Below are 260,234 nucleotides of genomic sequence, written 5' to 3'. Positions count from 1 at the left end.
TTGTCATGGTTGGCTGCTTAATATCGACAAATATATGAATACATTATTTATCAATATGTCGTATATATTATTAATATTGTCGATATTTCGATTACACTGTATTGTTATGTTTGTCTATAAAATTCTAACTAAGATGAAAAATAAATCGCGATATTAACATTATCCTATTGAACTGTTGGACAAGACACCATATAAGACTACATTACCCAACATTTTCCTCTTACCATCATATGCTAAAAGTACATCTTTCTTGCCCATCTTGAAAAGCAATTCAAATTGATGCTATTACCACTAATTGTAAGAAGTTTTGAAACTACACGTGACACAATGGACTGTGCTATTTCCATCTTTCAATTGAAAAGTTGAACACGAGTTTAGGTTCATGTTTAGCAGATGGTTTTATTGAATTGTTCCTTAATCACACTCACTGATCTTATCCAGTTGCCTTTGGAATTTAGAAGCAAAATGGAAGTTTTATGTAGTGGGGAAGCACCTAAACCATGCATTGTTATATAATAGTGATTAATAAAGGTTAAGGATAGAATCACAGAATGCTGAACTATGTTTTTATATACAACAAGCCATTCAGAATATTTGTCTGCAAGTTGCTGTCTGGCTCTGAGATTTGGCAACACCACTTTTTTAATTGATCTAATCTTCTTTTAGCATTCATCTTTTCTTTACAAAATTTGCGAGGAGGTCATGCATAGCCACAAAATGAAAAGTTTAATAATGATCAAGAATAATTAGATATATAATATGAAAAACTAGCTACCACTTATTTGTCATTCATATATAATAATCGAGATTTGATAATTCAGACTAATTAATTGTAGGAAAATGATTTATGCACATTATTTTTGTTCTCCTACACACCCCTCCATATTCCTATCAGATTGACTAGATCAAAGAAAAACTGAGAGCTACAAGAAAATGAGGTTTCGATAAGGTGAAAAATTGTGTTTAGAGGTAACTCCGCTAAGTATGTATGGTTAAAAGAGTTGCTTATTGTGTGTGTGTGTGTGTGTTTGGGGGGGGGGGGGGGGGGAGAGAGAGGGAGAGGTGGCAGTACATGATACATCGTCATGAAAGAATAATGATGAACTTGTAAACTTGGACGAGGAACACTGAACCTTCAAATCATATATAAATAATAATATGTGGTGGAAGTTAGATCATTATGACCTAAAAAAATCCAAAGCAGGTATCATGTTAACGACATCATATATTAATGGTAATTGATAAGCAGTAGGCTTTTCACACAACATTTCTACTTTTTACATATTTTTATTAATTTTTGTCTATTAATTTTTTTTTTTAATTCATTCGATCAGACAACTAAAAATTAGATATGTGTATAAAAAATAAAAATAGATGTGTAAATAACACCATCCTTTATACATATGGTTTAAGTGCCTTGTTTGAATAAGTGTCACTTCCTTCCCTTCCAATCCTCATAAAAGTTTGCACTTCTTCCTTAAATAGCAAAGGTTGACCTAAGCAGAATAGGGAAAACCAGATCAAAGAGCACAAAGAATGTAATGTGAACCTGTTTTTCGTTATACTTTTATCCCCTTTTGGTTTTCAAAATTTGTTCCGATAGTATTTATGCTTAATTCAAGCGACTAAAAGTATTTATGCCTGCAAATTCGTATTCAAATTCACCGTATCACCTATATATATATATATATATATATATATGTATGTATGTATTATATAGGTTTTAGGAAAGAATATTAAGAGGTCATATCCATCATCCATATGACAAGAAAACTCACCATGCAGGAGCATAAAAGTTTGCGTTAACATACAAGTAAGATAAAATAAAAGGAAAGAGGCTGAAAAGCCAAGTACTATTGATCGGTACTACGTTGCCAAAGCTCATAAAGGATTCTGCAAAAGATGTGTTCTTGGCCAGTTAAAAACTCAACAAGAATTCTTTTTATAAAGAAAATGGATGGGAGGATTTAGGTATTTGATGTTAACAATTTTAGATAATTTAGTAATAATTCACCTTCATGTGGTCTCCAATCCAAGGTTCAAGTGCTCAATGAGTCATCCAAATTAAACAAGGGGCTTTTAGATCCAGGTAAAAAACATAGAGAGTTTTTAGGAGTGAGTCCAGTTAATAAATTATATGTTTTTATTTCTTTTATACTCATTTTATATTTTCTAAAAATATTAAAAATCAATTAAAATCTTTTAATATTATGCAATTTTCAACTCCAAAATATCTAATTAATATCTTATAACAAAAAAATTAATATACTAACATAAATCTATCTGCAAAACATTATACCCTAACTCAAGTAGCAAATATATGAATGTATATTATACCTATAAATGAGATATGAAACCTAACTAAAAGGTAGAAAAAACATAATATACCTACAAGCAAGACACATTAATTTGTGACAGGTTTACTATGAAAAAGAATTTGTCATATAGGTAGATAAATACAATTAACCTGTGATATAGGTTGATTATAAAAATTAAAATAAAATCTATAAATGGGTTAAAGCACGAGGAAGAACAAGAAATAACAAATAAATAAATAAAAAGAAATAATCAAAGAGATAATTAGGAAGAAATTTGATTTTTATAATAAATTTTTTCATTTAAGAGATAATTATTGATAATAAAATAATTAAATTTAAAGAATTGGACCTATTCTAATAAATTTGACTATTCCTACTATTGACTCAAAAAATTGGAGTTATATCAAGTTTCCCCATTAAACAAATAAAACAAAAATGAACTAACTAATCATCACAAACTGAGTTTAATTTAATCATTTACTTTTAAACTGACCTTCATTGCGTCATCACATAAAATTTTAGCGACTTTAATTAATTTGACTTCAACCTCATTTCTCAAATTTCCTTTTTTCTCCTCTTCCAAAACATTCCTCACAATAATTGTTACTCCCGCACATAAACAAGAAAGTTTTCATGTCCCAAAAATACGGTTCGGTACACTAAGTTTTATAATATAATTTGTTGATTTTTTTTTTTAAGTTACGAAATCAATTAGTTTATTACATTTGATCAATTGGACCATGTTTCCGGCACATTGAAGAATCTCTTCACATCAATTTTTTCTCTATTCTAATAACCATCATATATATAACGCCAAGTCATTATCCAAATTATACGCATGCTCATGCACATGAATCCCATCTCATATTTATAAAACACATACACATTTTGAGATTCTCTGTTCGAATCCCTCTTTTTATATATTCGACTGTTTATTAGAATCTCCTTTCCTCAGCATCGTTCGAATCATAAATTGATAATACCATGGTCTTGTAATACCACCAACAACAACCATGATGGAATATGATCCATGTTTAAGATGTATATATATATCTTTCCCCACATACATCAGACACATTTACGTGTTTCATCTCAATAATTGTCCACCCTTGCTTGCTTATGTAAGCTCCTGAAAGTGTTGCTCTTTTAAAACCGCACGTCCCTCCCCTATATAAACCCCTCTCACTCTTCATGCTGTTATCGCCCGCCCTCCAAAACACAGGTCGCAGCCCTTCAACTGCAAGTCCATAAAAAACCTTAAACAAAAACTCTCAGCTTTTAGAGCCATGCTTCCAGGTGAGATCATCTCAGGACTCCACTACTTCGAATCTGAAATCCCACTTCGAAATCCCTCCGACTATGCTTTCATGCACAACCAAATCCCCTCCCACCATTTCAACACCTTGTTCAACAACTTATCCCATCAAATCCCTCCTCCTCCAGGCCATGACTTCACTCAACAATCCTCCAGCCTCAGCTACAACTCCAGCACCTCCGACGACGCTGAAGAACACCACCACCTCAGAGTCATCGAAGAGAGGAAGCAGAGGAGAATGATATCCAACAGAGAATCCGCTCGGAGATCGCGGATGAGGAAGCAGAAGCACCTCGACGAGCTGTGGTCGCAGGTGGTGCGGCTGAGGAACGAGAACCACAGCCTGATAGACAGGTTGAACAACGTTTCGGAGTCCCGCGACAGGGTTGTGGAGGAGAATGCTCGGCTCAAGGAAGAAGCTTCCGACCTTCGCCAAATGCTCACAAACCTGCAGATTGGCAGCCCTTACAATATAAATGCTTCCACCTTCAGAGAGCTGGATTCAGATGTGCCCTGCATCACGGCCCATCTCAGAACATTTGAACATTAGCACATTAGCCTACTTTATGTCCCTTTTGTTTACTCTAATTGCTATCCAGTTTTTTATTATCCTTCAAAGCACTTCGCCACCATCTTACATCAACATGGCTAACAGATTAGTCTTTATCACATTAATCCTTCAAAGCACTTCGCCACCATCTGATATCAACTTGGCTAATAGAGGAGTCTTTATCACATTAAAAATGGATGCACTCGAACATGACAAGAGAGATAAAGAGAAGGGGATGTATTCCGCTGGTTGCACGCAAGAGTTTGCGCTTCTCGCCGCGTACACAACTGTAAAATGTACTTGCAGTTGCAGGTCATAATTACTGAGATATTTCTTTGTAGCCCATCATAGAATTATCAAATACTGCATCATTTATATCATCATTTTTATCTTCTTTTTTTTTCTAATTTGACAACTGAGAACCCTACCAACCACCTGAAAAATAAATACACAATAAATTGCAGCATTTAGAAAGATCAGAACAAAAGGGTTACTACTTGGTACTTACTACTATGCAACATGATAAATCTGTCCCATCACCGCTATAAGGTAAAATAGATACAATCGAATGTACTAAATTCGGGAAAATAACGGGCAGGGATCAGTTCGTGGAGTACATTCAATAACGTTGTGGGAACAATCTGAGTGAGCCAGAGACTAACAGCGGGAACAGGAGAAAGACAAGAAGTGGTGGAGGTGGTGGTGGTGCTAGTGGTGGCTCATCATGCAAAAATGTAGGACTACTATGCGAAAACAAAACATTTGAAAAGGTTTATCCACTAGCTAGCAAAATTACACACCTTCCCCTCTCAGTAATGTTTTTAAAATTTTTATTTTGACCTGTCTCTGTTGTCTCGCTTTGTTCAGCCAAACCAAGCTTCCATCATTGCTTTCGTGAACGAATTTGAATGTCCTGCCAAGAAAGCCGACGCTTCAGGTGCTGCTTCGACAGTGGATTTACCTTTTTATTTGGCACTGTTGGAGCACACCCACATGCATTTGCCATATATAATGCAGCATTACTAATGATGTAGTCCCACCATATAATTTATGCCTCACATTCCAGCCAGGCCCCTCCTTGAGAATATGTGTGTGATCACATTAATGATTTCATGAGAGAAGAAACACTCGTACACATGTAGTGATGATGCATATCCTAGTATTAATTTAAGCAACTTATTGACCTGCGTCTTAGTCTCGTTCAACATTATTAGTATCAGTTGTACACAACAATGTGTCATGTTATAACATAACATAGAAAAAATACACATAATATTATGTATGCAACTAATGACACTCAAGAATCTTTCACTTGTCTATATTTTTGGATGACTTTGACGATGTTTCCATCATATGATATTTATAAATCTCAAATAAGACTGCAAAATTTTGTCAAACCAAATCTTTCTTCTCCTGTTTCTTTATTTTGGAAATAAATAAATAAATCTTCTGTTTCTTTATTTTGGAAATAAATAAATAAATCTTTCTTCTCCTGTGAATGAAAGAAACGGCAAAAACCTACTTCAACAACATTTCTTCTCTTAAGCTCTTCAACAAGATCCTTCTCAATTATAGCTAAAGTGAGATCAATATCTATAACATATCGACCACAACATTAACAACTTTTCAACGGACATATACATAGTTGATCCGTTATAGTTAATACATTATTGATACATTGTCCATATGTTATCAATATGGATCCCATCCGAGTTACAGTTGACGAAGTATAGTTAGTGGTGTACAGTAAAAAGGGCCCATTCACGAACAATGCCTCGTGGAGCTTCCATGGGCCTTTTGCCCCCAATTCACAGGTCTCATGCAATGAATCTGTTCTGGTGTACAAAACAGACAGTAACTTCCACTTTGGTTTATCATTGAAGTAGCTTGGAGTCACCATTAAGTGAAATGGGATAACATATTTGCTCAACTTAAATACAAAACCTTTAATCTCCTAGATTACAGGACGTAGCAAAATTTACTAAATTAACAAAGTATCTAGGGAAAAGGAATGAATGATATCATGGTGCAATAGCTCTGATGTCTTGGGTGTAGATATAGTCTGTGTGAGCAACCATGGACCTTTTCATCAAACATTCTTCACTGTTCAAGCCCTTGCAATCAGTAGCAGCATCATCATCCAGCCTTCCTTCCTCCTACAAATTAAAACAAAAACATAAACTTAAATTAATTGAAATTAACATGCACCAGGATTGAGATTAATATGAGAACAAAAAATTAAAGGGTAATTAACTTAGGGAAGTGATTTTGGCAATTCCATTTTCTCCTCTGTACTCCTTTCTTCTTTCTATTGTGGAGGTAGCTGGGATTTCTCTGGCTTCTGTACATGTAATATACAGTAGAAAAAAAAAAGGAAAACTAATGAAAAGGGTTTGAAAACTTTGAGTTTTAATGATAAGGACAAAATAAAGGGTAAAGTGAATAGTACCAGGATTGACTTTTTAGTGTAAAAATGTGGTTTTTCGTTAAAGTGAACAGTACCGGATGCTTTTCGTTAAAATTCCAAAAAAAAACCAAAAGGAAGAACATCATCTGGGCATTCGCCATTGTTTTGGTCTCAAAAGCTTCACAATTTCAGCTCAGATTAAGGATAAGGCTCCCTCCTTTATATATGAATATAATTATGGAGAAAAATTAAAGGCTAGAAATTTACATTGGGTTTTGACTTTTGGGAGAGTAAATGGCAATGATGGAGTGATGATTCTATTTGCTGCTGCCATGAATGAGATATTGTTGTGCAGCAGAGGAGTGCAGAAAGTCAAAACGTTGCCGTTACCAATTAGTGCAGGTCAACGCTCATCCTCTTGAATTTCTTATTGTTCCTCCTCCTAGTAAAAATCACCATTTAAAGACATCATTGAGAAGCGTTTTTATTTTTTTATTTTTTTTTGTCTTTCTCATCTGATTTTTTTAGTGTGAGTTTGTTTGGGTGACAGGGAGCTGGCTGTACTCTTTACCAAGCTGCTGCAAATGAACTTGTGTAAGATCAAGTCACATGCTTTGGCATGCATGTGATGGACGCCTGTTTTCTTACTTCTCATATGAATATCGCTTGTATTAAAAAAAATATGATATATAAAGGTTCAGGAGTAGTGGGCTAATTGGGCTGGGGTTTACATTTTATTTTCTTGTTGGTCCACTTCAACTGTGAGCCGCCTGAGTTTAGCCCAATATTTTCAATTACGTAGAGACTGTTAGAGCAACTCCAGTGTAGGAGCCCTCCCCCCCCAGGCAATTCACTATTTAATCCACCTAGTGAACAGTAACTGCCCTTAATGAATAGTGCATTCCCCTGGCAATTGCCTTTTGCATCTCCACCCCTGCACTGAATAGCCCTGGCAATTGGCAATAAAATATTAGTATTTTTTTATTTATAAAATAATACATAATAATTTTATTTGTAATTTCGGATAAGATTTTTAATTGTTCTCGTTGCGCCACGTGTCATTATCCGAAAAGCCAATAGCAATAAAATTTTTGTATTTTTGTATTTATAAAATAATTCAAAATAATTATATTTGTTATTTCGGATAAGATTTTTAATCGTTCTCGTTGCGCCACGTGTCATTATCCGCAAAGAAAATTATTGGTGATGGATTTCCGATAAGATTTTTAATCGTTGTGTAAAGGCACGTGTCATTATCTGAAAAGACAATTATTGGTGATGGATTTCTGATAAGATTTTTAACCAATCACATCGTGCCACGTGTCACAATCCGATTACAATCTTTGAGGATAGATTTCCACCAGATTTTTAACGAATGACAGCATGCCACGTGGCATTATCTACAACCTAATCCCTTCTGAATCCTCCATATAATCCCCCATCCATCCTCATAAATCTCACACCAATTTTCTCAAGATCTCTATCATTATTCATAGTTTCTGCTTCCTTCTTCGCCAAAATCCCTATCATTATTCATAGTTTTTGCTTCCTTCTTCACCAAAATCCCTATCATTATTCATAGTTTCTGCTTCCTTTTTACAATGTCTTCTTCTTCTTCTTCAAAGATGATGTGGGAAATCGAGCAAGAAGAGGAAGAATTGTTTAACCAATCACAAGGAATGTTCAATGTTAGGGATTGGGCCCAAAATGAGATGGAAGAAGATGACGAGCGTAGACGGAGAGATGACGAATCAAGAATGGCAGGAGCCTCACAATCCCGTCGAGTCGTCCAAGCTGTGGCTCATATCTGCAGGCCCAACCGTGCTGTAAACATTGATAGAAACAGGCAACGACGAGGTCAGGAGCTCTTGGACGATTATTTTGTCCGTAACAGTGCATTCCCTGAAACATACTTCCGACGTCGTTTTAGAATGGAACGACATTTGTTCAACAAAATCATGGGCGCTGTTTGCAACCATGATTCTTACTTTGTGCAAAAGCCGGATGCTTTTAGTATGTAACAAATAAATAATACAAACAAATAATTATAAATGAAAGTAGCTAACAAATAATTATAATGAAAGTAGGTAACAAATAAATAATACAACCAAATAATTATAATGAAAGTAGGTAACAAATAAATAATACAAACAAATAATTATAATGAAAGTAGCTAACAAATAATTATAATGAAAGTAGCTAACAAATAATACAAACAAATAAATATAATGAAAGTAGCTAACAAATAATTATAATGAAAGAAGATAACAAATAAATAATACAAACAAATAAATATAATGAAAGTAGCTAACAAATAAATAATATATTGTTATCTGATCCGTTAAATTTTCCCCACTTCGAAGATTACCATTAGCTTGTGCCAAGGCGTCTCTCCACGTACTAAACGATTGACTAAGTAATTTCCAACGACTGGACATCGATTCCTTAGTTCTTTGCCCACCCATTTTCTCAAGATAATTGGTATGAATAAGACTCCACATTTCTCGCAACTGCATCTCATTACCCGTAATCGAATCATGAGTAACTTGAACCCAACTAGTACACAACACAACATCTTCAAGAAGCGTCCAATTCGTACCTGGTTGAGTAGTCATTTTGTTGGAAAAAAATTGGATTGAAACTTTGAAAGAAAGATAGGAATGTGGTTGAAAGTAGTTGAGAAAATATGAAATTGTGGTGTAGGGTAGAAGATAATGAGAAGGTATTTATAGGTGAAGTGTGTTGATGCACAAAATCAGCGAAGACTTTGGTACAACAGAAAGTGTCAGGTTTTGTGACCTTCGCTTGGTTGCTTCGGTCACTAGTGAGGATAAGTACGTAAATGAATAGAGACAGAGAAGCAAACACAGGATGTACGTGGTTCACCCAGATTGGCTACGTCCACGGAGTAGAGGAGTTCTTATTAGTAGTGAAGGGCTTACACAAGTACAAAGGATCAAGCTCTCAATTTAATGAGTTCTTGTGAATGATTTAACACAAATGGCATTAGGCAATATTGTGGGGGAATGACCCCTATTTATAGAAAAACTTGTAGCTTTGTCACATTGACATGTGTCATGTTATGATTGGTTCTTGATGTCGACACGTGCTGCGCTCTGATTGGCTTCTAATCTTGACACGTGTCGAGTAGTGATTGGCCTCCTGGTCGGAGGGGAACTCTTCTGGGTCCTTGACAGTATAGCGTTGGCCGGTGCTCGGTAGTTTCGGGATTGGTCAAGTATGGTACAAACAGTGCTCCCCTAAGTTCCCGAGTGAGGGAAACTCCTCGGTTGGGGACTTGCAAGATCCAATCCCTTGAGTAATCACGAAACTTCTAAGTACCGAAGTGTGGTCTGATCTTCATCTGCCCTTCTCTGGAAGTACCTTTCCTCCATCCGGGAATGGTGTATTTAGCTGATGTTGACGCACAAGGTAATGTATCAATTTCACTTGAAGCTTAGTTGTAGTTTCGGGCTTAGTCAAGTGTGATACAAACCCTATAGTAGGAGTCCCCCAAGTCGCCGAGCTAGGAGATCTGCCGAAAGAGGTGACAGACAAGGTAAGCAGTCAAACTTCCAAGTAAGCAACCCAGGATCAGAGGTTTGACTTCGGCTTCCGGTTGATTGTTCTCCTTCTCCTTGTCTCTCATTCAACTGCTAGGATAAGGAGAAGCAAATGGATAAGAGATGATATGAGATACTTTTGCTTTTGAAGAAGTAACTTTCCACATGCTTATTCTTGAACTGTGCTGGAGGGTTTTCTGGTGCCCTTCAGAGTATAAGGCCGACTCAAAAATTTGAGGGTCAAAACAAGTCCATCAAATTTAGAGTACGTTCGACCTTGATGATATGGGATACTTTTGCTGTTGACGGAATAATGAATGTGGTATGGAAATGTGTCGTGCTGTAGTGATCTGTTTCAGCTCACCGTTGAACCTTCTGCTTCAATCTTTTGCATGGCAGAAGTTGTGTGCAACCTTTGCATTTAAATGGTCCTTCAGAACATTCCTTCATAGTGACTCATCCACGCTTGGCAGCTTCAGTGTAAAGAGCCAATATCTGATCAACTGTCATGAGGTATTTGCCGGTGGAATTCGTGACCTTGACAGCAGTTGAGGATGAGTACTCGAGAGCAATGCTAAGTAAGCAACCAGGCAAAGGCTCCAGGCAGTCAGTTCCAAATTGGAGGTTTGATTTCAGGTTCCGACTGACTGCTCTCTTTCTCCTTGTCCTGCAGGTGTGGACAAGGACAAAGACAAAGATAGGGAGAAAGCATGATATGGGATACTCTTGCTTTCGACCCTGATGATATGAGATACTTTTGTTCTTGGTGTGGCTTATTTGCTGAGGTATTATCGGGGGGAAATAAAGCTGAGTATTTCGAGAGGTTATGTTGAGGGTGCCTTTTCGAATGCGAGAAAGGGTTGAGCATTTTTGCAGGTTTGCCTGTCCGTTGAGGAGGGAGGTCAATGTATATAGGGATTTCCCAATAACAAGTAGTAATGATATTCCTTTACCCTTCTTGGTCACAGCAATGTAGTGGGAGCTGCCAGCTTCACGTGTTTTAATTTTGTCATAGCACTTTGAAAAAGTGGTATGTGGTATCTGGAAAGCTGATATTACGTGTGAAGATTACAGACAAGCTTTATCTAAGGAAATCTGGCTCTCGAAGTTCTGAGAGTTGTGCCTCTTCGGTTTTCAAACAAGCAATCCCGTCGAGGATCTGACTCTCGAGATTCGGAAAGCGGTGCTACTCTGGTTTTTGAGAAAGTAATTATGTTGGGAGTCTTTTCTCGAATGTGAGTAAAGGTTGGACGTTCTTGCCAACCTGTCTTGCCGCAAAACACGGAGGTCGACACACATAGGGACTTTCCAGTTGTCAAGCAGTGGTGCTGTTCCTTTACCCTTATGGGTAATAGTAGGGTAGCTGGAACTTCGAAATTCTCGTGCCTAAACTTTGTCAGAGATCTTTGACAAAGTTATATGTGGTACCCGAGGAGTTGATAGTGCATATGGAGAGCGGTGATTGAACAGTAAGATTCACGTGTTTTTTACTTCACCAGAAATCTTCGACAGATTGCCCGTAATTTTCGCAAAGCTGATTGTGCATGTGACAGATGCTGACGAGGCTGAAAAAGCAGGTGCTTCTTCGATTTCTGAGATCGGCCCTCGTGGTCTCTGAGCAGCCCAGCTTTTGAGAAAGCAAACGCCTCTTCGATTTCTGAGATCGGCCCTCGTGGTCTCTGAGCAGCCCAGCTTTTGAGAAAGCAAACGCCTCTTCGATTTCTGAAGCTCCGTCGAGTGCAGATTTTTATAGAGGCTGGCATTAAGTTCCACAGCACACCTGAATCTCTACCAGTAGAAGCTCATTTCTTGCACTTCTAAGATCTTGATTTGTCTGACCTCTTCCTTCTTCAACACATTTGAAAATGTCTGGACCCTCCGACCGTCGTTTTGACCGGAACCTTGGAGAAGAGACAGCCACGCCTTCTCCAGACAACATATGGCGCCCATCCTTCATATCCCCTACTGGTCCTCTTACCGTTGGGGATTCTGTGATGAAGAATGATATGACCGCTGCAGTGGTGGCCAGGAACCTTCTCACTCCCAAAGATAACAGACTACTTTCCAAACGGTCTGATGAGTTGGCTGTTAAGGACTCTCTGGCTCTTAGTGTTCAGTGTGCAGGTTCTGTGTCTAATATGGCCCAACGCCTATTTGCTAGAACCCGCCAAGTTGAATCATTGGCTGCTGAAGTGATGAGTCTCAAACAGGAGATTAGAGGGCTCAAGCATGAGAATAAGCAGTTGCACCGGCTCGCCCATGACTATGCTACAAACATGAAGAGGAAGCTTGACCAGATGAAGGAATCTGATGGTAAGGTTTTACTTGATCATCAGCGGTTTGTGGGTTTGTTCCAAAGGCATTTATTGCCTTCGTCCTCTGGGGCTGTACCTGGTAATGAAGCTTCAAATGATGAACCTCCAATGCCTCCTCCTTCTGGGGTTTTGTCAAGTACTGAGGCTCCGGATAACCACCCTCCGGTGCTTTCTCTTTCTGGGGCTCTACCGACTGATGAGACTTCCCCTAAGCAACCTTTGTGAAGGCTCGCTTTTGTTTGTTTATTTTGACTCATGTATATGTACATATTTGTGGCTTATCGAAAATATTAATAAATAAGCTTTGCTTCATTTCAATATATTGTGTTAAATACACCAAAGCCTTCTTCATAAAGTTCTTTGAATTTTTGCTTTTGTTGAAACCTGTATTGTTGAAGCTTTGTGAGTGAAGCATGTAGTTTGAGGTAGTGTTCCCTTAATTTCCCGAGTGAGGAAAACTTCTCGGTTGGAGACTTGAAAAATCCAAGTCACTGAGTGGTTGTGAGACTGCCGAGTATTAAGGTGCAGTAGCATATGGTGGGAGTCCCCCAAGTCTTCAGGCGAAGAGAGTTGCCGAATGAGGTGTCTCGCTTGTTACTAATTTGTCAAAGTAACGAATCCTTGTTTCGATGTCACACATTCGCATATGCCTTATCTAAAAATATTTCCAACTTTTGTGTGTTTGATGCTGCATGCTATTGACTAGACAAGATCAAGTGCAATTAGTAGCTTTTCTCTCTTTTTCATCTTTTCTTTGGTGGAATTGCTTTTCGTTTCCACTAATCAGCCTCAGTGGATGCAAGATAACACCATTCTCTATAACTCAGATCGCAAAGTCGTCTTCATGAAAGTTGTTCCTTATCTTGTGAACTACAACATCTCCAAATTTGAGATCCATCAGAGTAGTACAACTCCAGAAATTCAGGTATGATGAGTAACTGTTCATCAATTTTCTGTTAACCCGTCAGACTTGTTGTGAGCTTCTAAACTCCATTTTTTCTTGTTCATCTCAACATACTTTCTTCATCGAAGTTGTTCCTCACCTTGTCAGCTACAACATATCCAAATTTGAGATCCATCGGAGCAGTACAAATCCAGAAATTCAGGTATGATGAGTGACTGTTCATCATTTTTCTGTCAACCTGTCAGACTTGTTGTGAGCTTCGAAACTCCATTTTCTCTTGTTCAGATCAACATACTTTCTTCATCGAAGTTGTTCCTTAACTTGTGAACTACAACATATCCAAATTTGAGGTCCCTCGGAGCAGTATAACTCCAGAAATCCAGGTATGATGAGTGACTGTTTATCATTTGTCTGTCAACCCGTCAGATTTGTTGTGAGCTTTGAAACTCTATTTTATCTTGCTCAGATCAGCATGCTTTCTTCATTGAAGTTGTTCCTCAGCTTGTGAACTACAACATATCCAAATTTGAGATCCCTCGGAGCTATATAACTCAAGAAATTCAGGTATGATGAATGACTGGTTATTATTTTTCTGTCAACCCGTCAGATTTGTTGTGAGCTTCGAAACTCCATTTTCTATTGTTCAGATCAGCATGCTTTCTTCATTGAAGTTGTGCCTCATCGTCTCTTTCATAACATATCAAAAATTCAGAATGAACTAATGGTTAAATATTTCCAGATCTTCGAAACATCATAGCAGCTTCGAAATCTGCAAGAATCCGACTGTCATGTTTGGAGCTTCAACACTTTAATTTCCGTCGCTCAAACAGAAATGGTTCCTTCTTGAAAGTTGTTCATATGCTCAAAAACTATAGGGTGTCCAAAATTCAGCTCCATTGGAGAAGAGCAGAGGTTGCAGAAATTTGATAGATGAAAGGAGGCGGAAGAGGGAGAGAGAGAAAAAGTCTCTTGGGTTGGATTTCTATTTTGGGGCAGATTCCAAGTTTTGTAGCACCTTCATTATTGATGAATTGCTTGTACTTTTGTCCATTATGAAACTTGGGACTTTGGCTTGTTGTTGGATCTATTATAATATGTTTGGAAACATATACATAATTGCTTGTTTGGTTATGACAGGGATGTTGTGGGTGTAGAACAAAACAAATGTTTGTGTTGACCTGTGTTTTTGTACAAGTTCAAGGGCATCTTGGGTTTTGTGAACAAAATTTGTTTATTTGGAGCAAGGTTTTGTGTTGAAGCTTTGTAGGTGAAGCTTTGGTGTTGAAGCTTTCTAGGTGAAGCTTTGATGGTGAAGCTTTCTGGGTGAAGCTATGTAGGTGAAGCTTTCTAGGTGAAGCTTTCTAGGTGAAGCTTTTTTAGGTGAAGCTTTGTAGGTGAAGCTTTTTTAAGTGAAGCTTTTCGGGTGAAGTTTTTTGGGTGAAGCTTTGTGGGTGAAGCTTTTTAGGTGAAGCTTTGTGGGTGAAGCTTTTTTAGGTGAAGCTTTTTGGGTGAAGCTTTGATGGTGAAGCTTTGTAGATGAAGCTTTGTAGATGAAGCTTTCGAGGTGAAGCTTTGATGGTGAAGCTTTGTAGGTGAAAGTATGTAGAGGGAGCTTTCTAGGTGAAGCTTTTTTAGGTGAAGCTGTGTAGGTGAAGCTTTTTTAAGTGAAGCTTTTCGGGTGAAGTTTTTTGGGTGAAGCTTTGTGGGTGAAGCTTTTTAGGTGAAGCTTTGTGGGTGAAGCTTTTTTAGGTGAAGCTGTTTGGGTGAAGCTTTTTGGAGGTGAAGTTTTTTTTTTTTTTTTTTTTTTTTTTTTTTTTTTTTTTTTTTGGTGAAGCTTTTTTAGGTGAAGCTTTTTGGGTGAAACTTTTTGGATGAAGCTTTTTAGGTGAAGTTTTGGAGGTGAAGCTTTTTGGGTGAAGCTTTGTGGGTGAAGCTTTTTAGGTGAAGCTTTGTGGGTGAAGCTTTTTTAGGTGAAGCTGTTTGGGTGAAGCTTTTTGGAGGTGAAGTTTTTTTTTGGGTGAAGCTTTTTTAGGTGAAGCTTTTTGGGTGAAACTTTTTGGATGAAGCTTTTTGGGTGAAGTTTTGGAGGTGAAGCTTTTCGGGTGAAGCTTTTTGGATGAAGCTGTTTTTTTTTTTTTTTTTTTTTGGCGCTTGACACGGTCTTCATTTGCTTGTTTTGTAGTGACTGTGGAAGACGGATTGCTTTCTGATTGAGAAGGGTTCCGGCATCGCTTTGCACCATCTTCATGTGGGTAATATAGGAACTTCCTTATGTTTTGATCATGCATGTAGTGATAGAATTTGTTTCTTCTTATTGTAGATGTCAGAGCCTGGAAGTTCTAGTGATGAGGGCTCTTCTAGCTTTAGCTCTAAGTCTGAGTCTGCAATGTCGGAGTCTTCAGGGTCTTTGTTAGAGTCCTGTACTAGAGAAACATTGGATGATCTTCCCAACCGTCAAACTTTAGCTATTGCTAGTTCTTCCTCCATGGCGTTGGGTGAGGGGGTTTCTCCTGATATGTCTTTGCCTCGGCGGAGGCATGGTTATAAGCCTGCGCCATCACCTCAGAGTAAGTCTTCCAAGTATTGGCATTGATCATGTATTTAAAGAAACAATCACGTAGGCCTGCCGTGAAGGCTTTGAGGGCAGTCTTGTCGTCTGCCTCGGCACACTGGGAGTATTCATGGCTGAAGCGGCCAGCATACATACGTAATGACTCGTCTGGCCTCTGGCGGATAGTGTACAGGTCATCTGCAGAGTGCAAGCGATCGGTTTGGAAAATGTGTTGGGAAACAAATAGTTTCCTCAATTCCTCAAATGAGTCTACCGTCTCAGGTGTAAGACGACAATACCAATTTAGAGCTCCGCCAGAGAGGGTGGAGGGGAAGAGAAGACATCGCTCTTCGTCGGTGTGCATCCGGTATGCCATGGTGGACTCAAAGAGGTTAAGGTGCTCAATCAGGTCCTCTTTTCCAGTATAAAGTTGCAAGCCAAGCTTCTGCTTTGTCTTTGCTTGAAGGGGGTGTTGAGGATCCTCCTTGTAAGAGGGCCAGGCCTGGGTTGGTTCCAGTCAGGTATTTCAGCCTGACGTTCAGCCTTCAACTTGTTTACTTCCTCAAGAAGTTGTAGGACAAGGGGGTCCTGAGCGGAGTTATGTGCCACTGGAGCTTTCTTTCGTAAATCTCCATCTCCTCTTGGAATTAGGAAGGTTTGATCAAGGGCATGTGATTTTTCCCTGGACTCGCTGTACTGGCTTCCAGGGTATGTCTGTCGGAACACCTCTGAGTCCCCTGTACCCTCATGTCTCTCTAGGACTTGTTGCACCTTCCCCAAGTTGGTGGCCGGCTCGGGCCGTGGCAGGGGACCGAGTCTCTCAGAAATCCTTGGGCCATTGATCTTTGAGCTTATATGGATGAAATTCTCTCGACGTTGCTTCAGGAAATCCCGACAATCGCGAAAGACGGCTTTCGATCCTTCTGCCCCTTCAGCAAAGAGGTGTCTCCCTCCGCTTCTCATGGTTCGGGTCGAAGCAACTGAGTTAAGAGAAGCCTCATGTTGATTATCAAATCGAGGGGTAATTTGTTCCCTATCAGGGATATCTATGTCGAATGCATGTGACCCTCCATGTTGGAGGGCACCCAGTTGATGGTTGACTTCCACGGGGGCAACAAGCTCGCGTGTCTGAGCTTGCCTAGCTTCGTGGAGTGTCTCAAAGAGCTTCTCATATTGCTCCTGGAGGACCTCATTCCTCATTGCTATCTTGTTGTTCTGAGCTTCCAACTCATCGACTTTAGCTTGAAGAAGAACTTGTTTTCCTTCCTTCTTTCGTTGTTTCGCACTATGTGCAAGGGGGGTGTCATTCTGTGTGCTGTGGCTTCCTTCGCTTCCCATGCTGGAGAGGGATGCCTGATCAAAAGAAAGTGTACGAATGATAGAAACCAGCTTGACACAGCTGAAGAGAGTAGGAATAAGTGTCGTTTCCCACAGACGGCGCCAAATGTTGATGCACAAAATCAGCGAGGACTTTGGTACAACAGAAAGTGTCAGGTTTTGTGACCTTCGCTTGGTTGCTTCGGTCACTAGTGAGGATAAGTACGTAAATGAATAGAGACAGAGAAGCAAACACAGGATGTACGTGGTTCACCCAGATTGGCTACGTCCACGGAGTAGAGGAGTTCTTATTAGTAGTGAAGGGCTTACACAAGTACAAAGGATCAAGCTCTCAATTTAGTGAGTTCTTGTGAATGATTTAACACAAATGGCATTAGGCAATATTGTGGGGGAATGGCCCCTATTTATAGAAAAACTTGTAGCTTTGTCACATTGACATGTGTCATGTTATGATTGGTTCTTGATGTCGACACGTGCTGCGCTCTGATTGGCTTCTAATCTTGACACGTGTCGAGTAGTGATTGGCCTCCTGGTCGGAGGGGAACTCTTCTGGGTCCTTGACAGTATAGCGTTGGCCGGTGCTCGGTAGTTTCGGGATTGGTCAAGTATGGTACAAACAAAGTGAAATCAAAATTTTTTATAATTTTTCATAATTTTTTTTCGGATTTTTTCGGATTTTTTTACATTTTTTTTAAATTTTTATTCACCTAATTAATCTCTGCCGTTGGATTTAAAAAAAATTAAATTCCAACACTCCAGATTGTGCCACGTGTTACAACGGTAACATTTTAGATTTTTAAACTGTTTTTTCTTTTTTTTTTAATTTACAAAGCCTAATAACGTGGACCGTTGATCTTAGATCAAACGGATGAAATTAAATTAGATTTTTAAATGTTTTTTACCGTTGGAAATCCAACGGTCCATAAAATAGGACCGTTTCAATCGAACGGACATGGGGAAGCCACGTGGCTTCCCCAACGGTAACTTTTGATAACTGAAATCGCGGGCCCCTGCCCTGTTTTTTTGTCGGACGACTCGCGCCCACACGCGCGTGAAACGCACGCGCCTGACGCAGCCCTCGGGCTCTCGGGTTGGCAATCCTCGACGGGCCTGCTCCTCGGGCCTCGCCTGTCGCTCGGGCTTCCATACGCTGAAGGTCATCCCCCCAGCAATTTGCTACTGTTTGACCCACTGGCCCCCGAGCAACCTCCCCCGCTAGAGGTGCTCTTAGTTGGTCATGCTATTGGGAATTAGAATTCTTCTGTCGTCTTCTCTTATCCTCCAAAAAGCTTCAACTATCTGCTCAAAGTTCTCTCCAAAGTTGCAACTTTCAGTCATATTTTTGTAATTCCCGACTCAACTGATGAACCATGGCATTTTCTCCAACACGCATCTCTGATTTTTCGTTCACCAATATTCCAAAACTGCCTAAAAGGCACTCTTCACCACCTACCGTCAACTCAAAAGGCATACCCACATACCTCATCTTTAACCATGATGGTCTGCCACAAAGAAGCTTCTGATACCCTTTCACAACACTGGTCAATTCGTGCCCCTAATTCAGATAGAAATTTACCAACACTAGAAATGCTAATGTGGCGGTATTCAAAGTTAATTATATACTGACACGTATTTTTACTTTATATGAAAAAACTCATTGCCTTATGGAGGTACTTCGGTCTCATTCTAGCCATCATCGTATGATTTACATGCGCTATAAATCGAACCTAGAACGTATCGTTTGAAATTTGTCCACGACCACTTAACAATCCAATATATTATTGAATTTAATTATTAAAAGTGCGTCTAAAATTTTCAATAATGTGAGTGAGTGGTGATTCCGAGTCATTTAAAAGGCAAGGTCCATTACGATTGTAAGCCTAATTAGGAAATACGACTAACCCTCATTTTATAAGGAGGAAATTTTTAAAGAACCATCTGATCACGTTTTTTATAAGACTATCCTTATCAGAGTCGGGTCATGTAAGAGCTACAATGCCTATAAGGTGATTAGATAGCCATTTTGATGATTTTATAATTAAAAGTGGTTTTTGTTGTGATAATATGTGGATGGCCTACATGAATAGTTTGTTACTATTTATGCACAGTATTTTCATTATTCATTTGTGGAAAATTTGTAAAGTGAATAGTGATCTCTTTTGTTTATATATTTGAAGAAGAGAAGAAGAGGTGGGTGATTTTTTACGGAAGAGGAAGAGAGAAGAGAGAGAGAGAAGAAAGAAGAGGAAGAGAGGAAGAAGAGGAAAATGAGGGGGAGATTAAAGAGAGTTATCTTTGTACTCATATTATTTCAGATTATAATGAAAGCACCACTGCTGCCCCGAGGACGTACTCCAGTCACACTGACTGTAGAGGAACCTCGTAAATTTTGTGTCTTGTTTCATTTATTCCACTGCACCCACCGTCGATTTTATAACACGTTATCAGCACGAGAAGCTCTCATGTCGGTGGAAAGCACTACTTACCTCTCACCTCTATCAGCTGGAATCTCACAGATAAGAAAATCTTTTCATTTCATTCTTATATCTCTAAATGACTAATTTTCTTAAAGTAAATATACATGTGGTTATATAAGTATTGTTATTATTATTGGCAGAAAATCCAACAATCATATGAGCTTTGAAAACTTCAACTTCCAGTGCTCATACAGAAACCATTCCTTCATAAAAGTTGTTCCTTATCCTCTCTCCCATAACATACCAAAATTCCAGAACCATCCAACGGTTAAATCATTCCAGATCTTAGAAATAATACTACAGACTCAAAATCCGCAGAAAATTTGGCAGCCATGTAAATAGCCACTGAACTCCAACTTCCTGACATCCGATTGAAATACTTTCTTCTTGAAAGTTGTTTGTCCGCCTAGTACCTAGAACATATCCAAATTTCAGAAATTGTCAACGGTGCGATCGTCGTAGATGACTGAAACTTCAACTCAGCTTCCATTTCCGCAGAAAACTGGACAGCCATCTTATGAGTACCAAACCTTCATTTTCAGAAGCTCAGCTCGAAACTGTTTCTTCACGAAAGTTGTTTGGTATCTTCTTATCCATATCATACTAAATTTTGAGTTAAATCTAACGGTTTGATCTTCTTATAAGTGGCAGACAAAGAAAAGTGTGATTATTTTGGGTAGTTGGAAAGAAAGAAAAATATACATATATAAATTGAAAAAGGGAGCAAATGGATGGTGTGTCGGTTGGACTATTTAAAGAAAACAAAAAGGTTTTGGAATGGTGAGTTGCACCATTCTGAAAAAAAAAAAAAAAAATTGGAAAGGTGGATTTTTGGTGCATGATGTTGACACAAAAGGAGAAAAGAACAAAGATTATTGGATGGTACACGGCACATGTGAATGAATAAGAAACAAAAATATGTATTTATTTATGTGCATGGTGTTGGTTTAAAGCTCATGTCACAAGTTCTATTTATTTAAAGCAATTTATTTACAAGTGGGTAGAATTATTACCCTTTGCTTTAAAGCTTTGATATTTATGTGAATGGTGCTGAATCAAAGCCCTTGTCACAAGCTTTATTTACTTTAAAGCAATTTATTTACCATGGACGGTTTTACCGCCTATTGCTTTAAGTTTTGATGGTGCTGAATTAAAGCCCTTGTCACAAGCTTTATTTACTTAAATGCAATTTATTCATTATGGCTGGAATTACCGTCTATTGCTTTAATTTATTTATTGTACTTATCTTTTGTTACAATGAGTATAACAAGGACCCAGAGTTCCTTGATTAGATCAGAACCTGCAGTTTCTTGATCCTCATCACATAAAATGATAGGACCCGAAGTTCCATCATACAAAAAGATCAGGCATGAAATCCTTTGATCCTGAAGATCAGGACATGAAATTCCTTGATGAGTACCGTAAGTTTGAAATGCCACAGTGCCTCAACTTAATTATAATAAAGGTCATAAAAGTCTCAATCCATAGACTATTTAATAAGGACCAGAAGTTCCTTATGAACATACTTAAAATGGTTTAGCAGAAGCATTTATTAAGCGGATGAAATTGATTATCCGCGCTCTGCTCATGAAAACGAAATTACCAGTTTTCTACATGGGGACATGTCATTTTACATGACGCATTATTAAGTTCGGATGAGACCAGTTTCCAACCATCAATACTACTCAGTACAACTTGTGTTTGGGCACAAGCCAAACATTATACAGTTATGAGTTTTTGGTTGTGTTATCAATGTACCTATTGCACTGCCACAACATACTAAAATAAGGCATCAACGCAAAACTGGAAATTTATGTTGGATTTGATTCATCATCTATCATTCAATATTTAGAACCCTTGACTGGGGATATATTTACCGCTTGGTTTGCGGACTGTCATTTTGATAAGACAATTTTCCTGACATTAGGGGGAGAAAATAATATCGTTCCAGAAGAACGATGAGAAAATATCATTCCAAAAGAATGATGAGAAAAGACCGTTCCAGAAGAACGAAGAGAATTTGTCTTATTTTGATTCACGAAGCAATCAATAAGAAAATGAAATATGAATAATTGAATGATGCAACGAAAGTGATGAAATCATATATACTTACTGCAAATGTGCCTACAAGAATTGATGTCTCTGTTGGATAAAATAATGAGACAGTAAATGATTTATCTGTTGCACGCCTGAAGCGTGGCAGATTTTTAGACTCAAAAGGTTCAGTTATTCGAAAGAAGAATAATATGGCACTACTGAACTATTGCATTCCCGAAGCATAACTGTTGCATGCCAGAAGCATGACAGTCGCCGCGTGGATACACGTCCCATATAGGACAATCAACAGACATGGGAATATTGATGTCTCATGCATGAAGCATGATTGACGTATAGGTTCTAAATGACTCAACTCTTGGAAGTGGAGATTAAAATCCAAGCTCTATAACGCTCAAGGAAAGGTTATGATCCGCATTCTCTAAACTATGACTATCCTGGAAGAGATAGTGTAATGCCCTTGAAGAGGCAATGGATATCCAAAGAAATGAAAAGCTTTTATGCATGCGCATGCACATGAGAATATGGGATCACGGATTGATGATAACCAATGGTAATTTTGGTTTTTACAAGTAGCTGCTAAATTCATCAATGAGCTGTGTTAATATTGAGTCACGTTCTTTTGTTCGTCGACAAAAGGAAAATTATTGGCCAAAATGGAGAAAGGCAATTCCATTACAATTTTGTAAGAACGTGGAAAAATGGACCTATATATTTGAATGTAATACAAATAGCCAAAAGATGTTGAACCAAGGAGATTATATATATGGGCATTTGTAATACAGTGTAATACACTTACATGATATGACACAAGGTTGTAAACGAGTTCATATAAATGGAGAATTATATATGAAGGGTTGTGAGTCACCCACATCATATCTCCATAAGTAAATCCCTCAAATATACATGGGAGCAAATTGCTCTGTATAAATTCCAAAGGAAAATGTGTCATGAAGTGTAGAAATCCCTGAAGGATTCAAATTACTTGAAGTAAGCCCCCGAAGGGTAAAGCATAAATTATGAACTCAATATCAATGGATGATATAAATTGCCTTAGTGAGTACTATCATTATTATATTGTTGCAACATACTAAAATCTCTTGCAAGAATCAATGACATTAAATTAGAACTCTTGAAGAGTTGATGATATTAAATTGGGACTCCTGAAGAGTCTACAAAAATTATAAAGTGTTGAAGGAATTATTGTCTCGAGCTGCAGATCGAACAATCTACCAACACGAATCTTATCCATGATATTTATGATATTAAAAGAACCATATGGATTGAAGATTATGAGTTGAATACTCATATGATGAAGACACTAAGAATAATCATTTATCTTCGTGAGGGTAAAGATAAATTAATATTTGGTCCATAAGTACCACATCTTAGTGAAGTATATGCTTTATTGTATTTGGCACAATACATTGAATGAAATAAAGCTTATTTATTAATATCTCCAAGAAATTACAGATATATACATACACATGAGTTAAAACAAACAAACAGGATAGAGCCTTCACAAAGGTTACTCATGTGCAGCCTCAGTACTCGAAAGTACCCCAGAAGGGGGAGGCACTGGAGATTGATCATGTGGCACCCCAGTACTTAGCAAAACACCAGAAGGGGAAGGCATCAGTTGCTTTCGGAATTTAGCAACGAACCTCTGGTGATCACTTTGAATCCGACTTTCGGATTCTTGCAGTTGGTCGAGCTTTCTTTTCATGCTCGTAGAGTAACTATTTGCAAGCACGTGTAACACCCTATTCTCGTGCTTGAGCCCTCTGATCTCTTGTTTAAGACTTGCCACATCCGCCATTAATGATTTAATTTGGCGAGTTTGAGCAAGTAGGCGTTGGCCCATATTGGAAACAGAGCCAGCACACTGAACACTGAGAGCCAAGGAGTCTTGAACGGCCGACTCTTCAGACCGTTCTGAAAGGATCTTGTTATCCCTTGGAGTGAGAAGATTCCTAGCTACCACAGTAGCAGTTATGTTATTCTTCATCACAGAGTCCCCAACCGTAAGAGAACCATTAGAAGATAAGAAGGACGGGCGCCATATATTATCATGACGCTGCTCGTCTGTATCACTCCTAAGACTCAAATCTAAGCAAATGTTAGATGGGCAAGTCATTTTCAGAAATGATGAAGGAAAAACAGAGGTCAAATAAAATTTCAGAAATGCAAGAAGGGGGAAATTTCTCAGGCAGCAACTTTCTGAGCATACCCTTGAACACAATTGATGTCTCTATAAAAGAAGAGGCAGCATAGCCATTTGTTCAAAGATCGAAGAGGCAGCGCTCTCCGAATTTCAAAAGCCAGATTTTCCTGAATAAAGTTCGTTGGCATTTTTCAGACGTAATCCCAACTTTTTCAGATGTCGCGTGCAATTTTGTCAAAGATCTCTAACAAAGTTGAAACCGCGTAAATCTTACTGTTCTATTTACACCACAGTTGCTGACAAGAGTAAAAGCACAGCACCACCACTTGCTATTGGGAAATCTCTATATATGTCGATATCTGTTCTTCATAACAAGGCAGACCCGCAACTCTGCAAGAATACCTAACTCTTCCTCATCTCCGAGAATGCATCTTCAACATAGCATCTCGAAATACTCAGTTTTCTTCCTTTCCGAGAATACCTCTTCAAACATGTCACACTAGAGCAAGATTATCACATATCTTCAGGGACCAGAGCAAGATTATCTCATATCATGCAATCTCCTTGTCCTTTCCTTTGTCCATGTTCTTGCCTGCAAAGACAAGGATAAAGAAAGCAATATGTCGGAACCTCCACTCAAACTCCCGGTAAGGAACCGACTGCCTGGAACCTTTCCTGATTGCTTACCTAGTATTGCTCTCGAGTAGTCATCTTCAACTGTTGTTGGAGCTGGGTCCCCAGTCACCAAGAAGTGATGAACCATTCAAATGCAAGGGTTTGCATTCCACTCCTGCATCAGGGGACAAATCCTACAAGAGAAGATGCCACATATGCATGGGGGGAAAAACAGTGAAAATACTACTTAAGCAAGGGGAGCAAGTAAGGAAAGTGAAAATGATACATTGAAGCATGTGGAGACAAGTGCAATGAACACGTGTTGATTCATCCCCAACTAAGCCGAAGAACACTTGTCACGTGAAGCTCCTCATGGTCCAATTTCATTCAAGATCAAGCTTCGAAGGTCCTTAAAGAAATTACAAGTCTGATTCAAGATCAAGTGTCCACCACACTTAAAACAAATCTGCTCCAGATCAAAGGAGTAAATTCAGACCTTTGGATGCAAGTCTAGCAGAAAGTCCTCTAGCCCAGTTCAAGAAAAAACCTGTGGAAAGTTAACAACAAGTAAAGCACCTCTTTCGGCAACTCTCCCCGCTAAGAGACTGAAGCAGAATGATCAGTGATCAGCCTAAATGATTTGAAATCAGGGGGAGATACTCATCAGGAGGAACATCCAAAACAGATCAAGATTTTAACGAATCAATCGAAGACTTATGGCCATCCAAGGGGGAGTGTTGTGATAATATGTGGATGGCCCACATGAATAGTTTGTTACTATTTATGCACAGTATTTTCATTATTCATTTGTGGAAAATTTGTAAAGTGAATAGTGATCTCTTTTGTTTATATATTTGAAGAAGAGAAGAAGAGGTGGGTGATTTTTTACGGAAGAGGAAGAGAGAAGAGAGAGAGAGAAGAAAGAAGAGGAAGAGAGGAAGAAGAGGAAAATGAGGGGGAGATTAAAGAGAGTTATCTTTGTACTCATATTATTTCAGATTATAATGAAAGCACCACTGCTGCCCCGAGGACGTACTCCAGTCACACTGACTGTAGAGGAACCTCGTAAATTTTGTGTCTTGTTTCATTTATTCCACTGCACCCACCGTCGATTTTATAACAGTTTTCACATTCTCTTTAGTTTTTTCACTTTGTTATAATTAGGATATTAATCAAACAAAAATTAACATACAAAAACGTAAACAGAAGTGTAGAAATAGAAGCTGAGAGTGAAAAATCATTAGCGCCTCTTATTTATGAGAGATTTTTTAGTATGTCAAAAATACTTTCAATACGTAAAATGTCATAATACCAATAATTAAAATTCATTTTCATGTATTTGACCACTATTATTATGATACTTGATGCACAAGACCGTGTAGTCCTGTTGACCCTAAAAACTACCAAGCCTACGTGGCGCGTAGGCCGAGTAACTAATGAGCTAACTACGTCATTCGGTTGTATGCGAGCGTGCCAACTCGTCGACCGAGCTCGGCTAAGGAGTAAAATATGTTGATGTTGCGTTGGGTGCGCTGCTGACTTCTGAATCTCGCGACTGCGGCCAAGGAAAGAACACGTCTCGGCCTTTGGGTTCTAAAGTCTGAAGACAAGGCTGCTAGTTCTGCGAAGTTCAATATCAAATTCGGCTTTCAATCACTGTTCTAAAAATCCCCGCCTAGAGCCGCCTAGGCCCTGTCTAGGCGCTAGGCCCCAGCCCATCGTCCCGATTAATGCCTAGGCCCCAGCCCATCGCCTAGACCACCTAGGCACCCGCCTAGCACGCCTAGCCCGCCTAGACCCGCCTAGGTTGCAACTCACTTAGACAGAAAATACATAACTTTCATTTTGCATTTTGTTTTTTTTCCAATAAATTGTAAGGGACTTGTTGCATACTTGAATGAACAAACATTATATCCTTATTTCACATGTTTTCATTATGTTCCAATACTTCATGATATATATGCATTCTATTTTGTAGTTTATGATGAAATTATATGTATTTCAAGTAGAAGCAGACACTTATTTACCTGAAATATGATAGATTTACTTAAATCCGCCTAGTCCGCCTAGGCCCCGCCTAGCCGCCTAGCCGCCTAGGCACTAGGCCCCAGCCCGCCGCCCGACTAGCGCCTAGCGACTTTTAGAACCTTGCTTTCAATGTGCCGAATGTAGTAAACTTGTAACACCTCACTTTAACCGAGAAGGCTAATGAGATGACCTCTGCCAATAAGGATTCGAAAATCCTTCTCGACCGAGACTTGGATAGATAACCAGTCGGCCCTGTCACAGTGCTGTTTATCAAAACTGAAGATGCTTCACGGTTCACTGATTCTACGACAATAGTGTTGTTTATCCAAACTGAAGATGTTCGCCGATTGCCTTCACAGTGCTATTTATCCAAACTGAAGATGTGTTGGCGAGAAAAAGAAAATAAAAATCTCCAGATGTTTGAGAGGTTTCGCGCAGAACGAGGGTTTGCGCAGGGCAGTTTGTGTGTTGAATTGGAGGTCCTCTCTTCCGTTGCCACTGCCTCTGTATTTATAGGACTGAAGTACTTGCTTTGCACGGTAAGATAATGTTGCAGAGTTTAATTGCAACTCTAACTCCTGAAGTTGATTCGCATAAGAAACCATAAACCAAAAAACCAGGGCATATCCTTCAAACTGAGCCGTGGGATTTGTTCCAAGACTTTTCAAACCTAATAAAAGTCCATCTAGGCTTATCACATCACGTTTATAGCCCACTTAGACTTCTCAACCCATCACCAAAACTCCATCAATAGCCTTTATCCCATGCATGCATAATGAAATATAATCCCATCATAATTAAAAGCCTAGCCTAGCTAGGCTTTCTTTTCTTGTCATATGCAGGTTACGACAACCATCAATCATTATATATATATATATATATATATATATTATATATATATGTATGTATGTATGTATATAATCATATATATATCTATATATATATGTATATGTATGTATGTATATAATCATATATATATATGTATGTATATGTATATGTATATGATGTATGTATGTATATAATCATATATATATCTATATATATATGTATATGTATGTATGTATATAATCATATATATATATATATGTATATGTATATGTATATAATCATATATATATCTATATATATATATATGTATATAATCATATATATATATATATGAACCTATCATCAATTCAATTCATCTGACAACATCTATAAATAACCCAGCCTACTTAGGTCTCCTATCTCACCATTATCCAAGCCTTGCAAATCCCATTCTATGCCACATGATAAGAATCCAAGCCGAGTTGCTCTAACCCACACAGTACACTGCTAACAAATCCAAATTAAATCGGACTGTTCCACCTGTCTCTCCATTGAGATATAACTCGCATCCTATTCATCTGGTTTAAGAAGATGCAGATAATTCGTATTAAAAGATTATTATGATAAAAACCATAATATTATCCTTTAACAAAAATATCTTCACTTTTTCATCCGACGGTTGAGAATTATGCTTACTCAACAGCCTTGATTACATGGGCCGATTGTGTAAATTTAGGTCCAAACAAGTCCGCACACTGAAAAAGATGTCTAGTGATGTATAAGCAGGGGCGGATCTATTAAGGGACCTAGGTGGTCCCAAGACCACCCAAAAGCTCGGATAAGTGGCTGTGAAGACCTCCGATGACCACCCAAGTTCGGGCAGATAAGGGAGGAGAGGAGCAACTGCTGCACTCTTTTATGGAATTCAACAAACCAGAAGGAGAAGAAGAAGAAGACTGATTATTCATTTTCAAATGACTTGGCTAGACGAAGTTGTTCTACCCAAGCCATTTGAATGAAACGTTGCGGTTTGTTATGGGTTTGAAAATAATCTCTAAGTCACCTGAGAGGCTGAGTTTTGTAGGGGCCTGACTTTCAAAAGAGCCCATTTTACCAAATCTTATTATAAACCTTTAATTGCTTCCCATTGGGCCATTCCCCAATCCCCATCCCACCCAACCAAAGGCACCACCAGCCAACATCAATCACCTTTCCAGTCTTCAGAGACCATGAATATCATGACACATTTTTAGGTATGACACTTTATCATAAACAAATTTAATCTTTGTTGCTCATAATGTTGTTGGTACAAAAATTATGAATGAAAAGTTGTAGTTTATGGTTTAATTTTTAAATATTATATTGGGACCATCCGACTTTAAATTCCTAGATCCGCCACTGTGTATAAGGCAAGGGAATGACACGTGCAACTGCAACAACATCACAGAGCACACCATCCCCAAAAGTGGAAGTTTCCCCTTCCCGGTTCCCGGAAATTGTCTTCTTAATTTTGTTGCCTTTCTTTCCTTCTTCCTTCTCCTTTTTGTTCCTTTGTTGTGTCCTCACCTCCTCGGCTTTTGTAAATGGAGTCGGAGAAACACAATCCTCTCATAAGCTGAAATTATAATAAAAAAATAAAAATAAAAAAAACCAATTTAGATTTTCCTGTTTGCCAATCAGGAGTTAAATTTAGATTTTACTAGATTTGGTTGTGGCCGGAGTTTCAACTATGGTTGGTTTGGGGATCTTTGCGTTTATTGCTTCTATTCTTTGCTCTGCCGCTTTCCTCCACATTGCCAAGGACGTTTCTTCTTGATCCACCCCTTGGCAGTTGGCCATTAATAATCCCCAATTCAGGTTATGGTTTTACGGGTTACCTCTGTCTAGGTAGGTGAAATTTTGTGGTTGATTGATCATGTTCATGATTTGTCTTTGTTAATAAATCCAATCTTTTATTTGGGAATTTAATATATTGAAAGGATGGATTTTATGCCATACACATGACACGTTATGGTGTTGGTGAACCTTGGTGAACCTGACGATTGTGGTTTAACGAGGTTAAAATGCTTTTGTAAGTCTTTTTTACTCTTGAAATAGATGACTGACGGGCGAAACTCCTTTAAAAATAAAAAGTATTTTAATATATTGTTGGAAATAGCAAGATTTACTTGGAAGTTTCACCATTTTTTGACTTTGTGGTGTAGGTTAGCCCTAAGGACCGTAATGGAATGACATGCTTGGAAACAGGGTTTAAGATTCAATTCAAATGAAGCTCTTATTACCGCACCTCTCATTAGGGTATGAAGAATTTTTGTTTGAGTTCAATAAGATTGAATGATAGCGGTGAAATTTAGAAATATGGAACGAAAAAAAAAGAGCTATAGCTATTGTGGCCAGTGGCAGAACTAACATGGGATCATTAGTTGTTTACGATCCCAATTATTTCAAAACTTGTATGTGTATTTGTATTTAACTCCTATAAACAGATATGACAAACGAAATTATAATTTTTTTCTTCTCTTCTAATTTGATTTTCTTCTATCATCATTGTCTTTTGTTTTTTAGCCGACCTCACTTAGTGGGAAAATGCTTTGCTGTTGTTGTATCATTGTCTTTTGTTTTTCTCCTTATGTACGACTTTATTATGCACACCAAATGCTCGATGAAGTATCACAGTTGACAAGTTTTGGCGGTCTTCAATAGTACTCGACAATTTTCTACAATTACTCTCAACAAGCCTATACAGATTATATTAGTTGTCGACATACATATGCATAAATTCAGCAAATGTTAGCAAGAATTGGCAGAAGCCCACCAGGTATTGGAAGTTAGGTCCAATGAAGGTTTTTTGTTGAAACGTGACCTATTATTTGAAAATCTTGACCCTGTCCCGCTGACATTATTTTGATCATAATTGCTCCACCATGATAGTAAAAGCAAGTTGTGTTTTGATTGCTAAACCAAGCGCTAATTCTTGCATTACATCATTATGGTTCGAAGGTGAATTTTGCACTACATGCATCGTAGTTTAGTTTTGTCATATCATTCTTTCTTCTCTATGTCACAACTACCCTCGTCTACATATCGAACTCGCCATCCTTTGATCCCAAAAGCATTTGAGGGTATGGTTGGGTTTTAACTTTCAGAGAAAAATAATAAAAGAAATTATTATTAACACTTTAAAATTCACGTTCTACCATTTGTATTTTTCTTTTCAATTATAGAAAGTTTGAAGTGCCGAATGCAAATTTTAAAATGTCAATAATAATTTCCAAAATACAAAGTGGATTAATGCAAAGGTGATTTTACTTTCTTTATTTTTTAAAATGATCTTTATATACTTTAATTTTCAATTTATTTTCATATTTGGTACCATCTTTGAATAGCCGCTGCAGCAAAATGCGTCCCTTTCAGAAGCAATTGTCAAAAGCTACTTTAAGAAAGAATAAATGTTACAGGCATTTTTTTTTTCTTTCCTCTTTTAAAAAAGGGACCCGCGGCTGGCAAAAGCCACACCTGTCCACTTTTTTTGGAGGAAGAAAAGTTTTAGTCTAATTATCATTATGTTATTCTTGAACGTTGGAAATTGAATTCAAAATCAACCGAGTGAAATACAAGCTTAAAATTAACGTCAACTACTGAATCATCCCGTGGTTGTGTTCCATAATAAGGTTAAAGTGAGAGCATCTGCACAAGAGTACAACACAAAGATTAAAAATTATTCATGCAACAAGATAATAGGCGGATCACGAAGGTTCCTGATCCTGACAACAAAAAACGCACGTTCTTTTCCAACTTCTTATTAAATTTGGTGAAATCTGGGATGACTGCATTAAACATTGTACTTAGCAAACATTTAAGAAATTTGAATGCACATTCATAAAAGATCGTTACATCCGAACCACAATAAATTCAAATTCTTTCGCAATCCAGAATTCCCCGAAGTGTACACAAGAAGCCCCATTGGGTGGGCCCATGTAAGCCCATTGCCAGGTATCGCATGACCAAGTGATCTCCAGCGGAAGAGGATACTCTCATTTCGACATCTTAACAGTTCATCGTATATTGTGAAGTTAGTTTTTGTCAGATATTATTTGTGTTTAATTTTAAATAAAAAAATCAAATAATTTATGATCGCACGATGCATGATGAATAATTAAGATGTGAGGATCTCTAAGATTTTCGCTATTTGTATCCGGATGGGATCCAAATCCATCTCCAGCCACACAGCCACAGGATCACATTGGAATTCCAGATTCAAAGTCCGTCCTCCCACACAAGAAATTCAGGGAAAATTTATCGAAAGGCCACCATCCCATTAAAAATTAAAAATTTACTGGACTGGTCCCAGTCCTTAGTCCCTATACAGAGCTCTAGTTACGTAAAAGTTCAAACCTTTTCAGAAATACAGATTGTGAAAGAGAGAGAGAGGAGTGCCCTGGATGTCTCTGCTTCTCTATCTGATCCAAAGCTAGAGACTTGTTTGTTTCCTGGGAAAATTTGGATCACGGGAAGTGAAATCCGAGATGGGTTTGGCGGAGTACTTGAGGACAATCGATTGGGAGGAAGAAGCCTACCCAGCATATGAAGATTTCGCAATTCTTCCTTTGTTCGTCCTCTACTTCCCAACCGTCCGATTTTTTCTGGATAGATTCGTCTTTGAGGTACCTAGATTTGATTCGAGCAGCTAAAGTTTCGATCTTTTGTAGCTTACTCATGTGATTAATGTTGTTTCTCCGAATTTTAGATCGTTAATGATGTTTTAGGGTGATGTTGATCGACCCATGTGGGAAATGCACTTTTGTATGATGGGTTGTGCTTGGATATCAGATTGGTTAACACGATATGTTTTATCGTTATGAAGTGATTTGACTGGTTTTGGGGTCTTTAAGATTCAATGTTTGTTTGCCTTGTCTTTCAGTTTCGTTTAGATCTTCTTTCGGCTTGTACTTTCTTTAAGCTATGAAGGGATGAGAAAGAAAACAACTTGGTTTACTTGGGGATTTTCGAGTAAGAAGCTTCTCTGATGTCGATTAAAGGTTAATGATTGAGTCAAAATTGTACCTGCCTTGTTTATTTAATGACATAAGATCAATGTAGTATTAACATGTTTGCTTTCTTTATAAGTGCTGATGTTTTTATTTCCTAGAAGCAACTTAAACCGCTTGTAGTAGTCTTCCTGCGTATGACCGATTAGTTTGTATGGCCAGATCGATAAACATGAGGGTCTCAGTGTTGACTGTTGGTGTAAAATCATTGTTTATGAGGTATAATAGGATCAGTTACGTTTCTCCATTTCTTTTGCACACTAGCTATGTTGCGATGGTGAATGCTTTTGCTTAAAAATACTGATTTTCTTGATTATTCTTGAAGGGAGCTCTAGCTTTTTCCTAGCTGTACTAAGCTATGTAAAATGTACAGCCTGATCTTCACCCAAGCTAAAGGTTTCTAGTTTAGTCCAGGGCAGCTTTTGTTTTCCATTTCTTTTAGTTAAACATGTATTTAATTGTGAACATGACTGCAGAGTTTCTTTCTCTTAAGATCTTTATTTGCTCAGTGTTAGTTTACATCTGATATTGCAGAAATTGGGGAGGCGGTTAATTTTTGGAAAGGGCATTCAAAAGCGGGATGTAAAAACTGATGAACAAAGGAAGAAGATTAGAAAATTCAAGGAGTCAGCATGGAAATGCATATATTTTCTTTCAGCAGAGTTTCTAGCCCTCTCTGTAACTTATGAAGAGCCTTGGTTTACTAATACGAAATACTTTTGGGTAGGACCAGGAGACCAGGTCTGGCCAGACCAAAAAATGAAGTAAGAGTTCTTAATTAGAATGTGTCACGTTTCTGTTTGTTCAGATTAAGACAGACACATGTGATGGGAGTGTCAGTATTGTGCTCAATCATCGTTTGACTAATACAAAAAGTTGAGCTTTATCAAAGTCCATAAAATGTTACTTGTGAATTTCAGGTTGAAATTGAAGGGGGTTTATATGTATGCTGCTGGATTTTACACGTACTCCATATTTGCTTTGATTTTCTGGGAAACAAGGCGTTCCGACTTTGGGGTGTCCATGAGCCATCATGTAGCAACTGTCATTCTCATTGTGCTGTCTTACATTTTCAGGTATGTTCTGATGGCGTGAGTTTGTAGCTTTCTCATGTTCTTTTAGTCACAAAACCAACGAAGCAAGAATACTACAACCTAAAAAAGGTATGAAGGAGGGCTTATTTGACGTAATAGCATAACACAAGCACTATGGGTATTCGGCTTAAAAAATCTAGGAAAACATAAAAGATATATTCACTATGTTTTACGATATATTTCATTCGGTCACTTTCTCCTGTTTCTTGCAGATTTGCCCGCGTAGGCTCAGTTGTTTTAGCTCTTCATGATGCTAGTGATGTGTTTCTTGAGGTAGGGAAGATGTCCAAATACAGTGGTGCGGAAGGGACTGCTAGCTTTGCATTTATTCTTTTTGTTTTGTCTTGGATCATACTGCGACTCATTTACTATCCATTCTGGGTCCTTTGGAGTACAAGGTTTGTCTAACTAGATGCCTAACTTATATTAAAGTGACATTTGATCTTCAAATTTTTTGATGAAAGAACAGACCGTAGTAGTTTTACAAACGAAGCTCTGGTCTCTATGATTCCGTGCCCGCTAAAACTTTCTATGTTGTATTATGTTTGCTTGCTTCTCTTTCTGGCAGCTACGAAGTTATCCTGACATTGGACAAGGAGAAACACTCTATAGATGGACCAATATACTACTATGTGTTCAATACTCTCCTATTCTGCTTACTTGTGCTTCATATTTTCTGGTGGGTGTTGATTTATCGGATGCTTGTTAAACAAATCCAAGCAAGAGGCCAGCTTAGTGAGGATGTTCGATCAGGTGAGTGAATTGTCGTATTTTTTTCATGTTCTGTCAAAATACAATGTACATAATGTGATTACGAGGCACCAACGTATTTGCACCTGCATCCCTTTTTATTTAATTAGCTTAGCGTTGTACAATATTTTATTTCCAATGGTACATCGTAAAGTCAGTCATTAATTTCCTTTTATGATCTGGTTCTCTTTCGATTATCCATCGTCTTAGTTTGTTTCCTGATCTTTGCTTTTTGTTTCTTTATCAATTTTCTCTGTACAGATTCTGAAGGTGAAGAAGATGATCATGAAGATTAAACGAGAAACAGAATTTACAGCCACACCGTGACCCTCGTGCAAAGGTACTCTTAAATTTTAGGGAATCCATTGGGATTCCACAAGAAAGAAACCACATTTTCATATTGCATTTTGTGCAGAATAATTTAAACCACATTTTCAAGTGGAATCGTCGTAATTATAGAATTTGAGGCAGCTGTTACGCTATTTTAGTAGCACATGCATATACGAAAAGAAACGGGACACCTAAAAACTGCTGTCTGCTATATTTCCCTTGCTAGTTAGACTGAGGAATGTAGTTTTCATTTTTCCTGCAGACGAGGAACATCTTACATTTACACCGTTGATGTATTCTTTTGATAGTGAAACGATTTTGGTGGAACAAGTGCGTCGTGATTGCAGGGATGGTATGTTAAGCGGGATACGATAGGGTAGCAGGTTGAATGAATAGATTGGCAAGGGTACAGAAGTTTGATTCTGGCTCAGCTTTCCGTTCATTGCCTTCAATTTGAATCTGCTGGCATGATTGATATGCTAATGCAAGGAATTTGATGTGTAACTGGAACTGTAATGGTTGTACACTGTTTCGAGTCAGCTGTAAGGTTCTTGTGAATACAATGGCTAATTTCTTTTCTAAGCCATCCATGATTAACAGAATTTTTCGTTTTCTTCGAGTAATTAGTTCTCGAAAGCCATCTTTACAGTCTCTTAATCTCTGTTGTTATTCGCCACACGTTGTCTTTGTTTCTCGTGATTATATTTATGTACGGCCCCTCTCTAGGACGATTGCTAGAACCATAATCTTTCTTAGGAACAACTTCTGCCTGCAGGAGCGCACTTATGTTTTCCCTTTTACTAGTAGGGGGTCCCGTGGTTCCTATGTTGCGGCGTTTTCGGTTCTTTTCTTTTAGCGCATTGACTCGAAGCTACCATCGCTTGTTGGCAAGAACTAGGCTTGGTTAGTAGTGCCCGCCTATTTTATCTCGTTCACCTGCCGGCCCATGAATTCTTCAAATCAGGCTGGCAAGCGGAGCGGATGGGGACTGTCGAAGAAGAAGATGCTTTTGTTCATGATTTTCATGTTTGGATTATGTATCGTCTTAGGTGGTTTTCGTTTCAAGTAGAAGTATATTCCAAACAAAAATTATAAATATACATTATTAAAAATATAATTAATTGTATAACTCACTAACGCTATCGGTTTAATAAAAGAAAATTAATTCATTTTACCAATTGGTGATACTGCAGAAAGAACAATTGTATTTTTCTTGGAGAACAAGATTTGTGCTTATATTTTGTACCAAAACGACATCGTTCCTTTTTCTTCTCTCTCTCCGCTCTTTTTGTTATCCTCAATACGCCGTTCCGACGTCGTTTAAATCGTCTTCATCTCCGTTCTCGCTTCTGATAATTCCACATTTGATACGCCATGGAAGATGTACTGACTGAGATTCCGCCGCCATCGAGGTTCTTTCAGGAAGATCTCAACAACTTCACACTTCCGTCACCGCCCCTTCCCTCTCCCTTCCTCTTGTTCTCTCAAAATCCTAATGGAGCGGCCGCAGAGATGCCTCTCCGCCCCTCTCTCCTCATCGTTGCCCTATCCTCCCCATCCCTCCACCTCTTCCACAACGTATCCTACAAAACCCTGATCGGAACCCTAATCCTCCCGGAAACCCCCTTCTCCGGCAACTCAATCGACCCCTCTCTCAAAGACAAGTCCTGCAACATCTACTCTCTCCCAAACCCCCAAACCCCTGAATCCCCAACCCTCCTCGTTTCCTTCCAGTGCCCAATCGGCGCTGAGAGATGCCACGCCGTGGCCAAGCTGCTCACTTCTCACCAGATCGTCCCCCAGAGGGTCCTGATTCTCGACTCGGTCCAGACCCTCAACTTCCGAGGCAGGCTTTCGAAGGACGAGGCGGCAGCGTTCAAGCTGGAGACCACCGCAGAAAGAAAGGCGCCGTCTTTGAAGCTGGAATATTTCCCCTCGGCCAGCGTCGTGGATGGGCTGGGCGCGGCGCTGTTGGCGGCGTGCGAAATCCAGAACATCGGGGCGGCGCTCTGCGTGACGTGGCCGCAACTCGGAGCTTTGGTGCTGTCCCTGATCAGGTCCCACATCCTCCCAGCCTTTGATTTGGAATTGAGCATTGATTCTGGTTGTGAGGATTATGTGATTTTAGGGCAAGATAAGGATCACGGTCATCCTTTTGATTCCGATCTGTATACTTGACATGTTTATTGAGTCTACGCTTTTTTCGCTCATCTGCTTTTCTGGGTTTACACAAATTCTGAATTTTTTTTTTCTGCAATTTGTATTGGTTGTGCGAATTTCATTTTTTCTGATATATTGATCAACTATCTAAGAACATGTATTAGCTTTTTCTACATATCCGTCGTGTTATTGGCACGGGACGTTGTTACGACAACCGGACCGTATTATAACCTTCAACTCGTGTTATGCAAATTATTCTCGTCAATCTTATTCATAATTCATACACAAGTCTCTCCTCCAAAAGGTCCTCGTTCTTGTTGCAAATTACATGTACGTATTGGTTCGATCTGTTTATCGGTTTAGGTTCTCTAAACTAACTTGAGACCTCGACAGAAAAGTGAGAGATTTTTCAACGTGACCGGCACCTAAAGTGGTACATCATGTGTTACTGTATAAATTGTGGGATATGTGTATTAAAAAATTAATAACTTAAAAAATAAAATTTCTCACCACTTACATAAAAACGCATGGTGTACCACTTTTATTTCTGTCACAATTAAAAATAAAGTTAATCTTTAAATTAAGAGCTAATTGGTGTCTTAGGTTAAACTTAAGACCTCGACTATCGAAAAAGTATCATTAAATTAAGAGCTAATTGGTGGCTTAGGTTGAAATATGAGCGTATTACAAATTTACAGATTTGGATTTATAGTATTTGAATACGTGAAAGGTGAAACGAATCATATCCTAATCATGCACTTAATCACATATTAAGAAATAGGGCAAAAGACTGTTTACTACCCTTATGTTTCGTGGTTTAGTACATCAAGTTTTTTTCGTCCCAGAGTCATACCTAAAGTGTAAATTTTGGGACAGTCTCATACATCCGTTAGTCAAACTATTAAATCTGCCGTTAACAGTGACGTGGCGCCCATGTGGACAATGACTGAGCGCCACGTGTCATCCATGTGGAAATTTAAATATATATATATATATATATTATAAAATAATAAATAATTAAATTTAAAAAAAAAACGTTTTTTTTTTTCTTCTCCTCCTTCCTTTTCCTTCAGAGCAAGTCCACCGGAGTGGACTTTGCTCAGGACCTAGCACAAAAACAAGGCCATCACCCTGTCAACCAAGTCCACCCCCTCAACTTGACTGGTACCCAGCCCGAGCTGGGCTCTGGACCAGCCCAAAAGAGACTGAGCAAGAAGCGAGGCTGTTGGCCTGGCGCGTGCACGACAAGCGCGCCTGGGTGCGAGTAGCCGACAGGGCTGTCAGCCCACTTGTGCTCCGGATCCCATCAGCGACGTGGCATTCTTATATCCGTTGGATTTCCAACGGTAAAAAAAATTTAAATTTTACTTTTAAAATGGACTGTCCGATCACAGATCAACGGTCCACGTTAATTAACTAAATTAAAATTTATTAAAAAATACAGAAATTTTAAAAAATTTTATTTATTTTTTCTATAAATACCTAACTCTCATCTTCCACCTTACACCACATTTCAATATTTTCTACACTTTCTACCAAAGCTTTCATATACTTTTTGTGTGAAAAAAAAATACCAAAAAGCTTGTGGTTGAAGAATAAAGTGTATTTGATGAGTTTATGTAATTTCATTTTAGTGTTTTTTTTTATAGTTTATTTGATGAGTATGTAATTTTATTTTAGTGTGTATTTTTTTTTTAAGTTTATTTGAAATTTTATCTGAAATTGGTTAAAAATCTTATCTGAAATAAACTTAAAAAAAAAAACACACCAAATAAATGCACTGGGTGCCAGCGCATTTTTTTAGGGGTGGAGATGCCTTGGCCTATTATTGTTCACTCCAGTCTATTACTGTTCACTTGAGTGGATAAATGCGCTGGGTGCTGGCGCAAAGTCCTTAGGGGTGGACTTGCTCTCATCTTCTTCTTCCTTCTTCTTCCTCTGAATCTGGGTAGTAGATTCGTTTTTTTTTTTCTTTTTTTCTTTCTTTCTTCTTCCTCCTTCCTTCTCCTTCTTCTTCTTCCTTCTTCCTTCTTCCTTCTCCTTCTTCTTCTTCCTTCTTCCTTCTCCTTCCTCCGAATCTGCCCAATTTTTTTTTCTTTTTCCTCCTTCTTCTTCCTCTTTCTTCTTCTTCCCTCTTCTTCCTCCTTCTTCCTTCTCCTTTTTCTCCTTCTTCTTCTTCTTCGAATCTGCCCAGTTTTTTTTTTTTTCTTCTTCTTCCTTCTTCTTCCTCCTTCCTTCTCCTTCTTCTTCTTCTTCTTCTTCTTCTTCGAATCTGCACAGTTTTTTTTTTCTTCTTCCTCCTTCCTTCTTCTTCTCCTTCCTTCTTCTTCTTCTTCCTTCTTCTTCCTCTTCTTCGAATCTGGCCAGTTTTTTTTTTCTTCCTCCTTCCTTCTTCTTACTCCTTCTTCCTTCTTCCTTCTCCTTCTTCTTCTTCTTCTTCGAATCTGCCCAGTTTTTTTTTTCTTCTTCCTCCTTCTTCTTCCTTCCTTCTCCTTCTTCCTTCTTCTTCCTCCTTCTTCCTTCTCCTTCTTCTTCTTCTTCGAATCTGCCCAGTTTTTTTTTCTTTTAATTTTATAATATATATATATATATTATTTTATATATTATTTTTAAATTTCCACGTGGATGACACGTGACGCCCAGTCATTGGCCACATGGACGCCACGTCACAGTTAACGGCAGACTTAACAGTTTGACTAACGGATGTATGAGATTGTCCCAAAATTTACACTTTAGGTATGACTATGAGACGAAAAAAAATTGATGTACTAAATGTTGAAAACCACAAAACATGAGGGTAGTAAACAGTCTTTTGCCCTAAGAAATAATAGTGAATGCATTAGTCTGTAAAGAAAAGGGGCAAGGATGGCGTGCTAATCCTAGTTCTTTGCCCAAACAAATTGAAATTAGATTTTTCCAACCAAAACTTTAGTACAAAAAGATGAATAATTAAGATAAGATTACGTACTTTACCGTTGAACCTAATCTACCAATGAACAAGTCCACGCCATATCAGAACGAGAGAAATAATCAAATCCTCAAATTTGAACTTTTTCTACAACAATCGATTTAATATGCTCGACCTTTTTCTTTTTCCTGAAGATGGTAAGCAGGAAGCCTCAACTAGTAACACGACTTTTGTTACACGAATACACTATTTGCAGTAGCATCATGTACTAATAAGGTTATACTATTGAAACAAGGCATCACGATGACAGTGTACGGTAAAAGGGGTGAACGTTAGCTGTTATTAGGCTCCGTTTGTTGGGAAAAGCATGCGTCTTTTGACTCTTATTTGGAACTCCTGGTTCGAGAATACCCACCAAACTGGCCAAATATTAGTTGCATCCTCTGTTGACCCCGACATCTCGTAACCCCAAATACTCAAAAGTCAAAACTCCTCATGCAGCATGCAATGCAAACATTTTCCTGCACTTTTCACCCGCGCACACACACACACACGCACACATATATATCTCAGTACTCTCTTCAATCCTCCAAGAAAGACCTCGATCGCGACCGAAAATGGCTCCTTTTTCCCTTTGCTTTCGGCCCTTTGTTATGCAACTCTTGCTACTAGTTTTCGTCGTCTTGAGTACCGGCTTGTGCGCAGGTGACCCTCCGTTAACGTTGGACTACTACGAATCTGCATGTCCGACTGTGTTTGAGATTGTGAAGAAAGAAATGGAATGCGCTGTGCTCTCTGATCCTCGTAATGCCGCCTTGGTGGTTCGGTTGCATTTCCACGACTGTTTTGTTCAGGTTCCCATTTTTAAAGACTACATGATCACCACTGTTTATAGTTTCAAGTTTTTGTAGAATTCTTAAAATTTAAGAATCCCATTTGAGTTCTTGGATTGTGTAAATAGGGGTGTGATGGATCGGTTTTGCTTGAGGACACAATCACGCTGACAGGTGAGAAGAAAGCTTCCCCCAACATACACTCTTTAAAAGGTTTCAGAATTGTTGACAGAATCAAGAACAAGCTCGAATCCGAATGCCCTGGAATCGTTTCATGCGCTGATCTTCTTACTATTGCTGCAAGAGATGCTGTCATTCTGGTACAAATTAGAATACAAACATCTAATATATGTGTGTAAAGTTTCTTCAAAAGCAGAGTTTTTATCCTTCATTCATTGTTCTTTTTTTTCCCACAACTCTAACCTACTTTTTAATTCGGGTAGCCTGGATGGTCCAAACTTGTTACAGGGGCGAGCATACTCTCTTGACCGACTAACTCGCGTTCTAATCAACATCTGCTTCCTTCATTATTTTTTACTTTGTAAGTTGGCAAACACATCACTTAGCCAACTCGCCTAACCTACACTTGCTTCGTTATTGTTTTTAACTTTGCAGGTTGGTGGACCTTATTGGGATGTTCCTCTAGGAAGAAAAGATTCTATAACTGCTAGCCCTGAACTCGCAGAGGCTAACCTTCCCACTGCAAATGAAGGTCTTTCGACAATCATCTCCAAATTTCTTTACCAAGGCTTATCAGTCACAGATATGGTGGCTCTTTCAGGTACTTAAAAAAAGGCTCAAATATTACTGTATGCAACCGTCACACGTGACCTTCCTCTCAAATGAATACATGTGACCATCGCACCCATAAAGAGTTCCACGTGTATACGCACATGAGCTATTGATGCTGGCTAAATCTTTTGTATGCACAGTAAGAAAAATGTTGATCATTTTATGTATGACCATTCTTTTCAGGGGCTCACACAATCGGCATGGCGCGGTGTGAGAACGTAAGAGAAGGGATTTATAGCGGCGAATTCGAAGCAACTTCAGGAATCAATCCGCTGTCGGAGTCGCACCTCAACAACCTGAGATCGACGTGCCCGCCAGTTGGTGGAGTTGGGAACAATAACGTAACCGCCATGGATTACGTGACTCCCGAACTCTTTGATAATTCTTTCTATCGTCTGCTGCTGAAAGGGGAGGGACTGCTGAACTCGGATCAGGAAATGTACTCTAGTTTGTTTGGGATCGAAACGGGGGAGATTGTGAGGAAGTATGCAGCTGATCCAGTTGCTTTCTTCGAGCAGTTTTCGGAGTCGATGGTGAAGTTGGGAAATATTACCAATGATGAAAGCTTTGAGAATGGAGAAGTTAGAAAAAATTGCGGGTTTGTCAACACTTGAGAGCTGCAATTAGTCCTCATGAGAGAAGCCTCATTTGGAAAACCATATTTGTTATTTTTATACAAAGAAATGATCACAAATTTACATGTTTTTTTATGTTTGTAAGTTAATGGAAATTGATGTTTTATTGTGCCAAGTAAAAAATTATGACAGAATTACAAAAACAATACTCCTTACAGTGGGCCGAAAATTTTGAGTTTAATTCGTTTAGAAGCAATTTCAAAATGAATGAAAGTTTTTGGGAAAATGCTTTTGGATTTCAAAAGCATTTAGAATGCTTTCTTGTAGGGAGTATTTTAAGTACTTTTCCAAATTTCACTTGTATTTTTACTAAAGATTGATCCAGGAAGGAAGAGAGGGGGCCGACACTGACATGGTGGGAAGCAGAGGTTAGGAACTTAGGATCGAGAGAGCATGTAGAAAACCTTCAACGGGTAAATAGGATTGTAGAAGCCTTACCCTTCGCCTTCATTCATTCATTGAGAACGTATAAATACATTTGATTACAAAGAGTCCTATTGGGATTCACGGTATTCCCATCTATATCTCAAACACGAGATGACATATATCAATATGGTTTGGTTACAAAGGTGACGGATTGGATTGTGACAAGGACTCTTGTTTAACAGGTTCCAATATCATTTTCACCAAAAGAGCTTTCAACCATTTTAAAAACACTTTTAAACGAACTTTTATATGGTAGTTAGAAGCTTTGAGTCCTAACATATGAGTCTATTGAGTTTAATTCCTATAAAATGTGTAATTGTATCTATTAAACTCATTTCACTGCATCAACAACATTTTTAGTCAAACTCAGATAGTCCAATTTTTTAAATTTTTATTTATGAGAATCAAACTCACACAAAGCGTTGTCGGAAGGTGAAATATGAATCACGAGTCACGCCATATTCAACCTAGCCAAAAATTAATGATTGATCGTAAGATCCATGAAAGCTAAAAATTAAATGCAATATATGAATACCAATGCAAGCAGCTAGAAATCGATGTATTACCGTTGGGGGAGAATTTATAGACCGGATTAAAAGAAAAATAGAAATACGAAGGAGATTTTCTCAAAATAATTAATTATTGAAATATAAAATGACTATTTCACCCTGTTAGACTTTTGTTACGTAATAGTAAGTACAAATTCATGCAATTTCCATACTTTGGGAAATTTTACACTCCAATAACATGCAAGTATACTATCAACAGCTACCAAACCGAATGCCAATATCAGTCCCCATTTCTTCGTTGCTGGATTGATTAAAAGAAAAATTAATGAAAAGAGCTTGAAAACTTTGAGTTTTAATAATAAGGACAAAATAAAGGATAAAATGAATAGTACTATGATTGACTTTTTAGTGTAAAAATGTAATTTTTCGTTAAAATTCTCTTGATTAAACCCTACAAGGTAGACAATAAAATTATAAGTCGGTGCTGAACAACTAAGTCTGACCAAGAAATGTTGTGTAGCGTGTTTGCTTTTGTATTTTGAAAGTTGAAACAAAGGAACTTGTCACCATGTTCGCATCAGCTACTTGGAAAAAGAGAGAAAAGAAAGATATTCGATCTACCACCAACCTCAACTAGCTAGGGGGCTCAAGGTTTTTATATTGGGTAAATTGTGGAAGACATCAAGGCGTTCATTCCATCAGTCATTGAAGTGTCTTTGACCTATATCTGCCGTCAAGCCAATGGTGTGGCTCACAGGCTTGCTCGTTTTGGCCTCTCTGTGGAGCACTCTTGTGAGTGGTTGGAGTACCCTCCTAGCATTATCACTGATGCGCTCGTTGAGGATTGTTCCTCACCCTAAGGGGCTCTTTTTGTAATGTTTCACTGTAATTGCTTTTGTTATGAATGAAAATTCCCATCGTTTCCCTACAAAAAAAAAAAAGGTTTTAAAAATATCTGATCATATTTCACACAATTCAAATTTGAGGGAAAAAAAGAAGAAAATTACTATTAACACGTTATGAAGTTTATCGAGTTTTCACAAAACACCCTCACGTTTAAGATATTACTCTAACACCCGCTCAAGTTTTAATTACTTTCACATAACCGCTTGAGTCAAAATTCTGCTAATAAATTAACAACTTTACCCTTATATCTAATTACTTAAACAATAAAGAAATATATTAGAAAAAAAAATTAAAAATTTAAACATTCAAAGAGTAATTATAATATTGACACCAGTTTTGTGAAAACTCTATATACCTGATAGAAGGTTTTCACAAAATTGTTCATATACATTACAATTACCCTTTGAATTGGTCAAGTAAGAAAAAAAATAGCGCTTTATAGGGTCATAGGTAGTTGACAAAGATTATTTGTTTATCCACAAGATTCAAATCCTATGTCATCCTTAATAGTTAATTTGGTCTTCTAATCTTTTTCTTATGATTTTCTTCACACCATTGAAAATTGTTCCTTGTTTTCTGTGGTGATTTGTACTTTATTAGGAAAGGGAAAGAACACATATTGATTGGATGATTTGGTGCTTGCCAAAGTATCCAAAAGACCATATGCTCCATCATTGACATACAAGCATATTGAAACAAGAATCAATTGGTGGCTTGGATCCCCCGGGCCCTTTCTGTCAATTTCATTTTTTTTTTTTTTGTCTTTTAGTCAGCGGATGAGAATGTGAGTTATAAATTTAAAGAGCTCTCACTTTTTCGAATATGTTCTAATTTGCCATTATTCCAATTCCCTGGAATATTTGAGTTTTTGGTACTTTTAATCTCAACCTTCTCAAGCTTATCATCATAATCTGATAATAGTATTGGGATTGATCATGAGAATATGTATTCATTTTTGCAATAAAGTTATTTGAATTTGACATTATAAATCACGTTTTAACACGAATAATGTGTTATTTTTTTCAATTCTAAATCGCCAAAAGAAAAAAAAAATTAATGTGTCAAAATCACTTTTCTACAATAAATCATAAATTGTTCGAGCAAATCAAAACTAACTATGTGTGGTAGTGCAGCCATGTTACGCTACTACAAAGTTGTTCTTTATAGAACAAATGCATGGGCCATGGGTTGGTAATGGTTATGTTTGTTGTATTTGTGTCATATATGTTATTTTAACAGATCGTATCGTGTCAAAATCGTTATTTTAATAGTTTATTAACAGATGACTTGATAACGACCTGATTTATTAACGAGTTGTGTCGTGCTGTTTCTTGTTGGGTTAACAAGTCATGCAAAAAATTGTCATGCCTAATATTTAGATCTGACAAATGATAATGGGTGGCCCGATAACGATCGACTCTTTAATTGTTTTTAACAGGTGATTAAATGACGACCTAACTCATTAATAGGTTGGCCCAAAATCTGTTACTTTCGTGTCGAGTTAATGAGTCGTGCAATAAATTATCAGGTTCCATGTTTATGACTGACAATTATAGAACAAATTCAAATGCAATGGGTCCCATTTGAACACTTTTTCCATGTAAATTTGGAGCTGCATATATAATCACCTAATTAACTAAAATGGCATTTTACATAATTAGCCTAGGATTCATCCCCTTTGGGAAGACGATGTATATGAATATATGATTGTCTTCTTCATACATTTTGAGAAGTACTTCTCAGATTGTGTGAAGCTGTGGGAATTTACCAACTATGGAAAGTGGTCTAAGTAGGAACCAAATTATAGTTCTTGCCTAACCAAACATGTAGCACCAATTGTACACCACACAACCATATGAATCTTTTATTGAATTTGGAAAAAAGTACAAAAAGAAACAAAATGTTAGGAATGTGGGTCATTCTTATTCCTATGTTTCAGTTATTTATAATTGGATCAAACATATAATTAGAAACGGAAAACAACCGTTACTTCGTGTTAAAATACAGGTTAAAACTAATAGTTTAGGGTTCTTTTGCATCTAAAGGAAAGTTTGTGTTGAAGAACATATGTTATATGTCAGTGTTATTCACGTTTCTATCTCAATTAAAAGAGCAAAAAAAACAAAAACAAACAGTTTATCCCGTGTTGTAACACATGTTAAAGAATACAGACTAAACGGTACTGTTGTTCACATTTATGCCTCAATTAATACAGCCAAAAAAATAGAAACTAGCTGTTTTCTCGTGTCTCACCGCATGTTAAAACTGATACAACAATTCTGTTGTGCATCAATGATTGTTAAAACTAATAGTTTTGTGTTCTTTTATGCTTAGAGTAAAACTTGTGTTAAAGAATACAAACTAAATGTCAATGCTATTCACGTTTCTCCCTCGATTAATAGAACCAGAAACATAAAACAATAGTTATCTCATGTCTCACTACGTGTTAAAACTGATACAACAACTATCTCGTGAATCAATATATGTTAAAACTGATAGTTTTGTGTTCTTTCATGTCTAAAGGAAAGCTTGTATTAAAGAATACAAACTACATGTCAGTGCTATTTACATTTCTCCCTCAATTAACAGTGACAACAAAAAACAACAGTTATATCGCGTCACAATCCATGTTAAAACTGATAATTTTTGTGTTCTTTTGCATCTAAAATAAACTATGTATTAAAAAATACAAACTAAACGTTAGTGTCCTTCACGTTTTCTGCCTCAATTCACATAACAACAAACAAAAAAACAACAATTATCTCATGTCTCAGTGGATGCTAAAACTGATAATTTTGTGTTCTTTTTGCATCCATAGAAAAATTTGAACTAAAATTACGAACCAAAATGTTAAGGTTAATCATACTTCTCCATTAATTTAAAAATAATAATAATTAGGATACAATCATATCTCATGTCAATAACACATGTTGGACAAAGAGTCCCATTGTCCCTCTTTCAAATAAATGTAAAAACATTTCGTTTGAGAGGTTTGCTAAATGTCCTTTCACCCCGTAAACCTTCATGATATTTCCAACCTTAATCTGGTTTAATTTAAGGAGTTTTAATGTAACATTTTCGGTACTGTTCACTTTTAACGAAAAATCATATTTTTACCTTTCTCGGTTACTATTCACTACACATTTATATATCAATTTTTCATTAAAACTAAAATTTTTTACTTTTTTTTGAACTTTTTATTAATTTTTCTTTTAATTTAATGTGGTTTAGGAGGAGTTGAATTCTTTGAATTAAACATCACCAATATTTAATTAAACAAGAAATCGAAATTAATATGTTTTATTATTCCGTATAAATATGCAAATGAAATTGAAGTAGAAAATACCTTCTCCTCTCTCTCTCTTGTTAGACTGCTCTCTTTCTCTCCTCGATAGGCAGTTTCTCAAGAACTCCAGAGGGATTTTCCCTCTATTTCCAGGAAGGAAAATATCAACGATGCATTAAATATTGCTGCAAAGCAGAGACCGACCTCGATAGCGTGGCCAGGCTCCTTCTGAGTATTTGTTGCTGAACTCACTTCGGCTCATTGCCAAATAAAAGTGAGTCGGTCACTGCTCCCATCACCACAAGCACACACATTGGTTTTCGTTTTGATCCGCACTGCCATTGGAATTTTTACTCAACAAATATTGGGTTTTGCTTCTTTTGCCATTGCAATTTCTGGGTAATCGTTTGTTTGTTTTTTGTTCTTTTATGATTCGTGCTTTATTGTAGCGGTTTGCTCTGGCAATCCTTGTTAGATCCACAGGGTGTGTTTGAACAGATTCTTGAGCCTGTTTTGTGATGATTTTGTTTTCTGGGCATGTTTTGTTTGGGATTCTGTTATGCGGGTGATCCTTAATTTAAGCTTTTGTGATGGAGGATGTTGTTTGGATCCTGTGTTTTTCAGAAGAGTGCAAAAATATGATCTTTGTGTTTAAAGTTTGAGTTTTTGCTTATGAGAGTTTTGGTGTAGTTCTTAAAACTCATGTAGCATGCCTTGTTCATTGGAGTCTTCAGTTCCTATGGTTACATCCCACAACAAGGAATATTGTGGTTGTAGCAAGTTTAACGAAAATTCTTGGTTCTAAGACTCACTGCAGTAATTCTCACCATGCGAATAGCCGTGTGATACAGACGTTTGTCAGTGCCTTCTTGGTTCATTAATTAGAGGCATTCAAAACCCTGAGTTCCTTCAAATGTCTCTTGGTGCAAGTCACATCTTGCTAATGCTTAATTATTGCAATTCCTTAACTTTCATATGCCTTTTTCAAATATCTTAATTTACATCTGAAGTGCCAACACAATCGGCATCCAGGTGTGCGTCCACATGTGCGTGTGTGTCTTTGAGTAACTAGAAGAAGAGGCATTCTGGTTATGAAGAAGATTGTGGTGGTCACCTGCGATTTTAATTGTTACACTTTGCCTCTTATGCTTGCACGATGCACACTTGAGTTCTTTAGTTTTCTCATTTTTGTCAATTGTAAATCTCTTTACCTTTCTTTTTTCCTTTTGCCAACTAGAGGAAGCCAACATAGAAGTAATGGCTCAAGATATGTCTGGTGCTGATTCACACCAAAGACGGCAAGGCCTTTTAAAAGATCAAGTTCGATTGGTTAAGAGAAAGGATTCTTCTCATAACGAGATTGCACCAATCCAAAGTCCTTTGTCATTTGAGAAGGGTTTCTTTATAGTAATCCGTGCATGCCAGTTGTTGGCTCAAAAGAATGAAGGAATAGTATTGGTAGGAGTTGCTGGTCCTTCTGGGGCTGGAAAGACTATATTTACAGAAAAGATAGTCAACTTTATGCCCAGCGTTGCTGTCATATCAATGGACAACTACAATGATGCCAGTCGGATTGTCGATGGCAACTTTGATGGTAAATCATTACCTCACTTAGTTTTCTCTTGTTTTGAAGCTTTAATATATATGTTTTCTGAGGAAGTACAACAATGAACACATACTTATGGTGCACAATGTTTTTGGTTATATAATTATTAGTGTTTCTTTTTATTTCTTCTTATATTTTTATATAAAACAGATCCACGCTTGACAGACTACGATACATTGCTCCAGAATGTCAATGATTTAAAAGCAGGGAAGCCGGTTGAGGTTCCAGTTTATGACTTCAAGTCTAGTTCCCGCACAGGATACAGGTTGAATACCTTTCCTGCATAGATTAGCATATCCTTGGATTTCTTTGACAAAGCTTTTGAATTATAGTATCACAGGGAAGATATGCCTTTTCATTTGTTACTCTTTGTTTTCATTGCAAGTATTGTGCGGTGATGTTCTGAGTGTTTAATTGTTGGTCATGGATGTAGTGAATTGTGAATACTTTTGTGCTTATTGTACGTGGGAATATGAAGAAACAACCATCTTAAGAAGATATCACTTTTCGTTTGGAGAATCATACCCTATATGTATTTTAGTTTAGAGCCTTTCTATGCTTCCTGTTGAAAACTTGAATTTTCATTTTGGCCCTTTGTTTCATAAGTCAGGCCATTTTTTTTTATATTTTTTTGAATAACTGTTGGTTATTTTTTTTTATAATTAATAAATTAATAGTTTCTATGGTCTAGAGGTCACACTTGGTGCGATGGCAAGTGCCTTCGCCCATGAGCGGTAGGTCTCGGGTTCGAGACTTGGGAGCAGCCTCTCCATAAATGGGGGTAAGGCTAGCCGACATTCACCTCTCCCAGACCCTGCGTAAAGCGGGAGCCTTGTGCACTGGGTACAACCTTTTTTAATAGTTTCTATGGTCTACAACTTCACCTTTCACGCTTCCTGGGTGCTTTGGATAGTACCTATATAAATTATTCATCAAAGAGATTGTAGTTTGTACATCTTATCATATATGTTTTTGGTGTTGCTTAAATCTTATCTTGTAGAATGTACTGGTGACAGGACAGTTGAAGTCCCAAGCTCCCGTATTGTGATCATTGAGGGCATCTATGCTTTGAGTGAAAAGTTGCGACCTTATCTGGATCTACGAGTATCAGTCACAGGCGGTGTTCACTTTGACCTTGTCAAAAGGGTTTTACGGGACATACAAAGAGCTGGCCAAGAACCAGAAGAAATAATACATCAAATATCTGAAACTGTACTTTTCTAACCCTCCTTTATATCATTAAGCACTTGATAAGTTGATGCTTTTCCAGATGTCTGAACTCTTTTGTCTACAGGTATATCCAATGTACAAGGCATTTATTGAGCCAGACCTTCAAACAGCACATATAAAAATTATCAACAAATTTAACCCATTTACTGGATTCCAGAGTCCCACTTACATTTTGAAGGTTAATATCCTTTCCATTTTCAATTATTCTGCTGCGTTGATATTAGTTTCTAACCTAAGTTTTTCCATCTTCATTTAAATTGACAATTGAGTGTTTCCTTTTATTGCAGTCAGCAAAGAACTTGTCTGCGGATCAAATTAAGGCTGTGTTTTCTGAAGATCACACAGAAGCAAAGGAGGAGACGTATGATATATACCTTCTACCACCTGGTGAAGATCTCGAAGCTTGCCAATCATATCTGAGGATGCGGGATAAAGATGGGAAATATAGTCTAATGTTTGAGGTTTGCCTTCAAAACTTGTTTCTGTATTTTGTTTGAGATGTGACAGATTGTATAGGACTTAGGATTAAATTTGAATTTAGCTGAAATGTCAAAAGATTCCCAAGCACTTGTGAGTTGTGACTTCAGAAAATGTCTTTGCATGGACTTACATAATCAGACAGTGTACTGCATATTTCAGGAATGGGTGACAGATAATCCATTTGTTATATCACCAAGAATAACTTTTGAGGTCAGCGTGCGTCTTCTTGGTGGACTAATGGCCTTGGGTTACACCATTGCAACTATCCTTAAAAGGAGCAGCCATGTATTCTCCAACGATGGAGTGTGTGTAAAAATTGATTGGTTAGAGCAATTAAATCGTCGATATATTCAGGTACTGGGATTTTCTGTTTAGTGTTTACTGAAGTTAAGAACCACTTAATGCTTAGATGCTTCATGAATTTTGTATGTCCTTCAATATGGACACTCGCTCATCTCATTTTTTTCTCTTGATTGCATGAATGAATGAATGATTATGGGCTGATTAAGTGGATACCTTTTTGTTCTTCTTTTGTACATTTCTGACCGCATCCGTTATTGTTCATTTTTTTATTTTTAAAACTCTTATTTGTAGTTTATTTGGTAACTCATGTATATCTAAGTTTCTCTGCTTATTGACCAAAAGGTGCAAGGAAAAGATCGGGTAGTTGTAAGATGTGTTGCCGAGCAGCTTGGCTTGGAAGGTTCATACATTCCTCGTACGTACATTGAACAGATTCAACTGGAAAAGCTTGTAAATGAGGTCATGGTATGATAACTACATCTTATCCTCTCTGTGTACTGAGTATCCGGCTATGATAAAACTTCAAATTGTATAATGCCTTATCTTCCATCTGTATTCTTGATCTGATCATCTTGCAGGCTTTGCCAGATGATTTGAAGACGAGGCTTAGCCTAGATGAGGACCTTGTTTCAAGCCCCAAAGAAGCACTTTCCAGAGCCTCTGCAGATAGAGTTGCCATGAGAATTAAGAACCTCAAGAGGTATGATTCTTTTGTAATCCATGTCTGGTTTAGTTCTTTGTGCAACTCGGAGTTTAGATGTGTGGCCAGTGCACCATACTGAGCACATAGAAAGCCAAATCTGGCTGGTTCTTCCGTTTGAGATTTGCCATCTGAGAATTGGGTCTATATTTTGTTCTATCCATATAACATTGTTCTCAACTGACCTGGCAAAGCATTTATCTCAACTGTTCAGAAGGACATCATTAAGCATAAACTCTGCCTTTTTGTTCATTTTCAATTCGAACGTTGCTGGCTGCCTTAAACTTAATGTGACCTGAATTCATTTGACAGTGGTATGTCGCAGTCATATACAAGCCAACGGGACAAAAGTACATCTAAGCTTACCGGGTATTCTTCCAACAGTCAAAGGTTTGATGAGAGAAACACAGAGTCATCAGCAACGCTAGAAAGCCAGGTAGAGTAACGCTTCTTAGTTCTTATCTGCTATTGGCAATTGGAGCCCCAGCAAGTAAACATGGTCACTCATCATTATTGCTTTTTCCTTCTCATTGCTATAGCACGGAGTAGCTACTCAGCTTTCAGAACAAATGTCTTCGCTGAATGATAGAATGGATGACTTTACAAATCGAATCGAAGAGCTGAATTCCAAGCTGACCATGAAGAACTCTCCTAGCCAACACAACATGGCTCTTCAAGCTGAAAACTGCAATGGCTCCGTTCCCACTTCTTATTTCATCTCTGGCTTAGGCAACGGTTCGTTAACTGGGGCAATAATGCCTAATTCCTCCTCTTCCTCACAGGTGAATAAGGAGTCTTCAGTGGTGGAAGAGGTACTTTCATACTCCTTTGCCTCCTATCGAAATTCGGACAGTTCATAATTCTGGGGATTAACAAATAACAAGACGCGTATAAGCAGTAATGAAGCACATGATGATAATTTTTCCTTCTTGACTGGTTCATTTATCTTCTTATTTCGCCTTCTCATTTGTCCTCGGTATTCTATCAGATGTCAAGCGTTGCACGCGGACAACGTCAAATCATGCATCAGTTAGACAATCTCAGCAATCTTCTCCGGGATAGCATGGGAGAGAGGCCTCGTCCGGTAAAAACTAACAGCAGGAAGAACATCGTAGCCCAACCCGAACCCTTGACGGTTCCTCTTGCAGTAACGCTTGCAGTTGGCGTTCTAGGGGTGATCATATACAAGGGTATCCTAACTAGGAACTGATGCTGTTCCAAAATTTTATCAGACTCATCAACTTTCACTTTAATTTGCTTAACCTCGTTTTCGTCCCTCTTATGTTTGTTGCGGTTCTACCCTTCTGGTCGGGAGAGACAACATATAGAGATGCAAAGCATAAGCTATCTAGCTTTCTGATCTCTGAGACTGAGAGTTTGTAGAGAAGGGTGCCTTTGGCAGTTTTGAAGTTTTGTGGGGCTACTTTGAAATTTGCTAATTTTAACATATCTAAGGCAGATATTGAAATAGATAAAATCTCACAGTTGATCAATCTCAGTGTTTAACTTTCGTCTTTTACTCTTAGTGTAGATGATATCTTTTGTTCAACAGAAGAAAAAAAAAAAAACTTTCGTCTTGTACAATTATTAATAAATTCTTTTGAGCTTTTAGATCCGGTTCTAATTTCGACTTGTGGAATTAATTATTGACATTTCAAAACAAAATACCGTGCACAATTTTGTTCTTCGTATATTTATGAGTGCATTAAAACTCAATCCATTCTTGATATTTGAGAAACTTTTCAATTTGGTCCCTCGCGTTAAAACTGGAAAACTGTTACCGTCATTTTTCATTAAAGAATTTGATTCCTTTACGAATGACATGCGTGATTATCACGCATCTAATTACATGTCACGAGAGATCAAACATAACAGGTGATTTTTATTTTTATTTTTCACAATATTATTTTAATCATCTGAATTAAATAAATTAAATGAAAATTACATCGTATCAAATATGTGAAAAATAATGTAAACTCTTTAGATCTCTTTCTCCTAATCAATCAAGTTCGGGAATTCCGGTCGTTGAAATTTGATTCAACGGCTAAAGTTATTATAACTTTTAAAGTGGACCCCTATTTGTAACCGTTAGATCAAATTTCAATAGCCTAAAACCCTGAATTTGGTGGATAACAAGGAATGGATACTCTAAAACCCAAAATAATAAAAAGGAAAAAAAAAGAAAAACCCAAACTTGAACAGCAACTGGGCAACTAGCCGCGGATTTCTGTGCGCGCTGCTGATAGAAAAGGAACTCGGAAATGAGAAATGATCCGAGCTCGAAACCCGAAAGTCTAAACTGAATCCCCAGATACATACACTCCAAACCTCGTCTCTCCTTCATATCCTTCTCCCCAGGTATCTGACACTTCTCCTTTTCTTATATATTCATGTATTTTCTGATATAAATTGGTTTTTTTTCTTTTTCCCTTGTGTGAATTGCTTTCATTGTTTCTCTATTCCAAAGATCTGATCCGTGACTTTATTGGGTTTGTTTGGATTTTTGAGAAACTTGATTGATTGATTGATTGATTTGGTTTGGTTTAATGGAAATTGACAAGGAAAAAAAAGCCACAGAAAGCAATGTTCTTTGTCGATATGCTTTCTGAACGCTGATTAAATTAACTCTAATGGTGAAAATCTGTAAATTTCAGAGTTGAATTTTTTTTTTCCTGTTCTGTTCTTCATAAGCAAATCGAACATATGCCGGAAATTCGTGGGTTTTGCTCAGGTTTTGATCTTGTTGTGAACATTTGGAGTTTAGGGTGAATAATTTATTGTGGCATTTTAGTTTCTGTAGAGCCCTTCAATTACTGACTGGTTTTGTTACATTGCTTTGTAGTCGATTGAGTTCAAATATACGAATGGGAGATTTTTCGGGTTGTGATTTGATAAGCAATTTGCCTCAGAGCATTATAGAGAGCATTCTTACGCGTCTCCCGATCAGAGACGCTGTAAGAACTAGCTGCTTATCAAGGAAGTGGAGATACAAATGGACTACCATCACTCATCTTTCATTTGACGAAAAATGTGTCACTATATCAAATGACCGAGCTCTTGTTGAGAAAAGCCTCATAGATTTTGTTACTCGAGCTCTCTTTCTTCACCAAGGACCCATTCACAAGTTCCAGCTTTCGACTTCTTATTTGCAGAGCTGCCCGGATATTGATCAATGGATACTTTTCCTTTCGAGGAACGATGTCAAAGAGTTGGTTCTTGAGTTGGGTGAAGGTGAGTGGTTTAGGGTGCCTTCGTGCCTTTTTTACTGTAAAAAGTTGACCCGTCTGGAGCTATTTCGCTGTGAGTTGGATCCGCCTCCTTCTTTTAAAGGATTTTTGTGTTTGAAGAGCCTCAATCTTCATCAGGTTTTGGTTACTCCTGATGCAATCGAAAGTCTTATTTCCAGTTGCCCTCTACTTGAGAGTCTGGCTTTGTCGTACTTTGATAGCTTAGCTCTAAACATCCGTGCTCCAAATCTCAGATACTTGTGTCTTGAAGGCGAATTTAAGGATATCTGTCTTGAAAATACTCCGCTTTTGGTTGCCATGTATATGACTGACGACATTGCTGAGCACTTTGAGCAAAGTTCAAATTGCAATTTTATCAAGTTTCTTGGTGGCATTCCACTTCTTGAGAGGCTTGTTGGGCATATCTACTTTACGAAGGTAACATTTTCTGATGCTTTCGTTTTGTTAATTCTTCCTTTCTTTTAATCTCAAGTAGCAGTAGCATATATACGTTTCTGACATTGATACATTCTTTTGTTTATTTCCTTGTTTCAAGTATTTGAGTATAGGTAATGACCTAGGAATTCTTCCGATTACTTACAATCGTTTAAAGATTATCGAATTATATCAAGTAAGTTTCGAAGATAAGAATGAGATACTAGTTGTTCTTCGCTTGATTTCGAGCGCTCCCAACTTAAAGGAACTTCAAATCTCGGTAAGTTATTGTGAACATGTTGAAAGGTTACCCCTCTTTCTTCTTTTGTTGACCTTTCTATTAGTAGTTTTACATTTCTGTTAATAGTAAGGATTACTGCCACCATAGGGATCTTCAAATGCTTTAGCAGCAATAGAAGCGTCCGACTTGGATTTCTGGGAGAAACAATGCCCTTCTGACTGCACATTCCGAAGGCTTAAAGTTGTGAAGATGACAGATATGTCTGGAGTGCCACATGAGATGGAATTCATCAAATTTTTGTTGAAGAAATCGCCCGTGCTTGAGATGATGAGTGTCATGCCTTGCGCGTATGGTTTGGAAGGACGGATGAAGATGTTGATTGAGTTGGTGAGGTTTAAACGGGCATCTCCTGAAGCAGAAATTATCTTCATCCAAGATTAGTTTGGAGTCAATTTGTTTGTTTGAGAGAGCTGGCCCGTTCAACTGTGTTCTTGACAAATGACAATTTATTGATATTTTTGTCTACAAAATTGGATGATCAAATGGAAAATTTTACAGGGATTCCCTTAGAATTGAAGGCACTGCCGCCAACTGCCGTGGTTGGTAAGATGCAGCAAATACCAAACAGATAAGGGAACTTTAACAAAAGGTTCCCGGTACTGTTCACTTTAGCGGAGATTCCCAAACACACCCTAGACCAATTGGCATACCAGCTCCGAACAGAGTTGAGACTTAATTTTTCAGTCAAATATGGAACTACAATTAGTTCAATGACGCTCGGTTGGATGGAGTCTCTCTTTATGGGCAGAATATTTATGGGCAGTTCACAAGAGGGTGTGGAATTACTTGAACTCCATGTTGCGGGCGAAGCGTGAGGAACTGAAAGGGAGAGTGGACATAAGCAGGGGGAAATAGTGAAGCTGTAGCGTTGTAAAATCATCGACAGAACAATCTTCACTTCAGTGGTTGCAAAGTTCATGCCTGCGCAAATCAAGGTCCCGTTGCAAACGGTAAGAATGCTGCTATGCTATTGTTAGTAGCTTTAGCAACTCCTTGCACAAAGCGGTCGGGTTTGAAAAGTTGCACGTCTTGCCCCCAAAATTCAGGCTCATGTTGGATTGCTAGAGTTGGGAAGGCCACTTCAACATTGGCAGGAACAATGAGCTTTTCCAATCGAACCTCCCTATTGACTTTCCTCTCGATGGAAACAACCGGAGGATATAATCTTAGAGACTCGTTGATGATCGTACTTACTGTTTTTAGTTTGGCAATGCCACCAGGATTCGGATTTTGTCTGCCGAATAATTCAAGTACCTCCGTTCTTGCTTCCTCTTGACAATCAGTGTGGAGTGCCAGAAGAAGACAGTCCAAGCAAGCACAGTATTCGTGGTTTCATGTCCAGCAAAGTAAATTGTCTTGCACTCGTCCACCATCTCGTCCACTGATATCCTCTTCTCGTCATTGGAATCGTGACGAGCCTTCAAAACTAATCCAAGATAATCACCCCCGAAGCTCTCCTCATCTCCGATCGCTGCCTTCTCCTCTCTTTTCTTAATAATCTCTCGTATGGAGTTGCGCATTATTTTCTCTTTTCTTAATAATCTCCGATAGCTAAAAACGTTATTTGAATTCAAACAAAAATTTTCTGAAAGATTTTTTAGTTATTAAAAAAACACTTTCAAACGAGGCATGATTCTAATTCAACAGTTATTTAATACCATGATTTTAACCAACGCTAATGAACTTAAAAAAATAAATTTTAGGTGTAAACACCATCCTCATCTTGTAAACCTACAAAAATTGGAATGAGAATTGAAGGTGGATCTCTCAACATTATTTATTTATTTTTATTTGGAGCTTGAAACTCTTCCGGGCTTGGGCCAAGCTAATGCGACATCAACGATCCATAGATACACGTGGGCCTTCCCATGCAGCCCAAACTTGAACCCAAATCTTGCCAATCCTATATCTTTACTTATTTACGGTTGTGCCACTACACAAGCCGCCTACCCTATATCTTTACTTATTTACGGTTGAACCCAAATCTGGCTGTATATATAACCCAGCCGCCTGCCTTGTCTCTCCGATTCAGTTGGAGGCGGGAAAATAAAAAAGCTATCCGACTCAAATCTTTTAAAAAAAGGAAAAAGACGGACAGAATCATTTACTTGGAACCAGATTAGGGTTTGTAGGGTTTTCGGATTCGGCGATGGCGAATTTCAATGGTGTCGTCGACGGGGATCAGCAATGGCTGCTCAATTGCTTGTCTGCTACTCTCGACCCTAGCCACGAGGTTCGCTCGTTCGCCGAAGCTTCGCTTAATCAGGCTTCTGTGCAACCAGGTAGTCCCCCACCTAAAACCCCCATCTTTCAACTTGATTTTGTTTCATTTCTTAATGTTGAGTCGCTGACTGAACCTTTTAGTTGCTTTAATTTTGTTTGGTAATTTGAATTCTTGCTGAAATGAGGATAATTGAGAAGAAATTATAGTTTTTTATTTTTTGGGTGGAGAATTTATGGTGATATGAATTGGAGTTTGGAGGTATTACTGTAATAGGCAGTGAATTATGCACCTTTGAGGTTGATGATTTGGTTCCGATTCTAGTGGATGGAGCGAAATATATTGTGGCATTGTGTATGTAAATTCGCTGTTCTGTCTATGGAGCGCGGAAGCATGCTGAAATTGTTTGATGGGTTTCTTGTTGTTTGAAGGTTTTGGAACTGCGTTATCCAAGGTTGCTGCAAACAGGGAGCTCCCGTTAGGATTGCGCCAGATATCCTTTTGTTATCATGGTTCTTTTCTCTCTCCATTGTGTTCATTATTTTCTTGGTCCATAACAAAAATGTGGTGAAAATTGGAGGTGATTCCTCCCTTTTTCTACTTGAAATATGAAAAAGATGTGCTTGAGTCGTGTTTTTTCATGCTGGATGCTCGATTGAAGTTCTCACCTGTAGCATACAGCTGGAATTATTTATTTCATTTCCTCACGTGTGAGACTTAACATACTTTTACCTAGCTGCTGTCCTTCTTAAACTGTTTATTAAGAAACACTGGCATGAGGGAGAGGAAGCATTTGAACATCCTGCTGTTTCAAGTGACGAGAAGGTATTTTCAGCAGTTGGCATTGCCAAGCGCTTTTGTTTTTGTACTTATCTTGAAAGATTGATTTTTGTACTTCTCTGCATTCCTTATCCAATTAGGGGTTGCATTTCCAGGTAGTTGTACGCAGACTTCTGTTGTTGTCATTGGATGACTCTCATAGGAAAATTTGTACAGCAGTTAGTATGGCTGTTGCATCTATAGCAGCTTATGATTGGCCGGAGGATTGGCCTGACTTATTACCGTACCTGCTGAAGTTGATTAGTGATCATAATAATATGAATGGAGGTAAGCTTTTTCTTATTCATGATCTGCACAATCTTCTCTCTTTTTGTCTTGCTGTCGGACGCACACACATGCACTCTTTCTCTCTCTCCCCCAAATAATTCACATGAGGCTTTCCAACATGAAAGCAATTAAAATTTTCAATTAGGAATTGCCTGGTGCTACTAAAGTAGTAGCAATCAAATATGCATTGCAAAAACACAAATATGCAATTTTATTTCTCTCGTAAGGTTCTCAAGTAACTGGTTATTGCCTGGGGCAGCTGTTGAAAAGAAGTCTATTAAGTCTTTCGAACCTTTTTTGTAGTGGCTTTTTCTATTTGGAAGTCTAATCATTTTTGTTGCTGAAGTTCAATATTTTCTCCCAAATTTTGTAGTACATGGTGCTCTAAGATGCTTGGCTCTTCTCTCTGTTGACTTGGATGATACAGTGGTTCCGACATTAGTACCAGCCTTGTTCCCATGCTTGCTTAAAATTGTATCATCTCCTCAGGTAGGTTTTTTTTGTTTGTCTTCTTTTCTCATTTATTCGAGCTGTTCTTATCACATGTGCTCCAATTCTTTAGTAGCTGCTTTTCACGAGGGTGTTAAAGCTCCTTCTTAGAATGTCTGTTACGTGAACATGTATGAGTAATTGAGTAATTGAGTTTTTTTTGTGTTTCCTGCAGAGTATCCTTCCATTTATTGTGTTCATTGTTTGTGCAGGTGTATGACAAATATTTACGCACAAAATCCCTTTCAATTGTTTATTCTTGTATCTCCATGTTAGGGGTGATGAGTGGTGTATATAAGGTAATTTTTCATCCATTCTAATTAACTTCCCAGGATATGAAAGTGTGGTAAATTAAGTGTTTCGTTATGAATTAACAGCTTAAGATGTTTATGTTCAGACGGAGACCAGTGCATTAATAATGCCAATGATTAAGCCATGGATGGATCAATTCTCTACAATCCTAAATCATCTGGTGCAGTCTGAAGATCCTGATGATTGGAGCATAAGAACGGAGGTTAGTTTGGTGGCTTGGTAGAAATCTCTAATGATGTTTATACATTGTAATTAGATTTGTAAATTATTTGTCCCTTCTCCATTAGGTATTGAAGTGCTTGAATCAGTTTGTTCAAAATTTTCCGAGCCTTATTGAAAGTGAATTTATGAGTAAGTTGACCGTTCTTATCACTCAATGGATCAGATATATACCTTTTAGATTCTGGTTCTGCACATTGATAAATCCAGTTTTCATATCTCCTGCTGAACAAACCCTGTTTGTTGCAGTTATTGTAGGGCCTTTGTGGCAAACTTTTATGAGTTCTCTTGGAGTATATGTGCGGTCATCTATTGAAGGTACAGAAGATCCATATGATGATAGATATGACTCTGATGGTGCTGAGAAAAGCCTTGACTCCTTTGTCATCCAGGTAGTTGATCTATAGCATTGGCAGATAGGGTAGTGCTATCCACACACCCAATTTTACTTCTCACACATCCCTCTCCATTTTCGGCCGTTGGATCGAATGAATTGAAGATCAATGGCCAGTTAACAAGGGGTGTGTGGGAGGTAAAAATGGGTGTGTGAATAGCACTTTCCTTGCAGATATTGTCTCGTGTGCTTGTATTATGTTGCCACACAAAAATCGAACTGATATTTTTGTTTGATGTTTTCATAATCAAGGGCACAAGTTATTGTTTCAGTTCATTTCATCTAGTGCATATGCTTTCCTTTTCATGTTTTAGGTGAATTTGTTGTCAGATGAGTACGTTGCATATCAAAATATTAATTATAGCTATATAATACTGGAGGTCTTTGGATCCCCTGAAGACTTGGATGTTGGCCCATTTGTTAGTTTCAAAAGCTCAAAGCTCAGGTTTCTGGAAGAAAAAAAAGGAGCAACATACCAATGAAATTCAGATTAATTGTAATGATATTGTGCACTATTTGATTATCAGAAGTTTGAACAGTTAGAATAGAAATTCAAGAATTTGTGCTAGTGCACTATTCTTCCGCCTCACCCCCAAACACCTTTAGATGTATATGTAATTCGTGTCCAGATTTTTTCATTTTATTTGTTTCTAACTTATTTATTTTCTATATGCAGTTATTTGAGTTTCTGTTGACCATCGTGGGTAGTGCGAAACTGATAACGGTATGCTGCAAAGATTTGTAATTCCATATCTACTAGTTGCCTCCTTATTACCTACTGTCCTTTTATTATATCAAAATCTTTTGCTCCCCTTTTATTACAGGTCATTATGAATAATGTCAAAGAGTTGACGTACAACACCATCGGTTTTCTCCAAATAACAGAACAACAGGTGGGAATGTGCTTTGCTATTCGTTGGTCCTTTCCTTTTTTACATCTTAGTACTGCACTGAGTGGTTCAGCAGAAAAGTATCAAATTTATTCAGATTCAGATCTTAATTTTCATAACTTCTAGTTTTAATGCTTGCAACACTTACACCTTAATGGTCCTAAGTTCTCTTTGCACATATTAGCTGAAGATAAAAGTCTCTTACCTTGGTTGTCATTTTCTTAGGTTCATACTTGGTCAATGGATGCCAACCAATTTGTAGCTGATGAGGATGATGTTACCTATAGCTGTCGTGTTTCTGGTACGCTTATGCATATCATATGTTAGCTAGTGCTTCCGTAAACCATAAATCTGTGGACTGAAGATTGGATTTCACAGCATGGGTCCAGTTGTTAGTGCCAGTTAATACCTTTGAGAAACTCCAAAAGTTGGAAAATGAACAATGAATTCGCCTGGAAAACACATGGGTTTATGGCCAAGTTAACCGAAATGACTATCACTATGCCAACGGTATTTCAAAAGTTAGAAAAATTAACTCAATTTTGCATGGAGAAAGACCATTATACCTTGATATCAGTCCAGGTTTACCCTTCCAAAAAGGGGTAGTTATCTTAGTTCTCCAACTCCTGAGAAAATGTTTCATTTTTGGATAATGATTTTTATTTTGAGTCAGTTCACCTTAAAACCCCAAATATTTTAGTGGCGCAATATTCTTTTTTTATTGCATAAAATAGGGGTAGACCTTAGGATTCACTGCCTTCCCACCCCCGACCCAGTGCCACTTGAACTAGAGCTCATTGTCAGCGGAAGAATAACTGATGATGAGGGGAATACATCTATGTGTGTGTTATTCTACCAGTAATAGCTGTTCATTTGTAACCTAGAATTTGCCAAATGCTCTTCTCCTTTCAGTTTGAAGATTATAAATTGGTCTGCATTTGGCTCTTTGTTTCTGTACTCAAGAGTTTCACGTTCTGTATTGGTTCTCACTTCTCAAAGAGCATATGTCAATCAGAGAGAAGTGGGATATGTGACTGTACAGCTCATTTGATTGCATTATGACTTATCCCAGCTTTAAACCTTTGTTGGAATATTCCTGCCACATTTTTCTCTCCTTGGCGAGCATCATGTTATGATCTCAACCAAAACTACCACTATTGAGAAATCATATATTTCACAAGTTATGTGTTTGACTGGTTGAATATCAGAGTTATGTATTGTTGTTTTTGTTCATTCTATGGATGGTTTTCTGTTGCTAGTTTTAAAAAAATAATGATTATTCTCATTGCTTTTATCACTTAAGCATTTTCACACTGGTTTTGCAGGTGCACTGTTGCTTGAAGAAGTGGTGAATTCATGCGGTACTGAAGGACTCTGTGCCATCATTGATGCTGCAAAAAGATGTTTTAGTGAGTCTCAAAGGGAAAAGGATGTTGGTTCTGCAATTTGGTGGAGAGTGAGTAGAAACCATTTTGTCTATATTTTTTGTTTTAATTCTTCTCTCTTAACTCCTTTTTCTATTTTGGATGTCACATGCTATCAGATAAGGGAGGCTGCTCTTTTCGCTTTGTCTTCTCTATCAGACCAGTTGCTTGAAGCAGAGGTTTGTGCTTCGTTGTTCATTTTGATGTCTTTATTTTGAAGGTGGTTTTTGTGCTCCGACAAAACTCCTATGAGCTTGGTGCAACTTCTTTGTGAATTATTCGATTCCTTTTTTTGGTGGGTTCCCCTTGGTATACCATTAATAATTTTAATTTATAGGAGTCCGAACTTACAAGAGTTGGCTTAGGAAACCTTCTGGAGCAAGTAATCACTGAAGACAGTGGATTAGGTTATCTATCCCTGCAATAACTCCTTCTCCCCCCCCCCCCCCCCCCCCACTCTTTTTCTGTTTAAATATGTCGATTTGATGAATCAGTGAACAATTTCTGTTATTGTGTTGCAGATGTGCATCAATATCCCTTTCTTTATTCTCGTATCTTTTCATCAGTCGCTAAATTCTCCTCCGTGGTAACTTTTGCAATGTTTCCTCATCTATTAAAAGTTAAATAATTTGGAAATATGGTAAAAATATTTCTAGCATTTCACAGATCAGCCATGGAGTCCTTGAGCACTTTCTCTTTGCTGCTATCAAAGCAATTGGCATGGATGTGTAAATTTCTCTCTCAATCACATTTATGAATGTACATACGTAACTTGTATCTAATAAAAAATGAGATATTTCTTTTCTTGACATTCTTATGTTGTCAGGCCGCCACCTGTCAAAGTAGGTGCCTGCAGGGCACTCTCCGAGCTCCTACCTGAAATGAACAAAGGAATAATTCAACCGCATTTGATGAGTTTGTTTTCATCACTTTCAGAACTTCTTAGTCAGGTAATTTACAGCTAGTATAAACTTTAGTTTTATTGCTGTACTTGCATTAAGAATTTACTATAATTCTGGTTTCAGGCCTCCGATGAAACCTTGCACCTGGTACTCGAAACACTGCAAGAGGCAATTAAGGCAGGTGAGTTTTATGGGTAGTGTGAATATTGTGTACTTTGTTTTCTAGACCTTGCTAGAACAGAATGGTTTTATAAGTTTGCTATATGTATTTGTGATTTTATTGTCGTCTTTTTAATTTTAATAGGTTGCTTATCTTCTTGCTTTGTTTTTGACTATTTATAGGTTACGAATTATCAGTATCCATTGAGCCTGTAATCTCTCCTGTGGTCCTCAACATGTGGGCATCACATATTTCCGATCCTTTTATCAGTATTGATGCAATTGAGGTTCTGGAGGTAATTATTGGCAGCATAATTGGTAGATGTTATAATATCTTCAAATTCCCACTCGCATGGTTTGAGTATGTGTAAAAATATTTCTTTTATGATCTATATGTTAAATTTACCGTGCTTTGGTTTTTCTGCTCAATTTACTCCAGACACTCAAAAACGCTCCTGGTTGTATTCGTCCACTGGTTTCTCGAGTTTTACCATGTGTTTGGCCAGTTATTAATCAAGTATGGCTTGTAAGATTGTCTGTAATATAAATTAGATTCCCAGTGCAATAATTTAGTTTTTGGTGGGATAAGTGTTTGCTCTGATGCTTTGATTTTACTTTGCAGCCACAACAACAGCCTGATGGATTAGTCGCTGGATCAGTGGATCTGGTAACAATGTTATTGAAAGTAAGACGTACTTCAGTGGATGCTCATCTTTTACTTTCCTCTGCTCTTGGCTTTCCAGTTTTATATATAGACAGCATCTTGGTGGTATTACAAGATTTTTAATTAAAATCTGTGATAGCGTTGGTGCAGAATGCTCCTACTGATGTGGTAAAAACAGTATATGATGCTTGTTTTGATGCTGTTATACAAATAGTCCTTCAAAGTGATGATCACAGTGAAATGCAGGTAGTCTGTTGTGCTTAACTCTCTCTCTCTCTCTCTCTCTCAGTCACAGACACACACACAGGACTTAATTCTATGAGCTATCACATATCTAAGGAATACGAATGACTAAAAATTATTGTGATAAATTTGGTAAGAATGCTACGGAATGTTTAGCTGCCTTTATATCTGGTGGAAGACAAGATGTGCTAGCTTGGGGTGGTGATTCTGGAAATACAGTTAGAAGATTGCTTGATGCAGCTTCAAGGTAATTGTTTTCTTTTTAACTATGTTTGGTATTTCATAGTTTCTTGAAAAACTCTTTTTAGTTTTTGCTCAAACTTGAAACTTTGTCACGTACTACTAGTGGACTCAACCGAATATGAAAATGGAATATCGATGGGTACTCTTTTGTCCCTTCCTCTGATTCTCTGTTTGTGGGGAATGGAGATACACAGCAAGGGGCTTGCTTTGCTTTTCCTTTCATGAAATTATCTTTTAAGAATTTTGCATCAACATTCTTCTATGGAAGGTGAATAAAGCCAACTTTTTGTTCGTCATTTTGATGGATCCAAGCAATACTTCATATGAAAAATTACATGTTTTCTTGCATGCTGAAAATAAGTCAGGTTGTGAAGATATTCCCATGTATAGTATTCAATTCCATTTTGGTAGTGCTTGAACTTGTATTATTTTTGAATGAGTGGTCATCATATCCATAGGATTTGGTCGATCCTAGTTACGGGAACCTGAATGTTTGACAACTGTGTAGGCTTCTGGACCCTAATTTGGAAAGCTCGGGTTCTCTTTTTGTTGGGAGCTACATTCTACAACTCATATTGCATTTGCCGTCACAAATGGCACCCCATATTCGAGACCTAGTTGCTGCTCTTCTAAGGCGCATGCGATCTGCTAAAATTGCGGGATTGAGAAGCTCACTGCTACTCATTTTCGCTCGGTTGGTATGCACCTCAACTTTTCATCTTTATTAGTTCCTCTGTTTACCTTTTGTTTTAGCTCATAAAATAATAGTCTGACAATGTATAAACGTTTTCCCTTTGAAAGTTTCACTTACTTTACGAACACTTTAATCAGGTTATATATTCGTCATCCATAACAAGCTTTTACATTGGCAAAACTCTACAGTCAATTTTGTATACAATACTTATTGCTCGATGAAAGTTAGTTGTTTAATTTTTGCTGCTTCTAGCTGACTGAAATGTTTCTCATCAAATTTCCTGGCAATCTTTACCTTTCATTGAATGTTTAATCTCAGCTGGTCTGGTATGGATCAGGCATTGACTAGCCATTTCTTATTCGGGTTAGTTTTTGAATGCTGTATTTCATAGGTTCACTTGAGTGCTCCAAATGTTGGACAGTTTATTGATCTGCTGGTCACCATTCCAGCTGACGGCTATGATAACTCTTTTGTCTATTTAATGTCAGAATGGACAAAACAGCAAGGTAACATATTTCTTACTGGACTTGTCATATTCTTGATACAATATTTGATCCATTAAATTTAGTTGATTAAACCCAATCCTAATGTCAATGCCTAGCAGCATCTCAAATTTATAGAATTTGGTTACATATGAAACATGTACTTTCGTTGAATGGAAAGTAATATCAAGGGGTGGATAAGTGATAACATTATCAAAACGTAATGTTTATGGCCAGTGGGACCTGAGGTTACTAGAATTTGGTGTATAGTATTGATGATTTTTATCTGAGCCCTTTAAAACTGATTGCAGGTGAGATCCAGGGTGCCTACCAAATTAAAGTCACCACTACTGCATTGGCTTTATTACTATCATCTAGGCATGCTGAATTAGCAAAAATTAACGTACAAGGACATTTGGTTCAGGTTCTAGTTCTACTGAAACTTTGTGATTTTATGCACTTATTTATTTTCTAAAACGTACTTGATTCAAGAAATTGCTCTTCTTGCTTTTCTGAAGTCTGCTGGGATCACCACCCGCTCAAAAGCTAAATTAACTCCCGATCAATGGACTGTGGTGCCACTCCCTGCAAAGGTACTTCTATTCTTTGACCTGACAAGCACCTTCTGCATAGCCAAAGGACCATGATGGTTATATTTGGTTGCCTAGTCCCCTAGGGGACGCTTTAAAGGGCAGATTATATTTAGTCTCCTAAATATTATGTTTCGTTGTAAAATTATATTTGCCGGTGCACAGTTGTGCCTGGCTCGATGGTTTCACCCATTTTACATATAAGATTGTCTTTAATGCTTATGCTTATGCTTTGCAGATAATGGCGTTACTGGCAGATGCATTGGTTGAAATCCAAGAACAGGGAGCTGGTGATAATGAGGTAGTTAATGAATTTCCAAGATTACTTGGTAACATAATAAACATTAAGCTTTGAACCAATTCCTGCAGCAGGATAGCGACTGGGAAGAAGTTGAGGCGGAGGATGGGGAACTTGACAAGGATTTGATGTATTCAGCTGGTGTTACATCATTTGGCAGACCCTCACATGAACATCTTGAAGCAATAGCAAAAACATTTGACAAGGTAATTTCTTGTTGCTGGTATATTTTAGTAAAGTTTCTTGGGATACTAATCGAATGTAACATCTTCCGAAGGATGAGGAGGACAGTTATGAAGATGATCAACTAAGTGCAGCCGATCCCCTTAACAAGGTACCTTGAGGACTTATTCACATCTGCTAAGCGTTTTATCTGTAATATTACATATAATTCACGCTTTAATTACACCTTACAGATTAATCTGGCAAACTATCTTGCGGAGTTTTTCGTAAACTTTTCCCAGAGCGAAAGACAAATGTTCGATCATCTTTTCCAGGTGAAGTTCGGTAACTCAATTCATTCCGATTCAAGCAGTTGCAAGCATTTACGAATACAAAAGTTTAATTTGATCTTTGCTTTGATCTTGTTTAGTTCTCTACAACTGCCGAAAATATGTGATTGTCTTGCAATTTTTCTATGAACTGCAGAGTCTGACGCAGGATCAAAGGAATGCCATTCAAGCGATACGAACTCACGGAGGATGACCGACTGACCTTGAGAAGTCTCGTTTCTGTATCACTTATCGTCTTTTATTATTCGTCGGAGGCCATTCAACAGAATCAGTGCAATTTTTTTTTTTCCGAGTGCAGTTGATCAATAGACAAAATGCAGAAATCGAGCTATGTATTTTGGTGATGTGTTGTGAATATTCAATATCGAGAAGAAAAAAAACAATTCAATTCGAAACCATAGATTAGCAACTATCTAGCGTCATCAAACTAATCTTGGTCTGGAAGAAAATTTCCAACAAGAGCGAGAGATCGATCTTCCTGCCTGTGAACATGTCTCGGAAAAATCTTCTTACGGGTACAATACTATCATCGTACCTGGTAAGTGGCGGAAAATATGCATCCTCCCAGCTCAGCTCAGCTCAGCTCAGCTATACCCTCAATGGTGAAGTCAATACAACGATAAGGCAGCGGGATCACTCTGAATTTCTCGTCTCCAGCATCAAATACCACAACAATTGTTTGTGCCTAAAATTGGCAAATTTCGCTCGTTTGGGATTAAAGACAAATTATGACATTTTGTGGGGTTACTGTGAAATTAGAGTAGACTTGCATTAAGTGGCACATGATTTGGGTGATAGCTTTATACCAAACTCATTATTATATGATAAATGTTTACAGATATTTGAAGTTTTGACGGTGGAATGCATCAAGTGGCTTTTGTATTCACACTAGGGTGGTGCATTTGCATCAAGGAAAGCCAATGCATGGAGATGTGGACACTCAAAACAATCAAACAAATCTCTCTACAGCTGCACCTTTTTCATTTCAAAGCTTTATTTTACTTAGCAAGTTTAGCAACCTTTCATTTCTTTCAATTAAAGTCAAAACGCTCTTTCAATTCATTATAGTTTTAGGGTTCGTTTGTATATGCTTTTAAAATAACTGAAAACACTTTTAGATAATGTTTTTGGGTTCCAAAAGCACTGAAAGTGCTTTCGGCAAGAAGCACTAGTTATGTGCTTCTATGAAGCACCTTAAGTGTTTTTCCAGGATTTACTTGCATCCTTACCAAATGTTGGTTCTAAAAACATTTTCACAAAAAACGCTTTCAGTCATTTTAAAAGCACATCCAAACGAGATCTTATTCTCTTTACAAGTATTCCTCTTTAAATCTTTCTCTTGTAATAGCTACTTGTGTTTCAATAACAATCTCTCTTTGAATCATTATGGTCATTTAATACAAAGCACAATCAATTTCTCTTTCCAAATCAAAGCTTGAACTCTGAGGGTCAACGCTTTAATTCACCACTACATAATGTGAAGTTATTTCTGTATATAAGTAAAGTCCTTATCATTAAGCCAAAGAAAAAACCTAAGTTGAGCCACTCCCACTCAATGACACAATCTTTTTGGTTTGAAGTCAATTAAGCGCTGATAGAGATTTTAGCACCTGTAAAACAAGGTCTAAACCATAGAAAATTCTTGCAAGAGAACAAGTGTTTGTAGTTTAGAATGACTCAAGCAAGGTCGATCTCCTCAATGACTGATATAAACTATTTACGAGTTTTTGGAGTATTTAACTTAGTTAACTCTAAGAAATACACTAATTTGACAAAACTAAATCCTACTGTATGCGACTTAAACAAATATCTAAAATGGAAATTGGCTTATAGAAATAGTGATCCAACTAAACAAAACAAGTAAATGTAGAAACTCAAGATAAAACAAATAATTGAAGAAAATTAGATTGACAAGGAGCTAGAGTTCAACATTTACCAACAACACTCCTACATAGCTCTTCCAATTGCATAAGTAATCAAACACACATGCTTTGAATGTTGGGTTTTTCCTTGTGTAGTTTTACTTGTGACATTCAAGCTAAAACTCATACCACTACATGCAATTCATCCATGACATTTGGATTAAATATAAACATGAGTGATTCATTAATCTTGGTGAAAATCCTTTTGGTAAATCACGTAATCCCTAAAAGTATGATATTTACCTTAGGAGAAATTACAATCCTCAATCACAAGAAGCATAACCAATTTTAACGTGATATCCGTTCAAACTTGCATCCAATGACTTTTCTAATGCATTCTAATGGTGATCAAGCATTAAGACATATAGATAGTTTAATTCAGTGATTGAAAATATCAAAGCATGTAACAACACTTAAGCAATTAAAGGAGAAATTTACGTAATCATGTTGAGGTTCACGGTCTCACTCTAGCAAAAGGAAATTAGTTATACATACTTGTCTGAATACATAAGGAATTATCCATTAAGAATCAAAGAAGGAAAAAAACCCTTTTTACAAGACAAGCTCTATGATCTTCTCCTCCTTTTTCGCTATGTTGCTTTCTGCAACTCTCTACTCTGTAAGTCTAATGAGAGCTGCACACCTGTTTAGCACTTGCATGAGGGATTGAGATCATAAGAGTTTATGTATGACAATACTTGTTGGTTATTAAGGAATGTATAAAGACTAAAATATAACTTAAAGAAGTCCCGGTGCAATTGGTGTTAACCATTCTGATATGGATCCTTTGGATATTAGTGAAAAAGGTTATCAAATTGATGACTTTGATAAGGATTACATGATGGGAAGTATCCTTATCGAAGACCACTATTTACATTATAAATAAAGGTCCCTACTCTCGCACAATACACGTAAACAGAAACATCAAGCTCCATTGATTGACAGTGTATACAAATAGTGTTGAAAGGAGAAGAACCTTTATTTTCTATTGCAATGACTTTGCAAGGTTAGCGGTTAATTGGATATGTTGAGTTCTTTTGTTTCTGCTATATTTAAACTTATATACTCCTCTGCTGCTCCATTCTGTCCGTCCTCCTCTCTGTCTTCCCCTCTATCTCTTTTCGCGTATTGCCTTCTGTTATTGCCTTCAACAAAAGGCAATAATTGCCAAAACCACCCAAAGCTACAAGTGGAAGACCAACCAAACTCCACTTCATAGTGGGCAACCCATGTTCTCCTATTTTCTGCCACTCCCTACTTCTTTTCTCTGTTTTTATGCTAAGGCAAAATAAGTGGAATCCCCACTTTCCTGGCAAAGTCACATGGACTACATCTGTTCTCTTCCTCTGTAACTTCATTGGAATCGAGTGTTGGCACCCTCACAAGAGCAAAGTTTTAAATATCAAGCTTTTGGATTTGGGATTCAAAGGCTAGTTTCCTCAGGGTGTAGCAAACTGCACAAGCTTAACAGGCCTAGATCTTTCAAGCAACATGCTTAACGGACCTCTTCCTACTGATATTGGTAGATTAGTTTCGTTCCTTGCTTATCTTTATCTCTCATCCAACAGCTTCCTTGGGTATTTTTCATCTCCAACTGGAATCACTAAAAAATTCCACCGTTTGCATACTTTTCCACCAAACTCGATCCTGCTGCTCCTAGAAACATAATATGACAAAAGTATCACACATACTTAAAACTTCCAACTAAACTCAACAAGAAAATAAATATAAAAGGGCGAAATATATAGTATAAATATTGATTTATAAAGTGCAATCCCTATCACTCAAATCTTGTCTACTCGCGTTAACTAATAATGCAACGGTCGCAGTCTCTAGTTTCATGTTCAAGTAAATTCCCTGCCTACCTGCAAAGCCCATGACGAATTTAGGGGGCGAACAACCATGGATGCACATGCATATTTGACCAAACTCTCAATTTAGAGGATCAAAGGGAAGATCACCAAGGTCTAGTTGTATTATTAGGAGAAAGTTTGATGGACTCTCGAGTGATGGGATTAAATATTAGAAGCCAAGGCGTTGGTTTTCTATCATTGGAAACATACACAGACCAAGCTGTTGATGCTCTGCACGTACACGGGAGTTCAATACCGTGCTTATCAATGTATGAAAGATGGGTACTAGAGTTGAATATCAGAGTGTGCAACGAACGAGACTAACAAAATAATAGGAATATTATTAAATAAAGGGGAATGCCGAAACGGCTACAAAACCCTAAGAGGCTACATTGTGATTAACTTGATTCTCAAACTAAATTACAAGCAATATTTATAGAGAACTAAACCTAAGAAACCCAAACTCAGATGGGCCAGGCCCAAATCCTAAACTAACAAGCAAAACCCAAACACTAAAATAAACCTAAATACTAATATTTTCCAACACCTTCGTCAAACTCATGGTGGTCCACGACATGGGTTTGCCAAAGTAGATGTGGATGCGAAACTCCAAATTTCGATGCTGATGCCAATGCCAATGCCAATGACGATGCCGATGCCGATGCAAACTTCTGAACAAACAAACGAAAAATCCAACAAAAGTTTTTTTCCCTTTGCCTGCATGGGCCTCAAATAAGCAACCAATTTTTTCTTGTTTCTTCCTTTTTTTTTACTCCCCTGTTTTTCCTTCTTTTTTCCTTTGTAGCAATACAGACTTGCGGATACTCCTATAGGTTGCGGCATTCAAAGGTGCAGAAGCAGAGTCACGGGACAAAAAACGAACGAACAATTTTTTTCTTCTTGCAAACAATCAATACCAACTAACAATCTGAACACGAACGACAACGGAAACAAGCAAACAGATACCAACTCAAAGCAGATTAAATCCTGAAGGATCAAACCTGCTCTGATACCAAGTTGAATATCAGAGTGCGCAACGAACAAGACTAACAAAATAATAGGAATATCAGAGTGCGCCCTAAATATGGTATAAACATTATTAAATAAAGGAGAATGCCGAAACGGCTACAAAACCCTAAGAGGCTACATTGTGACTAACTTGATTCTCAAACTAAATTACAAGCAATATTTATAGAGAACTAAACCTAAGAAACCCTAACTCGGATGGGCTAGACCCAAATCCTAAACTAACAAGCAAAACCCAAATACTAAAATAAACCTAAATACTAATATTTTCCAATAGCCAGGAGTTGCACTATATTCCCCTTTTCATCTATTTGCGAGGAGAATAATAAACTCGCCCACCAAACCCTTTTAACCGACTGGTAGCAAATCACCTTAAAAGGGTCGTACCCAGTGCACAAGGCTCCCGCTTTACGCAGGGTTTGGGAGAGGTGAATGTCGGCTAGCCTTACCCCCATTTATGGAGAGGCTGCTCCCAAGTCTCGAACCCGAGACCTACCGCTCATGGGCGAAGACACTTGCCATCACACCAAGTGCGACCTCTTGGTAGCAAATCACCTTGTGGAAGCAAAATAAGCTCGCCCACAAACCCGGAAGAGTAGGTTGGTCGTATTTTTCTTCTTGTTCGAGTTGCGGTGAGCGGTGACAAAGCAAGGGATACGGATGGAAGAGGACGAAGACTTGCATATATACGCACTTAAAAGAGCATCAGCGACTTTGCCGGTAGCCTTGGGGGTCACCAGCTTCCTTATAAACGTATTGCAATTAAGTCAAGTTTATTATTCCAAATATTATGTAACATTCGACTGACCTGGTGTAATTTCCAATATATTAAGTTTTAATGCATACGGTTTGCATCAGTAATCAGAGTTGGAAAGATAAACAAACCATGGGGAAATTTGATTAGGATTCAGGTTTTCTCACTCTGCACCTAGCTTACTTTTTTGCCTGGATTACCATACAAAATATTTGCCTAGACCTGTTGAGAAAGTCAACAATCATACAAGATATTTGCCCAGAAAGGTCTATATTTACCGATCTAGCTAGTATGTTAGAAGGATTACCGTTCTAGAATAATTTATTTGATTTGAATACCGTTTAATCATTCATAACAAATCGACAATTATGACAACACATCAGCCAAAACAAATATACTATATTATTATGACAGTAGAACTGAACGACAAATTATTAGACGTTTGACTCTTTTACATTAGATATATATATATATATATATATATATATATATATATATATATATCAACAGATCTTTGCTAACAAGGGATCGCATTCATGCGTTATTTGTATCATATAATTATTCATTTCAATCTGGCATGACTCTCTGTGCTGCTTCTCTCTCTTTGGTTCAACGCAGCCACCATCTATCGCCACGATCACTATCCGAGCTGAAAGAACAAAACTGAAACCGCAACACTTCCACTTGTCCATCAAATTGCTGCTGGAGTTGTGTGCTTCTTGGTGGAGCTAGGCGACTGCGGCAAATCGGACACGTTGCATGTTTAAATCCAGTCCACCCGTCCAAGCATGGTATATGAAAGAGATGAGCGCATCTCAGTTCTCTAATCTCTTCTCCTTCGTCAATTTTGCATAGACACACAGAACATTCCGCAGTACTACTCTCCGAATTCGTCCCGGCATTGGGTTTGTACCGGACTGTGGTAAGTGATAACTCTGTGGCTTGGTCGGCAGGCAATAGGTCATCAAAGCAGTGATCATAATATATGGAGAAGGAATGGTAAACCAAGAAGTAGAAAAGCCAGGTTAAGCTGGTGTAGGTTAGATGTATGTACTTCCACATGGTTTGAATAACCGTTTAAAGCTGCAAACTGGAGTTGTTGGGTCGGCTTATGAGGGCCAAATATGAAGATATTTATAGGCTTTGGACGTGGGAAAATAATAGAGGGAAGCAGAGCCTTAGCCAAGCAATCAAATTTAGGCTAATGTCACTTATCAATACTTGGTTGATGAAAATGATTTATGCACATTATTTTTCTCTTTTCGAAAACTGCTAGAAAATGATCTTTGTATATAAGTGTTTGGGGCCGATTTTACACCATCGGCTCGAGTAATTGAGGCCATTGAGTAAACATGGTTCTCAACTGTTGGATGGAAAAATGGAGATATTTTTGCTAAAGGATAATATTATGGATTTTATCATAATAATTATCTTCTTGGCATCTTCTTAAACCAGATAAATATGATGTGATTTATATCTCAAATAAAGCAATACAGTTCGAATTGATTTTGGATGTCTGACGACACTTGGAAGCTTAAAATGAATTTGAGATTCATTTGATCAGAATGCATGCACGACAATACAGATGATGACTTTTGGTGATGATGTGAGGATGAGATGAGAAACCTAGGTAGGCTAGGTTTTTAATGCATGGTTGGTTATGGTGTTGTCAGGTTGAGTACAAGGTCATAAGAATTGATGATGGGATTAGGCCATATAGTCTGCATGCCGTGTGGACTGGGCTAACTAACTAACTAACTAACTATATATATATATAGATATATATAGATATAGATATATCTATATATATCTATATATATATATATAGTTATATAGTTATATATATATAATAATTGGTGGTTATTTATTTGTTCATCTCCAAGCATGCGGATTAGTTGGGGATTCGATGTGATAACTGATAAGACTAAACACAAGGATCAGATTTGGTTGTATTTTTGGCTAAGTTCAGAGTCTTGGGTGAAGTAAGGCTTATCCGAGGCTCAAATCAGTGGAAGAGTTCTAATAACATGGTAGTCTTTTTTAGCTTATCAACCAGCGCATTCTCGTCCCCATAAATACAAGGCTTCAAACAATGGTAGGACCCTTACAATTCAACACACAAACTGTCCTGTGCAAACTCTCGCTCTACGCGAAACCTCTCAACAACCTTAAGATTTTTTATTTTCTTTTTCGCCGACACATCTTCAGTTTGGATAAACAACACTGTGAAGACAACCGGCGAACATCTTCAGTTTGGATAAGCAACACTGTTGCAGTAGAATCAGTCGACCGTGAAGCACCTTCAGTTTGGATAAACAGCATTGCGACGAGGCCGACTGGTTATCTATCCAACTCTCGGTCAAGAAGGATTTTCAAATCCTTATTGGCAGAAGTCATCTCACGAGCCTTCTCGACGAAGTGAGATGTTACGGATCACTAAATTCGGCACATTGAACGCTGAGTTATTTTATGATTGGATACTCACAAGTTGGATATAGAGTTCGGCATTCTGACGGTCGAACCACACTTACGATTAAGACGTACATCTGCTTTGAATACTTGTGTCCATATAGTTTGGTGTTGATTCGGTGTGCTTATACTCTTACGAATATAATCACCGTGACCGAATCCGACGCCGACGATTTGTGAACTTCGCAGAACTAGCAGCCTTGTCTTCAGGCTTTAGAACCCAAAGGCCGAGACGTGTTCCTTCCTCGGCCGCAGTCGCGAGATTGAGAAGTTAGCAGCGCATCCGACGCAACATCAACATATTTTACTCCTCGACTGAGCTCGGCCGATGAGTTGGCACACCCGCACACAACCGAATGACGTAGTTAGCTCATTAGTTACTTGGCATGCGCGTCACTTAGGCTTGGTAGTTTTTAAGGTCAATAATAAGTTAAAATACCGAATTAACTAATTAATTTTCTAATATAAACTCTTTTTTTTTCTAGCAGTTGGATTGAAGATATAACAAGAATCAATGGTCAAATTTAAATGCACAAGGATGAGTAGACCTAATTTGGGTTTGCCTTTTTTTGGATCAAGGGGGAATATCAGATGTCAATTCTCAGTTCTAAATTTCAAATAGACCTCTTCCAATATCGCTTGTTTTAAAAGAAAGTCTCAAAATCCGAAACTGAATTAAGAAGTTGTAACACCTCAAAGTGGCGTTCTGATGACTTGAAACAGTATTAAACTGCTGAAACAAAGAGCAGAACCATTTTCATATATGTAACATATTGTATATCTAGCTCCTTCAAATCAAAGAACATTTTGCTAAAAACACATGATTTTCAGCAATCACACATAAATAAAAAGGGAAATTCTGGTTTCAATCGATCACGTCATGGATCAGCGGCTATGCCTAGCTCTTGTTCGTCCAGTAATCGGAATTCTTGAGATTCCGTGCAATCGATGCCTGAGCTTTCCTGTGCCTCACGTCCATCCTCATGCTCTCAGTTTTCCCAATTATCGCATATGCATTTCTTTTATTTAAAATCCTCAGTTTTGATTTCAGAGTTTCTAACAACTCGATCAGACTCCTCATCACCATGCTTGATGAACCTGCAATCTGATCACGGAAACGAAACACATAAGTTTTTTTTACATAAATTTGTTTTTGTTAAAACGCATTCTTGAATATTGTTTAGATGATTCTAGTGAAAATTATCGTATAATTTGTGAAACGGGTGTGTATACAGATTAAAAAATGAAAAAGCCGTACCGATCAAATGCAGCCAGACGTACTATTCCGAGGAACGATTAGAAGAGGGCCGGGCTGGTCTGGTTTAAACCAGTGCGATGAAAGATGCAGATTGGTAGGGTGTCATATGAGAAATCATATTAAGCAGATGTACTAATATGAGTTAGAGGGCTAGCTATGCATAATTATGTATAAACAATGAAATAATCTCTTAATTAGTTGGAGTCACGAGAGTGAATCTTGTGTTGGACTTGGATGCAGCCTTGACTGAAGACGATTTCATTAAGGAAATCATATAGACAATGCAATTATAATGCCAATTATTTATTCTAATAAGCTCTTACTGTTGATCAAGATTCTTAGGGTTAATTACAGTTCTCATCTTGGTTTATAGGTACAACCTTTGTAACTTCATGGTCTATCCATGGATTAGCAAGTTCCTATTTGGAAAGCTATAAATTCTTAACCGCGGCAGTTTCCACTCTAGTTAATAGTTTAGCGTACTAGTTGTTGTTACTATTGATCCTAAATCACAAGAAGATTTTTACAACAACTAAAGGAAAGATCGATTCTTTGGGATCATTTTTCTCTTCAAACGAACAAACAAAGAAAGAATAAACCGATTCTTTAAACGACTTTATGGATGTTCCTTAATGTTCTGGCTATGAAGTCCATATGTGTCATCATAAATGATATGCTTGCCCCAAAGTGACTTGACCCAATAGGAAAATCTCAATTCATTGGGCTTTTGAGTACTATCAAATAAAAAGGCCTAAGGGCGTTATGTTCTAAGAACCCCACACAACGTGATTGAATAAATTCTCCTCAATCTGGCCTAGTAATTCAGGTTTTACACTGTGGAATGGCTCTCTCATATTTAGAGATTTTGTCCAATAGTTGATCACATTATCCATTGACAACTGCATATATAAAAGACTAGAATTTGCTTTTCAATACTATACTATTTTTTTTACAAATAAGAAGTCTTATGTTCGATTATAGATGACGAAGCAAACGTTGTGTCAATTGCCCTACAAGGCTGCGACCTGTCAACAGACACACTGCTACATAGATGGTACTATTTCTCGTGGAAGTAGAAAGACCGATGACTTGTGCAATTTTCCAGCTGCTTCGACTGGGGCAAAGTTTGTCAAGATAGTGAAATCACTGCATGCATGAGTTGCATTGGAGTAGTGATATCCGTGGGAAATGCATTTGTGGCACGCTCTCAAACCATCAAAGTCCACGAATTCCCCATCAAAAAATTGAGAAAAAAATTTAGAGAGGAGTGTTATTTTTTAGGATACTTTGGATGCAGTCCCTAATTATTAACATTTTTTTACTAAAACCTTAATAGTATTCAAAGTTTGATTAAAGTCCCTTGACTTTGTACACCTTATTATATTACGATTAATATTTTTATTTTTATAGTTTTGACATTAATTGTTTGATATTTTATGAGATTTATAATCCTATCAATTTAAACGGTTTGATTGAATAAATGGATAAAAACTATGTAAAAATAAGAAATAAGAAATGGCAAAAGAATGTATCCATAGTGTTAAAAAAATTGGTACATTTCACATAAAATAAAGTGGTACATTAATAAAGAAGAATGAGTACATTATAAATAAATTAGGGTACAGATAAAAGATTAAAAAAATATGAGTACAAATGAAGTTTAAAAAAATATAGGCGCTAAAAGAAATTAATACATGAGTACAAAATAAAACTAAAAAGAAAATACTACAAATTTAAAAAAATATTGCAAATTAAAAGTGGGTACAAACTAAAAATATAAACATATGATACAAAGTTTAGGCATAAAACATAAATATACCATATGTAATTTTTCTATCATTGATAAAATATACAATGTCACGTGACGGTATACACATGGGTACAAACACAAATAAAATTTTAAAAAATATGGGCACAAAAAGAAACTCATATATGGGTACAAATTAAAAATGAAAAAAAATTTGGTAGGTACAAACTAAAAAAAAATATATATGATAAAAAAATTAGCCATAAATATAAACATACTAATTGTAACATTTTTAACAGTAAAGAAATATATTTAAAAATAAAAATATTTTATTATTCTAATAATTAATGATGTTATTAATACCCAAGAACCTTGATCAAAAATAAAAAAATGAATAGGATTTTAATCAATGGAGTAGTAAAAAGAAGGATGTGAACCTAATTTCTTATATTTTTTTAAGTGTTATACTACTTATAAGATGACATATGATATATCATTCTTTGTTCAGACTTACTAAAAACAAACATATTTACTTATTTTTCATCTCATAATTTTTTGCAATGCAAATGTATTAGGTTATTACAAAAATTCAAATTATGAGATGAAAATTCAAATTAGGAACTCAATATTCCAACCTCAGATTTAACAGAAGAAGGTAAGAGGCATTTTGGGAATGAAAAAATCTTATTTTCTTCAAAGACCATGTAATATGCTGACAAGGAAATTGAAATGATGAGGATGAAGGTAAAACCAGCATAATAGAAAATAAATAAAATCTATAATTTATTGACACGTGCTAAATTTTAGGTGAATTATAAGGTTACTCAGCATAATTTACTAACAAATTAAGCCATACACAAGTTTTTTTCGAAAAAAAAAGAGAGATTCTAATTTTATCAAATAAAAATAATAAGTGTGAAAGAAAAAAAAAATTAATAAGAAGTATATATTTCGGGAAGCAAAAGAAATTCCTCGACAGAGCTGATCGTTGGTTTCAATCTCAGGGAATTATGGCGTTTAATTCCCCAACCCGCTGCGCGGCCCCACTGACCCGCTCTGTTCCACCTCGTTCGCCTCTCGCTTTCTTCAATCGGACCTTCTCCAGACCCCGATTTTCCACCGAAGTCCCGGCCGCCAGGCTCGTCTCCGTTCGTTGTCAGACGCCCAGTCCGGACGGCTTCGCGTCCAAGCGCTCAGTGAGTTTGGACGAATCTGAAGCTTCGATCGGGTCCTCGGGTTCTTCATCCGCGTCCTCCGCCATTGATTTTCTCACATTGTGTCACCGTCTCAAGGTACGCGCTAATTCTGCTTGTTTTCTATCTGTTTGGCTACCGAGAAAATGAAAAGTTGGAAAATTGTTTGTATCTGTGTTCTGCGGTTGTATAAAGATTGAAAATTTGTGTTGCAATTTGAGAGATTAGGTGGGTGGTAGGTAGTGGGAAAGTTAAAACTTTTAGGTACTTACGAATTTTCTCAGCTACCAAACAAAGATGGATGCTTGAATTGAACTGCATGTTTCACATTGTGAAAATCTTTATTGAGATGATTCGGAATACAATCCATATGCTAAGTAAGACAAATTGAAGAAATTGAATTGGGTTGTGAAAGATGCGACATACTGGGAAGGATTTAGTAACTTTAGTTTTAAAACTATGATATGATTTTCTAATGAAGATCAAAATGATTTCTGCAAACTGCGAAGTAATAGTAGCGGTGTAAATATAATGTCTTCACGGTATGAATTGCGAGAAGATTCACGATATCATCTCCCTCTCTCTTGTAGACCACAAAAAGGAAGGGTTGGATCAATCAGGGAATACAGGGTCCAGAGTCCATCGCAGATCATATGTACCGCATGGCTTTGATGTCTTTGATTGCTGGTGACGTTCCAGGCTTGAATAGAGAAAGGTTGGAGTTTGTGATGCTATATAATGGCCTGTGCTCTTTATCATTTTCTAATCGACCTTGCTTGATTATACTGGTAATCGATATACCACTTGGACTTTTTTGTGTGCAGTACCTTAATTTCTCTTTTTTGCCTTCCCTTATTTGAACAGGTGTATCAAGATAGCAATTGTGCATGACATCGCAGAAGGTATCTATTGTTCCCTTGTTCTTTCACGTTATTTCCCAAAATCGGAGTTTAGTGTGATTCTATCTAAGAATCAGCTTTAGTTGTAATAGACATTAAAGTTATATTCTTTTTACGTTTGTGGTAGCCATGCTACTTTATGATGATGCTAAGATTAGCTAGCTGAAAAATAGAAAAACTGTACTTTAGCATATAAGAAAGGTAATTGTGCATGCTTGGCTTGCTGGTTTGAAGTGAAGTTTCTGGAAAAAGTTCATGACCCTCGCTTCGTATGGTAATACTAATACAATTGGAGTGTTATTAGGGCACACTGGGTAGTTCATTTTTAGTTTTTACCGTAAAAACTAAATTTGTTAAATATGTCGTTAGTTTTTCCTATGTACAGAATAAGGTTTTCTTGTTGTGATTTTAGCAATCCTGCTTGTGTTATCATTTTAGAGTGTGTTGTTATGTTTGCCGCAGACTCATGGTCAGACGTGCATGTGTTGTGTACATCTGTCTTTCTACAGATACATATATGTACATACTCGCGCACTCGCACACACACGTACACATGCATATGTATAGCAATGTGTTTTGATGTTAGATTGCTTTTGGACTATTCTCAGCTATTGTTGGAGATATAACACCATCTGATGGTGTACCGAAAGCAGTAAAGAGCAAAATGGAGCAAGAAGCATTGGATGAAATGTGTTTAGTTCTCGGTGGAGGGATTAGGGGTGATCATTAATTCTTATCTTCATGGAACTATTTGATTATCTGAAAATATTCACTTCCGGAATTGCATTAACCGTAATGTTCTTATCTGCAGCTGAAGAGATCAAAGAACTTTGGTCGGAGTATGAAAATAATTCGTCCATAGAGGCTAATCTTGTGAAAGATTTTGACAAAGTACGCATATATTGACATTCGCATTTAATGTTATATGAACATGCTTCAATATATTAGGCATACAGATGAAATGTCTAATTTAGTTCTTTAGGTAGCAAAACAACTTGAAATTAGAAATTTACTCATTCCTACTTTTGTGTATGTGCTGCATGCTTATATGGGCAGATACGAGTTACAGATATAGACCTTTCTGACCTTCCACTATTTCTTAAGATTTCCCTCCGTTTAATATGTTATGTGATTCTGTCCAGGTTGAAATGATTCTGCAAGCATTGGAATACGAAATGGGTAAAGTGTTTCACTCTTTTGCTGTAACTTTGTTGGCTTTCTTGTCTTCCTCGTTTGATATTTTTATTCCTGTAACAGAACACGGAAAGGTGCTGGATGAGTTCTTCATTTCGACAGCAGGTAGATCGATTTATATTGATGCTAATTAGAGAAGGAAAATTTGTGTTTTCTGCTGTTTGTAACTATTATTTATTGTTTGACTTTTGTTTCCCCAGGCAAATTCCAAACTGAACTAGGAAAGAGTTGGGCAGCTGAGATCATTGCTAGAAGAGATTCACGGTTGCGCAATACTCGCGACTGATTTCTTCATGTAGTAACGTTCGATGCCAAGCCTCCTTTTAGAAGTTGGCCGTCACCCAGCTGCGCGTGTTCCTTGTTAACCATTTTCGTCTTCTCACATAAAAGGAAAACAACAATCTTCCATTGCAGAACCCAGAGCACCCAGTAAGATCTGCATTTGCTGCTGTGCAATCCGAGCGTACATCCATGGAGGCCCTGGTGGAAGAAAAGGTATTCTAATTTCAACTAGATGAAGCTGTTGCCTGAACACAACACTCGAAAGGGTTGTTTCCGTGAGCCTTCTACTTCAAGTTAGTTCAGTACTAACCGTTTTTCAATTTCCAATTAGTTAGTTTCTTTTCCATGTACTGAAAATACACCGATCAGAGAAACTTATCTAGGCATTTGATGTTACGTCTTGGTTGCGGTAACTCAATCTTGACATGGCGTGATTGGCTTGTGATACCGTAATATCTTACATGACACATGGCATCGTTTGAACAATGATATGCAAGAATATGAGGAGTCCAGATTCTCGCCTTATCCTCTTTGTGATGATCCGGAGATTCGTGAATCGTGTCCGTTCATCATACATCGTATGGTTATAAATTATTTTAAATGTTTTTATTTAAAAATAAACTCCGCCGTGTAAGTTTATCTTACATTGCCGGTCCCAAGCCCGGATAAAGGAGGAGGGGGAGGGCGTCAGGTAGTCGACAGCCGGCACTCCATGATCACGTCGAATCCTTATGAAAATGAATCCAGAACGAAATCGCGCTAAAGCTAGGGCGTCACCCGTAAGTGGCGCGCTGTGTGGCCCGAGCACAGTGATAAGTGAGCAAGGGTCGCTGTATCTCCATCGGCACCCGGATGCAGTGTTAAATGAGCAAGGGGGCTATAGAAACTTCTTTTCGAACGACTCCACTCAAAGTTGTTTGGGAGCATATGCTCCTATCAACTTTACACGGGACACACAAAAGAAGTACTTTGATCCTATTAGACGGGGAATGGTGAAGAAGCTAGGACAGAAGGGTAGAGTTCAAGAGAGCAAAATGCGTTTAGGAACGTGGAATATAGGAACCTTGACGGGAAAATCTATGGAAGTAGTAGAAGTTATGGTGAGGAGAAGGATAAATATTATGTGCCTACAAGAAACTAAGTGGGTTGGGCGTAAGGCAAAGGATCTAGAAAACTCAGGGTTTAAACTATGGTATTCGGGCACAAATAGAACGAGAAACGGTGTTGGCATCATTGTGGACAAGACCTTGACACAAGATGTTGTAGATGTCAAGAGGGTAGGAGATAGAATCATGGCAATTAAGATTGTAATAGGACAAGAACTTATCAATGTGATTAGTGCGTACGCACCTCAAGTAGGGTTGGATACGAGTTTGAAGGAGAAATTTTGGGAAGACCTTGGAAACTTGGTGCAAGGAATTGTTCAGACGGAGAAGTTATTTATAGGAGGAGATTTAAATGGACACGTGGGCAGGGAGACAGGCAACTATGGAGGTTTTCATGGTGGCCATGGTTTTGGGGAGAGAAACGAGGATGGGGAAGCTATCTTGGATTTTGCAATGGCATATGATCTCTTCTTAGCCAACACCTTCTTTAAGAAGCGGGAAGAACATGTGATCACCTACAAGAGTGGGTCGTCAAAAACACAAATAGATTTTCTTCTAATGAGGAAAAGGGATCGTATAACTTGTAAGGATTGCAAAGTTATACCAGGAGAGAGCGTGGCTAATCAACATCGCTTGTTGGTGATGGATGTACATATCAAAAGAGTGAGAAAAAAGAACAAGACTTGGAAGTGCCCAAGGACTAGATGGTGGAATCTAAAAGAAGAAAAACAAGTCATTTTCAAAAAGAAAATAACCACCCAGTGTGTGTGGGATAGAGAGGGGGAAGCTAACCAAATGTGGGATTCCATGGCTAGTTGTATCCGAAAAGTAGCAAAAGAGGTATTAGGAGAGTCCAAGGGCTTTGCCCCACACCAAAAGGAATCGTGGTGGTGGAATGAGGAGGTACAAACAAAGGTGAAGGCTAAGAAGGAATGTTGTAAAGCCTTATACAAGGATAGGACCGATGAAAATGGTGAAAGGTATAGAAAAGCGAAGCAAGAGGCGAAGAAAGCTGTGAGAGAAGCTAAGTTAGCGGCTTCTGACGATATGTATAAACGACTAGATACCAAAGAAGGAGAGTTGGATATCTATAAACTAGCTAGAGCAAGGGAAAAGAAGACAAGGGACCTAAACCAAGTGAGGTGCATCAAGGATGAGGATGGAAAGGTTCTTGCTACAGAGAACGCGGTTAAAGACAGATGGAAATGTTATTTTCATAATCTTTTCAATGAAGGACATGAAATGAGTGCTTCTTTAGGGGAGTTGAGTAACTCAGAAGAGTGTAGAAACTACTCTTTTTATCGTAGAATCCGGAAGGAAGAAGTGGTTGTAGCTTTGAAGAAGATGAAGCATAGAAAAGCAGTAGGCCCAGACGATATACCAATCGAAGTGTGGAAAGTTTTGGGAGAGACGGGTATAACATGGCTCACTGACCTTTTCAATAGGATTTTGAAAACGAAGAAGATGCCAAATGAGTGGCGAACGAGCACTTTGGTGCCTATCTACAAGAATAAGGGCGATGTACAAAATTGCATGAACTATAGGGGTATTAAGCTAATGAGTCATACAATGAAGCTCTGGGAGAGAGTCATTGAGCATAGATTGAGGCAAGAGACACGGGTTTCGGACAACCAATTCGGGTTCATGCCAGGGCGCTCAACCATGGAGGCAATCTATCTCTTACGAAGATTGATGGAAAGATATAGAGATGGGAAAAAGGATTTACACATGGTCTTTATAGATTTGGAAAAAGCGTATGATAGGGTCCCAAGAGACATTCTTTGGAGGATTTTAGAGAAGAAAGGAGTACGAGTAGCATATATTCAAGCTATACAGGATATGTATGAAGGAGCAAAGACTGCCGTAAGAACTCATGAAGGACAAACCGAAAGCTTTCCCATAACTGTAGGATTACATCAAGGCTCATCCTTAAGTCCTTACCTCTTTGCGTTGGTAATGGATGAGTTAACAGGACATATTCAAGATGATATTCCTTGGTGTATGCTTTTCGCAGACGATATAGTGTTGATAGATGAAACTCAAGAAGGGGTAAATGCAAAGCTTAACCTTTGGAGAGAAGTGTTGGAATCTAAAGGTCTTCGCCTAAGCCGATCAAAGACAGAATATATGGAGTGCAAGTTCAGTGCAAATGGAGGCCAAAACGAGTTAGGGGTGAGGATCGGAGATCAAGAAATACCAAAGAGCGACCGTTTTCGTTACCTAGGATCTATCTTGCAAAAGAACGGAGAATTAGATGGAGATCTCAACCATAGAATACAAGCTGGATGGATGAAGTGGAAGAGTGCATCCGGCGTGTTGTGTGGCCGCCGTATGCCACTGAAGCTCAAGGGAAAATTTTATAGGACGGCAATAAGGCCGGCGATGCTGTATGGCACAGAATGTTGGGCGGTGAAGCATCAACACGTACACAAAATGGGTGTAGCGGAGATGAGGATGCTTCGTTGGATGTGTGGGCACACGAGAAAGGATAAGATTAGGAATGAGGATATCCGGGGTAAAGTATGAGTAGCCGAAATTGAAGGAAAGATGAGAGAAAATCGGTTACGGTGGTTTAGACATGTGCAAAGAAGGCCTACTGACGCTCCGATTAGAAGATGCGACTATGAGACAGAGGTTTAGGGCCGAAGGGGTAGAGGAAGACCCAGGAAAACTTTGAGAGAGACCCTAAGAAAAGACTTAGAGTACTTGGATCTAACGGAGGACATGACACAGGACAGAACACAATGGCGTTCTAAGATTCATATAGCCGATCCCACTCAGTGACTTGGATTTTCCAAGTCTCCAACCGAGAAGTTGTCCTCGTTCGGGAAATTAAGGGAACACTACCTCAACCTACATGCTCCACTCACAAAGCTCCAACATACAAGCTTCAACAAAAGAAAATTCAAAGAACTTAGCGAAGAAGGCTTTGGTGATTTAACACAATACGTTGAAATGAAGGAAAGCTTATTTATTGATATCTTGATAAATTACAAATATGTACATATACTTGAGTCAAAATAAACAAACAAGAGGGAGCCTTCACAAAGGTTGCTTAGGAGAAGTCTCGGCAGTCGGTAGAGCCCCAGAAAGAGAAGGCACCGGAGGGGGATCATTCGGAGCCTCAGTACTGGACAGAACCCTAGAAGGAGGAGGCATCAGAGGTTGATCATTTGGAGCTTCATTACGCGGTACAGCCCCAGAAGACGAAGGCAATAAATGCCTTTGGAACAAACCCACAAATCTCTGATGATCAAGTAAAACCTGACCATCAGATTCCTTCATCTGGTCAAGCTTCCTCTTCATGTTTGTAGCATAGTCATGTGCGAGCCGGTGCAACTGTTTATTCTCATGCTTGAGCCCTCTAATCTCCTGTTTGAGACTCATCACTTCAGCCGCCAATGATTCAACTTGGCGGGTTCGAGCAAATAGGCGTTGTGCCATATTAGACACAGAACCTGCACACTGAACACTAAGAGCCAGAGAATCCTTAACAGCCAACTCATCAGACCGTTTGGAAAGTAGTCTGTTATCTTTGGGAGTGAGAAGGTTCCTGGCCACTATCGCAGCGGTCATATCATTCTTCATCACGGAATCCCCAACGGTAAGAGGACCAGTAGGGGAGACGAAGGATGGGCGCCATATGTTGTCTGGAGAAGGCGGGGCTGCCTCTTCAACAAGGTTCAAGTCAAAACGACGGTCGGAGGGGCCAGACATTTTCAAAGGTGTAGAAGAGAGAAGAGGTCGGACAAATCAAGTTCTTAGAAGTGCAAGAATGGAGCTTCTACAGGTGGATATTCAAGTGTGCTTTGGAACTTAATGTTAGCCTCTATAAAAATCTGCACTCGACGAAGCTTCAGAAATCGAAGAGGCGTTTGCTTTCTCAAAAGCTGGGCTGCTCAGAGACCACGAGGGTCGATCTCAGAAATCGAAGAGGCGTTTGCTTTCTCAAAAGCTGGGCTGCTCAAAGACCACGAAGGCCGATCTCAGAAATCGAAGAGGTTTGTTTTCTCAAAAGCTGGGCTGCTCAGAGACCACGAGGGCCGATCTCAGAAATCGAAGAGGTTTGCTTTCTCAAAAGCTGGGCTGCTCAGAGACCACGAGGGTCGATCTCAGAAATCGAAGAGGCACCTACTTTTCCAGCCTTGTCAGCACCTGTCACACGCACACTCAGCTTTGCGGAAATTATGGGCATTCTGTCGAAGATTTCTGGCGAAGTAGAAAGCACATGAATCGTACTGTTCAATCACCCATTTCCCACACGCAACAGTAGCTCATGGGTACCACATATAACTTTGCCAAAGTTCTCTGACAAAGTTGAGACTACTTTTCCAGCCTTGTCAGCACCTGTCACACGCACACTCAGCTTTGCGGAAATTATGGGCATTCTGTCGAAGATTTCTGGCGAAGTAGAAAGCACATGAATCGTACTGTTCAATCACCCACTTCCCACACGCAACAGTAGCTCATGGGTACCACATATAACTTTGCCAAAGTTCTCTGACAAAGTCGAGACACGTGAAGCTTGCAACTCTCACTACATCGCTCTGACCAAGAAGGGTAAAAGAATAGCAAAGAAACAACACTAACAAAGTTTAGACACATAAATTTTGACGGCCTAGCTACCATATTATTACCCACAAGGGTAAAGGAACAGTACCACTGCTGGATAATTGGAAAGTCCCGGTGTGTCAACCTCTGTGCTTCATGGCAAGGTAGACTAGCAAACATGCCCAACCTTTACTCACATTCGAGAAAACACTCCCAACAAGATTGCTTGCCCCAAAATCGAAGAGGCATCGCCCTCCGAATCTCGAGAGCCAGACTCCCAACATGATTACTTTCTCAAAAATCGAATAGAGGGTAAAGGAACAGTACCACTGCTGGATAATTTGAAAGTCCCTGTGTGTCATCCTCTGTGCTTCGTGGCAAGGTAGACTAGCAAACATGCCCAACCTTTACTCACATTCGAGAAAACACCCCCAACAAGATTGCTTGCTCCAAAATCGAAGAGGCACCGCCCTCCGAATCTCGAGAGCCAGACTCCTAACATGATTACTTTCTCAAAAATCGAAGAGAGGGTAAAGGAACAGTACCACTGCTGGATAATTGGAAAGTCCCTGTGTGTCAACCTCTGTGCTTCGTGGCAAGGTAGACTAGCAAACATGCCCAACCTTTACTCATATTCGAGAAAACACTCCCAACTCCCAACATGATTACTTTCTCAAAAATCGAAGACACCGCTCTCCGAATCTCGAGAGCCAGACCCCCAGCATGATTGCTTTCTCAAAAATCGAAGACACCGCTCTCCGAATCTCGAGAGCCAGACCCCCAGCATGATTGCTTTCTCAAAAATCGAAGAGGCATCGTTCTCCGAATCTCGAGAGCCAGATCCCCGACAGGATTGCTTGTTCGAAAACCGAAGAGGCATCACTTTCCCAACTTCAAGAGCCGGATCTCCTTGGATAAAGCTTGTCTGTAATCTTCACACGCAACATCAGCTTCCCAGATACCACAGACCACTTTTTCAAAGTGCTCTGACAGAGTTAAAACTTGTGAAGCTGGCAGCTCCCACTACCGTGCTATGACCAAGCAGGGTAAAGGAATTGCATTATTACTTGATGTTAGGGAGACTCCTATATATGGCGACCTCCATCCCCAACGGACAGGCAGACCTGCAAAAATGCTCAACCCTTCCTCTTATCTGAGAGGGCATTCCCAACGAAGCCTTTCAAAATATTCAGCTTTCTTTCCCCCCGATAATACCTCTGTAAACAAGCTATACTAGAGCAAGAATATCTCATATCATCAGGGTTAAAAGCAAGAGTATCCCATATCATGCTTTTTCCCTGTCTTTTCCTTTGGTCTTGTTCTTACCTGCAAGACAAGGAGAAAGAGAGCAATCAGTCAGCACTTGGAATCAAGCTTCCAGCCAGGAACTGACTGCCTGGAACCCCTTACCCTGGCATTGCTCTCGAGTACTCATCTTCAACATCTTATGCTTCCAAGGAAGATACCGCATCTGCCTGAGGATAGGGCAAGTGAGAAGGATACAAGGAAGCATGTGGAGACAAGCGTAACAGCACACGTGCCGATATATCCACTACTCTGTCAAAAGCAAAAGTATCCCATATCAGCAGGGTCGAACGTACTCTAGATTTGATGGACTTGTTTTGACCCTCAAATTCTTCAGTCGGCCTTATACTTTGGAGGAAACCAGAAAACCCTCTAGCCCAGTTCAAGAATAAGCCTGTGGAAAGTTACTTCTTCAAAAGCAAAAGTATCCCATATCATCTCTTCTCATTTTTCTTCTCTTTATCCTTCATGCTGCCTGCAAGATAGGGAGAATGTGAACAATCAGCCGGAGCTCTGATTGCTTACCTTGTCTGTTACCTCTTTCAGCAGATCCCCTAGCTCGGCGACTTGGGGGACTCCTACTACATGGTTTGTATCGCGCTTGACCAAGCCTGAAACTACAAGTAAGCTTCAAGTGACATTGATACATTACCTTGTGCATCTCCACCAGTTACAGATACCACCCCTGGATGGAGGAAGAGTACTTCCAGAGAAGATTTCACATCTACCTATGAGACAGATAAGGAAAGTCAAGCCGATACCACACTCCGGGACTTAGAAGTTTCGTGGTTACGAGATCATTCTCCCACAATATTTCCTAATGTCATTTGTACTAAATCATTCACTTGTACTCCCTAAAGGAGAGCTTGAACCTATGTACTTGTGTAAACCCTTCACAATTAATGAGAACTCCTCTATTCCGTGGACGTAGCCAATCTGGGTGAATCACGTACATCTTGCGTTTGCTTTCCTATCTCTATCCATTTATATACTTATCCACACTAATGACCGGAGCAATCTAGCGAAGATCACAAAAAGTGACCGTTTTCGCTACCTAGGATCTATCTTGCAAGAGAACGGAGAATTAGATGGAGATCTCAACCATAGAATACAAGCTGGATGGATGAAGTGTAAGAGTGTATCCGGCGTGTTGTGTGATCGTCGTAGGCCACTGAAGCTCAAGGGAAAATTTTATAGGACGGCAATAAGGCCAACGATGTTGTATGGCACAGAATGTTGGGCGGTGAAGCATCAACATGTACACAAAATGGGTGTAGCGGAGATGAGGATGCTTCGTGGGATGTATGGGCACACGAGAAAGGATAAGATTGGGAATGAGGATATCCAAGGTAAAGTAGGAATAGCCAAAATTGAAGGAAATATGAGAGAAAATCGGTTCCGGTGGTTTGGACATGTGCAAAGAAGGCCTACTGACGCTCCGGTTCGAAAATGTGACTACGGGACAGAAGTTCAGGGCCGAAGGGGTAGAGGAAGACCTAGGAAAACTTTGGAAGAGACCCTAAGAAAAGACTTGATTACTTGGATCTAACGGAGGACATGACACAAAACCGAGCGCAATGGCGTTCTAGGATTCATATAGCCGACCCCACTTAGTAGGAAAAGGCTTTGTTATTGTTGTTGTTGTTGTTGTTTTTATTTAAAAATAAACATAAACAATACTTGATAAAAATTGATAACACGATAGATGATAAACGGACATAATTTACGGATCTTCAAAATCCTCATCAAAAAGATCCGAAGAGGATCCTGTTGGGAATACGAGGTCAATGTGCAGGGATTAGGGTTTGGGAACCTCCACGTTACGTTGTGGTTGCAACTTGCATGTGTGTTTTCACTAGATTTGGGCTTTTCTTTATCATGACGTCATCATTTGGGCAGGAGAGAATTAATAGTGTGCGCACGTGTGCCTTGTATCTCGGATTTACTTTTGCTTTTTATCCGCAAGGCCACGTCGACACTTTCTCGATGCTTGAAAAAAGTTTTCCCTTCGCCAAAAAAATGGAACCCACTTACCGACATAGAAATCCTTTTAGGTTAATTAATCTCATGCAAATATTTTAACTGTAAAATTTCAATTTAAAGAAATAAAGGAGCCGTTAATTTTAAATTATGACAAGGGAATTCAAACTTAGTACATAAAAGAAGAGATCTTACTTTTCTCGATGTTTACATATAACTTATAAGTAGTCGTTCATTTCCAACGAGAAAGCAAACAAAAAGTTGAATAATTTATGATCGTTGGATCAGAGAGGATCCTATTCCCATATCCATATGATATGATGGTGGAGGAGCTTCACGGGGCAGCAGCCTCACGGGGCAGCAGCAACAGGTACGTGGAGGAGCTTCACGGGGCCGCAGCGCAGAAAAAGCATCCAAAGATGGGGGGAATAATTCGAGCACATGACCCCACCACCACCACCTCCACTTTGAAATATTTGTCCAATTTCTGCAGACATCTTATGTTAAGGGCTGGTTTGGCATTGCTGAGCTTTGAAAAAAAGCTGCTGTGAGAATAAGCGGCTGTGCTGTGAGAATAAGCGGCTGTGAAATAAATCAGCAGAGTGTTTGGTAAACTTTTTTGTAAAAAAGCTTTTGGAAAAAAAAGTAGTCTGATAGTGGGTCCTTTCATTAAAGGAGCACTGTAGCTCCATGTGCTTTGAAAAAAAGCCAGTTTTCCGTAGCTCCATGTGCTTTGAAAAAAAGCCAGTTTTCCAAAGCTACAAATAGCAGCTTCAGCTTTTTCCTTTGATTTCAGCTTATTCTCACAGCAGCTTCCAAAATAAGCCCTTTTTTTTCAGTTTACCAAACACCTAAAACCCTCACAGCTTTTTTTCATAGGTGCTTTTTTTTTAAGCACCTCACTCCCAAACTAGGTCTAAGAGAGACGGAACGGAGACCCACTCCTCTTACCTTCACTGTCTGCATTGCATGCTGATGCTCCTCCTAATAAATTATAGAATCCCAACACAAAACAAAATTAGTTATCTTAATCCATGGCGGGCCGGCCCCACCAGATTACAGCCGCTATTTCAATAATCATAATACTATGTGCTAAACAATGCGACATATATTTGATAGGGGACCCGATGGCTAATGAATTCTCAATAAAACAAAATAAAAGATTAAAAGATTATACTCTAAGATTGTCCTTGTTCCTATCGGGGATATACATATACATATACATATACATATGTATATATGTGTATATTATTATATTATATATACAGGGGGAATCTGTAACATCATTTTTTCTTCACACAATTTTTTTACGTGTTTTTTAAGGTTTACTTTGTTATGTATTTTAAGGATTTGAATCGTTCATATTTTGGAACATCATTCATTGATCATTCTTGCAAATTAGACAAATTCAAAACTATAAAGACATTTATTTGTAGTGAATGAAATGGACGAATACAGCTCTACAAAGAAACCCTAAACCCTTGATTCAACACTCATATGATTTTAGATTTGGGTGGTTTTTGGTAGACGTATTTTGATGATTTTTTAGGGAATACTTAAAAGATAGACAGTTCAGATCTTAAACCAAATTGTGTAAGCGATTTGATTATTAATTAAATATTGATTAACGTGCTTATTTTCTATAAGTGACACGTTATTTGATTTGTAAATTTAATTTAAAATTTTGTTCTCATATCCTATTTAAAAGGAGAGATAATAGACTGACTAAGCTGGATTTGTTGGCATTAACGAATGGAGTCAAAAGACGTGGCTCCACAAGTAAACTCCAAAACACTACAGCCGTATTAATTAAGCACAGTGATTATTCTATTTATTTATATAGTATTAAATTGTGTTTAAGACAAATTCAACATCTTAGGAAGGTGAGTATTTTACTAATCTAATCATCTTAATAGTGGAATAATTCTACTTTATATGACAGCTTACGTAATCACACCCCACAAAAACCAATCTCTCTCATCCCCTTTCAGACTTCGAAGATTTGGGCAGGGAATTTTACCCCACTAATATTAAGATATTTCTCTCCATGTAAAAATCACAAGAGGAATGTCATATTATTATTTATTCCTTCTAAAATATTATTTTACAAATACTATTTTAAAATATATTATTTATCTATATTCAACAAAAAATAGTATTGTTTTTTTATCGAATATATAGGATATTTGAAAGCAAACAAGTGGAAAAACTCCAAACACTAAATATTTAAGGGGCAATGACCAAATAGCACAATGCGTTAACGTTGCGTCGAACTAAATGGACGTTAAGAAAAAATCCAAACACGTTAATCTGTCAATATTTATTATTTTTATTCAACCAAAACAAAATAAGATTTTGGAAAATGGCGTCAAACTATAATAATTATTCTTTGCGAGTCGATTTCACTGAGTACATTTTGGGGACCCCACAATCCGTGTCCCGGACTCTCCTCCCTGTGTGGTGAGCTTCCAGTGCCCGAGAGACGAGGAAGTTTCAACAGATCAAAGTTTACGATTTTTGTTTGTCCGCCTTTGGTGAAGTTAAAGGTAAGTCCTTCCGGATTTCACCATCTGGGGTTTGAATTTTAGTACCAGCTTTTGATAATATTGCTGCTTCTGCTGCATTTGGTCACTAAAAGTTTGGATTTTCGAGTGTTCACATTAGAGAAAGATTGCTAATTTGATTTCTGTAGAGAGAGAAATATATCTCACTTTTGAAGTTAGTGATCTGGAAAACCTGGTTTCTGAGTTGGGTTTCTGGGATTTTGATCACAGAAGAGTTGTTTGGTTGGTGGAGTTCGGTGGTGGGGAACTTGGGGAGTTCCATTTTTTTTTTAAGTTTTTGGAGATGTTGGTTTGACAAAGACTTGAAATTTGTGACTTGGGGTTTCCTCAAAATCTTGGCTTTTGTATGAAAGCTCTGAATTTTGTGAAAAGTTCGAAGATTTCATGATTGAAGGTTATGGTCGGTGAGTTGTATGGTATCCATCACTTGATTTTGGTGTAATAAGATGGCAACCACGTCGCCATCTCCAAATTCGCCTCCATCCGCCGTGCCGCCAGCTTCTGATACTACTTTAACACCTCCGCCACAACCACCGTTAACCACCACACCGACACCGTCTTCTCAGCGGACTTTGGTTCCACCAGAGTCCTCTAACGCCACAGCTCAATCTCCAGAACCTGTTGTTCCATCAGCTCCTCCTCCAACTACATCATCACCACCTCCTACACAAACACCTCCTCCAGCTCCACAATCTGCTTCACCGCCAACCTCGCCGCCACTGCCTCCCTCCAATGTACCTCCACCAGCTTCTGATTCTTCACCCCCACCATCATCCGGTACACCTCCAACAACTTCTGGTTCTCCACCCCCTCCATCATCAACTCCATCCCCTCCATCCCCTCCATCATCGACTCCACCGAAAAGTTCGCCTTCTCCACCACCACCGACATCTGATCCACCTGCAAGTTCACCTCCACCGCCGCAATCTCCCCCACCAATGAGTTCACCTCCCCCACCATCGTCAAAACCACCTGAGAGTCCACCTCCACCTTCTTCAAAGTCGCCTGAAACTTCACCACCGCCACCTGAGAAGTCTCCTCCGCCTCCATCATCAAATCCCCCTGAGACTTCACCACCACCGCCACCATCATCAAAGCCACCTGAGAAGTCTCCTCCACCTCCATCAACAAATCCCCCTGAGACTTCACCACCACCGTCACCATCATCAAAGCCACCTGAGCAGTCACCTCCGCCTCCATCATCAAGTCCCCCCAAAACTTCACCACCACCGCCGCCATCATCAAAGCCACCTGAGCAGTCACCTCCGCCTCCATCATCAAGTCCCCCCAAAACTTCACCACTGCCGCCACCATCAGACCCACCAGGGAATTCACCCCCACCTCCAGCATCTGTGCCACCCAAAAGTTCACCTTCACCACCAGCATCAACCCCCCCTGAAAGTTCACCTCCTCCACCAGCATCAGTACCTCCCAGAAAAGCACCCCCACCTCCTAGCCGTACTCCTCTCACCCCACCTGGTTCTCAACCAACCACTTCACCTCCACCACCCATTATAGGACTGGCACCACCTCCCCCCTTACAGGCTTCTCCGCCTGCACCTTCTCAAATTCCAAGTTCACCAACAAACACTTCCAGTCCAAAGGCACCACAAAGTTCAATTTCCAATGGCATTGGTACCGGAGGCGTAGTGGCAATCGTTGTACTGGTAGGGGCAGTAGTGCTTAGCCTCATTGGATTGGTTGTATGGTGCATGAGGAGGCAAAGGAAAAAAGTATCCGGGTTTGAAGGTTATGCTAAGCAATCCTCTCTGGGTTCATCCCCAACATCAGGTAACTTCTATCGTATATAACACAGTTGATTTCTTGTTATGTTATTCACTTTGTATGAATGTGGGATTTTCCGTTTATTGTTTCTAAATTACAATGAATTCAACGTACTTTTTTGGAATTTATAGGGTATGGGATAAATTAATCAGCTCATATAAACCGCTGTATTCTGTCTGTCCACAAATTTGAGGCCATTTAAATGAATTAAGAAGGTTTCTGTTACTTGTTTCCAGATTCATCCTTCTTGAAGGTTCATTCTTCAGCTCCCCTTGTTGGAAGCCGTTCTAGCAGTGAGATCTTAAGTCCTCCACCAGAACAAGCAGGAGTTGGCAATTCAAGGCCATGGTTTACTTTTGAAGAACTGGCTAAGGCCACAAATGGCTTTTCATCTCAAAATCTTTTGGGAGAAGGTGGATTTGGTTGTGTTTATAAAGGATGCCTACCAGATGGGAGAGATGTGGCAGTAAAACAACTAAAAATTGGAGGGAGTCAGGGCGAGCGAGAATTCAAGGCCGAAGTTGAGACTATTAGTCGCATACATCACCGCCATTTGGTTTCTATGGTGGGATACTGCATCTCTGATAACCGAAGGCTGCTTGTCTATGAATATGTCGCTAACAATACCCTTTATTTTCACCTTCATGGTAAATCCATAACAGAGCTTTGAAGAAACAGTTAGTGATAATGGTTCAGTAATCTCATGTTTTGCACCTTGTAATTTTCAGGAGAAGGTAGACCAGTTCTGGAGTGGGCAACACGTGTTAAGGTTGCTGCTGGTGCAGCTCGTGGGATCGCTTATCTTCATGAAGACTGTAATTTTCTACCTTTGGTTTCTGGATTCTAATAGCTGAATCCTGAATGTTTCGGTTATTATATCCTCATACAATAGTTTTTTGGGTCACATAATTTAACTGGAAATGTTTTGTTGACTAAGTTTGATTTCATTTGTCTAATGTCAGGTCATCCTCGAATTATTCACAGGGACATAAAGTCATCAAACATTCTTTTGGATAACAACTTTGAAGCTCGGGTACAACATAATTTCACTCAGAGCACGTTTCAGTACTTCTATATTTTGGTTAAAATGTGGCTCATGGTTTCCTTTACAGGTTTCGGATTTTGGACTTGCCAAATTAGCTCTTGATTCAAATACGCATATAAGCACACGTGTGATGGGAACGTTTGGGTACGTCAGCAATCTAGTGTTGGCTCGTATGCTTTCTGCTTGTATCAAACCTATTCTTGAGGATTCTTCTAGATTTTAGTTTATATCGTCATCACAAACATACCTTTCAAGCCTGATAATGTATTGATTCCGGTTGATTTTCAGATACGTGGCTCCTGAATATGCATCAAGTGGGAAATTGACTGACAAGTCTGATGTTTACTCTTATGGAGTTGTGCTTCTGGAGTTGATCACTGGAAGGAAGCCTGTAGATCCATCCCAACCCTTGGGAGATGAGAGTTTAGTAGAATGGGTAAACTTAACATCCTCTTGTCATACTGGACATATCATGCTGCAGTGTTTATATTGCTTTGCTTCAACCGATAATAAGATTTTGATTTTTCCGGTCGAATATTTTGAAGTCTCAATTTTGAGAATTAGATCTTCTGACCCTATGGTTTTTAAGCAAGGAATGAAATAAAACTTCAGAATCGTCCTAAAGAAGGAAATATTTATGCATGAAATGATTACTACTCTCTGATTATGCTGTCAATAATTGTGTGGATTCGGGGGGTACAATTTAGTTAGTCTCGCCTTCGTTGTGAATTCATTTCAATTTTTTCAGAAGTGCATGGATAAATGCATGAGTAAGATGTGAGACTAGAGACGCATCATAGTTATAGAATGAAATAAAACCGTACAGTTAACCAACTGAATGTTATAAGGTCAAACCCAAGCTTTCCTGACAAGAGACGCATTTTACTTTCCAGGCTCGGCCGTTGTTGAGTTATGCTCTTGATAATGAGGATTTTGACGGCGTGGCAGATCCAAGGCTCGAAAAGAATTATGTGGATACTGAAATGTTCAGAATGATCGAGATTGCTGCTGCTTGTGTGCGACATTCATCTGCTAAGAGACCACGAATGGGACAGGTAATAAGAAGCTGAAATTTCCTTACAATGTGAATTCATTCATTACACCAGCGTAAACTAACATCATCGTTCTCACTCTCCTCAGGTTGTTAGAGCTTTTGATAGTTTCGCTGCTTCTGATATAAACAACGGAATGAGAGTGGGGGAAAGTGAGGCATTTGACTCGGCACAACAGTCAGCTGAAATTAGGTTGTTCCGAAGAATGGCATTCGGTAGTCAAAATTACAGTACAGATTTTTTTAGCGGAGAGGTATAGTACATATTCGGAGAGCTAAACACTGAACTGAAAAGGGTTTTTGCCAAATTGAGCTAGATTTGAATTCGCTCAGCTGGAACCCCGATCTTCCAGCAACCGGAACTGACTGCATCGGATGTGGAGACTGCATTCATTCCATCCTTCCTGTAAAGATCCAGCCCCTGTAATTATTTAGCCTTTGTAAGATGATCTTGTTGCACCCACCAATATTTTTGGTGGTGTTATAGAGGTAACAATTCATTTTTGTTGACCATGGATCCTATTCTTCTCTCTTTTGCTGTGTCACAACTCCATGTATTGTGATTTATACGCGACAATCTCAGATCGAAAATACGTACTCATCTTTCAGTTGCAAATAGGATGTGTCACAATTTCATGGAAGTACCTACAGGAGTCTGAATGTTGTTCTAAACTTTGCCAGCTCGTAAAATCAGCCTGCAGGCTGCCCTATCACCCTCAGAAACGCGGAAATCTTAAGTATACCCGGGGATATATTCTTACGAGTGTCTCAAACGTCGCGTGCTAAAATATTTGGGGTACAATGTGAACTGGGTTTGCAAATATGAAGGGGGAGGGTTTGTTTGAAGGACAGTTCTGTGACACCTTGTATGGAAATGCTTAAAACCATCAAAGAAATCTTCCACCAAGGAGAAGTAGAAGCCAAGTTATATCCTCCTTCCAACTTTTCGACCTTCCCATTCGCTACCCGTGGGCCCTTCTTCCCCTAATTCTTTCCCAAAGTCTCGATGGTCCGCTCTTGGTCTTTCAAGGCGGTTTCGTTTGCTTTCTTTGACTGGATGAATGAAATCGAGGTATTCCGCTTTTATGCTTCCTTTTCACATCCTAATATTTTAATATATCACGTTCGAGTCTGCTTGTCATAGTTTAAATTAAATTAGAACTTCGCTTTAGAAAGAAAAAAAAAATATTAAATTGGATACAATGATTGAAGTCATGACTCATACAATGCCACATCAATGATTGAAGTCGCCCTTCCTATTACCTAGCTCCCACAAAGGCAAGGAACTTCTTCCTTAACCCCACCACCACCGGGGCATGAAGACTTCTTTAAACTGTTTTCTCCACCACCACCTCTCCTTTCCTCCCGATTTTCGCAGCCATGGAAGACTGCAACATGACCGCCGCAGACTGCGTCGTGATTTCGTGCTGCAGCCAGTGCTTGATCCTCCAAATCACCATCTTCATCTTGTACAAGCTCCCGTGCAAGTTGATCCGAAAGACGAGAGAGTACACCGTGAAGAAGCTCCAACAGAGAAGGAGAAAGGAGATGATAGTGCTGGATACATGTAAAGATGTCGACTTTGTGAGTATGGCTGGATAGTCTATGAGATCTTCCATGGATGCAGGACATAGTTGCAGGCGTTGCATGGAGGAGGTGGAGGAGGTGCTGCAGGAGTTGTCTCAGAGAGGAGAGTTTGGATTTGGAAGCTTTTGGCGTAGGGGAAAATTGGGTCGCTCCCCAACTCAAAATTCATCAATTTGTGATCAGTTTGATACTAGTTTTTTGCAATATCACTTGATTGAAATGGTGGCTCTCTCAGCCATTGATCATAAAGCTGGGTAGCTATTCAATCGCCAAAAAACTTACCATACAACGTGTTTTCGTACATGTCTTATTTTTTTACATCTCGCGTCACGTGCCATCTCTCGTCACATGATTAATCGCGTGAGAACAAATGCAGACTGACGAGTAGTTTCATTGTCAGTTCCAGCACGAAAATTAATCCCATATGCATATATATGATATCTCTTGATCCAAATCGAAGGCTTAGGTATCCTTATCTTACTTCTCGAATGTAATGACATCATCCTTATAAATTTCAAATAAATCTTTTGTTTTTTTTCACTTTGAAATATTGTCACACGTCTACATAACACTACCGAACTATGTCAACTTTGTAAATATGTTCATGATACTTACAAACTGAAAATTCCACATCACATAAATTCTTCAAATTGAATCTCGAAGATTCCTCACCCAATTATGTTAATTCTCAAAGATTTTTCAGTGTGCCGGAAACACGACCCAGCACACCAAGCATTATAATTTAAGTAGTTTGCTATTTAAAAAAAAAAACTTTTTGTATTATGACACTTAATATACCGGACTGTGTTCCCGATACATTAAAGAATTCCTTGTTAACTCGAAATAATTTAACACTTGTCAGGCCGGGGCATGTTCTTGATGGGGCATAATAAAAGTTATCCAAGTTAACTTTTGGGCTAAACACCTCTGCATGAGTTTTATTTTTATTTTCGTGAAAATTGACATCAAACTCGAGTGCATCAGAATAAATACGTTATTTTGGTGAACCTACCTCACCCACACACACCAATACGTAGAATTTAGTTCGAAACCTACAAATCAACACTCTATTGCCAAAATAGAAAAACACGTTTAAGTCCTAAATATGGTTAATCAACAAACAACCCCTACTAAGTAGCATCCCCCAAATCCCAAATACATAACCACGTAGCAAAATATTAATCAACTCTAGCAAAAACGCGTTTTCGGTTTTTCAACTTTTAATCCAAACACAACAAAAATTAAAACAAAAACAAACAAACAAACAAAAACACAAACAAAAAGAAACCCCAAAATCTCACACCAATCAACCCAAAAAAACAAAATCCCAAATTAAACTCCAAAAAACACACAAAATTATAGTCGTCTGGATCTCTCGAACCCTTTCTTCTTCTTCTCGGCCGCCATTACAATAATGATGGCCGCGCTCGGATCCGATCAGCTGAAGCAGCTGAAGGACATCTTCATGCGGTTCGACATGGACTCCGACGGGAGCCTCACCCAGCTCGAACTCGCCGCCCTCCTCCGCTCCCTCGGCCTCAAGCCCACCGGCGACCAGCTCCACGTCCTCCTCTCCAACATCGACGCCAACGGCAACGGCGCCATCGAGTTCGACGAGCTCGTCACCGCCATCCTCCCCGACATGAACGAGGAGATTTTGATCAACCAGGAGCAGCTCATGGAGGTCTTCCGATCCTTCGATCGCGACGGCAACGGCTACATCACTGCCGCCGAGCTCGCCGGTTCCATGGCCAAAATGGGCCACCCCTTGACGTACCGGGAGCTCTCCGATATGATGATGGAGGCCGACACGAACGGCGACGGCGTCATTAGTTTCAACGAATTCGCGACGATCATGTCTCGGTCCGCCGCTGATTTTCTTGGACTCTGACCGGCTCTGGCGCGGGTATGATGGGTTCTGGATTGTTTGACTTTTCTCGCTGACTTTTATTTTTATTTTTTCTTGTGTGGGTTTTTTAGGGCAATTATATAGGATTTCTTGTGTCTGAAGAAAAGGAAGAAGAACGAAGAGAAAGTATATACTTTGATTAAAATAATGTTGGAGACATGCTAATCAAGGCTCGTTTAGTTAATTAAGATCAGAATTACCAACTAATTACAAACAAATCTTGTAAGTATTTTTGTATAAATAATAATTTGTGTTAATATGCATGTCATTCTTAATTCTCTCTTGGAATATGATTTGGTAATGCAACGTGAACTTGGTCTCATGCATGGTGAGAGAGATTCGAGAATCTGCATGGTTAGAGAGATTCGAGAATCTATCTCGAAATTAGTTGTATATTCCGTGAGAAATAAATGCAGAGATATACAACCGAGGAATGATAGTTAAAAATCTCTTCTTACATAAACATCAGAGTACGAAATTACTTTTTAAAGAAATGATGAACGATTTTGGATTAACCGCATAATGGCATTGGATTTTCTTTAATGTTCATCATCTAATGGTTTCTCCATCTCGATTTTCTTTCTTATGTCATTAATACGAGAAAAACATCTCATTTTTCAAAAACTAAGAGCCGTTTGATAATCATTTCATTTCAGGTTTTAGCGTTCATTTTTATTATCGAGAAAAGGAAAGGGGAGAATTCCTGAGAAGAAAAAAACAGAAATTTGCGGAAGAAAACTTGGGAGAGATTGAAGCAACATATTTTTTTCACCTTGTATCAAAATTTACACGCTCTAAATCTAACACAGCTCAAAAGTGCTTCTGTACAAAGTAATTATCTAGCTAAAAGGGCCCAATCCCAGAACAAATTGGAACCAAAGAATTTTGTTGTATAATATTATATGCAACCCGATGATGTACAAAACGCAGAGTTCCAAAACTTGGGAGAGATTGAAGAAGCTGGTATTTCTTAGACCACCTATACCAAACAAGAAGCATACAAAACTTATCTACGGTTATGGTGTCTATCTTTTATACGGTTGGCCCTCGCCGCCAGTCGCGCCGTGAAACCAACAGTCTGCGGCCGCAACGATCTCTGCCGCACCATGTCACAAAATTTGGGATCATTTGATGTTCCCTCGTACCGTATCCGTTGTATCGTTCTATGGTACATAGGGAAGAACCGCATTTGAACGGCCGAGTATGTGAAGAATAGGATTAGACCGGAGACTGGCACGAAGATTGTGATGAGCCAGAAAGAAGGCGCGGGGGCGAGGGCTTCGATGAAGATTTTGTAGGCAGTGGTGGAGAGTGAAGGTGACATGGCCCCGTACGCCAAGAGGAAGAGATACCATAGTGCAATTGAACCCCAGATGAAGAGGTGCTGTATCAAGGTGAAGTAACTGATGGAAAGTGCCATCTGCAAGTTCACAACCCAAACCGTGCACGTGTACATCGTTGCCCCGAGGATATCCCTTCCGGCAGTTTTGCCCTCGTTATTGAAGGCCTGGTGTGCCAGAGCTTTCGTGCAGAAGAAGAAGATAATCGCAGCCGTTGTAAACCCATTCAACATCCATCCGAATATTCTACGCCAGCTGAAGAGAATATTTTGCACCCCTTCTTGGTATAATAGAGGAAACTGCGGCACAAAACAGGATAAACAATAAATCCCAACAGTTTCAAAACAAGGCTTGAAATTAAGTATGTTAGTCCGAACATAATTTCACACGTAACCCAGTGAGCTTACCTTGAAACAGAACCGTGCGGATACATCCTGGTCGAAAACTCCCATAGCAACCACCGGAAGTGAAGAGAAGAATACGTTGTAAAGTGACAAAAACCAATCGTTGTATGAAGGCGTTCCAGAGAAGGATGTGTGTGCCTCATATAAGAAGAGAGTGAAACCAAATGCAATGTTCTTGTAGAAGAAGTAGCAAATCTGCAAGGAGAAAATTGCACACGTCAATTTATAGTGATGCATCAGTTTTCGCCTGTGATAATTTAAAATAAGTGTCGAGATTCTAAAATCTCAAGTTTGTTTCATGGTATATGACATGCATACCATTGATGAGATCCTTCTGTAACACCAATGCCCGTGCACAAGCAGTAGACGCTCCAAGTATCGGAACTGTGCAATAGCAATATCGCTTGACATGACTGCCTGAGTTGAAAAATAAGCATGGAAAGTTCATGAGACAAAAGTTTAGTGAAAAATACAGCAAAACAAAAATTAATGTTCAGTTAAACAAGTGGAAGAATCTGTACAGTACCTGCATTCCTTCAACACCACTAATTCCAACCCCGATATCTGCTTCTTGGAGCATGCCCACGTCATTGGCTCCATCACCGATCGCTAGTGTTGTTTTCCCAGTTCCAGATTTTACCAGTCTAGTGACCTATTTTTCATTTCACCATTGAAAACAAATTAATTCTTTTCTGACCATGATATAAGAAAATAGGGTAAAAGACTGTTTACTACCCTCATGTTTCATGGTTTTCAACATTTAGTCCATCAAGTTTTTTTCGTCTTAGAGTTATACCTAAAGTGTAAATTTTGGGACAATCTCATACATCTGTTAGTCAAACGGTTAAATTTGCCGTTAATTGTGACGTGGCGCCCATGTGGACAATGACTGGGCACCACGTGTCAGCCACGTTTTTTTTTTTTTTTTTCTTTCTTCTTTTCTTCTTCTTCTTCTTCTTCTTCTTCCACCCGACTGCAACATTTTTTTTTCCTTCCTCCTTCTCCTTCCTTCCCCTTCTTCTCCTTCTTCCTTCTCTTCCTCCGAATCTGGGGAAGTTTTTTTTTTCTTCCTCCTTCTTCCTCCTTCTTCTTCTTCTTCTTCCTCCGAATCTGCCCAGATTCAGGGTTTTTTTTTTTTTTTTTTTGAGGAAGATGAAGGAGGAAGGAGGAAGAAGGAGAAGGAAGGAAAAAAAGAAAAGAAAAAAAGTTGTAGTCGGAGGAAGAAGAAGAAGAAAGAAGAAAAAAAAAAAAAAAAAGCCGAATCTGGGCAGATTCGGAGGAAGAAGAAGAAGAATAAAAGGAAGGAAGAAGGAGGAAGGAGAAAGGAGAAGAAAAAAAAAAAAAAAAAACTTCCCCAGATTCGGAGGAAGAAGAAGAAGAAGAAAAAGAAGGAGAAGAAAAAAATCCCCAGATTCGGAGGAAGAAAAAGGAGAAGGAGAAGGAGAAGGAAGAAGAAGGAAGAAGGAGAAGGAGGAAGAAAAAAAAAAAAAAAAAGTTTGCAATCGGGTGGAAGAAGAAGAAGAAGAAAGAAAAAAAAAAAAAATTCCCCAAATTCGGAGGAAGAAAAAGGAGAAGGAGAAGGAAGAAGAAGGAGGAAGGAAGAAGGAGGAGGAAGAAAAAAAAAAAAGTTTGCATTCGGGTGGAAGAAGAAGAAGAAGAAAAAAAAAAAAAAAACTTGGCTGACACGTGACGTCACGTCATTGTCCACATGGGCGCCACGTCACAATTAACGGCAAATTTAACAGTTTGACTAACGGATGTATGAGACTGTCCCAAAATTTACATTTTAGGTATGACTCTGAGACAAAAAAAACTTGATGTACTAAATGTTGAAAACCATGAAACATGAGGGTAGTAAACAGTCTTTTACCCAAGAAAATACTTATGTAGGTACAGAAAAGAAAAAGATTATTATAATTTGTAAACGCACCAGTGCCTTCTGTTTAGGTGATGAACGGCAGCAAATAACAGATGCACAGCCAATTGCAAGATTTAGAAACAAATTCTTTACATCATCCTCCAAAGCGTAAGCAAGTGATTTTCCATCAATGATCAATGCAAATGCCTCAGAGTTCCTGCTCGACGCTGTAAGCTGAGCTTTTCCCCTAATTATCTGATTGAGAACGCTTCCTTTTGATGCCTAATGATGAATCAGAAAATATCGTATTAGCAACATTATTAAGGTACTATTATATTTTTCAAGAACACTGTTTTACTTCCTTGAGTATTAAGCTACAAATTCCGTTTTCAATGCAGAAACAAATTCAACTATATGTATACGGTTTTACCGTGGCGATGGCCTCCTTTTCTCCTTCCTTTTCCAACGCTTTAATATCCGGAGACTCCAAAGTGATTACAATTTGCTTCATTCCTTGTCTAAGCAAGCTACATGCAAACCCGATATTGATGGCAGTCTCCATCTTGTCTCCAGTCAAAACCCAAATCTTAATTCCTGCTTGGGCAAGCTTGTCAATGCAATCAGGAACCTGACCAAAGAATTTTAAAGTTCATTAATTCAAAATCTGATATTGTCCATAAAGAAACTCTCATGTTACCCCATCAGTATTTGACTACATACCCCATTTTGTAGTTTGTCCTCAACAGCAGTTGCACCAAGAAGAATTAGATCTCTCTCAATCTTTTCTGTTACTTCATCGATGACTGTTTCGCGTTCTGCACTAACTGAATTCTTGGCCTTGATAAAATTTTGATTGAACTCTTTGTATTCATCTTCCTCAAGTTCACGGTAGGCAAGAATCAAGGTCCTCAGCCCTGCATCAGCATACTCATTTAGATGCTCCATGGTCTCTTCTTCAAAATCCGAACCATTTCTGGCAAGCCTTTCAAGCATAACACTGGATAGAAAATAAGTTATGCAGGTTAGACAAAACAGTTAAAATTCGCAGTATGAAGTAAGGAGAGATTCAAGTTTAAGGCAGTAAGCACTTACTTGTCGGCACCTTTGGAAAGTAATAGTATTTTTCCTTCCTCACTTCTGACAATCACAGACATTCGCTTCCTTGTGCTGTTAAACTCTAAAACATTGAGAAGGCTATATGTCCTGCAAAAAAAAGACATCACTCGATGAATATACTCGCTGCATACTTAATAAGAGTACCAGCACAGATATAAGTCCTACTTATCAGAAAAACAATGAAATATACGAACCTCTCAACTTTCTTGCCGGACACTGGATCCAACTCTCGCAGTGATATGGTTGTTTGCGTCCTTTTGTAGAATTCAAAACCAAGTTCTCTTGCTGCAATCACAAATGCTGCTTCATCAGGAGATTCAGCCTCATATGAAATATTCCCATTAGCTTCATCAACTTCTGGAATTGCCGTATGACAGATTGCTAATAAACTGAAAAACTTCTGGATGTATTCTGCATTAGGCTCATTAACCCAGTTTCCATTCATGACCCTTTCGTCTTTAAAATTAAAGCCCTTGATGGGTGCCTTTGTATCAGTAGAGTCCTTGTGATTGTCCCCACCACTTAAATGTTGATGAACCAAAGGTGAACCATTTCTCCTACCCATAGCCCTCTCGACCTCAGTATATCCTTGGCCATAAGCTGTTCCGGCCACAGAACATTTAATAAACTCCATTGAATTGCAGGTCAGAGTTCCAGTCTTATCAGACAGAATCGTGTCAACTTGGCCAAGTTCCTCGTTCAAGTTTGAGGTACGGGCAAGTGCTGGTTTGTCAGCTTCCTCATAGTACATGTGAATATCTTGATTGATGAATATGCTCTGAAGAACTTTGACAATTTCTATCGACACATACAAGGAGATGGGGATAAAGTAGCCATACAACATTAGAGCTGTCAAAAAGTGGTAAATTGCTGCATACGGAGCTCTTTTAGCATCAAAGAAAATTCTAGAATTATCTGGCCTGAGATACCACCTTTTCATGATCCCATTGTTTAGGTCATCCTTCGTTGCAATCCCAAAGTAAATCGACCCAACAAATGCCATCATGAATAAAACACAGAACAAGAAGTAGATAATTTTATCCATCTTCTTCTCAACTCTGCTTCTTTTTGAAGGAGGGGCAGTAGAATTTTGAATAACCTTTGTGTCGGGACCAGTGAAGATAACAGCTCCATATATGTAGTCTGTATTTCTGAGTTTAGAGTCTCTGAGGAGAAGCTGTTGAGGAGAGAGGGGAAACTGTTGCTTTTCAAACTCCATAGTTCCTACAAACGAGTACAAATTTGCATTCGGGTCTTCACATTTAACAATGGCATTAAAATCATTGAAGTTAGAGTCCTCCTGTAAGAACGAAGTTACTTCCAATGCTTGTTTTAACTTTAAATTTGTCTCCCCATCAAGATTCATGGTCTCAACATAGCAGATTGCATCGTCATAACTGGATGAAAGCAAGAGGAGGTCTGTCGGAAAGAATTCATCTTTTTCTACTCTCACTATATCTCCCACCCTCAGATTCCTCCAAGCAGTATAATCGAAAACCCCATTACCATAATGTACTTTAACCTTTCGATTGTTCACCTCAATATCCTGGAAAATCATCGCACTTGTAATATTACATAATCGCAGGTGATAGTATAGCAAGAACCAGCAAATGATTTGTAAACAACAAAGCAGGTAAGATACATGGCACAGTCAAACAATTCAGTTTCAGCATATCTTCAAGAGAGCTGGAAAATCTAGTTTGATTATCCTCCTCCACTCCTCGGAAGACTTTCATTCAATAAATTTCCTCATCTATTCTAACTCCCAATATAGTTATAGTAAAATTCAACAGTTAAAAATCCTCAACTGCTAACCTAAGTCATTGAAATTTTAAGGGAAAAGGAAAGAAAAACAATCAAAATAGAGAGCCAAACCGAGGAAGAAAAACCAGTACCTGCTGTTTTCGCCGCCAATCTTCGATACCCTCTTTCACCATGGTCGCCCCAATCACAATAATAAGAGGGATGATCGCGCTGACAGCGGTAAATGGAGCCAGAGGAGTGAATGCCAAAGTGCCAGTGACTAAGAAGTAGAAGTTGGCCACCCTTCTGAACTGCTCAAACAAAGATTTTGGCAAGAAAGTAGCAACTGTATACTTTGTGCTCCTAACATAATTATCTCCATAATTTCGCATATGCGCCTCGAAAGAGTCCGGTTCATTGCAGTAAACCACTCTGGAATATCCTGGCCCCCCAATTTGTGAATGTTCATCTCTCATAGAAGATTTACCACAAGTGAAAGAATAGATCTTGCTGAAATGCAGCTTTCTCCTTCTGCCTCCACCCCTCATATTTTCTCTTAACTCCCTTTCACTCTACAACAAGCTCCAACCAAACCCAATTCCAAAACCAACACAAACCCAACTTACAAGGCTAAAATCTGCTTCTGATTTCCCAATCCTCACTAATTAATGCAACTTCTTCAAGAGGAATAGAATCCAAAAGCAGTTTTGAATATCTATCCCCTTGTGAAAACAACAGGTACCAACTTCTGCAGCTGCTTCTTGAAAAGCAATTCCTCAGTGAAGAAAACAGCTACTTTCTTCAAAAAAAGGACAACCCACAGCAACAACCCAGTTCCACAACCCCCCAAGAATTCACAAATATTGAACACAGAGACCCATAAGAGGGGGCAAAATCCCAGAAAGTAAATAAAAATTTCTCAGGCAGAAAGCTCAGAACCCCAGTAAATAAAAGACAAACAAATTTGGTATTACACAGAGAGAAAGAATAAACAAGAAGAAAGATTTTTTACAGCCTGAATGGTAAAAAAAACCAGAAAAAGGCTTACTGATAAGCACACAGCTTTTCCCTTTTGCACACCCAGCTTTCTAATCTGCGGACGCAAAGTTGTAAACTTTTACAGACAACAGAAAAAACCCAGAAATCCAAACCCAAAAATAAGAAGAAAAAAAGAGTTGGGAAAGATGGGTTTTATATGAATACTACTCGGGTATTGAAATTTTCTCTAAAAATTGCAGCTTTGGACGGAGACTTGGATTTGATCTCGCATTTTGACTAATGTCAAGAACAAGCATTTGCCTTTCGGGTTTTTCGTTTTGAAAATTGATTTAAAAAACTCAGCTGCTTTCCCCGGGGAGGAAAACGGATTTATCGAATTGAAAAATGAAAGGGGTTGACGGGGGAAGGTTAGAAGATTGGTTTGGCTAATGGGAATTTCCGGGAAAGTTGAGTTTCGCGGGAAAGGTGGGAGGGAAGCTCCTCGTCAATGGTGGTGACTGTTATGCTGTCTCTCTCTCTCTCTCTCTGTTTTCTTATGTGGGAAATGGACTTCTCCTTCTTGTCCCTCTCTCCGTGGAACTTGATTAGAAAAGTCCCGAAATGATTTGCATTAATTTTCTGATGCAATGATTAATCAGCAGATTAACTCATTAATCAGAGGGAACGCAGATAGAAAGGGGCAAGAAATTAGACAAATCCAAACGCTTTTGTCAAGCAAAAAATAAAAACAGAGATCTCTGTTTTTATTTTTTGCTTACCGGAATTTTCCCACACTTTATTTTTTTTCCACCGTGATCAGATTGGAAACTGGATTTTATTTGCAGACTAATTTCTTTTTTTTTATATATCGGTTTAAGCATTTTTTAATAAGAAAACTAATGAAAAAAGCTTGAAAACTTTGAGTTTTAATGATAAGGACAAAATAAAGGGTAAAGTGAATAGTACCATGATTGATTTTTTAGTGTAAAAATGTGGTTTTTCGTGAAAGTGAACAGTATCGGGTGCTTTTCGTTAAAGTTCCATTTTTTAATTGGTTGAAATAAATTTAATAAAAAAATAAAAATTTAAGGAATTGTATTTAAAAAATAAAAATTAAGGAGTTTTAGACGGGATCTGCGGGTCAAACACTCGTACAGCCAAGCACCAATGCTCTCGTTCTAACATCGCATGTTGCACTTTTTCTTGCATTTTTATTTGTTTCATTTTAGTTTGTAATGTTTTTGTACCTTTAAATTCGAGGCACTTATGTCTGGTTTAAAGACCAAAAGCAAAAGCTTTTTCTTCGTAAATCCAACATAAGAGAACCAAAAAACTTTTGTTTCAAATGAAAAACTTATTTCAAAGTGTTTTTAAAATGATTAAAAACATTTTAGTGAAATTAATTTTTGTTTTTAAAAATAATTGAAGTGCTTTTTAAAAGAAACATTTAAATATTTTTTCAAATTACACTTGAATTTTACGAATGATTGGCTTAACATTTTTTTTTAAAATGTTTTCAATCATTTTAACACCACTTCCAAACGAGCTCTTATAATTTTTTTTTTAAGTTTAAACCAAAAAGGAGCGAAGGATTTTCAATCATATATGAAGGTTCTCAAAAATTTTATGGTGCTTCAAAAGTATATGATTTTTGAGTTTTTTTAACTTTAAAATATTAATCATTGATTCTTTAACAAAAAATTTAACGGTTAAAAACTTAAAGTGTTTAATTAATTTTTTTTTTATCTTCTTCTAATTGAAATGTGAATTTGGATTGAGAAAATGTCACGAATCTTAGAAGATATTTTGGTAAATCAAGACACTCATAAAGGGAATTAACCAAAGCAAATTACAATTAATTAAGAAATTTGTAATGGTAAATAAAAAAGGTAAATCAAATCTATCCACGTCGACATATATGGTAATAAATCTGAGTACTCAACAAATCTAGCTATATAACCAAACAAACTCGGAAAATATTGAAAATATTAAGGAAATGGCCTTATCAAGAAGAAATGCGATAGATGCCAAATCGATTCGGCCTAACCTTTTCTTAAAAATAAGATTTTATTAAATTCTAATACCAACATTTACATCTGCATCAAAACATTAAACCAATTTGGTCCCAACAAAATTATCCTCAAGTTTAGTAATGAAGGAGACCACTGAGTGTGCCGCTTCATGGCATGAACTTGTAGGGAATGAAAACACTAGGAGCTGGTTTAAGGTTGCTTAAATTTTGTTAAACAAAAAGAAAAAAAAAATTTCTTCAAAATCCTAGGTCCAAAACAGCAGAAAGCAGAAGCAGCTCTATATATGCTTCTCAAAAATGATCTTTTTTTTCATTAGAGGCAGGTGATCAATACCATTCATGAAACTTTTACTGGCAATCCTACCCTCATCTTTCTTTGCTAAAAGCCCTTTTAGCATTATAATTCATCAAACACTTACCTGCATTGTTTCACAGTTGTTTATTTTCACAACACAGCTGAAGCAGTTAAAAATAAATAAAAATATCCATTGCAGCCCCAAACCAATACTAAAAGCCTCAACTGCTTTTGCCATTTCAATAAGATCATAGAGTAACTTCAATTGGTGACTCACACCAATCGGCATCTCTCTTTAGCATAAGGATTAGATTGATTTTTTATAAATACTAAATTTTGGATAACTCAATTATAGTGCCGTAACATTGTTTTGTTTTCATTGTATACTATGACCTGTTAAAAAAATAATAAAAAAATTAAGAATGATTAATATTTTCAACTTTTTGTAAATCATTGTAGACGCGTGTTAATTAAGGTGGCCGGGCAGCAGTTGGCCGCCGGCTCTGAATATATTTAACATGTTACATGCATGCACGAAATGGGAATGAGGCAAAGAAGCCGTCTAGCCTGTGAAAGAAACAAAGACTCCGTTTCGGTCATCAAATCCTAAAAATAAATTTTATCATCATGAAATCATTTTTAAAAAGGGTTTTTATATTAACACCCCACAAAATGTTGAATGCACCCCACATTAAAATTTAATATTAAATAACTTATTTACTCCACTATGCAATGACAATTTTGACCTTATTAGATTTAAAAAAAATAAAGATTTATAAATACACCCCAAATCACTTTTAGCGTATTATTTATCTTCTCAACTATCAAACATGTTGATTAAGAAAAATTGTTTTTGACGAATGGAACACGAAATCGATGTTTCAGGAGCTTCATATGAGGTCAGACTTCATAGTTTTCATTGTTTTAGTGATTTCGATGACATCGATAATTATTTAATCTTGCGTTTGCTGCATTATTTAAACTTCTATATTCATATTCATCTTTTAGTGTTCATATGATTAGATTCAATCCCTGAAAATTAAAAATGAGTGTTATAAGATTTGAGAAAAAAATGTGGGGTGTACGTATAAAATATAAGATGTAGATTGAGAATGTGGGGTGTGGTGGGGTATTATGGGAAAGTAAGTGGGTGTATTAAGATAAAACTTTAAGTGAAAAAGCAAATGTGGGGTGCATTAAGTTTGTGGGGTTTATTCAACAATTTGTGGGGTGTTAATATAATTAGCCTTTTAAAAAATGCTACTTTTATTATATATTTGTATTATTTTTTTAATATAAATAAAACATGTATGTGTTAATGAATCGTACTTATATTTGAGAGATGATACAAATATATGGTAACTGTACCATTACTAAAATTTCATTCATCATTTCAACCAATACAGGATACGACCTGCTCTTCGTAAAGGTTATTGACCAATGAGTGCGTGCCATTTCATAGGAAAATTGTAGCATGCATGCATTGTGTCTTCTGGTTCATTGGAATTGTCATTTGTGAATCGTCAAGTGGAAGAAATTTTTTATTGTGACGCGAATACAGATAGTACATTACGTGTTTTTATAGAAGTTGTGAGAAATTTTATTTTTTAAGTTATTAAATTTTTAACACATATATCCTAACATTTGTATAGTAACACATGATATGACACCCCATGTACCGATCATATTAAAAAATCTTTCGTCAGGTGGGGCTTATCAACTATGCATGTTTACCAACTCATGTGACAAGTTATTGTTTTTTGTGAATAAATAAAGGAATGAAATTGCTCAGGTTGTATGGTGTTTCTAATACTACTCAAATAGAAATTAGGGTGCCTTGGATTTTAGTCTTTACAACTCAATATTTCTAGATAAAAACTCATCTATCTTTAAAGATCCAGTTTAAGCTCAAATTTAAAATTTGCAAACATATGGGAACACTATTGACCTATTAATACAATTTATTTACACTCATGACACTCATACTTTATAGTCCCTTTTCCAAATTCCTAAATTTATGCCAAATTAAAAGTAGTAGAAAAAGTGAAATAAAATGTAAAAAGTGTTTGCATTAACTGTATCCATGTCAAACTAGAAAAGTAGTTTTTTTTTTCGTGATATATTTTGTAGCAATTTTACCTATATTAATTGATAGGTAAATTAATTTGTTCCAATTATTTTTTTTTTTAAATACTACACCTATATTATATATTTTGAATCAAATAACATTCCTCTAACTTGTAGGTAAATTATTTTCTATGTATTGTTATATATGTTAGACACATTTTGTTGTTGTATAAACATGAGTGGAACATAATATTGTTGATTTTACATCAAACTGCATTTCTTTTGTTATAGGTAAATTATTTTCCATGTACAAGTACTTATGTTAGGCACGTTTTGTTGTTGGTACATACAATATTTTGTATCATTGAAAAGAAAGATATTACATTACACCCATGGTATAATTGTTGTAGGTAAATTATTGGAAATTAATTTGTAGTTAGGTAATGAACATTTTGCATCATTAGAAATGAACATTTCAAATAGTAGGTAGGTAAATTAATTTGTTCTAATTATATATATATAAAAATTACACTACACCTAGTTATATTTAATTTTTTCCAATTATTAAAAAAATTTATACTACACCCAACCAAATAACATTTATCTAACTTGTAGGTAAATTATTTTCCGTGTATTGTTAGATATGTTAGGCACGTTTTATTGTTGTATAAACATGGGTGTAACATAGTATTTTTTAATACTATGCATCGAACTACATTTCTTCTTAATATAGGTAAATTATTTTTCATGTATTAGTACATATATTAGGCACGTTTTATTGTTGGTATAAACATTATTTTGCATCATTGTAAAAAAGAGATATTATATTACACCCATGGTATAATTGTTGTAGGTAAATTAATGTGTATGTATGTCACAGCCCATCCTGAAATTTCATTTATCGTTGATGTGAATTAACAGAATTGCCCTTAAAGGTTACTAAGGTATGTGTGACTTATTTATTTGAATAAAACATACCTTCCTAAGTTTTTGGAAAGTTAAGTTGGATTAAAAATTATGTGTATTTTGTGTGGTTAGGGTCTTAGAAGGACACACACACCAATCAGTTCATTCTCTCTCTCCCGCACGTTCTCTCTCTCATTTCTCTCAGTTCATTCCCTCTCTCCCTTCGAACTTGTACGGACCACACCCAAAGACCATCAAAACATCATAGATTGTAGTGTTTGAGATCACCATCGTGCTCCTGGAGATCACACGAACTCTCTGGTACCCATTTCAGGTAAGGAATCGTTCGTTATCACATTGAAAACTCAAGCTCCGAGTTGAGCACTATTCATGAACTTTTGAATGGTTGGTTTTTAGGACAATCCAAGCTCACAGTGAGCTCTAGGAGGTTCCCACGAAGCTCGGGGACGTTCGTTTGTAAGTTTTGGACGTCGGGAAGCTCTAGTTCGAAGGTGGCCGGTTTTGGTAGAAATTTCCCGACGAGTTTTCGAAGGATTTGGAAGTTTTAAAAGGTATAGCCTTCTTCCTCTCGTGATTTGTGACATTTTGGTGAACATTTCGTGGAAAATTGTGCAAAATCGAGCGAGAAAAAGGCATTTACAGATCTGCCCAGTTTCCGGTGCCGGCGAGATTTTTCGGCGTTTGGAGGTAGGGGATGACGCGCATGGGGGCGCGTAGCACCGTGCCTCTCCCGGCGCGTGTGGCGTTGAAAAATTATTCTAAAAATATCTCAACATCCGTGACGTCGAGTAGGTCACTGTGGTATATTCATATACCCAAATTGACCATCGTATGAGAAGTTATTAGCTAGTTTTGCCTATGTGCTTTAAAATAACGTTTTTATTGTTGTTTCGCATATAGTTGAGACCTATCCTGAGGACGAGCGCATTCAAGGGCGTCACGGGGGTTACAACCCTTCGACATACCAGTGAGTGGGCAGTTATTTTCTGTATATACCTATATACTATTGACTTTTCCCATAAATTGAATTTAAATGATAGTATGTTTTAAAATGCCATGCATATATATTATACGAAATATATGAACTAGTATTTGATGCATATATGTTAAATGGTGCTGTGGACGCACATGTGAGTATCAGGTGAGTTTTATGTTGTTCATGTGATTTATTGTTTGATGTGATTTATGTTGAGAGCTCATAACCTACACCCCCGGTGTTAGTGCTTATATTATTCACCCCGCACCACACGCTCACCTTGGATCCAAGTAGGTGCATGTCGTACAGACCATTAAAGGTGGTTCCGACATGTCGTACAGACCATTAGAGGTGGTTCCGACTTGTAGGTGACTTTAGATTATTATACAGCTGTTGATGAGAGAAGTACTAGAGCGTATTCTTACACCATTCTTGTCGTACAAATAGTTCCGATTTATGTGCAGAGTAGGGCCGTACAGGTCACAATTGGTGACTCCGGCTGGATTGGATATTGAGCTATAGAATTAGCCGTACAGGACAACTGCAAGGTCTCTGGTTGATTCCTTATTTCACCTGTTATATTGATGCATCCTTATTATGTTTTGAAGCATATCATGGTATATTTTCCTGGAAAGTGTTAAAGACTTGTGATTCGAGTTATTTGCTGTTATATATGGTTATATATATATATATACTATTTTCTGGGAAAGTATACATGTTTTACAACGAGAGGTTATAAGTGTTATTAAATGAAATATTTTCGAAAAGCTTTGTTTTACTGACCCACTCAATCTTGTTTTGCGCCCCTCCAGGTTTTAGTTAGCAATGTTGGTGGCTCACGAGGATTCCCACGGCGTTCTGACAGACTACTTAAATGTAGGACTCACCTTCATGTGTTATAATTTAGTAATGGTCCTACTTGACTGCACCTAGTACTTATGTTCTGATTATGTGTGTTTCACACTTAAACTCACTCTAGCATGTTAGTTGGATATTATTGCTAGTAGTTGGTTTTATTCCTTCGTATTTCTTTTATCCTTTTTGCTTCTGTGTCGCACTTTTGGTTACGTCACGCCCACGTGACGGCCAACACGCCCTGATTTTAGGATCGGGGTGTGTCAATGTAGATAATGAAATACAATGTTCTAATATATTAGTAAAAAAAAGGATAAATTCAAAAGTATTCAAGAGTAGGATGAAAAAAACTGAATCGAATAGTTTTATGAAAATTCAAAGCCTTTCTAAAAAATTAATATGCAATAAATTTTTAACATTAATGTTTTTTTTTCTTGTTGCAAAATCATTTACTCTCTCCTTACAATTAATTGTCTACATTAAATATGTAATAGGGGTATTTAGGCATGTGAACAATGTAAAATGTGTGAAGTAATATGAAATTAATGAATTTGCTTATGTGGATCCTAGTCATTGGGTTTTCTTTGAGTAAACTTAAGTTTTAAGGGCTAAAATCATATTTTCAATATAAAAAAGCCCATAAACACACTAGCGCATGTCATTGCACCATCCAGAATCCCAAAATTGAGGATGAAATAGACTTCACCATCCTCCATGGACCATTCGAACGTACGCCACCAAGAAATAAAGGAAGCCTACGGGGAAGAAAGATCTGACGAGCAACATCACCAACAAGGGTGAACACCAAGAAGGACTAACAAAGGTCAACAAAGGTGATGGTGTGAACACCCGAGACAAAACTCTACACATCCTCCCGTAGAAATGCGAAAAGTTGTAGGAAAAGGCAGACAAATCAAATTGAGGATTGGTGGAAAAATGATGGAGCCAATTTGTGAATATGGTAGAGGAAACAGATGATCGGAATTTGAGACTCAAGATAGTGAAATCAGAGGCAAGGAAAGTAGCAAGAAGATGAGATCGTGAAGGGTAGATCGGTACGGAACAGGGTTGGGATTATTGCAAAAAACAGTAAGGAAAAGGAAAACAAGAGACTGCCACCGACCCTGGCCATAACTAGAGCCAACGCGCAGCTACGCATAAAAACGAAAACGAAACTCACTCACACTAAAGTTAGAATGGCTCTCGCTAGAGGAGCGAAGAATGTGTGTGATCATGTGGGTAGTTTATCACTGGTTGTTTCTATTTAATGGTACTTTTATAGAATTCTTGAGCTCAATTAAGGAAAAGATAGTGATTTAGTAATGCCACTTTTACTACATCTTTTGTATCATATTTGAATTCTCTCTCTAATAAAGATAAGACTTAAATGTGTTTATGAACTTTACATCTTTTATAGAAGTGGTACAAACGTAATATAAAAAATGCAATGAGTGTAACATTACTCATATAAAATTAGAAATTATTCTCAGGTGCTGAAGTGCTCCATATAGGAAAGCACTTTTTAGCAATGTTGTAAGAAATTAAGCACTATTAACCCTTCACTCAAAAAGAACAAACAAAAATACGGTCCTATCTATTTTACATGCTCCAACTATTAGGGTTTAGGGTAAAAACCAACATGCATGGGCTCCATAAGGTCGAATTAATATACATAAAGTCTGACTTGATGCGTAATGAAATCAGTGAATCAGCACCTAAATATAAGAAGAGCGTATATTCGACAAATTGGACACACAATAATCACATTACTATAGGGCCAAAAAATTCGTTACGAACGTATCCATCCATTTCCTTTGTCAACTCCAACAACCATGCATGCAGGGGCGGATCCACAGTGGGGTCGTCGGGGTCGCACGACCCCTTGGAAACCATGGAAACAACCTTGAAGCTCCCATACGCGACCTCTTGGAGCTGGGGTCGTCGGGGTCGTCGGGGTCGGAGTCGCACGCCAAGTGTTCGACAAAAATCCTGAACGAAGCTCGGCACTGCAGGAAGAGGAAGAAGAAGCTGCGCGCTTCTTTTTTTTCAAAACATACGGGCAAAACGGCGTCGTTTTGGCCCAGGAAATTTTTTTAAATGACCTGGCCAAAACGGCGTCGTTTTGGGCCAGGCCGAAAAAAAAAAAAAATTAAATTCCCACCGTGTCCCCCCCATCCCAGCCTTTCCTACCCGACCCCTATACAATTAAAAGCCCCAATTTTTCATCCTTCAACCCTAACTCAATACCCCCAAATCCTCAACTCCTCTCCTCTCCTCCCTTGCTGCTGCTGCCCCCAAACCCTCAACGTGAACTCCATCTCCTCCCTTGCTGCTCCTCTGCTGGCGGCTCCAACTCCATCTCCTCCCTTGGTTTTTATATTGTGATGTGAGTATTTATTTTGAATATTTTGTATATGTAGAATATATTTAATTAATTGAAATTCAATTCATATTTATTTTGTGAGTTTTTATTGTGAGTTTTTATTGATGGTTTGTTTATATTGATGATTTGTTTATATTGTGAGTTTTTATTGGTTTGTTTTTATTGATGGTTTGTTTATATTGATGGTTTGTTTATATTGTGATTTTTTATTTTCATTATTTTGTAGATGTAGAATGCAAGATGAGATATTTAATTTAATTGAAATCCAATTCATATTTATTTTGATTATGTTTATGGTTTGTTTATATTGTGTGAGTATTTATTTTGAATATTTTGTATATGTAGAATATATTTAATTTAATTGAAATTCAATTCATATTTATTTTGATTATATTGATGGTTTGTTTATATTGTGAGTTTTTATTTTCATTATTTTGTATATGTAGAAATTAGAATGCAAGATGAGATATTTAATTTAATTGAAAATCCAATTCATATTTATTTTGATTATGTTTATGGTTTGTTTATATTGTGAGTATTTATTTTGAATATTTTGTATATGTAGCAAGCATTATTATGGAACGGTTTTTTAAGAGAAAGTCATCATCGGGTTCGGGTAGTTCGAATAATGTTGATAGTTCAAATACTGTTGGTAGTTCAAGAACTCCAAGTTCAAGACAAAGTCAGTTAGATGATGTTTTGGGTAATCTTCAAGCGGATCCTGGATTAAGAACTCGAATAATAGATTATGACGCTAATATGAGAGATGAGGTCCGAAGATTATATCTACAAAAAGGACCTTGTCAACCTAGAGGTCATAATTTCCCAATAACTAATATGTCGGGAATTAATCGACGCTTCATTCCCCAATGGTTTGATGAGTTTGATTGGTTGGAGTATAGTGTATCTAAAGATGCGGCATTTTGTCTCTATTGCTATCTCTTTAAAACCAATTTTGAACAAGTGGGTAGTGAAGCTTTCACTGGAGATGGATTTAAGAATTGGAAGAAAGGGAGAGAAAGATTTAAGATGCATGTTGGACCGGTTGGGAGTGTTCATAATAAGGCTAGAGAAGCTGCTACAAATTTGATGAATCAAGCTACACATATTGAAACGGCAGTGAGCAAACACTCTGACCAAACTCGTAAGGCTTATCGCACATGCTTGATTGCTTCAATCAAGTGCACTAAGTTTTTATTGCGACAAGGTCTTCCTTTTCGTGGCCATGATGAAAGTGCCACTTCAAGCAATAGGGGAAATTACTTGGAGTTATTGCAATTCCTTGCAGATAATAATGATAAAGTTAGAGAAATTGTGATGGAAAATGCTCCGGGGAATCTCAAATTACTAGCTCCTTCCATTCAAAAAGAAATTGTGAATTCATGTGCCCTTGAAACACTTGATGCTATCATGGATTGTCTAAAAGATAGATTCTTTTCAATATTAGTGGATGAAGCAGGTGATGTGTCTGTGAAAGAGCAAATGGCTATGGTGTTGCGTTATGTGGATGACAACGGGCATGTAATTGAAAGATTTGTGGGTATCCAACATGTTACCGACACTACTTCAAGTTCACTAAAGGATGCTATTGACACATTGTTTTCTCGCTACAGTTTGAGCATTTCCAAGCTACGAGGACAAGGTTATGATGGTGCTAGCAATATGAGAGGTGAGTTGAATGGCCTTAAAACAAAGATATTGAGAGAACAACCTTGTGCATATTATGTTCATTGCTTTGCTCATCAACTTCAACTAGCTCTTGTTGCCATAGCAAAGAATAATATAGACATTGCCTCTTTTTTTGCAACGGCTAATAATGTGGTTAATCATGTTGGAGCATCTTGTAAGCGGCGTGATTCACTTAGAGGGCAACTTCAAGAAGAGCTTGTGATAGCTTTTGAAAATGATTGTCTTATAACGGGGCGAGGCTTAAATCAAGAAACAAGTCTCAAACGTGCCGGTGACACACGATGGAACTCACACTATGGTACCTTGATTAGCATCATTTCTATGTTTTCATCTGTGGTTCATGTGCTTCAAATGGTTATTGATGATAATCCCAATGAAAGTGCGGGTGAAGCAAATACGTTAATGAGAGTGATACTTACTTTTGAGTTTGTGTTTCACCTTTTCTTGATGAAAGTCATATTGGGACTCACAAATGATTTGTCACAAGCATTGCAAAGGAAAGATCAAGAAATTGTGAATGCAATGGCTTTAGTGAAATCATGCAAGGAAAAGCTATATTGGATGAGGAATAATGGGTTCGATGCATTGGTTGATGAAGTATCTTCTTTTTGTGAAAAACATCATATTGATGTTCCTAACATGGAAGAGGCATTTATACTTCCAGGGAGGTCAAGGCGTTATGCTCCAATAAAGACAAATCGTCATCATTATCGTGTGGAGCTCTTTATTTATGTCATTGATGAGCAAATTACAGAGTTAGAGGATCGCTTTAATGAGGTAAATACCGAGTTGCTTATTTGTATGGCATGTTTAAGTCCGAAAGATTCATTTGTAGCTTTTGATAAACCAAAGTTACTTCGTCTTGCTCAATTTTATCCTCAAGACTTTTCGGATGAAGATCGTTTGGCGCTTGAAGATCAACTTGAGATTTATATTCATTATGTGTGTTCCAGTAGTGATTTCTCTCAATTGGAAGGGATTGGTGATCTTGCAAAAAAAATGGTGGAGACAAGGAAGCATCAAGTATTCAATTATGTATATTTGCTCATTACATTGTCTTTAGTTTTACCAGTTGCAACTGCTTCAGTGGAGAGAGCATTTTCTGTCATGAATATTGTTAAGGGTCCACTTAGGAACAAAATGGGAGATCAATGGTTGAGTGATAGCTTGCTTGTTTATATTGAGAGAGATATTTTTCCTTGTATTGAAAATGAAGCTATAATGCTTCGTTTTCAAAATATGAAACCTCATCGTGGACAATTATAGTTTGTAATATTGTTTCCATTATGAATTATGAATGAAAGTACTATGATTTCATTTTCAATATGTTTTTCCATCCTAAATTTTTATTTGAACTTTTACACTGCGACCCCTTGGGGTAAGATTCCTGGATCCGCCACTGCATGCATGCATAAGAAATATGATATATAGTAAAGTAAAAGCAACCTACTACGCATATATATATATATATATATATATATGTATGTATACACGTACTTACTGGTCCCTGCAAATGGAAGAGGATCCCGGATCTCTCCCATCAAAGGCCCAGGATCAAATGATTCGAACCATTGAAATTTGATTCAACGGCTACAATTATTATAACTTTAGAGGGATCCCCTGTTTTTAATCATTTGATCAAATTTCAATGGTCCGGATCACTTGATCCTAGACCTTTGATGGGAGAGATCCGGACCGGATCCTCTTCTTCCCCTGCAAATATATATATTTTCATTATTGACATTCATATGAATGATCCTGACATCGGGATAAATTTTTATAGGTCTTATTCTCACATTATAATAAAAGTAGACAACAAAGTTCTTTTTGATAAATAAAATATATTAAAAAGAAAAGATAATAAAAATAAGCAGCAAAAAGTTGCAGCTTCCACAAAGACAGACAATAGAAGCCAACAATGCTGCACTAAGCATCAATAACAAAAACTAACCATTCATGTGGATATTCCGTTATCGTAACATAGACTCATTAGCGGCAGAATAAGCTATTTTCAAATAACTCAACCAGTTTAATAGTAGGCTTAATTGAGTTGAGAACTAGAGCAACGAGTTGATATAAGTTATTGAATATACAAATATTCCGTTCTCTCTATACATAATACATAATAGCAGCGAGAGATACCATTAACACTATAGACAATAGAGATTTTCACTATCCACTTTTGACGTATACTAAAACAAAAAATAAATTTGTAGATATAATTTAAGAAAATAGCAATGCCTCGTGATTATATTCTAAATGCATTAAAGAAATTGCTCCTCTGTACCCCGTAGAAATTAACATATCTAAAAATGTTGCCCCAATAGTATTCGTGCAAATGTAATATTATCTTGAAGTGGTCAGTTCTAACAGCTATTATCTGAACCCGATTGGAGAAAAGCATTTTTAAGATCCCAATTATCTGCTTTGACTGGTCTACATGGGGATTTGGCAATGTTTTAATTGTACTTATACATATGTTAAGTGGAAGACATGTCAAGAAAAAAATCTTCCAAGGTGTTTGCACGATTTGTTGGAGAGTGAGGGCTGCAGTGAGCATTGGGCAGCCACCTATACAAATAGAAACAAAAATACAAAAGAAAAGAAAAAAAAAACATGCAAATTAAGAAATATTATATATCCTTAGAATATCCGACCCACTTCGTAAATGTAACCCCACAACCTCAAATTATAGTGCCTTGATTTGAATCCCACTTTGTAAATGTAACCCCACAATCCTCAAATTATAGTGCATTGGTTTGAATTGTAAGCCAAAAGTGGATTGTCATGATAAATAAGATTTTCATTCTTATCACGTAGTTTGGGTTTAGTTTTTTTTTAGTAAGTTCCTTTTTTTTTTGTCGTTGTTTGCTAGTTGTAAATATAATTGGAGTTTCGTGGCCTTATGATATTTTTATGTAATCTTTCATTTTTTGTCTTCCTCTTTGTCAACAAAAAAAAAAACGACAATATTGCCAATGAATGGTGCCTAGTTTAATAATAAGCTATTTTTAAACTGGTGTTAATGATATAGATAAATAGAAAAGAGAACCCAATATACTTGACCTCGTGTGATGAATTTTCCTATACATATTTTTCCATGCAAGAAAAAAAAATATCATATGCATGTTTAACGAGTGGAAAACTTCATCTACGAGTAATTTTTTTCGTAATATATAGTCATGTGACGTTATTAGAGTCTACTTAACTAAAATACATTTATCTGTCATTAGTATTACGGTCTAGTGTTATTCTTCTCATTTGTTAGTGAGATATTTTATGATCAATTCTCACTAAAAGCAAATTTCAAACCAAATAATTAATTAGGATCTCATAAATATTGCCCAAAAACTTGTACACTGGTTGAAGACTTATTTTTTCAATGTAGATCGTTGGTATGAAAGTCATGCACCATATACAGGTTATAACTCGATGATTATTCTCATGGCCAAGCATGACATGGAGAGGGTCACAGAGATGGAAAGTTATACCATCTCAGTTTTTCTTACATACAAAAGAGATTGACTATACCTGGGATCTATCGGTTTTATGTAAACTGCATTGTGATAGGAAAAATCCCATTTAATTCGGGTTTTATATTCTGAAATTCCTTATCCCCACTGAGGGAAGTAGCTAACCTAACTTCATATGGATTAGTAAGGATCACCTGGGAATAAAACTGAATGTTGCGAGCTCCAAAAGTGATCCTGGATGGCCCACAGGGAATTAGCCTAGAGATGGGTGCATCTTTTTGCTATCTCTCACAACCTTTCGGTCCCCTCACTGGAAAATTGGAATATCACAAACCGCCCTCTACAGTTGCAAATGTGAAACGGTGGATTCGTGGCTATGAAAAATTATTGCTCAATCGAGATTAGTAATAGTGGAATATTCACAATTATTCAATGGATAATACTTGCATTCATTTCTTTGGGGATGAGCTTGTTCACCCCTTCCGAAATAGTGCATTTTTACGGTACAAATTTTATAATTGGAACCGTTTAATTATTTAATTTTTATTTAAAGATCATCCCTACAAAACTCATTTTAATTGGAAGTCATTTCGTTGTTCAAATGTACTGAATAAATCGAAAGTCTAGGTACCTAACATGCATATTCATGATGAATGTCTGTTTATTTGATATGTTTAGATGATTAAATGATCTCTAATTTGAATGATTTTTTTTAAAGAGTGATATTCAGATGAAAATTAATAAATTAAAAAGTTCAAATCATTAATTTTGTTCCATAAAAATATGTTATTTACAAAGAAAAGAATATGTGCATACCCACATAAGGGGATGCAAAGTATATCCTAATTTAGTAACGTTAGCTTCAAGAAATGTAACGTGCAGGAGTTTTGAGCTAGGGTTTGAATAATTCAACCTACGTGTTAATTGTATTATAGTGAGATGTCCAGGGAAGGAAGGGCCACGCGGCCGCTCTTGGTGGTGGGATGGTCGGTATGCTTGTGGTCGTGTAATATAAGGCTGTATGGGTTAATGATGTTCCTTTGTTTTTCCTACAAACTTATATAAATATATTGTCGGCATGTATTTCAAATTATGGTAATGTTAAATTAAATATTGTAAATCAAATAATGTGGATCATGATGATTAAATTATTATTTAAATGTTGATTAACGTAATTTTTTATTTGTGATACATCATCTGTTTGACTGTAACCACAAACAAAATAAAATAACAATAAAACATTTGATATACAAAATATTCTGAAACATACTAAAATTTTCCCATTGTCCTACTTGGCAAAATGATAACTGGGTCATGTTCCTTTGGGTGGAATGTGGAACAAAGCGGGAGTGAATTCCATGTGAAAACAGAAGAATTTCAATTTCTAATGTAGTAATGTGCTTTGTCGAGCTGGTTGATGTTGTGTGGTTGGCAACCTTTCGTGCCACGCTTGCATGTCTAGAACAGAAGACTTTTTTTTAGAAGGTTTTTGAGACATTGACAATATTGATTGCGAATTTACGATTAGTTTAGGAGTTTAAGAGGCTCGCTGGCGATAAATTTTTAATTGTGACGGAAACAAAAATGGTACATCACTTGTTTTAATAAGAATTATGAGAAATTTTATTTTTTAAGTTATTAACTTTTTAGCGCATATATCCTACCATTTGTATAATGACACGTGATGTACCATCCTGTGTACCGGTGACACTAAAAAATCTCTCCTCATTGGGGGACCTAAACAAAACCAATGAATCAATTTATTTTCGTAAATCAAATTACAGAATAACACGTTCTATTCACAATCTCTTAAAATAGTGTTAATTTGAACTCATTGGCACCTGTATTTGTTGTTTTAGATAAAGATAAATGAAGTATTGTTTTTCACTAGATTTACGATCTACCATGAGATTATTTCTTTTAAAAAATGACCAACTAGTGGTTTCGCTTTAGAAGTATACATTTTCGAGGGTCAAGAAAACTCACAAATGCATTTTAGCCTCCTCTTAGTTACAGTCGTGTGATTCACCAGCGCTAGAAATCAAATTCAGAAAGTGCCATGTAAAATACAAATCTAAAATTTGTCTCCAACTATGATTTCAAATGAGATTAATTTAGATCGAGTAAAAATTTTGGATGACAGCCAACTACCCCATCCAAATTTGAAGAACCATGTCGGTAAGAGAAAATGTTTCACTCTTCCAACCCCATGTACAATGTCGACAATTCTGCAGTATTTTTGAGTATTTTATATTCCAAAAAATTTAAACTGAATTTTAATGAAACACTCTCGGTATTATTTATTTTTAATGAAAAATTACATTTTTACCTTTTTCGGTACTATTCACTCACACATGTATTTGTCATTTTTCATTAAAACTAAAGTTTTTAAGAATTTTTCATTAGTTTTTCTACAATTTAATCATTAGATTTTGGCCCTTATATATTTGATAAAAAAATAAAAATATAACAATTAAAAACTTTAAAAATATAGAATACTAGGAAGTATACTTAAAAATCTTTATATAACTCCCACAAAGAAACTATTAAAGCGTCAATATCATGAGTCATATCGATCAAGAGTCAAGGAAAATCCTTGGAACGCCAAATGCACAAGCATGGTTATCAATCTTTCTTCCATTATTTTGGTGGAAGGACTTCCGCTAAGATTAAGGTGACCTACCAAGCATCCAAGGCAGAAGGTCTTTTGTGGACAGAATTTAGCGTCACACCCACCCCAACCATGCATGGAAAAATATGGCATTTTACGTACATGGTACTCTGGAATTTGACCAAGTATACAAACCCTAGTGGCCAATTTTTATTTTAATATTTTTTTTTTGAAAATATTTTTACTCACAACCTTCAAATGATAATAGTAAGGCTCACCACCTTGTTTATCATTATCGGCAACTATTTGAAATGTTTATTATCATGTAAGGGGGATGGTTGCCATTAATGCATAAAAAATAATGGTAGTTGGTTAATTATGATTATGCACTTGCTCAGTTACTTGTTTTTCTTTCTTAAAAAAAAAAGACCAGTTAGTGGTTTTGACCAAAACAATCCATCTTTTCAAAGGTCGTAAAGACTCACAGATGCGTTGTAGTCTCTTTCTGATCACCATCATGTACAATGATTCATCAATGCCAAGAATCGAACCTCTGAGGTATCTTTTGAAATATAGGCCTAAAATTCATTCATAATTATTAGACCATACCGTGGTGATTACTCAGTTGCTTGTTTGAGATTGTTTATTTTTGCAAACACATCTTATGTGTCAGTAGATTATACAAATGGGGGGAAGACAGGGTGGTAAGTTGAAAGTTGGTTTCCTAATACGTTTTAATATTGTATTGCTCATTGGTTTGGATTTAAACTTTATCCTTTCTTTCTTTCATGATTGATTGATTGCAATGGATGATGATCGACTGGCGTCACGGATTATTGATAGTTAACTAGTTCTCTCTCCCACGTTCCACCCACTCCTCAACTTCCTTGTAGTACTGATTTGCAAACTTGTGATGAGCATAAATAATTTGGTCGGTTCTATATGAATTTTGTGCTTGCAAGTTTAGCTAAGAAAGTGTAAAGATTGATACTCCAAATATCATCATATATAGTACTCAAATAATGGTAACACAAAGTTTGCATCTCTACGTGGGTCGTTGTCGGTAGGTTAGTTGGATATTTTGAGAAGATATTTGATAGGATTGTTTGACTAAGACACTTTTCTTACCAAATAAGATCTTGTGGAACTGGATGAGACTAAATTATATGTATCGTTTGATATGCAGATGGGACGGGACAGAACGAGACGGAACGGAGAGGGAGCAAAGATGCCTTCGGATGGAAACAAGGAGGAAGAAGAAGGAGACAGAGAAGTTATAATTTTGTGTTCCACGAATGTGGAACGAGTCGTTCCAGGGGGTGAGGCAGAACGAAAATTCACCCAAAATTCGTCTTGTGGAATAACGCGTTCCACCCGTTTTAGGCGCAACAAACGTGGGATAGAACGCCTCGTCCCACTCCGTTTCGTCCCCGTCCCATGTACCAAACAGTACCATAGAGAACGTTTCATAATTATGTGCTAGAAACCCTACATATGACGAGGTCAGACACCCCTAACACAAATTATTTTCATTGGACGAGGGCTCTTACTGCCAATTGAATTAAGGTCATAAAAACTCAATATTAATGTATCCCAATGAACCAGAAATTGGTTTCTTGGTTGATAAATTAGTGTCCATAAAGCATTAAACCCACTCAAACCCACATTAGCTTCTATCCAATTTCTGGTCCAGAAATTGAGTGTCCAAGATCAACTCAACCCAAACAAATATTTGAGCCCAAAAAAAATCGACCGGTTAGTGCACCCAACGAGTCAACTCAATTTTGAATCGCTCTCCTAGTTGATTCTGTCCTGTCCTGCTCGTTGCTTTTCCAGCTTAGCAATCTGGATTCTGGTCTACCCAAAAAACCACACCTTTACTTCACTCAGAGCTCCACTCTCACTAGCTCTCCAGAACCCACATCTCAGTTCAAAGGTAAACTTCTTCTTCTTCCGTCTTTCTCGCTCTCTCTCTCTCTCTCTCTCTCTCTCTCTCTCTACAGGTAGAAATATGCAGAACACATATTTTAGCTCAAGTTTATATTCTGTGAGAAGCAGAAGGCAAGGCTCTCTGTCATATTGCTTCAATGATTACTCTTACTTGTTGAATGAAAGATTTGACAGAAACCCGATTAACCCAATTCGTTGTTCATCATCACAATCATGTTGTTGTTGTAATTCTTGTGGATTTTCAGTCCGTAGAGTGGCCATAAACCCTTGTTCCTTGTATGGGTTGAGGCAATCCACATTGCTTCAATGGTCAGCTTCCAGAAGGTTGGTTTTGGGTGTCGGGGACGGGTGTAGTTATCGTGTTCAGGATTGTAGGCCTGACTGGGGTTGTTGTGAGCTCCCTTCCTCGATTAGGGAGAGGAATGTGTATGGTAGAAGGGGTAGGAGAAGGAAGGGGAGGTGTAGTTGTGTGGTTGATGGGGAGGGAGGGGGTGGAGTATATGATTCGGGTGGTCTCGACGACGCTGAGGCTATGCTCAGCTTGTTGAGTGAGGAATTGGGTGGGGAGTGTTTTCTGAGAGAGAGAAATGGGATTTCGGTTAAGAGAGTGGAGAAGGAGGATAGAAGGATTTTGAGTGGTAGATCGTCAAAGAGAGGAGAAGAGGAGAGTAGGAGTTTCATTGGTAGTGAGAGAAATGAGAGTTCATCTAAGAGAGCAGAAGAAAGGAGTTGGAGGATATTGATTGATCGAGAGAGAAATGCTGGTTCATCAAAGAGAGTAGAAGAGGAGAGTAGGAGGAGTTTTAGTGGTAGAGAGAGAAATGCCTGTTCATCTAAGAGAGTAGAAGTAGAGAGGGTGAGTGTTCGTGGTAGAGAGAAAAATGGAAGTTCTTCTAAGGGAGTGCAAGTGGACATCGAACCAGACAATAGTAGTGAGTGTAACAGTAGGAAGAAGAAAAGTAATGTTAAGGTGAATACATCGGAGAGTAATTCGAAGCGCCAATTTGGATCAGCCACAGTTGATTTGAGTGAAGGGGATTTTAGACAGAAAGAAGAGAGGGGAGTGTTTTTGAGAGGTGAGAATCGTAGGGGAATGAGAGGAGGTTCTAGTTCTTCTTATTACTCTTTATCATCTTCTGGCGATTTCGGAAGTGAGGCAGATGCTCAGGATAAGCACGGCCTCTCTGGGGAATCAGCTTCAAGTGTGTACGAGGATTCAAAATTTGATATTGGAGGCAGATTTGGTGGGCAGGTCATTGAAGATTACAGGAAGTACATGGATGATTCCGAGGGCAGAGGAGAAATAACAAAACAAAGAAACACTGCAGTTGAGGGTGGTGTCATGTGGGATTGGAGGAAGAAGACAGAAAAGAAGCTTACAGAAGTAGTAGCTGAAGAAGCCGAGGCTGGTGGGAAATCATCAGAGATGAATTCAAGAGTGTTGAAGACCAATCAAAGTGAGTTCGGAGAGGCCTCTGGATCCCGCAAGCAATTTGACTATGAGCAAGAGAATTCATATTTGACTAAGGGAACAAGAGAACAATATAGTCAAACACAGAACCAAGCTGTTGGTGTTGGTGTGAATGAATCTCGAAGAAAATTTCAAGAACGCAAGGAATCAGAAATCCGTGGAAGTGATGTTGAAACAACTTTCTTGTCCCAGGAGAGACTCAGAGAAAGGGAAGAAAACCTAGCGATAGCTACAAACTTGGTGCAGGAAAGGCAAGATGAACGTTACAACACAGCTGAATATACCAGTCGAAATGAAGAGTTAAACAGAGACCACCAAAAGCCCTCAAAAATTTCGCAAATTCGAGTTGTTGATGTTGAAAGGATCTCTGATAGGCGGAGGGAGACTGATATAAGAAGGATTTACCAGGAAGAAAACACAAATTTATTGCCGAGTTCAGCAAATGAGACAGACGTGCAACGCCACAAAATAGGTCAGCAGGTCATTGGCCTCGTCAACTTGGGAAGAAAGTCCCCACAAATCACTGAAGTATCAGAAATTTGTGACAGTGGTATTGAAGGGGCCAATATTGTCCAACCTGAAACTGGAATTACAAACCAGGTACAGCAGTCAAACTTGGTTCCTACTTCAGATAGCACTACCAATTCTCAAAGAATCTCAAGGAAGAGAACTGTAAATCAAGAAAGTGGTATTATATCAGCTGTTTCATCAATGGAGGAAACAAGGAGTAGAAATAATGAAACTGATGAAAACCGCATGCAAGTTAAACTCAGAAAAGAGGCCCAAAGTGGCTTGGGAGAAGCCTCTAGTTTCCAATCATCTTTGGATGTGGTTTCCCAAGCTAAAATGCAACCGCATAATGTTGAGGGGCATAAGATAAGCCCACGGGCAATGCTGCTGCCTCCCCCTTCTCAATTGATAGCTAGAGGATCGCTGCGCATGGAGTCATCAAGTGGGACGGCAACTCAGGAAATTTCTGAAGAAATTCCAGATGGTGGTTCGCCTGCCTTGCGTACTCACTTGGGGAACCAAACTTCTGCTTTGCACCGAGAATCATCCAGTGGAAGTGGAAACTCCGAGACTCAAGGGGAGATTTTATACCTCATTCCTGAAGATGCTTTGGGTTCAACTTATCGTTTGGAGAAATCATCTTCACAGTTTGTTGGGGATTTTGTTCAGAAAGTAAGGCATGAAGTCTCAACTTCTGAAAACCAGAACGAGAATGCAGTTTCTGAAGCAAAATTAGTATATGGAGGTGAGGAGTATAGGCAAAGTACTTCGGCTTCGCTCCAAGAATCAAGTAGCGGAAATGGAAACACTCGGACTGATGGGGAGATTTTATACCTTGTTAATCCGGAAGATGCTTTGGATTCAGCTTACCGTTTGGAGAAGTCATCTTCACAGTTTGTTGGGGAGTTCTTTGATAGAGCAAGACATGAAGTCTTAACTTCCGAAAATCAGGATGCAAATACAGTTTCTGAAGCAAAATTGGCGCATGGAGGTGAGAAGAATGGGCAAGTGGATTCGAGTCAAAATAGGTCTGAAGACTCTCAGAAAAAGGGAAACGATTCAAGGCGTTCATCTGGAGGTTCTGGAACCAAAGGGCCTGCTGATGAAATGTGGGATGTACCAGACACGTCTGTTCTTAAAACCCCCAAGGCAGAAAAATCAGAGGCTACCACAACAAGTGGGATTACCGTTGTCAAGAGAACGGGCAGGTCTGTATGGAACATTGTTGCAGATATTTTTAGGCTGAGATGGACTTCGCACGCTGAGACCCCTCATTCTGCTGTGAAGTCGGGTGGAAGGACTTCATCAAATGAATCTGCAAGTAGTGAGGCATGGTTTTCTGGCCATGAGACCGAGGACAACAATGAAAAGAACGCAAAAAGGGATAAAGACATGGAACATCAGCTGCAACCGCCTAAATCATTTCCTCAAAGTGGAAAACTGAGATCAAGGGACAAAGTAAGACATCTTGAAGCAGGCACGCCGTCTTCTCCTAATAAAGAAGAAAGTGGGTTGCCATCAAAAGTCATTTCCGCGTCTTCTAGTGAGGGAATTTTAGGTTCAAATGAGAATCAAAAGAGTTTTCGAGGTTCTTCTTCTGGCATTGAAAAAGTGGAGTCATCTCAACCACTAATTACTAGTGGCTTAAAGTCTGCTGTTGTAGAAGAAATTTCCAATGCCGGTAACATTGTCTCTGGAAGTGGTTCAATGGAGCGCATAGACCATTTTGGCAGTCAGAAGTTGACTGAAGGAGTATCAGACAATGTGCAAATGGGTGGGGAATTGAAACAAAGGAGGTTTCAGAGGAATAAGCAAGTCCTCAGAGACAGATTTGACGAATGGGCAGAAGCACATACACTTGACATTGAACAAAGAAAAATGGATGAAATGTTTATGAGAGAAGCACTTCTTGAAGCCAAGAAGGCTGCCGATATTTGGGAGGTACCTGTCGGGGCTGTACTGGTACAACAAGGAAAGATTATTGCACGTGGATGTAATCTGTGAGTTCTATTAGCTTATATGTATGCTTTGTAGTAAATACTTTCTTCTGGATATTTACATTGATATGTGTATCAGAGTGGAAGAATTACGGGATTCAACAGCCCATGCAGAAATGATATGCATACGGGAGGCTTCTAACGTTCTCCGGTCATGGAGGCTTTCGGTAATTCTCTATTATTTAGTTATTACTACCCATTCCAAGTATTATTCCAATATATATACATGCATATTGATGATTTTGTTCCACCTTAAACCTAGATTTTTGTTTTCTGATGTCACAGGAAACCACTCTGTATGTAACACTTGAACCGTGCCCTATGTGTGCTGGAGCGATACTCCAAGCAAGAGTCGACACTGTTGTATGGGGAGCTCCAAATAAGCTTCTCGGAGCTGATGGCAGCTGGATAAGGTATGCGAATTGTGTTCTTCTTCATAGCCGTGAATTATGTTCTTCTTCATAACCCATAGCCTGTTTTTATACTAGATATGATATCCAGTCTTTGTTCTTCGTTCCGTAGTACCTTATCCGGTCAACCTGTAAATATGCTTGCAGACTTTTCCCTGAAGGGGGTGAAGGAAATAGCTCGGAGCACTCGGACAAACCAGCTCCTCCTGTCCACCCATTCCACCCAAACATGACCATCCGACGTGGTGTGTTGGCATCGGATTGTGCAGATATAATGCAGCAATTCTTCCAGCTGAGGAGAAAGAAGAAGGAAAAGAACGCCGACCCGGCAGCAGCGACCTCACGCCCTCTTCCAGTTTCTCACCATCCATCAAAGTTACTTACAAAGATGCATGACATCTTCCACATAATGTTCTGTTTGTGAGGGGTTAGCACAAAGACTATAGTTTGATGAATGTACAAATCTGTGTTGAAAATTGTCCGTACCGTAGATAAAATGTAGTTCTCTCTCCCTCCTTCCCTTGTTGTAGTCCGAAAGTCTTGCCTAGCTTAATGATTTCACAAATGATCATCATGCATGCTGTCAAAAAAAGCTTAAGCGTGTAGGAATTATAAAAGCACTTTTAAGTACTTTTTGGAGAAGCACCATTGAAAGACTTGTGTTTCCGAAAAGCACTTAACTTTCAATATAATTAGTAATGTGTCCCCAACAAAAGCACGCACGAGCTAAAAGTACTTACAGAAACGTAACATTGACATGGAGCCGTATATATGTGGCAATGTTCTAGGCAACGTATCTTTTCTAAGGTGTAGCTTTTATTCTTGATATTCACGTTTGATTATGATTCATCCTTGTTTTGCCATCCCTTGTTTCATCTTAAGAGTGCGAATCTCTTCCAACAACAAAAATTGAATTGGCTTAGTGACAAACGGTCATTTATGCTTAATAAGGAGAGTAGCTAACTTGACACGGATACTGCTACCGCAACATCCCGTGCTACGAAGGGCGTTGAATAGAGGATTGAGGACCTTGCTTTCAAAAAGAAGTGATATATACCTCCTACCAGAGTTGAGCTTTGCTGTTACGATAAAAAAACAGACGTTTCTTCTAATTGTCGCGGGCGTTGTGCCACGAGACTTGTGTGTAGCAATTAGATAACCGTAATTAATAGTTTGTTTGTCAGTTTCTCGGACTTTATTTGCAGTCCAAGTCGCTGCCAGGCTCCCAAGTTCATTAACAACATTTGCTGGCCAAATGATTAGCAGGGAAGTTCCAATCACCTGAAAACTACGTCCCCCTCCCTCTTCAATTGTTTCACCAAACGTTTCTTCCGGCTCCTGCATTTTTCTCTGCTCACAAACTAATATATAACTGACCATCCTCCAATTCTTTTCATCGGAATCTGTCTTTGAAAATGGCTTCGATTTTGCTGGCTTTGGTTTTGTGTTCCCTCAGCTGTCAAGTAATCTTTACCGGTGCACAGACACCGGCAGCTGCGCCCTCTACTTTGCCGGCCAAAGCACCGCCACCCACTACCACACCTGCTGCACCGGCTACTTTGCCGACTAAAACCCCACCACCTTCTAGTGCACCAACTGCAGTAACACAACCGCCTGTAAATGCAGTAACCCCACCAACTACCACACCTGCATCACCTTCCCCTAAGGTAACACCATCCAAAAGCCCAACCGTCTCACCCCCGCTACCCCAAAGTCCACCTGTGTCAACTCCATCACAGCCACCAAAACTGCCGCCATCACCACCTGTTTCGTCACCAGCATTGCCACCTCCTGTAGCGGCACCACATGTATCTCCAACACCAGTTCAAGCCCCAGCTCCAGTTAAATCCACACCCGCACCAGCACCAGCTAAGGTGGCACCAGTGCCCTCACCATCAAAAGCAACCCCAGTACCAGCGCCAGCACCAGTTATTGTGCCACCAGCTTCAGAACCAGTGCAAGCACCGTCACCTGCGCCTGCTCCACCCAAACACAAGAGGAAGCACAAGCACAAGCATCATCATCATAATGCACCAGCACCTGCACCTACTGTACAAAGCCCCCCGGCACCACCTACAGTAACAGATACAGAGGACGACACAACACCCGCACCATCACCAAGTTTGGATTTGGTAAAGAATTTAACCAGCTCTTACTCTTGGTACCATAGAACACCATATATGCGTGACTGAACTCAAATTTTATTAATATTACTTGACAGCTTTAATTTTTTTCCGATGACCTTTCTGCTTGTTTGTCTCACAGAATGGAGGATATGCACTGCACCAGAAAGGAGGGATATCAGGATTGTGGGTTACATCCGGATTAGCAATCACTATACTGCTGGCAATGACAAGCTAAAGTTCTTATCAATCTTAGACGTTGAACTATGAATTTATTGGTACATCAGCCGAAGATTTTTTAAGAGACTATCGCAAGAAGATAATATTTTTTTTTCATATGTATAACCCTAGATCCAAGCATCAATAATACAACAGACGAGACATCGAAATTTACCACTTTTTTGTTTACTTCGTGTTCAATATATCAAGGGAGATGAATTCCAACAACCGCCGAGAATTAATTTATCCAAAAGACTACTCAAAAGTAGCATAATGAAATCAATGTCGGATCAAACTTCATCTGTATTTGTGTCCACATCGATATCCTCCCTTAAGTCATACTCAACCACAAGGCCAAGATTATCAGCTAACTTGTGATACTTTTGACACCCTGCACACTGATGAGAAGTAACTCTAATTAGTCAGATGAACCCAAAACTTGTTACTTACTTTTTAGACTAAGCGAACTAGAAACGATGTTGAAACGCTTAACATAATCCTTAATTAATCTATGATTATTTTTCCTTTTTGGTTTGACTTGTATTGGCATGCACCGAAATATCAACAAATTGACAGAAAAACAGTTTAAAGTTTATTTCATAATCAAGAACAAACTACACAGAATCTAAATACCAACAAGAGGAACAAGTACCTGTACGTAAATTAGCCCCCGCTCATAAGCCAATCGATTGACGAGTCTATTTGTCCTTTCACCACACAAGTTACAAGTAAATTTCACAAGCAAGCTTCTTCTTGGAAGTTGTATGTCAATCGTGGCATCCTTCGAAAATTCGATAAGGCATCCAAGAAACCGAGTTAAGAAGAAAGTAAACAAATTCAAGCAATAGCAAAATACACACACATTGGAATGATATTAACATGTCACATTGGCATCAAAAAATTGGAAAAAAAATCTTAAGTTTAAACTAAGGGCACTACCTTTTTCTGTTCGGTAATGGGAGTTTTAACAAAACACTTCCCTTGTTCACTTTTAACGAAAAACCACAATTTTACTTTTCCTTAGTTTCCTTAAAATTAAATGACTACGAGCAATATCGATACGAAAAAGACAAAAATTCTATAAAATTCAAGAAGAATAGAATCAATATTCTACCGTATTCAGATTATTCGGTTCCAATTCTGCGTTCGTCTCAGAAATGCTACTCATCAACCCAGAAACAGCCAGCACCACATGGCCACGCTTTAGTGCTACACCTGCCGTATGGGAAATTCTTGAGCTGAAATTAAAGATTTAAACTTTAGCATAAAAATATATGTAGACGATGAAAAAAGAGAAATTGAAAGAAGCCCAGAAGAGTAAATTCACCACACAGGGTTTCGTCCGCGGTTGGAGGACCAGGAGAGGCCGACGGTACGAATTTTCTTCGAAGCAGAAAAGGGTCTGAAAAACCAAATGGGTTTATTAGGGTTAGTTATGGGAGGCGAGAGGGATGGAACGGCGGGGGAGAAACCGCTGGCGGTTGGCGTCGCCGCCATGGATGTAGCTCTGTAGACTCTGAAAATTTCCCTGTTTTGCAAGGATGTATTTCAGGGGGTGTATTGGAATTTGATAAACTTTAATGGATAATAGATTTTTATAGAGTTTAATTGATTTGTAGAAATTTCATATAAAATTTTGATTCAATTCTCTCAAAATCTCATGGGGAGAGGTGATATTTGTGGATGCTTAAAATACATTACTAAATCTTTCAAATTCCCTCTAATTCCTTCACTTTTTCAAATTCTTTAAAATCAATTTTTAATTGAATATACTTATAATGTTATGAACTTCTTAAAAATCATAATTGAATATATCCGAATTTCTAAAGATTTTAATCAACTATCTTAAAATTTTAATTGAATACACCTTAAATTTCAGAGAATCACTTACAATCCTAATTGAATACTCTTATATTCATTAAAAGAATTAAAATCCCTCAAAATCCCAATTGAATACACGCACTTAGTTGCACAGAATCTTTTGGGCAAATCAATTGGTTTTGCCACGTGTTCTATGGAAAAGGTTGAGTTGGGCAACCAACGGTCCTTTAAACCCCCAAATCCCAAAAACCCAAATTATAATGGCTAATTATATTAACACTCCACAGATTGTTGAATAAATTCCACAAACTTAATACACTCCACATTTGCTTTTTTCACTTAAAAATTATCTTAATACACCCTACTTACTTTCCCATAATACCCCCATACCCTACAGTCTTAATGTACATCTTATATTTTGCACATGCACCCCACATTTTCTTTACACCCACATTTCTTAAATCTTATAGCACTTATTTTTAAATTTCAGGGATTGAATCTAACCATATGAACACTAACAGATGAATATGAATATAGAAGTTTAAATAATGCAGCAAACGCAAGATTAAATAATTATCGATGTCATCGAAATCACTAAAACAATGAAAACTATGAAGTCTTACCTCATGTAAAGCTCCTGAAACATCAATTTCATGTTCCATTCGTCAAAAATAATTTTTCTTAATCAACATGTTTGATAGTTGAGAAGATAAATAATACGCTAAAAGTGATTTGGGATGTATTTATAAATCTTTATTTTTTTAAAAACCTAATAAGGTCAAAATTGTCATTACATAGTGGAGTAAATAAATCATTTAATATTAAATTTTAATGTGGGGTGTTAATACATTATAATATGACCCAGTAGTTAGGAACAAATTTCAGACCTGTATTATATACGGCACGTTCTGAGTTCAATTTTCGACGATGATAAATTACACGATCGTGGCCAGAGGAAGCTGAAATACCCATTGTGAGTCTTTTCCCCTCCCACTGGAATGATGGACTACAATGATGAAGTCATTAGCTGGTCCAATTTTTTTAAAAAAAAAAATTATAATATGAATCAACTTGGATTTGCATAAATTTCTAAAATGAGTCCGCTTGGAGTGATTGCCTAACATGACACACAAATTAGTAAACCACGCAAAGACCCCTATTTTTGTCTCACCCATCCCCCGATCTCACCTCTATGTGTTAGGTATCTTATACAAGCGTCCAGACACAAGAACATCATTAGGATTTACTTTGACCATTGAAACCCTAATTACTTAGTATTTGTTGCTCCATGGAACAAGGACAGAAAGGTTGAGCATATATACAACATGTATTTGCACTTTGCATCAATTTCCTTTTCTTTTCATTGATGAAGGAAATTTTTTGTGTACAAGTATGAACAAATGTTCCCCTCAAATCCACCGATCGAACAAAAAGAGATGACACAGTTGATGTGTCTTGTTACATCAACTTTGGAACGAGCTCTCAACAACAAGGTTCTTCCTCTTGGAAACATTTGTTCCGAAAACGCCTAAACATCGAATTCTATCTGCAACTGTTGCCAATGGGGCATCAGTCTTGTTCATCCACTTCATGAAAAGGCAGTGGTACAGTCTTAACTGCTCTAAACTTGCCTGCATTATTTAGATGCTCATTCTCCAACCTGTACCATTCGAACAAATCGTGCGTTAGATCTATTGAAATCGAAGAATATGTTTATATTTCAGTTTCATGTCAATTTCTGCATATGGCTGCAGATGTGGACTGATAAGAATCAGAATCATGGGAGTTTGGGGATTTTAGTTTACCTGAAAAAATTCCACAACCCTCTTCTGATGACTTCAAGAGCAGCTAAAAACAGCCCAGTTACTCGGTAGTCCACATGTCCAAAACTTGAATGGAGAACAGTTTGCAACCAAGCTAGCCTGAGAAAAAGGTTCAATCCCTGCAGATATAGCATCCAAAACATTCGTCAAACACCGGATTTGAAACCCGACAGATTTTACAACCTAGAAAGAGAACACAAAAATTGTTTCGATGATGTGCGTGCATCTTCTCAAACAACATCTAATTCTTTCCTGTCATGTTGTCCTCTCTGAACTAGACTGGGAATCTTCTTTTTATCATGACATTTATCAGATTTTTATTTCAAGAATATGTTCATTCTCGGTTGCTTGCCACACAAGAAACATCTCGTTCTTCAAATTTGTGATTTATTTGAGGGGGACATGGCAATTACCATTGAGATGTAGTATATGAACTTTCGGCGAATCATTAATTCGTTCCTAAGCAAAGGATTCTTGGAATTCATTTGTAGCAAACCCCAATCCTTTACAAAGTCCCAATACAATTGGTAAACTGTTGCAAAAGTCGACATGATCACAACAAGACAGAGCCATCCGATGCTCCGTTCTTTCTCATAAGCTACTTTAGCTCCGGCTGCTAACATTGCTGACACATATTTGCCTAGATTCACCAGGTGGCTTGTCTGACCCTCATCAAACCACCGCCGAGCGCACTGAAAATCCAATTAATCGAAAATCTGAGTCAGATGTATATGTTTTAGTTCATCAAAGGAAAAATGACAGTAAAGGTTAAACCAGAGAGAAAAAGAACTAATTAGTATACCTGCATTGCTCTCCAGTAATAGGGTAGGAAGGACACGGCATAAGCAAGATCTAGGTAGTGCCCTGCCCTCATGCAGTAGCCATAGTCCTGAGTTTTGTAGCTTCCAGTTATGTAGTAACATGCCACATACTCGAGATTCCTAAGCATCGGTACCTATTGAATACGAATAAGTCTATTGTAATGACAAATCAGAAGAGTTTATTTTTTTTTTTGAGGAACTAGAATCAATTTTCTTTCGAATTTATTCGGTTTAGTGCTCAATGATACCTGACTACAAAGTTGATCTGCCATGAAGAAGTCCAGCATGACGACCTGCAGACAGCAGACGGAAACTAATTAGAAGCTAATTTAATTGGTCGAATATGGTTTTAGCTATTATCGAAAATGTTTTGTTTTCATCATGTTCGAGAGATGCAGTACCTTGTACAGAGGTGACAGAATGATATTTCTTATCACACGAAGAAGGCGGAAGCGGCTTGATTGGTAAATGATGTTGAAGGGGCATACAAGTAACAGGAGAAACGTCTGCGTGTTTACAAGAACGTTAAGAAATACCCAATGACTAATTACTGGATATTCAATTTCTAATCTATCGTGTTATGAGTTGAAGAAATACCAGTAAAAGAAGGCCAGGGATTGCTTGAACTTGGGCATATGAGTAGCCTTTTGTTAGCAGTAACAAATGAACACACATGACTCCCACCACAGTAGTCAACGACATGGTGCAGATCAAGAACACATCTCGATACTTTAGCTCCTTCGTCTGGGACAATTCGAAGATGAAACTGTAATTTATACGCGCCTTTCTCCACGCGAAAATGTTGCAACCGTACAAGAAGAAGTGTAGAAACAGTAGGCTGAACATGCTGCAAAAACAAAACAGAAAAAGTTTATTTCTTTTGCCTCTCCTTGTTTACATCCAACATTTTTAAGACTAGTTCACATTATTTGCAGCAATACTTACCTAAGTACAGGGTAGGCAGTTTCCATATAGACCGATTTTGGCTGCCGTCTGTACAATCCCGTGATATGAGCCATAACGACGTATCCGGTTAAAAGCGCAATAAAGCATCCCGCGAATAAACCTAGTAATCACAATCAATAAGAAGATAAGCCACTTGAGTACTTAGTCATTGCAGTCCAATGCGTTACATATTTATCAATTTTACATGTCATGTATAAGCAGAGAAGTTTACTATGTAACGCGACATATCTTTTATGTTAAAAAATCTTGCTGCCCCCTAGGTGTCGATGGCCCTTGTTAGGGTTCTACCTTTGTACAACAAAAAATTGTTTAAAAAATAACAATAGCAATAGCATGGGACCTATGCCCAATTCCCCACCCAAAAAAAAGTCGACTAGGCACAGCCATGTTTCCAAAACCCTAGTGGCCTAATGGGTCTGTACACTTTGGTTTCTTAAATTTTGTATGGCCACAAAATGAACAGACTTTAAGCTCCTCAACAAAAGTTGTGTAAAGGAAAACCACTTAGGTACTTTTAACTTTTATCATTAAAATAAATGAACTTTAACGAAAAGCTCCCGGTACTGTTCACTTTAATGAAAAACCATATTTTTACACTAAAAAGTCAATCCTGGTACTATTCACTTCACCCCTTATTTTGTCCTTATCGTTAAAACTCAAAATTTTCAAGCCCTTTTCATTAGTTTTCCTTTACAATAAAGAACGTTGTGATCAGTTTTCACGAAAGTTCTGTACTTACCAATGAAGAAAGTTATGGAGTGTGATTCTTTGCGATGCGTCGGTTTAAGGTATTTCATGGCCTTTCGTCGGTCTTCTTCGGCAAAGTGTTTGATGAAAAGCTCCTCAACTTCATCTCCTAAGTTCATCACCTATCATTTTCGAAAGTAATAAGCAAAAATACTATTGACTTGCAAAGTAAACTTTTTCCAGTTTACGCGTCAGACAAGCATATCTTGGTTCAATTTTTATGAATCTAATGGCATCCAGTGTGCAGTCATAAACTACAGGATCAATGGCCACTTGAAATTGTCGAGAAAATATTTGGACGAATTGATAGCTGGTGGCCAACATTTGAATATGATCCAATAAAAAAATCATGCAAAAATGTTCTAAAACATAGCTAGCATAATCGAAATCGAGATTTACTTTGTGGTCGAAAATTCGAAAAAAGTAGGGTTTGCCAGGTACCTTATCGGAGCTGTTGAAGTAGGAACTCTCCACAACTTTTAGGTAAATTGGAAGCACTTGTTTTCCAGTGACCTGCAAAAGAAAAGAAGATTTCAACTTTTATTACATAAGCAAAAACCAAAATGCAAGTTTAAAAGATGAAGTTAAGAGGCATGCATTTACTTACTTTGTCAAACTTCTTTAAAATCTTTATAAAAGCAAGCATGTTCAAGTTCCTGAAAAATGGACAGCACGTAAGCTTCCCCGACTCATCAAATTCGATCGCGTTATAACTTCAAAACCTTATTTGTTGAACTTCAAAAAATTCCGATGATCGTACCTGTAAGTTTTCAGATATCCCAGCCCCTTATAGAGCTCAACGAAAGCGCCTCGGATCATCTTGTCCGCATGATGCAACTTGGTTTTGTTGATGTGCAGCTTACCTCCGTCTGCACCGCATTTCCTCGAGGACTGATTCACCAGGTCTTCCCAAACTACGTAACTGATCGCTGAGAAAGTACGCGATGGATTTGTTAGAGGAATGTTTATCTTCAAGTTCTTCCCTTGGAAGCTGAAAGAACGACTTGACATGCTCCTTAGCTTCCCAATATCTTCACTTTTCGTTCTCATTGATTTTCCCAATTCGCCTCCTTCCGAGTATGCCGCTTCATTTTTCTCCAAGTCATCTGTGCTGTCTTGCGGCTGTTCTTGCTCTGTTTTGCCCTTAACAGAGTCCTCATCTGTATCCAAGAAACAGGGCCATCAGAAACGAACTACATATCATCGATTTTCGGTTCCATCAGCTACGTAAAAAATGACACTAAATTTGCATGTGGTAGGACCATTTCGTGAAATAGATAGCAAACTACAAAAAATATAAATGGAGCACATAGTATTTGGTGTTCATCATCACCCAGAGTTCAAATCTTATGAACGAAAGTTGTTAATCAAAAGGTAAACATTAAGAATTTAAGAGAAATAATTTAAATGGGAAATATGCCAAAAAGTACGACTAAAACATGTATTATGCATGCGTGTAAGCATATGCAGATTTTTGCTCATTTCGTTTGAAATTTAAGACGATACCAGATGAGAAGGAGCATGACATGGAGATATCCTCCTTGGAGTTCAGTGCAAAAGCTCCTTGACCGCGCTGTTTCTTGAAGGCGGTTTTGAGCTCAATGAGTATATCCATTTGTTTCCTCAAGGACTCCCCTCTCTCCACGAACTCTTTCTCCTTTGTTTTGAAAAACTGATTCACCTTGTTCAGCTGAAGGTCGAGGCATGCGAAAAACTCTTTCGCAGCATCAGTATCGGCGAATTGTTCTAACAATTCAGTCTCATACATGTCTTCCTTGCTTGCGGATGAGGCAAGCTTCTTGTGAACCTGGTACATAATTATAAGACCACAAATTAAACCACGCGTTTCAAAATTTAACTGCAAAACGATCATAATAATAGGGTTCGGAAGAGAGAATGTGTACATGTATGAGGTCATGTTCTCTATGTGGATGGCCAAATGGAGAGAACTTCCTTATAGAAGTGAAGAGGGTGTTGGATAAAGAGGGGCTACTTTGGTGCCTAGTAGGTGAGTTTTTGTTGTTGTTAGAGTTGAGGAGATGGATTTTTTTGAGGTCCTTCTTAAGCTGCCAGTAATCGACGAATGCATCCTTCCATTCAGGGACGAGCTGCCCTTCAAATTGCTTGGAGAACTTCACCATTTTTTCTCGTAGAGTTTCTAGTTCTGAGAGAGAAGGATGATGAAGAGGCTCTAGTTCTCCTTGTGAGTGTTCTAACGAAGCCCTTTGTGACATATTTATGGGGGTTGGGAAAAAAGGAATTTTTGATTGATGTGCTCGTACCAATTTCTCTAAGAGCACATTCTAAAATATCCTTTGCACTTATACCATCATCCTATGCTTCCTCCACTTGAAAGGGTATAGTAACTAGCTTCACCGGAAAGTAAACCGAATCGCCACCGGATGCTACGACTATCTCGGCCAACTTGTGGTCCTGAAGATTTTGAAAGGGCGGGATATGGAGAGGGGATCAAATCCAATTCAAGATATAGGGAGAAAAGAATAATGGCACTAAAGAGGATGATTAGCAAAGTTGTTATCTTTTTCTTAGTGAAATATTAATACATTTGTCTCCTTAATCACCACCATTACCCCTTGTTTCACAACTAGTATGCATATGATCAAAGGGTAGTTTAGACACTTTGAAAGTTGGAAGCTGCAGTGCCCCATAAGTAAGCCAAGAGCTGCTTGGTTATTTGTGAAAGGGGAAGCTTATTGACTAAAATATTTATAAGCACACCAATGTTAGCTCCAATTAGACCAGCCTGATTTCCACTAATTGAAGATAACTAAAGCTTCAATTATTTTTCTTGCTTTTCATTAAGTAATCAAACTTTCGTTTGTAAAATATAAAATAAACAAAGTATATGAACTATATGAACCCATTTTGCCAGCAGATACTTGTTGGCATTTAGGACGGAGGAAGACCTTGTATTCTAAATGTAACATGTCAGTACCCGTATTATGTAATAAATTAGGTCTTTGAGGCTCTTGGGGGTTTTGAAACACAATTTACATATGATAAAATGAGTTTATATTAAATGAAACCATTGTTTATATCATTTTTAAACAAGATACGAGCAATTAAACACACTGGCACATTATTGATACATTCGATAAATGATAAATGTCGAATTTCTATGGTGGTGTAATAAGTTAAGAGGTTCCAGATGTGATGATATAATTCTATTCCTTTGTTCTAAATCCATTCCAACTTGTCAACATGATCCGATCCTCCCACCAAAACTAAAAATAATAAAGAGTACTACTATTCACATACTATTTTTATTTCTTACACAACTTTATTAATTTATGCATCTTAATCTTTTTCAATTTATTCAATCAAACAATTGGTAATCGAGAGAAATTTGTATGCAGTAAAAATAGGTGATGGCACCACCCAAAATAAAATAAAATAAAGATCCGCAGCCGTTGCCCTAGCTATAATTTTTGTCGTTTTTTCTTCTCTGACATGGATTGCAACATCAGCATTATAATTGTGGAAAATTGACAGCGTTAGTAAGAAAAGATGCCCCTTTCATTTTCTTGACATTCCGTACACACGCACGCCGCTCTCTCCTCTTAGGTACCGTTTGGTACGTGAGACAAGACGGGATAAAATAGGACGAGTTGTTCCGTCCTACATTTAGTGCGCCTAAAAACTGTAGAACGTGTTGTCCCATGGGACGAAATTTGGCTGATTTTTCGTTCCACATCTTCCCCCTGGAACGACCCGTTCCACATCCGTGAAACACAAATTTATAACATTTTATGACAAAATTTCTCCTTATCTTTTTCAATATTTACATCATCTGTTTCCTCCTGTTCCGTCCCGTCCCGTCCCGTCCTATCCTGTTCCGTCCCGTCCCGTTCCATCCTGTTCCGTCCCGTCCCGTCTGCATACCAAACGATACCTTAGTGTTCCATGCATATATGCCCTTACGCAGAAACCAACATATATAGTTTCGTTATTCTTATAGCAGAAACCAACATATATAGTAAACTCTCATAGTGATACTTTTTGTAAAATTTTTGTCACTTCACAATTTAAAATTAATTCATGCATCAACATTACAAAATATTGTGGTAAAAATATGAGACGACAGAGAGTTCATATAGAGTTCCAAATTTGAGGGAGTTTCTTTAGTTGACAAAATTAATTCAGATCTTTGGTTTTAAGTTGAATTATAGAGGTCACTCAGTACTACGGTCTAGTGATATTCATCTTCACTTGTAAGTGAGAGGCCTTAAGTTCAAATCTCTTGGATGATGAATTTGATACCAAATTAGATTACGTATTGTGTTACTTAGCCGAACTTCTCCCTCCCCTTAGTATAAAATATATCGTTGTACTTAAAAATAAGTTGTATTATAGAGAAAGAAATGTGTAGTTGATGAACTTTGTGATTTATATTGACCATGTTATAAGATAATATATCGACATTATATCAATAGCGTATCAATTGTCAGTAATAGAGATGATGCGTCTAATTCCAACTACAGCACACCAACATCCCCTTATTAAGGGTCGTGTTACATTATATATAACAACTTTATACGAGAACTTTGAACCTATTAGGTACAATTGTTTAAAATTAAGAGACATATATTTCAACGTGTAATTTCAGTTAAAAGGATGAGAAAATAAAGTTACGCATGAAACCTAAGCCGTTAGGTATATAAAACAGAGCCAATGAAAAGCCATGGAAATGATGATCTGATTCGGATGCCATATATGGGTGCTTTCCTTGCAGAGTGACCCAACCCATTGAGAGATTTTTTAAGGTGTCTAAAATATGGAGTGGTATTACATATGTCATTGTACAATTAGAAAGATATTTGAAAAAAAAAAAAAAAAACTTTTCTCCAATTATATCCTGCATCATGTTGTCGGACACACTGAAAATTTTCTCCATCTCATCAATATATTTGACCCCACATAACCTATGATCTAGATATTGACCATACAATAGGTGCACTCCCCGTGGATCAATCATAAGTATCATGAAGTTTACCAAAATAAAAAAAATAAAAAATCATAAGCATCATGAAAATATAGTCAGTGCTATTAGGATTTAATTATTATTTACCTTTTCATGAGAGTACAGTTAATTTCTTTTAATCTACTAAAACATTTGCCTTTTTATCTCTAATTAATTGGTGTTAATTTAAAAGTTTGGCACTGGTCGCTGGCCGACTAAGATAGGACTAATTGCGATACTTTAGTCGATGTATTGGTAGGTTTTTGTTTGGAGAAATTTTGCGAGTATATATAACATGTCCATTCCATTTCAGTTTATCATGTACTCACCACTCTTGATATGTTATACGTTTTTTAAAACTTTAGATATGTTACACGGTTGAGATTAGGACACTGAAATTATATGCTTGTATTTTAGTTTACCCTCTACTCACCATTCTTGGCACATTAGTTAGGGTATTTTTGACCATTGCCCAAAAAGGCAATATCTTTAGAGGATCCATTTCCGAATGTTTGCACAAGGTTGAGCTCATCAAATCCATGTCATAGATAAGAATATGCTTCCCATATTCCAGAACAAGATGCCATTCTTCAATTATACAAACCCTTTAGACGTACAATTTGTCTTAATTATAAACATCCATGTAATAATAAAAATTCAAGTAAAGAAGAAAAAAAAAAAAAAACTGAGCAAGATGATTATTCTCCAAGGCGCATACGATTCTTGGCTATGGTTCTGAAAAAAAGCCTTGAAAATTAATCCCCATTGATTTAGTAAAACAATAATTTCCTCAGCGAGCCATCCCATCCCTTCATTATCTCTTCAAACAGCACAGTTGTTTTTTAATTCAGTGAGAGCATATTTTTCAATGAGTACTAATAATAACATTGATTCTATACTTTGGCCTTGAGTTTGAGGAGAGAATTTTCAGTGTGTTAGGAACACAATCCGGTATACTTAGTGTGGTAATATAATTGGTTGAAAAAAATTTGTTTCAAGTTTCCAACCAATTTCATTATTACACTCAGTATACCGGATCTTGTTTCCGACAAATTGATAAATTTATCGGCTTTGAAGGGGGTATGATTGTACAACAGTAAACCATATCCACCATGGATTTTTGCTAATATTTTAATTTAAATAATGGATTTTTATTTTGTTGTTGCTAGTATATGCTCTACTTTGAACCCTACATATGCATTACTTTGCATATTACATATGCATTGTCATCCCTTAGCTTTGAAATGAGAGGTAGCAGATTTTGATTCTCTTAAACGTGCCAAGTGATAAACCAACCATTTAAATTCTCTCTAGTTTTTCTAGGTACAAGGAAAAGTTTGAAAATTTTGAAATAGATGTATGTGTGAAATGTAACTGAACAAGTGACGTCTGCCGGTACCATATGTCGGGTTTTTAACGAAATTAATCCAGCATATTAAGGATCAAATCCAATGTTAAGTACAGTTACAGCCCTAGTTAATTAATTAAGCTTAATAGTTTATGATTGCTTATAAACTGACTTGGATTACATTCTCAGATTCTTGTTCAGGATCATTATCTTCAAGGGAATAGGATTCTCTCCCCTCTTATTCCCTCCCCTCCTCTCACATATTGCCTTTTGTTTTATTCTGGCTATTAAAAAATTAACACAAAACGTTGACGTGACTTAACCATAACCGTTCAAATAGGAGGGGAGGGAGACTACTCCATCTTCAAGAGTGTTGGAAAGGAAGGTGTAATACAATAATGGAAATGGTCAATCCGATTCTTTCACTATACCAACCCGATGGATTAGTATTATATGTTGCCCAAGTTTAATCGGAAGTGCTACAGATCATTGTATTGCTCAAATTGTTAAGACTATTTACCTCTGCATCCGATACCATGTTTTAGAATCTCCCTTCTCAGCTTATATTGTAAAAAGAATACGCTTATGGTAATATAAAGATTGAAGTGACTGAATTTTTAATTGCTTTAAGTATCATTTTAAGACAGCTATATTGGGAAGCAGCTGGTTTTAATTCCTTCCATTTTTTCTTCATCCTGCAGAATCGTGTATCTTCGAATTCGCGGCCGGTATGTGTCTTGTCAACAAAAATTTCAAATGTAAAATATGAAGAGAATCAGGAGACAGGAAAAGAAAATAACAATAATCAGTACATGTCCTAAGATTTACAACAATATGGTTCTGAGAATCAGAATCATTTTTAAGATTTTCATGAAGATTTAAGATTTTTACTTTGGCCTGAAAGCATAATATATGAAGATTAACATTGTTGCTTTACCATCATTTTTTTAAGAAAACTTCGATGGTATAAGAGAATTTTGTTTTGTTTTTTTTATTTTTTTATAATGAAATATAAGTTACACATAATTAGGGTTATAAACCTAACTCCTCATATTACAAGGAAAAAAAAATACACGAAAAATAAAGGGGGACATAAACCTTACCCCTCTAAAAACGAAAATAATAAAGATACAAGGAAAGAGTGAGGGAGGAGGGATATGAAATCTAACCCCTCTAAAGCTGAACATAAAGGTCTAAACCTGCAAAACAAATTGAGCAACATCACAAAATTAGAAGCAAAAAAAAAAAAAAAGTGAGACAAATTTAACAGGGCAGATAAATGGTAAAAACTAGAAATTTCACATGAATTATGTTTCCATGTACAGTTTCATGAATATTATTTAAAATATGCTACACTACGCATGTCAATTCCTTCCAGCCATCATAATAATATTCTGAAAGCAGGAAATTAATCGTGCGTTATATTTAATTTCGACCCCATAGGCAGTTTATACTTTTTTATACCTAGTATAATTCGACGACATGGATATTATGAGTGGCTGCATAGATCGAGTACCAGATAAGAGATGGCTTCTTCAATAAGGGAGTATGTATGACTAATGCTTCTTTTTCAAGAAAATGCATACTAATGCTTCTTTTTCAAGAAAATGCATATGTGATATGTATGACTATTAAATATATATGGTCCCTTATTCTGAAGTAAAGCTCTCCCTAAGAGAATTAAATATCAAATAATTAGGAATTAGAAGCTTCCGGCTACTTGAGTTGAGATGAACAAAGCTATCTGGTACGAAAGGGTAGGGGATTAATTAGGGTTATATATGTCACGCAAAGCTCATTGTATTCTCTTCCATTCAATCCAATAGTATATCAATTTTCATTTTATTTGCTTGTTTGGTGGATGTACATTACTATTGGAGTTCCTAAGTTTTTTTTTCTTCTGTAAATCAATTTTGTATGATTGGGTTCTTTTCGTTTGGACATCTGACTCATAATCAATGGCAAAGCCATAATTTTATAACAATGAGATTATAATTTCGGCCAAACAAAAATTGCATTGGATCATTTCGTCAAGCTTTTTGTGGGCACCTGGCGAGTTATGCCACGTTATGTCAATTTCTGCCAAGGCATGTCAAGTGAAGCATTTTATCTAACAGTTCTGACGGATCATAGGGTTGCACACAAGAAATAGTAGAAGAAAGACAAAAGAAAGAAAGAAGAAAAGCTACAAATAACCATGCATAAGGTTGCATAAAAGAAGTTGCAGGTTGTGATTTGTTGTTTTTGACCTTTTTTTTCTTTCAATTTGTCGAAGTTTTGTATATGAATCGTAAACAAATATTATATTAAATATATTGTTATAAAATTATTGGGATCATGAACAGCCAATAACTTTATGTTGGCTCCGCCACTAATAATAATATATATTTAAGTACATATATTAGTTTAGTCAATGAACCTAAAAACTTAAATCACGCTTCTAAACATTTTTTTTATGGTCATGTGCTTCTTCTAAACTTTATAGTTTGGTCAATTTCCATCTATTAGTTCTGCCACCACTGGAATCTGGATAAGCGCCCGTATTATAATTTCGTTTTCTTTCGGATATTTGCATGCGCATGCACCCTTTAATTTTTTCTACGTGCACGGTTCATCAGACAAATGGATCTGCACAATCGAAACATTAACTTGTAGTACTGCCACATTTTGCATTTTAATTAGTAGTTGCAGTTTGGTATATGGTTCAGCTTAATTAATCATGATCTGATCAACTAAAGTCTAATCTCTTTGGCCCTTTATGTCTTAATACTAACTTAGTAATTTGAGAGATATATATAATTAAACGTTTATGTCCACGTGCAATTAATAGATATACTTATATGTGATGGGAAAATCCCACTTACATGAGAAATAATTTTTTATAGGAACGGGGAATACAGGTCGTGTGATGTAACATTCAAATGTGTTATAATAAGGATGGATAACATGCTTCTTTTTTTTCAAAAAAAAGGATTAGCTAGTGGCTTCATAATGGTAGTTCATGTCCATCATTTCAGAGGCCAGAATGACTTACAGAAGCATTTTCAACATCTCACTGACCACCGTGTAATTCCCTAACAACTTCCACTTCTAAGATACATTAACAAAAAAAGGCCACAAGTTATAATTAGAGTAAAATATTAATTTCACGTGGCCATATTTAAAGTACACTGCGAAAATGGTGTTGACAGGAGCAATGGCTTAATTTCTGTGATCAATTACGTGGCTAATCAAATTCGACGTGCCCATTATCGAAAGGGCCCAGCATCAAGATTAGTTACTTAGGATGCATGAACCTCTATGCGGCTAACAAGAAAGAACCAGAACATATACGCACCAATAAAATCCTAATTTAATCAACATAATTAGTGGTACACAGACTAAGCATCCATTGGACTAATTAAATATCGATTAGAAAATCCAAATTTGATCACATCCTGAATGGTATCTTGTCCTCGGTTGAACTACTAGCACTTCCATCACTTTTTTTTTCTCTTGGGAAAAATTTAACATGATTAAGGGAGGATTGAAGATGGTTATCATTTTTCAATCAAAGAAAAACCAGTGGTCAACTAATCTTCTTTCTGGCTTAAGAGTATGCATGTTTGAGATCAAGGTTCTAAAAGGAGTACGTTAAGCGTTAATCGGGCAGCGAGTAATAACCTAGCGCCTAAGCATCTACAAGGGAGCTTAGGCGTTTTTTTTTCAATTTCAATTTAGGATTTGAACATTGTTTGAGGTTAGTTGGAGTCAAATTAAAATATTTAAAGATATGAAAACGAAAGGTAAAAAGTGAAAACCCTACATCTAGTTTGCTTGCACTTAAGCTCAAGGGCCTCCAAAGGCCAACAATTTCCATTCAGGACAAGGTTGATAAATTTGGCAACCAAACGCTTCACTAATCTAATTCTACTGAGTCCACGACAATCCACTCAAGCTTAGTTTCTGAAGTTAGTTTAGTTCGAGTAGTACTACGTAATAAACGAGGCATTAGGGTTTGTGTGCAATAATATGACATGCTATTTGGCTGGTTAACATCTGGGACTCCTCTTTTAGCTTTCTACATTTCCTGCAACACTTCTTCTGTGATTTTGGAGAAAATTTACTTAGATATTCAATGACGAATGCAAATTAATGGGTAAAAGGGGCGTGCCAACGTCGCTGCGGCACGATGAGAAAATATGATAAATGAATTAAGATGAGTCTAAAAACGCTTCAACTCATTCGGGTCCACAAACAAACATCTGGTCTGCAATTCCAGACCCATGAACCTTCACAAGATATATTACTATTAGAGACAATGAAGACAAAGCCCATCACTTAGACCAGCCCAATTAAACAGGGTAATTATCCAATTGAAAGTGAGAAACTACTATATGACTAAATAAATATATTTTTATAAACGATAGCGTTAGAGAATTAAATTGTTGGTTTTTTAGGAATGTGGATTAGTGAAAATCAAATTTATATTAGAATACATAAGTATGATTTTCCGCCGTTACAACAAAATGTCACCTGCAACCGAATTAGTAAATATCATTCTAGTTGTTATTTGAAATATAAAAAAATCCCAGATTATTTGATCCGTGGACGTCGGCTGCATAAATTCGTGGACGTCGGCTGCATAAATAAATCCGAAGATCTCTTTTCTTAGTTGCTATTCAGAATATAACAGCAACCCACGTGGCAACACACAACTGGCCTGCACAACCCCAACTTGCTCCCTCTCTCCCCTCTGGTTTGCTTCTGCGTACCAACCGACTGAAGACTCTGCAGATTTTAACACTTCTCTCCCATTTCCTCTTGGATCTCCATATCCGACAATACCCCAGATTTCCACACTTCCCAATTAAAACCCAGAAAAGCAAACAGTCAGTTGTTACGGTTATTCACATAGCTCATCAATATTTGCTGCCATATATTCTCTCTCTAGAAACAATTTCTCTCTCTAGAAAATGCCATCCCAACAGATTCTGCCCATAACGTATCACCCTCCTCCACAGAAATCGCTACTCAAAGAAGCACAGGACGACCCGTCAACCCGGCTTCTGTTGTGCTCGAATTTCGAGGATGAAGAAAAGAACACGCCTGTGAACCCACTCCTCCCCAGGGTCTCCAGCTACACCAACACTTCCGCTGCCGCTCCCAACAATCACCAGCAGCGGCGGCGCCGGAGCGCCAGCGACAGCTCCCTTTCTTCCCACTCCGATGAGGGCAGCCGCCACACCTTGGCCGGCGATGTGCAGCACGCTGCTGCCGAGACGTTCTTGGTCACCCGGTTGAGTTTGAAGCTGTTAAAATATCTTGGGTATTCAAAATTTCTCCGCTTTCTTGTGTTTGGATTTGATGATTTAACTGTTTTTGGATGTTTTTGAGTACCCATATTGTCATTTGGATTGGAATTCAAGGGACTTAAATTTTAGTCCCAAATTAGTTAGAGCTGTAAAAATGGTGTCTTTTGAAGTGACCTGGTAAACTAAGAGTAAAAATATACTATTGTAGCTGGATCTCCCGTGAAATTGGATTAAAGGTGTTGGGTTGAGATGAAAATCTTCAGAAGATAAAATTTTAATTAAGGAATTATATTTTGGGGGAAATTTAGATGAAAACTAATACTGGAATTATTGATTGGAAAATTGGGACATCAGATAGTCTTTTTACGTTCATGTAACTAGGGAAACTCGACCGTCTAGCGATTACGCTCACATAAGAACAACACTAATGAGTGTTGGAAGAACGTTGATAAGGTTGTAACAAAGAGACAACCTAAATCGTGCAAAATGGAAAGAGTGTAAACTGGTTGGAAACTTGGAAATACTTAAATGGGACAACCTATAAAAAATTTCGTCCTAAACATTTCACATTAGAAAGAGAGAAGATTTGGTTTCAGAAGTCACTTCTGTTTTGTATTTTGTAGAACGAAAGACGATTTGTTGTGTTACATGGTATTTGGAATTTCAACTATATATATGTATTGTACTGTTTCTTCGATATTCTTTATAAAACTTATCCGTGTGGTTGGATGCTTCCTGATCGTATATTTTTATTCAGGGTAGGCTACAGATGGATTACAAGATTTCTTGCCCTTGGTTGCTATTCGTTTTTACTTATGCCAGGTTTTATTCAAGGTTTGTTACTTTCGTACATATATGCTTGACCTCTTGCATACCTTTTAGACATTATACATGTTTTTTAGGGTCCGTTTCGTACATTAAATTTGTAGGCATTATCATGACCGTGACATAGAGGACTCAGGGAAGCATGACTAACCCACCTTTCTTTTTGAAGTTGGCTATTATTATTTCTTCTCCCGTCAGGTTCGCAGAGGTATAGTTTATGGTGATCAACCAAGAAATAGGTAGGATACGAATATCATAATGTTTTTTGTATGTTTTTGGGACAATATTCATTTGTGTTGCAGCATTAATGCCTGAAGTTTTGTTCTGCAGGCTAGATCTGTATCTACCCAAAAATAGTGATGGGCCGAAGCCAGTCATTGCATTTGTAACTGGTGGAGCCTGGATTATTGGGTGAGTGATGTTGCTCCTTGGCAGTTTATTTTTGAATAATTCCATGAAATGTTTAAGCTAGCAGTAGCTTACATTTCTGTTGGTTTTCGGAATGTCAATCTGAAGCAGTGGAGCTGAGAGTTTACTTTTCTGAGTTCTGTTGTTCCTTATGCCTGAATTGTAGATTCAATGTCATATTTTTTGTTTGTTTGTTCAAATATGGGCATAGTTGCCTTCTTTTCACAATAGATTACTGCTTATCTATTCTTAACACGTTTTTGCTAATGCAGTTACAAAGCATGGGGTTCTCTTTTGGGACAACAGTTATCAGAAAGAGACATCATAGTGGCGTGTATAGATTATAGGTGAATATAAACTTCAAGCAAGCACACATACTACAAATAACTGATATCATGTGTCTAAATGAAACTCTGTTCTGCTGAAGTTCCTTTCTAAATATATGGAGATTTGAGCGTCTCGGTAAAAAACTAGTTCACATGGCATCTTCATGCAGAAATTTCCCTCAGGGTACTATCAGTGACATGGTAAAGGATGCTTCTCAAGGCATCTCATTTGTGTGCAATCATATTGCTGATTATGGAGGCGACCCGAATAGGTAATAAAATATGTTCTTATTTTTGTATCATTTTTTCTGTCGTGGAGGCAATTCTAGTAGCTAATGCTATGTTTGTGCAGGGTTTATCTGATGGGACAGTCTGCTGGTGCACATATTGGTGCCTGCACCCTCATTGACCAGGCAATTAAGGAGGCGGGCGAAGGAGAGAGCTCTTCTTGGAGTGTCTCCCAGATAAAGGCTTACTTTGGTCTGTCTGGAGGGTAATGACAGTCTAAGATGATTATAGTTATTAAAGTTATAGGTGACAAACGTTTTGATTAAAATGAATAATTATTGATTTTAAGTTATCAATGTGAGGCATTATCCACGATCCGATTTTGCTGAATTCACCTGCTGTTCTCTTTTATGTATTTTTGTTGGTTGTGATGTTTCTGTGTTCACTTAGTCTTCTCATTCTGACATGCTCAAACAGATACAATTTGCTTAACTTAGTGGATCACTTCCACCACAGAGGTCTATACCGTTCAATCTTTTTAGGGTAAGGACCTTCTTGCTCTCCGAGGAAGTTGATCATACATATATACTCTTGTAGTTTCATATTTTTATCCCGAATTGCATTAAATTTTTATGACTCCAAAACCTCTCACAGCATAATGGAAGGAGAACAATCATTGCAACGTTTCTCTCCAGAACTCATGATTCAGGACCCAAACGTTAGAAATGCTGTTTCTCTCCTACCTCCTATTATTTTATTTCATGGTACTGCAGATTACTCAATACCATCAGATGCCAGGTATACATTTCCCCTGAAATGAATTATTTGATTCCAATAGAAATAGTGCGAATCTGTATAGCTGGCTCTTCAGAATTAAATTCTTATAGTTCAGTATTTAAGTTTAATATCGCTTAATAGTATATTAGAATGGAAAACATACTATTCAGAATATGGTTCCTATGCTCACAGGCTTTGACAACCATGTTCTCTGTGCAGCAAGAGTTTTGCAGAAACTCTTCAGAGACTTGGAGTGACAGCTAGATCGATTCTTTATGAAGGGAAGACTCACACGGATTTGTTTCTTCAGGTAAGGGAGCATTAAAGACACTTCTTTTCTGATTTGCCTGTTCCGTAAAACCCTCTCCCCAAGAAGGAAAAAACACACTAAAAAAGAGAAGAGTCTCGTATATTAAACATATTCGGTGGATGTGTTTATCCAGGATCCAATGCGTGGTGGTAGAGACGATATGTTTGAAGATTTAGTAGCTATCATTCATGAAGGTGATTCAGAGGCTCTTGCCAAAGATGCAGTGGCTCCTCCAAGAAGGCGCCTTGTACCTGAGTGCATGTTGAAGTTGGCTCACCGTGTCAGCCCATTCTAGCCAATTTTTGTCTCATTTATCAACTCTCCCTTGAGTTTCTTTGTGATCGACTGTATCCATTTTGTACATAATCGTTAATGACAGGTGAAGTTTTTACCCCTTATTTTTTGTGCAACCTTAAAGTTTACCCTCTTCTCATGTCTCACATCAAATATTTTCTTACCTTGTTATTGTTCATACCAAAGTATTAATTAGCAAATCATATTTTGTGATTTGAAGTGAAATAGTTTATAGACAAGACCAGTAGTCTATAGCTAAACGTGAGTTTTTATTTCATTGGGATGGCTTTACATGGATTAGATCAAAGTTACCATGAGAAAACGAAAAGAAATCGTTCTCTTTTTCTGTATGCTTTGGTCACTTCTTTGCTGCAGCTTTGCCGTCTTTACCCTGTCAGTTATCATCAGTCATCAGTTAGTGAAACCAAATTAACGAGGCAAGGAGGTGACTGAAATGCGAGAATATGAAGCCACGGTGTTTGTGAAAATAACTGATAACTTGTGTATATACCTTCTTGGGTGCGGGAGCCTTCGGTGCGGCTGCAGCTTTCTTTGGGGCGGCCTTAGATACCGGTGCTTTGGCTCCGCCATCACCAGCCTTGGCAACTGCAGGTTCTTTCTTGCCCTGTCCGGACAGTTGGCTGCCGAGTTGCACTTTAGCCTTCATGGATGCCATACTTCTCTAAATTCTGGTTTCTCAAAGATACGAAAAATTTATTGCGCGATTATGACTATAGGCTGCTTCTGAACCTCCCCTTTTTATAACTGCGGTTCACCACCGTAAAAAAGGAATTAGAATAACAAGTTATGATACAAGGTGGCGAAGGGATAGTGGTGTTTTTAAAAGAATGGAATAACTGGTACTGGAAAAAATGGCTGAGAGCTGGCACTTGAAGGCTGTGTTGGCATCAGATGCTTTTGCTTACTTATTGCTTGATTATATATACTGAAATTATGAGAGACATCAAATTTCGCCAAATGGGTGAATGACGTTTTAAACGAATAACATGCGATCACGAACATAATTATACGCTTCTTTTCGGAAATAAGTTTGTGATTCTTAAGACTTTTGGGGTCTTCTGGAATTTCATTATACAATGGAAGTGGATTTGGGAGTGAAAAATACGCTAGAAAATCACGAAAAACTACCGCGTTCCATTGCTCCTAGTGCGATCCATGAGACTATGAAATTATGTGCACTTAAATATCCGAACATTCAGATAACCAAATGTTGAAGACCAGTCTTCGGGCTCAAAAATCACATCCACCGGCAAAATAGAAAAATTGATGTGGGTTTTGCTCTGTGCTGCTGTCTGTGCATGTCTGTGAATGTGACATTATATGTACAACCATGTCGAAAGAGTAATATACATTATTCGGGTGATATTTTAATCTAATCTGAATGATGAGGAAGGGAATTCGAATTGTGGGTGCAAAGGGGGGGCACACTGTCCTAGCCAACTTGGCTACGCCTAAGTTTTAAATTGTAAATGTGGGCGATGGTGACAGTATTATCCAATATTCTGTAAGGGCCGAGCTTATCCAATATTCTGTAAGGGCCGAGCTGAGATACATGCTTATTTTTAAACTGTCTTAAGTTCATTTTTCATGAGAAAATATCATTTTGTATGATTTGTAGAAATGGAGTTAGTTATGTCCTTCTGAAATGGTGTTAGTTATGTCTTTCTTCTTTGACTCTTAACTGGCTATGAATGAAGAAGGTCCTTGTTATTCTTCTTTCCTGTTTTTTTTTTTTTTTTTTGCATTGATCTTGTAACTTATGGGGTTGCATATACGTATTTGATTTTATCAGACAACAGGCCGGTATGTGCGCAGATGATCTTTAGCCAACTAGAAACGGAACAATCCAGCTTGGTTGCATGTTTGCAGTACAACTTATAGAGCATTGCAATTTGCAGTCTCTCGTATTGTCTGATCATCTGTTGCATCAAGTTCGAAAATTTAACGCCCCGTAATCTTATTAGTCTTCTATCTATTTCACTTTTATCAGATTCTCTCTTTAGCATTATTTCTTTTTTCGGTTCAGGTTTAGCGTTATTTCATAATAGATCAAAGTTTAATGTTTTGCTTTCAACATGAGTATTTTTCTTATGAATTATCATTTTTTTTATAACATTATCAAACCTTATTTACCAAGAAACTTGAGTTCTTGATATGTTTTCCTTTCCTCCTTTTTGTGGTCAAAGTTGTTTAAATTAACTTAAAACACTGTAATATTAACTTAAAACACTGTAATATTAGAAAGGAAACGACAGGTTCTCTATGGAGATTCCGGATGGTGAAAACGTGCACATACACAGAACCTATCGATTATTTTTCATATGATTAAACACTTGAACTTTCTCAGAATCTTCATATTCTTGCACTCTTGTTGTGTAATCCATGATTCAGATTTACGAACGCCTTTCTGAAGGCCTCATTTGTTTACAAATTAATATTTCTTAGTAGTTTAAGCAAATACCAAGCAAAAGTTCCTCTAAAATAACGGTATCTTTTATTTATTAGGCCAAGCCTAAAAGGAGATACATAGTATTATCAGAATATATGAACTATGGAAGACCACAGTGATTTAGAATCTTCATGCACTCCTCGCCTCACGCCGTTGCTTTAGTCTAATTCTTGGCTGCAGGCTTGCTTCCTGTTGTCTGATAAATCCGTCACAAAAAAATTAAGATTTTAATAAGCACATATTTTACTGCCGCATTAGTATGAAATTGTATGGGTGTATTTAGGCATGCTTACCTTCTTCCTAGTTTCCCTAGGCTTTGTCTCAGCCTTCTTAGGGGCAGGTTTGGAGGCCGGAGCTTTGGGCGTGGAACCACTAGCTTTCGGTGCAGGCTCTTTCTTGGCCTGCCCGGCGGAGGGTTGAGTGCCAACAGGTTTCTCGACCTTGAATGATGCCATTTCGATTTTGTTAATCTTATAAAGTATTTGCTCCCCGTCTGGACTCAAGTGTTGGCTCTACTACGATTCAACCAATTTATAGTTGAAGTTCGTAATTGTAACACGGAATTAGAATCCTACAGAAGCAGATATAAGGTGTACAGAGATGTGAACACATGAGCAAAGGGAATAAAAATGGACTGGTGGCCTGTTGGTAGATGGTGCTGAATCGGATGCTTAATCGAGACATATCTAAATTGACATCATTGGATACGTATTCGAGTGCGCACATCGGTAGCTAGTTGATTTCGGTTTGCTTAAACCTACTGAGAAGTACATCCACTTTCTGTAAAGAAATCATGTAGGCATCAATCCATGCATGTGGCCTAACAAATTTTCTTATTATTCCAAATGCTGCACTAAATTTTCCCCTAAAACATCCGTTTATAGCGTTTTAGCACCCCTTTGCATGGTTGCGTCTCATTTGAAATTTTGATATAAATTGCAATCCAATAATTGTGTGTTGTAAAATATTATATAGTAGTTAGGTTTATTTTAATGTTTGGTTTTTTGGGCCTAACCCGTTAGTATAATGGTTTCGCTTCCTTGCTTATTAGGATTAGTTTAATTTTCCATATATACTTTGTAACTCTATGGAAACAACTCAGTCAAGATGTAACCTCTTTAACTCATGTAGCCTTCTTGGCAATTCCGTATTTCTTGTTTAATAGATTCAGTTAGTTCATTGCGTACTTTGATATTCAACTTACAATTTCAATTTTTCAGCATTGAAGAAAATATTGCAGAACTTTTTACTGTATTAAAGCAAGTAAAAGCCAGCCAGCCCAGGAAATGCAACGTTTTACCAGAACACCATTTGCAGCACTGCAGAACTGTCTGTTGCATTTCGGTAACTACTTCTGAAATTTGATCAGTTGCTAAAACATGATTTGCTTGGTTACTTCACCAAAACAAGTCCAAGCCGGTTCAAGTAAACCCATGTTGCAGCCCCCAGAAAAACTGGTATACAGCCTGCAAGTTTTAGCAACTGAGCTCCGGATAATGAAGACGTATATTTGTGGGGTTGAGAAAGTTTTGATTCGGACCCTTTCATACCTTTGTTTTTTTATCTCACCAGCTTCATTTGATGGATCTTTACTAGTAAATCGTCTAATTTATTCACATTTTCAAATTTTCACCCTTTGCTATTTTTGAGTATGGATTAGGTTCTTACTACAGAGAATGCGGTCAAAGACATATTGAGAGGTTATTTTCATAATCTTTTCAATGAAGGACATGAAATGAGTATTTCTTTAGGGGAGTTGAGTAACTCAGAAGAGTGTAGAAACTACTCCTTTTATCGTCGAATCAGGAAGGAAGAAGTGGTTGTAGCTTTGAAGAAGATGAAGCATAGAAAAGCAGTGGGCACAGACGATATACCGATCGAAGTGTGGAAAGTCTTGGGAGAGACAGGTATAACATGACTCACTGACCTTTTCAATAGGATTTTGAAAACGAAGAAGATGCCAAATGAGTGGCGAAAGAGCACTTTGGTGCCTATCTACAAGAATAAGGGCAACGTACAAAATTGCATGAACTATAGGGGTATTAAGCTAATGAGTCATACAATGAAGCTCTGGGAGAGTCATTGAGCATAAATTGAGGCAAGAGACACGGGTTTCGGACAACCAATTCGGGTTCATGCCAGGGCGCTCAACCATGGAGGCAATCTATCTCTTACGAAGATTGATGGAAAGATATAGAGATGGGAAAAAGGATTTACACATGGTCTTTATAGATTTGGAAAAAGCGTATGATAGGGTCCCAAGAGACATTTTTTGGAGGATTTTAGAGAAGAAATGAGTACGAGTAGCATATATCCAAGCTATAAATGATATGTATGAAGGAGCAAAGACTGCCGTAAGAACTCATGAAGGACAAACCGAAAGTTTCCCCATAACTGTAGGATTACATCAAGGTTCATCCTTAAGTCCTTACCTTTTTGCATTGGTAATGGATGAGTTAACATGACATATTCAAGATAATATTCCTTGGTGTATGCTTTTCGCAGACGATATAGTGTTGATAGATGAAACTCAGGAAGGGGTAAATGCGAAGCTTAACCTTTGGAGAGAAGTGTTGGAATCTAAAGGTCTTCGCCTAAGCCGATCAAAGAAAGAATATATGGAGTGCAAGTTCAGTGTAAATGGAGGCCAAAATGAGTTAGGGGTGAGGATCGGAGATCAGGAAATACCAAAGAGCGATCGTTTTCGCTACTTAGGATCTATCTTGCAAAAGAACGGAGAATTAGATGGAGATCTCAACCATAGAATACAAGCTAGATGGATGAAGTAGAAGAGTGCATCCGGCGTGTTGTGTGACTGCCGTATGCCACTGAAGCTCAAGGGAAAATTTTATAGGATGGCAATAAGGCCGGCGATGCTGTATGGCACAGAATGTTGGGCGGTGAAGCATCAACACGTACACAAAATGGATGTAGTAGAGATGAGGATGCTTCGTTGGATGTGTGGGCACACGAGAAAGGATAAGATTAGGAATGAGGATATCCGAGGTAAAGTAGGAGTAGCCGAAATTGTAGGAAAATTGAGAGAAAATCGGTTACGGTGGTTTGGACATGTGCAAAGAAGGCCTACTGACGCTCCGGTTAGAAGATGCGACTACGGGACAGAGGTTCAGGGCCGAAGGGGTAGAGGAAGACCTAGGAAAACTTTGGAAGAGACTCTAAGAAATGACTTAGAGTATTTGGATCTAACAGAGGACATGACACAGGACCGAGCACAATGACGTTCTAAGATTCATATAGCCGACCCCACTCAGTGAAGAAGGCTTTTGTGTATTTAACACAATACGTTGAAATGAAGCAAAGCTTATTTATTGAAATCTCCGATAAGTTACAAATATGTACATATACATTAGTCAAAATAAACAAACAAGAAGGAGCCTTCACAAAGGTTGCTTAGGAGAAGTCTCAGCAGTCGGTAGAGCCCCAGAAAGAGAAGGCACCGGAGGGGAATCATTCGGAGCCTCAGTACTGGACAGAACCTTAGAAGGAGGAGGCATCAGAGGTTGATCATTTGGAGCTTCATTACGCGGTACAGCCCCAGAAGACGAATGCAATAAATGCCTTTGGAACAAACCCACAAACCGTTGATGATCAAGTAAAACCTGACCATCAGATTCCTTCATCTGGTCAAGCTTCATCTTCATGTTTGTAGCATAGTCATGTGCGAGCCGGTGCAACTGTTTATTCTCATGCTTGAGCCCTCTAATCTCCTGTTTGAGACTCATCACTTCAGCCGCCAATGATTCAACTTGGCGGGTTCGAGCAAATAGGCGTTGGGCCATATTAGACACAGAACCTGCACACTGAACACTTAGAGCCAGAGAATCCTTAACAGCCAACTCATCAGACCGTTTGGAAAGTAGTCTGTTATCTTTAGGAGTGAGAAAGTTCCTGGCCACCACCGCAGCAGTCATATCATTCTTCATCATGGAATCCCCAACGGTAAGAGGACCAGTAGGGGATAAGAAGGATGTGCGCCATATGTTGTCTGGAGAAGGCGTAACTGCCTCTTCAACAAGGTTTAAGTCAAAACGACGGTCGAAGGGGCCAGACATTTTCAAAGGTGTTGAAGAGAGAAGAGGTCGGATAAATCAAGATCTTAGAAGTGCAAGAAGGGAGCTTCTACTGGTGAAGATTCAAGTGTGCTTTGGAACTTAATGCCAGCCTCTATAAAAATCTGCACTCGACGGAGCTTCAGAAATCGAAGAGGCGTCTGCCCAGAAATCGAAGAGACGTTTATTTTCTCAAAAGCTGGGCTGCTCAGAGACCACGAGGGCCGATCTCAGAAATCGAAGAGGCGTTTGCTTTCTCAAAAGCTGGGCTGCTCAAAGACCACGAAGGCCAATCTCAGAAATTAAAGAGGCGCTTGCTTTCTCAAAAGCTGGGCTGCTCAGAGACCACGAGGGCCGATCTCAGAAATCGAAGAGGCACCTGCTTTTTTCAACCTTGTCAGCACCTGTCACATGCACACTCAGCTTTGCTGAAATTACGGGCATTTTGTTGAAGATTTCTGGTGAAGTAGAAAGCACGTGAATCTTACTGTTCAATCATCCACTTTCCACACGCACCATCAGTTCATGGGTACCACATATAACTTTGCCAAAGATCTCTGACAAAGTTTAGACACGTGAAGCTTGCAGCTCCCACTACATCGCTATGACCAAGAAGGGTAAAAGAATAGTAAAGAAACAACACTAACAAAGTTTAGACACATAAATTTTGAAGGTCTAGCTACCATATTATTACCCACAAGGGTAAAGGAACAGCACCACTACTGGATAATTGGAAAGTCCCTGTGTGTCAACCTCTGTGCTCCATGGCAAGGTAGACTAGCAAACATGCCCAACCTTTACTCACATTCGAGAAAACACTCCCAACAAGATTGCTTGCTCCAAAATCGAAGAGGCACCGTCCTCCGAATCTCGAGAGCTAGACTCCCAACATGATTACTTTCTCAAAAATCGAAGAGACACCGCTATTTGAATCTCGAGAGCTAGACTCCTAGCAGGATTGCTCTCTCAAAAATCGAAGATGCACCGTTCTTCGAATCTCGAGAGCCAGATCCCCGACAGGATTGCTTGTACGAAAACCAAAGAGGCACCGCTTTCTCAACTTCGAGAGCCATATCTCCTTGGATAAAGCTTGTATGTAATCTTCACACTCAACATCAGCTTTCCAGATACCACATACCACTTTTTCAAAGTGCTCTGACACATGTGAAGCTGGCTGCTCCCACTACCGTGCTATGACCAAGCAGGGTAAAGGAATAGCATTACTACTTGTTGTTAGGGAAACTCCTATATATGTCGACCTCCATTCTCAACGGACAGGCAGACCTGCAAAAATGCTTAACCCTTCCTCATATCTGAGAGGGCACTCCCAACGAAACCTCTCGAAATACTCAGCTTTCTTTCCCCCCGATAATACCTCTGTAAACAAGCTACACTAGAGTAAGAATATCTCATATCATCAGGGTTAAAAGCAAGAGTATCCCATATCATGCTTTTTCCCTGTCTTTTCCTTTGGCCTTGTTCTTACCTGTAAGACAAGGAGAAAGAGAGTAACCAGTCAGCACTTGGAATCAAGCTTCCAGTCAGGAACTGACTGCCTGGAACCCCTTACTTGATTACTTACCTAGCATTGCTCTCGAGTACTCATCTTCAACATCTTATGCTTCCAGAGAAGATACCACATCTGCCTGAGGAACAGATAGGGAAAGTGAGAAGGATACAAGGAAGCATGTGGAGACAAGCGTAACAGAACACGTGCCGATACATCCACTACTTTGTCAACAGCAAAAGTATCACATATCAGCAGGATCGAACGTACTCTAGATTTGATGGACTTGTTTTGACCCTCAAATTCTTCAGTCGACCTTATACTCTGGAGGAAACCAGAAAATCCTCCAGCCCAGTTCAAGAATAAGCCTGTGGAAAGTTACTTCTTCAAAAGCAAAAGTATCTCATATCATCTATTCTCCTTTTCTTTTCTTTATCCTTCATGCTGCTTGCAAGATAGGGAGAATGAGAACAATCAGTTGGAACTCGAAATCAAACTTCTGATCTAGGACTGATTGCTTGGAGCTCTGATTGCTTACCTTGTTTGTCACCTCTTTCAGTAGATCCCCTAGCTCGGCGACTTGGGGGACTCCTATTACATGGTTTGTATTGCGCTTGACCAAGCCTGAAACTACAAGTAAGCTTCAAGTGAAATTGATATATTACCTTGTGCATCTCCACCAGTTAAAGATACCACCCCTGGATGGAGGAAGAGTACTTCCAGAGAAGATGTCATATCTACCTATGAGACAGATAAGGCAAGTGAAGACGAGAGCTTGAACCTATGTCATTTGTACTAAATCATTCACTTGTACTCACTAAAGGAGAGCTTGAACCTATGTACTTGTGTAAACCCTTCACAATTAATGAGAACTCTTCTACTCCGTGGACGTAGCCAATCTGGGTGAACCACGTACATCTTGTGTTTGCTTTCCTGTCTCTATCCATTTACATACTTATCCACACTAATGACCAGAGCAATCTAGCGAAGATCACAAACTTAATACTTTCTGTTGTACCAAAGTCATCACTGATTTTGTGCATCAACAATCCTTAAGTCCTTACCTTTTTGCGTTGGTAATGAATGAGTTAACAGGACATATTCAAGATGATATTCCTTGGTGTATGCTTTTCGCAAACGATATAGTGTTGATAGATGAAACTCAGGAGGGGTAAATGCGAAGCTTAACCTTTGGAGAGAAGTGTTGGAATCTAAAGGTCTTCGCCTAAGCCGATCAAAGATAGAATATATGGAGTGCAAGTTCAGTGCAAATGGAGGCCAAAATGAGTTAGGGGTGAGGATCGGAGATCAGGAAATACTAAAGAGCGACCGTTTTCGCTACCTAGGATCTATCTTGCAAAAGAACGGAGAATTAGATGAAGATCTCAACCATAGAATACAAGCTGGATGGATGAAGTGGAAGAGTGCATCCAGCGTGTTGTGTGACCGTCGTAGGCCACTAAAGCTCAAGGGAAAATTTTATAGGACGGCAATAAGGCTGACGATGCTGTATGGCACATAATGTTGGGCGGTGAAGCATCAACACGTACACAAAATGGGTTTGGACATGTGCAAAGAAGGCCTACTGACACTCCGTTTCGAAGATGTGACTACGGGATAGAGGTTCAGGGCCGAAGGGGTAGAGGAAGACCTAGGAAAACTTTGGAAGAGACCCTAAGAAAAGACTTAGAGTACTTGGATCTAACGGAGGACATGACACAAAACCGAGCGCAATGGCGTTCTAGGATTCATATAGCCGACCCCACTTAGTGGGAAAAAGCTTTGTTGTTGTTGTTGTTGTTGTAAAAAAACCTAACAATTAATAACATTAACATCATATCAATTTCCCTGTGAAGGAATACAATTAATTACAATTTCTCCATCCAGCATGCATGAAGTCTTGGTTCACAATATCAATTCAAAACCTTCAATTATTCGATAGAATTGGAGATCCGAACGTACGTCATCAAATTCTCTAGCTGCAACGCTGCATGTCAGTTTCTGATCTATCATCGTCAAGATTCAAGGAAGTCAGTGAGGTTGCCCCATCCTCAATGCCACATAAGCCAAAAACCTATATCCCACCAGCATCACAGCCAATGCAGCCACATCTATCCACATATTATCAAGACCTACACACGTAATACCAGGAAAGTCAATCACCCTACAATGCATCCCCATCTCACACTCATAAACCTCATGTGCCGAGTACTGCACTCCCACGAGAAGCTTGTAGCAGTAGTGGCTGAAGGAAGCGTACTTCAACCAAGCTATGAAGGGCGGAATGTGCTGAATGTAATATCCACCGACAAGTAAAAACACCAGCATTGTCACAGAAGCCAGAGTTGTGCCTTGCTTCACATTCATTAGAATGGCTCCTAGTGCTAGCCCTAGGCCTTGAGAGACTAGCACATTGTAAAGAACAACGAAGAGGGTTAGTGCAAATGTGGCCAGTGAAGGCTTGAGACCCCCCATCCAATAGCTTATCGTTATAAAGACTGTTGGGAGCACAAGCTCCATTGGCAAATCACCGACAGTTCGCGCAAAGTAATAGGATGAGAGACGGTACATGCCCGAGGAACGTTCTTTTATCAGCATTGGTCTTTCCATAGGGAATGAAAATATGGCGTTGGATAGAGGGAAGAAACCCCAAAATATGGAGAAGAAGAAAAGAAGTCCCACCTGTTCAAGCTACTTGATTAGTATTGCTTTTTAATATAAGTTCAAAACTAGCCTGGTTTTGAAATCAGATTTCATTTTAAAGGAAATAAAAAATGAAAATGAAAACTAGTTACTGAAAACTGAAAACGAATTTATTACCATACGAGCAGAGATGAGAGGAAATTAGAGTACCTGATCTTGTATATGTGAAATGTCAGAATGCCACCATAAAAGACCGGAAAGAATTGAAACTGACATGACTTGGAAAATCTTTAAGCCTGAGAAAGATTCATGCTTCCTCTCTTTTAAACCCCTTTCCAGCAAAACCCTAAATTCCTCCCACCAGCTGGTGGTCCATTGATAATTTACTCTACCTACATAACATACATAGCACAAATGAATTTCCAGCTGAAAACCCAGTTAAAAAACAGCTCAAATCAAAGAGTGATTTAGCACCTAGCTAGAGAGAGTTACTGTTCTATTGAAAGTTACCTCTGGATGATGGTGTTCTTGAAGAAGAAACAACTGTGTCTTTCTGAGTTTGCTGAATCTCTATCTTCAATGCAGGGTATAGATTCATTTTATAGGAAGATATTAAGAACTGCTTGGTTGTGTTTTGCTCTTCTTGGTGGTCTAATCTGCCACTATACTCTACTTGCTCATCTTGTTTAGCATCAGGTGGTATACCTGCTTGTTAAAAAATATCCAAGAAAATTCTAATTAAAATGGTCAAAATTGTGGTACCTGAAACATAGTACAATTATTAAGGCCAATCATCCTAGAAAAAAGAATTAAATTTCAGACAAAGAAAACAATGTATACCCCACTATGTTTATATTTCTTGATGGTTAGTGGTGATATAAAGTCCATTTTGTGTTTCATTTTGTCTCATCAAACTCACATGCAACTTGAACGTCAATGTAATTGGTTTGGGATAACACTATATCTTTGAAGTTCAAGTTGCTTGTAAGTTCTCTTCCTCATCCACAACCCAATACCCATGGTAATTAGTCCACCGTCCCATCAATTTCAGGTGGTAACTAATTTGTTAGAATTAAAAGAAAAGGATGCAAAACAAAAAATTTCGGATGAGGGTCAAATCAGATTGTACAAGTTTGTTCATGCATAGGATAACAACTTGTATGGTATAGGTTCACTGTGACGGTCATACTTCTTGCCAATAAAACAATGACCACATATCCTTATATTATTGGCAGAAGACTTCACGTGGCCGGGGATATCTTGTCATGCAAGTACTTCTCTATGCCTTAAGGTTGTAGCATTGTCTTTGGTGTTTGATGGGATAAAAAAGTATGAAACCTAATTTTGGTCTTAGGCTTTAGGGTTGGCAACTAAGTCCATATGTCCATTTGAGCCCCCTCTTCTCTGAGAATGAGTGGTGAGTTGAGAGATTCCCTTCAATTTTTCTCGGCTTTCAAAGTGCGATCGACTAAAAGGGATGTGGTCTGCCTTTGCCTTCTATTCTATTCACGGGGCCGTCAGTGCTATGAAGCCTTTTTCTTTGTGGACCACTAACTCAACGCACTAATATTGTTGTGAAAAAAATGGATTCTTACCCGAACGATTAAGTGCTAAAAGCTCCACAAACTTGCATAATCATGTTTAGTTTGTGACTTGTGGGTGAGTCGTGAGGTTGACATGTACTAAGACTAGTAGGTACTAAATTAGGAACATCTTTAAAGGTGAGTGATGTTTTGTTCTCACCGTTTGGTATGTCGATTAAATGTCGTCAAGCAAATTTACTATTCGTAAAGTAAAATTTTGTTTTGATAACACGTCAAATTCTCTAATTTTCTTAGATAATTAAAAATGCATGTTTATCAAATGAAATTAAAAATTGCTAGAGAATTAAAATAGTGATATTAGAAACTAGAAACCAAAGCTAATAATGAGAGAATAAATTTCGTACCGTTAGCAAGATCAAGCATAAAATCAGCCGGGTTGATGAAATTGAACCCGGCCTCGTATCCAATGGACCCAAAATAATCCATGACCCGACCTGCATGTCCGCTATAAATTGGGCACCCGTCCGACAACACCACCACTTTATCAAACATCCTATACAGCCTGCTTGACGGCTGATGGATGGTGGTGATCACCGTCCGCCCACCACGGGCCAACCGCCGCAACGTGACAATGATACGCTGGGCTGTGGTGGAGTCGAGCCCAGAAGTGGGCTCATCCAAAAGCAAAAGGCTCGGGTTGACAAGCATCTCCTGCCCGATACTGACCCGTTTTCGCTCACCACCTGAAACGCCACGTAGTAAAGGCCCACCAATTATACTATCACGGCACCGGTTCAACCCGAGCTCCATTATCACCGTCTCAGCTTGCTCTATTTTCTCTTCCTTCGTGAGCTGCTTGGGCAGCCTTAGCAAGGCTGTGTAGGTTAGGGTCTCAAGAACAGTGAGGTGAGGGTACAAGACGTCATCTTGCGTCACGAAGCCGGTGTTGTGCTTCATGGAGCTTGAGAAATTTTGGCCATTGTATGTTATCTTGCCGGAGATTTTATTCGGCAAGCGGCCACCCAGGGCGGTCAAGAGAGTGGTCTTGCCGCTGCCGGATGGCCCTAACATTGCGAGTAGCTCACCGGGTCGAACGATTCCACTCACTCCGTTGAGTACAGTGCGTGTTGGTGTTGCCTCATGTGAAGTAACACAGCCTCCCTTTGGTGTTTGCAGCTTAATACTGTATCCGACATCTTCAAACTGTAGCGAAATGTCAAATTACGTAAATATTAACTACTATAATAGTACCACTACTTTTTTTGTTCTTTTTCTCAAACATTTTACCTAAATATTTGCATGTTACGTGTAACATAACATGCCAACTTATTTGGTAAAAAATCGTTACTCGCAAATTATTGAATGTACGAATTTGTTATGTTTTCTTTTTGAATTACCTTGAGTGTTACCGGGCGCAATGATTGTCGCAAAATGGAAGCTCTGTGAGAGGTTGGTTGGGGCTGGTCCGTCATGTCATCGCCCAAACATGGGCTCACATTAGTCCTTGATGAAGCAGAGGGTTCGGCATGAACCAAACCATTCTGATCGGGCCGGTTCACATTAGAGAGTAGAATGTTGGGTGGAGTGTTTGTCATGCTCGTTTCCTGCCCAAGAGGTATCATAATTTCAGAAAATGTTGCACTATGATGATCGACCCCAGAGAGAGAGAGAGAGAGAGAGAGAGTTATGGATGAAGGTAAATGGAGAGGACTCAGAGTAGAGAAAATGTTTGGCAGGGAAGAGAGGAATTAATAGGGGAGGAAGGAGGATCACATGCAAGAGAGCAAGACATGTGACGAGCCTTATAAAGTGATCGAAGGCACGAGAATTAAGCAAGCAGCAGATCACTGCATAAAAAAATAAAAAAAAATAAAAAAGAAAAAAAAGAAAAAAAAGAAATAGTAGTGCTGTTTATTAGTTCGACTTCTACTAGAAAGAGACCCCAACCAACTCAGTTGGATTGAGTAATCTAGGTTAGCAAGGGGTGATGCATGTATTCAATTAACACACTGTTTTCTTTCCTGATTTGGTTTACTTGGTGTACGTGTTCGCAAGGCATTTGTTAGGTTCTTGTATTGTGCAATCATCTTATACCATACATATTTATCACTCGTTTAATAATTGTTTGCCACCTAGTGAATTGAGGATAAAAGAATATCATTTAGCTACTATTTGTTGTTTTTTGAAAAAAAAAAAAAGGCTACTGTTTGTTGTTGAATGAATTTTTTTTGTTAATGCATGTGGATTTAAGAATAAAATAAAAATTCAGAGTTCGAAACACTTCTTTAAACCAAAAAATGAATTATATTCGGTTTATTTTTCTCTCTTATTCTTGTATTAAATTCAAATCACAACTTGACAAAGATCTGGCTATCAAATTAAGTCGTACATATTAGTATTGTTACTGTATTTTAATATTCCTTGAGCTTTGGTAAAGGTAATAATCTAAGGGTATATATATTATACCAAAAGTACAAATCTATATTTTATTTCAAAAACTTATAAATCTATATTTTATTTCAAAGGGAACCAAAACCAGGTCCTACTTTAAATTCGCATTCCCATTTTCCATAATCACATGATATGATTTGATGTCAATGAAAATGTTGCTTGTATCGAAGCTTAAAATTTATGTCCAGTTCCTGCATTTGGTTTGGCCATTAGACTACTTTGTGCTTGAGGCGGTGATAATGTTCACTAAAGGGAGTGATATATAATTCAAAGTAGTGTCACTCCGATCCCATTTCCAAAACTAGAAGCACCAGACATAGAAAGTATGCATTGGCCTTTCCTTCTTTGCTGCTAGCTAGCTTACTCGAAAATTTCGAATACAAAAACTGCTGTGGTCCATAAGCTCCAATTCGTCCTATATTATTAGATTGGTCGAAGATGTTCCCTTGAGGATTCTTTCTTGCTCACGAGATTTTAATTGTTGGCCATGGCCACCCAACGGGTATGCTGAATATCGTATGTCATAGTAACTACCATCTCAAAAAGGCTAAAATAAAGATAATTTTAACGAAAATCTTTCGGTACTGTTTATTTTAACAAAAAATCACATTTTTATACTAAAAAGTCAATCCTGGTACTATTCACTTTACATTTTATTTTATTTTTATCGTTAAAACTCAAAGTTTTCAAATCATTTTCATTAATTTTTCTTAAAATAAAACAATTTAAATAATGAATATTTAACTTCATTCAATTTTCGATCTGAAACATGCTTCAACATTATAGGGTCAGAGAGTTGACGTCCCCAAGACTGATAAAATATTCCAATCAATTAATTAAGACTAATGAAGCTGCTTATGCATCATCATCGTCCACTTTGGCGTTGAATTTAACCTTAAATGCATAGAAATTCAAGTAACCAACCACATACATTTACTTTTAATTATCTTGGCTTTATTTTCTTTGTGGGGTATCTTCTTTGGTGGTGTGCCTTACGGAAAAAAGAAAGGAAAGGAAATGCTGGGTTCCACGTGCCCATTATAGGTGTCAAATGCCTATTCAATGTATGCATTTTCATTATACGAGTGGCTGAGATTGTGTAGTCTTTCCCATAAAAGGCTTGGTCTCTAGGTGGTGTCACCGTCATTGAAAGGTTGCCATACTTTTATATATTTAATTTTGTTGGAATTGTAATCACCGGACCAGGATCCTCTCCTGAGCAGTTCTTTAGGAATCCCGCAATCATGTCAGTTTATCGTATATCGTGCGGTCATAAATTATTTAAAATATAAATTTTAAAATTCAAATATGAATAGTACCTAACGAAAACTGACCGCACGATATAAAATAAACGGACAAGATTGCGGGATCCTTAGGGAACTGCTCCGGAAAGGATTCTGGTTCGTAATCACCATGTACCAGTTTGGTTGGTGGTCGTGAATCACCTTCTCACTAATTTAGAGCTCGTTTATATGTATTTTTAAAATGACTAAAATCATTTTAGATGAAAATATTTTTGAAAACAATTCTTACTAAAAATGCTAGTAAATTCTAGAAAAACACTTAAAGTGCTTCATGAAAGAAGCACATAATTGGTGCTTCTTGTAGAAAGCATTTTAAGTGCTTTTACAACCCAAAATTATTTTCTCTAAAGTTTTCAATCATTTTAAAATGATATTCAAACGAATACTTAATTACGCGTTTTAGGCAGAAAGAGGTAGCATCCATATGTGTTGGACCAACGGAAATAAAGTACATATAGTTTACAGGTGATCGAATTATTCGACCGATAATATAATGTAGATATATATTTGATCGATTAAGCACGAGCTCCGTCGGAAAACTGGAATGATGATCTGTTAAGATCTTTGGTTTTTCAAGAGAATATTCGGGTACATAATTGTGTTAAACTTCTATTATATTTGTTTCTAATTAAGTCTTGATATACAGTAAAGCGACAAGAATAACACCTGCCAGTCTCAAATTAATCCTAATTAAAAAAATAAAACTAATGAAAAAAAATGGAAAACTTTAAGTTTTAAAGATAAGTACAAAATAAAGGGTAAATTGAATAGTATCAGGATTGACTTTTTAGTTCAAAAATATGATTTTTCGTTAAAATAAACAGTATTATGAGTTTTTCATTAAAGTTCCCAATTAAAAAACGTGTACAAGCTCCTCTTCATACATATATTGAAATGCATATATTACACAAAAAAAAAAAAAAACTAAATTCTGTTGATTTTATATTTACAGGAATGATTGAAATTTATATGTGTAAAACGTAAATGAGTATATAGACGACACAACGTGATACAATAAGTAAAGAAATCGAACAAAGTATCATACAAAAGGAGTAATACTCAAAGCTTAATTGAATAAACCACCACAAAGTGGCTAGTGGTTGGAGACGAATTTCAGGCTCGTATTTCATACGACACATTCTGGATTCGATTCCTGGCACTGGTGAATCGCACAATGGTGATCATGGCCATGAAATGCCTCTATAAATCTTTCCGGTCCCTAAAATAATAGACTGCCGTAGCTAAGCCATCACCTGATTCCTTTAAAAAAAAAGCTTTATTGAATAATATAAAGGTTAACAACCCTAAAACTGCAAAGAGGATGCATTTATAGGAAGTAGCGTACAAAATATCAAAAATATCTGCAAAACTTAAAATGTCTTTTTGAGCTAATAAATAATGAAATTTGATTGAAAATAGCTATATATAATATATCAGGTCAAAATATTAAGTCTTGGTCGTAATGATGTTCGCTTTGAACATAGAGTCATGGCTTAAATCGAATGGAGGCAGATTGTCTGCCTTTCTGTTTGAATGTCCTTCTCATTTTTTTTTTTTTTGTGGTCACAGTTAAACCACGTCAATATTTTATATTAATTTTTTTATAAAAATAATAGAACAAAAATAATAAAAATATAAAATATTGACGTGACTTAACCGTGACAACATAAAATAAGAAGAAATGAGAAGGACATCCAAATAAGAAGGCTGACAATCTGCCTCCAAATCGAATACCGTAGTCCAATTGTACAATGATTGAGCATTGTTGCCGAATTTACGCTTGTCAAATAATTTTCGATCCTTTAGCCATATGCTATACACAAGTATGTTACTGTTTCAACAATTGCGATGCATACCATATTATATTCTTTTGTCACGAACAAAAAGAAAAAAAAGAGACTTCTTTTGTATGCTTTTTACCCTTTACTATACTGCACACTACAGTAATTTTGATTCGTATGCGCTCTAGGAGTCGTCTTGGGGAGCTTTGAAGTGCCAGGTGTTGCTGTGCTTTGTTTGGAACTCCTTTTCAAGACGTATTCTTTCCACATTGCCATGAAGGAATGGATGACAATTGGTACAACATTTACATTAATCCACACATAGCCACGTATAGCATGGCTGTTGTGCCTTTTTCCCTATATTTTTTCCCTCCTTTTTTGCTATTCGATGTGAGTGGCCAATGAACATAAAAAATGATCAGATTATTTACTTTAATGGCAATTATAATAAGATTTTAATTTGACCGTAGCCATAAAGAAATGAGATGATATGATATGTTTACAAATTCTAATAATTTGATTGCTCGGCTGAGAAATGATCCTTTTGTTAGGAATATTAAGATCCAATGGGTAAAAAATGGACAAGTGTCAAAAGATCATGAAGATAGTTAAGTTGGTTATATTGTTACTTAGAGTGTAAGCTACAAAGTGTCAGAATAAATAGCTTGTAACAAATAATTGTAACTAATAAGAAAAGATACAACAATTCTCAACATTTTCTCTCTCTAATATCTTCGATATTCTACTTCTCTCTCTATCTCTTTCTTCATTCTTCCTTTTCCCTATCTATATGGACTGAAGACTTGGAGGACTATATTATGTACCATATATTGGGCCTCAACTGGGCCTCATGAAAAATACTTGAGGGACTTAGCCCATTATTTATGTACTGAGGAGCGAACCCTTATTCTATAAAAGGGACTCCATCACTTTCATTAGAGAGCACCCATTATTCATGTACTGAGGAGCGAGCCCTTATTTTATAAAAGGGACTCCCTCACCTTCATTAGAGAGCATCGTCGCCAGCTGAGCAACCGCCTCGCCGCGAGCATCACTCCTAACCCATCACTTATGTATTGAGGAGCGAGCCCTTATTCTATAAAAGGGACTCCCTCACCTTCAACGCCACAAGCCGAGCCAACCAACATGTGCTACTTCTAGTTGAGCATCATTTCACATTGAGCACCGCCTCATATCAAGTATTCAGTTCTAGACGACATCTAGTTACTTCGGCCCACACATGGACTAAATTTCAAGTCTCCAGCCAAAAGACTCTCTTGACTGAAGACTTGGAGGACTACTATTTGTACCATACTTAGGGCCTCTGTATTTAGACCTCGTATAAATACTCGGGGGACTCAAATGTAATTATGTAATAAGTGAAGGGGCAAATATGTAATAAGTGAGGATCACTTATTCTATAAAAGGATCCATCACTCTCCTCATTAAGGGAGGCCAATTCTTAGGCATGACTCCCACCCTCAGAAGCCTCACTCTCCTATTCAGAGGCGTTCTCTCTCCCTCTCAGAGAAATACAATATCAGTGTGGACGTAGCCCAAACATTGGGGTGAACCACGATACATCTTGTGTTATTTTCTTTCTTGCAGATTCACGGTTGGATTTACATTGTTCCAAGACCTTCCGGTTTTGTGCATCAACATTTGGCGCCGTCTGTGTGAATCGAAACGAAAAGCTATGTCGGTTCTCTTTCATTTTTTCATCTCACCACTGTGAGACCACACCACACTCCACCTTGAATCTGCAGAAACCCAAAAACCGAAAAACCTCACTCTTTGGGCTTTTCCAAAAAAAAAAATTGTCGCAGACCTCCAACCACCTCTCTCTCCTCTCTCAGCCAGTCACACATGGAAACCAAGACAAAAAAAAAACGAGAAAGACAGAAAGTGCAGTGGAGTTGGGTAGTGAGAAAGTCCATATTCTCTGTCTTTTTTTTTCTGGGTAAACAGACGAACATCATTTATGTGGTAATTGATTCCTCAAAAAAAAAAAAAAAAAGATTACAAAGAACACAGAAAAGCAGCCATCACTTTCCTGAAAGGAGAGGCGTCTTCAATGGCTTCCTCACTTGCCCTCCGTCGCCTCCTCTCCGTGAACCGCTTCCCCAAGTCCTTCGCCATCTCCACTATCCGCCCACTCGCCATCACCCGCTCCCCCATTTCCAAGCTCTTCAACACCAACGCTCTCCGCAGCTCCGACAATTACAACAATGAAAGCGACCTCAACTTTGACCATCGCTCCGGCCGTCATTTCTCTCGTCGAGGCGATGATTTCTTATCAGATGTATTCATTCCGTTCTCGCCGAGGCCCAACCTGAGCCACGTACTGAACCTGATGGACCAAATCTCGGAGGATCCCATCCTCTAGGCGACAAAGACTAGAAGTGCAAGGAGACCATAAATGAAGCTCGCTCGTCGGCCACCGATGGCTGAGAGTCGACGACCAGAGCCAGCACCGCCTCTCTCTCAACACCCAGCCTGGGCTCCTACCTTTCATGCTTGCTCCCCAACCGCAACTTGCAGTGACTCATCCAGATCTAGTCCACCGCTCCGGCAAAGGATCCGACGGTCATTGAAGATAGTCTCTCTTGCTTGATAAAGCGAGTGAAGGTTAGATTGGTCCATTTAAGAGCAGTGAAGCTGCTGTCCAAGAATGTGGAGGTCCAGAGGTTACATGTGCAGTATTATCAGGCGGTTCCCATATGCGATGGTATGAAGGAGAAGGCGAATGAGATCAAGAATAAGGTGAAGTTGCTCAAAGGGTTGTCGAAGAACTTGGCGGCGTATTCTCAGATGGGTTTTGGACCATTGGATTCTCAAGAGGGTTTGGTCGATCAACTTCAGGGGAAGTTGATCTCGGAAAGCGCTGAGGAATTATTGCTAAAACAATTGGAACAGCTAAAAGCAAAGGAAAAGAATATTTCAAAAAAAAAAGAAAAAAAGGAAGAAATGGACAGAGAAGGAGCGGGGAGATCAAGCAAAAGCAGAAAGAAAAGCAGAAGCAAAAGCAAAGCAGAAAAACAAAAGCAATCAAGTGAGCTGCGGCACAAAAGCAAAAGAGAGAGGCGCAGTGGAAAACCAGGCAAAAGATAAGCTGTCTTACAACAATTCCATTATTATTCCGCTTTGGCGTTGTCTGCCATTTGCCAAAAGAGAAAAGAGAAAGAAATGGAGTGGGAAAAGCAAAAGCAGAAAGTAAAAGAAAATAAAAAGAAGTAGACATAGTTGCGGTAATGATGGCATGTAGAGAAAGGAATTATGGGCGTGACCCATTGAGCAGAGGGTCGGATTTATTTTTGAATGATGTAATTTATTTTTCTTATCTTTCGGAGACATCTGTATAACCCCATCAGAGAATAATCATAAAAAATAAAAAAATAAAAAAAAATAAAAAAAAGGGCAAGCCCAAAATAATGGGCTGGAATGTTATGGGGAGGGCGAATGCCCATATGCCCAAAAGAGCCATGCCCTTTATTATCACCAACCAGGTGATCAAAAGTAAGTCCAGTACTACAAAAAATTATTCGGCAGCCTGCCATTATTACCACCAACCAGGTAATCAAAAGTACGTCTAGTACTCCAAAATTATTCGGCAGTCTGCCGCTATTATCACCAACCAGGTGATCAAAAATACGTCTAATACTCCAAAATTATTCGGCAACCTGCCACTATTATCACCAACTAGGTGATCAAAAGTACGCCCAGTACTACAAAAAATTATTCGGCAACCCGCCACTATTATCACCAACCAGGTGATCAAAAGTACGTCCAGTACTCCAAAATTATTCGACAACCTGCTGCTATTATCACCAACAAGGTGATCAAAAGTACGTCCAGTACTCCAAAATTATACATGAGCATCACTCATGTCAATCATACATAAACATTCATGAGCATCACTCATGTCAATCATACATAAACATTTATGACCATCATTTATGAGCATCACTCATGTAAACATTCATGAGCATCACTCATGTTAACATTCATGAGCATCACTCATGTCAATCAAACATAAAACATTCATGAGCATCACTCATGTCAATCAGTTTTGAAAGCTTCATTTACAGAGCTCCAACTTCTAGAGCTCCAACTTCAAAAGCTTCATTTACAAAGCTCTAGCTTCAAAAGCTTCACTTGCAAAGCTTCACCTACAAAGCTTCAGTGCAAGGTATACAAATACCGTCTTCGAACAATCACCACTTCGGCCCATACATGGATTCAATTTGAAGTCTCCAGCTAACAGACTCTATTGACTGAAAACTTGGGGGACTACATTACGTACCATATATTGGGCCTCATGAAAAATACTTGTGGGACTTAGCCCATCACTTATGTATTGATGAGCGAACCCTTATTTTATAAAAGGTACTCCCTCACTTTCATTAGAGAGCACCTATTATTCATGTATTGAGGAGCGATCCCTTATTCTATAAAAGGGACTCCCTCACCATCATTAGAGAGCATCGCTGCCATCTGAGCAACTGCATCGCCGCGAGCATCAACTCTAGCCCATTACTTATGTATTGAGGAGTGATCCCTTATTCTATAAAAGGGACTCCCTCACCATCATTAGAGAGCATTGCCGCTTACCGAGCAACCGCCCTGCCGCGAACATTAACTCTAGCCCATCATTTATGTATTGAGGAGCGAGCCCTTATTCTATAAAAGGGACTCCCTCACCTTCAACGCCACAAGCCGAGCCAACTAAGGCAACATAAGCCACAAACAGAGCAGCCTCGCAACATGTGCTACTTCTAGTTGAGCATAATTTCATATTGAGCACCGCTTCATATTGAGTATCAGTTCTAGACGACATCTAGTTACTTCGGCCCACACATGGACTGAATTTCAAGTCTCCAGCCAAAATACTTTCTTGACTGAAGACTTAGGGGACTACTGTTTGTACCATATTTAGGGCCTCTGTATTTAGATCTCGTATAAATACTCGAGGGACTCAAATGTAATTATGTAATAAATGAATGGGCAAATATGTAATAAGTGAGGAGTCCTTATTCAATAAAATGACTCCTCACTCTCCTCATTGAGGAAGGTCAATTCTTAAGCCTCATCATCCCCTCAAGCCTCTCAGATTGAGAAGAGCTCTCTCACCCTTAGAAGCTCTCTCTCTCTTCAACATCTCAGAGAAATGCAATATCAGTGTGGATGTAGCCTAAACATTAGGATGAACCACGATACATCTTGTGTTATTTACTTTCTTGCAGATTCACGGTCGGATTTACGTTGTTCCAAGACCCCTCCGGTTTTGTGCATCAACAAGCATAAAAGCTTGATGGATTTGTCGATCTTGGTTTTGATTGCTTCCGCTATTGTGATTGGTTTCTGGTATATTGGTATATTGCTGATTCGTTTATGATATTTGGGAGGTATAAGGCTCGTCTCATAGCTAAAGGGTTTAATCAAGAAGAAGGTATTGATTTTGGGGAAACTTTTAGTCCGGTTGTGAAGCCTACAACAGTAAGACTAGTTCTAGCTCTATTTGCACATTTTGGTTGGACATTGCGGCAATTAGATGTGAAAAATGCTTTTCTCCATGGTATCTTGCAAGAGAAAGTATACATGACTCAACCACCTGGATTTGTTGATTTAAAGCATGAAGATTATGTGTGTAACACAAGCAATTACTATTATTATTGGCAGTGCAACACAAGCAATTACTGAGGTCATTCATTCCCTTACACGAGAGTTTGATATCAAAGATTTGGGACCCCTCCATTATTTCCTGGGGATTCAGATTTTGCAGAAGACGAATGGTTTATTTCTCTCTCAAAACAAGTATGTTACAGATTTGCTAACTAAGGATGATATGTTATTGTCTAAACCATGTGCAACTCCATGTTTGCCATACAACAGGTTGCTCAAAGATGATGGCAAACCTTATAATAATCCTGCCCTTTATCGGAGTTTAGTTGGAGCTTTACAGTACTTAACATTCACTCGACCTGACATTGCTTTTGCAGTGCATCAGATTTGTCAGTTTATGCAAAATCCTATGGAATCACATTTCATGGCAGTGAAAAGAATTCTTCGGTACTTAAAAGCTACTTAAGGCTGTGGCATTCATTATGTTAAGAGTTCACTGGATATTACTACATACAGTGATGCAGGTTGGGCTGAGGATCTTAATGATAGGAGATCAACTACTGGAATGGTTGTATTTTTTGGATCTAATCCTATTTCGTGGTCATCTAAAAAGCAACAAAATGTTTCTCGCTCATCCACAGAAGCTGAGTATCGGACTTTATTTACTACAACTGCTGAACTTGATTGGATTCAACAATTGTTACATTTTCTGCAGATTCTAGTTGTAGAAAAGCCATTTCTCTTATGTGACAACTTATTTGCTATAACACTGACCTTAAATCCTATTCAGCATCAACATACAAAACACATAGAGGTTGATGTGCATTTTGTTCGCGAGCGAGTAGCAAAACAACAACTGCAGGTGCATTTTGTCTCTTCTAACGAGCAATTTGCTGATATACTTACCAAAGGCTTATCTGCTCCTCTTTTTCAGACTCATTGTGCCAATCTCAAGCTCACATTCTCTGCCCTTGAGCTTGTGGGGGGATGTTATGAGTATTAAGATCCAATGGGTAGGAAATGGACAAGTGTCAAAAGATCATGAAGATAGTTAAGTTGGTTATATTGTTACTTAGAGTGTAAGCTACAAAGTGTTAGAATAAATAGCTTGTAACAAATCATTGTAACTAATAAGAAAAGATACAACAATTCTCAACAGTTTTCTCTCTTTAATATCTTCGATATTCTACTTCTCTCTCTATCTCTTTCTTCCTTATGCTTCTGTATAATCCTTTTCTTCAATAACCTCTGATGGTTTACACCTTTAACACAAATTGTTTTACGGATCATTTTTTTTTATCAGTCCCCTTCATATTGGACACTCAAATGTGGAGATCACTATTCGGGAGCAAGGAAAGATTTTAAGGAAAACTAATGAAAATGGCTTGAAAACTTTGAGTTTTAATGATAAGGACAAAATAAAGAGTAAAGTGAATAGTACCAGGTTTGACTTTTTAGTGTAAAAATGTGGTTTTTCGTTAAAGTGAACAGTACCGTGGGCTTTTCGTTAAAACTCATAATGTTATGATAATTAATTCGGGTTTTAGATCAATAATGATCGATCCCGCGCGAAGTCTAACTTATAAATCTCAAACAGGAAAAAGTTTATGCATTTATTTTAATTTTTAAGGATGAAAAAGTTCATTTCTTTATGATTTCATCCACAATAATTTTCAGCACTCAAGCTATGGTGACCTTGCAAGTGCACTTTAGAAAATTCATAGCTCTCCTTTAAATCACAATCTGGGGTCTTGAAGTTGATGACCGCGATCTTGTTTCAAACAGCTAAAAGATAAAAGTGATTAACAATTTATATACATTAATCAGAACTAATGCAAATTAATTAATAACTTGAGGGAATATTTTGCTTGATTGTTTTTTATTATACTAATCATATTTCAATCGGATTCTTTTGATTAGAAGGAAATTAATAATTATTGTCTGTTGTTAGACAAATAAGTGTTTGTATCAGTTACCGTGTGAAACTTCACATCAATCAATAACGAATGGTGATTCGTATGAGTAATTGTCGTTAACATTGTTGAGTAGCTTCATCTATTGAGAATTGCGTGTGTATAATGCATTTATTCCTACCAACACATGTCAACTTCATGAGATATATATAATAAAAGATTACGGGGGACAACTAACATAAGGTCTCAATGAACCCCTTTTAATGGAAGGAAGAAAAAGTATGCGAAGAAAAAAAAGTGATAAGGTTAGTTTAGCATGCATGTTAGGGAAATTAGCGACAAGGGTTAGTTAACTTTTTTCTAATCAAGTGAAGTTCTTCTCAAGAATCAGATATAATTGCAGGCGTACATGTAATCATGTTAGGAATCTTACTAGGATCACGCATGAATCATCGGTCAGTCCATTTGGAAAGAGAGAGTGAGGAAAGTGAAGGAGAGTGGAGTTTCCGATGAATATTTCATGAGAAAACATTTACAAGACTCAAACATATATAGAAGGAAGGAAAGAAAAGAAGAAACAAGCTTCAATCACTCCTTCAATAACTCCTTAAATCACACTTAATCTATCTATTTACAATAACAAAAAAGGGAACTGTTATTAGCACTCTAAAAATCTCATTATACACTTCTCACAAGTGTATTTTTCTTTCTAATTATAGAAAGTTTGGAGTGTGAAATGAGATTTTTGGAGTGTTAATAACAATTCCCAACAAGAAAAACATCTTCATCTTCGAGGTCACCATGTAAGAAGGCATTCTTCACATCCATTTGATATAGAGGCCAACAATGGTTAATGGCAACATATAGCAACATTCTCACTGTGTTCACTTTGGCAACTGGTGCAAAATTTTCTTTGTAATCAACTCCATATGTTTGACTAAAGCCACGAGCCACAAAACGAGCCTTGTGTCTCTCACAGTCCTATCAGAATTGAACTTGGTCGTATATACCCAACGACTGCCCATTGTCTTCTTTCCTTTGAGAATCTTGATAACACTCCATGTGCCTTGTTCATGGAAAGTTTGAAGTTCTTCTGCCATGGAATTCTTCCATACTTCATGAAGGTTTGCCCCTTGAAAACTTTGGAGTTCATGAGTACTATCTAGATTACTAAGAAACGCAGCATGAGATGATGAGAATTTTTGTAAGTGATGAAATCTCTTAGAGGATACTTGGCTGTGTAAGTGGCATAATCAACAAGTCTGGATGGAGGGGTGATGATCTCTTGCAGGATTTCTTCGAATTGTAACCTTAGTTTTGGGCAGTGACTCATGAGCTTAGGATGATGACTCATGAGGCTCATGATGTGTGTCTGGATCAACAATCATCTTTTGGTTGCCTTGAAGTAAGGGAGGACTAGGCATAGAAAACAAATTATGTAAGAACTCCCCTGAATCTCACTATCTATGTTCTTTGTGAAATAAGGAGTTGTTTATCAAAGCTCACATCCTTTCACATTATGAGTTTTCTGGTAGCTAGATTGTAACACATATATCCCTTTTAGGTGGATGAATAACCCATAAGCACACACTTAGTAGCCCTAGGTCTAGTTTGTCATAATGAGGAGATTGAATGTTGACAAAACATGTGCAATCAAAGACTTTCCAGTGGGATAAATTGATTTTTCGATCCTTCGACACTTCATTGGGTGATTTAAATCCTAGCACTCTACTAGGCAGCCTATTAATGAGATCGGTTGCGATAAGACTTTCTTGTGACTAAAACTTCTTAGGAACATGCATATGAAACATAAGAGCTCTTGCTTTCTCAAGTAGTTCTAGATTCTTTCATGTGATAATCTCATTTTGTTGTGGTGTGTCAACACAACTTTTTGATGAAAGATTTCATGAGTGCTCAAATATTATGTCATATTATGGGACATATATACATTGCAATTATTGGATTTTAATATATAAATATTATATGAAAATTGAGTGCTAACAAATCTATGAAAATCTTAAAACACATTTGCAAGTTCACTTTTAAATTTCAAAAGGTACAGCCAAGTGATCATTGTAAAATCATCCACAAAGATTACAAAATACCTATATCCATCAAAGGATTCAAGGACTTGACCCCAAATGTCTAAATGAATGATTTCAAAGGAACAGGGAGCTTAAGGAGAGGGATCCCCATTTTTTCAAAAAAAATGGGGACACGCTCCCCACCGTTAGATTGACTTTAATGAAATTGTGTGGTTGAGATTAAAACACAGGCCATAGAATCTCAACCACAGGATTTCATTTAATTCAAATCTAACGGTGGGGAGCGTGTCCCCATTTTTTTGAAAAAATGGGGATCCCTCCCCTTAAGCAATTCCTTCAAAGGAATTACTAGCTTGGACATGGAAGAATTACAAGGCAACCTGACAGACTTAGACATGTGACAAACATCATATTGAAATTTTGGTTTTGCACAAGTTTGGGAAGGAATGAGAGAAGAAACAAGCTTCAATTACTCCTCCAATCACTTCGTAAATCACGCCTAATCTATTTACAATGGAAGGGGATCCTCTCCGGATCCCTTCCTCCTAATTCACAAGTTCGGGGATCCGAGCCGTTGAATTTTGATCCAACGGCTAAAGTTATTATAACTTTTAAAATGGATCTCTGTTTGTAGCCGTTGGATCAAATTTCAATGGCCTGGATCTCCGAACTTGGTGAATTAGGAGGAAGGGATCCGGAGATGATTCCTTTCCATTTACAATAACAAGAAAAACGTCTTCCCTTAATTGACACTAATTGATGTGGCTTATATCTAGGATAAAACCCTAAACCCTAGCCGAGAGTTGTTCCCTGGATAAAACCCTAACCCTCATTGAAGTCAACTTCCAATAAAAGTGAAGGGTATATAAAGATGGAACTAGATCCTCTCCAAGGCAAACCCTCGGGATCTTGCTGAGCGACAAACACGGGCCATTCGATTTCGATTCAACGGCTACAATTATTATAACTTTAAGAGGGACCCCCTATTTGTAGCCATTGGATCGAAATCCAACGGCCCATGTTTGTCGCTCAGCAGGATTCCGAGGGTTTGCCTCGAAGAGGATCCAGGTCCTGTAAAGATAAGTGATTTTTACGCTCTTTTTACTTTTTCATACACTTCTCTTTATTTATGTTTATCGGATTAAATAAATCAATGAAATTAAAGGTCAAAATTAAATAAGAATGTGTAATAGACTAAAAAAAATATGTGAAAATCACTTTCAGTATCTAAGACAGATGTAAACAAAAAAACGTAATATAACAAATGATTTGACTACTCCACGAATTTAGATGCATGCATGAAGCAAATGACAAGGCTACTTCTGTACTGCTTAGTACTTGTGCATTTTGACAAATCTGTGCAATAAATGAGCAAGTTTTCATTTTACAAATAACATATAACTAACTAGGATCGATGAATGTGAGGCCAATAATATACATGTAACAAAATTGTACCGTACCTTTACACTATGATCTTTCACATACTCTAATATGTGTAAATGAAAAGGCATATAGAAGTGGTCGAACATTGGGGATAGGGATGGGCAACGGTTATGGCGGGCAGGTAACCGAGGTTATTTATCCATAATCGTTTATTCTCATACTCGCCTAACCGTTTACCCGTTGGGTAATTGCCTAAAAGGTTATACCCATACCCATTTAACTGTAACCGTTTAATACCCGTTTACCCATTTACCTTTTTAACCCGTTTATTTTATTTTTTTTTATTTTTTTACCATGACCCCTTTTTCACCCTTCTACATGTTTTTTAACAACTTAAAAATGTAAAAAAATTGTCATAATTTTTTTTTTTGACAATTAAATACCGTTATAGGTACATTCATCATACATTTCTGTATTTTAATTTTGTTAAGTCCTTATACCATTACGGATGATATTTTTAACTGTTACCAATTAAGGTAATATAATATTTGCTAAGTACTCTTGAGTTACGAAAACTATTTAGAAGACAATATTCTTGGGTTATTTAACCCATAATGTAAAGTATTAACATAATATATATAATGAGCTACATTATATTATAATTAGCTATATAAACCATGCACTATAGTCAATAGCATTGATTTAAGTTTTGTCTAATAGAAAACATGGTTTGTGTTAATTTTACATGTTAGAGTTAATGTAGAAATATAGAGAATAATCTGAATGATGACTTTGATGTATGACTTGAATCGTCTCCTTAAAGTGTTATTTGCCCCCACTCGAATAAGTTTGCTAAATGGTTCTTGGCAAATCACTTTCAGGATACAACAAAATATGGAATATTCGATTAGCAAAACCGAATTGTATTCTCTTAGAAATAACTAGAAAGAAATTGAATGAATGTGATGGAGAAAGAAGAGAGAGCAAAGAAATTATGTAGACAACAAATTTCTGAATGATTTTCTTTTCTTCCAATGTTATCAATATATAGAGAGAATTGCACCAGTTCAAGTTAATTGAAAATACATAACTTTTGAAGTCATATTAGTTCAAGAGGTCATGTCTGTTTGAACATATAAAAAGCATTGTCCAAAAGGCATTTTAATGAGTATGCCTGATGGAGAGCACCAATTACCTAAAGGCCATATTTGTTAGGAGAAGGATTACACTTGTTGACCATGAATCATGTCTTTTCGGCAACAATCAAAAGATGCAGCATTCAAATTGAAGAGATATGATTGTTGGGTTAATAACACAACTTCCCATCCCCTGTCAAACAGCCCCATATATATATAATTTTATTTTTAAAATATTCAACATTACATATATAAAATAAATGGGTAAACGGTTACCCGTTTATAACCGCGGTTAATACCCATAACCACTCATTTAAATTTCACGGGTATATAACCGTTTATTTATCTAAACGGTTACTTATAACAGTAACCGTGAAATTTAAATGGACGGATAATCACGGTTACCCATAACTTCGGGTATTTTGCCCATCCTTTGGGACTTGCTCATATCAGATAAGAGCAAATCGATCGTCTTGTCCAAAGTCCAGACAGCTTTACGGAAACATTAATAATTTAATAAGAAGCACAAGACGCAGCCCCCCTGTATTGCCTGTGCATTGCATCTCATTATGCTCTTTTGAGTTTTGACACCACTGAAAACCCCGTCGATCGATATCAAATGAGCAAAGGCATTTGGGTAGGTATGCTTGGTTAAATTAAAATTATTGGGAAACTGCACGCTATACTAAAGTGAAGCATCCCACCATATCATGTTCATGTTGAGTATGACATCTACAATCATTTCGATTAGTGCCTTCTTCGCTTTGTTGTAGTTGTCTGCAAGTACCAAAGAGCACGGAAGTTAACCTCACTATATAATCCCTATTGGCTATTGGTTCTTTGTTCATCTCCAAGTTTAAAGGATTGTCCATTAGGGTTCTTATCGCACGTCAACTTTCCTTTCCTATTTATCAGACTAATTAAGGTTGAACCAGTTAAATCTGTATTTATCGATAATATTAATTGCTTAAATTATGTGTTTAATCATACAAAATATATGTACATTGAAAGGTGGAGGAATAAATTGGTATCAAATTTATATTATCTACGAGATTCAAACTTAAGACCTCTCGCTTACAAGAATACCATCGTAGTACTGTTTTCTATTCCTATCTTATTGGTTATCAAATAATAGTATGGTTTCATTTGGCTGGGTTATGAGATTTTAAAGATGGGGACTTATCATTCCATAAATATGGCTCTGTTGTTATTTATTTATTTATTTTGAGTTAGTAGTTGTAGCATATGGTAATAAGAGGTTTGCATAAGGTGTTGGGTTCAATCCTCTTTTCTCACTTCTTTTTTAAGGAGTTTTAATTAAGCTTTTGGACCAATGATTGTCTTAACTTTAATATTGTATTGCTATATAGTTCAATTGGTTGAATATTGTAGATGCTTCTCTAGAATGCTATGATCCCCAAGCACTTCCAATTTTTTCCTGTCAAACGCAAACCAAAGGGCTACATTTCCAATAGTAATCTCAAACAGATCCTTCATACTAATTTGGATGTCCAAATAAAAAATAGTGATATATAACTACTGAGAGCATATTCAGTGAACAATTAAGATTGTATATTAAAATTTAAGAACTTAAACAAATAAACCACAACTATGCTTTCTCTCTGCAACTAAAATTATTATGATTAAAATAATCTACAATAAATCTGGTTGCTCAGTAAATCAAAGGATTTGGGTCATTGAATTTGCTTTTCAGTTCCTATCCCACGTCTCCATGTTTACTCTACCCGTGTGAATTTTTTTCTATGTTTTTCTATAAATAAAACTTGGAATTTTATAGCAAAGATATGGTAGAGATGTACAAAGAGAGGAATTCATTTTCCTTGTGTTCTCCTCTAGCCGTTAGCAACTTAGAATCCCAAGTGTAAACATAGAGACAACAGTTAAGTTGATTCTAAGCTAACGTTGACCGCTTCGCAACTGAAAGTTGTGGCGAAGGAAGCTTGGTTATTGAGTGTGAAGCCGCTAATAGGGTTAACAGATAATTAACAGAAATTTTATTTTTTGAGCTCAAATCTTAATGGACTTTATCACAAGAGTTTAAATTCGAATTTTTTTACCATGAGGATTACTTTCCAACTACCCTATTACCACGAGAACCATTTATCCAGTTAGACTTAAATTAAATAGGAGATGTGTGATTATGGAATCTCTTGGTATGTGCTAATTATGATTAAATTAGAATCCATTAAGGCCACCGCATGCAATGATAAGCAATTAATCTCAAGAAAAATTGCATGAATGGCACAAAATTATTATCCTTGAAATCCACAAAATTAATCTTTAAAAGGCATTAAAGTGACCATATACACACCAACACATGCGTGCCACTTTCCATTAGGGAACTTCGTTCTGGCTAGCTCTAACACAATCCTTCAGTTTCTCCTTATACATGTCATGGACAAGGGTCTGGATTTCGACATTTAGAAGGTGTAGTTAGGCCGAAGTGCATGTGGTGGACTCGTGATCATTTTAAGTAGATATAACATTAATACAACACATGTCATTAACTTAAGTAAAATAGGGCCTTAGCAGTTAGCACTACATATTGGGGTTTGACCATTTTAAAAAAAAAAAATTTAAAGGGAGTTTTAAAAAAACACTCCCGGTACTGTTCACTTTTAACGAAAAATCACATTTTTACCTTTAACTGGCACTATTCACTATACCTTTAAAAATAACTTTTCGTTAAAAGAGAAATTTTTTTAGACTTTTCATTAGTTTTCCTTATTTTAAATGATGAAATTGATGGCTGCCCTTAGTCCACCAGGATATTATTTGATATTTGTAGCTTTCCAGGCACAACCAAACGAATGTTGCCAGACGTATATCCTCTGTAGACTCTAGAGTTATGCCATGTGCAGTTTCTTATCCAAAGCTTTAATCTATGTACATATACTCAGTGCTTAATGGTGCTTGCTTTAATTATTCTCTGTTTACAGTTTGGTTTAAACGATTAAGAGAGAAAGAGCACTCAGTATCTATGTCCGTGTATGGTGATGATGCAGTTGCTTTAGAAATTAGAACACTGCAGTTTATTCATTTTAATGCGAGATAAGGTGGCCAGCCGGTGGCCAGTGACAGGTGTTGTGCGTACTTAGTGAAAATTAATGGATTAAGTTGGAGAGTAACAACTACTAAGTCAATGCCAAAAAAAATTAAACGCATTAATCTCATCATGTCCATTATAGCAAATTTTCTCAGTTTCCAACTATCAATGGTTCCCTGTAATTCCTTCTTTTTGTTCATTGTTGAGGTTATATGAGTGTGAGTGGTACTTTTGGTGGCCGGTTTGAGCAAAAGATTTTGCCTTATAATGCTCACCATAGTGCATCAATTAAATTTTTAATTAGTCAAGCGCACAAACAAGACAGAAAAATCTCGATCGAACAAGTATATATACCACCATAATCCTTATTTGCATAGCACCATAAACTAAGAATCGATGTTGGATTGAAGGGCAATATAAATTCTGGAAGTTTTCAGCTCCCACTCAGACAAAAGGAAAAGAGGAAGAAATAGTAACAGTAAAATTCAATCAGAACATAGAAGGAAGGATATGTATATGTCAGCAAGCATTTTCGCTACCATATGTATTACACCATTGACGCAGGTGGTTTCTGTGGCCTAATTAGCTAGCTAGGGGCACTGCACTGATTTGGTTTCGATTTTCTTATATCAACTGATATATGAGCAGGTAAAAGTTAATCCACTGCGTACATTGACATAAAGGGCTGTCCCAGATGATGGTAACGCGCACTGTCAAGGATGCAGAGAGATTGGTTACGAAGCTATTTTTTAGGATTATGATTCTCTCCTCTCATTTTTTCATTCCCTTCCATCTCCTCCTCTCACATTCTTTTATTTTGTCTTTCTCTTGCTATAAAAAATTAATATAAGATGTTGACGTGACTTAACCATGACCGTTCAAATAGAAGGGGAGGGAAAAAAAAAGGGGAGAGAATCCTACTCCCATTTTTTAACCACACACAAATAATGTCTTTTAAATGTTATCTTATCATCTGCATAACACAACAAGTGTTAAGATTTTGTTTCTCACAAAAAATCTCAGCGATATAAAAAGTGTAACAATTTATTATATATTGTATTTTATTTTATCAATTTTTTGATATGAAGTTATTATATTCTTGAACACTGCCGTAATTTGTCACGCATGAATTAATGAAAAAAATATAATGGAATTGGTGGCAATCCAATAAATTATATGTCGATCATTGTCTGGAATCTAATATAAAACCAAAAACTCACACTGTGTTAATGGGGAAGTGGATATTCAAGGTTGACACGGATGTCACCGGCAAAGAATTTGAAGACCAAAAGCCAAAGGCACCACCCACATCATTGTCAATTCCATACACAACTTGCGTTACGCACGGCAGCATTACCAAGTTGAAAAAACTAGGTTTGAGAACTTGAACATTTTGTTATAATTACAGTATGGCCTCTCTAAATCTTAATTCGATAGGGCTGCAGATTTGTTCAACTTGTACCCGTTGGCATACCTTTAGGGCTTTACTCGAAAAGAAAAAAAAACGTTTTATTTGACTTCTATGGAAGGTTTTCGATCGATCGTCTCAATGATTGAAATCGAAATGGAAATTGGTAGAATATTTGTTAATAGTATATAATGAATGGTCAGATAGTGTGCCATGTGTCGATGGATTAGTAGGTCTATTATAAGGAGGATAAGGTAGTTATAAGGTGTCTTAGTGAACAAGCCATATAAGAGAATCTATAACAAATGTAATAGTTGTAATTCGATATATAGAGAATATTACAACAATTCATTTCTCTCTCTCTTTTACATTTCTCTTCGTTATCTCTCTAAAATCTTCATCATCATTTCTGCATTATTACATTTCTGCAACATAATCTGTTGCTTTACATGGTATCATTCGCCGATCAAGCTCTTCTTTGGTTGAAAGGTAATCTCGATCTTGGATTTCTTGCTTCCGCCGCTCAAGATCTTCTTCTTTTTCTCTGTTATCTTGGATTTCTTGGTTTCGGAACTTTAATAGTTTCCTTGTCTCGCGATTGTTAGTCTTTACAATCGTGTCCGCCAAGTGTTTGATATATTTCCTGTGTGAATTTTTCTTTCAACAAGCTGCAATGGTGACTGCCAACCAACTACAAATTGTGCAATCGCCAATCACTTCTCTTATTTCTACCGTTCCTACGTCGGTTACTGTCAAACTTGATGATTCCAACTATCTCACCTGGCATTTTCAGATGCAATTGTTACTTAAAGGTCATGGAATTATGGGGTTCTTGGATGGTTCTCATCCTTGTCCTGCAAGGTTCGTTTCTTCTGGGTCTAGGGATTCTAATGTTGATTATGGGGATTCATCATCAAGAACTGAATCTGATGCATACAAGGTCTGGAAAATGCATGATCGAGCCCTGATGCAACTCATTACTGTCACACTTTCCCCATCGGCTGTATCGTGTGTCATTGGCAGCACAAGTGCTAGAGAACTGTGGATTCGGCTCAAAGAACAATTCTCCATCGTTACTCATGCAACCATATTCCAAATGAAGTCTGAGTTACAAAATATCAAGAAATGCCCTGATTCCATATCCCAGTACTTGCAGAAAATCAAGGCAGCTCGTGATTATTTGGTAGTTGCAGGAGTGCATTTCGAAGATGATGACATTGTCATCTTAATTCTTAATGGATTATCGAGAGAATATAATACCATCAGATCTATCATTCGAGGCCAAGAGAGTGTTGTCTCTCTTAAAGACCTAAGATTTCAGTTGCTTGCTGAAGAAGCAATGGTTGAGAATATTGTTGTTACACCATTCCTTTCTGCAATGGTGGCCAAGAATTTTGCATTTGGTTCCAAGAACTCATCTTTTTCATCCAATGGGTATTCTGGTGGTCATAACCAAAGGAGTTCTGCACATTTAAGTTAAGGGTATTCGAGCACTCAGCCTTCTGAGTTTTCTGATGCAACAACTCAGCCTATCTACTTCAAGAACAATTTCCACGAGAACAAGGGCAGAGGTAATTTTAACTATAATACTAATTCTCGATTCAAGAATTCTAGAAATGTCTACAATACTTCTGCTTCCGGGATTCTTGGTGCATCTCCATCACAATCAGCCTGTCAAATATGTGGAAAATTTGGTCATTTTGCTGATACATGCAGATTCAGAAACATTAATACTGGTGTAGTTGAAGGATGTCAGATTTGTGGCAAAAAAAATCATACTGCTCAATTTTGCCATTTTCGAAATGCAAATATTTCTGGCACCACCCCTTAAATGATTGCAATGCATGTAAACTCCTCACCATATACTCTATTATCAAATGCCTCTTCTCCGCAGTTCTGGCTTACAGATTCAGGAGCAACAAATCATCTCACTGCAGACTTGCAGAACCTTTCTTTGGCTACTCTGTTCCCATCCACAAAGACCATTCAAACTGTCAATGGTGCAGGTTCATCAATTTCGCATATTGGTTCTTCTGTCATTCATACACTTACTCAAAAATTGAAGCTTAATTCGATGTTATATGTTCTAAGAATTACTCAGAATTTGTTATCTGTGCACAGAATCTGTCTCGATAACAATTGTTGGCTAATTTTTTATGCTTTTACTTTCTGGATTTAGGACAAAGCCACATGGAAGATTCTGTACAAGGAGCAGTGCAGTAATGGGCTATATCTAATCCCAATATCAAGACCAGCTGTGCTCAAGCATCAAGGATTTAAAGCTGCATTCCTTGGACAACAAGTGCATTCAAGTTTCTGGCATAGCAGACTAGGTCACCCCTCTAATTCCATTGTCTCCACTATACTTAGAAATCTAATATTCCAGTACCTTCTGATGTCTTACCTTCTATGTGTCATTCATGTTTACAAGGAAAGTTCAGCAAGTTACCCTTTTCACCATCTGTGTCTAAATCTGAAATTCCCTTTGAAATAATGCATAGTGATGTATGAGGTCCTGCTCCCTGTACCTCTATTGATGGTTATAAATACTATGTGACATTCATTGATGAATGCACTAGATATTGTTTGTTATTTCCTTTGCGTAATAAAAGTGAAGTCTATTTTGTGTTTATTGGGTTATATCAGTTCATTTTCAATCATTTTGCAGTCTCTATTAAAACCTTACAAAGTGATGGGGGTCGGGAGTATACAAGTAATTTTTTTCAATCCTTCCTGATAGATAAAGGAATCGCTCATCAAATATCATGTCCTCATACTCCAGAGCAAAATGGCATGGCAGAAATAAAACATAGGCATATTGTTGAAACCTCAATGACATTGCTACATAATGCATCCCTACCAGCAATTTTCTCGTCTTTTGCTTGTCAAACGGCAATATACCTTATCAACAGAATGCCTTCATCAACTATTAATAATCAATCACCATTTGAGGTTCTCTTTCAATCTGTTCCAGATGTTCAACACCTGAGGATTTTTGGTTGTGCATGTTTCCCATTATTAAAGCCTTATACTAGTAACAAACTGCAACCTAAAACCAAAATATGCATTTTTTTTGGGATATGCATCTAAGTACAAGGGATATATCTGTTTTAAAGTTAGCTCAAAGAGATTTTACATCTCGAGACATGTTATATTTGATGAGTGTGATTTCCCATATTCTTCTCTTGTCCAAAAGTCATATATCCATTCACAAAAGTCTATTTCTGATCTTCCAGTGAATTCAGTATCTGTTACTAGTAAAAATACAATTGTTGAAGCACCATCAAATCCTTTTGTGTCTAGTTCCAGTGGTACACCTTGCTCTGCCAATGTCAGATTACATGATTCCTCAAATGCACTAGATTTATCTCAACCAACATCAACAGCAGACCCAAGACCACCAATTACTGGCACTTCACCTCAGTGTACTTCCTCTCCCATCCCTGTGGTTCATGAGTTTCAACTAGAAACTTTACAATATGGTTTAAAGCTATGGAGGAGGAAATACAAGCCTTACATTCTCAGCAAACTTGGTTCTTGGTTCCTTTACCATCAAACAGAAATCTTGTAGGGTGCAAGTAGGTCTTTAAGATTAAGAGGCATGCAGATGGAACTATTTCAAGATACAAGGCTCGGCTTGTGGCCAAGGGGTTCAATCAAGAGGCAGGCATAGATTATGGTGAAACATTCAGTACTGTCGTTAAGCCTACTACAGTAAGACTTGTTCTTGCATTAGATACACAGTTTGGTTGGGGTTTAAGACAACTTGATGTAAAAAATGCATTTTTGCATGGAATCTTGCAAGAAGAGGTATACATGGCACAACCTCCTGGTTTTGTGCATTCTGTCTATTCAACATCAGTATGCAAACTTCACAAGTCTTTATATGGTCTCAAACAAGCCCCAAGGGCATGGAATGAGAGATTTACTAATTTTCTGCCTTCTCTGGGGTTTCACACAACTTATGCAGATACTTCATTTTGTCAAACACACTGATTCTGGGGTTGTCATCCTCCTCCTTTATGTGGATGATATAATCATCATAGGGAGTGCAACAATTATCATTCAAGAAGTCATTTCTGCCTTGGCAACAAAATTTGATATCAAGGATTTGGGCTCACTTCACTATTTTCTTGGCATTCAAATTACACAAACTGCAGAAGGGTTATTTCTATCTCAGTATAAGTATGTTAATGATCTGTTGACAAAGACAAAAATGCATCAGTCAAAGCCCTATGCTACTCCCTGCCTCATAATCTGCTTCTTAAGGATGATGGAACACCATTTGATAATCCTGTATTGTACAGAAGTATAGTGGGAGCCTTACAATATCTCACTTTCACAAGACCTGACATTGCATTTTCTGTGCATCAAGTTTGTCAGTTCATGCATTGTCCCATGGAGTCACATTACTTGGCTGTAAAAAGGATATTACGATATCTTAAATGGACTCAACATTATGGTATTCAATATGTGAAAGGAGAGTTGGAGTTGAATACATTTAGGGATGCTAACTGGGCAGGGGATCCCAATGACAGACGATACACAATTGGATTTGTTGTTTTCTTAGGGACCAATCCAATCTCGTGGTCATCCAAGAAGCAAAATACAGTATCTCGCTCATCAACGGAAGCTGAGTATAGAGCAATTGCTACAACAGCTACTGAGATCGATTGGATCAAACACATTCTTGCATTTCTGCAGATTGACATATCAACTTCATCGACAATGTTTTGTGATAATTTGTCAGCGATTGCTCTTACCTGCAATCCAGTGATGCATCAGAGAACCAAACACATCGAGATCGACGTGCATTTTGTTCGAGAAATGGTTGCTAAACAATTACTTCACATGCAGTTTGTATCCTCTACTGAGCAATTTGCTAATATCCTGACAAAGGGGCTGTCTGCACCATTGTTCCGTGCTCATTGTTGCAATCTCAGGCTTCGTGATCCTCCTCCTGAGCTTGAGGGAGGATGTTAACAGTATATAATGAATGGTCAAATAGTGTGCCATGTGTCAATGGATTAGTAGGTCTGTTATAAGGAGGATAAGGTAGTTATAAGGTGTCTTAGTGAACAAGCCATATAAGAGAATATATAACAAATGTAATAGTTGTAATTCGATATATAGAAAATATTACAACAATTCATTTCTCTCTCTCTCTTTTACAATTCTCTTCCTTATCTCTCTAAAATCTTCATCATCATTTCTGCAACATAATCTGTTGCTTTACAATATTAACCTAGTAGTGGAAAAGGGGTTGATCATTTAGTACTACTAGTCCCTAACGTTCAATGCTGCAGCTTTGAGCAATAATACTGGTGCTCCTGGATTTTTTTGTCTATATCGTTGAAAAAGACTGAAACCCTAGCTAGAACTCTTTGGACTAGCAAGGGCATCCGAGCAAGCTCTGCACTGCATTGGATTGCATTATTGAGTGGGAGACATAAGGCAGATGAGCCTTCAGGATTGTACTAAACTAGTCGGTGCATTGATGTAGAACAAATAACTTAAAAGACTGAAGAACGATTGAAAATGCATAAGTCAATTGTAAGATCCAAAGCATTGCATATTTAAGTTTGGGTGTTCGATTTGGACCCATTGACCCGCCGTAGAAAAGAACCTCGCTAACAAGGCTAGGCGATTTACTTTGATATATGAGCATTTTGGCCGAATTCTGTTGTCTACTATCTGAAATGGGATTTTAAGATATTTTCGATATCTCTTTATTTCTTTAATTCGTCCTATTTGTACTTGAACAAAGTCTAGCGCTAAGATGCACTATATATAAGCGACATTTACGGTGCTAGGGTTGTGACCTCTTGATATTATTCCATCAACAAATTTGATATTTTCTCAATTTTTACGGATTGTAATTTACTATTAAATTCCAACTTAGGATATTTAGTTCGCTTTCCTACTATTGGTGCATCATACTTCTAGATCATGATAACGTTGGATCCTGTATGACCAATTAAATATAGGCATGGACCTAAACACTACTATAACAAACACTTTGCGCGACGAAATAAGATTTGTTGCACAAAGTATGATTTCGTTGCTCAAAACCTTGCGAAACGAAATTTTTTTCGTGCATGATTGGTTGTACAAAGCTTGTTACGATAGGGTTTGCGCAACGAAAATAAATATTCGTCGTGCAAAGTTTTCGGTTTTTTTTTATTTAATTCAATTAACTTAATATTTTGCGCAACGAAATTAATTGTTTTCGAGATGAAATATTTTGTTGCGCAAGGTATTTTATTTTTGGTTTATTATTTCTCTTATTTTAATTTAATTATAGTAATTGTTTGCGCGACGAAATATTTGGTAGCGCAAGATTTTTCAAATTTTTTCTTTTTTAATTTAATTTAGGGTTAATTTCAGTTTACTACCCTCAAGTTTTGTGGTTTTCAACATTTAGTACATGAAGTTTTTTTGTCCCAGAGTCATACCTAAAGTGTTAATTTTGGAACAATCTCATACATCCGTTCGTCTGGCTGTTAAGTCTCCCGTTAGCTGATGATGTGGCGCCTACGTGGACAATGATTGGGCGCCAATTGCCAATAAGGGTCCCACGTGGATATTAAAATAAATTAAACATTAAACATTAAAAAATTACAAAAGAAAAAGGTTGTCTTCTTCCTCAACCCGCCCTCATCCGACCCTCCCTCCCTTCTCTCCTCTGCACCCACCCAAGCCATCGCCGCCCCATCCCCAGTCGACCAGGCCTACCTCCTCCGGGTATGCACTATTCTCTACCAGCAACAGAACTCGCCCGAGTCACGTCTTCACTCGAACCTCAACTCCTCCACCTTCTAACTCACCCACGAGTTCTTCCTCCAGATCTGAAACTCCTTCCCCTTTCATGGTGGCCCGTCTACCTCTTCTTTTGCTACACTCATTCACACCACCCCGATTTCACCCACATCGATGTCTTCTTCAACACAATGGTCGGCGTAATCAGCAAGTCCAAGAACATCCAGCTCTTCTAGGATACCCTCCATGAGATGGGACGTTGTCGTTTGGTGAATCGTAAGAGTTTTCTGATTACTCTTAGGACGCTGGCCAAGGCCAGGGCGTTGAACAAGTGTATCGATTTCTTTCATGCCATGAATGGGTTTGGATTTGGGTACGATTTGAGGAATTTGAATGTGGTGGTTGAGGATTTATGTGGGTTGAAGCTCGTCATAGAGGTGAGATTTCTGGTTTTGAAGTTGAAGGAATTGATTTGTGCCAATGGATGTGTAGAGGAGAGAAAGGAGGGAGAAGGAAGGGAGAGGGATCATGGGTTTGAGGAAGAAACATTTTCTTCTTTTTTTGTAATTTTTTAATGTTTAATTTAAAAAAAATTAATATCCATGTGGGACCTTTAATGACACGTGGTGTCCAGTCATTGTTTATGTAGGTGCCACGTCATTCAGTTAATGGGAGACTTAACAGCCAGACTAACAGATGTATGAGACTGTTCCAAAATTAACACTTTAGGTATGACTCTGGGACGAAAAAAACTTCATTTACTAAATGTTGAAAACCACGAAACTTGAGGGTAGTAAACTGAGATTTACCCCTAAATTTAATTGTATCTTTATTTTTTAATTACTTTAATTTAAATTGACATATTCAAAATAAAATTACATATGAAAAATAGTGATCACATTATCCATAATATAAATTATATTAAAAATGTACACATAAATTAACAAAGTACAATAATAAAATCCTAATACAAGTCTAATGTGGAGGTAGTGGCGGGGGATATGGTCCGATAACATCTTAATCCTCAATTTTCGCTATCAAAGTCTCAACGATTCCCTACAAACAAAATAAATATGTTCAAATAACCAAAAAAACAACATAAAATAATACCAAAAAATCGGCATAATCTCCCCTAAAATTGGCATACCCCAAATCCTACCCCAAACTCCACCCCACACCAAACCCAATTAATTAACTCCAAAAACACATATTAATGAAAACAAAATTAAAATTTGGGGAGAAAATACCTTTTGGCAAGATTGAGAGTGAGTGAGAGTGAGAGAGTTATAGGAGATAGTGAGAGAGAGAGATGAGAGAGTGAGTGAGTGTGAGAGAGAGAAGAGAGAGAGAGAAGAGAGATTAAGTAAGAGGAGTGAGTGTGAGAGGGAGGGTCGGATTTGGGGAGAGGGAAAGAGAGGAGAGGTAAGAAAATAGAGAAGGACATTGCAAAAATTGTGGATGAGTTATTTTGGTTTTAAGAACCGTATCACTTTGCGCGACGAAATATTGGTCGCGCAAAGTCTTAAATAAAATTTCCCGCGTCCCATTTTGGTGCCCGTCCAAATTTTTAGACTTTTTTGCGCGACGAATCCTTCATCGCGCAAAGTCTTAAAATATATATATATTTTTTTTAAATTCTCGAGTCCCATTTTTGGCGTCCGCCCAAATTTAATGATTTTGCGCAACAAAATATATGTTTGTCGTGCAAAATTTTAAAAAATAATTTTTATAAATCATAAAAAAGAAAATAATTTTATTGTACATTTTAAAATATAAATAAATTAAAATAAATAAGGTTTAGGCGACCCAATGTTGATTCGTCGTGTAAATAATTTAGTTTAACAATGTAAAATATAAAATTAAATAAAAAACAAGTAAATAGGGTTTAGGCGACGAAATATTGATATTTGTCACGCAATGTTTTTAAAAAATAATAAAACTTATGAAAATAAATATATTTTAAATTTTATAATATAAAATTAAATAAAAAAAGAAAATAAATTGGTTTAGGTGACGAAATATTTGGAATTCGTCACGCAAAGGTTTCTAAAAAATAATTTTTTGTTTTTATAAATACTTTACACGACGAAGTTTAAAATTTCGTCGCGCAAAGTATCTTTGAGCGATGATGTTTATTTCATTGCGCGACGAAGATCAAAATTTCATCGCGCAAAGTGACTACGAGACAATGTGTGTTTGCAAGGGGTTTTTCTTTACTAATGAAAGCTGTTTGGTCACCGAAAGTACTGAAATATTGCGAACACTTCACTTTTATCTTTTCAGATGCTAGCTGAGAATTTCCCAACCAGTAAGCTTAATTTGACGCTACATTCTCATAAGTCGCTTTAGTGATTATGTTCCACATTGGACATGGCTAGCAGCTGGTTTGCGTTGAGTAGCTTCCCAAATGAAGAAATTGTTCTCATCAAAAGAACATGTTCCTCAAATTTCCACACGATGCAAGATTGCTACTAGCAGCACCAAAGAAACTGGAACCCTAGCTTGCTAGCTTTAATTGAAATATTTTAGTTTGGCCGGTTCACACGGCACCAGGTGTATGTGTGATGGACATCTTCAATCATGCAGTTGCCCCTAAAATTATTGAATCTTATTGTATGGCGTGGTGAAATTTATAATGGAAGTCAGAATCCAAGAAAGAAATGAAATGACTTCCCACTCAAACAAAAATGCACAATACAAGACAGCCTGGTGCAATGCTGCATAATTGTGGCACTACTAGGGCTTTGAGATCAGTAGTTTAGATTCAAAATTGGGTGTACAGCACTACGATACCGACATCGACATCCAAAAAGAATGAATTTGTGGTTGCTCCAGGAAGCTTCAACTAGATTTTGTTTTTGGAGGTGTTGACTGAACTCGATCACTTCCACAGCTGCAGCAGGTATGGGTGTCTTCTTTACACATTGAGCATCTTGTAAATTAAAAAGAAAAGTTTGTGAAGACGACAAGAGCTTGTGGATTTTGGAAATCAGGTTCTATTTTTAGTGGACAGTACACAAAATCTACTTTCCAGAGAAGGTTGAAACTCAAGCAAACGTCTCTCTGGCAGGCTGCTTTCTATGTGTTTGTACTGGCCCTTTTGTTTTAGTTATTAAAATCTGATCAGCAGTAACCACAATAACCACATAAAGACAACATTGCTCCAATGGCTTCCATTAGGAAATTCACTAGGATTTAGCAAAGATTTTGCCCAAGTGGCATTAGATGGGGTGGGGTGAGAATGGTAAATCTTTTTCTTTTTTATGACACGTCAACATTCTAGTTACTGGAAGGAAAAGTCGAACTTGGATACAAGGGGACAATCACACTGATCTGATCAACTGATCTAACCACATATGCGAGAATGGTAATCTTAATCACACGATCCTAATCAACTGGCCTAAAAACATAATCATATTTTTGTTTTCTTTCCTTTTTGTTTTCTCTTGAAATGGCCAAATGTTAATAGGGCTTTGGTTCCTATGGCTTCAGTCTCGGACTGGAGTTTGGGGCCTCTAGTTCTCAAAGAGAACTTTCTTTCAGATTTGTTTTTCATGTTTTGCCGTCGGCAATGAGATGATACAAATATGACGGTACGTAGCTACCGTGAGGAACTGAAAAGAAAATATTGTAGGCGTATCCAGGTGCAAATTAAAAGCAATTCAACATTTCACCGTTGTGGTAGTACTATGTGTGTAATACGCCCATGAAACCGACTGATCGATGCATACACCGTTTCCCAGACTTAGCCTCCGAATTACAGCAACCCTTATAAGAAGCAAAACTGAAAAAAAAATTTAAAGCAAATGTGGAAATCCTCGGTAAAATAGTTACATCCAAGAGATTGGATGATTTCACTCAGCCTGTGTTTCTCATCCCTGCGGCGATCCCATTTATTGTTATGAGCAATGCATCTCGGAGTTTATTGTTATCGTCATCGCGTCTCAGTCTCTTGAGTACCTCAACCTGTAACATGTTCATAGGATTGAGAAAGGGGAGCCTGCTTTCAATAAGCTTCCTCAAGCTCCGATTATTCTCAGATAGTTTCTCGTGCCCGCTAACCACCAGTACATACTTCTCTGTAGTCAAGAGCTCCTTTCGCAGCTCAGAGCCAAGATGTCGCCTGCTTTCTGAGACAAGGACTTCGTCGTACTGTTTGGCTATATGAGTGTCTGCCTTCCCCAAAACCATCTCTATAAGGTCAATGGTACACTGAAAGAAGGGCCATTCTTTGTACATAGCCTTTAAGTCGTCGGTGTGTCCCTTCTCGCAAACCCCCCTTAAGCCTGCTCCAACTCCGAGCCATGACGGAAGAACAAATCTGGTCTGGGTCCATGCAAACACCCATGGAATTGCACGAAGATGTCCAATTCCTGTGGAGGTCTTTCTTCTTGTGGGGCGGCTTCCAATGTTGAGGAAGCCAAGCTCAGCCTGGGGTGTAGCCTCATGGAAGTAGTCAAGGAATTCTGGATTTTCGTAGACGACGCTCCGGTAGTTCTGACAACTGATTTTTGAGATCTCCTCCATGAGGTTACGCCACTTTTCTTCGCGAGGTGAGAGTGGAGGTTTTATAGTTGCAAGCAGCACAGCTGTCGTGTATATTTCTAGCTGCCTGACAGCAGTTTGTGGCAGCCCAAATTTTGCCTGAACCATCTCTCCTTGCTCAGTTGATCGTAGGGTACCCTAACGATTATGTAAACCATCAGGCATAAGGTTATACAAATTATGGAACCCCAGAAAAAATGTACACCACAGAATCCAACATAGACAGACATGGTTAAGAACACGAAGATATCAAGTTATCGATGTTGTCTAAGTTCCAAACATAAGTAAAAGTGTGAACTGAAGTAACTTTACAGATTGGAGTACGCCTTTGTTTAAAGCAGATCACAATCGAACATTTATCCTTTCAAACATTTCAAAGCTAGAATGTAATCAAGATACAGCAGACTAATGAATGAAAAACAAGAACAATTACCATTACAGAGCCCGGAGGTTGAGATTGAATGGCAAGATATGTAGGGCCACCTCCACGGCCAATACTTCCCCCTCGCCCGTGGAACAGGGTAACCTTAATACCAAATTCATTGCATGCGGCCACAACATCCTCTTGAGCTTTGTAAAGTTCCCATGCTGCAGTGAAACGCCCAGCATCTTTACCAGAATCCGAATATCCAACCATCACCTGCTCAATATAACTTCGTAAGCTCCACGAGATTCATGGGGCCATACCAAAGTTTATTCAAAACTGCTTCTTTATATAATTACCTCTTGAAGGCCATTGTGGTTCTTGATTATGTGCTCCCTGTACCAATCAATGGATAATAATTTTCTGATCGCTGAGCCAGCTTCTCTCAAGTCGCTAACAGTTTCAAACAAAGGAACCACCCGCAGCCTATACCAAAACGTATGAAATCCAGTTGTGATATTCATTCTATCTAGCAGTATCAACGTAGAGATGTGCAAACTTACGTTCCACCGGGACATGGCCTTCCTAGCCCCCCACTAACAGCAAGTCGTGCATCTTTCTGCAAAAGCTCGACCGCGAGGACATCACTTGCCTGCCAATTATGAATTGCATGGCAACCGTTGTCAATTCTATCACTCAAACATATTTATGGAAATTACACCACCCTTGGAAAAAAACTCTCTTAATTTTAATGTGCACAAGTTCTGCCTTATAGTGCACAACTTCAATTATGAATCTGTTATGGAAGTGGTATGACATACGTTTGACGCCATAGAGATCACATAGGCTCCAAGTGAATCACTCCCCAGCTCCGCAGCAACGCGGAAGGTATCAAGTACTTCCTTAACATCAGGACCAACCTGAAAAGATTTTCACGAGAGAAGACAAGTCTCACAGTGAAGCACGAGTTCAGCAAATTGACAGGTAAAGAGTAAATTAGAGCCTTGATGGTGCTAACACGAAGGTTCAGGTTCAAGGCCTGCATGCCCATTGTTTCGAAGAATACACTCTCAACATTCTAACCCTTGGAATGAAATTTGGATTGAAGTAATTAGGTTAGCTATTACCTCCATGCTTTTTGGGACAAGTGGTCTTTTCCCTTTGAGCTCTTTAGTAAGAAATTCGAGTTTCTTTTCTTCGTCCCACTCACTGTACGTACCCATATCCAAATATTTGGTAACAGCATCAAGCGTTTCAGCATGTCTACCAGATTCCTGCCTCATTTAAATCTTCAGTTAAAATATGTTACCAAAGCAAGATACAAATTATATGCCAAAACAAAACACACCTGACGCAAATCGAGCTTCATTAGTACCATCCCAAATGTAGCAACTCTTCGGATCAGATCAGTAAGCCGACCGTCAGCTAGCACCCCAGATCCACATGATTGCTGCCAAAAATGATGGTTGTCGATATTGGATAGAAGTTTCTACAAATGCAGATGTTCTGCAATCGTGTGTGTGCACGCAGGTGCATGTAAGAGTAGAGCGTAAAGAAAGAGAATTTACCAAAGACTCGTAGCATAGGAGCAGCGGTTCTAAAAGTTGATCTGAAGTGTCATAGCAATCCCATGGGTCATACTCACAAGGAAGATCTTCAAGAAGAAGCTCCAAACGTCTTTGTGCCTTCATAAGCTGAACCCACGGAACACATACAAGCATTAGTAATGGCCAGAACATATGATGGCCCAATAGTCCATCCGTTTTAATAAAGCCTAAACCAACGGCAGAAGAACATAAATAGGAACTTCTCTGTGCAGCCAACAACTACATACTTGACATAATTGAAAAATGAGTTGATAAACAATACCTTGTCCTTTACATTACCAAGAACCACTCTATAAGGAGCAATTCCAGATCTCTGAGGAGGCCTTGGCTCTAAAAGCTTTTGGAAACTAGACCTTCCAATCTGGGACTCTGCAAACATTTTCCTTTGATTAAGCAGTCGACTTGAATTAGAAGAGGGAGACCCTGAAGATCCATTTGGTATCGTATGCCCATTGAGAAAGGGACTCTGGGAGGAAGGACTTGACTTTGGAGAGTCCTGACCATCCTGTCATAAGAGAGAGATAAAACAAAGAGACTATTTATAGGTAACTACAAGCTCTGATGGAATTTGTAGATGCCAAACCAATTAAGAATCAAAACCGATGCTAGACTCAAATGCCAGCATCATAGAACTTGCTTCACCTGATGTTTCGGCAGGTAATCAGCCCTCATAATTTGAATTCGGGGATTGCATTCTACATAAAGTTGTACATCCAAAAGAATTCAGAAACCATGAATAAAATCAGTCATCAAATACATTACGGAAGGTTAGATGAATGAAGAGAAAGGAAAGAATCACTAGTATGAAGTATAGGTGAGAGGAAAAAGTTAGCTTGTTATATTACAGTGGGATCATTTCATAAGCATTGCAATGATGAAGTATTACTTTGGGAATTGATGTGGGTTCCCACATGCATGATGTATTGTATGATGCAGAACTAAACAATCGCAGTTTTAAGAGGATAATTAGAGGTCACCTGTGCACGAGGGTTGATCAGCTCTGGCTGGAAGTTGTGATGGAAGGGCCGCACCTTGTTGCTTCGACTGATGTCTACCAAGCCACTGATGCCAATTCTCATGTCGATCCTCGGATGAAGTTTCTGGAGAGAAATTTTGATTGCCTTAATAGTTCAAAGTGAATCACAAATATTATGAACATGTATAAAAAAAGATAATGAATCCTCAAGCATTCCAAACGAGATGACCAGTAGGCAGTACACAATTTCAAATTAGAAGGCTTGGGATGAGCAGGTCAGATTACGTATAGGTTATGCAACATACAGAATATTGTAAACAAAAGAGAAAAGACCACAATTCATCAATTTAGTTACTTTCAAATGAGAAACAATGCGGTCTATCACTGACATAGTAGAAACTAAAGTAAGCGTTTATTGGCATTATCATTGTCTAGCAACATTTTCACTTCTGCGTGACTATCTACAGATTTACAATTATCGATCAGAATCTTAAACTAAGTCAATCCCACTGTTACCCCCTCCCCCCTAAATAATTAAATTATTGACGTAATCTGGTAAGCAGTGAATGTATCAATGCAGAAGAACTGCAACATGCCAAACCTTGCTCTAGAATTTCATCTGCCAGCCTGGACAGTCTATCACTGCAACGGTTCATGGATAGCTCAAATTTGAGGTTATCAAGCTCTCGAACGTAGAGATCAATGGCCATCCACCTAGATAAAAGTGAGACATCTTTTGTGACCTGATACAATAAAAAGAGTGAGCAGATCAGTAGTCGTCCTCCTAAACGAAAAATAACAGAACACCACACGACACAAACAATTATCAAAGAATAAATTGGGCTACCTTACCAAATTTTCGTAGGAATAACATATTTGTTGACAGAATAGACTCTTCTTGATTTCAAAGGAACAAATATTAAAGTAGGAGAAAATTTACAAATCAGAAAACATTAGGACCTAGAGTATAACCTTTGCTGTTACATTAGGATTTCCATCTCTGTCACCCCCCATCCAAGACCCAAATTTGATTGGTGTGCAAGTTAATGGAAGTGGTTTTCCAGTATGCTGACAAATAAATCAGAGGAAATCTTAGGAGAGAAACTGTGGAAAGACGGAAGACAGTATATGCATATAAAGAAAATAGTAATAAGTTAATAACAGAACATCAATTGAAGACGAACCTTCTTTAAAGCATTGCTAACTCGCCGAAGATAATGAGGTACAGCTTTCCAAAGGGACTGCTCCACAATGTTCAAACCTGCGGTAATCATGTATAAGATTGTTTTGGTTTGATACACACAAGTTTCCAAAGATCCAAACCATTTGATTAGAATTAGATTCAAATATAATTCAACTATTTTACCTGCCCTAGCTTCATCGACCGGTGTAGGTTTATGGCGCCTAAGCTCATCTGTCTGCCATATCGAGGTAATCTCTCTCACCTTCAAAAGAAATTATAAAACTTAAGCCAAAGGGAAAATTTGAAGAAGACAATAAGGCTGGAAAAACAATACCAGATCTTCAATCAGCATTTCTTTGTCTTCGTTACCAATATCAGGCCTGTCCTTGTAGCCTAAAAGATGCTGCAGGAAAAATTAAATCATTCAAAAGAAATGTTCAGCATGTGTAAGATTAAGCAAGAACTACCAACAACTTACAGCAATTCTTATATGCTTGTATTGTAAGGTACGACGATTAATTTGTGTAGGATGTGCAGTGAGAACAATTTCAACCTCCTGCAGCAAGAAAAATTTGAGACTGAGAATAAAAAGACGGATAACTCTTTAGTTTCTTACCACAAAAACAATTAAAATGCACTCACAACGAAGAAGATTAATACATGACTATGCCTTAATTGAACGAGTTCAACATTTCTCAGTAACCCAATCGAACTATATACGCACCCCATTTCTCAACCCGGCATACAAGCAAGACAAACAAACTAGAAGCAAAAGAACCAAGAAGGAACCTGCTTGCAAACAGTATTATAAAGCTCATCAGGAGAAACACCACCATGCACAAGCTGATTAAAAATATCGTCGCAAGATTTCGACAGAGATGCCTCATTCGAGTCATTTCGTTGCTTGCGAACCCTGCAAAAAGGAACGAACTTCAATACCAATAACCAGAAAGCTAATAAAATTTAGAAATGCAAGAAATCAAAGTAGTTCTCTTTTCTCCATGTCAACAGTCTCCTGTTAGAACCAAATTGAAAGGCCTCATTTTCCCTCTTTCATTTCCAAACAAATACAAGGATACATATACAGAGACATTTCAAAAGCGGGACCTCGAGTGCAAGGGTGAACAAAGCAGCGGAGGATTCCGAGAAGGCGAAGAGATTACCTGTGATGGGTTTCGGCGACGCCCATCAAATTGAGGTAATGGCTAAAAGCACGAGCGAGGATCAGAGCCTCCTCCAAGCTCATCTTTGATATTTCCGATGCCAGCTGCTTCTCCAGCACCTCGGCAACGTCCTCTATCCCCGCATTCCTCATAGTACAAGCACTCTGAAAACACACATACGCACACATTATATGTTAGGGGATTTCAGATTATCTTTACCCTCTGTTTGGATGCTAAGAAAATCCAGGAAATGCAAGGAAAAGTACCGACACACTCTTCTCTCGTCGCCACTTTTTGTTTTCTTTCCTTTCCTCTGTTTTTCCCGGCAACCAAACAAGGTTTAGGAGATTCCGAAATGCAGTGGGAAGGAAGAGGAGAGAGAGAGAGAAAGAGAGAGAGAGTGAATTACCTGAGCGAGGATTCGGGTCCTTTCCACTTTCTCCGTGATTTGGCTTCGGACCTCTCGCTGCAGCACCTCCTGGAGAAGGCTGCCGAGCATTCTGCAGTCGTCTTCAAAGCTCTGGAAGGAGATTTCCTCCGCTATGTCGTCCGTGGTGTCCGTCATTGTTGCAGGGTATGGAGTTCTAGAGAGAGAAGTTGTGGTTGTGTGAGTGTGTGAGTGTTTCTGTATGTGAGAGAGAGAGAGAGAGAGAGAGAGAGAGAGAGAGAGAGTGGAAGCGGAAAGGCAGAGGAGGAGGAGGAGGAGGAGGAGGAGAAGAAGAGGAAGATGGTAATGGTGGAAGTAGTAGTGGTGGCAGGAAAGCAGAGAGAGGAAGGGAGAGAGACTCCGCGTACGGATACTCGGGATGATTTTCGGACCCACTTTTACCGAATGGAATGCCAAGGATTGCTCCCAAGTGGCACTCTCCCCGTTCCTGAAGGGCAGCTCTGTGACTCTGACCACCTGATTCGGGCGAATGTTTTTTTACTTTATTCCAACCATGTATTTACACCATAATTATTTACGAAAATCAAACTTAAACTTTTATTAAAAGAATGCTTAAAACCTTTCAAGTTCAATAAATAAAGTGCCTATCACAATCTTACTTGTTATTAAGAATATAATGCAAAATGAATCATATCAAAGTTAATAAAACAATGACATACCATGTATTAAACAAAATTTGCAAGTGTGTAACAATATCATTTACCATCGATTGACATCACGTAAACTCTCACTTATTAGTTTAGTTAATTAATCACAATCTATTATAATTCTTGATCTGTCAGCTGTGTAAAAATACATACTGAGTTGAAAATGAATAATCAAACCGCTAATGCAACTCAACACTTGCAAAGTTGGAAGGGTTTTTATTTTCATTTTATTATACATTTTGCTCGAATATTATTGTGAGTGAAAAAAATTGATTAAAATAAGAGGTGAAGGGGGTAGTCCTCGTGGGACTTGGATTGTCTGCCCTCCCATTTCGGTGCCCTCCTCGTGCCCTCCTGTTTGTGTGGTCACAGTTAAGCCATATCAACATTTTATATTATTATTTCTTTTTATTTTATTATTTTTATAAAAAAACAATATAAAATGTTGACGTGACTTAACCGTGACCACACAAAATAGAAAGGCACGAGAAGGACACCGAAATGGGAGGGCAGACAATCCAGGTCCGTCCTCGTGACGTATCGGTTAGAAACACTTGCTCAATTATTATGTTTCAACAGCCAAAATAACAACGTGATCATCTTATTAGATATTTACTTGTGGGATGCGGACACTTGGCAAAATCTTTGTCGATCGAAAGCGACTGTTTCTGACAACTATTTGGACGGGCGTTGTTTTTTCTTCTTTTGGGTTTAAATGGGGCTGCAGGCCCAACAAGCAAAAAATTACTTGATTAGGAATGGCCCTTTAGCAGTTGGTTTCTTCAACCACCAGGCAGACAGGAGGAAAGGGAGTTTTAACCAAGTTTACATACTCCCCGTTACTCCTAAACAAAATATTAATTGATTAGAAATGAAATAAATCAGAGAAGATGGTTTCACGTATCCCTTCCATCTGCAAAACCCAGTCGTGTTCATCGTGTATCTCAGTAGAATTCAACTTGAATGAAACAGAGCAAAGACAACTCAACAAATCCAAGTACATAAAACCCTAATAAGTTTAATTTCATCCGATCTTTTTTTTTTTTTTTTCAAAATCTATCCAATTCAATTCCACAAATTCAACGATTTCAAATCCAATCCCAATCCACAAGATTGAGAATGGATGGCTCTAAAAATAGGATGTGAGTTTTGAAAATTGCTTCAACAATTCAAGAATTCAAATTTTTCCGACGAATATGATGAAAAGTCCTAGTCAACTCTTATTTTTAATAGGCCAAAAAAAAAAGAGATAGTAAACAATCCCTTTTCTTTTTTAATTTGTTATTGTGCTTGATTCTGTTTAGGTACAACATGGCTTATTTTAGCTAGTAAGCTTAACTATCGTTAAGTTAATCTAATAACTCATATAAAAGAGGCTTCACATACTCTCAAAACGAGAATCTTAAGTGAGCATCACTGATGGTCTTATACATCAATGGTTCAATAGACATTTAATGCTGCCTAACGCCTTAAGTCTTCGTGCATGTTTTCCCAAAAACAAAAGAACAAAACCAAAGAAAGTCTCCATGTATCTTGGAGTTGGGCAGCCCCCATAACCAAAACACTGGACCAGCGCCTATGGGGGTCTATTCTGGAGGCACTAATTAAGTAGAAGACCGCTAACATTTTCAAATTTCCAAACCATGGTGTTATTATTTAATGAGTTGAGCTCGAAATCTCATCATACAATTTAGAGGAGATCTTAATTAATACTTAGATGGAAACCGATAACGGAACTACAGTCAGACTAAGGTGGGCTATAGCGTAGAGAAAGAGTTTGGAAAATTTGAAGTTAATACCTATTTCTAGACCTCCTAACTAAGCATTCTGCATGAATTAGCCCAACCTACTAATTCCTAATTCTGTCCTCTGTGGAAACTAGCTACTTCCATCTGAGCTAGAAAAAACAGATGTAAGTGCAAAGTTTAACGTTACAAACATGTCAATGTTCTATGTTAATTATTGAAAAATGCAACCCTCTACCACGGTAGTGGAGAGATGTGTTGCTCTTGCATCACAGCCTGGATTCAAACTCAGGTGGCCTAATCTAACATTTAATCTAACCAATCTATCGTTTCACAAAAAATAAATAAATAAATAAATAAATATTGAAAAATGATTTTTGAACACCTTTTTCTTCTTTTTGCACACTGTTCATTGTCGATTCTACGTAGGATGCATGCCCAGGCTAATAAGATTAGCTATTATTGTGGCAGTAACACTGGTTTGGCCACATTTTATCCAACTCCAACTTTCTCGACGCCTTTAAGATATTCAAATCTTTGGGAAGTTCTGAAAATTTCATAAAGTTGCTCGTCTCATAAATTCACACCCATGTACTTCCAAACATGTCTCTGTATTTTTCAAGTTTGGGAGGGGGTTGGGTTTGCTTACCAATCTCAAACATTCCCCAGTCTCCTGACATGTTAGCAAAACCGGCAATTAATCAGGAATAGTATATCGACTATAAGCCAATTCTTAATTATATATAACTTAAAAATTTTCTCTATAAAAATTTATTTGAACCATAAACTGTTTAGTCATGTATATGTATCAGATAAATGGATGATACTAACATCATCGTCAATTTGCTCAATACATCTGAATGAGAATTATTAAGATACACGGGTACTATTACGGATTGTACTGTTAAAATACGTTGGTTGCTAGGGATAAACAAGGTGATGCACCTCATGGAGTAAATGTAAGTATTTTCCTAAATTTAATGAGAATTATTTGGAAATTACACGGTTTTAGTTATGAAATTTGTCTTTTTTTTTCTTTTGTCTTTTTATCATCAACGAATTGAATTTGTCTATATTATTATTATTGAGAATTCTAAGAAAACGAGTTGATTGGAATTGTATTTCCTTGTATATTCATTCAACTAGGTTTACATTCTTATATACACACATCAGTCAACACATTCCTATTCTATTGCCTATAATCAAGGCTGGACAAAGACTAAATAAGGAAGTAAATAACTACATATCAATTTACAATATATGGTAGATCAATCAGAGATCTGGATATCATCTTTATAAGTAAGCTTAGTTACTTCTCATATTGCAAATTGGTTTTACGGTGGAACTTCAAATTCCTCAATTATAACAGCCCAACACTGATTTGGAGCAGACTCTCTAACATGAGATCTGGATATCATCTTTATTCACGTATACATAGATTAATTAGTTCCTTTTTTTGTTAAGAGAATTAAATCCGGCCTGGAGTAATTAGGTCATGGACGGAAAGGATATTTATCCAGCCTGCACCGCCTTCTCCAAAGGCCAAAAGAGTGGTTTAGGGAGATTGTCCCACTCATACCAATCCCAACCATCGCACATGTTTGGCTCCATATTCTGGGGCTCTTGATCTTCATCTGCCAACACTGCTCTGGTCACAATGATCATCTAACTACTAACGTGTATAAATTATAAAAAAAATTAACTAGAGGAAGGGTTCAAGAAGGTTTAATACAATTTAATAGAAACACATGACATATGGATGTGGTTTAACAAAAGTTTATTGAGCAACAGTTTAGACTTTTTCCTGAGTTCATACTATGCAAGCCAATCATGCAACAACAATAATGCCATTGCAGATAATATTCAGTTGTGCTGATATTGATAACACAAGGACTACAATAATATCTTAGTCTTTTAGAGGTAGAGGAGGAGGTGAAGGTGCCTAGTATGCAATTTAATCTATAACACGATGCCTCCATATCACCATTTAATTTGTTTTTTTTTTAATATATTATTACTAATTTAGCATGTTTGATATATAAGTTATCATTATTTGTTCATTCATCGATATTCTGTCGGATCTCGTTTTCTACCCAGATATCAACTCAGATATCATAATATTACATACGACCATGTGGAACAAGTGTTAAAAAAAATAAGTACTGAAATGGCATATGGATATCGTTTTGGACCAAGTTTTCCTCATTGGGGTAGTTTGACTGACTCATTTAGCAATGAGCAGTCCACTATAAGTAAGAGGTGAGGCAGGCAGGCTACGACATTCAGTGCAAACTAAGACACAGAAATATGGTTGAGCAAACACTAAACATGCCAAACGGGATTGCGGCCCCGAGAGTTGTGGTGGTAGTGTGCCTGTTGAAAGGGAAGAAGGTGCTGTTAGGACGCCGTCGTTCCTCCATTGGCGACTCCAAGTTTTCCCTTCCTAGCGGCCACCTTGAGTTTGGTAAATCATTTTTTCATTTGAATACCTGCACAACACCACAACAGTATTGTGTCACAGTTTGCATCCGCCACTTGCACAACACGATATAGTATTAGAAATGACTATTTGTTGTATATTGTAGTTTATTCTGTCAATTGTTTGATGTGAAATTCGTTTATCTTCAACATCTACTGCTTTGATGTGGGATATTCAATTTTGGTTTATGGTTTTGTGTAGGTGAGAGCTTTGAGGAGTGTGCAGCAAGAGAACTGAAGGAAGAAACTGATTTGGACATCAAGAATATAGAGCTGCTGACTGTCACAAACCATGTGTTCCTCGAGGAAGCGAAGCCGTGCCAGTACGTGGCGATTGTGACCAGAGCAGTGTTGGCAGATGAAGATCAAGAGCCCCAGAATATGGAGCCCAACATGTGCGATGGTTGGGATTGGTACGAGTGGGACAATCTCCCTAAACCACTCTTTTGGCCTTTGGAGAAGGCGGTGCAGGCTGGATTTAATCCCTTCCGTCCATGATCTAATTCCTCCAGGCCGTTTTAATTATGTTAAAGAGAAAAGAACTAATAATCAATGTATACGTGAATAAAGATGCTATCCACATCTCATGTTAGAGAGGCTGCTACGAATTAGTATTGGGATTATATAATTGAAAGAAGTTGGGTTTTACTGTAAAATCAATTAGTAATTAATATGGGTGTAGCCTAACTTACTTACAAGCTCACGTAAGGTTCGTTAGACAATTTGTATTGTTGATATTGGTTTCTTGATTAAAAGGTAATTAATAATTCTCGAAAGCATGTTTTTACTTAAAGAGAATTGGAATTGATTATGGAGCTTTGGAAAAATTCATTGATAATCAAGAAAAATTGGGATAAATTTCATAATTAGAATAGTGTATTTTCCAAATAATCCTCATCAACTTTAGGAAATACTGTCATTTACTCCATGAGGTGCATCACCTGGTTTATCCCTCCAACGAAAAATTCGTCATGGAAGCTGTGTATCTTATTAATTCTCATTTAGATGTATTGAGCAGATTGATGATGTTGGTATCAAGTAATTCATGATGAGCTGTCCATTCATTTGGTACATATAACTGATCAAGCTATTTAGGGTTCAAATGAATTTTTGTAATTATTTTTAAAATGATAATGAAGAAAATTAATTGGCTTACCGTTGATACAAAATTCCTGATTATTGGCGGTTTTACTGATCATGTCAGGAGACTAAGGGATGTTTGAGTTTGGTAAGCAAACCCAACCCCCTCCCCAGCTTGAAAAATACACACACGTTTGGAAGTACAAGGGTGTGATATGTCATTGCCATGTAAGCCTGACGTTATGAGATGAGCAACAAGCAAATAATATTGAAATTTTCAGAACTCTCCAAAGATTTGAATATCGTAAAGGCTTCGATAAAGTTGGATTTGGATAAAATGTGGCCAAGCCAAAGCTAATGCCACAATAATTTGACTTTATCTGGAACTCATACGATGAAAGCCATCATGCAACAATAATAGCTAATGTTATTAGCCTGGCCATGCATGCATCCTAATTCCTACGTATGTATGTAAAAAAAAATATATATATATATACACCTTATAGTTATCGACAATGAACATAATATGCAAAAAGAAGAAAAAATGTGTTCAGAATTAATTTTTCAATAATTAATATAGAACATTATTACATATTTGTAACGTTAAACTTTGCACTTACATCTCTGTTTTTTCTAGCTCAGATAGTAGCAAGTTTCCAACGAGGGCAGAACTAGGTATTTTTAAAGGGTGGGCTAATATTTTTCCTTTCCTGCAAAGGTAAATGTTTGTTCCCTTCTTTTCTTTTTGAGTAAATTGTAGTAAGGTTCATTAACTTTAACTCAATTGAAGCAATAGTCCATCAACTAAAATTTCATTACCATTGGTCCCTCAACTCATCAAAACGTGTAGCTATGATCACTCAACTAAAAATTCATTACCATTAGTCTCTTAACTTTAATCAAATTGGAGAAATTGTCCATCAACTTTAACCCAATTGTAGCAATGGTCCTTCCAACATAACTCATTTTGACAAAATTTTGACGAAGTTGATGAAAATGACCATAACTATACGTTTTAATGAGTTAAGGGACGCCAATTGTAGTAATGGTCATTCCAACATAACTTATTTTGATAAAATTATGACGAAGTTGACAAAAATAACCATAGCTACACATTTTGATGAGTTGAGGGACCAATTGTAATGAATTTTTAGTTGATGGACTATTGCTCCAATTTCAGAGAATTTTGAGTAGAGGGGTAGGCTAATTCCTGCAAAATGGTTAGGACGTCTAGAACTTAGTATTAACTTCTTAATTTTCCAAACTTCTTCCCTGGCCTATGTACAGTCCGCCTTAGTCTGACTGTAGTTCCGCCCTTGGTTTCGACGTAAGTATTAACTAAGATCTCTTCTCTCAGTCAATCATATCAACCCATTAAATCATATCAACATGATTTCGATATTCAAAAATGTAAGCGGTCTTATACTTCTACCTAAAATGCAATGGAGGATTATCTCAGTCTTAATTAGTGCCTCCAGAATTGACCCCGATAGGCGCTGGTCCAGTCTTTTGGTTATAGGGGCTGCCCAACTCCAACATGCATGGAGATTTTATTATATATATTTATTTTTATTTTTTTATGCATGAAGACTTGAGGCGTTAACCATTAAATGTCTATTGATGTCCAAGTCCACAGCCCTCCAATTAGTATTTTTCATAAATATACGTACGACTTTCTATATTTTGGTTTCATTGACTTAATCGACGTGGAAGATATATTGATAGTTTTACTAAAAAAATTTCTCATATATATAAATGTAAATATTGTATTTTAATCTTATTTTACTCTAAGCTGAACTTAACTAATGTGAAGGCAAGGGAAGAGATAGGTAAAGGGTTACACTCGGCTCTAGCCCAGGAGAGTTTTATACTCTAAATCATTTGGATAATACTAGGGAGATCAAAATTTTAAATGAAACTTGCAAATCAAATGATATGTCACCAATAAGAAATAAGCATATTAATCAACACTTACGTAATAACCCAATCATCAACATCCACATCATTTGATTTACAAATTTTGGTTTAAAAATTCGATATCTCTAGCGCTTTCCAATTCATTTTCACTCATATAACTTTTCAATTTTTTGTCAAATTAATTCAGTTTAGCCACCGCTAGTGTTCACATTGAAAAGCTCAATGCCATTAATAATACAACAAACTCCCTTGATCCATTTGAGTCCAATGATATACTTTTTGGTCTTTACCATCATAAGTTGGTCCAATACTGTTATATTTTTTTCCTTTTTGTACAACAATATTATCTTGTTTGGTCATTGGAGTCTTCTTATGGACGGTTAACTTACGCAGTATAAATAAATAAAAATGTTTGCCCACATTACCGAAAAATTCTGGCTTTGTTTTATGTAAAAGATGTGTTGACAACTCTATTAAAGTTTCTCATATATACACGCAAATATTTTTTTTCAAATAAAAATACTTGCGTGTATATAACTCTATTAAAATTTCTCTCATATATACAAGAAAATATCTCAATCGAATAGATATTATTGTTGTCCTTCTGCTATCAATATCACTATACTCTTGCTCAATATTGTTAGGATTGGCATTATTGTTGCATGATTGGTTTGCACAGTATGAACTCAGGAAAAAAGTCAAAACTCTTGCTCAATAAACTTTCGTTAAACCACATCCTTATGTCATGTGTTTCTATTTAAATTGAATTAAACCTTCTCAAATCCTTCATGTGGAAACTATTCACCCCTTCTAAGTTAAACTATTTAAAATATTAATAATTTATACGCATTATTAGTTAGAATGCTAATATCCAATTCGAAACAAATAAATTGAAAATAGGTGAAGAGGTACAAGAATTTCGTGAAGCACTTATGCAAGCCTTACAGCATGGATCTGCGTACATAATTAACATTGCCATTTTAGCTTAGATACTTTCTCAGTTTCTCTGCAAAGATGAAATCCACTCAAAGAGTTAGTACAAATAATATTTTCCATCAAATGTGTACAAAGACAACAAGTATTATTATTGAGTTTGTACATCACTATGAGAAAAAGCTAGAAGACATGGGTTTGACAGTTGCTGCAAACAAGGTATGCCTCGTCTCAAAGTAATTAGTGAAATTTTATGTCATGCAGCTGAGGCGTACACCAATAAACTATTCAAGTTCTTTGAAATTGAGTATATGAGTTGTTTGATAGTAAGGTTAAGAGAAGTTAGTAATGAAGAATGAGTTACTATCTATGAAGCAACCAAAGAAAGTCATAAAAGAGTGAACACAATTGAGTTTATCTCTCATACCTATGGTTTCCTGCTCATGTAAAATGATTATGAGAATTTTAAATATAAAAGAATGATAAAAGATTATATTTAAGACTTGCCACGTGGCGAGTTTTAAGTGAATTGTAGTGCCACTCAGCGAAATCCAATGACAAGTCAAGCCCCACACAAGTTTTTCTCCAATTCATTACTGATTTTTGCATTACCACATTGTATATAACACTTCTCCACATGTGGATTGACTAAATATGAATGCTAAGCAATATCTAGGGTCACTATTTTCTTTGTTCCTATTTAATCTTAATCACATGGTCTTATTTAATATCATGATATCTGAGTTGATAGCTGGGTAGAAAACGAGGTCCGACAGAAAATCTAAGAAACTATATTTAAGAATGCCAGATTAGTAATAATTTATAAATTAGATTTCACTCAAATAACAAATTAAATGGTGATATGGAGGCATGGTGTTATAAATTAAACTGCATACCACACCGGGCTCCTCGTTTACGTTTAAAAGACTAAGGGTTAGTTTGGAAGTAGTTTTAAAGTGAGTAAAAGCATTTTTGGTGAAAATGTTTTTGAAACCAAATGTAAGCACTTTGATGGTTCTCTAAAGTGCTTTCAAGTATTTTAAAAATACTTCCAAACTCAAAAATTATTTGCCATGACATTATTGTTGTTGCATTATTGACTTGCATGAACTCAGGAAAAAGGTCAAAACTGTTGCTCAATAGACTTTTGTTAAACCACATCCATATGTCATTATGTCATGGTCCAAGCTATGACGACGTGTTTGCATTATCATATACAATATTGATATACATGGAACATGTATCACAACAGGGGCAAACTGAAACACCGCGTGATAGGGTGTCAAATATGTATTAGAAGTTAGTGGTAGATCCTAGACATTAACTTCTAATACATGTATGACACACTATCACGTGGTATTTCAGTTTACTCGTGTTGTAATACATGTTTTATATATCAATATTGTATCTGATATGCAAACTTCTCGTTAAAGCTTGGACCATATCCATAGAAAGGAACAACACATCAGATATATAAATAGGGAAACTTCATCTTGTTTTCGTTACCAATTTTAGTTTTCAGTTTTCTTACAAAATTGTTACATATATATATATTTTTTTTTTTGTAAATTTGACACAAGTAATTGATGATAAAGTTGAACCATCCAGCCCGCAGGAGGAAATTCAAACATATCATCTTCCAAACAGTTTCCGCAAGAATCTCTTGACTCCTTCAAAGATGCCGTTTAACCCTAGCTTTTCTATTGTCTGAATTTTGTAATTTTGGATTGATGTATTTATCACTTGTATTATCAATTTGTTATACAAGAGTTTGTTTTACATCAAAACTCTTCTTTGAATATACGGAAGGAAACTTCACCGATCAATATGATACTCCATTTTCTATCGAGCAACATCATACTCAATCTTCATTTTCTATCTATTGAACTAGTATTGTTGAGAGTATATCCAACATTGAAATTGGAAACCTTGCATAAGTGCTTCATGAAATTCTTGTACCTCTCCACCCACTTTCAATTGATTTGTTTCGAATTGGATACTCACATTCTAACCATTAATGTGTATATTTTATTAAAATTTTAACTAGTACAGGAAGGGTTCGAGAGTTTAATTCAATTTAAATAGAAACAGGATTTAACAAAAGTTCATTGAGCAACAGTTCGACTTTTTGCCTGTGTTCATACTATGCAAGCCACTAATGCAACAACAACAATGCCATTGCGTGCTGATATTGATAACAGAAGAACTACAATAATATCTTAGTCTAGAGGTGGAGGTGAGTATATATGTGGTTTAATTTATAACACTATGCCTCCATATATCACCACTTAATTTGTTATTTGAATGAAATCTAATTTTAATACAAATATGACAGTTTCTATTGTTGATATTGGTTCCTTACCTACTCAAAGATGAATAGGAACTCCTACTTAAAATTTCTCAAAATTGTTCGTTGTCAATTTATAGAACTTCGTGTTTATAATCAGAACCATTCATATTATAAATCACCCTATAAAGATCATATCTGCAAAAAATCAATAAAAACTAAGGTCGTTTAGTCATCAAACTATTTAAAAACAAATTATTGGTATTGATAAAAGCATTACGAATAGTCTATGTATTTGCTACAATTGATTGACTAAACAACCTTAGTTTTAATTTAATTTTTGCAGAGATGATCTTTACAGTATGATTCATAGTATGAACGATTCTAATCATAAGTACAAAGCTCTATGATTAAAACACTAAGAGTTTTGAGTAGGAGTTTCTACTTATCTTTGAGTAGCCAAATATTGTTTTTTTAAGAAAACGAACTGGCTTATAGTTGATATACAATTCTTGATTATTTGGTGGTTACTCTTCATGTCAGCCTGAGGGAGGTTTAAGTTTGGTATGCAAACCCAACCCCTCCCCAACTTGAAAAATACGCACACGTTTGGAAGTACAAGGGTGTGATATGTCATTGCCATGTAATTCTGAAGTCATGAGATGATCAAGTAGCATATATTGACATTTCTAGCACTTTCCAAAGAAATATCGGCTTCGAGAAAGTTGGAGTTGGACAAAATGTGGTCAAACCAAAGTTAATGCCACAATAATTTTGACTTTATCTGGAACTCATACGACGAAAGCCATCATGCAACAATAATAGCTAATGTTATTAGCCTGGGCATGCATCCACAATAATTTTGACTTTATCTGGAACTCATACGACGAAAGCCATCATGCAACAATAATAGCTAATGTTATTAGCCTGGGCATGCATCCAATGGATATATGTATAAGAGTCGACAGCTACAACATCCATTTATAATTATCAACATTATATCAAAAACATGAAGTAGCAAAAAATTTATGAAGAATCTCATTTTTAAAAGAGTCCACACTTCTCAAACTTTTCTCTTGACTTAGGGTCCGTCTGAGTCGATAACTACAACATCCATTTATAATTATCAACATTATAAAATATTGTATCAAAAACATGAAGTAGCAGAGAATTTATGAAGAGTCTCATTTTTAAAAGAGTTCGCACTTCTCAAACTTTTCTCCCGATCTGGGGTCCGTCTTAGTCTGATTGTAGTTCCGTCCTTGATCTCCAGCCTATAAGAGTTTTATACTCTAATTCATTTTATCTCACATAACTTTTAGTTTTTTGACAAATTAATTCAGTTTAGCCGTTGCTAGCTCATCCGTGTTGACATTGAAAAGCTCAAGCCATTAATCACGCAACAAAATTCCTTGATCCATTTGAGTCCAATGTTATATATATATATAATATTTTACCATCATAAGTGGTCCAATACTGTTAATTTTTCCTTTTGTAGAACAATATTGTCTTGTTTGGTCATTCATTGGAGTCTTGTAATGGAAGTTAACTTATGCGGTAAAAACGAATACAAATGTTAGCCCACCGCACTAAAAATTCTTGACTCCGCTCTTGTGTAAAAGATGTGTTGACAGCTTTATTAAAGTTCCTCTCATTTATAAATATATATATTTTTTTTTGTCAAAGTTCCTCTCATATATACACGCAAGTACTTTTTGGGATAAGTACAGTGCAGTAAGATTGAAGTACCTATCTACGTCTTACATCATTTACAACATGGATCTAAGTAAATAACATTGCTATTTTAGTTCACACGTGAGAAATAAGGACATTTTAAAGAATTATTGTTGAGATAGAAATAAATAATACAAATGATAATGGTCAAAAACTCAAAGATAACGGTAACGGTAACGGTCAATTCAAAAGTCATTGTCGAGATAGATAATAATATACAATTGATAATCGCCCGGTGTTTTGAACAAGAAAGTCCATTTTCAAAGTTCAACTTGTTAATTGACCGGAGAGAGTGGTTGAACATGAGCACTCCGTCTATCTATATATAAGGGTTGGCAGTGAGGCTACATCCACCACAAACTATAACACAAACTAAGTTTGAGATCAAAACATGGTTAACGGAACAACACAGGGAGCGGTGCCGAAAGTGGCAGTGGTGGTGAGTTTGTTGAAAGGGAAGACGGTGATGTTGGGGCGCCGCCGTTCCTCTCTTGGCGACTCCACTTTTTCCTTCCCTGGTGGCCACCTCGAATTCGGTAAATACGTGTTGGATAGGGTTTTATTTTCTTTATCTTAGTTTTTCCGTAAATATTTAAGTTACTTAGGCACGCAAAATCAAATATCAAATTACAAACGAACCCTCTAATGGATGTACACCCAAACTGACAAGTCCAAATATTTGTATTTTTGTGTTTGCGTAGGAGAGAGCTTTGGGGAGTGTGCTGCAAGAGAAGTGAAGGAAGAAACTGGGCTGGACATCGAGAAGATAGAGGTGCTGAAGGTCACAAACAACATATTCGAAGACAAAGGCAAGCTGTACCACTACGTAGGGATTTATGTGCGAGCAATGTTGGCAAGTCCAGATCAAGAGCCCGAGAATGTGGAGCCAGACATGTGCGATGGTTGGGGTTGGTATGAGTGGGATAATCTACCCAAACCACTCTTTCGCCCTTTGCAGAATGCGGTGGATTCCGGATTTAATCCTTTTCATGCATTATAAGTACTCTGTCCACAAAATTTGTACCATTAATTTGATTACCTCAATAAAAATGTTTTCTCATGTTTGAGAATTGAGAATGCTGCAGGTTCTAATTAATTTGCATGTGGTGTTGATATTCGTTTCTCTTAAAATAGCATGGTAAATGATAAAATAATTAGCAAAATTTGGAAATAGATCACACACACACGTGTGTGTATATATTAATGAATTGGGACACTAGGTAGTTAACCAAGTCCTTCTATTCTCGAAAGTACTTACATTTTACAGAGAATTTGATTTAGATAAAAAAGATGTGGTTGACCAAACGTAATATTTGCGGCTGTGCCGACGTGTTTAGCCAAGTTTGACTTCTTCCAGAAAGTACGAAGTTCGAACATTCATGGCAATCATAAGCAAATGGAAAAACGAGTGCCGTTGGTATCAGGACCTCATGTTGACGTAGGATGGAAGTTTGTCAACTGCAAACAAATATATGGTAAGTTGAAAAGGTAATGTTAAAGAGATTATGTTTTTGTACCAATTTTATTACTATATGATTTTTTTTAGGGTAAATTACACAGTAGCCTCTCAGGTTTTGAGGTCTATTACAACATCATACAATAACTTTAAAACATTTCACTTTCATACCTCAAGTACTATTTTATTTCAATATAATACATCCGTTAGATTTTCCATCCATTAGTCCGTTAAATGCTGACGTGGCTACCACATTTGTGCCACGTGGCAAACAAAAAATTTTAATTTAAAAAAAAAAACCTAAATCTTCCAAATAAATTATAAAATTAAAAAAAAAAATTAAAACCCATCCATCTCCTCGCAACCCCCCCCCCAAAACAAATCCAGATCCTTTTTCCCCCACCCCACCCCACCCACCTCACAAAAACCTCATTCCTCTTCCTCACCCCCCTCCTCCTCCTCTCTTCTCCCCGAAGAAGAACAAGAAGAAGAAGAAGAAGAAGAAGAAGAGGGAGGAAGAAAAGAAAGAAAAAAAATTTGTCCATAACCCCCCCCCCCCAACCCCAGCGACACATAAGAAGAAGAAGAGGAAGAAGAAGAAGAAGAGGGAGGAAGAAAAGAAAAAAAATAAAAATTTGTCCCCTACCCCCCGCCCAGCAACCCACCTCAGGTCCCCCTCCCGGCCCGACGACCCTCATCCCTCTTCTTCTTTTTCTCCTTCTTCTTTTTCCCCTCCACCCCTCCATCCATCCCCTCCACACCCCACATCCCACCCCACCTCGACCTCCCCCGCAACCCCCCCACCCCACACAGAGCTGTCAGAGGCAATTTTCAAACCCCTAATTTACCAAAAAAAACCATAAATTCGATCAATTTCACATACAATTCATAAACCCAATTCAAACATATGCGCATTTGATAGAGAGAGGAAGAGAGAGAGAGAGAGAGAGAGAGAGAGAGAGAGAGAGAGAGAGAGAGAGAGAGAGAGAGAGAGAGAGAGAGAGAGAGAGAGAGGATGAGGGCTCCCATGATGAAACTGACCCAGTCGCTGAGCACCATCGTGCTCCTGGGTGGAGAAGGCAGGTGGGTCGTCGCGCGCATGGGAGGGGGGAAGGCAGGTGGGTCGTTCTTTGTTTTGGCTTTCTGGAACTCTGATTTTTCTTAGCAAAATGGTGAAGACCAAGAAATTGAAGAAATGGCAGTGCAGCGAAAGCCCCAGTTGGTGATGGGATTCGAAGAGAGGGAAAATGATAAATGGGAGAGAGGGAAGGCAGGTGGGTCGTCGAGGGAAGCAGGCGGTCGTCGGGGGTGGGGGGAAGGGATTTTGTAAATGTGAGTTGAGTTGCAGAGAGATGAGGGGGTGGGATGTGGGGAAGGGGAAGGGGATCTGGGTTCGAGTTTTTGTGGTTTTTTTTTTTTTTAAATAATAGGGTTAATATTATAATATTGTTAATGTATAAAAAATTATTATTATTGCCACGTGGCAGCCACATCAGCACAAATGTGGCAGCCACGTCAGCATTTAACAGACCATTGGATGGAAAATCTAATGGAGGTGTTATTTTGAAATAAAATAGTACATGAGGTATGAAAGTGAAATGTTTTAAAGATGTTGTATGAGGTTGTAATAAACCTCAAACTTAAGGGGTTTCTATGTAATTTACTCTTTTTTTTTAAATACTTATAAGATTTTAAATTACTTTGACTTATCGAGGTAAATTTAAACTTGAATGCAAGAAAATAATACTCTAGCCAAATAATGATTAGATAGACTAATACCGTAACTACACAATGCTTTAATAAGTAATGTGTAAGGCATTTAACAAAAAAAAAAAACACACACACACACAATTTTGGTCTTATTTAAAAATAAATATCAGACCACTCCTATTTTGCTTGCTGTTGTATTTCCATTTCTTTTTTGGTCGTGTCTGTGTTATTTCCTTTTTCATATATATCCCTGGGTCGTATCCTACTCAAGTCCTTGTTTGTTTGGGCCTTAGGCCTTTTGTAGCACAAAGCACCAGCCCCATATCCTACCCTAATTTAGAGGAGTCCTCGTCGTACAAATAAAGCCTCTTTCCTTTCCTAGCGAAGTTCAAATCCGAAACCAAGTTGGATTTAGGTCAAACCCCTACAGTCGCATGATCATCCTTCTCCATACCTTTTTATTTCTTCTTCTCTTGTAAATTTTTCTTTCCCCACCGACTGTAATGTGGAGGTTGGTGAGCCAGTGTTTCCAAGTAACATCGTATGCAATCACATACTCCCCAGGCTGCCAATTAAGTCACTGATGATCCGCTTTAAGTGCGTATGCAAGTCTTGGTTCTCCCACATCCGCAACCCTTCCTTTACGACCGCTCACTGGAACTTTCACTACGACAACAAAAAAAACACTACCCAACCTATTCTTCTATAAATGTAGGCCGCTGGCGCCTGGCGGGGAAGAACTTCTCCTAAAAAATAGATGAACAAAGCATGACTCCAGTACCTGTCACCCCACTTGCAGACATTATTCCATATGCTGGATATGTTGGAAATTAGTTATTATTTTATTATTATTTATGGTTTTTTTGTGGGGATGTGATATCCACATACCATTTTTTACTTCTCTCACACCCTTTTAATTTTCAGCCGTTCGATCGGATGAACTGAAGAAGATCAAACGACAGAAATCAATATTTTCGGCCGTTCGATCGAATGAATTGAAGAATATCAAATGACAGAAATCAATAATGGATATGAGAGAAGTAAAAAGGGGTGTGTGGATAGCACACCCCTTCTTGTGGGCTAAGGATATTAGTGTTTTTTGCCCGTTAAGGATTAAGGTTTTGCTTTAGTTTTCACTATATATAGTAGTGCTTATATTAGTTAATTTCAATAAGTCAATCAAGATATCGCCTCTTCTGTTCATGTAGCCTTCTTGGTAATTCCATTTAATAAAGTTTTCTATTCAGTTAGTTCGTTTGTTTGTTGCGCAATCTAATATTCAATTTGGTATCAGAGTAGATTCGATCCTTTGGGGTTGATCTGTTCTTGGTGGTATCAATTTGTTTTTCAGTCACCGGATATCAGTTTGGTTGTAGTTTGTTTTGTCTTTGTACCTAGATTAGGGTTTTGTCGTTGAAAAAAAAAAAAAAATTGAACTTGTTGTTGCACCAAGCTATCGGAGCCTTAATCTGTTGTTTACTGCTGTATGATCCCATGGTTTCGAACTGCCGCTGCCTCGTTTGCCTGACTGAATCATCCCACCTGCATCATCCTGTCTCGAACCTCGCTTGCTTGAACCACCGCACCACCATCTTCTCGAACCACCTGCATTCATTGTCTTCTACATTCACCACCGCTGCTACTCGACATCCACGAATCCATCACTTGTTTGACGAAGCCCAGACCCGAGAACCACAAACTCGGATCGAGTTCGTCTTCGCCTTGCACTTTGCGCAATCTCGTACTCGCACCATACCTCCAGACCACTTGATCAATGACCTGCACCATCTGCACCGTGGTTGAAGGAAGTCCCTAGGAAGAAAAGAAGAAAGGTTTTTGCGTGATTGAAGGAAGCCCCCAGAATAATTAAAGGCAAAGGTAAGAAAAATGATGGTTGGTTTTGACATGAGGCCCACGTGGGCCTACTGTGTTGAGCCGACTCTGCATTTGTTGATTGAAGCCTACACTCTTGTATTAGAAAGTCTATTATTCTTGCCTACCACGACGATCATTTGAGTGTTTGGACTGGTGATCGCTTGAGTGACGTTGTGTGCATGTTAATAAATTGGAGTGCCTGATGTTTGTTGTTGCTAATGGGGTATGGGAATCCGTTCGTTTAGTGATGGAGAGCATTCATATGCTTTTTATTCATGCTCCTATGTTGAATTTGCTGTTGGAATCTGCTGTTGAGTGATGATTGGTTGATTGGAAATTGCTTTCTAGTTTGCTAGTATTGATTGTTCGCTCGAATTGCTCGCTTGAATTGTTCGTTTGAAGTGCTCGTTGCTCGCTTGTCTTGCCTTATCCGCTTAACGGAACTTGTCTTGTCGTGTCCGCCTAACGGAGCTTGCTTTGTCGTGTTCGCCTAACAGAGCTTGCATCCGCATCTGCTTGTTGGCAAACTCATGATGTGTACCGCCATGAGTTTGACGGGGGATGTTGAAAAATTAGTTATTTTATTATTGTTTATGGTTTTCTTGTGGGCCAAGGATTTAGAGTTTCTTGCCCGTTAAGGATTAAGGTTTTGCTTTAGTTTTCACTATGTATAGCAGTGCTTGTATTAGTTAATTTCAATAAGTCAGTCAAGATGTATCTTTTCAGTTCATGTAGCCTTTTTGGCAATTCCATTTAATAAAGTTTTATATTCAGTTAGTTCGTTTGTTTGTTGCGTATTCTGATATTCAACTGGATACTCTTTCTTTGACGTGAGTATCAACGGCTTGTTCTACTCTTCTTCTGAGGATGCCGTTATATTTAATCTAAGCACTAGAGAGTGTACCAAACTTCCCAGTAATAAAATGAACTTCCAGTACTGCAACAAGCGTGTATAAGGTTATCGAAGTTGTGTATCATTCCAAGCTCGAAGATAGGTTAATGCTAAGTATTTTCACATTGGGCAGGAATCCATCATGCAGGGCAGGCCATTGCACGTTAACCTTGACATTCTATATATTGCCCGTTTGAGAAAAGTGTGTAGTGCCTCCACGGTGCCATGCATGAGAAGAAAAACATTATAGTGGTGTTTGGTGTTGAAGATGAGAAATTCAGAGTGATCCCCTTGCCAGATCGTTGCATTGGATTTCCTAAATTCCTAATTGCTTTACCACAAAGGCAAAGATGAGAAATTCAGAGTGATCCCCTTGCCAGATCGTTGCATTGGATTTCCTAAATTCCTAATTGCTTTACCACAAAGGGCGTAGTTGATGTGAGTGTAAGACATATTCTGAAATCACAACAATAAGACATTAGGATCACAAATAAATCAAATGAATATGAAATACAGATCGACTAATTATATTGAACTTATCTGTAGAATTCGGAAGACATGGTTATGAAGATGAAGCCATTGATGAACTCTAGGTTGTCTTCTCCTTCCAATACTCCAAAATATCCCTCTACTATATGAATAGGTTTTAGTATTCTGAGGAATTCAATAATGTATGGAAGCAGGGACTTAACCTAGTATTTATATACCATGAGGGTTCCTTATTAGCCGGCCTATTAACAGCTAAAAAGGTCAACCCTATCACCTTGGTTGAGTCCTATCATGATGCAATATCTTTGTATTTGAACCTCTAGATGATTCTCCTAGATTAGCTGCAATGATTTAAGACTCCACAATTCTTACCTAACTTGGACTCTTAATTTACTCGAATTGCACATCACTGAATAATCAAGTGATTTGTTCCTCAAGTAAACCAATTGTCACACATTGGAGGATGTGATGTACATGTGGCGGTGTATGGAAATAAGCCGTTTGAACAGGAGAGGTTTAGACATGAGAGGTCATTTGAGTTGTGGATTTTGAAGGAATATGACAACCGTGTGTGGGTTAAGGACACTATTCCCTTAGTGATACGCTACGCTTATGATTATGAAAGGCACATTCATGATAAAAACACCTTTGTACTCCACCAGGATATGACTTCTGTTGGATAACATATCAACGGATATTTCGATTTCTTATTTTTCCTCAAACCCTCCCATATATATGCTTCACAAAAAAATCAGATAGAAGATCGTTTGAAGATGTCTCATGTGCTTCTCCAACAAAATCACTTAAAATGACTTTATAAATAAGCACATAATAGTTGCTCCTTCACGTAAGTGATTCTGATCATCCTATTATCAGTTTTAAACAAGACCTTGGTCTTATATTGTGGATTATGATGAAGTTTGTTTTTGTTTGGTTAACCAGATTACATTTCAAGTTCTTCTTGTGTTATCCTTCTCAATGTAACAGAATGTGTTACTTTTAAGGACAGATTGTTTGGACATCCATATATATATATATATATATTAAACATATAATTTATCATAGATTATGCTAAAAGCATGATGATTTTTTTTTTTTTTTTGGTCTAGCAATAGATTTAGATTATATGCTAAATTAGAGAGCCGACGAGGTTTGAACACACGGCATGATGTAAGAGAACACTCCTCTCCACCACTGTGGTAGAGAGACACTTGCATAGCATGATGACGAGCTAACAAAAATATTAAATATGTAAGTAGTGGTTATATCTAAAATACTAAATCCGTTATTGTTTAACTTCAAGTTGTTGGTGCGGATCATTGTTAGGTTATCCGTGACAATATTTGGTCGGTCAATTTATAAAATTTCTGTGGATTGGTGGCCTTTAGGATGCTGCCCCAGAGTTCAACCAGTTCTGACCTAAATAATAGATAGTCCAACTTCACATGTTCATGGTGTGTGACAAAATTCTAAGTTGGCCTCTTACCTAGGGATCTTCCAAATTAAAACTATTCAACTTAATTAGGTAGTTGTTAATGATGGTAATAAGTAGCCAATCTAGCATGTTTGGCAGAAAGAAGTTTATTGGCTCAATGTGATTAACCATCATGATTGGATAATTAGGCCTAGTGTGAACTAGTATATACTTAAATGTGGACTTCTGTCGAGTTATAGAGAAGGGTATGCTAAGGGGCTCTCTAAAAGTGAAATATTTCATAAATTATTTGTCACCTTATAGTTTAACGTCAATTCTCATGCTAATGGTGTAAAACATTGTGTCAAAAACATGAAATGATAAATAATCCATAAAGATTTCACTTTTAAGAGAATCCTCTTGACATTTCTCAAAGTTTTAACAAAACCTATAAGATGATGCATAAGAGAATCCCCTTATGCATGTTCAATAATGCTCAAAAGAATAATGCTCCTTCAAATTTGAGGATTAACGGAAGGTGATAGATAATCCAAAATTTGAAGATGGCCAAAAAACTAGCAGCTTTTGAATCTAATAAAACTACTGTTTTTGCACAATATTTGCAACTATCAGACCAATCATTTAATCGAACTAGGGATAAACGAAATGTTAATGTTAAAGAGACTAAATTTGTAAATAAATGATGGATCAACACTTAAGTACGTGAATCAATAGAAAATAGAAAATAAGTATGTGAATCAACACTTAAGTAATAATTCAATCTTTAACAATCATATTATTTACTTTACAAAATTTGATTTAAAATTTTGATCTCCCTTGCAGTATCCTAAACTAAAACGAATTCACATGCAAACCATACAAAACAAAGTAAAATAGTAGATAACAAATTGGAACACCAAAGATTACGGTGGCTAATGGTGGCTCCTGGGTCCATGTGCAGCTGTGCAGCCCTGTGCTGTTACATTGTTGCTCGTCGTAGGGACATGAAAGGACTAAAGGGCATGTGGCTTCATTTACCGTTTCCAATGCAAGAGTCAGTCAAGCCTCCCTTTCCATGGCCATGCCACGCACGTACACTCACAAACCCCTAGGGCTGGTTTGATATTTTTGTGCTTTGAAAAAAAACTGTTTTTGCTGTATTGTGAGAATAAGCAGCTGTGAAATAAAGCAGCAGAGTGTTTGGTAAATTTTTTTGTAAAAGTGCTTTTGAAAAAAAAAGGCAGTATTATAGTGTTTGGTAAACTTTTATGTAAAACAGATATAAAAAAAAACCGATTTTTCAAAGCTGGGTTTTGCAGCTTCTTGTTTTTGGCTTTTTTCACCCAAAACTGTGAAAAAAAACTGAAGCTGAAGCTGAATGTTTACCAAACACAAAAACAGCTCCCAGCTTTTTTTTATACCAGCTTTTTTCAGAATCACTTCAGTACCAAATCAGGCCTTATTTCATGGGAACAACTTTTGCACCATAACCTGTTGGATGAATTTTTATTGTCCAAAAAAATAAAAAAAAACCTGTTGGATGAATTTTATTTAATAGAAATGTTATGGAACTTTTTAATAGTGAAACATTTTATAAACCCGTTTTATAAGGTAACAGATAATCTATAGAGATTTTGAAGTTGCCTTAGCATTTCTCTCTATTTATTTGTTATACGAATTTTGAAACTTAAATTCTTCTAACAATAATTAATAAGGTGGTGAGTAAAAATGCACTCGATTTTATGCACAATGTAGGCGTTGCAGGGCATTTGCAGTTTAACACTTGTGTAGAAACCTTTTTATATTTTAATATAACAATATACTTTATATATCTAAGTGCTAAATTAAGATTTGCATGTGACAAGTAATGATAATATTTCATAAGAATTGTGCAAATTTGATTGTCAAATATAGGTTTAAGATAGCTTAAGCTTGATTCTTATGACACTAATTTATAGGAATCAAACTCATATAATTCATAAATCACACTTAAAAACTGAAAATTTTCACTTAAAACTCAAATTTTACGCTATATTCTGTTAATTTGATATCAAACTTTAAATTTGAGGACAACTCAAAGAATTAGCACAAGGCTTTGTCTCCTCTGCTTCCCCCATCAAATTAAATCAATCATCTTTTCATCAATTGTCCATTTCCATCCCTCTCCAAATTCACTTTTCACCTGTTCTTCTCTCTCTCTCTCTCTCTCTCTCTCTCTCTCTCTCATGTTTCCTTCTAGTAACAGTAGGTAGGGTCTGCTCACCTTCTTTTTGTCAGGATTTTCTAAAGTTAGCCGAAGATCATGACAAAAGGCGTTACGAGCAAACAATAAAAACACACACAACACAACCAAAATCTTCCATCTTTTTTACTCCTCCTCTTCTCTCCCATCACTCCCTCTGAGTTCTGAGTCAAACCAACCAAATTTATCAGTGTTCCCCTGTTTCTCTACTCTCTTCCAAAACTTCCCAGATGAGGACAATCATGGCAGCAAAGACCCCTCACGACTCATCTTTCTCTTTCTCCAGGAGGTACTTCCACTGGAAAAAGAAATCCGAGGACGAGGTGGACGACGACCAGGGAATACTAAACTTAAGCTACTCACATTTCTCCGAGAAATCATCGGAGAAAGATGATCACGAGGAGCTCAGAATCCCAGTCGTCCATGCAGAAGTTGCAGTAATCCCACCAAAGAAACACTCTTTAATGTCAGTCTCTAAGCTCCGCTCAGCTCTCACGGTGTTTGGGAAAAGCCACCGCTCTCAGCGCCCCGTCCTCGGCCGCAGAGTGATGGGCACTCTGTTCGGCTACCGCCGCGGACATGTTCATTTGGCATTTCAAGACGAACCCAAGTCGCCCCCTGCCTTCCTGATCGAGCTGGCGACGCCGACGAGCGTTCTGGTGCGAGAAATGGCATCTGGGTTGGTGCGGGTCGCGCTGGAGACGGAGAAGAAAGCGGAGAAGAAGGGTTTGAAGTTGCTGGAGGAGCCGCTGTGGAGGACTTACTGCAACGGGAAGAAATGCGGCTTTGCTATGAAGCGGGAGTGCGGCGGTGAGGAGTGGAAGGTGCTGAAAGCTCTGGAGGCGATTTCAATGGGGGCGGGAGTTCTGCCGGCGAGTGACGACGGCGTTGGGGCGGAGGGGGAGCTCATGTACATGAGAGCAAAGTTTGAGAGGGTTGCGGGGTCCAAGGACTCTGAGGCATTTTACATGATGAACCCTGATGGCTCTGGAGGTCCTGAGCTTAGCATTTATCTGCTTAGAGTTTAGCTTAAATAATTAGGCTTGATTAATCCATATTCTCCTTAATTATGTGATTGAGTCATGAAAATTTGGAGGTTGGGTGGTTTTTCTCCATATATCTCTCTTTTTTGTTCAAATTTTGGAGCTAATTAAGAATGTGGGTTTTTATGCTTCAAAATTTTAGGTAGTGTGGGTTTTTGTGTATAGATGTTTTTTCCTCGTATTTCAGCTGGGATGTTGGAAAACGAGATGCCTTATTACTTATGAAAAAGAAGGTCGTGGTGGTTCGAGTTTGAAACTTTTTATTCTCCAAAATCCAAAACCAACTCATAGTCTTTGACAATTTCTTCTAGACAAAATTCATCTAAATTACGAGGCAAAAACTCGAATTCGGGTCGAGTTGAAAGCACGCTAGCCTATTTGATTAAGTTTAAACGTGCTATAATTTGAGTGTTAAAATATTTTGACGATTGGATCATGTTAACGTTGGAAATTTCATTGCAAAGTTGCAAGTTCATTACCACTGTGTAGTCTATTTGTTATGTGAAAGCTCTCTCAATGTAAAGTGATACAAGGGAAAGAGACTTTTGCCGTTTTGGGATGTTTATGCAGCTATATGGGAAGATGACTTTCAAAAAAGTGTCGAGCTTTACTTTTTACCTCTTTGATAGCGCATGAGGGAGAGATCAGATGATCACGGGATCTTTTTGTAATTATATGAATGGAAAGTTTTCCTTTGCAGTTCGTATCATGAAACAATCATGGGATTTTGAAGGAAAAAAATTAGTGTTGTGATTTAATTTTCACTCGAATTATGCGCATACTTGGTTTCTTTTTATGCACTTTTTCTCTTTATTAGTCTATTAATTCTTTGTTTTATTCAATCATTCGGCTAGAAAAGAAAAAAAATGAAAGAATGAGGTAAGTACAAAAATGATGTAGAACAAATGAGCAAATGGATTGAAGACGAAATAGAGCGAATGAAAACAAAGAGATGTAGCAGAGATTTCAAGATGTAGCGTTCGAACTCCAGTTTAGACTTATGACACACTTTTGGAAAGAGAATGATAGCCTGATTCAAACGCACCACTTTGCTGTGAAGTACAAGGAATTTTAGTCATTCGATGCAATTTAGGCTTCCAAAAACGCATTTAAATTCTGCAATAAAAATTGGACTTTTCGTTTCACGAATGATTATTGTTGTTGTTTGTTTCAAAGACTCTTGAGCCTTTTCAAGGCTGAGTTCATGTCTGTATAAGCGTTGGCTCCCAATGTAAACGACAACTTTCAAATTTCAATCAATAATCAAACTTTTGGGATTTCTCTCAAATTCTATGGACTCAAAAACTTGTTCTCCAATGACTTATGCTTATAATCCTTGTTAGCTTTGTGCTGCGTCAAAAACTCACTTTATAAGATATAAGTTATCACTAACCATTATAACAAGGAGAGATGGAAACTCCCGAATGCTATTTACAATTATTGCATCAAGGATTATGAACCTAATTAAAAACCAAATGATTGATTAAGTCATAGGATTAAGTTAATTATGTTCACAGTCAATGACAATGTGAAGAAGAGTGACCAACTATTATTTTGAGGTATTCATCAATTTACCCCCTGAACTTGTAAGGATTGGCCAATTTTCCCCCTCAACTTTAATTTTAGCCAATTCCCCCCTCAACCCTCATAATTAGTCAATTTGCACCCTACTATTAATTTTTTTTTTTAATTTGTCATCTATTCTTTCGTTAAGTAGGTATCCGCATGACTGCCTTTAAACGGTAAAAAAGTCATTTTCCCTACACCTTCTTCCTTTTCTTCGAACTTTCTCTTCTTCTTCCTTTTTTTTCAAGCCGAGCCCGTGACTGCCGCCAATGCCTCCATCCTCCGTTGTTTGCAACCCAGTCCATTTGATATGCTGCTTTTGCAGTTGCCCACACCCCGTCGCCTCCTCCATTGGCCTCGTCCACCTCTGGTAAGGTGTAAGGAAACCTATTTAACGGAAAATGACAGTAGGGTGCAAATTGACTTTTTTAGCCCTTCAAATGCAGTCATGCAGATACCTACTTAATGGAAGAATAGACGAATTTTTTTTAAAAATAACAGTAGGGTGCAAATTGACTAATTATGAGAGTTGAGGGGGGAAATTGGCCAAAATTAAAGTTGAAGGGGGAAATTGACTAATTTTGAAAGTTGAGGGGAGAAATTGATCAATAATCACAAGTTCGGAGAGTAAATTGATGAATACCTCATTTAGTTATTCCATTTTTTAATTGGTTACTATTAGCATGGATTAATATCGGTACTAATTAGGTTAACAAACTCTGTCAAAGTACGAGTCTGTCTCTCTATCTCATTGGAAATTTAGAAGAAAAAAGGAGAAGGTATTTTTTCAGAGGTTGTTGGTTACAGGCAGGGCAATCAAATTCATCGGGATTGCCCTCAGCAAGCATAATTAGTTAGGGACTGTTTGGTTGAAACTCAATTATTTCCAAAAGATACTGCTCCTCGTTTGTCTCATGCTGAAAAAATCTGTCATCTATGTCTTTCACTTTATTGTCACCCTGCATGCCTACTCAGTTCTTGATTTGTGAAGCAGCACCGGCCTAACCTAAATAAACTCTTTTCTCACTCAGTTTCAACATAAGTAGGTGTCATTTTTTAAATAATATACAGACGCATTAGTGTTTAAACAGTTAGATTGAAATTATTAAAATTCTTTCATACAAATCTAACTAGACTCATGCATTATTATTTGTCATATTTACAACGTCGGTATGAGATACATAATTGTTTAAACGGCTAGATTGAAATTATCAACACCTGGCCTCAGCAATCCAGCTAGATCATGCATTGTCATTTGTCATATCTACAAGTTGTTTTTTTCATGGAAGAAGAAAAACACAAAAGCGTGTTTCGAATATCTCTGTTGCTGCTTCCACGAAGCCAAACCAGATAAACAGACAGACGGGGAAGCAGAAATTATTATTTTTTGGTTTGGAACTTTTGTTTTTAATATGCATGTGCACTTGGTTTTATATTTTGACTGGTTTTTGTCCAAATCGATAATTTAAACATAAAAAAGAAAAACGTTGGAATCTCGGACATTCAAACTTGTCAGCTAATCTTTGTTCCATATTTTATCTGAAAGATCGAACCGTCTAGTAGGTGGTTATCTTTGAAGTTTCCCTTAAGATAGCCTAAGCTCGCGAACTAATTTTATCGCACAAGGTCAATGATTAGAGGCATCAAGGGCGCGTAATGCGCTAAACATATTCTCAAACGTTAAATAGGTAGGATGACTCGTAGACGAGGCTATTTCGTTGAGCCGCACCACGAAATCGAGAGCTCCAAGTGAGCAATTTTGATAAGCATAACTGATGATGCAATATTAATTAAAAGTCAAATTACGGTGCCTAACTAAATGCTAACCTAGAGCCCACAAAGGGTGTTGGCGACGGATCAGGATCATCTCCTGAGCAAATGGAGAGGATCCTCCTGACCGGACTCATTGGGCCGTTCAAAATTTATCCAACGGTTACAAACAGGGAGCTCCACTAAAAGTTATAATAATTCTAACTGTTGGATAAAATTTGAACTGCTCGATGTACCCGGTCAAGAGGATCCTCTCCATTTGCTCAGGAGAGGATCCTGATCCGTTGGCGACATCAGTGATGTGGTGGACTTGGACAAATAAAAACCCTCCCAAATCATATGTCGGCTTTGTTGGTCTTTACCAATGAATTTCAATCCATTTGAAATAAGGACTGTGGGCTGCTGAACTAATACGACCCAAGTTAGAAGTCTGACGGGCCTTTCCCAACCTACTATTGTGCAGGTTATGCTTGGTGAACCAACCCATTTATATTTTCGATTGGGTCAAATTTGAGTTGGGGTTTCCAAGCTTTAATCTAATAGTCATTATGTGTAATTTGATTATAACTTTTGTTTCTTATTTATCTTTTAAAACCCATTGCCCTATGTTGTGACAAGTTTAAAGACTGATCACTAAAGCGGTGTACGAACCAACAGTTCGATGCCAAAGCACGAAGCCTAATCTTTATGCATACCTTTAATGATATAAGGCACCACAGACAACAACCTATCACACCAGGGAATTAAAATTGTGACCATTTGCCTTTTGTTTTGGCATTTATCAAACGGCACCAGCAGCACGCCATTTATTTTTTAAGAATAGCCAACTTACCCACCTCATTCCTGATTTGCTCTCCCTACATTTGATGAGATAGTAGCTGGCTCCTGCATCTTCAATGGAAGTGTCAAAACTCCAAGGCAACATACTAATCGTTTACACCCCAAAATCCCACTACTTTTAGCGAACATACTTGGCTTGGAATCTTATAGAAGTAGTCGTTAGACGTGTGGTTTGACATTTTTATATGGTTATGAATGAGTAATTTATGTCTCAAACTGTAATTTGCGAAAAGAAGTCGGTGTTTGTGATTTCACTTCTATTTGGGCCATCTGCACACACTTGACTTTGTCCTTGTTGGTAACACGCACTTGACTTTTGCATTCTCCTTAAACACAATCTTCTCTCTTTTACTTTATTTCTTAGTTTTTAAATGATAAGTAAACAATGTTTCAAACTTTGATGATCTGCAAGTAAACGATGAATAGTTAACTTTCTCTTATAAAAGCAAACGGTGATGGACTCAAAGCTCGTGCTTGTTGTGTTGAATTTTATTCTCAGGCCGAACGCGCATGTAATTCAAGTATTCAAATACATCAAATACGTAAGAAATTGAGACCAAATAATTAAAAACAAAAAAATCCAATAAAAAAATAATGTGTTCATGCATCGGGTATATTTCCTGTCTTTCCAAGTGTAGACCTTCCATGCAGCCCCCGTATGATAATAAACTTAATAGACGAAAAATGATGCATTCATCATTCAGATCAAAAGTCGTGGCATGCAGTAGCATTTGTATTAAAAATAAAAATGATATTATACATTGGAGAAATTAATTTCCATCCTTTCTATAAACAGAAAGGCCTTGCTGTCCTTAAGCTTGTCGGTATTATGGTAATATCATTATTCATCTGAAGCCCATGTCCTCAAAGTCAAAAGGGGGACACTTCATCTTTTAAGACAAAGTGAAATAAGAACAAGTACACATTATAATTATGAATCAAATGAATCAAATCAATATAAAATATAGATGAATTTACTTCAAGAATACGAAAAAAAAGTTGGCAGTTAAGAATTTAGAATTGTCGTACTCTCTATAATCTAAATGCTTTTGCTAGTGAATAGGGTCTAGCAATGAAATCAAGAGTGTATTGTAAGAGCATGGACAATCCTTGTATGGTTGTTAGGATGTCTTTCACTCAAGCATATTATTAAATTAAAGATACTCATAATCATAATTATATATTTTATGTCTTATCATAATAAGTCTTACCAAATAGTGATTACGTAATTGGTTAATCAAAGTTTAGACTATTATACTAGTCATGTTTGTATTGCTAAATCACTCGAATATCAAGTCACTTAAATAATAAATTATTCAAAAATCAAATGATTTGATTGACAAATCATTTATACTCACAATTACTTATACATCAAATCTCAAAAGAAAAGGGCAAAAAGCATTGAAATTTATACAAATACATGCAAATTTGCACAATATAAAAAGATACTATCAACTGTCCAATGTAACTTTATATTAATCTGCTTAAACTTCGCGTTTCTTTCCCACTTTAACTTAACTTTCTTGCATTTGAAATGTTATAACCTAGTCATGCGTTATTATAAAAAATATTATAGTTAATTTGAGATATAGTCAGAATAACATCGAAAGGAAAGTTCCTCAACTTTTTTACGGTCCAACTTGCATGAAACCTCTCCTTTTACTTCCACCATTTTCACTATCATGAGTGTGAATGTCAATGGATTTGAGGCCCTTTTACTTTTCCAACTCTCCAAACTTCCTCGTGGTTAGATTGGAAAGGCAATTAAGAAAAGAAAAAAAACCGTACAACAAGCCCCCATGTGAGGTGGGAAGCCAGGAACCAAATCCCTACGAGTTTATGAATTTTCGCAGCAGATTTTGATATCAATTGCTCCTCAAGAAAACACTGACCATGAAAACCGTAAATGACAATAGTTTTGCTGGAATTTAGTTTCCACATTGAAGTTCTTGAGATTTGGATTTCACATCTAAATTGGAGAACGGTGAGGAATGCACACCTTTCCAAGCGTATTTTGCCAATCACAAATTAAGGAACTAATACTCTTTGATTAATGTTCGCAATACAACAACTTGTAAAACTTGTTTATGAATTAAAAATATAAAAACTCTCTCGTAATAAGTTAGAATATAATACATACGACAAACGAATATTATTTAAGTTTTGATATGCACTGTGAATTATTGATTATAAACACGAAGTTGCCCAATTCGGTGCCTATTGCTTTCATTAGGCAGGCCAAAAAAATATGTTGGGATACATTTAAGAAATGGTCTTTAATTTCCATTTAAAGTTCAACAAAGCCTACGCAGCTTCAATCTCATCATGTCCAAATTAAGCACATTGGTAACCCAGTTTAGGGCACGAAAATGAAAGCGTATCTTGCTTTCCATCAAGATAATCAAATTGGTCTCCAATAATGCCCAAGTCATGACATTCCGTACAAGGATTGATTTTATTTTATTTGTCTTCCTTTTTATCAAAGACTTCCTCCATTTCGTATAGTGTTTAAAAGATTTTCTTTATTTGATCATGGACCTCATGATCAAGGTGACAAGCATGGAAATGGTTTAAAATATTCTCCTAATTTAAGTGATCAAGTATCGAGAATTATAAGTAATTTAATATTGCTCATTTTTCGTGCTGGGTATTTGGTAGGTTTAATGAGCAAAAGTTTGTCGGTATAAAATGGGTTGGTCTACGTAGAATTAGGGTAGTTTTGGTATCATGTTGGGCTATTTACTAAACCTAACATTTTTCAATTGAAGTTTATGCCACTCTTTGAGAAGAGATTTTTCAATGTATCAGAAGCACGATCGTTACATGAAGTATAATAATTCAATTAATAAAAAAAAATCCAACAAATTGTATTGTTACACTTAATGTGCCGAACCGTGTTTCAAAAATTTTCTCAAAGGCTAGGCGCGTGCACAAAATTACATTTCCACACATCATTCATAGGCCTTACCAAACTTTATCAAAATATGAGAAAATGATACCATAAGAAAAGACACTTGAGCTAATATTGATGAACTCACACATTGGCCATTTGTTATTCTGGATATAAGCCACGGTCTAAACCTCCGTTTTATAGGGATAAAATGTAAAATTAGATGTAAGAGAACATGAATACAGTGTATTCATTAACCAACTGAACCTATCTATCTGCGTCATTAACTTTTGTTCAATTTTTCTAAAACATGTCATTAGACATATTCCATGAAAATAAAATTCATCTAATGAATCGTGGAAGGCTAAAAAGTGGTGGGCCAAGCTAAAAGGCAACTGTGTGGAACGGATTTTTGGGGAACCAATATTATTGGCCATTCTTCTCAATCAACCAAAAGCATGGCGAAGATATATCCAAATGCTGATGCATGATGCATCACAAGAAGTCAAAACCAGGAGAAAGATGAAACCTACTCACTTCAGAATCTGAAAGATCTAACGGTTAAAACCTCAAAATATAAAATACTACGAATCACCGTATAATTTTCCCGGAACCTTGTTCCACATAGGATGTGAGTAGTGAATACAATATCAGATCACATCGGAAAAAAAAGAGTAGCCGCATTAATATGAAAGGTAATTGCAACTTTCTTTCTATTGAATTGAATATAACATGTCAACAAATAAAGGTTTTTTCTGTACAGTATACTGGGATTATCACAAAGCTAGAAAGAAAAAAAAGAAGAAAAAGAAGAATTTCATCTCTTTCTGATCTGATCCCACCCTTGAGGTTCAAATCCGATTCGAAAAAAACTTTGAAACCCTAATAAATTCAATTCAACAAGAATGATAAAAGCTACCAAAAACAGAGGAAGTGTATGTAGAAACTTAATTTCTAGGTGTAGAGTCCACCACTGAGTTGTGCCTCTTGGAAGGACCAGAAGGTGGGATGATAGTCCCTTTGGGGAAGTAGCTGAATATCTGACCTTTGTATCGAAAGCCCGTCTTGTGTTTTCGGGGATTAAACGTTTCCGTGTGATCCAGATTCATCAAAGCCTTCCCGTCCAGACTCACAACCAGAGTCTTCCCCAGCCTTGTAGCAGTGCAGCACCCCATAAGAAGATTGAGAACGAGAAGAACAACGAACACAGTATTTTTGCACGACGAAAAGTTTATCGATTTCAAAGAGGAAGTCGAAGCCATTGCGGAGTTTGCAGTGTAGACAACAAGCTTTGAATTTTTGATGTAATTGTGCAGGGTTTAAGGAATGATACGAAATGAAGAAGTTTTATGGATTTTTTTTTTGTTTACTGAGGAGGGAGAGAGGGGGGGTTTGGTGTTATATATATACACATCTGCATGGGAAACAAGAAAATGTTTGGCATTTGGCATTGTAAATGACTAGGAAAGAGAAGGAGGGGAAGGAGGAGTGAAATGCACGCTAATGACTAATGGGAGTTTTGAATGTCAACTCTTTAGAAAATGATATATTGGCACACAAAGTAAATATTTGGTGCCGGCTTAAGACTTGGCCCTTGGCCTTGATTTTCTTTATTTATGAACTAAAATTGTCAAAGTTTTAAGAGAAATGAAGCAACCGGTTCAATACTAATCATATTAATATTGTCCTTGATTTGCATATAATCACATGCATAACATAATATATGTGTAGTTTTATCAGATCGTAATGAGGCTCATAATAAAATCATTTACAGTATATTGTATTTTACTTTGTCGATTTTCTGATGTAGAACTTTTTACGTTCTTCAACAAAATTTTGGTCCACTTTGCTTGGATACGCAGAATAAGTGAGAAGAATAAATGTGTTGTGGTGCACTTGCTTAAGCCGCGGTTTGGGCAAGGTTATTTGTTTGTGTGTTGTAGCTTCTCAGCTCTGAACCAAATTAAGATAATAGATAATAGTAGCTTTGGGCTGCTTTAAACAATGGAATTCCTTTCCATTTATATAATTTTTGGGAACAAAAAGTTATCTTGTCTCACACGCAGCTAAAAATGGACTTCAGAGACAGCAAGTTAGCATGCCAGTAGTATATGTACAAGATGATCAACTTATATAATTAAATTAAGTTATTAACCTCCATGTTGGACCTCTAATTAATCACTTGATCACATTTTCAACAGAATTAATGAAACAAACCTTAAGTTTATGACGACTTAATTATTTAACGTACGTAGATGGTATAGTCTAGTCCAAGTCCCTCAGCTTTGGTGTATACGTATATTTCATCATTTAATTATGATTTTAATGTCCATAATTATGGCTTAAATTATTATCAGGAATTTCTAATAACATTTATGAAAATTCTTTTTCAGAACGATGAGTCATGAGGATGAGATGATCTTTTGCGTGCGAAGGTATGATAAGTAAAAAGACTGTAATGGGTCCACTAATTTCTTTGTTTAATTTTCATGCGTATGACTTTGATGGACACCTCTCACTTGTGAGTTGTGATATCAATACATGCGTTAATAAAGAAAATGATTGAGATATATGCTTTCTTATGAAAGCGATTCTCGTTTCTTATTGTTGCTATGATCGTTGATAAGTTGATAAAATCTGTAGATAAAACTTTAAATCTATAATAACAAAGTATTTTAATGTATAATCGATACAAATTTGACATTACTAATACGTAATTCCGTTGTTGATTTACAAATATTTCATATGCATGTGCATATACATTTTGAAAATAGGTTCAACAATATATACCCAAGGGATGTGTTTTGAAATAACAATCCAAGTAGTACACCTTAATTGACTGATAATGTTATATCTAGCTGAGTATAATGTTCAAGAAATAATGTAAGACTCATGGACTAATGATGTAAACAAGTCAGGTAAATGGGTTGAAATCACTCAGTCAGACTTGGCAAGGAGAGTTTGCGTGTTGAACGCGTGACAAATGCCATCTCGGTTGGACAGGTTGGTAGTGCAATTTAAGATTAATGAAAAAAATTCCATGTCAAACGTCAATGTGATGCATGCTCATGGATTGGTGCTAGCTGCTGCTGCTGCATGTATAAATTAGCATTTTAATTAGCCAGTGTTTAGCCACCGCATGAGGATTAGGATTAGGATTAAGGTTTAATTAAATCCAAAATCAAAGAAAATTAGACAAATGGAAAACAACGTAACATAAATGCTTATATACCTTACCTGTTAAGACCGATATCTAGAGCAGGTAGACGCGCGATTGCTGGCCAAAACCGGGACGGGGATTATGGTAGCTGGGTTTTGTTGACAGTTGACAATAATATTCAAAGTCATCGAATAAATAGCGTAAGTTTTGTTGCAAAACCCTTACGTCGCCAAAATTCTAAAGTCGAAGAAGATTTATACTAGTTCAAATTAGGGTTTTGGGGACCAGTCGTACCAGTGGAAATGGACGTGAAACATACCATTTGGTGATGGCTCTTCCCATGTGACAAATTGTGGCACCAATAAATTGGTTGCGTGCATAGTGACTAGAGATTTAAAAGAAAAAACCCCAAACCCTACGGCCATCAATGTGGTAGTTCGCTCATTGATACATAATATTACAAATGCATTCACTCGTGTATTTATCTATGTTACTATAACCTAATTCTATGATATATTGATCACGTCATCTACAAATATTTTATAGCAAATGAATTAATAACATTACATGACAGTGTGACAATGAAAATATTCCTACTCTTGATCTTAATTGGATGCATGGATGTTTAATAATTAGGAGGCATTCTATTTCTGCTAATTATTCGTTTAAAACATGTTATGAATCAATGATCCAAATAAAGAGCCACATCCTCAGTCAACTCAACAGTGCCAACTAGGATCCAAGTCCTCAGTACAGTCAGCAATTACTTAGTGTATAAGTTTGGTATTACTTTAGTATTGTAACTAATCTTAGTTTAATGTTAATTAGTTACAATAGTTAATATCTAAGCTTTATTTAGCTCACTGGTATAAATACCATCATGTAAATCATTTCTGAAGTTAATGAGAAATATCTTTCTAAATATGGTATCATCCCTTTCTGCTTAACCGCCTTTCTCTCTCTCGATCCTCTCCTTTCTCGCTTCGTTGCTTCCTGCGATCTCTGATCTTTGCGATCTCTGATCTTCATGTTTGATGATCTTCGCAGTTTCTGTAATCTTTGTGATCTGCGTTTTTTTGTGATTTCTATCCATGCTTCAATTTGTGATCTCCGATTTTTGAGATCTGTCGTCTCTTCCGATTTCAATTTGTGATCTTTGATTTGCGATTTTTGGCAGGAGGAAGCAATTGTGCTCTCAGTGATCTTCGCTCTTCTGCACTCTCTGTGATCTGCTGAGTCTATGACTTCATCAACTTCTTCTCCAACGGATCCTGCAGTTTTTGCCCCAAATTTGGCCCCGATGAACCCTAATTTGGCTTCGGTTCCTCCTTATCCCTCAATTTCTTCCATTTCCATTCAGAATATTAGCTGTATGGTTCCTACAAAGCTCAAACGCGATAATTACCTTGTTTGGAAGGCTTTATTTGCTCCAATCTTTCGTCGGTATAAGCTTACCGTAATTGTTGATGGCTCTGAAGCTTGTCCATCGCCGTTTCTTCTTGATGAATCTGGCCAGAACACTGCACTTCCAAATCCTGCTTTTGATTTGTAGTATGAAAAGGATCAAAATATTCTTATTTGGTTGAATTCTACGCTTTCGGAAGATCTTATTCCTTTCACAGTTGGTGTCCAATCCTCTCGAGAACTTTGGCTCACTCTTGAACAACGCTTTGGAGGCGTCTCAGCTGCTCATATTCACCAGCTTCGTTCTCACCTTCACTCTGTTCAGAAGGGTGATCTACCTATTTCAGAGTACATTCAACTCATCAAGAACATTTCTGATGCACTGATGGCCGCTGGTGCTCCAGTTTCTAAAAGCGATCTGATTGCAATCACACTACAAGGTCTTTCTGATGATTATGAGTCTTTCATCGACTCGATTATGCTCCGCATCTCGTCCACCTCTTTGGATGAACTCTATGGATTGTTGATTAACAATGAGCTCTTTATGAATCGCAAAAAGAAGTCTGTTATTTCTGAACCATTTCAGGCTTATGCAGCTCACTCTTCTCAGCCTCCTCTTCTTCCTACACCATAGGGCTATTCTCCACATCCTTCTCGGGGCACTCACTATCGTGGCAAAAGTCATTTCCGGGGCAACAACAACAACTTTCGTGGACATAATGCTCGTGGTAATTATCGGGGCAATTACAGAGGTAACTCTCATAATTTCAATCGCAATTTTGGAGGCAATTCCAGAGGTAACACCAATGGTTCCAAATCTCCTTGTCAAATCTGCCATTCTCCTGAACATGAAGCTATTGACTGTTTTGAAAGAATGAATCATGCCTACTCTGGTAAAGTCCCTCCTGCAAAACTGGCAGCTATGTGTGCTCAAACCAACTACAAACCTTCTGCTTCTACTTGGCTCATGGACTCAGGAGCTACATCGCATATCACTAATGATGTTTCTGCTCTTCAATCTCCAGTGCCATACAATGGTCAAGACAAGGTCTATATAGGTGATGGTCAAGGTATGCCAATTCATCATATTGGTACTACCATTCTTCGAACTCCTCTTGCTAATTTTCGTTTAAATAATGGTCTTCATGTCCCTGCAATGAAGCATAATCTTCTATCTGCTTATCAATTCCTAAGAGATAATCACTGCAAATTAACCCTTGATTCGGATGGATCTAAAATCAAGGATCGTATTTCGGGGATGATGCTTTTTCGGGGCCCAGTTAGACATGGCTTCTATCCTTTTCAAGGCTCACCAACTGCTTTCACCTCTCCTTCTGCACTTGTTAGTACAAAAGCTTCTTTACAAGTTTGGCACAACCGGCTCAGTCATCCATCCTCTGTTATCTTCAGAAAGACTTTGAATAATAGTTCTATTGCTTATAGTGGTAAAAAGTTCACTTCGTTCTTTTGTTCAGATTGTGCAATTGGCAAGAATCACAAACTGCCATTTACTACCAGTGTTAGTACTGTGTCTGTTGCTTTAGACCTTATGCATTGTGATGTCTGGGGACCTGCCCCTACATCTTCTGTTAGTGGCTATCGTTACTATGTCTTGTTTGTTGATGAGTTTACAAAGTATAGCTGGTTCTTTCCATTGAAGTTGAAATCTGAAGTGTATTACATCTTTGTTCATTTCAAGAGCTATGTAGAAAACTTACTTGGAAATAAAATCAAAGTTCTCAGAACTGATTCAGGGGGTGAATTCACTAGTACTACTTTCAAGTCTTTTCTGCTACATCATGGTATTATGCATCAGTTTTCTTGTCCTCACACACCAGAACAAAATGGTTGTGTCGAACGGAAACATCGACATCTCACAGAAACTGCTCGAATTCTGCTCACTGCATCAAAGGTTCCTCATAAATTCTGGGTTGAAGCATTTTCTACTTCCTTATATTTGATCAATCGGCTTCCGATCTCTGGTCTTGCAATTTCTCCATGGGAACTGTTATTTCACAAGCCTCCTGACTACTCCAGGCTTAAAGTGTTTGGCTGCAGCTGTTATCCATAGCTCAAACCATATACAACCTCAAAGTTGGATGGTAAAAGTGTTTGTTGATGCACAAAATCAGCGAAGACTTTGGTACAACAGAAAGTGTCAGGTTTTGTGACCTTCGCTTGGTTGCTTGGTTGCTTCAGTCACTAGTGAGGATAAGTACGTAAATGAATAGAGACAGAGAAGCAAACACAGGATGTACGTGGTTCACCCAGATTGGCTACGTCCACGGAGTAGAGGAGTTCTTATTAGTAGTGAAGGGCTTACACAAGTAGAAAGGATCAAGCTCTCAATTTAGTGAGTTCTTGTGAATGATTTAACACAAAATGGCATTAGGCAATATTGTGGGGGAATGACCCCTATTTATAGAAAAACTTGTAGCTTTGTCACATTGACATGTGTCATGTTGTGATTGGTTCTTGATGTCGACACGTGCTGCGCTCTGATTGGCTTCTAATCTTGACACGTGTCGAGTAGTGATTGGCCTCCTGGTCGGAGGGGAACTCTTCTGGGTCCTTGACAGTATAGCGTTGGCCGGTGCTCGGTAGTTTCGGGATTGGTCAAGTATGGTACAAACAGTGCTCCCCTAAGTTCCCGAGTGAGGGAAACTCCTCGGTTGGGGACTTGCAAGATCCAATCCCTTGAGTAATCACGAAACTTCTAAGTACCGAAGTGTGGTCTGATCTTCATCTGCCCTTCTCTGGAAGTACCTTTCCTCCATCCGGGAATGGTGTATTTAGCTGATGTTGACGCACAAGGTAATGTATCAATTTCACTTGAAGCTTACTTGTAGTTTCGGGCTTGGTCAAGTGCGATACAAACCCTATAGTAGGAGTCCCCCAAGTCGTCGAGCTAGGAGATCTGCCGAAAGAGGTGACAGACAAGGTAAGCAGTCAAACTTCCAAGTAAGCAACCCAGGAGCAGAGGTTTGACTTCGGCTTCCGGTTGATTGTTCTCATTCTCCTTGTCTCTCATTCAACTGCCAGGATAAGGAGAAGCAAATGGATAAGAGATGATATGAGATACTTTTGCTTTTGAAGAAATAACTTTCCACAGGCTTATTCTTGAACTGTGCTGGAGGGTTTTCTGGTGCCCTTCAGAGTATAAGGCCGACTCAAAAATTTGAGGGTCAAAACAAGTCCATCAAATCTAGAGTACGTTCGACCTTGATGATATGGGATACTATTGCTGTTGACGGAATAATGAATGTGGTATGGAAATGTGTCGTGCTGTAGTGATCTGTTTCAGCCCACCGTTGAACCTTCTGCTTCAATCTTTTGCATGGCAGAAGTGGTGTGCAACCTTTGCATTTAAATGGTCCTTCAGAACATTCCTTCATAGTGACTCATTCACGCTTGGCAGCTTCAGTGTAAAGAGCCAATATCTGATCAACTGTCATGAGGTATTTGCCGGTGGAATTCGTGACCTTGACAGCAGTTGAGGATGAGTACTCGAGAGCAATGCTAAGTAAGCGACCAGGCAAAGGCTCCAGGCAGTCAGTTCCAAATTGGAGGTTTGATTTCAGGTTCCGACTGACTGCTCTCTTTCTCCTTGTCCTGCAGGTGTGGACAAGGACAAAGACAAAGACAGGGAGAAAGCATGATATGGGATACTCTTGCTTTCGACCCTGATGATATGAGATACTCTTGTTCTTGGTGTGGCTTATTTGCTGAGGTATTATCGGGGGGAAATAAAGCTGAGTATTTCGAGAGGTTATGTTGAGGGTGCCTTTTCGAATGCGAGAAAGGGTTGAGCATTTTTGCAGGTTTGCCTGTCCGTTGAGGAGGGAGGTCAATGTATATAGGGATTTCCCAATAACAAGTAGTAATGCTATTCCTTTACCCTTCTTGGTCACAGCAATGTAGTGGGAGCTGCCAGCTTCACGTGTTTTAATTTTGTCAGAGCACTTTGAAAAAGTGGTATGTGGTATCTGGAAAGCTGATATTACGTGTGAAGATTACAGACAAGCTTTATCTAAGGAAATCTGGCTCTCGAAGTTCTGAGAGTTGTGCCTCTTCGGTTTTCGAACAAGCAATCCCGTCGAGGATCTGACTCTCGAGATTCGGAAAGCGGTGCTACTCCGGTTTTTGAGAAAGTAATTATGTTGGGAGTCTTTTCTCGAATGTGAGTAAAGGTTGGACGTTCTTGCCAACCTGTCTTGCCGCAAAACACGGAGGTCGACACACATAGGGACTTTCCAGTTGTCAAGCAGTGGTGCTGTTCCTTTACCCTTATGGGTAATAGTAGGGTAGCTGGAACTTCGAAATTCTCGTGCCTAAACTTTGTCAGAGATCTTTGACAAAGTTATATGTGGTACCCGAGGAGTTGATGGTGCATATGGAGAGCGGTGATTGAACAGTAAGATTCACGTGCTTTCTACTTCACCAGAAATCTTCGACAGATTGCCCGTAATTTCCGCAAAGCTGAGTGTGCATGTGACAGGTGCTGACGAGGCTGAAAAAGCAGGTGCTTCTTCGATTTCTGAGATCGGCCCTCGTGGTCTCTGAGCAGCCCAGCTTTTGAGAAAGCATTCGCCTCTTCGATTTCTGAGATCGGCCCTCGTGGTCTCTGAGCAGCCCAGCTTTTGAGAAAGCAAACGCCTCTTCGATTTCTGAAGCTCCGTCGAGTGCAGATTTTTATAGAGGCTGGCATTAAGTTCCACAGCACACTTGAATCTCTACCAGTAGAAGCTCATTTCTTGCACTTCTAAGATCTTGATTTGTCTGACTTCTTCCTTCTTCAACACATTTGAAAATGTCTGGACCCTCCGACCGTCGTTTTGACTTGAACCTTGGAGAAGAGACAGCCACGCCTTCTCCAGACAATATATGGCGCCCATCCTTCATATCCCCTACTGGTCCTCTTACCGTTGGGGATTCTGTGATGAAGAATGATATGACCGCTGCAGTGGTGGCCAGGAACCTTCTCACTCCCAAAGATAACAGACTACTTTCCAAACGGTCTGATGAGTTGGCTGTTAAGGACTCTCTGGCTCTTAGTGTTCAGTGTGCAGGTTCTGTGTCTAATATGGCCCAACGCCTATTTGCTAGAACCCGCCAAGTTGAATCATTGGCTGCTGAAGTGATGAGTCTCAAACAGGAGATTAGAGGGCTCAAGCATGAGAATAAGCAGTTGCACCGGCTCGCCCATGACTATGCTACAAACATGAAGAGGAAGCTTGACCAGATGAAGGAATCTGATGGTAAGGTTTTACTTGATCATCAGCGGTTTGTGGGTTTGTTCCAAAGGCATTTATTGCCTTCGTCCTCTGGGGCTGTACCTGGTAATGAAGCTTCAAATGATGAACCTCCAATGCCTCCTCCTTCTGGGGTTTTGTCAAGTACTGAGGCTCCGGATAACCACCCTCCGGTGCTTTCTCTTTCTGGGGCTCTACCGACTGCTGAGACTTCCCCTAAGCAACCTTTGTGAAGGCTCCCTTTTGTTTGTTTATTTTGACTCATGTATATGTACATATTTGTGGCTTATCGAAAATATTAATAAATAAGCTTTGCTTCATTTCAACATATTGTGTTAAATACACCAAAGCCTTCTTCATAAAGTTCTTTGAATTTTTGCTTTTGTTGAAACCTGTATTGTTGAAGCTTTGTGAGTGAAGCATGTAGTTTGAGGTAGTGTTCCCTTAATTTCCCGAGTGAGGAAAACTTCTCGGTTGGAGACTTGAAAAATCCAAGTCACTGAGTTGTCACGAACTTTTGAGTACCAAGGCGTAGTAGCATATGGTGGGAGTCCCCCAAGTCTCTAGTCGAGGGAGTTGACGAATGAGGTGTCTTGCTAATAGTCCATGTCGTAAGTACCAAAACTTCATTCTTTTGTTTTCTAAGTGGTAGCCCCGGACTTTTTCTTCATAGATTTTGTTGATGAAGGTTGCTAGGCCCGAATAAGTGGAATTGCAGAAGGTGTAACCGTTGGTGCATTAACATCATAATGGAAGCATCACAATGATGGAAGCATCACAATGATGAAAGCATCATAATGATGAAAACACCATAATGATGAAACATCATAATGATGAAAACACCATAATGATGAAACATCATAATGATGTTTCTTTGGTGGAATTGTTTTTCATTTCCCCTAACAACCGGAATTGTTTTTCAACATAACACCATCATCTGTAGGTCGAATCACAAAGTTGTCTTCATGAAAGTTGTTCGTTAATTCCTTAACTACAACATATCCAAATTGGAGAGCCATCGGAGCAGTACAACTCCAGAAATCCAGGTATGATGAGTGACTGTTTATCATTTGTCTGTCAACCCGTCAGATTTGTTGTGAGCTTGGAAACTCTATTTTCTCTTGCTCAGATCAGCATGCTTTCTTCATTGAAGTTGTTCCTCAGCTTGTGAACTACAACATATCCAAATTTGAGATCCCTCGGAGCTGTATAACTCAAGAAACTCAGGTATGATGAATGACTGGTTATTATTTTTCTGTCAACCCGTCAGATTTGTTGTGAGCTTCGAAACTCCATTTTCTCTTGTTCAGATCGGTATGCTTTCTTCATTGAAGTTGTTCCTCAGCTTGTGAACTACAACATATCCAAATTTGAGATCCCTCGGAGCTGTATAACTCAAGAAACTCAGGTATGATGAATGACTGGTTATTATTTTTCTGTCAACCCGTCAGATTTGTTGTGAGCTTCGAAACTCCATTTTCTCTTGTTCAGATCGGTATGCTTTCTTCATTGAAGTTGTTCCTCAGCTTGTGAACTACAACATATCCAAATTTGAGATCCCTCGGAGCTGTATAACTCAAGAAATTCAGGTATGATGAATGACTGGTTATTATTTGTCTGTCAACCCGTCAGATTTGTTGTGAGCTTCGAAACTCCATTTTCTCTTGTTCAGATCGGTATGCTTTCTTCATTGAAGTTGTTCCTCATCGACTCTTTCATAACATATCAAAAATTCAGGATGAACTAACGGTTAAATATTTCCAGATCTTCGAAACATCACAACAGCTTCGAAATCTGCAAGAAGCCGACTATCATGTTTGGAGCTTCAACACTTTAATTTCCGTCGCTCAAACAGAAATGGTTCCTTCTTGAAAGTTGTTCATATGCTCAAGAACTATAGGGTGTCCAAAATTCAGCTCCATTGGAGAAGAGCAGAGGTTGCAGAAATTTGATAGATGAAAGGAGGCGGAAGAGGGAGAGAGAGAAAAAGTCTCTTGGGTTGGATTTCTATTTTGGGGCAGATTCCAATTTTTGTAGCACCTTCATTATTGATGAATTGCTTGTACTTTTGTCCATTATGAAATTTGGGACTTTGGCTTGTTGTTGGATCTATTATAATATGTTTGGGAACATATATAAGTGAATAAATAAGAAGGAAAATTTTGGGCCCTTGTGGGTGTAAAACAAAAAATGTTTATGTTTACCCAAGTGTTTTTGTACAAGTTCAAGGGCATCTTGGGTTTTGTGAACAAAATTTGTTTATTTGGAGCAAGGTTTTGTGTTGAAGCTTTGTAGGTGAAGCTTTGGTGTTGAAGCTTTGTGGGTGAAGCTTTGTGGGTGAAGCTTTTTAGGTGAAGCTTTTCGGGTGAAGCTTTTTGGGTGAAGCTTTTTAGGTGAAGCTTTTCGGGTGAAGCTTTTTGGGTGAAGCTTTTTTAGGTGAAGCTTTGATGGTGAAGCTTTTTGGGTGAAGCTTTTTAGGTGAAGCTTTTTGGGTGAAGCTTTTTAGGTGAAGCTTTGATGGTGAAGCTTTTTGGGTGAAGCTTTTTAGGTGAAGCTTTGTGGGTGAAGCTTTGGAGGTGAAGCTTTTCGGGTGAAGCTTTTTGGATGAAGTTGTTTTTTTTTTTTTTTTTTTTTTTTTGGCGCTTGACACGGTCTTCATTTGCTTGTTTTGTAGTGACTGTGGAAGACAGATTGCTTTCTGATTGAGAAGGGTTCCGGCATCGCTTGCTATGAATGTAAAAGAGTGAGGGCTGAGTTGGCTAAATTACCTCTTTATTGAATTCATTGCCAAATGGCCTTCATTACATAGGATGCCGAACGGCTATAGCTCAACACTTGTACATCGTGAGTCTATTTGTAGTAGTACTTCAAGTGATCAGCGTTCCATGGATGGCCAAGGGTCTTGCCATCGGAGCTTCTAAGTGTGTAAGAGCCAGGGCGACTGATGCCAATGACTTCATACGGTCCATCCCAGTTTGGACTAAGTGTGCCTTCACTCGGGACTCTGTCGCAGAGTAATCTTTTCTTTAAGACCCAGTCTCCTATTTTGAAAGAACGAGGCTTGACCCTAGAGTCATAATAGTTGGAGATGCGCTGCTTGTAGGCGACATTCCTCAAGTGAGCTTGGTTTCTGTGTTCCTCGACTAAATCCAAGTTGAGGGTGAGTTGTTTGTCATTTTCACTTTGAATGTAGTTCTGGACTCGGAATGTTGCTTGCTCGAGCTCAACAGGGACAACCGCCTCTGTGCCAAAGGCAAGTGAGAATGGAGTTTCTCCTGTTGAAGTCCGATATGAAGTGCGATATGACCAAAGAACTTGGGGTACAAATTCTGGCCAACAGCCTTTAGCTTTGTCCAAGCTGGTTTTCAAAGTGCGCTTGATTATTTTGTTGATGGCCTCAACTTGTCCATTAGACTGGGGATGAGCTGGAGAGGCAAAGCATAAGTTGATGTTAAACTTAGAGCAGAACAACCTGAACTTCTTGTTGTCAAACTGTCGCCCATTGTCAGTGACTATCGCATTGGGAATGCCGAATCTACAAAGGATGTTCTTCCACACGAAGTCTTCTATCTTTGCCTCAGTAATGGTTGCCAAGGGTTCTACTTCGGCCCACTTTGTGAAGTAGTCCACTGCAACGACTGCGTAACAGACTTTGCCCTTCCCTGCCGGCATTGGGCCGATCAAATCAAGTCCCCACTGGGCGAAGGGCCAAGGGCTGATCATAGGAGTAAGAGGCTCTGGAGGGGAATGAGGAATAGCCGCATATCGTTGACATTTGTCACATGAGCGGGATACTTTGATGGCATCCTGGTGGAGTGTTGGCCAGTAATATCCTTGGCGAAAAGTCTTGTGTGCTAGGGACCGAGATCCAGCATGATCTCCACAGACTCCCTCATGTATTTCCCGAAGGACGATTTCCGCCTCGGCAGGCGTAAGACACCTTAAGTATGGCAGGCTAAAACCTCGCTTATAGAGTTGATCATTGATGATCAGGTAGCGGGTAGACTTGTATCGAATTTGCTTAGCCTGGACTTTATCATTTGGGAGGGTGCCATGAGCAAGGAAATTATAGATCGGGGTGATCCAACTATCCCCCCGTTGTAAGTTACATACTTCTGCGGCCATGGTGCTTGGTGTTGCCAACAGTTCGACATGAATTTTTCTTCCAATCTTGTCTTCCACAGCTGAGGCGAGGCGAGCCAGGGCGTCTGCATGACTGTTTGCCGCTCGAGGAACTTGGGTGATCTGGTAGTGGAAGTGCTTGAGCAAAAGTTGTGTTTGCGCAAGATATGCTGCCATGGAGCTGTCCTTAGCATCAAAGTTGTTGGTAACCTGGTTGACCACTAATTGGGAGTCACTGAAAATATCAATTTGTTTAACCCCGAGGTGTTTGGCCAAACGTAATCCTGCTAGAAGGGCTTCATACTCGGCCTCATTGTTTGATGCCTTGAATTTGAAACGAAGAGCATACTCCATTGCTACTTTGTCGGGCGTAGTCAAGACTAGTCCCGCTCCACAACCCTGTTGGTTGGATGAGCCATCAACATACAGACTCCATGCTGAGGTCGTTGATTCTACTTTCTGAGCTTCCGATGGTAATGAAGCTACTGCTTCAGGTGTAGAAGCAATGTCAACAGGATATGTGAAGTCGGCGATGAAATCTGCTACTGCTTGGCCCTTCTCAGCTGGCTTTGGTTGGTAGGAGATGTCAAACTCACCCAACGCTATTGCCCATTTGATCATTCGCCCTGAAGTGTCAGGACTTTGGAGTATCTGTCGAAGAGGATAATTGGTAAGCACGATGATGGAGTGCGCTTGGAAGTAAGGGCGAAGTTTTCGAGCAGACATGACCAATGCCAGAGCCAATTTCTCAATGTTAGAGTACCGTGTCTCCGCATCTTGTAAGGCTTTGCTAGCGTAGTAGACAGGTCGCTCAATATTCCCATCCTTTCGAATGAGAACGGAACTTACGGCTGAAGCTGATACCGATAGGTAGATAATGAGAATGTCTCCTACCTCGGGCTTGGAAAGTAGAGGGGCTTTACTCATGTACTCCTTGAGGTTTTTGAATGCCTCGGCACATTCATCAGTCCATGTAATGTACTTCCTACTTCCCTTAAGTGCTTTAAAAAAGGGAGCACATTTGTCTGTGGCCTTAGAAATGAACCTGGTTAAGGCTGCCACCTTGCCAGTAAGGCTCTGGATGTCCTTTGAAGTTACCGGTTCCTTCATGTCGAGGATTGCTTTGATCTTCTCGGGATTAGCTTCAATGCCTCGTTGGCTAATCATGAAACCTAAGAATTTGCCAGAGCCTACGCCGAAGGCACATTTGTTGGGGTTTAACCTCATTCGATACCTCTTCAAAATAGTGAAAGTTTCATATAGGTTGGTGATGTGTTGGTCAGCATGTTTGCTCTTGACTAACATGTCATCAACGTAAACTTCCATGCTCTTCCCAATCTGCTCGGCGAACATTGAGTTGACTAGTCTCTGATAAGTCGCTCCTGCATTCTTTAGGCCGAAAGGCATGACTTTGTAGCAGTATAGTCCTCTGTCGGTAGTGAAGGCTGTGTGTTCTTGATCCGAAGGGTTCATGAGGATTTGGTTGTATCCTGAGTAAGCATCCATGAAGCTCAGGAGTTCACACCCGGCCGTAGAGTCTATAAGTCTGTCAATAAGAGGAAGAGGGAAGCTATCTTTCGGACACCCTTTGTTTAGGTCGGTGTAGTCAACACACATTCTCCACAAGACCTTTTGAAGCAAAAGACTTTCTTTGGTCGGATTTTTCTTAACAAGGACCACATTTGCTACCCATGTCGGGTAATTGACTTCGCGGACAAAGCCTATGCCTTTGAGTTTTTCAACTTCTGCTTTCATTGCCTCGTATCGTTCAGCGTCATAAGATCTTCGCTTCTGTCTCACCGGCTTGATCTTGGGGTCAATACTCAAACGATGACAGATGACATCGGGAGAGATGCCTGACATGTCCTCGTATGACCAGGCGAAGACTTCAGTGTTCTCTTTCAAAAAAGATATCAATGCTAACCGAAGGGGTGGTGACAATGTGGTGCCAATCTTCACCATGCGATCTGGATAATCTCTTGAGATAGGTACCTTCTCCAACTCTTCAGCAGGTTGGGCTTGCTGGGTGAAAGAGTCATCTCGAGGATCATCGGGTTGATTGTTGCTATCAGGAAGATCCAAGTTCGCTTCATCTAGGCTGGTCTTTGTGACTTGGTCATGTACAGACAGGGTTTCCTTGGGTCCGGGCAAGTGTTGTTGCTTAACTGAAGTGTTGTAACATGATCGTGCACTAAGCTGATCTCCTCTGATGTAGCCGTTGCCATGGGGGGTTGGAAATTTCATCAACAGCATATGCGTGGATACCATAGCCTTGAGATCATTGATGCCTGTGCGCCCAAAGATGACATTGTATGCCGTTGGGCAGTCAACCACTAGGAAGTTAGTGGTAATGGTAGCCGTGTAAGGGCCTGTACCAATAGTAAAGGGTAAATGTATGCTCCCTAAGGGTTGCACGATATCACCGGAGAAGCTTATCAGAGGAGAAATCGAGCGATCGAGCAAGTGTTCAGCTACACTGAGTGCCCTGAAAGCTTCGGCAAACATGATATTGACCGAAGCCCCTGTGTCTACGAGGATTCGTCGAACATCAAAGTTGGCTATGTGAGCCTCCACGATCAATGGGTCGTTATGAGGGTAGATGATGCCTCTTTCTTCCTCAGGGTAGAAACATATCGGATCCCAGTTAGGCTTTTGATACTTCCCTCCCCTGATGTCTTCCACGTGAAACACTTGGTGACCAGGCCTCAGACTTCGTTCACTGTTTTTCATGGCCCTATTGGAAGATTCAGATATGGGTGTGCCGCCGCTTATGGAATATATGACATTCACCTGGCGTTGGTTACGGTTATCCCTTTGAGGGTGAAGAAGGAATTGATCAATTTTTCCTTCTCGTGCCAAAGCTTCAATACGATCACGGAGGATGATACATTTCTCGCTATCATGGCCGTTATGCTCATGGTAGCAACAAAACGTGCCCGCGTTATTCGGGGGCGTGTAATCTGGGTGCCTCGGCTTTGGCTTTGGTATCAGGTGAGCTATGCTGGGGTAAATGGCCGCGCATGTGGCATTCAAGGGCGTGTATGTCTCATACCTTGGGGTAGGGGGTATCTTGACGCGGGTTTGACCCACTGCATTGACTGCCTGGGGGCGAGCGTTATTGTGGCGATACCCTTGGTTATCGGGATAGTGTCCCTTACTCTTTTTACTGAAATGAGAGTGGTGAGGATGGAAATCCTTCCTCTTGCCTTGAAATTGATATGTCTGTTGATTCGGCGAAGCATTATGCAAGGCATGGGGAGGTGCCACTGCTGTTTGGAAAGTCGAGGTCTTCTCATTTAGGTGAGTCTGGCTTCCACCTCCCACTTGTTGATAAAGGATGGTTGTAGGGGGTTTCTCCTGATATGTCTTTGCCTCGGCGGAGGCATGGTTATAAGCCTGCGCCATCACCTCAGAGTAAGTCTTCCAAGTATTGGCATTGATCATGTATTTAAAGAAACAATCACGTAGGCCTGCCGTGAAGGCTTTGAGGGCAGTCTTGTCGTCTGCCTCGGCACACCGGGAGTATTCATGGCTGAAGCGACCAGCATACATACGTAATGACTCGTCTGGCTTCTGGCGGATAGTGTACAGGTCATCTGCAGAGTGCAAGCGATCGGTTTGGAAAATGTGTTGGGAAACAAATAGTTTCCTCAATTCCTCAAATGAGTCTACCGTCTCAGGTGTAAGACGACAATACCAATTTAGAGCTCCGCCAGAGAGGGTGGAGGGGAAGAGAAGACATCGCTCTTCGTCGGTGTGCATCCGGTATGCCATGGTGGACTCAAAGAGGTTAAGGTGCTCAATCGGGTCCTCTTTTCCAGTATAAAGTTGCAAGCCAAGCTTTTGCTTTGTCTTTGCTTGAAGGGGGGTGTTGAGGATCCTCCTTGTAAGAGGGCCAGGCCTGGGTTGGTTCCAGTCAGGTATTTCAGCCTGACGTTCAGCCTTCAACTTGTTTACTTCCTCAATAAGTTGTAGGACAAGGGGGTCTTGAGCGGAGTTATGTGCCACTGGAGCTTTCTTTCGTAAATCTCCATCTCCTCTTGGAATTAGGAAGGTTTGATCAAGGGCATGTGATTTTTCCCTGGACTCGCTGTACTGGCTTCCAGGGTATGTCTGTCGGAACACCTCTGAGTCCCCTGTACCCTCATGTCTCTCTAGGACTTGTTGCACCTTCCCCAAGTTGGTGGCCGGCTCGGGCCGTGGCAGGGGACCGAGTCTCTCAGAAATCCTTGGGTCATTGATCTTTGAGCTTATATGGATGGAATTCTCTCGACGTTGCTTCAGGAAATCCCGACAATCGCGAAACACGGCTTTCGATCCTTCTGCCCCTTCAGCAAAGAGGTGTCTCCCTCCGCTTCTCATGGTTCGGGTCGAAGCAACTGGGTTAAGAGAAGCCTCATGTTGATTATCAAATCGAGGGGTAATTTGTTCCCTATCAGGGATATCTATGTCGAATGCATGTGACCCTCCATGTTGGAGGGCACCCAGTTGATGGTTGACTTCCACGGGGGCAACAAGCTCGCGTGTCTGAGCTTGCCTAGCTTCGTGAAGTGTCTCGAAGAGCTTCTCATATTGCTCCTGGATGACCTCATTCCTCATTGCTATCTTGTTGTTCTGAGCTTCCAACTCATCGACTTTAGCTTGAAGAAGAACTCGTTTTCCTTCCTTCTTTCGTTGTTTCGCACTATGTGCAAGGGGGGTGTCATTCTGTGTGCTGTGGCTTCCTTCGCTTCCCATGCTGGAGAGGGATGCCTGATCAAAAGAAAGTGTACGAATGATAGAAACCAGCTTGACACAGCTGAAGAGAGTAGGAATAAGTGTCGTTTCCCACAGACGGCGCCAAATGTTGATGCACAAAATCAGCGAAGACTTTGGTACAACAGAAAGTGTCAGGTTTTGTGACCTTCGCTTGGTTGCTTGGTTGCTTCAGTCACTAGTGAGGATAAGTACGTAAATGAATAGAGACAGAGAAGCAAACACAGGATGTACGTGGTTCACCCAGATTGGCTACGTCCACGGAGTAGAGGAGTTCTTATTAGTAGTGAAGGGCTTACACAAGTAGAAAGGATCAAGCTCTCAATTTAGTGAGTTCTTGTGAATGATTTAACACAAAATGGCATTAGGCAATATTGTGGGGGAATGACCCCTATTTATAGAAAAACTTGTAGCTTTGTCACATTGACATGTGTCATGTTGTGATTGGTTCTTGATGTCGACACGTGCTGCGCTCTGATTGGCTTCTAATCTTGACACGTGTCGAGTAGTGATTGGCCTCCTGGTCGGAGGGGAACTCTTCTGGGTCCTTGACAGTATAGCGTTGGCCGGTGCTCGGTAGTTTCGGGATTGGTCAAGTATGGTACAAACAGTGTTCAATGTGTTTTTCTGGGTTATAGCTTGCAGCACAAAGGCTACAGATGCCTTGATCCTCTTACCTCCAGAGTCTACATCTCAAGACATGTTTTGTTCCATAAAACTTACTTCCCTTTTCATGCTTTTACATCTTCTCTTGCGTCATCATCACAGCAATCCACTTCTTATCTTCTTACTTTTACCCTTCCTTTTTCAATATCCTGTCCCACACCACCCTTCCTCTCTCAGTCACCTCCTTCCCATTCCCCTAGTGCTTCCAGTCCTGTTACCGTACCACAACCCCAAACCACTATTTCATCCAGTCCAACTTCCTTATCTCCTTCTATTTCTCCTTCACCATTACCCCAACCCCTTCTCCCTGCCAACACTCATTGTATGACCACCCGATCCAAAGCCGGCATTTTTAAACCTAAAGCCTTGGCAGCCACCAAACATCCTCTTGACACTTCACAATTTGTTCCTACTACTTACCTTCAAGCCTCCAAACATGCTCATTGGAACAAAGCCATGGCAGAGGAATTTCAAGCAATGCAATCCACCGGAACTTGGTCACTTGTTCCTTCTTCTCCTACTCAAAATCTGGTTGGTTGTAAATGGGTTTTCCGCGTTAAAAGGAAACCTGATGGCACTGTGGATCGGTACAAAGGCCGTTTAGTCGCCAAAGGGTTTCATCAACAAGAAGGGATTGACTTTACAAAATCATTCAGTCCAGTTGCAAAGCCTGTTACTATTCAGATTCTTTTGACTTTAGCGGTACAGTTTGATTGGTTTTTAAACCAATTGGATATTAGTAATGCATTTTTGCACGGCACACTCAAATAGGAGGTCTTTATGCAACAACCTCCGGGATTTATTGATCCATCTAAAGCTTCTTATGTTTGCAAGCTTCACAAATCCCTTTATGGCCTCAAGCAAGCCCCACGGGCATGGTATGACAAGCTTTTCCAGACCTTGGTTTCTCTTGGTTTCACCAACTCTACTTTTGATTGTTCTCTGTTTGTTCACTATCAACCAGCTCTTGTTATTGTTCTGGTCTATGTTGACGATATCATCGTGACTGGCCCCAATGCCCAACTCTGTCAAGCTTTTATTCATAAGCTCAGTCAACTATTTCCAGTAAAAGATCTAGGCCCTTTACATTATTTCCTGGGTTTGGAAGTTCATCGCAGTTCAGCAGGAATTTTTCTTTCTCAACATAAGTATGATGCTGATCTTCTGCTCAAAACAAAAATGCATGACAACAACCCGTGTGCTACACCTCTTGGTACTCAAAAATTGGATCATAGTGGTACCCTTCTTTCAAATCCACACGAATATCGATCTATTGTTGGGGCATTGCAATACTTAACTTGGACTCGGCCCGATCTCTCTTTTGCCGTGAATCAACTCTGTCAGTTTTTACATTGTCCAACAAAAACCCATTTTCAGGCTGTTAAACGAGTTCTCCGATTTCTCAAAGGTACTGTTACTGACGGACTTTGGTTCAAGAAAAGTTCCTTGCATGTCACTGCCTTCTCGGATGCTGATTGGGCAGGCTGTGTATTTGATAGGCACTCCACCAATGGCTACTGTGTTTATATTGGTAGCAATCTTATTAGCTGGAGTGCAAAGAAGCAACACACTGTTGCTCGTTCCTCCACCGAAGCCGAATATCGATCTTTGGCTCACGCATCTGCTGAAATTACTTGGATCTGCAAAATTTTCAACGACATTGCTTTCCCTCTGTCTAAAGTTTCAGTGCTCTGGTGTGAAAATATCTCTACCATCTTTCTCGCATCTAATCCAGTCTTTCATGCTCGCACCAAACACGTGGAAATTGATTATCACTACATTCGGGAACTTGTCTTAGCTTCTCTTCTCTTTGTTGGCTTTGTACCCAGTCACAACCAAATTGCAGATATTCACACAAAATCATTGTCCAAAGCTCAGTTTCAGCTTCTTAAATCCAAGCTTTCACTTGGTGTTCCTCCGTTCAGCTTGAGGGGGTCTAAAGAGCCACATCCTCAGTCAACTCAACAGTGCCAACTAGGATCCAAGTCCTCAGTACAGTCAGCAATTACTTAGTGTATAAGTTTGGTATTACTTTAGTATTGTAACTAATCTTAGTTTAATGTTAATTAGTTACAATAGTTAATATCTAAGCTTTATTTAACTCACTGGTATAAATACCATCATGTAAATCATTTCTGAAGTTAATGAGAAATATCTTTCTAAATACCAAATTAGGTTTGCTTTTTTGTTTCCCATAGAAGTTTAATTTCTCACTAAAACTTGTAAAAAAAAAAATTAAAAAAAAAAAACCACAGCTACCTACTACTGTATATTTTGGGGGGTTTCACTTTTTCTAATATGGAAAATCATTAGTCACAAATCAATTAGAAATATGGTGGCAAGTAGCCAGAGTATATTTGCCATTTCGTTTATGGTATTAACGTTGCTAGTCAATTACTAGCTACAGACCAGTACCACCAGTACTTACACACATCATGATCATATGAGTTTATGAAGGGACTTTGTTTGGCTTTCTTTCCTTCCTTTTTTCTATCCTTTAGAAAAGGTACTTTGAGGTTTGGATTAATGCGATTCTCCGCACTAAAACAAGAAAACAAATGCATATGGGAAGTGCGGTCCTTTAGAACTTTATTTTGATGACTAAAAACAAGAGTTATTATTAACACTTCAAAAAAAGAGATCGTGCAACTTAAGTATGCAGAAATATAAGAAATAATATGCTCATCATAGGAGTAGAGAAAAGCTTTAATTTTGAAGTTTTAATAAAAGCTCTCAGCTCAACATAGAAACTTCTACTATATATTTCACATATCGTACATGTAGTAGCGTTCAAACCCTAACCAATTATAATAAGTTAAAATGACGTTAGCTACTTGTTTGGAAGCCTCTTGTTAATTCGAGACTAAACCCTACTGTCCTGTTGCGTAATGGTGGTCTAATCAGTGTTCCAAGATAGTTATGCTGCAGAAAGGAGCATTTTCAGCTGGCCTGGTGGTGGTTTGTGGCGGAAAGATGACAATAACAGTCGTGTTAATCTTCATGTGTGAATCACGGGTTTGTATTGCTGTTTAGAATGAGACGACTCACAATGTCACATCTCCCAACTTTTGCTAATAATTTACATCAGCCTCAAATTTGGAAGTGGCATTTCGGCGGCAGTTCACAACAAACTAAATGGATTAAGTTGGGCTGAATGCATGGTGAAGCCCAACAAGGCCCAACAGAAAAGCGTCATAAAATATGGAATCTTTTTGTCTTCCCCAGTAGTGCACGGTTGACAGTATAATTTTCCAGTTCTGCATCAAACAGAGTTTCAGTACTTCAGAGATCGACCAAAACCCTAAACCCTATACTCTTAACACTAAATCCTAAACCCTAAATTCTGTTATATTTATTATAAGACATATCTAACAAAATTAAGGAATTCCAGAT

General features: G+C 38.0%; 25 protein-coding genes and 5 long non-coding RNA genes across 38 annotated transcripts; 21 read left to right on the top strand and 9 right to left on the bottom strand.

Annotated features, from left to right (window-relative positions):
* The first annotated feature begins 3,398 nt into the window (after positions 1–3,398).
* Positions 3,399–4,566, top strand: LOC103440655 (basic leucine zipper 43-like). The gene has a single exon (XM_008379349.4). It carries the CDS (start codon positions 3,605–3,607, stop codon positions 4,181–4,183), a length of 579 nt encoding a protein of 192 aa, XP_008377571.2. The 5' UTR covers positions 3,399–3,604; the 3' UTR covers positions 4,184–4,566.
* Positions 4,567–13,307: 8,741 nt separating this feature from the next.
* Positions 13,308–14,447, top strand: LOC139192947 (uncharacterized). 2 transcript variants are annotated; one of them, XR_011577529.1, is made up of 4 exons: positions 13,308–13,393; positions 13,658–13,755; positions 13,839–13,936; positions 14,112–14,447. It is a non-coding gene; the product is annotated as an uncharacterized lncRNA (long non-coding RNA). The 2 variants fall into 2 exon arrangements; XR_011577528.1 differs by having other exon boundaries at positions 13,377–13,574.
* Positions 14,448–31,238: 16,791 nt separating this feature from the next.
* On the top strand, positions 31,239–35,211 carry LOC103402757 (ASC1-like protein). Of its 2 annotated transcripts, none has more exons than XM_008341512.4 (7): positions 31,239–32,071; positions 32,990–33,219; positions 33,376–33,531; positions 33,762–33,947; positions 34,118–34,302; positions 34,561–34,639; positions 34,892–35,211. In XM_008341512.4, exons 1-6 carry the CDS (start codon positions 31,934–31,936, stop codon positions 34,593–34,595), a joined length of 930 nt encoding a protein of 309 aa, XP_008339734.2. In that variant the 5' UTR covers positions 31,239–31,933; the 3' UTR covers positions 34,596–34,639; positions 34,892–35,211. The 2 variants fall into 2 exon arrangements, with proteins under 2 accessions (XP_008339734.2, XP_008339735.2); XM_008341513.4 differs by having other exon boundaries at positions 31,626–32,071; positions 34,938–35,211.
* A 564-nt stretch (positions 35,212–35,775) lies between these two features.
* On the top strand, positions 35,776–36,945 carry LOC103425448 (uncharacterized). The gene has a single exon (XM_008363525.4). The coding sequence runs from the start codon at positions 36,004–36,006 to the stop codon at positions 36,805–36,807; it is 804 nt and encodes a 267-aa protein (XP_008361747.3). The 5' UTR covers positions 35,776–36,003; the 3' UTR covers positions 36,808–36,945.
* Positions 36,946–40,278: 3,333 nt separating this feature from the next.
* On the top strand, positions 40,279–42,066 carry LOC103425449 (peroxidase 11). The gene is made up of 4 exons (XM_008363526.4): positions 40,279–40,551; positions 40,659–40,850; positions 41,146–41,311; positions 41,506–42,066. The coding sequence occupies exons 1-4, from the start codon at positions 40,315–40,317 to the stop codon at positions 41,934–41,936; spliced, it is 1,026 nt and encodes a 341-aa protein (XP_008361748.4). The 5' UTR covers positions 40,279–40,314; the 3' UTR covers positions 41,937–42,066.
* A 5,076-nt stretch (positions 42,067–47,142) lies between these two features.
* Positions 47,143–52,896, top strand: LOC103402755 (inorganic pyrophosphatase TTM2-like). 2 transcript variants are annotated; one of them, XM_070815068.1, is made up of 12 exons: positions 47,143–47,358; positions 48,322–48,678; positions 48,841–48,955; positions 49,707–49,902; positions 49,985–50,098; positions 50,208–50,381; positions 50,560–50,754; positions 51,046–51,168; positions 51,282–51,403; positions 51,716–51,839; positions 51,943–52,215; positions 52,392–52,896. In XM_070815068.1, exons 2-12 carry the CDS (start codon positions 48,342–48,344, stop codon positions 52,611–52,613), a joined length of 1,995 nt encoding a protein of 664 aa, XP_070671169.1. In that variant the 5' UTR covers positions 47,143–47,358; positions 48,322–48,341; the 3' UTR covers positions 52,614–52,896. The 2 variants fall into 2 exon arrangements, with proteins under 2 accessions (XP_070671169.1, XP_028951906.2); XM_029096073.2 differs by having other exon boundaries at positions 47,182–47,483.
* A 697-nt stretch (positions 52,897–53,593) lies between these two features.
* Positions 53,594–55,867, top strand: LOC103402754 (F-box/FBD/LRR-repeat protein At1g13570-like). Of its 2 annotated transcripts, none has more exons than XM_008341509.4 (4): positions 53,594–53,761; positions 54,246–55,068; positions 55,187–55,345; positions 55,454–55,867. In XM_008341509.4, the coding sequence occupies exons 2-4, from the start codon at positions 54,268–54,270 to the stop codon at positions 55,745–55,747; spliced, it is 1,254 nt and encodes a 417-aa protein (XP_008339731.3). In that variant the 5' UTR covers positions 53,594–53,761; positions 54,246–54,267; the 3' UTR covers positions 55,748–55,867. The 2 variants fall into 2 exon arrangements, with proteins under 2 accessions (XP_008339731.3, XP_070671170.1); XM_070815069.1 differs by having other exon boundaries at positions 53,600–53,761; positions 55,433–55,867.
* Positions 55,868–56,296: 429 nt separating this feature from the next.
* LOC108169692 (cytochrome P450 CYP749A22-like) lies at positions 56,297–56,886 on the bottom strand. Its single transcript, XM_017323518.3, has 2 exons — positions 56,621–56,886; positions 56,297–56,501 (listed from the first exon to the last, which is right to left on the bottom strand). The coding sequence occupies exons 1-2, from the start codon at positions 56,884–56,886 to the stop codon at positions 56,297–56,299; spliced, it is 471 nt and encodes a 156-aa protein (XP_017179007.3).
* A 461-nt stretch (positions 56,887–57,347) lies between these two features.
* LOC103402753 (uncharacterized) lies at positions 57,348–67,604 on the top strand. 2 transcript variants are annotated; one of them, XM_029096071.2, is made up of 33 exons: positions 57,348–57,648; positions 58,019–58,080; positions 58,320–58,412; positions 58,523–58,694; positions 59,068–59,183; positions 59,396–59,482; positions 59,581–59,697; positions 59,783–59,846; positions 59,964–60,106; positions 60,785–60,832; positions 60,933–61,001; positions 61,224–61,299; positions 62,324–62,454; positions 62,542–62,601; positions 62,760–62,829; positions 62,944–63,008; positions 63,089–63,150; positions 63,249–63,372; positions 63,448–63,505; positions 63,667–63,779; positions 63,923–64,000; positions 64,106–64,168; positions 64,298–64,393; positions 64,528–64,637; positions 65,142–65,331; positions 65,719–65,833; positions 66,121–66,233; positions 66,328–66,402; positions 66,638–66,700; positions 66,772–66,903; positions 66,975–67,031; positions 67,114–67,194; positions 67,346–67,604. In XM_029096071.2, the coding sequence occupies exons 1-33, from the start codon at positions 57,516–57,518 to the stop codon at positions 67,400–67,402; spliced, it is 3,093 nt and encodes a 1,030-aa protein (XP_028951904.2). In that variant the 5' UTR covers positions 57,348–57,515; the 3' UTR covers positions 67,403–67,604. The 2 variants fall into 2 exon arrangements, with proteins under 2 accessions (XP_028951904.2, XP_008339730.3); XM_008341508.4 differs by having other exon boundaries at positions 66,769–66,903.
* An 8,354-nt stretch (positions 67,605–75,958) lies between these two features.
* On the bottom strand, positions 75,959–76,631 carry LOC114822127 (uncharacterized). The gene is made up of 2 exons (XR_003770237.2): positions 76,492–76,631; positions 75,959–76,338 (listed from the first exon to the last, which is right to left on the bottom strand). It is a non-coding gene; the product is annotated as an uncharacterized lncRNA (long non-coding RNA).
* Positions 76,632–79,058: 2,427 nt separating this feature from the next.
* On the top strand, positions 79,059–82,202 carry LOC103416471 (5'-deoxynucleotidase hdd1). Its single transcript, XM_008354713.4, has 8 exons — positions 79,059–79,530; positions 80,022–80,146; positions 80,296–80,333; positions 80,939–81,049; positions 81,142–81,221; positions 81,473–81,509; positions 81,588–81,629; positions 81,725–82,202. The coding sequence occupies exons 1-8, from the start codon at positions 79,249–79,251 to the stop codon at positions 81,808–81,810; spliced, it is 801 nt and encodes a 266-aa protein (XP_008352935.3). The 5' UTR covers positions 79,059–79,248; the 3' UTR covers positions 81,811–82,202.
* A 10,802-nt stretch (positions 82,203–93,004) lies between these two features.
* On the top strand, positions 93,005–97,706 carry LOC103402747 (proline-rich receptor-like protein kinase PERK9). Its single transcript, XM_008341503.4, has 8 exons — positions 93,005–95,103; positions 95,334–95,744; positions 95,826–95,912; positions 96,060–96,130; positions 96,210–96,286; positions 96,431–96,578; positions 97,036–97,197; positions 97,283–97,706. The coding sequence occupies exons 1-8, from the start codon at positions 93,759–93,761 to the stop codon at positions 97,451–97,453; spliced, it is 2,472 nt and encodes an 823-aa protein (XP_008339725.3). The 5' UTR covers positions 93,005–93,758; the 3' UTR covers positions 97,454–97,706.
* A 720-nt stretch (positions 97,707–98,426) lies between these two features.
* LOC103402748 (uncharacterized) lies at positions 98,427–99,194 on the top strand. The gene is given in 1 exon segment (XM_008341504.4): positions 98,427–99,194. A coding segment is annotated over 1 exon segment (465 nt). The 5' UTR covers positions 98,427–98,573; the 3' UTR covers positions 99,039–99,194.
* Positions 99,195–100,011: 817 nt separating this feature from the next.
* LOC103402749 (probable calcium-binding protein CML16) lies at positions 100,012–101,483 on the top strand. Of its 2 annotated transcripts, none has more exons than XM_008341505.4 (2): positions 100,012–100,686; positions 100,761–100,952. In XM_008341505.4, the coding sequence occupies exon 1, from the start codon at positions 100,195–100,197 to the stop codon at positions 100,669–100,671; it is 477 nt and encodes a 158-aa protein (XP_008339727.1). In that variant the 5' UTR covers positions 100,012–100,194; the 3' UTR covers positions 100,672–100,686; positions 100,761–100,952. The 2 variants fall into 2 exon arrangements, with proteins under 2 accessions (XP_008339727.1, XP_017179218.1); XM_017323729.3 differs by lacking the exon at positions 100,761–100,952 and adding an exon at positions 101,346–101,483 and having other exon boundaries at positions 100,030–100,686.
* Positions 101,439–108,893, bottom strand: LOC103402750 (putative phospholipid-transporting ATPase 9). The gene is made up of 10 exons (XM_029095679.2): positions 107,303–108,893; positions 105,602–106,953; positions 105,384–105,494; positions 105,012–105,288; positions 104,722–104,919; positions 104,364–104,573; positions 102,960–103,085; positions 102,752–102,850; positions 102,437–102,628; positions 101,439–102,328 (listed from the first exon to the last, which is right to left on the bottom strand). The coding sequence occupies exons 1-10, from the start codon at positions 107,696–107,698 to the stop codon at positions 101,696–101,698; spliced, it is 3,594 nt and encodes a 1,197-aa protein (XP_028951512.2). The 5' UTR covers positions 107,699–108,893; the 3' UTR covers positions 101,439–101,695.
* A 9,346-nt stretch (positions 108,894–118,239) lies between these two features.
* LOC139192762 (uncharacterized) lies at positions 118,240–126,716 on the top strand. The gene is made up of 3 exons (XM_070815431.1): positions 118,240–120,129; positions 123,773–123,831; positions 126,623–126,716. Exons 1-3 carry the CDS (start codon positions 118,240–118,242, stop codon positions 126,714–126,716), a joined length of 2,043 nt encoding a protein of 680 aa, XP_070671532.1.
* Positions 126,717–127,203: 487 nt separating this feature from the next.
* Positions 127,204–132,348, top strand: LOC103425444 (tRNA(adenine(34)) deaminase, chloroplastic-like). The gene is made up of 4 exons (XM_070815759.1): positions 127,204–131,367; positions 131,444–131,531; positions 131,650–131,777; positions 131,922–132,348. The coding sequence occupies exons 1-4, from the start codon at positions 127,448–127,450 to the stop codon at positions 132,196–132,198; spliced, it is 4,413 nt and encodes a 1,470-aa protein (XP_070671860.1). The 5' UTR covers positions 127,204–127,447; the 3' UTR covers positions 132,199–132,348.
* A 528-nt stretch (positions 132,349–132,876) lies between these two features.
* Positions 132,877–135,797, bottom strand: LOC103425553 (uncharacterized). 2 transcript variants are annotated; one of them, XR_011577415.1, is made up of 5 exons: positions 135,444–135,688; positions 135,231–135,354; positions 134,769–134,897; positions 134,292–134,514; positions 132,877–134,054 (listed from the first exon to the last, which is right to left on the bottom strand). XR_011577415.1 is itself a non-coding variant. In XM_029096676.2 (4 exons), exons 1-4 carry the CDS (start codon positions 135,611–135,613, stop codon positions 134,407–134,409), a joined length of 531 nt encoding a protein of 176 aa, XP_028952509.2. In that variant the 5' UTR covers positions 135,614–135,797; the 3' UTR covers positions 134,212–134,406. The 2 variants fall into 2 exon arrangements, 1 of the variants encoding a protein (XP_028952509.2); XM_029096676.2 differs by lacking the exon at positions 132,877–134,054 and having other exon boundaries at positions 134,212–134,514; positions 135,444–135,797.
* LOC103425445 (lysine-rich arabinogalactan protein 19-like) lies at positions 133,179–134,293 on the top strand. Its single transcript, XM_008363521.4, has 2 exons — positions 133,179–133,906; positions 134,040–134,293. The coding sequence occupies exons 1-2, from the start codon at positions 133,190–133,192 to the stop codon at positions 134,133–134,135; spliced, it is 813 nt and encodes a 270-aa protein (XP_008361743.3). The 5' UTR covers positions 133,179–133,189; the 3' UTR covers positions 134,136–134,293.
* A 1,477-nt stretch (positions 135,798–137,274) lies between the features above and the next one.
* On the bottom strand, positions 137,275–142,665 carry LOC103402742 (phosphate transporter PHO1 homolog 1). The gene is made up of 14 exons (XM_008341500.4): positions 142,199–142,665; positions 141,801–142,101; positions 141,055–141,454; positions 140,902–140,950; positions 140,736–140,807; positions 140,287–140,416; positions 139,527–139,647; positions 139,179–139,428; positions 138,983–139,087; positions 138,830–138,874; positions 138,563–138,715; positions 138,174–138,452; positions 137,743–137,879; positions 137,275–137,597 (listed from the first exon to the last, which is right to left on the bottom strand). The coding sequence occupies exons 1-14, from the start codon at positions 142,526–142,528 to the stop codon at positions 137,507–137,509; spliced, it is 2,463 nt and encodes an 820-aa protein (XP_008339722.3). The 5' UTR covers positions 142,529–142,665; the 3' UTR covers positions 137,275–137,506.
* Positions 142,666–151,259: 8,594 nt separating this feature from the next.
* Positions 151,260–155,189, top strand: LOC114819151 (probable isoprenylcysteine alpha-carbonyl methylesterase ICMEL1). 2 transcript variants are annotated; one of them, XM_029095832.2, is made up of 11 exons: positions 151,260–151,931; positions 152,675–152,751; positions 152,912–152,981; positions 153,073–153,153; positions 153,423–153,497; positions 153,647–153,748; positions 153,829–153,969; positions 154,182–154,247; positions 154,359–154,502; positions 154,701–154,791; positions 154,925–155,189. In XM_029095832.2, the coding sequence occupies exons 1-11, from the start codon at positions 151,579–151,581 to the stop codon at positions 155,084–155,086; spliced, it is 1,362 nt and encodes a 453-aa protein (XP_028951665.1). In that variant the 5' UTR covers positions 151,260–151,578; the 3' UTR covers positions 155,087–155,189. The 2 variants fall into 2 exon arrangements, 1 of the variants encoding a protein (XP_028951665.1); XR_011577414.1 differs by having other exon boundaries at positions 151,292–151,931; positions 154,674–154,791.
* Positions 155,190–155,335: 146 nt separating this feature from the next.
* LOC103402744 (uncharacterized) lies at positions 155,336–156,004 on the bottom strand. Its single transcript, XR_524099.4, has 2 exons — positions 155,597–156,004; positions 155,336–155,476 (listed from the first exon to the last, which is right to left on the bottom strand). It is a non-coding gene; the product is annotated as an uncharacterized lncRNA (long non-coding RNA).
* Positions 156,005–157,577: 1,573 nt separating this feature from the next.
* LOC103425441 (uncharacterized) lies at positions 157,578–158,201 on the bottom strand. The gene is made up of 2 exons (XR_527933.3): positions 157,849–158,201; positions 157,578–157,751 (listed from the first exon to the last, which is right to left on the bottom strand). It is a non-coding gene; the product is annotated as an uncharacterized lncRNA (long non-coding RNA).
* Positions 158,202–164,939: 6,738 nt separating this feature from the next.
* Positions 164,940–169,096, bottom strand: LOC103425440 (ABC transporter G family member 21-like). The gene is made up of 5 exons (XM_008363519.4): positions 168,717–169,096; positions 167,724–168,522; positions 166,286–166,480; positions 165,986–166,167; positions 164,940–165,814 (listed from the first exon to the last, which is right to left on the bottom strand). The coding sequence occupies exons 1-5, from the start codon at positions 168,939–168,941 to the stop codon at positions 165,164–165,166; spliced, it is 2,052 nt and encodes a 683-aa protein (XP_008361741.3). The 5' UTR covers positions 168,942–169,096; the 3' UTR covers positions 164,940–165,163.
* Positions 169,097–199,833: 30,737 nt separating this feature from the next.
* Positions 199,834–206,868, bottom strand: LOC103402738 (phosphoenolpyruvate carboxylase 4-like). The gene is made up of 20 exons (XM_008341496.4): positions 206,436–206,868; positions 206,027–206,190; positions 205,653–205,776; positions 205,342–205,419; positions 205,198–205,266; positions 205,047–205,125; positions 204,865–204,941; positions 204,653–204,748; positions 204,282–204,423; positions 203,682–203,804; positions 203,347–203,399; positions 202,967–203,209; positions 202,666–202,791; positions 202,446–202,547; positions 202,225–202,371; positions 201,919–202,017; positions 201,661–201,749; positions 201,457–201,583; positions 201,167–201,373; positions 199,834–200,871 (listed from the first exon to the last, which is right to left on the bottom strand). Exons 1-20 carry the CDS (start codon positions 206,589–206,591, stop codon positions 200,047–200,049), a joined length of 3,126 nt encoding a protein of 1,041 aa, XP_008339718.1. The 5' UTR covers positions 206,592–206,868; the 3' UTR covers positions 199,834–200,046.
* A 4,232-nt stretch (positions 206,869–211,100) lies between these two features.
* Positions 211,101–212,028, top strand: LOC103402740 (geranyl diphosphate phosphohydrolase-like). Its single transcript, XM_008341498.4, has 2 exons — positions 211,101–211,330; positions 211,547–212,028. Exons 1-2 carry the CDS (start codon positions 211,174–211,176, stop codon positions 211,840–211,842), a joined length of 453 nt encoding a protein of 150 aa, XP_008339720.4. The 5' UTR covers positions 211,101–211,173; the 3' UTR covers positions 211,843–212,028.
* A 7,658-nt stretch (positions 212,029–219,686) lies between these two features.
* On the top strand, positions 219,687–220,295 carry LOC103416618 (geranyl diphosphate phosphohydrolase-like). The gene is made up of 2 exons (XM_008354853.4): positions 219,687–219,831; positions 219,997–220,295. The coding sequence occupies exons 1-2, from the start codon at positions 219,687–219,689 to the stop codon at positions 220,293–220,295; spliced, it is 444 nt and encodes a 147-aa protein (XP_008353075.3).
* Positions 220,296–229,283: 8,988 nt separating this feature from the next.
* On the top strand, positions 229,284–230,672 carry LOC103402737 (protein MIZU-KUSSEI 1). Its single transcript, XM_070815743.1, has one exon. The coding sequence runs from the start codon at positions 229,604–229,606 to the stop codon at positions 230,399–230,401; it is 798 nt and encodes a 265-aa protein (XP_070671844.1). The 5' UTR covers positions 229,284–229,603; the 3' UTR covers positions 230,402–230,672.
* Positions 230,673–241,882: 11,210 nt separating this feature from the next.
* On the top strand, positions 241,883–242,680 carry LOC139192761 (uncharacterized). The gene is made up of 2 exons (XM_070815430.1): positions 241,883–242,098; positions 242,195–242,680. The coding sequence occupies exons 1-2, from the start codon at positions 241,883–241,885 to the stop codon at positions 242,678–242,680; spliced, it is 702 nt and encodes a 233-aa protein (XP_070671531.1).
* A 5,473-nt stretch (positions 242,681–248,153) lies between these two features.
* Positions 248,154–249,410, top strand: LOC139192926 (uncharacterized). The gene is made up of 5 exons (XR_011577483.1): positions 248,154–248,344; positions 248,428–248,525; positions 248,609–248,706; positions 248,790–248,887; positions 249,063–249,410. It is a non-coding gene; the product is annotated as an uncharacterized lncRNA (long non-coding RNA).
* Positions 249,411–260,234: the final 10,824 nt, after the last annotated feature.

Source organism: Malus domestica, chromosome 16 (assembly GCF_042453785.1).
Source record: "Malus domestica chromosome 16, GDT2T_hap1".
In the NCBI taxonomy this organism is placed as follows: Eukaryota; Viridiplantae; Streptophyta; class Magnoliopsida; order Rosales; family Rosaceae; genus Malus; species Malus domestica.
This window is presented reverse-complemented; position numbering and strand designations above follow the sequence as displayed.

Bases quoted from the DNA above. Each gene is read 5' to 3' on its own strand.
- LOC103425449 (XM_008363526.4), top strand. From the start codon at position 40,315: ATGGCTCCTTTTTCCCTTTGCTTTCGGCCCTTTGTTATGCAACTCTTG. The intron at 40,552-40,658 runs GTTCCCATTTTT...TTGTGTAAATAG, and splicing joins TCCACGACTGTTTTGTTCAG to GGGTGTGATGGATCGGTTTT. The intron at 41,312-41,505 runs GTACTTAAAAAA...CATTCTTTTCAG, and splicing joins AGATATGGTGGCTCTTTCAG to GGGCTCACACAATCGGCATG.
- LOC139192762 (XM_070815431.1), top strand. From the start codon at position 118,240: ATGGAACGGTTTTTTAAGAGAAAGTCATCATCGGGTTCGGGTAGTTCG. The intron at 120,130-123,772 runs GTAAATACCGAG...TGAGATGTCCAG, and splicing joins TAGAGGATCGCTTTAATGAG to GGAAGGAAGGGCCACGCGGC. The intron at 123,832-126,622 runs GTAATATAAGGC...TTTGATATGCAG, and splicing joins GTCGGTATGCTTGTGGTCGT to ATGGGACGGGACAGAACGAG.
- LOC139192761 (XM_070815430.1), top strand. From the start codon at position 241,883: ATGACTTCATCAACTTCTTCTCCAACGGATCCTGCAGTTTTTGCCCCA. The intron at 242,099-242,194 runs GTAATTGTTGAT...TTTGATTTGTAG, and splicing joins TTCGTCGGTATAAGCTTACC to TATGAAAAGGATCAAAATAT.
- LOC103402749 (XM_017323729.3), top strand. From the start codon at position 100,195: ATGATGGCCGCGCTCGGATCCGATCAGCTGAAGCAGCTGAAGGACATC.
- LOC103425440 (XM_008363519.4), bottom strand. From the start codon at position 168,941: ATGATACCTCTTGGGCAGGAAACGAGCATGACAAACACTCCACCCAAC. The intron at 166,481-167,723 runs GTACGAAATTTA...TTTAACAAGCAG, and splicing joins TATGCTTGATCTTGCTAACG to GTATACCACCTGATGCTAAA. The intron at 166,168-166,285 runs GTAACTTTCAAT...TATGTTATGTAG, and splicing joins AAGAACACCATCATCCAGAG to GTAGAGTAAATTATCAATGG.
- LOC103402755 (XM_070815068.1), top strand. From the start codon at position 48,342: ATGGCTCAAGATATGTCTGGTGCTGATTCACACCAAAGACGGCAAGGC. The intron at 49,903-49,984 runs GTACTTTTCTAA...TTTTGTCTACAG, and splicing joins TACATCAAATATCTGAAACT to GTATATCCAATGTACAAGGC. The intron at 51,169-51,281 runs GTATGATAACTA...ATCATCTTGCAG, and splicing joins AGCTTGTAAATGAGGTCATG to GCTTTGCCAGATGATTTGAA.
- LOC103402753 (XM_008341508.4), top strand. From the start codon at position 57,516: ATGGCGAATTTCAATGGTGTCGTCGACGGGGATCAGCAATGGCTGCTC. The intron at 59,483-59,580 runs GTAATTTTTCAT...GTTTATGTTCAG, and splicing joins TGATGAGTGGTGTATATAAG to ACGGAGACCAGTGCATTAAT. The intron at 66,234-66,327 runs GTTCTAGTTCTA...GCTTTTCTGAAG, and splicing joins TACAAGGACATTTGGTTCAG to TCTGCTGGGATCACCACCCG.
- LOC103402738 (XM_008341496.4), bottom strand. From the start codon at position 206,591: ATGACGGACACCACGGACGACATAGCGGAGGAAATCTCCTTCCAGAGC. The intron at 204,424-204,652 runs GTTATACTCTAG...TTATTGTATCAG, and splicing joins ATCCTAATGTAACAGCAAAG to GTCACAAAAGATGTCTCACT. The intron at 201,584-201,660 runs GTAAGTTTGCAC...GTTTTGGTATAG, and splicing joins AGGCCATGTCCCGGTGGAAC to GCTGCGGGTGGTTCCTTTGT.
- LOC103440655 (XM_008379349.4), top strand. From the start codon at position 3,605: ATGCTTCCAGGTGAGATCATCTCAGGACTCCACTACTTCGAATCTGAA.
- LOC103402754 (XM_008341509.4), top strand. From the start codon at position 54,268: ATGGGAGATTTTTCGGGTTGTGATTTGATAAGCAATTTGCCTCAGAGC. The intron at 55,069-55,186 runs GTAACATTTTCT...CCTTGTTTCAAG, and splicing joins GGCATATCTACTTTACGAAG to TATTTGAGTATAGGTAATGA. The intron at 55,346-55,453 runs GTAAGTTATTGT...CTGCCACCATAG, and splicing joins TAAAGGAACTTCAAATCTCG to GGATCTTCAAATGCTTTAGC.
- LOC103402737 (XM_070815743.1), top strand. From the start codon at position 229,604: ATGAGGACAATCATGGCAGCAAAGACCCCTCACGACTCATCTTTCTCT.
- LOC103416471 (XM_008354713.4), top strand. From the start codon at position 79,249: ATGGCGTTTAATTCCCCAACCCGCTGCGCGGCCCCACTGACCCGCTCT. The intron at 79,531-80,021 runs GTACGCGCTAAT...TCTCTCTTGTAG, and splicing joins CATTGTGTCACCGTCTCAAG to ACCACAAAAAGGAAGGGTTG. The intron at 81,630-81,724 runs GTAGATCGATTT...TTGTTTCCCCAG, and splicing joins GTTCTTCATTTCGACAGCAG to GCAAATTCCAAACTGAACTA.
- LOC103425445 (XM_008363521.4), top strand. From the start codon at position 133,190: ATGGCTTCGATTTTGCTGGCTTTGGTTTTGTGTTCCCTCAGCTGTCAA. The intron at 133,907-134,039 runs GTAAAGAATTTA...TTTGTCTCACAG, and splicing joins CATCACCAAGTTTGGATTTG to AATGGAGGATATGCACTGCA.
- LOC103425553 (XM_029096676.2), bottom strand. From the start codon at position 135,613: ATGGCGGCGACGCCAACCGCCAGCGGTTTCTCCCCCGCCGTTCCATCC. The intron at 135,355-135,443 runs GTGAATTTACTC...CTTTAATTTCAG, and splicing joins CGCGGACGAAACCCTGTGTG to CTCAAGAATTTCCCATACGG. The intron at 134,898-135,230 runs GTAGAATATTGA...GAATTTTCGAAG, and splicing joins AACCGAATAATCTGAATACG to GATGCCACGATTGACATACA.
- LOC103402740 (XM_008341498.4), top strand. From the start codon at position 211,174: ATGGTTGAGCAAACACTAAACATGCCAAACGGGATTGCGGCCCCGAGA. The intron at 211,331-211,546 runs GTAAATCATTTT...GGTTTTGTGTAG, and splicing joins TAGCGGCCACCTTGAGTTTG to GTGAGAGCTTTGAGGAGTGT.
- LOC103402750 (XM_029095679.2), bottom strand. From the start codon at position 107,698: ATGAGGGGTGGAGGCAGAAGGAGAAAGCTGCATTTCAGCAAGATCTAT. The intron at 104,920-105,011 runs GTATGTAGTCAA...TTCTTTGGTCAG, and splicing joins AGGACAAACTACAAAATGGG to GTTCCTGATTGCATTGACAA. The intron at 103,086-104,363 runs GTGCGTTTACAA...AATGAAAAATAG, and splicing joins CACCTAAACAGAAGGCACTG to GTCACTAGACTGGTAAAATC.
- LOC103425444 (XM_070815759.1), top strand. From the start codon at position 127,448: ATGCAGAACACATATTTTAGCTCAAGTTTATATTCTGTGAGAAGCAGA. The intron at 131,532-131,649 runs GTAATTCTCTAT...CTGATGTCACAG, and splicing joins TCCGGTCATGGAGGCTTTCG to GAAACCACTCTGTATGTAAC. The intron at 131,778-131,921 runs GTATGCGAATTG...ATATGCTTGCAG, and splicing joins GCTGATGGCAGCTGGATAAG to ACTTTTCCCTGAAGGGGGTG.
- LOC108169692 (XM_017323518.3), bottom strand. From the start codon at position 56,886: ATGCGCAACTCCATACGAGAGATTATTAAGAAAAGAGAGGAGAAGGCA. The intron at 56,502-56,620 runs GTACTTGAATTA...TTCCATCGAGAG, and splicing joins AAGAGGAAGCAAGAACGGAG to GAAAGTCAATAGGGAGGTTC.
- LOC103402742 (XM_008341500.4), bottom strand. From the start codon at position 142,528: ATGTCACAAAGGGCTTCGTTAGAACACTCACAAGGAGAACTAGAGCCT. The intron at 141,455-141,800 runs GTATCGTCTTAA...TCTTGGATACAG, and splicing joins GTCATGCTCCTTCTCATCTG to ATGAGGACTCTGTTAAGGGC. The intron at 137,880-138,173 runs GTAATTGCCATG...CTATATCTGCAG, and splicing joins TCATATACTACATCTCAATG to GGATTGAACCTTTTTCTCAG.
- LOC103402747 (XM_008341503.4), top strand. From the start codon at position 93,759: ATGGCAACCACGTCGCCATCTCCAAATTCGCCTCCATCCGCCGTGCCG. The intron at 95,745-95,825 runs GTAAATCCATAA...TGTAATTTTCAG, and splicing joins CCTTTATTTTCACCTTCATG to GAGAAGGTAGACCAGTTCTG. The intron at 97,198-97,282 runs GTAATAAGAAGC...CACTCTCCTCAG, and splicing joins AGAGACCACGAATGGGACAG to GTTGTTAGAGCTTTTGATAG.
- LOC103402757 (XM_008341512.4), top strand. From the start codon at position 31,934: ATGGGTTTGGCGGAGTACTTGAGGACAATCGATTGGGAGGAAGAAGCC. The intron at 33,220-33,375 runs GTAAGAGTTCTT...TGTGAATTTCAG, and splicing joins TGGCCAGACCAAAAAATGAA to GTTGAAATTGAAGGGGGTTT. The intron at 34,303-34,560 runs GTGAGTGAATTG...TTCTCTGTACAG, and splicing joins TAGTGAGGATGTTCGATCAG to ATTCTGAAGGTGAAGAAGAT.
- LOC103425448 (XM_008363525.4), top strand. From the start codon at position 36,004: ATGGAAGATGTACTGACTGAGATTCCGCCGCCATCGAGGTTCTTTCAG.
- LOC114819151 (XM_029095832.2), top strand. From the start codon at position 151,579: ATGCCATCCCAACAGATTCTGCCCATAACGTATCACCCTCCTCCACAG. The intron at 153,749-153,828 runs GTAATAAAATAT...ATGTTTGTGCAG, and splicing joins TATGGAGGCGACCCGAATAG to GGTTTATCTGATGGGACAGT. The intron at 154,503-154,700 runs GTATACATTTCC...TTCTCTGTGCAG, and splicing joins TCAATACCATCAGATGCCAG to CAAGAGTTTTGCAGAAACTC.
- LOC103416618 (XM_008354853.4), top strand. From the start codon at position 219,687: ATGGTTAACGGAACAACACAGGGAGCGGTGCCGAAAGTGGCAGTGGTG. The intron at 219,832-219,996 runs GTAAATACGTGT...GTGTTTGCGTAG, and splicing joins TGGTGGCCACCTCGAATTCG to GAGAGAGCTTTGGGGAGTGT.